We start from the raw sequence: 271,278 nt of genomic DNA, 5'->3' as shown, positions 1-271,278 counted from the left end.
ACTCTAAGTAGCATATTTCATCAGATACTCCTGGTTGCATACTCGGAAGGCCAAAGGAGAGGTCACACATACTGCAAAAGAAAGGTGACGCGGGGCTGGGGTGGTGACGATCCTATCTCCACTAGCTCTACGGGCATCTGCAGATAGGTCAGTGCAGGCTCCAGAGACCTTATCTTTTATCCTTCTGAATTCCTTGCTTCATCTCTGGATTTGAATTCTACTCCTACCCCTTTGCTGCTAAATTACTTGAAAATGAAATAATTGTCTTTATTTGCATGATTTTATATTTTTTTTACTTATCTTGAGAGGTGGGGGGAGAGAATCCCAAGCAGGCTCCTCACCATGCAACGTGTGGCTCAAACCCACCAACCATGAGATCGTGATGTGAGCCGAGATCAAGAGTTGGACACTTAATGGGCTTAACCACCCAGGCGCCTCTGCATGTTTTTGCTAAGCAAATAATACTCTTGCTAGGGGTATTAAGGATAGCCAGAGGTGGTTTCCCAGCCGTGACCTGGGTAACTCAAGGCAGCCTGCATCCACTCCAGAGATGAGTGTGTCAGTGAAGAGCTTTGTCCACATGTATTCAGCCTTTTTAGCATCGTGCATCAGAATGTAGGACTGACAACCCTGGGAGACTCACCAGCGTTAGTGACAACATGCACTGAATTCAGACTGGTGAGTCAAGATCCCAAAACTAAGAACTCCCTAGCCTAGCTGTATGTTATTTCTATCCGCTGGCTGCTCACATGTTCGAGTAGCAATGACTGACAAAAGTGTACATAAAAGAACATTCCGTAATGGCTTGAAAATGTCTTGAGGGACACCCACTCGGTGCTGCCTTGCATATTCTTCTCTCCTTCACGTCTGATGTTGAGGGGAGGCGGGGAAAGGATACAGAGAAGGCGCAATAATTTCATCACTGCTGTTTGCATAATTTATCTCTTGATCTATAATTGAACATAATCTACACATGTGTCCTTAGTAATACATTGCAAAACAGGAACATCACCGAAGGTAACTCCCAAGAAGATCTTTGTCAGCATTTTGTTGGGGCTAAAGGCTGCCTAGAGACGGGACATCTTGAGCCTAGTCCCTGATGCAGGAATTTCCAGAGGACCTTGGGGAATCACATGTGGAGGCCCCAGAATGGTGAAGTGGCTGGCCCACAGTCACCCAGGTCGACTGATGTCCTTGCACAATTCCAAAATAGGTCTTTTTCCAGTCTGAAGCATGATCTCTTGGCCGATGGAATGAGATGTTGTTAGTTCTTTAAAATCCCCAAGCATTTGGTTGACCAGAAATGACAGCAGAGCCATAGGCCTCATACTCCACTTTGGGGTACAAATACAGGAAATGTAAAGCATAGGCATGATTTGCTTTTTAAACAATGCTGGGGGGCGGGGAGTGCCTGGGGGGCTCAGTCGGTTGAGTATCTGACTCTTCAGCTCAGGTCACAATCTCACAGTTCATGGGATCAAGCCTCGCATCAGGGTCTGACAATCAAGGGCAAGTAGTAAAATGTTGAGTGACGCCAGGCGTTGACAAGGGTAGGGTAGATCTCCGCTACTAAGAACGGTGCATAGGAAAAGCTGTCCTGCAGTTGCAAGCTAAAACTGGTCATTACTATTTACTGGGTGCTTCCTCTACAAGGCACTCAACCACCTCGCCTTCTGCTGACCTTCCAAATATAAAAAGTATTGTTGCTGCATTGTTTCCACCTTCCAAGTGTCTCACAAGATCCCTAACCCAAAACTGCAAGGAAGGAATGTATTTCAAATTGGGCTTAGCTGACACGTTACAAATACACTAAGTGTCCAAGGCTTTCTTTAGGTATTAAATATTTCTGGCCTGGGTCTGCTTTGGATCATGTGTTTTCATAAGATAACTCCTTGCTGTACGCATTATGACTTGGCTTTAAAATTATCTCCTTAAATATGTCTGACCAAGAAAATAAGCTGGGAAGAACAAGCCAATGACTGGTATTTGGGGATGCCACATCCAATTCTAGTTGCTCGACTAACTTATCCGATGTCTGCTCACAGCCATCTTTTCACACTGAGAATTCCTCATCTCTTTGGTCTAAACACTTAAGCCCACGTGTATACCCTCAGTCTCTACAGATAGACCTAAGTCTTCCTGAAAATGACACCAGCCTGAGCACACAATTAATATTCATGTGACCACCCCTAAAGGATCCAGGAACTCACTTATTCCTTGACTCATCACCATGCCAGCACCCAGTACACCATCACCACTCTAGAACATAGTAGATGCTAAGTAAATTGGTTTCCTGCCCTTTCTCATAAAGCAGCTCCACACCTCAATCTCCGTGGTCCTTCATTCCTGTTACTTGTCTTGGTAATGTGGAGGCCAGTACCACGTGGTTTTCCAGCAGTTACTGCAATATGATTTTGATCTTGAATTCCTTGAGGTGGTGAACAAGGAGCAACTTGACTTGAGGGGGTCATAACTGCAAAACGGGTCTATGGTCTTCAGGCTCTCGTGATTTGAAATCTACCTCCAGTCATCGGAGTTAACTCATGATAACTCAGAGTCCATCAGCCTAAACAGATCAAATGGAGGAGGATTCTGGGAAGATGGCAGAGTTGGAAGCACTAGGAATCTCTCCTCACCTAGACAACAGTTGCACCTGCAGACTCTGTCTGATGTAACTATTTTGCAACTTTGGAGTCTGTTGAAGACTGGCAACTTCCTGAGGAAGGCATGGATGGTAAATTGCGGCCAGTTTCACTCAATTTTGACTCTTAGCACCGTAGCAGCTTACCCATCCACCATTTCAGCGTGGAGCCTGAAGCAAGGATTCATCTCATGACTGAGCTCATGACCTGAGCCAAAAGCAAGAGTCGGACACTAACCAACTGAACCACCCAGGCAGCCCAAAGTAAATACATGTAAAAGCTAGCATTGCAATCCCTATTAAAATAACACCAGTATTCTTCACAGAGCTAAAACAAACAATTCTAAAATTTGTCCCTATTAAAATAACACCAGTATTCTTCACAGAGCTAAAACAAACAATTCTAAAATTTGTATGGAACCATAAAAGACCCTAAACAGCCAAAATAGTGTTGGGGGAAAAAAAAATCTGGAGGCGTGATAACCCTGAACTTCAAGCTGTATTACAAAGCTGTAATCATCAAGACAGTATGGTACTGGCACAAAAACAGACACATAGATCAATGGAACAGAATAGAGAACCCAGAAATGGACCCACAAACGTATGGCCAACTAATCTTTGCCAAAGCAGGAAAGATCATCCAATGGGATAAAAGACAGTCTCTTCAGCAAATGGTACAGGGAGAACTGGACAGTGACCTACAGAAGAATGAACCTGGACCACTTTCTTACACCATACACAAAAATAAACGAAAACGGATGAAAGGCCTAAACATAAGAGGAAGCCATCAAAATCCTAAAGGAGAAAACAGGCAACAGCCTCTTTGACCTCGGCCACAGCAACTTCTTGACACGGCTTCAGAGGCAAGGGAAACAAAAGCAAAAATGAACTACCGGTGTGGTAGGGTCCCCTCCCTAAGGAGAGAGAAAAAAAGGAGAGAAAACTTCAAGGTAACCTGGCTATGCACCTATGTGACAACATCCCTCATGACCTTGTAAACTGAAACTAATCAGACTACATGTTTATGTGTTACCATATATGGGAGACAAAAAAATAGAAAATGTATTTTAAAAACTATGCCTTGTGATGTTCAGCGCTCAGTTCTTTGGGTACGAACCCAACTGAGCGGTGCTGGTGCGAATACAAGTTGCTTCCCGGAAATTAAAAACCTCAGTGTCACAAATCTCTGTGCGAGAATCCTGCTACATTGCGACCTCATCAAGATAAAAGGCTTCTGCACAGCAAATAAAACAACAAAACTAAAAGGCAACTGATGGAATGGGAGAAGATACTTGCAAAGGACTATCAGATAAAGGGTTAGTATCCAAAATCTACAAAGAACTTATCAAACTCAACACCCAAAAAACAAATAGTCCAGTGAAGAAATGGGCAAAAGACATGAATAGACACTTGTCCAAAGATGACATCCAGATGGCTAACAGACACATGAAAAGATCCTCAACATCAGTCATCATCAGGGAAAATACAAATCAAAACCACAATGAGATAACACCTCACATCTGTCAGAATGGCTAACATTAACAACTCAGGAAACAACATGTTGGCGAGGATACAGAGAAAGGGGAACTGTTGCACTGCTGGTGGAAATGCAAACTGGTGCAGCCATTCTGGAAAACTGGAGGTTCCTCAAAAAATTAAAAATAGGGGCACCTGGGTGGCTCAGTTGGTTAAGTGTCCAACTTGGGCTCACGGTTCGTGGGTTCAAGCCCTGCATCAGGCTCTGTGCTGACAGCTCAGAACCTGGAGCCTGCTTCAATTTTGTGTCTTCAGATTCTGTGTCTCTTTCTCTCTCTGCCCCTCCCTGGCTCATGCTCTGTCTCTCAAAAATAAATAAACATTTAAAAATTTTTACAATAGAACTACCCTACAACCCAGCAATTGCACTGCTAGGAATTTATCCAAAGGATGCAGGTGTGCTGTTTCGAAGGGGCACATGCACCCCAATGTTTATAACAGTGGTATTGACAATAGCCCAAGTATGGAAAGAGCCCAAATGTCCATCAATTGATGAATGGATAAAGAAGATATGGTATATGTACAACGGAATACTACTCAGCAATCAAAAAGAATGAAATCTTGTCATTTGCAACGATGTGGCTGCAACTAGAGGGTATTAGGCCAAGAGAAATAAATCAGAGAAAGACAAATATATGATTTCACTCACATGTGGAATTTAAAAACAAAACATGAACATAGGGGATGGGAAGCAAAAAGAAGATAAAAGCAGAAGGAGACAAGCCATAAGAGACTCTTAATACAGGGAACAAACAGGGTTGCTGGGTGGGCAGATGGGCTAAATGGGTGATGGGCATCAAGGAGGGCACTTGTTGGGATGAGCCTGGGTGTTACATGTAAGTGATGGGTCACTAAATTCTATTCCTGAAAAATAAAATAAAGGCCTATATTTTCTCTGAAAAAAATAAAAATAAAAGCTGGTATTAAAACAGTGGTTTGTAGGGGCGCCTGGGTGGCGCAGTCGGTTAAGCGTCCGACTTCAACCAGGTCACGATCTCACGGTCCGTGAGTTCGAGCCCCGCATCGGGCTCTGGGCTGATGGCTCAGAGCCTGGAGCCTGTTTCCGATTCTGTGTCTCCCTCTCTCTCTCTGCCCCTCGCCCGTTCATGCTCTGTCTCTCTCTGTCCCAAAAATAAATAAACGTTGAAAAAAAAAATAATAAAACAGTGGTTTGTAACAGCACTTTTTGTTTTTTACATGATTTAAGAGAATAATACATTTTTACGGGGAAAAAACAGGGGCACCTGAGTGGCTCAGTTGGTTAAGCGTCTCAGTCTTGATTTCAGCTCAGGTCATGATCTCACGGCTTAGTGAGTTTGAACCCCACATTGGGCTCCACAATGACAATGCAGAGCTTGCTTGGGATTTTCGCTCTCCCTCTCTTTCCGCCTCTCCCTGACTTCCTCTCTCTGACTTACGTGTTCACACGCTTTCTCTGTCTCTCAAAGTAAATAAACTTTAAAAAAAGAAAGAAAAAAAACATTAATGTAAAAGTTTGTATTTCCGTAACTTTGGTATATAACTCCAAATATGTTTTCCACATAATTTAGGAGACTAATGCACTTAAAGGAGCAATTACTTTATGTTTTGGGTACACAATGTGTAAAGATGTAATTTTAGTTAATTTAATTAATTTAAATTTAATGTTATTTGTGGCACTGACAACCAAAAGGATTGGGGACAGAGCTGTAATGGAACAGTGTTTGTATGTTACTGAAGTTAAGGTGCTATACATTCAAGTTAGTACATTATACCTGTATGTTAAATGTACCTCCCACAGTAACCAAAAAGAAAATAGCTATAAAGTATTCAGAAGAGGAAATAAGAGATTTAAACATTTTACCACAGAAAGAAAAAAAATCAACTAAACACAAAAGAAAACTGGAATGCAAGAAATAAGAGACAGAAAAGCTAGAGGGCATATAGAAAACAAGCGGCACAATGACGAGTAAGTCCGTCCTTATCAGGAATTACTTTAAATGGAAATGAATTAAACTCTCCAATCAAAAGAGATTGGATGAATGGATGAAAACACGTGATGCTGCCAACAAGAGACTGGCTTGAGATCCAAACATGAAAACAGGTTGAAAGTGAAAGAAGAAGGGGCCACCTAGGTAGCTCAGTCCCTTAAGCGTCCAACTGTGGATCAGGTCATGATCTCATGGCTCGTGGGTTCGAGGCCCATGTTGGGCTCAGTGCTGACAGCCCAGAGCCTGGAGCCTACTTCAGACTCTGTGTCTCCCTATCTCTATGCCTTTCCCCGCTTACACTCTGTCTCTCTTAAAAATAAATAAACATTTAAGGGATACCTGGGTGGCTCGGTTGAGCGTCTGACTTCGACTCAGGTCATGATCTCACAGTTTGTGAGTTCAAGCCCCACATCAGGCTCTGTGCTGTGCTGACAGCTTGGAGCCTAGAGCCTGCTTTGGATTCTGTGTCTCCCTCTCTCTCTGCCCCTAGTACACTTGCATTGTGTCTCTGTCTCTCTCAAAAATGAATAAACTTTTTTTTTTTAATTTTTAAATAAAAATAAATATTTTAAAAAATTCTTTTAAAAAGAAAGTGAAAGAATGGGAAAAGATATTTCATTCAAAGAGTAACCAAAAGAGAGCAAAAGTGTCTATACTAATACTAGACAAAATAGATTTTAAATTAAAAGATTGCAAGAGACAAGGATATTATGCAAAGGTTTCACTTTAAGAAGATGCCTTAACACAATAAACCATCTAGATATAACATATATATACAGAATACCACCTAACAACAGGGTGTAAATTCCTCTCAAGAACACATGGAACATTCTCCAGGAGAGACTATATATTAGGCCACAAATTAAGTCTCAATAAATTTAAAAAGATGAATGTCATAGAAAGCACCTTCTTTGACCAAAATGGGATAAAATTAGAAATCAATAACAAAACTGGGAAGTTCAATAAACTGTGGAAACAACGCACTTTTAAACAACCCAGAAATCAAAGAAATCACAAGGGAAATTAGAAATACTTACAGATGAATGAAAAAGAAAACAATATACCAAAATTTATGGGACACAATGAAAGTGGTACTAAAGAAAAAAATTATAGCTATAAACACTTACATTAAAAAACAAGAAAGGGGCGCCTGGGTAGCTCAGTCAGTTAAGTGTCCAACTTCAGCTCAGATCATGATCTCCCAGTTCGTGAGTTTGAGCCTTGCATTGGGTTCTGTGCTGACAGCTCAGAGCCTGGAGCCTGCTTGGGATTCTGTGTCTCCCTCTCTCTGCCCCTCCCCAACTTGCACTCTGTCTCTGTCTCTCTCAAAAATAAATAAACATTAAAAAAAAAAAAAAAAAAAAACAGGGGCGCCTGGGTCATTCAGTCGGTTGAGCATTCGACTTCGGCTCAGGTCATGATCTCACAGTTTGTGAGTTCAAGCCCCGCTTTGGGCTCTGTCCTGACAGCTCAGGGCCTGGAGCCTGCTTCAAATTCTGTGTCTCCCTCTCTCTCTGCTCCTCCCCTGCTCACACTCTGTCTCTCTCTCTCTCTCTCAAAAATAAATAAAGATTAAAAAAGAAAGAAAGATCCTGAATCAAAAACTCAAATTTAAGGAGCAAGACAAAAGGAACAAACTAAAACCAAAGCTAGCAGAAGTAGGGAAATAATAAAGATCAGAGCAGAAATAAATGAAATAGACAATAGAAAAACAATACAAAAAATCAATGAAACCAAAAGTTAGTTATTTGTAAATATAAACAAAATTGACAAGCATTCAGCTAGATAAGACTTAAAAAAGGAGAGAAGACTCAAAACTACAAGTATGAGAAGTGAACATGAGGACATTACTACCAGTTCCTCAGAATTACAAAGGGTCATAAGAGGTTACTGTGACAAATTATAGGTCAACAAGTTGGACAACCTAGAAGAAATGAATAAATTCCTAAAAATATGCAATCTGCCAAAACTGAATCAAGAAGAAACAGAAAATCTGAACAGATCAATTACTTGATTCAGTACTTGATTCAATTACTGATTTCAGTAATCAGAAATCTCCTGCTAAAGAAAAGACTAGAGCCACATGGCTTCATTGGTGAATTCTGCCAACACTTAAGAAGAATTAACACCAAACCTTCTCAAACTCTTCCAAAAAACCAAAGAGGAAGGAACACTCCCAAACTCATTTTACAAAGCCAGCATTACTGAGCTACTAAAGCCAGACAAGGCCACTTCAAAAAAAGAAAACTACAGGCCAATATTCCTGATGAATATAGATGCCAAAAATATGCAAAGCAATATTACCAAATCAAATTAAACACATTAAAAAGATCATTCACCATAATCAAATGGAATTTATCCCTGGATGCAAGAATGGTTCAACATACACATCATCAGTCAACGTGATACATAATAATAGAATGAAAAGAAAAAAAAAATCAATAGAGAAAAAGCATTTAGCAAAATTCAACATCCATTCACGATAAACTCCACAACTTAGGTATAGGAGGAATGTACCTCAACATAGTAAAAGCCATCATATGACAAACCCATAGCTAAAATTATACTCAATAGTGAAAGGTTGAGTGCTTTTTCTTTAAGATCAGGAATAAGACAGAGTTCTCACTCTCACCACTCATATTCAACATAGTACTGGAAGTTCTGGCCTGAGCAATCAGGCAAGAAACAAAAAAAAGGCATTAGGATTGGAAAGGAAGAAGTAAAATGATCTGTTTGCAGATTATATAATTTTATATATAAAAAACCCTCAAGACTCCTCTAAAACCTGTTACAAATTCAGTAAAGTTGCAGTGCACAAGATTAACATAAAAAAAATCAATAGCGTTTGGGGCACCGGGGTGGCTCAGTTGGTTAAGCGTCCGACTTCGGGTCAGGTCATGATCTCATAGCTCATGGGTTTGAGCCCCACCTCGAGTTCTCTGCTGTCATCACAGAGCCCATTTCAGATCCTCTGTCTCCGCCCCCCCCTCTCTGCCCCTCCCCTGCTAGCTCTCTCAAAAATAAATGAATACTAAAAACAATCAATAGTGGTGGGGTGCCTGGGCGGCTCAGTCGGTTAAGTGTCCAACTCTTGATTTCAGCTGGGATCATGATCTCACGGTTCGTGAGATGGAGCCCCGCGTTGGGCTCTGCACTCACAGCACGGAGCCTCCTTGGGATTCTCTCTCTCCCCCCACCCTTCCCTGCTCTCTTTCTGTCTCTCTCCCAAAATAAATAAATAAGCATAAAAAAAAAAGAACTTCTACAACTCAATAGCAAAAAAATGAAAAAAACAAAACAAAAAATAATCCAATTAAAAGTGAGCAAAGTACCTGAACAGACATTGTTTCAAAGAAGATATATGGATGGATATATCTTGAATACCAATATATCTTGAGTACCAAGAAAAGGTACTCAATCATCAGGGAAATAAATGCAAGGCAAAACCACAATGAAAACAACAACACCCACGAGTTATCTCCTCCTTCCAGTTAAAATAGCTGTTCTCAAAAAGATAAGTGGGACTAATACTGGCAAGAATTTGGAGTAAAGGAAACGCTTCTGCACTGTTGCTGGGACTGTAAATTGGTACAACCACTATGGAGAAAAAATATGGAGGTTGCCTCCCAAAATTTAAAATAGAACTATATGGTCCAGCAATATCACTTCTAGAAATATATCTGAAGGAAATGATAACACTATATCCAAGAGGTATCTGCACCCCCATATTCACTGCAGCATTATTTACAATAGCCAAGATGTAGACACAACTTAAGTGTCCGTTGATAAAATATAGTGGTATATATATATATACAAGTGGAATATTATTCAGACATAAAAAGAATAGGAAATCCTGCCATTGTGTCAGTCTGGATGAACCTTGAGAGGATTATGCTAAGTGAAGTAAGTCAAAGACAATACCGAATGATCTCACTTATATGTGGAATCTTAAAAACAAAAACAAACCAAAAAACCTAACTCATAGAAAAAGAGATCAGATTTGTGGTTAGCAGAGGCAGGGGTGGGGGATGGGATGAAAGAAGTCAGAAGGTACAAACTTCCAGTTAAAAGATGAATCAGTCCCAGAGATGTAATGTACAACATGATGACTATAGTTACCACTGCTGAATGGTATATTTGGAAGTTGTTAAAAGAGTAGCTCCTAAGAGTTCTTGTCACAAGGAAAAGAAACATTTTTTTTTTTTTTTTGTATCTGTAGGAGATGATGGATGTTGACTAAATTTACTGTGGTAATCGCAATATGTGAAAGTCAACTCATTATGCTATACACCTTAAACTTGTACAGTGCTGTATGTTAATTATATCTCAATAAAAGTTGGGGGAAAAGAATAATTAAGTAAAAAAAAAAAAACCACATCATTCACAGAGTAGAAAGGTTACAGGATGGGAGAAAATACTTGTAATTCGTAACTCCGTGAGAAATGAATATCTAGACTATGTAGAGAACTCCCAAAACTCAGCAACAGAAAAACAAACAACTGATTTGAAAATAGGCAAAGGAATTGAACAGACATTTCCCAGAGGTAATATACAAATGGCCATGAAATACATAAAAAGTCGCTGCTCAGCATCACTAATCACTGGGGAAATGTAAATCAAAACCACAACCTACCACCTCACACCCATTAGGAGGGCTATAATTTAAGAAAATAACAAAAAAACGGGAAGCAAGTGCTGGCAAGGATGTGGAGAAACTGGAATGCTCGCGCACCGTTGGTGGGAGTGTTAAACAGTGCAGCCACTGCAGAAAACAGTACAGCGATTCCTCAAAAGATCAAAAGTAGAATTACCACGGGATCTAGTGATCCCAATTCTGCATACATACCCAAAAGAACTGAAAGCAGAATCTTGAAGAGATATTTGGACACCCATGTTCACAGAAGCCTTACTTGAAAAAGCTAAAACATGGAAGCAACCCAAGCGTCCGCTAGTAAATGAATGGATAAGCAGAAGGTGGTCTATATGTACAATGAAATCTTACTCAACCTTAAAAAAGGAAGCACATTCTGATGTCTACCACTACATGGGTAAAACTTGAGGACGTTATGCTAAGTGAAACAAGCCAGTCACCAAAAGACAAAGACTGTATGTATCTACTTATACGAGGTTTCTAGAGTGGTCAAAATCACAAAGACAGACGTTGTAATGGTGGTTGCCAAGGGCTGGGGGGAGGGGAGACGGGGAGTTGCTGGTTAATGGGTTTTCGAGTTTCAGATTTACAAGACAAAAAGACTTGCGGGCATGGATGGTGGTGATGGCTGGGTAGCAATGTGGATGTATTTAATATCATTAAAATGTACACTTTAAAATGGTTAAAATGGTAAATTTTATGAGTATTTTAACACAATTTTAAAAAAGAAAGAAAGAAAAAATATTTCCTTAGAAATATTTATAGGACCACCCTCCTCGCCCTGGGTCCCTCGTCAGCCCACCAGCCAGCCCCAAACATTTATGGCCCATCTGGCTACTGTTCCAGGTGCAGGGGGTACCGCGGGGAAGAGAGGGCCCCTTGTGCTTGAGCGGCTCACAAATAGGAAATGAGGCGTGCACATGGCTGTCCCACTGCACAGCTTCATCTGCAACTGATACCTTCAAACTCAGAGGAAAGAGCAGGAAGCTTAATTCTGCCTCTCCAGCTTCCCTGCTCATGCAGAACTGGTGGAGGCCGAGTCCAGCCAGGGCCCACCCCACAGCTGACAACCAGACACACTACAGGCGCCTGCCCTTCTGCCGGGCTCCCCTAAGCTGGCCACCATTCCCTCTCCATGCTCCTCTCCTAGGCATCTGGGCTGCAAAATGTGCCCTGATGTGAAATACCCCCCAGTCCCACCCTGGGCTACATCAGCCCACGTGCCCTGGACCCAGTTTGGTGGGCAAAATCTTAATCTCCTCCTTGGAATAGTACCTTCTCTTAAAAGAAGATCCGGCAGGGGGCGCCTGGGTGGCTTTGTCGGTCAAGTATCTGACTTCGCTCAGGTCATGATCTTGTTCTCCGTGAGTTCGAGCCTTGCCATCAGGCTGTGTGCTGACAGCTCAGAGCCTGGAGCCTGCTTCGGATTCTGTGTCTCCCTCTCTCTGTCCCTCCCCTGCTCACACTCTGTCTCTCTTTCAAAATAAAATAAAGACAATTAAAGCAATTAAACCCAAATGTTCTAATTTCTCCATATCACCAATACTTATCATTTTCTGTGTTTTTGATAAGTAGCCATCCTAGTGGCTGTGAAGTGATATCTCATTCTGGTTTTGAGATTGCCTTTCCCTAATGGTTAGTGATGTTGAGCATTTTTCCACATGCTTGACCTTTTGTGTATCATCTCTATTCAAGTCTATTCAATGTCCTTTCTCCCTTTTTTAGTCAGGTTATTTTTTGTTGTTGTTGAGTAATAATAGCTAATCTTCATTAAGCTCACCTGATAGTGTAGAAACTATGTTAAGGACCATACTAAGGCAGGTGATGGCTGGCTAACAATTTGGTGTCCTTTCGAACCCATAGCCAATATTTGCTAACCATTTACTTGGGGGGGGGGAGGGACAGGGAGACACTGATTTCGTTATTAAAATTATTTTGGGGAGTGCCTGGATGGCTCAGTCAGTTAAGCGTCCAACTCTTGATTTCAGCTCAAGTCATGATTTTGTAGTTCATGAGTTCAAGCCCCGTGTCAGGCTACAGGATGACAGTGCAGAGCCTGCTTGTGATCCTCTCTCTCTCTCTCTGACCCTCCTCTGCTCTCTCTCTTTCTTTCAAACTAAATAAATAAACTTAAAAAAAAAAAAAAGACAGAAAGGTACCCTTCCTGTATCGGGAGGGTAGAAGGCACTCATCATCAGACACAGGAAAACAAGGGCTGAGAAAGGTTATATAAACAAAACTTACTTCACCAATTTACAGCCCCAACCCACACCCATCTGTTCAGTCAATTCTACACAAATTGTTTCTTTGTCCAAAAGGTATAAAAGCTTTCTTCCTGCTTTGGCCGTTTCTTTGACTCTCATATTTTTATGAAGCTTCCATACAGATGAAATTAAATAGGTGTTTATCCTGATAATCTGTCTTATGTCAAATTAATTACGAGACCAGCCAAAGAACCTATAAGGGAAGGGAAAGTTGTCCTCCCCTACATAATTCATTTATCTAAACTCTCATACCATCCCATGGTGTAAACTATACATTTATTCATTCCCGTCACTGGGGCACATTTGGTTGCTTCCATGGTTTTGCTATTACCAACTGCCACAATGCATATCCTTGTATTCCTAGCTTTCTATACCTACATTGAAAGTTTACATAGGATATGAGCATCTGCAACTTTACTAGGTATTGACCGACGGCTTCCCAAGCAGTTGTACTAAGGTGACCCACCCACTAGTGTGTGTACAAGGTCAGGTTTCCCTGAACATTTCCAACATTTGGTCTTAGCAAACCTTAATTGTTACCAATCTTTTGGGACATTATCTCACATTTTTGTTTTGATTCGCATTTTTCTGATTGCAGGTGAGGCTGAGCATCTTTTCATATGAGAGATTGGTGAGAGCCCCTAAATGGAAGTCTCTACAGCTCTTTCCTCTTGAGCTGGTTCATTTCCCTAGGGAAGGATTTTTCCCACTTCTTCTTTGGGGAGTGGGAGCCCAGCTGTCTCTCTTCTCAGAGCTAAGTGGGGGCAAGGGCCCTGATGTCAGCGCTCACTACCTCCCATCCCCTCAGCTGTTAACTGCTCTCCATCCTCAACTCGGTCTGAGGTTGCCTCCAACCACCAAGTCCAGAGCAGGTGTGGCACAACCTTGGCAAAGAGGAGTCTAGTTTTCTCCTCGGAGGCGGGTGGGGGGATGGGGGAAGACAGCTGCCTGGCTGCATAGGAGGATGGGGTGGTCTCTTCAAAACTTTCATCTAATCCTTCTCTTGTTCCCATGCTGAATCACCCCCTTCAGAAACAACTGTCACTTCAGATTTCTCAACCTCCCCAGAGTTCTGTGTTACAAACCTCCTTTTATTCCTGGCTTAAACCACCACACATGTAGGTGCCACCTTCTCCCTGCCACTAACTCAGTTACCCTTCAGCCACCCACTTTCCATCTCTTTATCCTTTTGGGTTCATGCTTTTAAAAATTCCTTTACTGTTGGGGCGCCTGGGAGGCTCAGTCGGTTAAGTGTCCAACTCTTGGTTTCAGCTCAGGTCATGATCTCACAGATCGTGGGTTCGAGCCCTGCATCACACTCTGTGGGCGGCTCAGAGCCCGGAGCCTGCTTGGGATTCTGTGTCTCCCTCTCTCTGCCCCTCCCGCTCTTGTGCTCTGTGTCTTTCTATCTCTCAAAAATAAATAAACGTTAAAAAAATTTTTTTAATAAACTTAAAAATATTTTTAAAAACTCCTTTACTGTCATTTTAGAGGAGCTTTAGAGTGGAGGAGAGGAAAACATGTGGTATTTAATCCTAAAATGCATTTTGTATAGTGTGAGGTAGGATCTAACGTTAGCTTTCCAGTGGCACTTATTGCTTCATCCATCCTTTCCTTCATGGTTTGTGATGCCACTTCGATCACAGCCAAACTCCTGTGTGTGCTAGATTTCTTTCTACGCTGCCAATTCTGTGTGTGTGTGTGTGTGTGTGTGTGTGTGTGTGTGTGTGTGTTCGTTCCTGTGTCCAACATCATGGTTTTAGTTACCATAGCTTGACAGTAAGTCTTGACAGCTGGCGGAGCAAGCTTAGTCTTACTCTCCTCCAAAACTGTTTCGTTGGATCTCTGATTCAAATACGGTAGAATAAAAAGACCGTTTTCCTTCCTTCCCTCAAGACTCCCACAAGCACGGCCCAGTCACACCACCAGCGAGCGCCAGGGAAGGGAGTGGGCGTCTGGCCCACGTGCAGGCAACGGGGGGCTGAAGAACGTGCCAACCTCCGGTCCCACTTCCCAGGTGCTTATGAGGACTCATTTTGCAAGCTGCTAACTGAATGAAGGTGGGAATAGATGGAAGCGAGACATCATAAGCGAGGAAAGCACTGGAGATCCTGATCAAGATGGCAGGGTAGGAGGAACCCAAGCTCACCTCCCCCGAAGGACACATCGGGAGCTCCACACCCTGGGGACCCGCACCAAGAAAATGAGCCTCCAGAACATCTGGCTTTGAAAAAATGAATAGGGCTCACCTCCAGGAGATCCGAGGGCTATAAGAAACAGAATCCACTCTTCAAGGGTCCACACGCAAGCTCACTTGTTCCAGGACCCGGCGCAGAAGCAGCAGTTCAAAAAGTGCACAGGACGAATGTAAAGGAGATTTATCAAATAATCTTAAAGCGTGTGCCAGAGGGACAGGAATCTGTATTAGCTTTCTCCAGGAACAGAAGCACTGGTGGGCAACCTTTTTCCTGCCCTCCTTCAGCCTCGCTGGCCGATGCCAGTGGATGCCAGTTCTGACACTTTCCATCTATATTACTAGCACTGCTTCCTCCTCTGTGGACTCACTCCACCCAAGTGTTCCCTTGTGGACACACCCTGCCCAACACACTCATCCAAGCAGTCACTCCCCTACAAAGCAGAGCAGGGGTCTCAGCAGTGACCAGAGCCCCACCAAAGCAGCTACTCACCCACTACACCCAGCAAGCAGCCTCAGCCAGGACCAGTGTCCCACCAAAGCAGCTGTTGCCTTGCCAAACCCAGCGGGGTGGGCAGCACAGGTGCACCACCAAAGTGGCCCCGCCCACCAGTGCACCTGCAAGAGTCACGGGTGGGCCTCAAAGCCAGCCCCACCCACTAGCGTGCTGGCAGCCGTCACAGCTCAACCCACACAGGAACACCTCTGGAGAGCGTGGTTCTGGTGACCAAAGGTATTCTGTTTCTGAATCCCACAGGATGCCTTTCACAGAAGGCCACTCCTGAAACACCAGTGGATACATCTGGTCTATCTAACACGTATAAACAAACAGAACACAGGCAAAATGAGGAGACAGAGAAATATGTTCCAAATGAAAGAATAAGACAAAATTCAAAAAAAGGACTAAGTGAAATGGAGACAATCAACCTACTCAATGAAGAGTTCAAAGTAATGGTCATAAAAATGCTCATCAAACTCAGGAAAGTTATGAACAGAGTGAGCACTTTGCCAAAGAGGGAAAATATTAAAAGGAACCAATCAGAGCTAAAGAATACAATGACTGAAGTGAAAAATACACTCCAGTGAATCAACAGATTAGATGATGCAGAAGAACAGACGAGTGATCTGGAACATAAGGGACTGAAAGTCATTCAAACAAAATAGCTAAAAGAATTTTTTTTTAATTAAGGATAGGGGTGCCTGGGTGACTCAGTTGGTTAAGTGTCCAACTCTTGATTTTGGCTGAGGTCACAATCTCAGTTTGTGAGATCGAGTCCCTCATCGGGCTCTACACTGACAGCACAGAGCCTGCTTGGGATTCTCCTTCTCTCTCTCTCTCTCTCTCCCCCTCTTTCTCTGCCCCTCTCCTGCTTGCTTGCTCTCTTTCTCCCAAAACTAAACAAATAAACATTTTTAAAAATGAGGATTAGTAATAAGGGTCCTTTGGGACAACATAAAGCACATAACATTTGCATTTTAGGGGTCCCAAAAGGAGAAGAAAGCGGGGGGGGGGGGGAAGAAAATGTATTTGAAGAAATAATAGCTGAAAACTTCCCTAACCTGGAAAGGGAAACAGTAATGAATCACAAAAAGCCCCTAAAATGATGACTCCAAAGAGGTCCATACCAAGATACATAATAATTTAAATGTCAAAAATTAAAGATAAAGGGAGAATCTGGAAAGCAGCAACAGAAAAGCAACTAGTTACAGACAAGGAAACACCCATAAGATTAATGGCTGATTCTTCAGCAGAAACTTTATAGCCAGGAGGAAATGGCTTGGTGTATTCAAAGTGCTGAAAGGAACTAAGCATAACCAACCTACAACTAAAAATACTCTGCCTGGCATGGTTATCATTCAGAACTGAAGGAGAAATAGTTTCCCCAGCAACAAAAGTTAGAGGAGCTCATCACCACTAAGCCAACCTTACAAGAAATGTTAAAGGGACTTTTTTAGGGGCGCCTGGGTGGCGCAGTCGGTTAAGTGTCTGACTTCAGCCAGGTCACGATCTCGCGGTCCATGAGTTCGAGCCCCGTGTCGGGCTCTGGGCTGATGGCTCGGAGCCTGGAGCCTGTTTCCGATTCTGTGTCTCCCTCTCTCTCTCTGCCCCTCCCCCGTTCATGCTCTGTCTCTCTGTCCCCAAAATAAATAAACATTGAAAAAAAAAATTTCTAAAGGGACTTCTTTAAGTGGAAAAGAAAAGGACAGAGCTGAAAGTAAAAAAAAAAAAAAAAAAAGGACGAAAGAAAAAAAGGAAAGAAAAAGGAAAAATATCACTGGTTGAAGCAAACATACAGTAAAGGCAATGGATTGACCACTTAAAAAGGCAGAATGAAGGTTAGAAGACAAAAATAGTAAAATCAATATCTATAATAATTGGTTAAGTGATATACAAAATAAAAAGATATAAAAATAGGCTATCACATACATAAAACAGATCTAGGGGGTAAAAATGTAGTGCTTTTGAAACATATTTAAACTGAAGTGACCATCAACTTAAAATACTGCTACGTACATAAGATGTTATATATGAACCTCATGGTAACCAAAAACCTATCCTAGATAAACAAACAAACAAAATAGAGAAGGAAATCCAAACATATCATCAAAGAAAGTCATCAAATCACAAGGGAAGAGAGCAAGAGAAAAGAACAAAGAACTACTGTAGCAACCAGAAAACAATGGACAAAATGGTGATAAGTACATACCCGTCAATAATTATTCTAAATGTAAATGGACTAAGTAATCAATAGGCATAGAGTGACTGAATAGATAAAAACGAGACCCATTTACGCTGCCTACAAGAGACTCCCTTTAGACCTACAGACACATAGACTAAAAGTAAAAAGATGGAAAAATATATCCATGCAAATGGAAACAAAAAGAAAGGCGGAGTAGTAATGTCAGACAAAATAGACTTTAAAGCAAAGACTGTAACAAGAGACAAAAAAGGGCATTTCATACTAGTAAAGATATCAACCTAACAAGAAGATGTAACAATTGTAAATATCTATATAACCAACTAGGGGCACCGAAACATAAAAAGCAAATATTAACAGACATAAAAAGAGAAATTAACAATAATACAGTAATAGTGCGAGACCTTAACACCCTGCTTAAATCAATGGATAGATAATCCAGACAGAAAACCAGTAAGTAAACAGTGGCTTTCAATGACACATGAGACCAGATGGATTTAATAGATGTATACAGACATTCCATCCAAAAACAAAGGAATACACATTCTTTTCAAGTGCATAACGAACATTTTTCATGATAGATCACATGTTAGGCCACAGGACAAGTCTCAATAAATTTCAGAGCTTTGAAATCACATCAAGTATTTTTTCTTACCACAGCAGTAGGAAATTAGAAATCAATTATGAGAAATTGGAAAAAACACAAACACATGGAAGCTAATCAACATGCTATGAAATAACTAATTGCCAAAGAAGAAATCAAAGAGGAAATTTAAAAAATACCTGGAGACCAGTAAAGATGGAAACACAACAGTTCCAAATCTCTGACACACAACAAAAGCAGGGGTTTTTAAAAAAATTTTTTTTTCTTTATTTATTCTTGAGAGAGAGGGTGTGAGCAGGGGAAGAGGGAAACACAGAATCCGAAGCAGGCTTCAGGCTCTGAGCCGTCAGCACAGAGCCCGATGTGGGGCTCGAACTCGTGAACTGCGAGATCGTGACCTGAGACAAAGTCAGACGCTCAACTAAGCGCCTGAGCCACCAGGCGCCCCACAAAAGCAGTTCTAACAGGGAAGTTTATGGGACAAGCCAGCCTCATGAAGAAAGATCTCAAATACACAATCTAACCTTAGACCTAAACTAGAAAAAGAAGAAGAAAAAGAAAAAAAGCCTCAAGTTAGTAAAAGAAAGGAAATATAAACTAAGAGTGGGTTCTTTGAAAAGATAAACAAAATCGATAAGCCTTTAGCCAGATTCTTCAAGGAAAATAAAGAAAGGGCCCGAATAAGTAAAATCAGAAATGAAAGGAGACGTTACAACCAACCCCACAGAAATACAAAGGATTATAAGAGACCATTATGGACAATTATATACCAACAAATTGGACATCTTAGAAGATATGGATAAATTCCTAGAAACCTATAATCTTCCAAGACAGAATCAGGAAGAAATAGAAAATCTAAATGCACCAATTACTAGTAATGAACTGAACTGTAATTAAAAAAAAAAAAATCCTAACAAATAAAAGTCTAGTACCTGACGCCTTCACAAGTGGATTCTACCAAACATCTAAAGAAGAATTAATACCTACCTCTCTCAAACTATTCCAAAAAATTGAAGAGGAAAGAATTCTTCCAAATTCATTCTATGAGGTCAGAATTCCCAGATAGCAAAACCAGACAAAGGCATTAGATAAAAAGAAAACTACAGGCCGCTATCCTCGATAACCATAGATGCCAAAGTCCTCAACGAAATATTAGCAAACCAAATTCAAAGATACATTTAAAGGATCATACACCATAATCAGGTGAGATTCATTCCACAGATGTAATGATGGTTCAATATCTGCTAATCGAACAACACGATACGCCAAATTAATAAAATGAACCATAAAAATCACATGATTAGGTCGATAAATGCAGAAAAAAGTGTTTGACAAAACGCAACATCCATTTATGATAAAAACTTTCAACAAAGTGAATATCGAGGACACATACCTCAACAAAATAAAGGCCATATATGACAAACCTACAAGTAACATCATACTCAGTGATGAAAAGATGGAAGTTTTTCTTCTAAAATTAGGAACAAAACAAGGATATCAATTCTCACTACTTTCACTCAACATAATATTGGAATTCTAGCCGTGCCAATCAGACAGCAAAAAGAAGCAAAAAGAATCAATTGGTAAAGAAGTAAAACTGTCACTATTTGCAAATGACATGATACTATACATAGAAAACAGTAAACGCTCCATCAAGAAAAATATCAGAGCGGGGCGCCTGGGTGGCGCAGTCGGTTAAGCGTCCGACTTCAGCCAGGTCACGATCTCGCGGTCCGGGAGTTCGAGCCCCGCGTCAGGCTCTGGGCGGATGGCTCAGAGCCTGGAGCCTGTTTCCGATTCTGTGTCTCCCTCTCTCTCTGCCCCTCCCCCGTTCATGCTCTGTCTCTCTCTGTCCCAAAAATAAATAAACGTTGAAAAAAAAATTATAAAAAGAAAAATATCAGAGCTAGTAAATGAATTCAGTTAAGCTGCCGGATGCAAAATGAACATACAGAAATCTGTTGTATTTCTATATACTAATTATGAACTGGCAGAAAAATAAAGAGAACAATCCCATTTATAATTGTGTCAAAAAATAATAAAATTCCTAGCAATGAATTCAACCAAGTAGGTTAAAGACCAGTACTCTGAAAACTCTAAGACACTGATGAAAGACATTACAGATGACACAAACAGGGGCCATGGGTGGCTTTCAGTAGGTTAAGCATCTGACTTTGGCTCAGGTCATGATCTCATGGTTCATGGGTTCGAGCCCCGTGTGGGGCTCCGTGCTAACAGCTCTGAGCCTGGAGCCTGCTTCGGATTCTGTGTCTCCCTCTCTCTCCGCCCCTCCCCTGCTCACACACTCTCTCTCTCTAAAAAAATAAATAATGTTAAAAAAAAAAGATGACACCAATAAATGGAAAGATATACTATTCTCCTGGATTGGAAGAATTAATATTGTTAAAATACCCAAACTACCCAAAGCAATCAACAGAGTCAATGCAATTCCTATCAAAATACCAATAGTGTTTTTCAAGAACTAGAATAAAGAATCCTAATATTTGTATGTAACCACAAAGGATCCCGCATAGTCATGGCATCTTGAGAAAGAAGAACGAAATGGGAAGTAGCACACTCCCAGATTTCAAACCATAAAACAAAGTTTTAGTAAACAAAATAGTGTGGTACTGACATAAAAACAGACACATAGATCAATAGAACAGAGAACCCAGAAAGACACCCATACTTCTAGGGGCAATTAGTCAATGACAAAGGACGCAAGAATGTACAATGGGGAAAAGATGGTCTCTTCAATAAATAGTGATTTAAAACTGGACAGCTACATGAAAAAGAATGAAACTAGACCACCTTCTTCTAGCATGTGTAAAAGGAAACTCTAAGTGCATTAAAGACCTATGTAAGACCTGAAACCATAAAACTTCTTTTTCATAATTTTTTTTAATGTTTATTTTTCAGAGACAGAGAGAGAGAGACCGAGTACGAGAGCGGGATGGGAAGAGAGAGGGCGACACAGAATCTGAAACAGGCTCCAGGCTCTGAGCTGTCAGCACAGAGCCTGACGCGGGGCTCGAACTCACGGGCTGCGAGACCGTGACCCAAGCCAAAGTCAGATGCTTAACTGTCTGAGCCGCCCCCAAAACCATAAAACTTCTAAAACATAGACAGTAAATTACTAGACATCAGTCTTTTTTACAATTTTATTCTATTATTATTTTTTAAATAAATGTATTTAAACCATTTTTTTAAGTAGGCTCCACACCCAGTGCAGAGCCCAACACAGAGCTTGAATTCATGACCACGAGATCAAAACCTGAGCTGAGATCAAGAGTTGGACATTTAACAGACAGAGCCATCCAGGTGCCCCTAAGATTTTAGTTTTAAGTAATCTCTACACCCAACATGGGGCTCAAACTTACAACCCAAGATCAAGATTCACACGATCTACTGACTGAGCCAGTCAGGTACCCCCTAGACATCAGTCTTAACAATACTATTTTGGATCTGTCTCCTCAGACAAGGGCAATAAAAGCAAAAATAAACAAGTGGAACCACATCAAACTAAAAAGCTTTGGCACGGTGAAAGAAACCACCAATAAAACGAAAAGGCAACCTACTGAATGGGAAAAGATATTTGCAAATGATGTATCTGACGGGAGTTAATATCCAAAATTTATAAAGAACTCATACAGGGGCTCCTGGATGGCACAGCCAGTTAAATTTCCAGCTCTTGATTTCAGTTCAGGTCATGATCTCTTGGTTCATGGGTTTGAGCCCCGCATCGGGCTCGGTTGCTGACAGCTCAGAGCCTGGAGCCTGCTTCGGATTCTGTGTCTCCCTCTCTCTCTGCTCCACCCCCACTAGCACTCTGTCTCTTTCTCTCTCAAAAATGAATAAACATTAAAAAAATTTAAATACTGAGAACTGAGGGTTGATGGCGGGTGGGGGAGACGGAAAAAGGGTGACGGGCATTGAGAAGGGCACTTGTTGGGATGAGCACTGGGTGTTGTATGGAAACCAATCTGACAGTAAATTATATTTAAAGAAAAAACTCACATAATGCAGAGTTAGTATCTATAATATATAAAGAATTTCGGGGCGCCTGGGTGGCGCAGTCGGTTAAGCGTCCGACTTCAGCCAGGTCACGATCTCGCGGTTCGGGAGTTCGAGCCCCGCGTCAGGCTCTGGGCTGATGGCTCAGAGCCTGGAGCCTGTTTCCGATTCTGTGTCTCCCTCTCTCTCTGTCCCTCCCCCGTTCATGCTCTGTCTCTCTCTGTCCCAAAAATAAAAATAAAACGTTGAAAAAAAAAAAAAATTTAAAAAAAAAAAAAGAATTTACACAAATCAGTACTCAAAAAAAATCCAATTTAAAAGCGGGCAAAAGACATTAACAGACATTTCTCCAAAGAAGACATACAGGTAGCCAACAGACGCATGAAAAGATGCTCAACATGACTCATCATCAAGGAAATGCAAACCCAAACCACAGTGAGGTATCACCTCACACCTGTCAGAATGGCTAAAGTCAAAAAACACAAGAAACAGCAAGTTTTGGCAAGGATGCGGAGAAAAAGGAACCCTCCTGTAGGAAACTGATGCAGTCACTGGGGAAAACAGTACAGAGTTCCCTCTAAAAGTTAACAATGGAACTACCCTACAATCCAATAATTTTGCTACTGGGTACTTAGCCAAAAAATACAAAAAGGTGAGGGATGGTAGAAACAGGTGATGGGGATTAAGAAGTACACTTGTGATGAGCACCGGCTGATGTATGGAAGCGTTGAATCACTATATTGTACACCTGAAACTAATATCACAGCATACATTGATTAAAAAATAAAAATTAAAAAACTACAATTCAACACCAGCGATCATCATCATCATCATTTGATTTTAAAAATGGGCAGAGGACTTGAATAGACATTTTTCCAACAATATACAAATGGCCAACAGACCCAAGAAAAGATGCTCGACATCAATGGCCATCAGAGAAATGCAAATCAAAGCCACAGTGATGGGGCACCTGGGTGGCTCAGTCGGTTGAATGCCCGACTCTTGATTTCGGCTCATGTCATGATCTCATGGTTGTGAGATCAAGGCCTGCATCGAGCTTTGTGCTGGACAGTGCAAACAAAGCCTGATTGGGATTCTCTCTCTCTCTGTCCCCCACTCTCTCTCTGCCCCTCCTTCTCTCTCTCTAAAAATAAATAAACATTTTTAAAAAATAGAAATACCATTTCATTTCCAAAGAAAACGAAAAACACTAATTCAAAAAGACATATGCACCCTTCTGTTTATTGCAGCCTTATCGACACTAGCCAAGATGTGAAAGCAACCTGAGTGTCCTTCCATAGATGAATGGATAAAGATGTGGAATATATACGCAATGGAATATTACTCAGCCACAAAAAAGGATAAAATCTTGCCATTTGCAACAACATGGATGGACCTAGAGGGTATTATTCTAAGTGAAATAAGTCAGAGAAAGACAAATACCATATGATTTCACTTATATTTGGAATCTAAAACACAAAACAGGGGCTCCCAGGTGACACGGTTAAGGGCCAACTCTTGATTTCAGCTCAGGTCATGATCCCATGGTTCACGGGACTGAGCCCTGTGTTGGGCTCTATGCTGACAGCACAGAGCCTGCTTGAGATTCTCTCTCTCTCTCTCTCTCTCTCTCTCTCTCAAAAATAAATAATCATTCAGGGTGGCTGGGTGGCTCAGTCAGTTAGGTGTCTGACTTCAGCTCACGTCATGATCTCACGGTCCCTGAGTTTGAGGCCCACATCAGGCTCTGACCCACATCAGGCTCTGTGCCGACAGCTCAGAGCCTGGAACCTGCTTCAGATTCTGTGTCTCTGTGTCTCTGCCCCTCCCTCGTGCTCTCATGCACACACACACACACATACTTTCTCTCTCAAAAATAAATTTTCAAAAACATTTAAAAAATAAAAATAAAATAATCATTTTTTTCATACTAAAAAAAACCCCAACAAAACAAATGAGCAAAACTGAAACAGACTCATAAATACAGAGAACAAACTGGTTGCCAGAGGGAGGGGGTTAGAAGGTTGAGCAAAACAGGTGAAGGGAATAAGAGATACAGACTTCAGTTATAGCTAAGTCACGGGGGCGTAATGCACAGCGTAGGGAAGGGAGTCAGTGACAGTGCGCAGGCTCACCTTGTTTCCACTTCACTTTACTGCAGTGTGCAGATACTGTGATTTTTACAAAGTGAAGGTTTGTGGCAACCGTGCATCTAGCAAGTCCAGCGGTGCCATTTTCCAAAAGCATTTGTTCACTTTGTGTCTCTATTGATTTTGGTAATTCTCATGATATTTCAAACTTTTCCGCTATTATTGACTTTCTTTTGGGGCGCCTGGGTGGCTCAGTCGGTGGAGCATCCGACCGGCTCAGGTCATGATCTCACGCTTCGTGGGTTCGAGCCCCACATTGGGCTGTATGCCGGCAGCTCAGAGCCTAGAGCATGGAGCCTGCTTCGGATTCTGTGTCTCCTTCTCTCTCTGTCCCTGCCCTGCTCACTCGCTGTCTCTCTCTCAAAAATAAATACACATTAAAAAAAAAAAAGTTACTGGAGGGGGGATGGGCTAAACGGGTAAGGGGCACTAAGGAATCTACTCCTGAAATCATTGTTGCACTAGATGCTAATTTGGATGTAAATTAAAAACAAAATTTAAAAAAATTTTTAAATTTTTTTTAATTAAACAAATTTCCTTTGGTGAGCTCTGATCAGTAATCTTTGATGTTACTATTGTAACTGTTTGGGGGCCCCACAAACTGTGCCCATATAATGTGTTCTCAGCGCCAACCAGCTATGCCCCCATTTCTTTTCCTCTCCTCAGGCCTCTCTATCCCTGGAGACATAACGATATTGAAATGAGGCCAGTGAATAACCCTACAGTGGCCTCTAAGCGTTCAAGAGAAAGGAAGAGTCACATGTCTCTCAAGTTTAAATCAAAGGCGAGAAATGATTAAGCTTAACGAGGAAGGCATGTCGAAAGTGGAGGCAGGCCAAAAGCCAGGCCGCTTGCACAAGTTAGCCAAGTTGTGAACGCAAAGGAAAAGTTCTCGAAGGAAGTCAAAAGTTACTCCAGTGAACACACGCATGACAAGAAAGCCAAACAGCCTTATTGTCGATATGGGGAAAGTTGGAGTGGTCTGGATAGAAGATCAAAGAAGCCGTAACATTCCTGGAAGCCGAAGCCTATTCCAGAGCAAGGCCCTAACTCTCGATTCTATGAAGGCTCAGAGAGGTGGGGACGCTGCAGAAGAAAGTCTTGGGTGATGAAGTTTAAGGAAAGACGCCGTCTCCCTCCCACCACAGCGCAAGGGGACGCGGCAGGTGCTGATGTGGAAGCTGCAGCAAGTTATCCAGAAGGTCCGGCTAAAATCAATCACGAAGGTGACTGCACTCAACAACAGATTTTCAGCATAGACTAAACAACCTTCTAGTGGAAAAAGGTGCCAGCCAGGACTTTCTAATCTAGAGAAGTCAGTGCCTGGCTTCAAAACTTCAAGGGACAGGCTCTCTCGTTAGGGGCTGATACTGCTGCTGACTTTAAGTAGAAGCCAGTGCTCATTTGCCATTCCAAAACTCCCAGGGCCCTTAAGAATTATGCTAAATCTACTCTGCCTGCACTCTATAAATGGAACAAAGCCGGGATGACAGCACATCTGTTTCCAACATGGTTTACTGAATATTTTAAGCCCACTGTTGAGACCTCCTGCTCAGGAAAAAAAAAAAATTGCTTCCAAAATATTACTGTTCACTCAACAGTGCACTGGGTCACCCAAACACTCTGATGGAGGTGCACAACAAGGCTAATGTTTTCATGCCTGCTGACACAACATCCATTCCACGGGCCTTGGATGAAGGAGTAATTTTGGCTTTCAAGTCTTATTATTTAAGGAATACATTTCATGAGGCTACAGCTGCCACAGACAGTGATTCCTCTAATGGATCTGGCCAAAGTAATTTGGAACGGATCCGACATTCTAGATGCCATTAGGAACATTTGTAGGGTGCCTGGGTGGCTCAGTCGATTGCGTCCGACTTCCGACTTCGGCTCAGGTCACGATCTCACGGTTTGTGAGTTCGAGCCCTGCATCAGGCTCCGTGCGGACAGCTCAGAGCCTGGAGCCTGCTTCGGATTCTATGTCTCCCTCTCTCTCTCTCTGCCCCTCTCCTGCTCATGCTCTGTCCCTCTGTCTCTGAAAGATAAATAAACATTGAAAAAAAAAATTTTTTTTAATTTTTTTTTTAACGTTTATTTATTTTTTGGGGACAGAGAGAGACAGAGCATGAACGGGGGAGGGGCAGAGAGAGAGGGAGACACAGAATCGGAAACAGGCTCCAGGCTCTGAGCCATCAGCCCAGAGCTCAACGCGGGGCTCGAACTCACGGACCACGAGATCGTGACTTGGCTGAAGTCGGACGCTTAACCCACTGCGCCACCCAGGCGCCCCTGAAAAAAAAATTTTTAAGAACATTTGCAATTCATGGGAAGAGGTCAAAATATCGACATGAACAGAAGTTTGGAAGATGTTGACTCCAACCCTTGTGGATGACTTTGAGGGGTTCAAGATTTCAGTAGAGGAAATAGCCGCAGATGTGGTAGAACTGGCAAGAGAACTAGAATCTGAAGTGGAGCCTGAAGATGGGACTGAGTGGCTGCAAGCTCATGATCAAACTTCAACAGATAAGGAGTTCCTTCTCATGGATGAGCGAAGAAAGGGTTTTATTTTTTTAAATTTTTTTAATGTTTATTTATTTTTGAGAGAGAGAGTGTGTGTGTGAGCAGGGGAGGGGCAGAGAGAGAAAGGGAGGCACAGAATCCGAAGCAGGTGCCAGGTTCCAGGCTGTCAGCACAGAGCCCGACGCGGGGCTCGAACTCACAAACCGTGAGATCATGACCCGAGCTGAAGTCAGACCTTTAACCGACTGAGCCACCCAGGCGCCCCAAAAGTGATTTCTTGAGATGGAATCTACCCCTGGTGAAGATGCTACGAAGACTATTGAAATGACAACAGAAGATTTAGAATATTCCATAAATGCAGTTGATAAAGCATCGGCAGCGTTTAAGGGGGCTCTAATTTTGAAAGAAGTTCTATTGTGGATAAAATGCTATCAAACAGCATCACCCGCTACAGAAAAACTTTTCATAAAAGGAAGAGTCAATCAATGTGGCAAACTTCACTGTTGCCTTATTTTAAGACAACAGCTACCCTAACCTTCAGCAACCACCCCCCTAATTGTTCAGCAGTCATCAACATGGAGGCAGGACCCCGCCCCAGCAAAAGGCTTCCAACTCACTGAAATCTCATATGCTGGTTAGCATTTTTTAGCAATGAAATGTTTTTTATTTAAGGCGTGTGGATTTTTTTTTAGACACAATGTTATTACGCACTTACTAGACTACAGCATAGTCGAAAACAACTTATAGGCACTGGGAAAGCAAAAATTCATTTGACTTGCTTTATTGGGATATTTGCTTTATCGTGCTGACCTAGAACTGAACTCACAGTATCTCCAAGATATGCCTGTAATAAGTTTGTAGGGTGATAGATGGTAACTAGATTTACCATGGTGATCATTTCCTAAGTGTATAAGTGTTGAATCACCACTTTGTGCACCCAGAACTAATGTAATATGTCAACTATACTTAATTTTTTAAGTTTTTTTTTTTTTTTTTTTTTTGAGAGAGAGAGCATGAGCAGGGGAGGGACAGAGAGAGGGAGACAAAGAATCCGAAGCAGCCTCCAGGCTCTGAACTTTCAACACAGAGCCCAACATGGGGCTTGAACTCACAAACCGCGAGACCACCACCTGAGCCCAAGTCGGACGCTTGACTGACTGAGCCACCCAGGCGCCCCATGTACTTAAATTGCTTTTTTTAAACAAATAGAACTTACCTAGGAGCAACACGGTAAAGGAGATATAGAAACATAAAGTCCTTTGCCAGCGAACCTAGGAGCTATCTGAAATCCTGAGCCACAACGGAGGGAGCACCAAACTCGGCAGCAATGAAGCAAAGGGATTAAAGAAAGATAGTGGAGGGGGCCTGTGACGCCAGATAATCGGAGTAACAACGCACCAGCAGTAGCAAATACTCACATGGCATTTACAGTGCACTTGAGGCTCAGGAAGATTAAGTGACTGTCCCAGGTCACACGGTAGGTGGCAGAGCAGAATTCAAACCGAGGCCATCTGGCTCCAGAGTCCGTGTTCGTGATCGCTCTGTCCCAGGCAGCCCTGTTTCACACTGCCACATACACACGCCAACGTGAGAAGCTGCAAAGTTCGTGACTTTGGCGTGCGGAACGTACCCTCAGGTGTAAAAACAAAATCTCTCGTTTGCAGCAACTGGAACAGATCACAGGTGGTAGCAAGACCCTCCCTGGCTCTGCTTTGGTCCTAAAGGAGAGGGTTGGTTGAGGAAGCGCATAGGCAAGCCAGGTGTAACGGATTAAAGATGGCTACAATTTCTTTGCCACTCTTCTCACAAAGTAGAAGCTATTTTCCCTCTCAATCAGCTGGCTCTGTGACGTGTTTTGATCAACAGAATGTGTCAGTTGTGATTCTATGTGACTTTCAAGGCTGGTCTTTAAGAGATCTGCCATTTCCACCTTTACCCTTTTTTTTTTTTTCAAGTTTATTTATTTATTTTGGGAGAGAGAGAGAGAGAATGTGCACACACGTGTGTGAGTGTGGGAGGGGCAGAGAGAGACAGAGAGAAAATCAATGAGGAGCCCAATGCGGGGCTTGAACTCATGAACCACAAGATCATGACTTGAGCCCAAATCAAGAGTCGGACACTCAATCAACTTAGCCCCCCAGGTACCCCTCCACCTTTACTCTTTGAAATACTACTTCTGGAAACCCAGTTGCCGTGCTGTAAGGAAGCCCAAGTTGCCACAGGAAAGGCCCACATTCAAGAGATCTACAGCCCCAGCCACCAGTCAGCACCAGTGATGAGCCATGGGAGTGGGCCATCTTGTAAATGGCAGCCCCATCTGAGCTACTGGATTACTCACTATGAGGAGCAGAGTTGTATCATGCCCCCCGAACCCTGATTAAAATACAGAATTGGGGGCAAATAAATCGTTGCTGCTGTTTTTTAAAATTTATTTATTTATCTTGAGAGAGAAAACACATACGAGGGGATGGGGAAGAGAATCCCAAGCAGGCTCCTTGCTGTCAGCGCAGAGACCGACGACGTGGGGCTTGATCTCACAAATAGTGAGATCATGACCTGAGCTGAAATCAAGAGTCGGTTGTTTAACCGACTGAGCCACCCAGGAGTGCTGGTTGCTGCTGTTTTAAGTCAATGTTTTAGGGTGGTTTGTAATGCAGCAGTAAAACACTGAAATAGCACATTTGCAGAAATCAGACTGTGATGGGAGGAGGGCAGTGGCTTTTCATTGTTCATTTTGTTGATCTTTTCAAAACTCAATTTTTGGTTTCATCGATTTTCTCAATTTTCTCTTCTCTATTTTATTTATTCTCCCTCTAATGTTTATTATTTTATTCCTTCTGCTTGTTTAGGGTTTCATTTGATCTTCTTTCGCTAGTTTCTTCGGGTGGAAGTTTATGTATTTGAGATCTTTCTCTTTTAATATAGGCACTTAGAGCTATAAAGTTGCTCCCTCAGCATTGCTTTCCCTGCATTCTGGATGCTTTGGCGTGTTGCATTATTGTTTTCATTTACCTCAAAGTATTTTCTAATTTCCCTTGTGGTTTCTTCTTTGACTCATGGGTTATTTAGGATTATGTTGTTTAATTTCCACATATTTGTGAATTTTCCAAATTTCCTTCTGTTACTAATTTCTAATTTCATTCCATTGTGGTCAGAACATACTCTGTATGATTTCACATCGTAAATTTATTCAGGCTTGTCTTATGACCTAACATATGGTCAATCCTAGAGAATGTTCCATGTACACTTGAGAAGAATGTGTATTCTGCTATTGTTGGATGGCTGGTTTGATAAAGATCTGTTAGGTCTAATTGGTTTATACTGTTGCTCAAGTCTTCTAATGCCTTGTTGATCTTCTGTCCAATTCTACCCATTTTTAAAGTGGGATATTGAAGGGGCACCTGGGTCACTCAATCGTTTGAGTGTCCAACTCTTGATTTCAGCTCAGGTCATGATCCCAGGGTCATGGGATTGAGCCCCATGTCAGGCTCCACACTGAGTGTGGAACCTGCTTAAGATTCTCTTTCTCTCCCTCTGTCCCTCTCCCCTGCCTGTACTCTCTCTCTCTCTCTAAAAGAATAATAATAATAATGGGGTGCCTGGGTGGCTCAGTAGATTAAGAATCTGACTCTTGATTTTGGCTCAGATCATGATTTCACGGGTTTGTAAGATTATGCTCCAAGTTGGGATCTGCGCTGACAGTGTGAAATCTGCTTGGGATCCTCTCTCTCCCTGTCTCTGCCCCTCCCCCTCTCACACTCTGTCTCTCTCTCAAAAACAATTTTTAAAAAATGTTTAATGGTTTTCTTTAGTTCTTTAATAATATTTAAAATAGTTGACTTGAAGTCTTTTTTTTTTCCAGTAAGTTCAGCGTCTTGATGTCTTCTAGGATGATTTCTATTGATTGTTTTTGTTCTGTATATGGGCCATACTTTCTTGTTCCTTTCCACATCTCGTAATTTTTTGTTGAAAAATGGACATGCTCGATAATATGTGGCAATTCTGGGAATCAGATTCTCTCGCTTCCCCACAAGTTTGCTATAATTGGTGCTTGTTATAGCCGTTGCCGTTGGTTAAGTGGTGATTCTGAACTGATTACGTGGCCACCGAAGTCACTTCTTTGTTAGCTTAGTGGTCAGCAAATGATGACACCGAGATCTTCTTAATCACATGAAACAAATAAGTCTTTGCCAAGGAACTCCATGTTCATATTGGAGCATGGCTTCAATAATCAACCTGGCAGCTGATAACCCTGCCTTAGCTATTACTGCCTCCTTACATGAAGACTCAAGGTCAGACAAAGGTGAGAGCTTAGGACAGTCTCAGGTTTTTCCTTATTAGCATGCAGATAACTTACAAATGCGTGTGGACTTCCTGATTCCCAGGAATATGTCAGAGTTTTTCAAGACCCCAGACACATCTCATTTCTCAGCTTTTTCTATTAGTATTTTTAGATAGTCTATCTTGTGTTCCTACTGCTTTCCACTGCCTCAGGAAGCCACAAAGTCTTTAAAAGTTGCCTATAATTTTTTTTTATGTTTGTTTGTTTGTTTGTTTATTTATTTATTTATTTATTTATTTATTTATTTATTTATTTAGAAAGAGAGAGAATGAGGAGGGGAGGGGTAGATAGAATCCCAAGCAGGCTCCGTGCTGCCAGCACAGAGCCCGACGCAGGGCTCGAATCCACGAACCATGAGCTCATGACCTGAGCGAGCCAAAATCAAGAGTCAGACACTTAACCAACTGAGCCACCCAGGTGACCCTGCCTATAAGTGTTTTTAACAAACACTCTCACGCCAACGTGCATGAGGAAAAGGCTTTATGCATTGAGTGAGCTCTGAGTCAGGTCAAACACAGATAGCCTTAGAGGCGGGGTCTACCAGGGAGCCACTAGACTGGCCAAATAATGATAATCCTGTGAGAATGAGGCTGTGAAAGTAGCTCTAACCCCCATTCTTCTCCCTTCGGTGGCTGCCACGTTGCTTATTTTCAACGTGAGTATAGGCTGTTAGTTTTCAAAGCTACTTCAGAGTAGGAGTGTAGGGGATGGCACTAGGGGCAAGTTAAAACACTATAGAGCTCAGAGGATTCTGGGACTATGGCAGAGTAGAAAGCACCAAGAATGGGTCTCCCTCCAGACACAACTGCCCTGGCAGAATCTGTCTGATGTAATTTTGGAACCCTGGAATCTGTGGAAGGCTAGCAACTCCCAGGAAAAGATGTGGATGACAAATTGCAGTTAATTTCATTCAATTTCAGCTCTTATCACAGCTACCTATCTCCCTCCTCCAGCCATGTGGCCAGGAGCTGTACAAATTATCCTGGAGCAGCTGCACAGAGCCTGTGGGGACTGAGGAGGGCGAAAAGGACTCTGTCCTCCAAATATTAGATATCTGCATACTGGCTGATGGTTGCTGCATCTGATTCTAGAGGTACAAACAAAGAGGCACAGATAGCCATTGTTGCTGCACCTCCCCCAATTGGGCAAGCCCCTCCCTCTCTAGGTCAAGTGACTGCCAAGAGGATTTAAAGGGCCAACACACTTCCCCCTCCCCCCCACCCACCCCCACCTCCCGTTCCTTATCTTTCACTATTTCTCCCTTTGGGAGCCAGATTTTAAAGATTAGGACACTCATGGGGCACGTGGGTGGCTCAGTCGGTTAAGCATCCGACTTCAGCTCAGGTCACAATCTCACAGTTCGTAGGTTCAAGCCCCATGTCAGGCTCTGTGCTGACAGTTCAGAGTCTGGAGCCTGCTTCGGATTCTGTGTCTCCCTCTCTCTCTCTGCCCCTCCCCTGCTCACACTGTCTGTTGTCTCTCTCTCAAAAATAAATAAACACTTTTAAAAAATGAAAACATAAATAAATAAAGATTAGGACATTCAAACACAACTGCATATACAGGGAAAATTAGAAACTGATCACAGATGTCCAGGGAAAGGCCGAAAAAAGACTTGAGAAGACACTAAGTTCACACCACAGGGTGATCAGCAGCACAGTGATAGCCTACAACAATCAGGAAAAAAACAATAAACAAAAATAGTAGCAAAAATATCAAACCCTTGGGAGGGAACCTGAGTGGCTCAGTTGGTTGAGCATCTGACTTTGGCTCAGGTCATGATCTTGCAGTCCACGGGTTTAAGCCCCATGTCAGGCTCTGTGCTGACAGCTCAGAGCCTGGAGCCTGCTTTGGATTCTGTGTCTCCCTCTCTCTCTACCCCTCCCCTGCTTATGCTCTCTCTCTCAAAAATAAATAAACATTAAAAAAAAAAAAAAATCAAACCCTTGGGAAAGGGGAAAGGGTACTAATTTCTAGAGTTAACACATCTGATTCAAATGGCTTGTATTCAACAACCACAAATCACAAGTCATACAAAGAAACAGCAAAGGATGGGCTGTTCAAAAAAGTAATAAATCAGGGTGCCTGGGTGGCTCAGTTGGTTAAGCATCTGACTTTGGCTCAGGTCATGATCTCACAGTTTGTGGGTTCAAGCCCCACATTGGGCTCTGAGCCGACAGCTTGGAGCCTGGAGCCTGCTTCAGATTCTGTCTCTGCTCTCTGCCCCTCCCCAACTCGCACTCTGTCCCTCTCAAAAGTAAACATTAAACAAATACATAAATAAATAAAACAAAAAACAAATAAAATAATTCAACAAAGTTTTCCCCCAAAAAAGATCTAGTGGCATATACCACAATGATTTTACAACAACTTTCTTACAGATGCTCAAAGAATTCAAGGAACATATAGAGAAAGTCAAGAAAATAATGTATAAACAAAATGCAAATATCAATAAAGAGATAGAAAGCTTCACAAGAAGCCAAAAAGAAATTCTGGATCTGAAAGGACAGTAATAAAAATGAAAAATTCACTAGATAGATTCAAAGGTAGAAGAAAAAAATCAGTGAACTTTAAGACAGGACATTACTGGGGCGCCTGGGTGGCGCAGTCGGTTAAGCGTCCGACTTCAGCCAGGTCACGATCTCGCAGTCCGTGAGTTCGAGCCCCGCATCGGGCTCTGGGCTGATGGCTCGGAGCCTGGAGCCTGTTTCCGATTCTGTGTCTCCCTCTCTCTCTCTGCCCCTCCCCCGTTCATGCTCTGTCTCTCTCTGTCCCAAAAATAAATAAACGTTGAAAAAAAAAATTAAAAAAAAAAAAAAAAGACAGGACATTATTCAGGAAATTACTGAGGCCAAGGAACAGAAAGAAAAAGGACTGAAGAAAAATGAGCAGAGCCTAAGGGACTTGTAGGAACCCATCAAGTGGACCAATACACATATTATGACAGTCCAAAAAAGAGACAAAGGAGTAAAGAGAATATTAAAAGAAATAATGGCTGAAAATTTCCTAAATTTGATGAAATACAGAACGTAAACATCCAAAAAGCTCAATGAATTCCAAATAAGATGAACTCAAAGAGACCCACACCAAGACACATTATAATCAAATTTTTAAAACCCCAAAACAGGGATGCCTGGGTAGCTCAGTCAATTAAGCAGCTGACTTCAGCTCAGGTCATGATCCCCTGGTTCATGGGTTCAAGCCCCGCATCAGGCTCTGGGTTGACAGCCCAGAGCCTGGAGCCTGCTTCGGATTCTGTGTCTCCCTCTCTCTCTGCCCCTCCCCTGCTCACTCTCTGTCTCTCTCTCTCTAAAATAAATAAAACATTAAAAAAACTTTTTTAAATAAAAACAAAACCAAAGAGCAAATCTTGAAACCAGAAAAAGAGAAGTGAGTCATCACATACAAGCCACCCTCAATAGGATCATAAGTGGATTTCTCATCAGAAAATTTGAGGGCAGGAAAAAGTAGGCCAAGATATTCAGTGCTAAATGAAAAAAACAAACAAACCAAAAAACCCCAAAAAACTATAGACCAAGATTTCTATATCCAAAAGTGCGGGAGAAATCAAGACATTCCCAGGTAACAAAAGCTGAGGGAGTTTGTGATCACTAGACCTGCCCTGCAAGAAATACTCAAAGGGTTCTGTAAGACACTAGACAGTGCCTCAAAGCCATAAAGGGATATAAAGATATCAATGAAAGTAATAACATGGGCAATTATACAAGCTAGTATTATTGTAACAATGGTTTGTAATTACTTTTTGTTTGTTTTCTACATGATTTTTTTTAATTTTTTTTTTTAACGTTTATTTATTTTTGAGACAGAGAGAGACAGAGCATGAACGGGGGAGGGTCAGAGAGAGAGGGAGACACAGAATCCGAAACAGGCTCCAGGCTCTGAGCGGTCAGCACAGAGCCCGATGCGGGGCTTGAACTCACGGACCATGAGATATGACCCGAGCCCAAGTCAGCTGCTTAACCGACTGAGCCACCCAGGCGCCCCATCTACATGATTTGAAACTACACACTTTTGAAATTATTAGTGCAAAAACTACTATTACTGCAACTTTGGTTTGGTAACTCCAAAGCTGGTTTTCTACATAATTTAGGAGGCTAATATATTTTGAAGAATTATTCATTTATGTTTTTTTTTTTTTTTTTTTCAACGTTTATTTATTTTTGAGACAGAGAGAGACAGAGCATGAACGGGCGAGGGGCAGAGAGAGAGGGAGACACAGAATCGGAAACAGGCTCCAGGCTCTGAGCCATCAGCCCAGAGCCCGACGCGGGACTCGAACTCACGGACCGCGAGATCGTGACCTGGCTGAAGTCGGACGCTTAACCGACTGCGCCACCCAGGCGCCCCTCATTTATGTTTTTGGTCACACATTATGTAAAGATGTAATCTGTGATATCAACAACCAAAAGGGGTGAGGACAGAGCTGTAAAGACTTTTTGTATGTTATTGAAATTATGTTGCTATAAATTCAAATCAGAATGTTATAACTTTGGGATGCAAATTATAATTCCCATGGTAACCACAAAGAAAATAGCTATAGAATACACACGAAAGGAAATTAAGAAGGAGTTTAAACATTTCACTATGAAAAAAAAGGTAACTAAACACAAAAGAAGGCAGGAATTCAGGAAATGAGGGACAAATAAAGCTGTAAGGCATATAGAAAACAAATAGCACATGACAGAGTGTAATTACACCTGTACTGAAGTGTAAATGGATTCAACACTTCAACCAGAAGACAACTGGATAAATACACAGATCCAACTATATACTACCTATAAGAGACTCACTGGAGATCCAAAGACATAAACAGGTTAAAAGTGAAAGAATGGAAAAATAGAATCCATGCAAATAGTAACCAAAAAAGAGGAGTGTCCATACTAATGTCATCCAAAATGACTTTAAATACATTTTTAAAATTTTTTACAAGAGACAAAGGACAATCTACATTAATAAAAGGCTCAATACAGCAAGAAAATAAAGCTATTCTAAACATTTACATACCTAATGACAAAGCATCAAAATATCTGAAGAAAAACCTAACAGACTTGAAAGGAGAAATAGACAGGTCTACAATAATAGTTAGAGACTCATTGCTCAGCTCACAAGAATGGGTAGAACAACCAGACAGAAGATAATTAAAGAAATAGAGGACTTAAACAACATAATAAGCCAACTAGATCTAGATATATGAGAACACTCTGCTCAACACACATGGGACATTCTCCAAGAGAAACCATATGTCAGGCCACAAATTAAATGTCAATAGATTTAAAAAGACAGGTATCATAGAAAGTATCTTCTGAGACCAAAATGGGATGAAGTTAGAAATCACTAACAAAGAAAACTGGAATATCCCCAGGAGAAATTAAACAGCACACTTTTAAACCACCTAGGGATCAAAGAAATGACAAGGTAAATCAGAAAATACATAAAGATGAACGAAAATGAAGGCACAGCATTCCAGTACTGCTGGTGCATGGCAAAAGCAGTGCTAAGGAGGACATTTCTAGCTAGAAATGCCTACAAGTTTTTAAAAAAGAAAGATCTCAAATCAACAACCTAATTTTACCACTTAGGAACTAGAAAAAGAACAAACTAAACCCAAAACTCAAAGAAGGAAGGAAATAAAGACTATAGAACAGATACACAAAATGAAGAATTGAAAAACACAGAGAAAACCCCATAAAATCAAAAGCTGGTTCTTCAAAAAGATCAACAAAATTGACAAACGTTTAGCTCAGTGGACTAAGACCAAGAGAAAACACTCAAATTACACAAATCAGAAACAGAAGTAGGGATGTTACTAACAATGGTACAGAAATAAAAAAGGAATATAAGAGAGTGCTATGAACAACTTTACACTAGAAAATTAGACAACCTAGATGGAAGAGAAAAATTCCTAGAGCACAAAAGCCACCAAGACTACAGCAGGAAGAAATTGAAAATATGAATACAACTATGAGTAATAAGGAGATTGAATCAGCCATTATAAGCCTCCGAAAAGGGGCACCTGGGTGGCTCAGTCGGTTAAGCATCCAATTTCAGCTCAGGTCATGATCTCACAGCTCATGAGTTGGAGCCCTGAGTCAGGCTCTGCACTGACAGCTCAGAGCCTGGAGCCTGCTTTGGATTCTGTGTCTCCCTCTCTCTCTGCCCCTCCCCAGCTGATGCCCCCTCTCTCTTTCTCTCTCTCTCTCAAAAATAAGTAAACATTAAAAAAATTTTAATTACAAAAAAATAAATAAATAAACACATAGATCAATGAAACAAGCCAGAGAGCCCAGCTATAAACCCACACATATGTGGTCAAAGGACAGTCTCTTCAATAAATGGTACTGGGAAAACTGGACAACCACATGCAAAAGAATGAAAACGGACCACTATCTTATACCATATATAAAAGTGAACTCTAAATGGATTAAGAACTTGAACATAAGACCTGAAACCATAAAAATCTTAGAAGAAAAAAATAGAGGAAAACCTCTTTGACACTGGTCTTGAAAGTATTTTTTGAATTTGACACCAAAAGTTAAGGCAATAAAAGAAAAAACACGTAGGGCTATAACAACCTAAAAAGCTTCTGCACAGCAAAGAAAACATCAATGAAATGTAAAGGCAACCTACCAAATGGGAGAAAATGTTTGCAAGTCATGTATCTGATAAGGGGCTAATACCCAAAAGTATGTAAAGAACTCCTACAGCTCAATTAGCAAAACACCCAAACGATTTGATTAAAAACGGGCAGAGGCTCTGAATACATTTTTCCAAAGAAGACATATAGATGTACAACAGATACACGAAAAGATGCTCAATATCACTAAGCATCAGGGAAATGCAAATCAAAATCACAACAAGCTATCACCTCACACCTGTCATAATGGCAATTATCAAAAAGACAAGAGAGAATATGTGTTGATGAGGATTGGGAGAAAAGGAAATTTTGTGCACTGTTGGTGTGAATGTAAATTAGTGCAGCCACTATGAGAAACAGTTCAATTAAACAGAACCGCCATGGTGCAGGAATTCCACTTCTGTTTATTTACCTAAGGGAGAGGAAATCGCTATCTCAAAAAGATAGCTGCACCCCCATATTCATTGCAGCATTATCCACAATAGCTGAGACGTGGAGGCAACTTAGTGTCCACTGAAAGACGAATGAATAAATAAAATACAGTGTGTATGTATGAGTTTAATGAATACAAATACATAAGCTCATACACATGCAATGGAATATTATTAAGCCATAAGAAAGAAGGAAATCTTGCCGTTTGCAACAACATTACTTGACCTTGAGAACATTATGCTAAGTGAAATAGGTCAGATAGGGAAAGACAAATGCTGTATGATCTCACTTCTAGGCAGAATCTAAAAATCAAACAAACATGCCCATAGTTACAGAGAACAGATTAGTGGTTGCCATCCGCTGGGGTGGGGGACGAGTGAAATGGATGAAGGGGGTCAATAGGTACAAACTTCCAGTTACAAGATAAACAAGTCTTAGGAATTAATGTACAACATGGTGGCTATACTTAACAATACTGGATTGTATATTTGAAAGTCACTAAGAGTAAATCTTACAAGTTCTCATCACAGGGAAGAAATTTATAACTATGTGTATATCAAATCATTATACTGTACACTTAAAACTAATACAATGTCGGGGCGCCTGGGTGGCTCAGTCGGTTGAGCGGCCAACTTCAGCTCAGGTCATGATCTCGCAGTCTGTGAGTTCGAGCCCCGCGTCAGGCTCTGTGCTGACAGCTCGGAGCCTGAAACAGCTTCAGATTCTGTGTCTCCCTCTCTCTCTAGCCCTCCCCTGTTTGCGTTCTGTCTCTGTCTTTCAAAAATGAATAAATGTTAAAAAAAATTTAAAAAAAAAACTAATACAATGTTGTAATAAGTCAACTGTATCTCAAAAAACAAACAAACAAACAAAAAACTCTCCCAACAAAGAAAAGTCCTGGACCTGATGCTTCACTGGTAAATTCTAGCAAATGTTTAAAAAAGAACTAATACCAATCCTTCTCCTATTTCTCCAAAAGGTTCAAGAGGGAGCACCTCCTAACTCATTCTGAGGCCAGCATAACCCTACTACCAAATCTAGGTAAAGAAACTACAAGGAAACACACCAATATCCCTTATGAACATATTGTACTTCTCTACACTCAGCAATGAACAATCCAAAACTGAAAATGAAATTAAGAAAACAATTCCATTCACAAAAGCATTGGAAAGGATAAAATACTTAAGGGTAAATTTAACAAAAGAAGTGCGAGACTTATTCACTAAAAATTACAAAACATCATTAAAAAATTAAAGATCTAAATAAATGGAAACACATCCAGTACTCATGGATTGGAAGACTTCATCTTATTAAGATGGCCATACTCGCCAGGGTGCCCGGGTGGCTCAGTTGGTTAGGCGTCCGACTCTTGGTTTTGGCTCAGGTCATTATTTCACAGTTTAGTGGGTTTGAGCCCCGCATTAGGCTCTACATTGGCAGCGTGGAGCCTGCTTGGGATTCCCTCTTTCTCCCTCTCTCTGCGCCGCCCTCCCCCCTGCCCCCGCCATTCATGCTGTCTCTCTCAAAAACAAACAAACAAACAAACAAACAAACAAAAGATGGCCATATCCTCCATATTAATCTACAATTCAATGTACTATTGAAACTTCAACTGTCTTTTTGTGGAAATGGACAAGCTGATCCTAAAATTCATATGGAAATGAAAGGGACCCTGAATAGACAAAACAATGATGAAAAAGAAGCAAAAAGTTGGGTGGCTCCCTCGGTTCAGCTTTTGACTCTTGGTTTCGGCTCAGGTCATGATCTTGAGGTTCGTGGGCTCAAACCCTGCACTGGGCTCTGTCCTGACAGCATGGAGACTGCCTGGGATTCTCTCTCTCCCTCTCTCTGCCCCTCCCCCCACTCGTGCTTTCTGTCTCTTTCTCTCTCTCAAAATAAATAAACTTAAAAAAAAAAACTTACAACAAAGCTACAATAATTGGGACTGCATCAGGTCATGTGGGTGGCTCAGTTTGTGGAGCATCTGACTCTTGATTTCCACTCAGGTCATGATCCCAGGGTCATGGGGTCAAGCCCCACATTGGGCTCCTCACTGAGTGGAGATTCTCTCTCTCCTTCCTCCCCTCTCCCCTGCTTGCATTCTCTGTCTCTGTCTCTGTCTCTCTCTAAAAAGAAAAAAAGCAAGAAGAAAAGATGAGTATATAACATAGCCACATATTTATATAAAAATAGTGATGAAAATAATCCTAAATATGTTCTAGCGGGGCTTTTTCAATGTTTATTTATTTTTAAGAGAGACAGAATGCGAGCAGGGGAGAGGCAGAGAGGGAGGGAGACAGAATCCGAAGCAGGCTCCAGGCTCTGGGCTGTCAGCACACAGCCCCCCCACTCAGGGCTCGAACCCACGAACTGTGAGATCATGACCTGAGCTGAAGTCGGATGTTTAACTGACTGGGCCCCCCCGGTGCCCCTGTTCCAGTGTTTTTATGTGTGATTCAATCAACTTTTAGAAAGCCTAGAAAGACATACACCAGAGTTTAACAACTGGTTTCCTAGGGAATGAACGGCAAAATAAATAAATAAGGAAAAAACATTTTTTTAAAAAGAGGGCTTCTAGGGGGCACCTGGCTGGCTCAGTTGGTAGAGCATGCAACCCTTGACCTCAGAGTTGTGGGTTTGAGTCCCACGCTGGCGGTAGAGATTGCTTAAAAACGGAAATATTTTATAAATAAATAAATAAGTACATAAATAATAAATAAACGGAAAGGGCATCTGGGATGATAACCATTTTGCCAGTTTTTTTCATAAACTAACACTGTGTAGTACTAGCATAAGAATGTACGTAGAGATCAAACAGAACTGAGAGTCCAGAAATAAAGCACACATCTCGGTCAACTGATTTCTGACCAGGGTGCCAAGACCACTGACTGGGGTAAATAGTTTTTTCAACAAATGGTGCTGGTTCGACTGGAGATCCGCATGCCAAGGGATGAAGTTGGATCCTTACAACAGATACAAATTAACTCGAAATGGATCAAAGACCTAAACACAACAGCTAAAACTATGGAACTGAGTTGCAGAAGGAAACACGTAGGTAAATCATAATGGCCTTGGACTAGGCAACACACGCTTGGGTGCACAGAGTCTCCACATCTCTAGAAGTTAACAGGAGTCCACTGGTAACAGTGGCCGCACCTAAGGAGGAGAACTGGGTAGCTGGGGATGGGAAAAGAGGAAATTACTTTCAAAGGCATATTTATTTTTACCCCTTGAATGTTCTACCATGTGCTTATAATATCCATTCAAAAAATACGATTTAATTTAAAAGAAACAACAACAACAAAAAAGCATGCCTGGCTGGTTCAGTAGGAAGAGGATGCGACTCTTGATCTTGAGGTCATGAGTTCAAGCCCCACATTGGGCATAGAGATTACTAAAAAAAATAAATAAACTTTAAAAGAAAAGAAACAACAACAGCAAAAAAAAAAAAACAGATGGCAGGCCGGATTTGGCTCAAGGGTTTGCCTAGCCCTGCTCGAAGCCAAAACGACTCAATGTAAAGGAAAAACTCACTTCCTCCTGTGTTTCCTCTACCACTCACACTACGTTACTTCACTTTTGACAGCAGATGTGTGGGTGCTTTCCACACATCAAGCAATTCTGTGACATCAGCTGAGTGTCCTAGAGTTTAATTCAGTTCTGACCCTATCTAGAGATAGCATCACATCCCGCAGGTTAAGGGCTCAGTCTCCGAGATTACTCCCCACCCCCACCCACTTCAGACACCAACAGAAAGTCCAAGTTTTCTCTTGCGTCCTCAGTGATGGACTATAAATTGGAAGTTCCAGTGGCACCCTCCTCATCCTCAAATAATTTGCTAGAGTGGCCCACGGAACTCAGGAAAACATATACTTACTAGATCGCCAGTTTATTATAAAAGGGTATGACTCAGGAACAGCCTGATAGGAGAGATGTATAGGGCAAAGCTGGTGGGAAGGGGTGTGGGCCTTCCATGCGCTCTCAGAGTGCCTCTCTCCTGGCACCTCCAATGCCTTCACGAACCCAGAAGCTCTCTGAACCCCCATCCTTTTGGGTTTTTGTGGAGGCTACATTACATAGGCATGTTGTTGACTAAGTCATTGGCCATCACTGGCCGAACTCCATCTCTGGCGCCTCTCCCCTCTCCTCTCCTCCGAGGTCAAGGGGGTGGGACTGAAAGTTCCAACCCTCTAATCAGTGGTGGGTTCCCCTGACCACCAGCCCCCCATCGTTAGGGGCTTTCCAAAAAGTCACCTCCCTGATATAAAGTCGGGTGTGATTGAAGGGGTTTGTTAGGAATAAGAAGACACTCCTTTCGCCCTTATGGCTCTGGAGCTGTTTCAAGAAACCAGGGACAAAAGACTAACTATTATAACAAAAGATGCTCCTATTGCTCGTCTCTTAGGAAATTGCAAAGGTGTTAGGAGCTCTGCACCAGCAACAGGAAGAAGATCCAATACCCGTTTCTTAGGTCACACTATTACCGACTCCATTGGCAGTGTATCCCATCCTCAGTAATTGATGAACTTATTGCCCTAGAATGTTGTATTCATAAGACAGGCCAGCTGCTACCAGAAACAGACCCCAAGGGGAGCCTGGGTGGCTCATTCAGTTAAGTGTCTGACTCTTGATATCGGTTCAGGTCCTGATCTCTCAGTTCATGAGTTTGAGCCCTGTGTGGGGCTCCAAGCTGACAGTGCGGAGGCTGCTTGGGATTCTGTCTCTCCCTCTCTCTCTCTCCCCCTCCCCTGCTCATGCTCTCTATCTCTCTCAAAATAAACTTGAAAGATTAAAAACAAAAACAGACCCCAAAATATGTAAGGCTTATACACAATAGAAATTTACGTGATATCAGGGATGTCCACTCGCACCACTGTTGTTTAACATAGTGTTGGAAGTCCTAGGTTCAGCAATCAGACAACAAGATGAAATAAAAGGCCTCCAAATTGGCAAAGAAGAAGTCAAACTTTCATCTTCGCAGATGACATGATACTCTATATGGAAAACCCAAAAGACTCCCCCAAAAAGCTGCTAGAGCTGATACGTGAATTCAGCAAAGTCGCAGGATGTAAAATCAGAGTATAGAAATCGGTTGCATTTCTATACACCCGTAATGAAGCAACAGAAAGATATCAAGGAATTGATATTTACAGTTGCACCAAGAACCATAAGATACCTAGGAATAAGCCTAACCAAAGAGGTAAAAGATCTGTACGCTGAAAACTATAGAAAGCTTAATGAAGAAGTTGAAGAAGACACAAAGAAACGGAAAAACACTCCATGCTCCTGGATAGGAAGAACAAATATTGTTAAAATGTCAATGCGACCCAAAGTAATCTACACATTCAATGCAATCCCTACCAAAATAACACCAGCATTCTTCTCAGAGCTAGAACAAACAATCCTAAAAATTTGTATGGAACCACAAAAGACCTTGAATAGCCAAAGGAATGTTGAAAAAGAAAACCAAAGCTGGAGGTATCACAATCCTGGACTTTAGTGTGTATTGCAACATTGTAATCATCAAGACAGTATGGCGTTAGCGCACAAGCAGACACATAACATAGACTGATGGAATAGAGTAGAGAGCCCAGAAATGGACCTACAAATATATGGCCAACTAATCTTCGGCAAAGCAGGAACGAGTCAGCCTCTTTAGCAAATGGTGCTGGGAGAACTGGACAGCAACACACAGAAGAATGAAACTGGACCACTTTCTAGCACTATGCACAAAAATAAATTCAAACTGGATGAAAGACCTAAATGTAGGACAGAAAACCATTAAAATCCTAAAGAAGAAAACAGGCAGCAAACTCCTGGACCTTGGCCACAGCGACTTTTTACTTGATGCGTCTCCAAAGGCAAGGGAAATAAAGGCAAAAATGAACTATGGGGACCTCATCAAGATAAAAAGCTTCTGCACACGGGGCACCTGGGTGGCTCCGTCGGTTAGGCGTCCAACTTTGGCTCAGGTCATGATCTCATGGTTTGTGACTTCGAGCCCTGCCTCAGGCCCTGGGCTGACAGCTCGGAGCCTGGAGCCTGCTTCCGATTCTGTGTCTCATTCTCTCTCTGCCCCTCCCCCACTTGTGCTCTGTCTCTGTCTCTGAAAAATAAAAAAAAAAATTTAAAAACTTAAAAAAAAAAATGCTGGGGCGCCTGGGTGGCGCAGTCGGTTAAGCGTCCGACTTCAGCCAGGTCACGATCTCGCGGTCTGTGAGTTCGAGCCCCGCGTCAGGCTCTGGGCTGATGGCTCAGAGCCTGGAGCCTGTTTCCGATTCTGTGTCTCCCTCTCTCTCTGCCCCTCCCCCATTCATGCTCTGTCTCTCTCTGTCCCAAAAATAAATAAACGTTGAAAAAAAAAAATTTTAAAAAAAAAAAAATGCTTCTGCACAGTGAAGAAAACAACCAACAAAACCAAAAGGCAATCAATGGGATGGGAGAAGATACTTGCAAATGACATATCAGATAAAGGGTTAGTATCCAGAATCCATAAAGATTTACTAAACTCAACACCTGAAAAAGAAATAATCCAATGAAGAAATGGCAGAATATGAACACTTTTCCAAAGACATCCACATGGCAAACAGACACATGAAAAGATGTTCAACATTGCTCATCATCAGGGAAATACAAATCAAAACCACACCGAGATATCATCTCACACTGGTCACAGTGGCTAAAATTAACAACTCAGGAAATAACAGATGTTGGTGAGGATGTGGAGAAAGGGGACCCTTTTGTACTGGTGGGAATGTAGACTAGTGCAGTCACTCTGGAGAACAGTATGGAGGTTCCTAAAAAATTAAAAACAAAATTACCCTACAACCCAGCAATTGCACTACTGGGAATCTATCCAAAGGATACAGGAGTGCTGCTTCGAAAGGGCACATGCACTCTAATGTTTGCAGCAGCACTATGGACAATAGCCAAAGTATGAAAAGAGCCCAAATGTCCATCAACTGATGAATGGATAAAGATGTGGTATATATACACAATGGAATAGGACTCAATGATGAAAAAGAATGAAATCTTGCCATGTGCAACAACATGGATGGAACTGGAGGGTGTTATGCTAAGCAGAATAAGTCAGGCAGAGAAAGACAGGTATCATAGGATTTCAGTCATATGTGGAATTTGAGAAACTTAACAGATGACCATAGGGGAAGGGAAGGAAAAAGAAGATACAGAGAGGGAGGCAAACCATGAGAGACTCTTAAATACAGAGAACAAACTGAGGGTTGATGGGGGGTGGGGGGCGGAGTGGGGGGTTGGGGAGTATGGGAGATGGGCATTGAGGAGGGCACTTGTTGGGATGAGCACTGGGTGTTATCCGTAAGTGATGAATCACGGGAATCTACTCCTGAAGCCAGGACTACGCTGTATGTGAGTTAACTTGACAATAAAAAAAGAAAGAAAGAGGGGCGCCTGGGTGGCGCAGTCGGTTAAGCGTCCGACTTCAGCCAGGTCACGATCTCGCGGTCCGTGAGTTCGAGCCCCGCGTCGGGCTCTGGGCTGATGGCTCAGAGCCTGGAGCCTGTTTCCGATTCTGTGTCTCCCTCTTTCTCTGCCCCTCCCCCGTTCATGCTCTGTCTCTCTCTGTCCCAAAAATAAATAAACGTTGAAAAAAAAAAAAATTTAAAAAAAAAAAAAAAAAAGAAAGAAAGAAAGAAATTTCTTTGTGTGTTATGTAATAGTATTAAGCAGGTGGACAGCCTTCTTCCATATAGTCATTCAGGTATGCAGGCTATTGGAAGAAACTGAGGCCCAGTAACGAGCCAAGTAGCAGAGTGGGGCCTAGAACACAGGCAGACTGGTGTTAGGCCAATCTCCCTATTTCTTAGCCATGCTGAGTCACAGCACCAAGCTGCTTAGGCCCATTCTAGTTTCATAATTTCTGTGCATCTCAATCCTGCATCATAAGGAGCATCTTTAGCAAATCAAGTACAGTGCTGGGAATATCTCTCTCTCATAATAAATAAACTTAATTAAAAATTTTTTTAAATAAACAAACATAAATAAATAAAAACAGAAGCTTGGGGAACCCGGGTGGCTCAGTCGGTTAAGCATCCAACTTCGACTCTCTTTCTCTCTCTGTCCCTCTGCCCCTCTTCCCAGGCCACACACTCTCTCTCCCTCTCTAAAAAAAAAAAAAAAAAAAAAAAAAGGAATATATGTGTTTGCATTTAGAACAACCCTGATACTCTAGAATAATCTCCCCAGTTCAAAATCTTTCATCGTCACACCTGCAAAGACCCCTCCCCCCCACCTTTTTTTTTTCCTGTATCAGGAAACATTCACAGGCTCCACAATTTAGGACATGGATATCTTTTATGGACACACTGATTCATCCAATATTCATTATCCCACCATTTACTGCATATTCGCAGAGGTTCTCATTTGGTCTTGTGGGCATACAAAAACTTATAAAACAGGGTCCGTGACTTCTGATTTTAATATCGTAAAGTTGGTATCTCCCCCTCCTTGTCCAGAAATTATCCCTATCAGAGTCCAGTCAAGAAAATAAATACCTCACTAGTTATTTTAAGGGAGAGAATGTAAGAGCGGGCACTGGTTAAACAGCGGCTAGAAAAGCAAAAATGGGACCCTGAGGTCCCACAGAGAAATGTGCTACTCCACTACTCCAGAAAGCAATGCCCATCGAAAGGTCTGAGGGAGCAAAAGGAAGATCCTAAAAGCTTGGAGCAGGGGGAGGGGAGGGAGGGAAGGTGTGAGTCTGACCTCTTGGGAGAGGCATTTCAACAGCTCAGAGGAGGGGCCTCCCAGAACTGGGGCTCAGGCCTCCAAGGAGAGGAGACGCTGTGTCACTGGGGTGGGTATATCAGGGGGCTTGGGGAGGCTGGATCTGGGACTCCCCAAACGAGCTGGAGGCGGAAGCCAACTGTTGCTGCCTGGGGTGATGTGCCCAGAGCTGATGGGGCCCAACAAGGGCAAAGGCCAAGTCTCAGCTTAGGCCCCTGGGGCTCCCTCTAGTGCCCCCTGCTGGCAGAAGCACGCAGGGAGCCAACTGACAGAGAAACCCTGAAGAATTCCTGCTCCAAGTCAGAGAGAAATACAGAAGGGTAGATGGGGAGCTGAAAGACATTAACAATCCACAGAATCCACTCCTTCACCTACTCAGCGTCCATTATCCACTCCCCTACCTGTATTTGAACTTCTGTGTTACAACAAAACAGCCTTAGGCTTCTGCCTAACAAGATAGACGCAACTATATTTCAAACAATGAAGATACGTCACCCTTTCCCCAAAAGGGGATACACAAAGTCCCTACAGCCATCTCTAAATGACGTTAATTACGCCTAGATTCAATCACAGTTCCAGCTGACTATTCTGTAATCTACAGACTAAACTGTAATATTAACCACCTACAATTATCAATTGTATTATTTCTATTTATTTTATTTTTAAACTTATTTTACTTTTATTTATTTTTGTATTTTAACTTTATTTAATTTTTTAAACAATTTTTATATAAACTAAAAAGGGCAGTTGAAGAACGAGGGAAAAAGGGGTACCTGGGTGGCTCAGTTGGTTAAGCGTCCGACTCTTGGTTTCGGCTCAGGTCTCGATCTCACAGTTCGTGAGTTCGAGCCCCACATCGAGCTCCTTACTGATGGTGTGGAGCCTGCTTGGGATTCTCTCTCTCCTTCTTTCTCTGCACCCCCCCTGCTCTACCCTATCTCAAAATAAATAAAAACTTAAAAAAAAAAGGGAAAAAGAAATAAATACATTTCTTTATATGGATGCATGTATGTGTATGTGTTTATATGTCTAATGGGTAGAGTTGTGTCTCCCAAAGAGATAGGTTGAAGTCTTAACCCCCAGTATCTTAGAATGTGACCTCATTTAGAAATGTGGTCTTTACCGGGGCACCTAGGTGGCTCAGTCGGTTAAGCTCAGGTCATAATCTCACAGTTCAGTGGGTTCAAGCCTCGTGTCTGCTTTCAGTGCAGAGTCTGCTTGGGATTTCTCTCTCCCTCTTTCTCTGCTCCTCCCTGGCTTGCTCTCTCTCTCAAAAAATAAACAAATAAACACTTAAAAAAAAAAAAAAAGGAATGTGGTCTTTACAAATGTAATCAAATTAAGGTGAGATTATTTAGGATGGGACCCGCTCTAATATGATTGGTGTTTTTATAAGAGGAAAATGGCATGTGACGATACAGACCCAGGGAGAATAACACCATGTTCTGATGGAGGCAGAGATTGAAGTGATGTGTCTACAACCCAAGGAACACCAAAAATTGCCAGGAGCCACCAAAAGCTGAAAGAGGCCAGAAACAGTCCTTCCCTAGAGTCTTTGGAGAGAACGCGACCCTGCCCACACCTTGATTTCAGACTTCCATCTCCCAAACTGTGAGAAAATAGATTTCTATTATTTTTGTTTTTGTTTTTAATGTTTATTTATTTTTGAGACAGAGAGAGACAGAGCATGAACGGGGGAGGGGCAGAGAGAGAGGGAGACACAGAATCGGAAGCAGGCTCCAGGCTCTGGGCCATCAGCCCAGAGCCCGATGCGGGGCTCGAACCCACGGACTGCGAGATCATGACCTGAGCTGAAGTTGGACACTTAACCGACTGAGCCACCCAGGTGCCCCACTATTGTTTTTTTTTTTTTTAAGCCACCCAGCCTGTGGCTTTGTTGTAGCAGCCCTAGAAACCTGATTGTGTGTATGTATTTGTGCACCTAACAAGCAAGCAAGAAAATGTACCTAACTGGACATTATTTTTGTAATTCGCTACAAGACCATTGTTGATGTTAATCACTTCTTTCTTCTATCTTCCATTCCATGTTCCCTTTGCCCTTAGCCAGCACCTCAGTTGGTTGAATTCTTTATTTGATGGAGTAACATTTTATTTAATTCCCGAAGGATATGAATTCTCACGGCTCACGTCTTTTGTTGGATGCTATTGTTTTCATTAGCTGTTACTTGGGAACGTACAAGTGCTAAGAGACACCCCTGAGAACATCCCAGATGCTAGACATAGTTCTGATCTCCTGTAAGAGTGACCCTATTTTTCCTTGATTATCAGGTTCGATCATTCCAGTGAGCAGCGTAACCACTTCCTATGCCTGTTGGCTCAGTGACATGAGGAACCCCAAACGGCCAAGCAGTGTCAGCTTCCAGCTCAATGAAATCAAACTTGTGCCCGTGATGGAAGTTTTCCTCTACTAGGAATCATGACCTTCAAACCAGCAGAGTTCAGATTTGCAGGAATAGGAAGCAAAGTCAAAGCAGCTCATCCCACAAGATGAACCCCAGTATTTCAAGATGTTGTCTGCCTTATGACTTGGTGGGTCAGATAATACCCAGTACCTAACGGGCACCTCAGATCACAGGCCACTTGATGTCCCATGGTCGAGCATTCGGTCTCTCCCAACACCTAGTAACAAGCTCAGAGCTAAATCGAAAGGAAAGAAGTTCCCTGCAGAAGAGGGCATGGGCAAAGCCGACATGTGTGTGCTGTGACTCTCCATTAGGGCTTGCCAGTGGCTCATAGATACTTTGTCATAGACACTTCAACTGTCATGTGACCTGTTGGATCATAAGGCCCAAGGGGTGGAGCCATTTGCACCGCCCCTCCAGGGACCCCACTCGGAACTCAGTAAATGGGTCACAGTGGCACACTCATGTGTGATATGCGTTGCCTCCTGTGTTCATTCCCTCGAGCTGCTATAACAGATTACCGCAGACACGAACGACTTAAGCAACAGCATCGTATATTCTTACAGGTCTAGAGGGGGAAAGTCTGAAATCAAGGCGTCCCGGAGCCATACTCTCTCAAAGGGTCTAGGCGAGGATGTATCCCAAGCTTTTCTCCCAGCTTCCGGTGGTTGTTAGCAAACCTTTATGTTCCTTGGCTTATAGACACATCACTATAATCTCGGTCTCTACCAGAACATAGCGTTCTCCCTGTGCGTCTGTGTTTTCACGTGACATTTTCCTCTTATAAAAACACCAATCATGTTAGATTAGGGCCCACCCTAATGATCTCATTTTAACTTGATTTCACCTGTAAAGACCCTACTTCCAAATGAGGTGACATTCTGAGGTATTGGGGGTTAGAACATCAACCTATCTTTTTGGGAAATGTCGTTCAAACCATAATGCCTCCCAAATCCAGAAAGACCCGCAAAACATTGGGCCTCTCTTTTAGGCATGAGTAATACCAGGTACAACATTCACCTTTAAGAAAATAACAACTTGGGGCACCTGGGTGGCTCAGTCGGTTAAGTGCCCAATTCTTGGTTTCAGCTCAGGTCATGACCTCGCGGTTCATGAGTTCAAGCCCCCCATTGGGCTCTGCCCTGGCAGCGAGGATCCAGCTTGGGATTCTGTCTCTCCCTCCCTCTCTGCCCCTCCCCTACTTGTGCTCTCTCTCTCTCAAAATAAATAAACATAGAAAAGAGAGAAAGAAAGAGAAAGAAAGAAAGAAAGAAAGAAAGAAAGAAAGAAAGAAAGAAAGAAAGAAAGGCAAGGAAAGAAAGAAAAAAAATAACCTATCTTGGGGCACCTGGGCGGCTCAGTTGGTTAAGCATCTGACTTCGGCTCAGGTCATGATTTCACGGTTTGTTGATTTGAGCCCCACATCAGGCTCTGCACTGATGGAGGGGAGCTTACTTGGGATCCTCTCTCTCTCTCTCTAAAAAATAAATAAATTAAAAAAATTTTTTTTTCAACGTTTATTTATTTTTGGGACAGAGAGAGACAGAGCATGAACGGGGGAGGGGCAGAGAGAGAGGGAGACACAGAATCGGAAACAGGCTCCAGGCTCCGAGCCATCAGCCCAGAGCCCGACGCGGGGCTCGAACTCACGGACCACGAGATCGTGACCTGGCTGAAGTCGGACGCTTAACCGACTGCGCCACCCAGGCGCCCCAAAAAATAAATAAATTTTTAAAAAGAAAAGAACCCAACTTGCTCCAAACCACTGGGCTCCCTGAAATTTTGTTGAGATGGCAATTCCCTACATTTGTATGGGCTTTGTCTCCCACCCTCTGGCTTGTTCGAACCTCGCTAAGGAATCTAACGTCCTTGTTATGATCTGCTTATTAGGTCCAATCAGAATAACAACATCAATGCAGTGATGTTTGGTGGGAGAGTAGAATAATTCAAATCTCTGCAGACTGGCTTATGAGAGCACAAGAGAGTTGAGAGAGCCCGGAGGCAAGGCTGTGAACGTTTATGATCAGGCAGGATGGGTGATATCAAACTGCTCTGGGTAATACTTGCAGATGTTACAGAGAAAACATCATTTTCCAGATCAGCAGTGCTATACCAGGGGACCACGGGCTACGCAAATTTGCTTCAATAAAGATATCTCATCAGGAACACTGGTTGTAATTAGAGTCACCGTCTGATTATGTTTATAATGAATTACAGAAGTTCTCTAAAAGCCAGGTGGCTTTTGCACAAGCCAAACAGGTGAGATAAATGGGGGTGTCATGGGTAACATCATCCCTACGGTCTTCCCAAGTATGCAACCTGCCTTTAGTTTCCTATCTGGATAGGGAGGAAAGTTCTGGTATTCCCTCCTTGTGGTCCTTCATACCATAATAGACTTTGTGTGAGGATTCTGTCAGTGGCCAAGCATTTATTCAAAAACTAGGGAAATATCACAGGAACGGTCTATAGTCTTGCCTTGGCTCACTGTGATTTAGACATTAGTCAAACTTCCATTTATCATCTGACCACCATAAGCCCCTTCTGGTTTCTTTGGTTCCCAGGAATTAATGACAATTCAAGGCCAGTATCTAGTAATCTCCAAAGAGTCTGAGAATGTCCCTCTCCCCAGGACACGGTTGCCTTAGCAAATGGCTGCAAAGCCCTTTGAGGAAAGCTTCAGGGATTTCTATTGCATGCTTATGGGGTTTTGCAAGATCCTGCCTCAAAGGGATGCCAGGCTCAATTCAATCTAAGGGCTCTGAGTCAGTGACCTGCCTTAGCTCCAGACTGTGACCATTACTGTGGAAACGAAGTCAGGTTTCTAGCTACCTGCCCTGTCGTGTTTCTGCTCTAAAGATCGAGAAATATTTTGATAGGCTGCCCATCTATGTTATTCCTAGGGACACTGTAGTCAATTGGCCACCCTCAAAACCCATGCAGGTCAAAATATTCTGATTGCCATTCTCTGGTGCCCATTATGTCTCTGGTGACCAAATGCTGCCCCTTGGCCTTTCCTCCAGGACTCCAGCTTTCCTACTAACACGTGGGAGGGTCTCAGGGCTGTCTCACCCCCACTGCTCCTGGCCGACAGAAAACAGCCAGCACAGGACTCATTGAGGATTCTGGTCCTTCCTCTGCTACAATATTTCTGGCACCCTCATGGCGGGTGTGTCCTCTGGGACTTCTCAGGAGATGCAATGAGGAGGGGATATGCAGGCCACGTGTGACAAATCCACTTCACTTTTCTCCCTTCCTCCACTTTCAGATTCCTTCTACATAATTCCAGGGAAGGGCTCCCACCTCAGCCTCACTGAATGGAGGCCATCATGGAGCGCAAGGTTTAGTCAGTCAGCCAAGCAAACTGCTAACTCCTCTCCCAGCTGCACAAGCTAACATAGTGTGGTCATTGCAAAACAAAATGGCCATATCCCTCCCCTCTCTGCGCGTATTCCCCTTTGCAATGTGACTCTACTGCAGCTCCCGTCAAGAGGTGGGATCCATTTCTCTACTCCATCAAATCCCGATTGGTCTTGTGACATGCTGTGCTCAACAGAATATGGCAGACGCGATTTTGTGGGTGTTCTGAGGCCAGGTCCCCAGAGGCTTGCAGCTTCCACTACCCCTCTCTTGCCACCCTGGACGGCCAGGGGGAGGAGCCAGAGCGGACCCCTAGGGGGACGAGAGGCCACGTGCAGAGACAGTCCCAACTGATGGCCACTACCAACAGGCCAGCTGTCTTGGGACATTCATCCAGGCCCGGCCAAGCCAGCAGATGACTTACCACTGCACGAACGACCCCGGGTGGGACCAGCAAAAGAATCACCTGACTGGGCAGAGTCAAATCGCTGACCCACAGAATCATAAGCAGACAAACCAGTTGTTGTTTTAGGCCACAAAGTTGTACAGCAAAAGAAGACTGGGGCACACATCCCACCCAGAGTGTCTAGTAAGTGGATTGATGAATCCAGGACTGTAACAGAAAGGCCATTGCTGACGAAACTGGGAGGGAGCTAAAACTGCAAACCACAAACCGGGCCAAGGGGGAGGCCAAAGCACTGGAGGTGAAGAATCGGCAGGGGAGGGGAAGTAGGTGGAGAGAGCATGCCTGCAGCTTGGCTCTCGCAGAGCCGTCGGGGGGGGGGGGGGGGGGGGGGGGGGTGGTGACAGCCAAGACTCATGTGTGACTGTCGGGGAGAGTGCTGAAGCCGGGTGAAGGTAGAGAGAAGCCAGCAGATCTGAAGGACCATCTACGTGGACGCTGAACACGTCAAGAATTACGGCGGGAGTGGTGTTAGAGAGAAGGGCAGCAAGTCGGAGCTAAACTCTTCGAGGAAAGAAGTGGAGTGACCAGGGCTCAGCAGACGTCTGGAACGACAGTATTGTCAAATAGCATGAGATCGAAAGCTGGGAGTTTTAGGGGGAGGCGAAAGGGTTGTATTCTAGAAGGGGAGCAAGGAGGTCACTGACCCTACCACCTGGTCCAGGGGAAGGAGGAGTGAGGGGGAGAAAGCAGCCCCCACTGGAGCTAGCGGTAGGGGAAGCAGCGTCCTCAGGGAGACCCTGCTTTCCAGAAGAGTTAGGAGGTGAAGGAACTGTTCGCAGAAAACAAATCCTATGGCCCTTCCCGTGCCTGAGTTCAAGGGAGCTCGGTAGCGGGTTTCAGTAGTTAGGGGGTGGGAGACAGGAGACATGATGGAAGAAGGAGAAGCAGGGCCAGATGGGGATTAGATTCAGGGAGGAGGCTGACCAGGACATAAAACAGGGATAAGGGTGTAATGAGATTAGTCCTGGTGTCTGCAGCCGAGACTTGGTGGGCTGTATGGCTGTCAGGGAGGAAAGCAGGGGGCAGAGAAGTGTATATAAACACTCAATGCAGAAACAATCCTGTACATGCTTTTCCAGAACTCTGACTCCTGCCAACACCTTTCTGAGAGTGGCCAAGAAAATGATGAAAAATTCAGTGAAACAGAGGAGAGCCCAAGAACAGATCCCAATGCAGATTTGGTTTAATATGTAACAACGGGGGAATTTCGATTCAGTGCGAAAAGAACGGTACTTTATTTACTAAGTGCTGCTGACCCAGCTGGCTTTGCCACCAGGAGGAAAAGGAGCTCAAACCCCTACCTCTCACCGCAACAAGATAGAAAGTAAATTTCAGATGGTTTACACACAAATGTAAACAATATGCAAAATATGTAAAATCTATATTCCGAAAGATCTTTAACAATATTTTTTTATGTTTATTTTTGAGAGAGATGGAGCACAAGTGGGGGGAGAGGCAGAGAGAGGAAGGCACAGAATCCGAAGCAGGCTCCAGGCTCTGAGCTGTCAGCACAGAGCCTGATGCGGGGCTCGAACCCACAGAATGCAAGATTATGACCTGAGTGGAAGTCAGAGGCTCAATCGACTGAGCCACTGAGGCGCCCCAAAGATCCAAAAGATCTTTTAAACCAGACAAGACAGCCAAAAACCATAAGAGAAAGTGTAGACACATTTAAAGATTTTTTTAAAGTTTATTTATTTGAGAGAGAGAGAGGGAGAGAGAGAATCCCAAGCAGGCTCTGCACTGTCAGCACGGAGCCCGATGTGGGACTTGAACTCATGAACCATGAGATCATGACCTGAGACAAAACCAAGAGTTGGACACTTAACCAACTGAGCCACCCAGGTGCCCCCCCTAGACACGTACATAAAAATTATAAATTGTTTATGGCAAAAGACACCTTACCCAAAGTCAAAAGGGTGTTAGTAGAATAGGAAACCACTTGAAATCCACAAGTTAATATATATATGATACAAGGAACTCCTAAAAACTGATAAGGAAAAGAATAATCTACTGGGGGAAAAAGAAAATGATAGAAGTAGTTCACAAAAGAGCAAATCCAAGTGTCTAATAAGCATATAAAAAGATGTTTAGAGGTGCCTGAGTGGCTCAGTCAGTTAAGCATCTGACTCTCATGATCCCAGGATCATGGGATCGAGCCCTGTGTTGGGCTCCATGCTGAGTGTGGAGCTGGCTTAAGAGTCTCTCTCTCCCTCTGCCCCTTCCCCCCACTCACAGCACGCTCTCTCTCTCTCTCTTTCTCAAATAAAATTTTAAAACAATGTTTTTGGGTTTTTTTTTAAAGACGTTTAGTCCTACTAGTTGTCAGGGAAATGTGAATTTCCTTAAGTAAGAGTTGCTTAATACCCACAGATAACCAAAAATAAAAATACAAATGATACCTATTGCTTGTGGTGAAATGAGGGAAATGGCTGGAATCCCATTCATTGCTGGTGAAAACATTTTCATTACAGTCTTTTTGGAAAACAATTGGGAAATATCTACTAAAATTGAAATATGCACCCCCTTTAAACCATCAATTTACATCTGAATTAAAACCTCTTAAAAATAAAAGCCTGAAGGGGCACCTGGGTGGCTCAGGCTGTTAAGCAAATCCAAGTGTCTAATAAGCATATAAAAAGCATATAAAAGCATATAAAAATACGTTTAGCCTGGGTAACTCTGTCAGTTAAGCGACTGACTCTTGATTTTGGCTCAGGTCTAGATCTCAGAGTTCATGTGAGATTGAGCCCTGAGTTGGGAAGGCGTGGAGACTGCTTGAGATTCTCTCTCCCTTCCTCTCTGCTTCTCTCCTGCTCGTCGTGGTCTCTCTTAAAAAAAAAAAACAAAAACAGGGGCGCCTGGGTGGCGCAGTCGGTTAAGCGTCCGACTTCAGCCAGGTCACGATCTCGCGGTCCGTGAGTTCGAGCCCCGCGTCAGGCTCTGGGCTGATGGCTCGGAGCCTGGAGCCTGCTTCCGATTCTGTGTCTCCCTCTCTCTCTGCCCCTCCCCTGTTCATGCTCTGTCTCTCTCTGTCCCAAAAATAAAGTAAAAAACGTTGAAAAAAAAATTAAAAAAAAAAAAAAAAACAAAAACAAAAACAAAAAAAAACATAAAAAAATAAAAGCCTGAAAAAAATTTTTAATAAAAAAAAATAAGGGTGCCTGGGTGGCTCAGTTGGTTAAGATCTCTGACTCTTGATTTTGGCTCAGGTCATGATCTCGCAATTTGTGAGTTAGAGCCCGCATTGGGCTCTGTGCTCACAGTGCAGAGCCTGCTTGGGATTCTCTCTCCTCCTCTCTCTCAAAAATAAATAAAAATATTTTTTAAAAAACTATCCTTTCATCAGCTATGTCATTTGCAAATATCTTCTCTCATTTAGTAGGTTGCCTTTTAGTTTTGTTTTTAATATTTATGTATTTGAGAGAGAGACAGAGAGAGCGAGAGAGAGAGAGATCCAGTGCATGCGTGTAAACGTGGAGCAGGGCAAAGAGACAGGGAGACAGAGAATCCAAAGCAGACTCTGCACTCAGTGCAGACGTCAACACAGTGCTCAAACTCACCAACCATGAGATCATCACCTGAGCTGAAATCAAGTCAGATGCCTAATCAACTAAGCCACCTCGGTGCCCCTGTCTTTTAGTTTTATTGATTGTTTCCTTTGCTGTGAAGGATGTAGTCCCAATAGTTTATTTCTGCTTTTGTTTTCCCCTGCCTCAGGAGACATATCTAGAAAAATGTTGCTAAAGCCAATGTCAGAGAAATTACTGCATGCGCTTTCTTTTAGAATTTTTATGGTTTCATGTCTCACATGTAAGCCCTTAATCCATTTTGAGGGGTTTTTTTGTGTGTGTATGGTGGGATTAAAAATAATGGGGCAATGAATAAATAAATGGTGGTGTATTCATGCTGTGGAATATTATATAGCCATTAAAAGAGGTGAGTTGGGGCACCTGGGTAGCTCAGTTGGTTAAGCGTCCAACTTTGGCTGAGGTCATGATCTCACGGTTCGTGAGTTTGAGCCCCGCATTGGGCTCTGTGCTGACAGCTTGGAGCCTGGAGCCTGCTTCGGATCCCGTGTATCTCCCTTTCTCTCTGTGCCCCTCCTCTGCTCATGCTCTGTCTCCCTCTGTCTCTCAGAAATGAATAAACATTAAAAAATAAAAAGATATTAAAAAAAAAGAGGTGAGTTAATGGTATACTAATTTATGTGAAGGGTTAAGTTAAATAAGCAAGAAGAAAAGATGCGTATATAACATCGTCACATTTTTATATAAAAATAGTGACAAAAATATTCCTATCTATGCTTCAGTTCAGTGTTTTTATGTGTGATTCTATCAGCAAGTGGACAAGTGGAAAGTCTAGAAGAACATACACCAAAGTGTTAACATTGGCTTTCTGGGGAAGGAAAGGCAAAATGAATAAATAAGGAGAAAACATTTTTTTTTAAAAAAAGGGCATCAAGGGGCACCTGGCTGGCTGGCTCAGTTGGTAGAGCATGTGACTCTTGATCTCGAGGTTGTGAGTTCAAGACCCATGTTGGATGTGGAGATTACTTAAAATCAAAATCTTTTGGGGCGCCTGGGTGGCACAGTCAGTTAAGCAACCAGCTTTTGATCTCGGCTCAGGTCATTGTCTCACGGTTCATGAGATCCAACCCCCTGTGGGCTCTGTGCTGACAGCAAGGAGCCTACTTGGGATTCTCTCTCTCTAGCTCTCTCTGTCCCTCCCCCATGCGAGCACATGCTCTCTCTCTGTCTCTCTGTCTCTCTCTCTCAAAAAATAAATGAATAAGGATTAAAAATAAATAAATAACGTCTTATAAATAAATAAAGGACATCTAGGATAATACCTGTCTTTGCCAACTTTTTGTAAACTAACACTGTGGGTACGTATAAATGCATAGAGAGACAGACAGAGGGACAGACACCAAAATTATGATGGTGAATTTTCTCTGGGTAGGGAGATTTCAGGTGGTCTTTCTTTTTCTTTCCAGCACACTTAAATTTTTACAATGATCAATGCTATTTTCTTCATGGGGGGGGGAGTTATGTATGTGGGTATGATTGGCAGGTCTTGAGAGGCTCTGTGGGAAAAGAAGGTGGAGCTAAGGAAAAAGTTCTGTCACCCTCCATTCCAGGTACCCTTGATCCCTCTCCCTGCTTCTTTCCTTCAATCACTCAACATGGTCAGCAAGTAGCTTGTTAGAGAGGTGGGGGCCCAGGCAAGGGTGTCCTAGGCACCCAGGGAGAGACCCTGTGAAAAGAGGGGGCACCAAAGGGTGCCTGGGTGACTCAGTCAGTTGAGCATCCGACTTCGGCTCAGGTCATGATCTCACGGTTCGCGAGTTCAAGCCCCAGGTCGGTCTCTGTGCTCATAGCTGAGCCTGGATCCTGCTTTGGATTCTGTGTCTCCCTCTCTCTCTGTTTAATAAACCTTAAAATTAAAAAAAAAAAAAAAAGAGGGAGTGCCAAGAGCCTCCAATGCTGCAGAGAAGGCAGATAAGACAAAGACTGAAACAGTCAAACTGTCCCCATGACTGACTGACGTGGAAGTCTAAAGACCTTGAGCATTAGTGGCATGCAGGCACCTGAAGCCACCTCACGGAGGGTAGAGGAGAAAGAGAGGGTAAAAAGAGGAGCCTGTCAGGTGGACAAGAAGGGCACAGAGGAGGGTAAGGATGGTTTAACTTTGACATCATTTTAAAGATGTGTGAAGGGCTACATGGGTTTTCAAATGTATTTAAAGGAGTATGAAAGCTTAAATAAACAAATAAAAAGTCTAGAGCGCCTGGGTGGCTCAGTCAGTTAAGCATCTGATTCTTGATCTCAATTCAGGTCACGATCTCACAGTTCATAAGTTCAAGCCCCACATGGGGCTCTGCCCTGACAGTGCAGATCCTGCTTGCAATTCTGTCTCTCCCTCTCTCTGCCCCTTCCCCGCTTGCTGTCTCTCTCTCTCTCTCTCTCTCTCTCTCTCTCTCTCTCTCTCTCAAAATAAATGGATAAACTTTAAAAAAATAATAAAATATGCAGCACCTGGGTGGCTCGGTCAGTTAAGCATCTGACTTCGGCTCAGGTCATGATCTCATGGTTCATGGGTTCGAGCCCTGTGTCGGGCTCTGTGCTGACAGCTCAGAGCCTGGAGCCTGCTTCGGATTCTGTGTCTCCATCTCTCTCTCTGCCCCTCCCCCGCTCACGCTCTGCCTCTCTCTGTCTCTCTAAAAATAAACATTAAAAAATTGTTTTAAATAAATAAATATAAAAAAATAAAGGAGTATGCAAGCTTAAAAAGTTGAAATCACAGGTGTAGACAATCCCTTCTGAAAGTGTGGCTCTGAATGAAAAGGGAGATGGCAGGACCTGCAGGGGCTTGGGGGTTACTCCAAGATAGACTTTTGCACATCCATAGGCTTATGGGACCAGGCCATTTGGGGTGGGGGGAGGGGGCTGAACAGGACTGAAAAGAGGTAATGAGTGGAGCCCCGGAGATGCCCATGTTCCCAAGCCCGGCTTCATATCAGAATTACCTCGGCATCTTTTCCAGAATTCACATCTGGGCCCCCCGCCCCAGGATTATTCATTCAGACTCTCCAAAGGTTGAGTCAAAGAATGTGAACCTTATTTACTTACTTACTTACTTATTTATTGGGGGGAGGGGCAGAGATAGAGGATCCGAAGCAGGCTCTGCGGTGAGAGCGGAGACCTGGATGCGGGGCTCGAACCCACCAATCATGAGATCATGACCTGAGCCAAAGTCTGACGCTTAACCGACAGAGCCACCCAGGCACCCCAAAGAATGTAAACTTTAAATAAGCCCCTTGAATAGCATTAAAAAAATGCAGCAATTATCTAGAGATAAATCTAAAAATATGGGCAAAAAAGTTATAGAGAAAATAATTTTAAATTCTCTAAACTGTATGCATGAGAGTACACACATGAGTCACATACACACACACATATAAATATACGCTATGTTTGGGGTGTCTGTGTGGCTCAGTTGATTAAGCGTTTGATCTTGATTTTGGCTCAGGTCATGATCCCAGGGTTGTGGGATGGAGCCCTGCATCAGGCTCCTGACACAGGCTTGGGATTCTCTCTCTCCCTCTCTCTCTGCTTCTCCCTTGCCTCTCTCTCTCTCTCTCTCAAGATAAATAAACATTTGAGTGTATATATATATATATATATATATATATATAATATTTATTTATAAGATTTTATATCTATATTTCCAGGATACAGGCATCCAGTTATAAGATTAACAAATTCTGGGGATCTAATGTACGGCACGGTGGTTATAGCTAATAATACTGTATTATGTATTTAAAAGTTGCTTCAAGTGTAGGGGTGCCTGGCTGGCTCAATTGGTAGAGCATGTGACTCTTGATCTCAGGGTTGTAAGTTTGAGCCCCATGTTAGGTGTAGAGATTACTTAAAAATAAAATCTTAAAAAAAAAACCCACAAACGTATGTCCAACTAATCTTTGACAAAGCAGGAAAGAATATCCAATGGATTAAGACAGTCTCTTCAGCAAGTGGTGCTGGGAAAACTGGACAGCAACATGCAGAAAAATGAACCTGGACCACTTTCTCACACCATAAACAAAAATAAACTCAGAGTGGATGAAAAACCTAAATGTAAGACAGGAAGCCATCAAAATCCTCCAGGAGAAAGCAGGCAAAAACCTCTGTGATCTTGGCCACAGCAACTTCTTACTCAACATGTCTCGAGGGGCAAGGGAAACAAAAGCAAAAATGAACTGCTGGGACCTCATCAAAATCAAAAGCTTCTGCACAGTGAAGGAAACAATCAGCAAAACTAAAAGGCAACCGACAGAATGGGAGAAGATATTTGCAAATGACGTATCAGATAAAGGTTTAGTATCCAAAATCTATAAAGAACTTATCAAATTCAACACCCAAAAAACAAATAATCGAGTGAAGAAATGGGCAAAAGACATGAATAGACACTTCTCCAAAAAAGACATCCAGATGGCCAACCGACACATGAAAAAATGCCCAGCATCACTCATCATCAGGGAAATAGAAATCAAAACCACAATAAGATACCACCTCACACCTGTCAGAATGGCTAACATTAACATCTCAGGCAACAACAGATGTTGGTGAGGATGCGGAGAAAGAGGATCTCTTTTGCACTGCTGGTGGGAATGCAAGCTGGTGCAGCCACTCTGGAAAACAGTATGGAAGTTCCTCAAAAAATTAAAAATAGAACTACCCTATGATGCAGCAATTGCACTACTAGGTATTTATCCAAGGGATACAGGTGTGCTGTTTCAAAGGGGCACATGCACCCCAATGTTTATAGCAGCACTATCAATAATAGCCAAAGTATGGAAAGAGCCCCAATGTCCATCGATGGATGAATGGATAAAGAAGACGTGGTATACACACACACACACACACACACACACACACTGGAGTATTACTCAGCAGTCAAAAAGAATGAAATCTTGCCATTTGCAACTACGTGGATGGAACTAGAGGGTATTATGCTAAGTGAAATAAGTCAGTCAGAGAAAGACAAATATATGATTTCACTCATATGAGGACGTTAAGATACAAAACAGATGAACATAAGAGAAGGGAAGCAAAAATAATATAAAAACAGGGAGGGAGACAAAACAAAAGAGACTCATAAATGTGGAGAACAAACTGAGGGTTGCTGGAGGGGTGGTGGGAGGGGGGATGGGCTAAATGGGTAAGAGGCATTAAGGAATCTACTCCTGAAATCATTGTTGCACTATATGCTACGTAACTTGGATATAAATTTAAAAAAATTTTTTAAATTAAAAAAAAAAACTGGAAACATAAAAAAAAATCTTAAAAAAAAAAGTTGCTTGAAGAGTAGAATTTAAATGTTCTCACCACAAAAAGGAATGGTAATTATGTGACAGGATAGAGGTGTCAGCTAATTTATGGCAGTAATCATCTTGCAATATATAAATGCATCAAATCAACACTTGTACACCTTAAACTTACACAATCAGTGTTATGTGTCAATTATATCTCAATAAATCTGGACAAAGAAATTACTTGAGTTCCCCCATCCTATATTTTCTCTTCCTAATATGTGCATCTTAAAAAAGAAAACAAAGATTGGAAGCCTCAGTATTGAACAAGGTATTGACCTATAGATTCAATCCAATCAAATAAAAAACCTCACAGTGTTTTTTATTTGGTTTTGTTTAAAAAAAAATTTTTTTTTCAACGTTTATTTATTTTGGGGACAGAGAAAGACAGAGCATGAACGGGGGAGGGGCAGAGAGAGAGGGAGACACAGAATCGGAAACAGGCTCCAGGCTCTGAGCCATCAGCCCAGAGCCCGACGCGGGGCTCGAACTCACGGACCGCGAGATCGTGACCTGGCTGAAGTCCGACGCTTAACCGACTGCGCCACCCAGGCGCCTTGTTTTTAAAACATGACAGACTGAGTCTAAAATACATATGCCCTCCTAGGTGGCTCAAGTCGGTTAAGCATCCAACTCTTGGTTTCTTCTCAGGTCATGATCTTGCAGTTCATGAGTTCGAGCCCTGCACTGGGCTCTGTGCTGACAGTGTGGAGCCTGCTTGGGATTCTCTCTCTCCCTCTCTCCCTCTCTCTCTGCCCCTTCTCTGCTCACTCTCTCTCACTCTCAAAATAAATGAATACACTTTAAAAAATAAATAAAATACATATGGAAATTAAAGAGCCAAGAATAGTTTCCTAAAGAAGAACAATATGGAAATACTGCTCTATTGAATGTCAAGACTTCTTATAAAAGTACAGTGATTAGGAGAGGGTGATATTTGTGCAAGAACAGATACACTAGGAAAAGACTAGAAACTGACATCAATATGGACACTTGGGTTGTGATTCATGTGCATTGAAGAGCACAGGGAAGGATGAGTCTTTTCAGTAAATGGATTGAGTGTGCATACAAAATAAAAAAAACAAAGCTTGCCCCCTACCTCACACGGTAAACAAATCCCAGGTGGGTCGTTGTCCTAAATATGGATGGCTGAACAATATAGATTATAAAAGATGATAGAGGGTGAAAGAAAATAATTAGGATGAAAACCTCAGGGTGGTGACAGATTTCTTTTCAAGATACAAAAGCGCCAACCTTAAAGGAAAAGTCTGACAAATTTGTCTTCATTAAGATTAATAAATAATTCCATTTATATATAACACTCTAAAACAAGTAAAACTACACCATAGCGGGTAGGGAGGTGTTAGTTTGAAAACTGACCCCTGTATACGGGGGACAAGGAGAGACTCAAGAAAGGGGCAGGCCACCTAGGCCACATGGCTTGTCTGAGATGGCCACAAGGAGTAGGTCTCTATACCTGCCTGCCAAATATTAAAAGTGCAGTTGCATACATGTCCTTGAAAATGGCTCCCACAATGGCAATGGTGGGTAGAACATACATTCCAAGCACGGGGTGGGGGGATGAGGAGCCTCCGATTACCTAAGTCTAGCTCAAGGGTCAACCAACAGTCATGTCCTCTTGCTTACCTCCTCCAACAGGAAGTATATTCAGGCTGCACATGATTACAGGAAGCAAGTAAGTGATTGCCATAGAAGTCAGGGTGGTGGTTCCTGTGAACGGGAGGAAGGGGCTGAGGCTTTAAGAGACTAACAATGTTCGGGGCGCCTGGGTGGCTCAGTTCATCAAGTGTCCAACTTTAGCTTGGGTCATGATCTCACGGTTTGTGAGTTTGAGCCTTGTATTGGGCTCTGTGCTGGCAGCTCGGAGCCTGGAGCCTGCTTTGGCTTCTGTGTCTCCCTCTCTACTCTTCCCCTGCTCGCACTCTGTCTCTTTCTCTCTCAAAAATAAATAAATATTAAAAAAAATTACTTAGAATCTAACAATGTTCTATTTCTTGGTATAGATGAGGTTACCTAGGAGTTGGCTTTATACTGATGCATTAACTTGTACATTTATGTTTTATTCATTCTTCTGTATCTAATGTATCCTCCACATAAAGGTTTTAAGTGAAAAAAATCTCCCCACATGGTTCTGATGAGCAACCACCTTTAGGAACCCCTGATCGAGAGCCTAGTTGGAGTAACACTAACAGCCAAGTCCATTTCAGGTGCTAGAACCCAACCCTGACTTACAAGACTTAGATATTGATTCATATATCTAAAAAAACGCAAGGTAGTTTCAGGAATGGGTAGTTCCAGATACTCCAACAAGATTATTAGGGATTTCCTCTCTTTGTTCAGCTTTTCTTACTGTCCTGCAGGCTGTCTTCCCCAGGAAGGCCCCTGGCCAGTCCAGGCTATGTCCTGCCATCTGAGCCACATGAGCAGAAAGGAAACACCCCCTTCCCTGAAATCGCAGCGATAGTCCTGAGGTTGACTCTCCCTGGACTGACCAGATCACAGGACCAACTGCTGTCAGCCAGGAGTCTGAAATATGATTGCCCAGATGTGCTTGCCCCTGGAGTTGAGAGGGGTAGAGACAGCCCCAGCTGAATCATAGTATCCATATCAGGATAAAAAAAAAAAAAAAAAAAAGGAATTTTCCTCCAAGGAAAAAGTAGGTGCCATCACCAAGAGGAAAGAGAAAAGATGGCTGGGCAGAATTGGGATCGATGGGCTGGAAGTTCCAATGGGGTCAAAGCAGAGGTGTGGTGGAAGAAAGTGAGCAAAGGATGGCAGGTGGGGTGTGGGAAGACTGTCATCGGAGTGGGATGTCTGAATTGTAATTTCAGAGGTGGAGCAGTTTCGGGTGATGACAGGGTCCAGGGTGTGTCCCTGGCAGTGGGCGACAGGACTGTCAGGGTGTTGGAGGCTGGAGAGCTCATGCCCCCATCTTCATGAATAAGGGTGGAGCCCTAATAAAACACAGTCCCATGTGGTTCAGTCTGAGAATGGTATCTGACCCAAGATATACAACCAAAAGCCTAAAGTAATTAACAAGCAATTACATTCTTTAGCCACGCTTCTTTTTTTTTAATGTTTATTTTTGTTTTTTTTTTTATTTTTTTTTTAACGTTTATTTATTTTTGAGACAGAGAGACAGAGCATGAACGGGGGAGGGGCAGAGAGAGAGGGAGACACAGAATCGGAAGCAGGCTCCAGGCTCCGAGCTGTGAGCACAGAGCCTGATGCGGGCTCTAACTCATGGACTGCGAGATCGTGACCTGAGCCGAAGTCGGACGCTTAACCGACTGAGCCACCCAGGTGCCCCAATGTTTATCTATTTTTGAAAGAGAGAGGCAGAGCATGAGCACTGGAGGGATGGGGGGGGGGGGGGGAAGGATCTGAGGCGGGCTCTGTGCTGACAGCAGAGATCCCGATGCAGGGCTGGAATGCAGGAACTGAATGATCTGAGCCGAAGTCAGATGCTCAACCGACTGAGCCACCCAGATGCCCCTTTAGTCACGCTTCTCAAAGGACTTCAAAGGGAGTCAGATACACAGTTCACAGCCACCCTAATTAAAATCCTCTTTCCTCCCTTCCCTCATTCCTCATGCCCGGAAGCTACTCTGTGCTGCTCATTTCCATCTCCATCTCCCACCAAATAACAATAATGATTAATGATAATAAATTAAGACTCCTCTTCCATACTCAGACTTTTTAGCCGCTTTTCCCACATAGGAGAATCAGTCCTCTTTAGGAAGGGAAGAGAGATGGCGGAGAAACTGGACTGGCGATTACAGGACTCTTTGGTGGGCCAGGGGAGAGGGACCATCCCCGACCAGCCGCTCCCTCACCAATGTCCCACCACAAGGAGCCGGACCGAGATGTTACAAAGTAACAGCCACTGGGAGCCCATGGTGCAGGAAAATGAACAGGAATTTTTGCAACCCACCGACTGGCGGGCTGGTCCCCAGCCCCACCCCTCTGCCTTGAGAGCCTCCATTTGAGACCCCGTAATTCCTGAATAAGCAGGAGAAATCAAAGCAGAAGTCACTTCCCCCTCTCAATAGCAGATGTAGTAGTTTTATTGATTCACTTTAACAATAAATATGGATTTGTTTTATTTAGTATAATATATTGGCAATTAACATACTGGGGGAAAATCATTCCGAGGTTGTCAGTGACACTAGTAAATTTTGGACCTTCCACTTTATAACTAATAAATTTTAACGCAAAGTTAAACAATAATGAAGTATCATCTCTCATCCGTTAAATAAAAAAAAAGTAAAATGACAAAACCAAAAGTTGGTGACATTTTTGGGAAAAATATATTCATATGTTTTTAGTACAATTCTTTTTTGAAGAGAGAGGTGATTTGACAGTATTCCTCAATTTCCATATAATATTTATTCGCAAAACCAAAAGGTAAAGGAGGGGTGCCTGAGAGGTTCAGTCGGTTAAGCACCCGACTTTGGCTCAGGTCCTGATCTTGTAGTTCATGGGTTCAAGACCCGTGTCAGGCTCTGTGCTGACAGCTCAGAGCCTACAGCCTGCTTCGGATTCTGTCTCCCTCTGCCCCTCCCCCGCTTGTGCTCTGTCTCTCTTTCAAAAATAAACAAACATTTGAAAAGATTAAAAAAAAAAAGATAAAGGAAATTAGGGCACCTGGTTGGCTCAGTCAGAAGAGCATGTGACTCTTGATCTCAGGGTCCTCAGTTTGAGCCCCATATTGGATGTAGAGATTACTTAAATAAATAAACATAAAAAAGATAAAGTGGGGGCACCTGGGTGGCTCAGTCGGTTAGGCCTCCGACTTGGGCTCAGGTCATGATCTCACTGTTCCCGAATTCAAGCCCCACGTCGGGCTCTGTGTTGACAGTTCGGAGCCTGGAGCCTGCTTCGGATTCTGTCTCCCTCTCTCTCTCTCTCTGTCCCTCCCCTGCTCATACTCTGTCTCTCTCAAAAATAAGTAAACATTTAAAAATTTTTTAAAAAATAAAGGAAATCATACTTATCTTCTCATTACTCATCGCTGTCACCCTCCAGGGCTAGGCACAGATTGTGGTCATCTTTTTTTTTTTTTTTTATTCTAGAGAGAGTGAGCCCAAGTGAGGGAGGGGCCAAGGGAGGGAGAGGGAGAGAATCCCAAGCAGGCCCCACACTCAGCACAGAGCTGACCCTGAGACCATGACCTGAGCCCATATCAAGAGTCGGACACTCAACCGCCCATCCAGGCGTCCTCCAATATTTTTCACTGTGGTAAGATACACATAAAAATCAACCATTCTAACCATTTTTAATGCACAGTGCAGGGATATTAAGTACATATGATTATGCAACAATTCCCACCATCCATCCCCAGAACTCTTTTCTTTTTCCCACACTGTGTAGCTGTTAGGCACTAACTCCCCATGTCCCTCTTCCCCCAGCTCCTGGCACCCACCACTCTACTTTCTGCCTCTGCGAATTTGACTCCTCTATGTACTTCACAAAAGTGGAGTCATACAGTATCATCTTTGTGTGATGGGCTTGTTGCCCTTAGCATCATGTCCCCAAAGTTCATCCATGTTGTAGCATATGTAGGTCAAAAGTTCCTTCCTTTTGGAGACTGAATAATATGTAATTGTATGTGTAAGCCACATTTGTTGATTCATTCATCTGTTGATGGGCTGCAACCACCTTCCGGTTGTTGTGAACAAGGCTGCTGTGAACGTGGGTGTTCAAATATTTCTTCGAGACCCTGCTTTCAATTCCTTTGGGGATATGCCCAGAAGTTGAATTGCTGAATCATATGGTGTATTGTCTCATCTGTTTTGGGAAGTGATCTGGCTTCTGGATTTCAGGGTATTAGGAGCTTGGAGGAGACTGGCTGTGTGACCTTGAACAGGTCACTTTACCTCTCTGAGAACAGATCCCTGTTTCCAAGCAGGGACTTTTGTTAACCACACACGTTCCCAGGCCCCTTTTCCTGGGACGTTCTAATTCAGTGCCTAGCCTGGGCCCCAGGAATTTGAAATTTTTCTGAAGGAGCCTCAGGTGATTTTTATCATCAAACAAGTTTAGGAATCACAAGACCCGAGAATTTCCAAAGGCCCTTGCAGCTCTGACCTTTTATGACCTCAGTGGTTAGGAGACTAGTATCTGGAGTCAGACTGACTGGGTTTAATTCCTAGTTGCCAGTTATCAGGACCACCTGAATTTCTTCACCTGCTAAAGGAGGATAAGCGCCTACCACAGGACTGTTGCACAAAGTAAATGGAAATAAAGAAATGAGACGTTAGCATATACCTAGCACTCAGGAAAAAAAAAAAAGTCCTCTAATAACTGTGTTTTTCCCAGTCTTCCTCTCCTTAAGACTGGGGTGTCCTCCCCCAGTGGGTGGGTTCCTGTTGCCACCTGGTGGCGGAGATAAGTCAGTGCACTCCCATAGGCATTTTCTCTTTTCCCACCCCACCCTGCCCCAACTCCAGCCTGGCCCATTTGATCTCAAGCTCCCCCTATTCAGAATCGTCAAGCCCCTCAGTGAGGGCAGAAGCTCAAGGTGGGAAAGCCTGGGGCCTGAGGGTCCCAACAGCCCCTAAAGTCTATTTCACAGCCTTATTTTAATGATGGTGAGTCACTGGCGTCCCTCTTCCTTTATGGGTGGTCCCGCCTTGGCCTGATTCTGCAAGAGGCCAGGGCTTGGTCTGTTCTGCCCCCTCCTTAAATAGTAAGGATAGAGCTGAATGCCAGCTCTGTGCTATGGGACTTACAGACACCTCATTCAGGCCTGGCAATCCCTACGTTGTCTTTTCCACCGATCTTCTTCCACACATGAGGAAATGGAAGCTCAGAGAAGTCACGTAGCTGGCACAAAGTCACACAGCTTGCAACGATAGGGCCAAGTCTCAAACCCAGGTAGATCTTGACCCACAGCTATTCCACTAAGCCAGAAGGCCTCTAAACTGGTGGTTCTCCACCTTGGCTGGACATTGAATTCACCAGGAAAGCCTTAAAGAACACCAAAGCCCAGGGGCACCTTGGTGGCTCACTCGGTTAAGCATCTGGCTCTTGATTTGGGCTCAGGTCATGATCTCACAGGTGTGTGAGTTTTAGCTGTATGCTGACGACACAAAGCCTCATTGGGATTCTCTCTGCCCCTCCTCTGCTTGTGCTCTCTCTCGCTCTCTCTCTCAAAATAAATAAATAAACTTAAAAAAGGAAGAAGAAGAAGAATACTGGAGCCTGGGCCCTACCTCAGACATTCTGGTTAATTAGTCTGGGGTGTGGCTTGACCACTGGGGTTTTGTAACACCCAGGAAGAGTATTCTTGTGGACAGCCAGGGTGAGAACCACTGCTGTAAACTCACGCATTCTGTTTTGGTCCTTGGGGCTTTGCTCGAGGGTGAGTGGGCCATGGGACAGCCCCCAGCCTGGAGCAGGAAGCCTGGTTCTACTGCACCGAGCTTGGAGGAGAGTGTGTTCCCGTGTACGCCAACAACCTTCTCTCTGGAGCGAGGCCTTCGGATGTGGGACCCCCGGTTCTCCTTCAAACTGGCTGTGTGGCCTTGGGGAGGTGACTCTGCGTCTCTGTGAAGTTGCCTCGTATATTAAACGTGTATAAAAGTAGCATCTACCACATAAAACGGTTGAGGGTATTAAACGAGCTAAAGCACTTAAGGCAGATAAAGCACTTAAGGCAGGACCGGGAACCCAGCAAACTCTCAGTTCGTGTTACAATGGCTGCTACTACACCAGTAGCTATAACACCGCTAGTGTTACTATTATTCCTGACTCTAACAATGGTTCCCTCTGTGGACTACTCACCAACTGAGAAGTAGCAGAAGTCCTCGTTCCCCTTTTAGTGTTACCATACTCCCTGCGGGGGGGGGGGGGGGGGGGGGGGCGGGCTAGCAATTACAGGGAGCCCCTCCCACAGGCGGGCCCAAGACTCGAACTGGCCAATCGGGTACCCCCTCCCTCTTGGCCTAAATCGAGTCGTCCAAGGAGAAGCACGTGAGCCAAGTGGAGCCACTCAGGCCCCGCTGGGGAGGGGCGATGGTGGAGTCCTATGATCAGGAAGTCGCCAGCGGCCCCCTTTCCCGCCACCAGAGGAAAGCAGAGAGGGCGAGAGACTTGAGGACACCTTTTGAGCCCCTGGGTTCGGTTCGGCTTGCCCGAGGTGAGAGTGTTCCCAGCTGGCCCAGTTAAGGGGCCAGGCAAGCAGAGTCCTGCCTGCCTTTAGGTTGGTGTCTAGTCCCTGCTCATCCCCGAGGCCACTGGAGATTTGGCTGAGATGATGTGCTAGGAAGTGGCTTCTTACCCCGAGGTTGAGTCCCGAAGGCAACTCTCAAATCACACTAGTTGAAAGTGAACATCCGATGTAGCACTTTTCCTCTGGACAACCCCGCACAGATTGAAGACTAGGGAGACCTTCCAACCAATGCACAGCTTGGTCCTGGACCTGTAAAAGCCGTTATTCAGTTAGCAAATGGGGTCTTTGGCCAAGGGTACTGCAGAGTTCATTAGGCGAGTCTGGCAAGTTACGTGTAAGTTTGCAATTGCAGGATGAAAAGGGAAAATCTCATAAATTGCCTGTCAAGTGTTGCACCAGGACGCGCTCATGCACCACCCTGGAGACGCACAAACGGACCAGGGACAAGGGCTGCAGGCGGTGCTCTACCCGTGCTGGGACCCATCCATGTCTTGGCCCCTGAGCGCCAGGCAGACAGGCAGGCAGTTAAGGACCCATTTGTTTCGAAAATCTGTATCTGTAAACACAGGAAACACTAGACTCAGTTTGTGGAACCAAGAGAATAAGAGAAAGGCAGGGTCTCACCTTCCTGTTCACAGATAGTTCTGTCTCTCCTCATTCAGTAACTCAACAGGGGCTCTGTGCCAGGCCCTGGACGGACAGCTGTGAACAGGATGTTCAGAGTCCCTTCCCTCATGGAGCTTGCCGTCCACAGCTCATGTGACGTGGCTCCATCATTCACAGAAGTGTGGAGAACTACCCAAAGGGGAAGCAATTATCAGTCTTTTCCTGAGGGACTCCTGGAGACAGCGCTGTATTGCAGTGGTTCTCAAATGTGAGCGGGCCTTCAAATCCCCCAGAAGGGTGCTAGAATGCTGATTGCTAGCCTCCCCCCCCCCCCCCCCCAGAGCTGCTGATGGTCAATGGTGAAGTCTGAGAATTTGCACTTCCGGCACGTTCCCAGCAGCTGATGCTGCTGGTCCAGGGACCCCACTTTGAGAACCACTACTTTATTGAGACTGAGAATTTCAGGCACCATAGAAGGAAGGCTCTGACTGTCTAAGGAATTTTTAAAACCCCTACTGCTGAAGCCCCATGGCATACTAATTAACTGGGAAATTCTGGAAGATAAGACATTGGCATTTTTTTAAAAAACCCTCAATAGGGGCACCTGGCTGGCTCAGTCAGAGGAGCATGCGACTCTTGGTCTCAGGGTTGCGAGTTCAAGACCCACGTTGGGTGTAGAGATTACTAAAAATAAATAAATAAACTTAAAAAAATACCCCCCCCCCAAATGATTCCAATTCACAGCCATGGTTGGGCACCACAGCCCCAAAATAACCCAAACCCAGACTGAAATTTAGTTTTACCCAGATTTGCCTTCAGCTTCGCCCAGAGCTCTGAGGATATCCATTTCTCCCAGTTGATCTCCTCTTGGGCCAGCCCTGTGCTAGGCCATCTGCAAACTGTGTTACCAATCTCCCCACAGCCCTGCAGGGCCTCTGTCATTATCCCATTTCATAGATGGAGAAACCAAGGGCGTTCATCTACCCAGGGAAGAACGTGGCAGAGCAGATTCAAGCCTAACGCTGCCCAGCTTCCTCTTTCTCCCCTAAGCTGCCTTACCTGCCTTAGCGTTTCGTGGGAGTGCGTGACATTTGGGGCAGGACCACTGTGCCTGCTTCCCACATTACAGGACGTCAACTCCAGCTCCTTCCTCTAAACACTGAGCAACCCCTCCTCCCAGTCTTTGTGCCCTGCCTGAGAGCCACTGCATCAAACCCTAAGCACCAGCTGCATCCCAGAACCCTTAAATGTCCATTTAAAAAAAAAATGCTTATTTATTTTTGAGAGAGAGAGAGACAAAGAGCAAGTAGGGGAGGGGCAAAGAGAGAGGGAGACCCAGAATCCCAGACAGGCTCCAGGCTCTGAGCTGTCAGCGCAACGCCTGACACAGGATTTGAACCTACAAACCATGAGATCATGACTGGAGCCAAAGTTGAACGACTGAGCCACCCAGGCGCCCCCATTTCTTTTTTTTTAATGTTCTTTTTTTTTTCTTTAATGTTTATTTATTTTTGAGAGAAAGAGACAGACAGACAGACTGTGAGCAGGGGAGGGGTAGAGAGAGAGAGGGAGAGAGGATCTGAAGCGGGCTTTTTGCTGACAGAGGTGAGCCCTTAGGTGGGGCTCAAACCCACCAACCGTGAGATCATGACCCAGGCCGAAGTCAGACACTCAACTGACTGAGCCACCTTGGCGTCCCTTAATTGTCCGTTTCTAAGTGTGCCAAACACCTCCCGTGACACCTAATCCCACCCTTGCAATTCTTCCTGTTTCTGACCTGAAATCCAACTCTAGTGTAAACTTCAGCCCTCAACCTCACCCCCACCTGACTCTAACCATGATCAAGTTCCCGAACGGTTGGTTAAATTTAATGCCGACCTCACAGCCTTCCTAAAATCTCATGTCCAGACCCAATCCTTCAGATGCTGTCATTGAGCCAAGTCTTAACTATACATCCTCACTTCAGCTGTCTCCTGCATGCTTTCTACTTATTCTCCACAGCCTTCCTGAATGTACAGTTCCTGTCAGCTCATATCCTGTTCCACAGCTTCCAAAGGCTTCTTAGCACCCACCAATACCCACTAGCATTAAATATCATTTTGGGCATGACCCAAACATAACTTTCCACTTGTAGCCATTAGCATTAGGTCTGATTACAAGTAACGGAAAATCCCCATGTCACAGTGACTTAAACAAGATGGGTTTCTTTTCTTTGCTCTCTCTCTCTCTCTCAAATCAAGGCTCCCAGCTGCTTGCTCCACAGTCGCAGCTCACTTCCCCCAAAGTTACCTCATGGTCCAATATGGCTGCAAGAGCACCAGCCGCTAGGTCCTCTTGCCAGCCAGTAGGAAGGAAAAAGTAACCAAGAAGGAAAAAGTAACCAAGAAGGATGCACCCCTCCCGTAAAGAACACTTCCCAGAAGTGACAGGCACACTTCCACTTACATCCCAATGGCCAGAATTTGGCCACGTGGTGACGTGGCTGCAAGGAAAGCCAGAAAATATCTTTTTCTGGGTGTCCTTATGTTTAGCTACAAATCAGAGGGTTATTATTAAGGAAGAAGACATATTGGAGGACAAGTAGATGCGCCCAGACCATTATCTGTCCCTGCCTCCCCCTAAGAAGGACCTCAGTTTTGAATCTCATATCATCTGACTACACCGTTCTTTGAAGATTTGGGTCTTGCCTCGCTGACTCTCCTTCATGTCCCCGTGCTAATTCCTGGCGATTTCCGCAGCCAAGTAAACCTTTCCAGTGCCCAGCCTCTCAGTCCTCTCTGATCTTGTCCTCTGATCCTTTCCTCTCTGATCTTGTCCTCAACTTGCCCTCTGCCACTAGGTTCTATCACTGCTGTGTCACAGTGAACCAACCCCTCAGGATCTCCATTTCATACCTCCCACTCTCTGACCCAACTCCCTCCCTCCGGCCCCCCAACTCCCACCACCTTTCAATCCCACCAGAAACTACATCCACTGAGGAATCTGTCACCTTTCCCTGTCCCTTTAACATACAGATATGTTATTTCTCCCAACTTAAAAGAAAAAAACAAAAAAAAACACCTCCCTCTCAAATCCACTCTACCCACTAGCCACTACCCCATCTCTGTACTCTCCGAGCCCTCCTCATTCCCTGTCTTCACATTCTCTCTTAAACCCACTCCAGGCAGGATTTGGCCACGCCACTCCTCCCAGCAACTCCCTTGTCTGCACCACCTGCAACCTCCATGGTAGGACAGCCAGCAACCAGCTTCCTTGCTCACCTACCGTGACCCGTCCCATCATGTGCCCAATGGGGACAGCCCTGGTTTATGTTTGTTGCTCTGGTGTGATTTTGTTTTGTTATTAAAGTTTATTTGAGAGGGGCGCCTGGGTGGCGCAGTCGGTTAAGCGTCCGACTTCAACCAGGTCACGATCTTGTGGTCCGTGAGTTCGAGCCCCGCGTCAGGCTCTGGGCTTGATGGCTCAGAGCCTGGAGCCTGTTTCCGATTCTCTGTCTCCCTCTCTCTCTGACCCTCCCCCGTTCATGCTCTGTCTCTCCCTGTCCTAAAAATAAATAAACGTTGAAAAAAAAAATTAAAGTTTATTTGAGAGAAAGGGAGAGAGAGGGCACGTGTGCAAGTGGGGGAGAGGCAGAGAATTCCAAACAGGCTCTGAGCTAACAGAGCGGGGCTCGAACTCACGAACTGTGAGATCATGCCCTGAGCCGACACCAAGAGTCAAGTGACCGATTGAGCCACCCAGGCGCCCCGCTCTGGTGTGATTTTGAATAGAATTCCCCTTCACTGCCAAGTGTCTGGGCTTGGACAATAAATTGCACCTGCCGCCCTCTCCCTCAGCAGGGTCTGACAGAGTGGCCTGCTCTCCTCCTCCCACACTCAGGCGTTTCTTCCTCCTTCCCTCCCTGGCTTCTCCTCAGGATCCTCAGCTGGTCCCTCCTCACCTCCCAGGATCTTCTGACATCATGGTGCCCCTGGGCTCAGTCCTCAGTCGCTCCTCTGCTCTATCTCCACTCATTCCCTCAACCATCTCAGCCAAGTGTTTGCCTGTAACTGTGATGTATGGACTGATGACTCCTAACGTTACATTTCTAGCCCAGACCATATATCCGGCTGCCCTCGTGACATCACACGTCGATGTCCAATTGGCACTTTATTTTTTTTTTTTAAGTTTTTATTTATTCATTTAAGTAATCCCTCCACCCAACATGGGGCTCAAACAATTCTGAGATCAAGGGTCACATGTCTTCCAACTGAGCCAGCCAGGAGCCCCTCAGGTTGGCAATTTAAACTGAACATGTTCACGGGCGCATGGGTGGCTCAGCATCTGACTTCAGCTCAGGTCATGATCTCGAGGTTAGTGAGTTCAAGCCCCGCATCGGGCTCGGTGCTGTCCGCGCAGAGCCTGCTTCGGATCCTCTGTCCCCCAACTCTCTGCCCCTCTCAAAATAAATGTTCTCTCTCAAAATAAATGTTTGTGTTCTTTCAAAAATAAATGATTTTTTAAAATAAATAAATAGGGGCGCCTGGGTGGCTCAGTCGGTCAAGCATCCAACTTTGGCTCAGGTCATCATCTCACAGTTCGTGGGTTTGAGCCCTGCGTCAGGCTCTGTGCTGACAGCTTGGAGCCTGGAGCCTGGATCTGTGTGTCTCTCTCTGCCCCTCCCCTGCTTGTGCTCTGTCTCTGTCTCACACTCTCTCTCTCTCTGTCTCTCAGAAATAAATAAACATTAAAAAAAAAAAAGGGAGAAGAAGGTATTAGAGGTTATCTGTGTTCCTGATCTGATTCTTATTCTTAAACTGACCTGCATTTTAACCAAAATCTTGGTGCTCAATCCTAAATCCACCCCTCACCCAAATCTGAACATTATTTACATTGTCTGTAAATTCCCCACACGTGCTCTCCAAGACCCTGAGGAGGGTCTTTTTATTCTTTTTTATTCTTTTCTGAATTTTCCTTTGCTACTTTCTCTTCCTATCATGATCTGGACCTGCATTACTTCTCCAAGTATTTTTTTAAAAATACACTTGCAGGGGGCGCCTGGGTGGCTCAGTCGGTTAAGCGGCTGACTTCGGCTCAGGTCACGATCTCACGGTCCGTGAGTTCGAGCCCCACGTCGGGCTCTGTGCTGACCGCTCAGAGCCTGGAACCTGTTTCAGATCCTGTGTCTCCCTCTCTCTCTGACCCTCCCCCATTCATGCTCTGTCTCTCTCTGTCTCAAAAATAATAAATAAACGTTAAAAAAAATTAAAAAAAATACAATTGCAGGAGTACCTGGGTGGCTCAGTTGGTGGAGCATCCAGCTTCAGTCATGATCTCACATTCGTGGTTGGATTTTCTGTCTCCCTCCACCCCCACCCCTCTCTCAAAAATAAACATTAAAAAAAAAAACATACCAGTGCTAATTCATGAGAACCTTCAGAACACAAAAAGAAGCAAGAAAAATGGATATTTTATTATGCAAATATCTATCAGATTCATGCAACCTGAGAGGAGAGGTCTGAGAAATGAATTTATCTTTTCTTTCACTTAAGAGCTTCTGTGCTCGGGGCGCCTGGGTGGCTCAGTCAGTTAAGCATCCGACTTCGGCTCAGGTCGTGATCTCACGGTTTGTGGGATCGAGCCCCACATCAGGCTCTGTGCTGAACGCTCAGACCCTGGAGCCTGCTTCTAATTCTGTGTCTCCCTCTTTCTGCCCCTCTCCCACTCACACTTGTCTCTCTCTATCTCTCAGAAATAAATAAACCTTAAAAAAAATTAAAAAAAAAAAAAAAAGAGCTTCTGTGTTCATATCAGCTGGCCACGCTCTGGAGCACCGTCCTCTGAAATGGGCCGCCGCGCCCACACCTCTCCTGCAGACCGCGCAGTCACCTCTGGTTTGGAGAACGGGGCAAGCAGCCTGAGCACTGTTAGAACGTGGATGTTTACAGTTCATCTGGTCAGCACTGAGCCCCAGTCATGTATTTGTCTGGGGGTTTGAGATCCTCAGGAACTCTCTGAAGTGCGGCTCTTGGAGTCTGGTTGAGGGGGCACCACTGCCCTATTGTGCCAAGTGCTTTGCCAGCTGGGAATTTTTGCATAGCTGTGACCTATGCCTGGAAGGCTCTCATTCTTAGTCTCTGAAAGCCTTCAGGTCTCAACTTATTTTATTATTTATTTATTACGTAAACTCTACCCCCAACAGGGGACTTGAACTCACAACCCTGAGACCAAGGGTGGCATGCTCTACCATTGAGCCAGCCAGGTGCCCCTTCAGGTCTCAGTGTAAAAACTTTTCTTCTCAGACAGCTTGCTCTGTCCTCTAAATCCAGCCTGAATGGTGCCTGCTGTTGGAACCCAGTTCTTTTCCTTCTTGGCATTTATTACAATTAATAGCAATGAGATTGTTCTAACTGATTGGTGTATTTATGTCTTTACTCTCTGTCTTCCTCACCAGAATGTAAGCTCCATGAGGGCAGGGACCACATCGTTTTGTCCATCACTGTATGACCAGGGCTTAGCATACTCTTTGGCACAAAGTTGTGCTCAGGAAATATTTGTTGGCCGATTCTCAACCATGAGTTTCCTCCCCTTTGATGTCAGGGTGTTAATGTCTGCCTCATAAATGTTATCGTGAGGGTCGAGAAAGAATGGGAGCAAGGAAACTGACACACAATAGGTGGTCAATAAATTCTATTATTATTATTATTATTATTACCGTGCATTCAGAGGTGAGTGAGGACTGAGGAATCTTGGAGATGGGGACTTGAGGACTACTTAGAGTTGGACGGGTTTCCTAGAATCGAGAGGGCATTCCAGGTGGGAACAGCTGAAGCAAAGGCTTGGAGGAGAGAAAATATGAAGGCTGTACCCAAACCTATGTGGCTGTATGAACAGTAGGGTCATGCAGTTAGAAAGGCAGATTAGGGCCAGACTAGGGAGAGCCTTGAATGCCAACCCAGCACATTTAAACTTGATCCTTAGGCAGTAGGATGCTGATGAATATTTTTGAGCAAAGGTGTCAGCTGAAGAAGTGGTATTTTAGGGAGACTGAATCTGGCAAATCTGGATCAGGTGGACCAAGGAAGTGAAAAACAAGTGTGACTGTTTCATTTAAATCTCCTCTCTAGGGGTGCCTGGGTGGCTCAGTCGTTAAGTGTCTCAGGTCATGATCTCCAGTTTGTGAATTCGAGCCCTGGGTCAGACTGTGTGTTTGGATTCTGTGTCTGCCTCCTCTCTCTGCTCCTCCCGTCTCACTCTCTCTCTCTCTCTCTCAAAAATAAATAAACATTAAAAAAAAAATTTTAAATCTCATCTCTAATCCTTGTGACTGAATGAAACATGCACAGGTTAAGGACAAAAAACCCTGACAGGAGTTCTATCTGGATTCAAGCCCCAACAAAGCAACTTTAGGATCTAGCTGACCCTGAGCACTTCCCAAGCACTCACTTCTCCCCAAGCCTCAGTTTGCCCATCTATAAAATGGAGATAATAACCTCTACCCTGTCTCACTGGACTCTTGTGAGAATCCAATGAAATTAAAAATGCACTCATTAACCCATTCAAAAAACGAACCCCAATCGTGTGTCAAGTTGTGTCGTAAATGCAAAGGAGAAAGAGATGAAATACAAGTGCACTGAAAAGGGGTACATAATATTACCAAGTATTGAGTGCTCACTGTATGCCCCTTTCCACCTGCCCATTTCACCGAATCGGAACAATACCCTTACCAGGTCGAGCCCATTTTATAAATGAGGAAATGGAGGCTCAGAGAGGCTAAGCAAATCATCCAAGGACGTTCAGCCCTTAAGTGGCAGAGCTCAGGGCTGACCCATTCGTGAGATGACTGCCTGCCTCCTAGTGCTAAACCTTTGAACACATCTGGCCATGTCCCACTTCTAGGCCTTTACCTTGTCCCTTTCCAGGTAACCCATCCCACTTTTTTTTTTACCTGTAGAACTCCTATTCATTATCTTTAAATTTTTTTTTAAGTTTATTTATTGACTTAAAGAGAGAGAGAGAGAGAGAGAGGGAGAGAGGGAGAAAGAACATGAGCAGGAGAGGGGCAAAGAGAGAGGGTGGGAGAGAGAGAACCCCAAGCAGGCTCCAAGCTGTCAGCGTGGAGCCTGATGTGGGCTCGAACTGTGAGGTCATGACCTGAGCCAAGATCAAGAGTTGGTCACTTGACTGACTGAACCACTCAGGTGCCCCTTCTCAACTTTTAAATTTTAGATCAGACTGCAGGAAGCCTCCAGGACACCTGATTGGAGCCCCTCCTCTGGGCTTCCTCAGCATTTAACCAAACTCCTCCTATGAGATAATCACATCAACACTATATCTTTGGGGGGCACCTGGCTGGCTCAGTTGGTAGCACAGGTGATTCTTGATCTCCGTGTCATGCGTAGGGTCGTGAGTTTGAGCTCCACCTTGGGCACAGAGATTACCTAAAAAAAAACAAAAACAAAATTTAAAAACACCACACACACACAAAGCACAAAAAATACCATATCTCTGGTCTCTAAACTTTTAAAAAAGCATGTTCCCTATCTGTAAAAAAAAAAAAAAATTAAGTGTACACCCACGATTAGGCATATTTCTCAGTAAAGTACTGTATATACGCAGCCTTCTGTTGATCCATATATATTAACTATTAGTAAATCCTAGTTCTTAGTTTTTATGAAAAATAAAGATAAATACAGGATCTGATCTAAGATTTTCTTCCCACACCCCACTGTCCCCCAACGAATTACAAATCAGCATCTCTAACCCAAAGCTGGGTGAGGGGAGGGTGACGCTGGCACAGTGATGGCATCTTTCAGGCTGCAGGGTGGTCTGAGAAGGACTTGGGAGTTCGGCCTCTTCCCTCAGTGGGCTGGGATTGGTGGTGGAGAGGTTCGTGGGCAGGAGCACCTCCCACAGTGCTGCCACCCCCTTGAGCCAGCGGGAGGTGGGGTGAAGTTGAGCCTGGATTAGCCGGGGAGTGGGGGGGGGGCACTGGGAGGCTCCTAGAGCTGCACGGTGGCCAGAGAAGGGGGTGTGGATAGGCGAATGCACCATGCCGCTGCAGGACGACACCCTCCGAGAGGTGTGGGCCTCGGACAGGTCCGGAAGTGCCCCCCCCACCTCAACCTACCTGAACCCTGGGGGGCCCAGGTGGAGGGGCTGGGGAAGGGCAGGAAAAGGGGAGGAAGACAGTCTGATTCCTTTGCTACCCTCAGCGGACATGAGGAGGAAGGCTCGGATATCCAGCAGCGCCCCAAGCAGGTATGTCGCCCCTGCTTGGAAAGGAGGCAGGGAGAGCCCCCCACCCCCCACCCCTGCCTCAACTGTCTGTAAACCTCCTCAGGGTAGCGGATCTGGGAGTGAGACGCATTCCCCTTCGGCAGCGTCTGGAGGTTGCTTTCCTTTAGGGTGTGTGTGTGTGTGTGTGTGTGTGTGTGTGTGTGTGTGTGTGTGTGAGACTTCGAGGAAAGGGATGTTTGGGGGCATGGGATGTCCAGGGGAGGAATTGGGCCTTGGGGCCTTTGGGGTGGCCATGGTGCACGGGAGGGGTCATGGTTCTCCACCCCAAGAAGGAGGCTGCTGTTCCCCTCCCGATAATCCGCGGTTATTTCTGGCGGCTCAAGAGATTAGAGGGTCATGCTCAGCCCTCAGAGCCCCCCCCCCTTTCTTTCCTCTCCCTCCTCCTGACCCCCACTCAGCAGCGACCCGCCAAGGGGCAGAAGTTGAGGAAGAAAAGGACGGAAGCCCCCGAGTCCCCCTGCCCCGAGGGATCCAAGCCCCGGAGGAAACCTGGAGGCGGGCGGGGGGCCGAGCCCGGGGGTGCCCCCAAGGGTGAGGGACGCGGGAAGGCTGCGGCCGGCCCTGGAGCCTCGAGGGGGTGCAGAGGAAGGGAAATGGAGGGGTGGGAGCCGGCCGGAGTAGAAGTGCGTGGGGGCCGGGCGGGCGATGAATGAAAGCCGGGGGAGATCCCCACCGCGAGGAGCCGGAGGGGGCAGCGGCCAGGGCCCCGGCGCCGTCGGAGGAGGGGGTCTGGCCCTGCCTGACCCCGGCCTCTCGGCTCAGCCGGGCGGAGGGGGAAGCCGCGGGAGGAGCCCGCCCCGCAGCCGCCCGAGGCCCGGACGCCGCAGACGGTCTACACCAAGTTCCTCAGAGACCCCGAGGCCAAACGCGACCCGCGGGAAACCTTCCTGGTAGCGCGAGCCCGGGACGCAGTAGACGGTGAGAGGCCGGCGGGAAGGTTGGGAGGGGGGCGCTGGAGAGAAGGAGCCAAGTGGCTGGACAAGAACAGCGACAGAGCGGCGGAAAACCCGGGGAAACAGCCTCCCCTTCTCTGGCCTTCTCTTTGAGCCAGAAAACAAAACAAAACAAAACAAAACAAAACAAAACAAAACAAAGAAAACCCTTTATTTCCGGATGGGGAAACTGAGGCACGGAGGGGTTGAGAGTTTTGTCTTCAACTACAGCTAGGGGCCAGAGGTAGCCCAGATGCGTCTGGCTGGAGGTCAGAAACAGACAAGGACAGGGAGCAGCGAAGTAGGAGAAACCGTGAGAAACAGCCCAGGTGCGGTCACTGGGGGCAGAGAAGGGCCAAACTGGAAGGCAGGCAGGAGTGTGTAAGGAGGTGAGAGTCCCAGAGAGAGAGAGGGGAAGGTGCTACAGACAAGGGCATCCCCCCAGAACAGGATTGCCTAGCCCCTAGCATTCCCCCCAACTCCAGCTCACTCCCCCAAGCAGCCTGAGGTCACTCCCTCCTGTTCCAGGAGAGCCTCCCGCCTCTGGCTGTCATTTCCCAGGAATCTGGAGGGGACTGAGCCCCCAGCTAATGGGACACATCCCAGCCCCCATTATGAGGAGTTTCTACCTACAGAGGATGAGGAGGAAGAAGAGGAAGACCATGAAGAGGAAGAGGAAGAGGAGGAGGAGAAAAAGAAAGAGAAAATCCCTCTGCCTCCCAAGAAGCCTCCTAAAGAGAAGACTTCCGCAGGCATCAAGGAGAGGAGGGCCAAGGCCCAGGGTCAGAAGGGTGAGTGTTGAGGGTAAGAAGGGAGCACACAGACGTGTAAAACTAGCCCTGTCCTTCAGCGGCTTGGGGGCCTCGTCCATACGCCAGAGTTCACACATCAAGAAGTTACCCAGCGCCTGGACACGAGAGTTTCTCTCCCTGGTGGTGTCGTCCCCCTGATGGTCCTTAAGTGCATAGCCTGCCTGGGGGCTCTGTGAGCCAGGGAGGGCAGAGGATTTTAGTTTTCGTTGTGATTTTTCAGCTTTTTAAAAAACTCAATATGAATCATTGTTATAATTTCCATAAAAGCATCAAAGTGATTACTGTAAAAATCAGTCAATGAATAAATGCTGTGATGGCTCTCTGGCCTGGGCACCTCACCCTACAGGTACCCCAGTCTGGTTTAAAGGTGGACAGGTAGCTGGCACCTTGGGCCCCTGTGAGAGAGGGAGAGAGTGCTCTCTGTATCACCTGCCAGAGGGGGTTTTCTGGGGATGGCATGGGAGCTGGGTTTCATTCATTCATTCATTCATTCATTCATGTATTCTGTAACACCAATAAGCTCCTGGTGTTTGTCCAGCCCTTTATGGACTCAGGATTAAAACTTGATGAGCAGAAGACAGACTCTGGGCCCTTGTCAGGCCATGATGAGTGGGTTGGAAGGTGGTCTTCAGCCCCAACAGGCTCTTCTTTGTCTAACCCCTACCTCCATTTCCAGGGGACCTGGGAAGCCCTGTCCCCCCATCCAAACCTCTTCGAATGAAGAAGAAGGAGGTACCAGCGGGGGAGGGGACCAAGATGAGAAAGACAAAGAAGAAAGGTGAGACTAGCCTCTGGAGGAACAGGGGACTCCGGATGTGGTGGAGGGTGACTCCTTCACATCCACACACACAGGGTCTGGGGAGGCTGACAAGGACACCTCAATGAGCCCGACCAGAGTGACAAAGAAGAGCCCAGCAGCCATGTTTCTGGTGGGGGAAGATGGCCCCGCTGAGAAAGCTCAGAAGAAGAAAGGTGGGTGGCAGTGGCCTCCGGTATCAGGACATCTAGAGGCAGTCCTGGGGGTCCTGGAGTCAGAAGACTTGGGAGGCATCTTGACCTGCCCACGTTAATAGCTGTGACTATTAAGGCAGGTATTGTAGCCTTTCTGAGGCCCCTATAACAGTAATGTGGGATGATTCTCTTGTGGTTGTGGGGAGGGTCCAAGTGAGACATGGGTGTTAGATGTACTTTGCAAACCATGAAGTGCTCTGCAGGGTAAGGGGTTAACAGGCTCGTTCCACGCCCAGGCACTCCCAAAGGCTCAGAAGAGGAGAGGAAGGAGGAAGAGGAAGAGGAGGAAGAAGTGACAAAGAACAGCAATCAGAAGGGCAAAGCGAAAGGAAAAGGCAAAAAGGTTGGGGCCCAGAGGGGAAGGGGACTGATGTCCTCAGGGAGCAGTGGCAGGGGCCTGGGTTTGGGGGACTGGAGTATGGAACCTCGTTGGGGGGCTGGGGCCATGAAGTCACTTGGGGTTAGAATCATGACTCCCTCTCTGATGACAGGCTAGGAGGACAAAGGGCACCAGACTTATGAGAAAAGAAAAGGCTGTTGTGGGGTCACCATGCTGGGATTGGTGCCCTGGGGGCCTGATGTTATCTGGGCTCTAAGCCCTCCCCTCCGCAGCCTAACATCAGACATGGTCAGAGAGGCTCACACAGCCCCAAAATGAAGAGACCCCATTTTCTTTTTCTTTTTAATTTTTTTAAATGTTTTATTTTATTTTTGAGAGAGAGAGAGAGAGAGCACGAGCAGGGGAGGGGCAGAGAGAGAGGAAAACACAGAATCTGAGGCAGGTTCCAGGCTCCAAACTGTCAGCACAGAGCCCGATGCAGGGCTTGAACTCACAAACCGTGAGATCGTGACCCAAACTGAAGTTGGACACAACCAACCGAGCCCCCCAGGTTCCCTGAGACACTCATTTTCTGTACCCGGGAGGTAGAACTCACAGGCAGACAGGGACACGTGTACTCACCCTTGGGCGCACTGGCTGGCTGTAGTTGTAAGAATATTTGCATGCTACTGCTCTAAGTTCTCCAAGTGCTTTCTGCTACCCCACCCCGGACCACCCACCCTTCCAGCAACTGAAGGGTTAACAGTGGCTGACAGGGGCCTCCTGCGCCCTCCCCCAGGCCCACCAGCATCCATTCTGACCGGGCATTCTCCATGAGCAGAACAGGTTGTTAACAGTTTGAATATTCCTCTTCCTCACAAATAGGACTCAGGTACCGACATGCACAGGCGGGACCAAGCAGGAGAGAGAGGGCCAGTTGGAGAAAGAAAGCGATGAAAGTCTTTGAGAAATTGGTTTCCACAAGCAGAGAGATCACCATGAGGGCAGGGCTGGGGGCTTGGCCATGTGGGCTTATGAGCCTGTTCAAGAGTGGTCGGGTCTTGGGGGACCTGATTCACATGGGCCCACATCACCAGGTACCGATATATAGACTGCAAGGCCAGTTTATTATCTCCCATGGGGAATATAACCACGGCACAGCCTTCAGTACAGTAGGCTCTAGAAATTGACAGCTGTGGAAATGTTTGAATAAGCTCTGGCTTTCTCCACATCACATTCCAAACATAGTCTTGTGTTTCCAAAGTTTCTTCTGGAGCAGCCCGGAGTGGAGAAGATGTTCAAGGGTCCGCAGGCTAAGGGCCTGCTCGCTGCCACCAGCCTCACCTCACACACAGTCCCAACCTGCCCTCAGCAAAAACAGCCAACCACAGCGTATCGGGGATTCCCAGTGACTCTCACGTAGCACACACCCGGGCTGGCCGTCCCTCGTCCTCCCGTCTTGTGAGGGATAGCACATGAGGGCAGACGGCACCAGGTTTGTGAGAAGCAGAAGGGCAGCTGCGGGGCCGCCAGGCCAGGCCAGGCCAGCCTACGTTGTAATGCAACCAAACTGCTCTGAGGAGTTTTTCCCTGAGCAAAATAAGCTTATTTATTCATTCATTGTCTTACCTCTGTATTGCTGTGTAGCAAACCACCCCAAAACTTAGTGCCTCAAAACAACAAACATTTATTTTCTTCATTCCTGTAAGTCAGGAATGTAGGAGTGGCTTAGTGAGGCACGTACTTCTGGCTCGGGGGTCTCATGAGATTGCAGTCAAGATGTCAGCTGGGTCTGCAGTCACTCTGAAAGCTTGACTGGAAATAAAGAATCCACTTCTAGAATGGTTCACTGTCATGATTGTTGGCTGGGGCCCTCTCCATAGGGCTGCCTGACTGTTCTCATGACAATGGCAGCCAACTTCTCTCAGGGCTCAAGAGTGGCCCAAGAGGGGCGCCTGGGTGGCTCAGCCGGTTAAGCGGCCGACTTCGGCTCAGGCCATGATCTCGAGGTCCGTGAGTTCAAGCCCCGCGTCGGGCTCTGTGCTGACAGCTCGGAGCCTGGAGCCTGCTTCAGATGCTGTGTCTCCCTCTCTCTGCCCCTCCCCTGTTCATGCTCTGTCTCTCCCTGTCTCAAAAATAAATAAACGTTAAAAGAAAAAAAAAAATTAAAAAAAAAAAAAAAGAGTGGCCCAAGAGAGACAGCAAGGAGAAGGCACGATATCTTTCATGACCTAGCCTTAGACTAATCACTTAGAAGTGACCCATCACTTCTGCTATATTCCATCGGTCAGAAACACCGACCCTGATACAGTGTGGAAGGGGACTACACAAGGGTGTAAATACCAGGAGGCAAGGACCACTGGGGCTCGTCTTGAAGGCTGGCTACCACATTCACTGAATATTTACTACACAGTATAATAATACCAGTAGCTAATACTACGGTAACACTATGTGCTTAGAACACAGCAATTCATACCTTCGGCCTCACCTCAGTTCACCCCTTGACATCATGTCCACTGAAGGAAGGTCTTTCTAAGGCCCTGGCTCTCACAGGAGGCTGCACAGCATTTAAAGCCTAGTTACACTTCTTACTAGCTATATGAACTTGGGCAAGTTGCTTAGCCTCTTTGAGCCTCAGCTCCTTCATCAGTAAAATTGGACAACTACTTCAGTAGTTACTGAGAAGGGAATTAAACCATGTAACATTTGGAAGATCCTTAGAACTATGCCTGGCACATTGGTAGGCTTTATAGGAGTGTTTGTTTAATGTATCAATTAAGTAAGGTCTGTCCCGGGTGTCCAGCCCCAACTTACGCATTTCTCAGATGGAAACACCGAGTCACAGTTAAACTGGGTAAAGAGTTGGGGCGCCTGAGCGGCTCAGTTGGTTAAGCGTCCAGCTTTGGCTCAGGTCATGATCTCGCAGTTCGTGAGTTCGAGCCCTGCATCGGGCTCCGTGCTGATGGCTCAGAGCCTGGAGCCTGCTTCGGATTCTGTTTCCCTCTCTCTGCCCCTCCCCTGCTCACACACTCTCTCTCTCTCAAAAAATAAACATTAAAAACAAATTAAAAAGGAAACAGGGTAAAGAGTTAGTGGTGGAATCAGGATTTGAATCCAAGCTGTCTGGTTCCAGAGCCCAGGCTCTTAACCACAAGCTAAGCAAAAAAGAAAGCGCCAAGCTCCCCAGAGCCTCGTATCGTGGGCTGCTGAGCCGCTGGGGAAGTGTGAGGGGCCCAGCCCACTGTAGCTGACCCGTCTGTTCTCTTCCCACACAGAAAGCGGTGAGTTGTCCGGCCCACCCTGCCTGTGTCCCAGCTCCGGGGGCCTGCTGAGGGCAGAGGAGCTAGTGCTGTAGGCTGATACATGCTGTGCCCCCACCCAGAAGGAGGAGAGAGCCCCATCTCCACCCGTGGAAGTGGATGAACCCCGGGAGTTTGTGCTTCGGCCTGCCCCTCAGGGCCGGACAGTTCGCTGCAAGCTGACCCGGGACAAGAAGGGCATGGATCGGGGCCTGTATCCCTCCTACTTCCTGCACCTGGACACAGAGAAGAAGGTGGGTAGGGGAGAGGCGGCAGGGGAGAGAGAGGGCAGGGGGCAGGACCCAGGCTGAGGGTGGAGCTAGAGCCAAATGTGGTGGGGAGTGGTGGATACAGGACAAATAGGCCTGCTCTCTCCCCCCACCCTTCTCTTTCCTTCACCCATCTTCGCCTCCCATCCTCTGTCACCTGTCTCCCCCTGTCCCCAGGTGTTCCTCTTGGCTGGCAGGAAGCGGAAACGTAGCAAGACGGCCAATTACCTCATCTCCAGCGACCCTACCAATCTGTCTCGAGGAGGGGAGAATTTCATTGGGAAGCTGAGGTAGGGCTGGGAGGCCCAGGACCGCAAGAACACCATGGCGGGTCACTTTCGTCTCCCTGTGCCCGGCAGTGTCCACCACACTGGACCCTCTGGAAACGTCCCCTGACCCAGGGGTTCCCACACTTTAAATGTGTACAGATCACTTGGAAGTGTTGTTAAAATGGCTCAGTGGGTCTGGGTTTGGGGCAAGATTCTTCACTTTTCTTTTTCTTTTTGAGAGAGACAGAGACAGAATGTGAGTGGGTTGGGGCAGAGAGAGAGGGAGACACAGAATCGGAAGCGGGCTCCAGGCTCCGAGCTGTCAGCACAGAGCCCGACGCGGGGCTCGAACTCACAAACTGCGAGATCATGACCTGAGCTGAAGTCGGACACTCAACCGACTGAGCCACCCAGGCACCACTTTTTTTTTTTAATGTAGATTCTTCACTTTTTTTTTTTTTTTACGTTTACTTATTTATTTTGTGAGAGAAAGAGAGGGCAAGTCGGGGGGGGGGGGACAGAGAGCATTTCAAGCAGCCTCTGCGCTGTCAGCAGAGCCCGATGTGAGGCTCAGTTGCAAGAACCCTGAGATCAAGAGTTGGATGCTTAACCGACTGAGCCACCCAGGTGCCCCTCTTCATTTCTAATAAGCACCCAGGTGATGCCCATGCTACTCAACCCTGTACCTCACTTGGAATAGGTCATAAGGTCCATGAGGGCAATGCCCATGCCTGTCTTGTTCATGGTTGAATTCCTAGCACCTGGCACATAGTAACTACTCAATAAACATTTACTAAGTGAATGAAAAAAACAAATACCTGGCACCTACCCTGTGCTGTGTCTCCCCATATATCTCCTCTAATCCGCATTGCAAATCTGAGAGGTAAGGGGAAGGTGAATCCCTGAGTCAGGACTTATTTCTTTTATGTATGTGTTAATAAACACATACAGTCTACCTATGTGTCAGGCATAGTTCTAATTTCCAAATATTAATCCATTTAATCCTTTTATTGGCCAAATGAGGAAAACACTGTTATTATGCCCATTTTACAGAGGGGGAAGTTGAGGCTCAGAGAGTTTAGCTTGCCTAGGGTCACACAGTAAGAGATGGATTTGAGATCTGAAGGCTGCCCAGTGTCCTTCCAGATCCAGCTTTATTATTTTTTTTTCAACGTTTATTTATTTATTTTTGGGACAGAGAGAGACAGAGCATGAACGGGGGAGGGGCAGCGAGAGAGGGAGACACAGAATCGGAAACAGGCTCCAGGCTCCGAGCCATCAGCCCAGAGCCCGACGCGGGGCTCGAACTCACGGACCGCGAGATCGTGACCTGGCTGAAGTCGGCCGCTTAACCGACTGCGCCACCCAGGCGCCCCCAGATCCAGCTTTAAAGAAGATCTCATGAGGGAAGCGTGGGGCAGAGGACATGAATTGCTCTGTCCTACGACACCCATACCCTTGACACAGGAAGCTCTCCGAATTGCCTGGCTGGGAGGAAGGGTCTTGGAGGAGGGGTACAGAATCCCCTCAGCCCTGCCCCCAGCTCCACCCTGCTTGCAGGTCCAATCTCCTGGGCAACCGCTTCACTGTCTTTGACAACGGGCAGAACCCGCACCGCGGAGGAGGCAGCACTGATGTGGGGCGCCTTCGGCAGGAGCTGGCAGCTGTGATCTATGTGAGAACTCGGCCTGGGCCCCCTGGCAGCACCCTCCCCTTTGCAGGGGCCGACCTAACAGGTGTGTCCCTCCCAGGAAACCAACGTGTTGGGCTTCCGAGGTCCCCGGCGCATGACGGTCATCATCCCAGGCATGAATACGGAGAACGAAAGGGTCCCCATCCGGCCGCGAAATGTGAGCCCAGCACCTCCCTGACACCTCTCCCTGAGGGTCCTACTCCCATGTGACCCACCCATGACCCACTCCTGGGGAGCTGGGGGGGTGGGGACTCAGCTTGCCCACACCCAACTTCCGGAGCACACTCATCACCCTGTGTCACAAATTCATTCTGGAAACTTGTGGAATGAATTCAGGGGTTTCGTCATTGAATTCACAGAAACAAATGCAATGAGGACTTTTTTTCCAGTTTACCCCAGACCATCCATTCATATATTCATTCAACACATGTATATTGAGTGCTGAGGATTATTCTAGGAAACTGGAAGATGTCAGTGAATAAAACAAAGATCTGACCTCATGAAGCCGGCATTCTAGTGGAGGAGACGGACAGTAGACAATAATTGTGATAAGCAAAAAAATTGCATAGTACGTTAGAAGGCGATAAGTGGTATGGGAAAAAAAAGAAAACATCAAACAGGAGAAGAGAGATGTGCGTGCGTGTTCCATATTAAATACGGTGGTCAGAGTAGGCCTCACTGAGAAGGTGACATTTAAGCAAAGACCTGAAGGAGGTGAGGGAGCAAGCCTGTGGATATCTGGGGAAAGAGCATCCAGGCAGTGGGAAGAGCCAGTGCAAAGGCCCTGAGGCAGAGTGGTGCCTGGTGGGTTTGAGGTGAGAGGTGAGAGTGAGGGGTAGATTGGACCTGTACAACTGGTTTCTACCCCTGGGAGAAACAGGAAGCCACAGCAGGGTTCTCAGGAGTGACATGATTTGACTTTTATTTTAAAAAGCAAAGGTTGCTTGTTTTTGTGTGTGTATGTGTGTGTGTGAGGGAGAGGGTAAGATGGAGAGATAGGACATCTAGGTGGCCTCCTTAGGTGTCAGTCCCTTGCTCCGCTGCCTTAGCACTGCAAGTCAGTGAGCCCAAGGTTTCACAGACAGGCGGACTGGCATGCTCCATGCTCTTAGTCAAGTCACTTTACTCATTTACAATGAAAAATCACAGCCACCAGCTGATCACGCATCCTTCCCTGCTGGAAAGTCACACCGTATTGACTTTCCATGGGGCACGAGGCATGTAGGGTCCCACAGTTACTCCTTCCATGCCTGGAACAAACACACAAATGCTCCAGAGGCAGTGCGTCCTGAGCATGTTTGGGCTTCGTAAGAACCACCCTGTGCTGCTTTAGGTAACTCTTCTCCGTTTCACAATTCATTCATTCTATGATCATTCATTAAAGCCAGGCACCGAGGATCCAAAATCAACACAACAGTTACCATCAGAACCATGATATTTACTGAGCATTTACTCTGCGCCAGGAACTGATCTGAATAACATTCCATGCACTATTAACTTATTTAATCCTCACAATACTCTGTTGTGAGGGAAACTGAGGCACAGGGACATTAACAAACTATTGTACCCGCCCTTAGAGTATCTAATGTTGTCCATTAGAGTACAGTGGGAGAAACCATAAAAGCAAGGTGTCACGGAGACTCACAGCTAAGACATCTAAATCAGACATGGGGTCAGGAAGGCTTCGGGGAGGACATGATCTTGAGGGGACTCACTCTAAGCCATGAATGTGACTCAGGAAACTTGGGAAAGAAATATTTCAAGAGCACTATCATATAGACACCATTCCTTCCTTCAAGAAACTCTCTTCCAGGACATCTTAACTGTTTACCTGTCTCTGCAAGCGCCACTGTGAGCTCCTTGTGGGTCCCAGAATGTCTGGTTCATCCTTGTAATCAGGTACCAGCATGTGGCCATTCCTAAGACCCCTTGGGTATCCACAGCCCAGAGCACCTGCTGTGTGCCCGATGCTACTTTCCATTTTCCAACCCTCCGCTTTGGCATCCCACAGCAAAACCCCGTTCTCACAGATGTAGCCCATGCCCACAAGGACACCACAGAGACCAAAGGTGCTCTCAAGGATCCCCTGAACGGATGTTGATATCCAGGCTGCACGCTAACACAGACACGCAAAGGCGTGCTCAGGTTCCTAGGCCCCTTCCCCTCGGTCCCGAGATACCTCGGCCCCCTCTAACCGCCCTCTTCCTAATTCTCCCCCTGGCACCCCAGACCAGCGATGGGTTGCTGGTGCGCTGGCAAAACAAGACACTGGAGAGCCTCATCGAGCTGCACAACAAGCCCCCCGTCTGGAATGAAGACAGCGGCTCCTACACCCTCAACTTCCAAGGCCGAGTCACACAAGCCTCCGTCAAGAACTTCCAGATCGTTCACGCCGATGACCGTGAGTGTCGGAGGGCCCGAGCCACCACCTCCAGAATCCCAACCCTCACTGAGGCCCTTTCCCCACCATCCCTCTTGCGTGCACGCTTGCGTGCTCTCACTCTCTCGCTGCACCCCCCCCCCCCCCCCCACAGCTGTCCTTTATTGCTGGAGCCAGAACAACCAGGAAGGTTACTCCTGGGGCTCATTGTTCCAGGCCTTCTTTCTAGCATTGACCAGAGCCTGGGGTAGATACTGGGATACCCTGGGTAAGAGAAACTGTGTTGAAGGGAGAATTAATCTGCTGGAGTTTGAAAACCACTATAGCGCAACGTCTATGTGGTCAAAGATGGTGCTGAGGCTCAGAGAGGGCAGCGCCTTCCCCAAAGGCAGCAACTCCAGGAGGTTCCACTGGCCATCGAAATTTATTTCAAAAACACTTGCACAGTGCTTTCCATGTGCTAGGCACTGTTCTCTGGACTTTACAGATACTGAATCATTAAATCTTTTCAATAACCCCGTGAGGAAGGTATTTTTGTCGCTATTTGGCAGATGAGAAAACTGAGGCACAGAGAGGTTAAGTAACTTCCCCAAGGTCATGAAGCAATTAAGAGGTAGAGCTGGCTTGAGAACGCAGGTGGTCTGGCTCCAGAGCCCCAGCTCCTAACCCCTTCAGGATGGCTGCCTTGTAGGGGTAGGGAATATTAATCAAGCATTTCTGAATGCCTACTCTATTGTCCTCTCTCCAGTAAGGTCAAAGGCCTGGCCTCGAGGAATTAGGGAAAAAAGATATGCCCAGAAAACACAATTAAGTACAAATGTCCCTGTTACAAGCCTGGGGGAGAAGTTCCCACTAGGGTTAAGGAAGTTTGGGGATGGAAAGATATTCTCCCAAGGGACACCAAGGTTCCCAGGATTGGCTACCATTGAGCAACTTCTCCATCCCCCACTCCATCCTAGGGATGGTTCCCCAGTGTCACCTGTCCCAAGGCCTTGGAAAACTGCTCTCCAGATCACATTTCTGGTGGAGCCTGGTCTGCAGAGATCAGGGGTATTTTTAGCAACTTCCTGTCTCTATGGATGCTGGGGGAGGTGTTGGGACTAGGGTTGGGAACCTGGACCAGATATGGGATGGGGTTGAGTGGAGCCACTGGATAAGGAAGGATTCAGGGGGCTAGTTAAGAGATAGAGCCTGGCAGTCTAAGATGGGACTTGGTGTCTGGGGATGGGAAGAAGGAATGAGGCCAGAGACAATGGAAAGAAAAGGATTCTAGGCTTGGGGAAGTGTGACAGGTTCCTATATTTAAGTGCCTGTCATACACATAGCCCTAGGTGGCAGAAGATAAGGCAGGGTCCCTGCCCTCAGGGGCTTACAGTCAGTCAGAAGTCTGGTAAACCGGCAGGTGGGACTGGTTGGGCCAGATAAGAAGGGGTGGATGGGTGGAGGGGTGAATACTTGAGAGGGTGGCTGAGGATTAGTGTTCCAATACAAGGGAGGGGAACTGTTCCCAGTGTTGAGGGGGCTGTCTGCCAGGAATGGGAACCCAGGAGGTCGTGGGCCACCCCACCCCTGTCTGTGTCCACAGCCGACTACATTGTACTGCAGTTCGGCCGCGTGGCCGAGGACGCCTTCACCCTAGACTACCGGTACCCGCTGTGCGCCCTGCAGGCCTTCGCCATCGCCCTCTCCAGTTTCGATGGGAAGCTGGCCTGCGAATGACCCCAGCAGCCCCCAGCGCCCCCAGCGCCCTCCAAGGGTGGGGGAAAGGATTCAGTGGAGGGTTGCAGTGTCTATTCACCAAAGCCCCCACTGAAGACTCCTCTCTTGTCGGGGGCTGACCCCTCACTGTCTCTGAGTGACCTCCATCCACTCTCCAGCCTGGCACAGGCCGAGGCAGGGGAGGAGCTCAGACGGCGGTCCGACAGAGATGAAGAACATCTGGAGTTGGGAGCCACACATCTGGTCGCGGAGCTAGCCTGCGCCGCTTCACCAGCCGCCCCCCCTTCCCCGCCCCGCGCCCCAGTCACTTCCTGTCCAGGAGCAGTAGTCAGTGTTGTTTTAACCCCCTCCGGGATCGTACTAGGGCTCCGCGGAGTGGGGCGGGTTCCGAGGAGGGGGTAGGTGATGAGGGACGAAGACCGGGTACCCACGTCCCCAATAAAGCCGCGTCCCAGGCCCAGCGAGCAGTGGTTCTTCAGCGCGTGCCGAGAATTGGGCGGCGGGAGGGGTCCGGAGCGCGGGAGAGGTCCGGAGGGCGGGCTGGAGGCCTCCCTCCCCACACCCCCACCCCGCTCCCGCCCAGGCCCGGGGCACTCCCGCGTCCCCTCCCCCGCGCCCAGCGCCGGTCCTACCGAAACTCGGCGGGCTCGTAGTGTCGAGACGCCCCCCGCGGGGGCCCCGGGACGAGAGGGAGGGCCCCGGAGGTCCAGGAAGAGGGGGAAAGGGAGAAATTCGAGAAACAAGCCTCTCGGGGAGAACCAGACAAACCGGGTCCGGGCATGGAGGGCGCAGTCGCCAGGGCGGGGCGGGGTCTGGGGCCCCGGGAATTGGGGGCGGGCTCTCGGGCCGGAGAGGGCGCTCCGCCTCGGCAGCTCCGGACTCGTGGGGGGGGGGGGGGTGCGGGTAGGGAGCCCTGAGGCCCGTGCGCTTCGGCCCCCCGGGGCTCCTCGTGACGCGGCACCCCGACGGGAGTCCAGCCGGCTAGGCGGGAGCTCCGCCCTCGGCCCCGCCCAGCCCCGAGCCCCAAATTGCGGTGGGGTCCTGGGAAGGTGGGGTAAGGCCCGGCGTGCAGGGAGAAGTTGGGAGCGTGGCACTGGCAGGCGGGGAGCGAAGCGCCTAGGCGCGGGAAGGCCGGGAACAGCCACAGGTCGCGAAGCCATGGGGTGGGCAGCCCCAGCGCCGACTGGGGGCGGCCCCGCGCGGCCCGGCCCCGCCCCTCCCGGTCGGTGCCCGCCCCCCTGCGCGCCCCGCCCCCTCCTTCCCCGCAGCCCCCACCCCCCGCCCCGGCTCCTCAACACAAACTTTCCGTCCCGCTCGCTCCCTCCTCCGCGCCCGGCGCCTCCCGCTCCGGCCCGGCTCATTCCGCACATTCCGGCCAGCCCCCTCCCCAAGACCCCCCTTCCCCGGCCCCCCTCTCAGCTTTTTCGGGCCCGGCGGAGCGGCCCGGCCGGAGCGCCCCCCCGAGCTCGGACCAGGTAAGCCGGGAGGACGCCGGGAAGAGGCCGTACTGGGAGAGGTGGTTTGGTTGGCTGGTTCTGGATTGGGGGGGCACTCGCGGGGGGCTAGATCCCCGAGCTATTGTCCAGCTTGAGCCTGAGCCCCGGATCTGGGTGCCGGGAAGTTTAGAGGGAAGGGGGGGAAAAAGCTCTCCGGGAAGCCCCGCCCACCCCTCCCACCCCTACCCCCCTCCCCCCGCGACCCGGACGAGGTGGTTGGGGGAGGTCGGGGAACCGGGAGATTGTCTCCGGTGCCTTCGTCTGTCCCACCGTCCGAGTATGGGGTGCCGAGGCAGGGGTCTTGGGGGCGCACGGTTCGGGGGCCCTGCCACTGGGGAGCTCGTACCCAGGACTCCCAGTCCCGGGCCCCGCCGCCCTTTGGACTCCCGGCTCGCGCTCTCTCCGAGCCCGCCCGGCTCCAGCTCCACGCAGGCCTCGGGCCCGGCCTCCCGGCGTCCAGGCCGGCTCCTGCGCGCGGTGCCTGCCTGTGGCTGCGCTGGATTGTGGAGGGTGACTGGGAGCAGAGCTGCGCGCCCTGGGCGTGTGCCCCCTGAGAGGCAGGGGCTTAAGCTCCGTCCAGTTCTGCCCCAGTGGGTGGGGGTTCGGAGTTCCAGACCAGGGCTCTAAGAGCCTGGCTCCAAAGGGGGCTGGTTTTGGGGCCTTATTTTCGCTACACTTCCTCAGAGCCTTGTTTAGACTTTAGAGGGTTTGAAGGAGGTTTGTTCTCCCCCCTCCCTCCCTCCCCACCACCATTGTCTGTCATGCCCTTTACTCCTGCCTGGGGAGGAAAGGTCAGGAGTGCCTGTCTGCATTTGGTTTTCAGCTAGCCAGGCCCCGGGAAAGTGTCATTGAGACCCCACTCTGTCACCTTTTTGGGAGAGAGGCCCTGATCCAGGGCTCAGAGATTCTTTCTGGACAAGAGAGAATGAGGCCTTGAGGGAGGGCTTCTCAGGGGGCACCTCCCTCTGTGCTTTCTCTCTTTCCAGGTAGAGGCAGAACCAGGTCAGGCCTGGACTTGTAGTCCAGGAAAGCAGGGGATGGGGGTAGGGACTGGACACAGCTCTAGGGGCTGGTGCCCATGGCGGCTCTGTGTATCCCATCTCTTGTGGCTGGTTCTGTGTATACATTTTCCACCCCAGTGCAGGGGGCGAGGACACCTCCTTGGTTAGCATGTTGGGGACAGCCTGGGACAAGGAGAATATCCAAAGACCCCAAAAGTTGGAGATGTGGGAGAATTGTGTTCTCCTCCCTTTCAGATTCTTGTAGCTCCTTTTCCAAGAACTGCCCCCCCCCCCCCCACCAGGAGGGTGTCACTTCAGGACATGGTTCTATGGTCTTCTGGATCCCTGCTCGCCCTGTGGGTAGGGGATGGACAGATGTATCTTCTAGGAATAGGCTGTCAGGTGAGGGTGACTTCAGGGGCCCTGATGCCCCCTCTTCAGGGAGAGGTTAAGAACCAATTGGATTCTCAACCTCATGAGCCTTTCTCCCACCCCCCTAAGGGAGGGAACAATAATTAATGCTAATTAGCGTATTTGGACTGGGGAATGGCTCAGTGGGATGGTCAATGATTGGCAGGACAGAGCTCTGTGTGTGTGTGTGTGTGTGTGTGTGTGTGTGTGTGTGTGTGTCTGTGTCTGTGTCTGCATCCTGGTCTGTGCTCCCACCCTCACCCTCAGGTTTGTAGACCCTGTGCATTCTGCCAGTTGAGGAAATATTAAAATGAGAAGGGGATATCTCAAAGAGAAGGTCAAGGAACTAGAGATCTGGTCCCAGCTGGGCTTTTAACCACCTGTGTCATCTGGGCCCTCAGTTTCCCTGCTCAGAATAAATGACTTCTCAGGTCCCTTATCTTTGAGCGCCTTCCAGAGTCCCAGCCTCCTAGTCAGCTGGCCTGCCTTCTCCTTCCATTATGGAACGTGAACCTGGTGAGGTCTGGAGAGGTGAGTGGGTGATCCAGTGGCCTAAGGAAGAAGGTGAGGACAAACCAGGGGGTGACTGAGGAGTATGTAAACCAGGGGAGTACGGCTGAAAGGGTTGCAGGCAGCAGACAGCAAGGGACAGGGAAGCCAGGCAGAGCTGAGGAAACTTGTCCTCTGAAGTGGCCCTGGGGTCTGGCAAGGCTGGCCAGGGTGAATTGTGTTGAGAGGTCACTTGGATGGCCTGCCCCTCAGCCAGATTCCTGGACCCCACTAGGGGCTCGGGGCAGAAGCTGGAAGGGAACAGAAGCTACCAGTACCCCCTACCTCCTCACTTACGAAGGGATGAGGAGCTGAAGAGTCCACCCACAGTGAGGAGAGGGGAAGGGATCTGGGGTGCCAGACCCCAAGGAGCCAGGGAGCCATGAGGGCTATTAATGCTGCAGCTTAAGAGCTGTGGAGGAAGCTAGGAGGTCACAGCCTCTTCTTCCCACGTGGGGGCTGCAGAAGCTGTGGGGTTGGAGGGGTGGTCTTGAGGAACCAGGTCTCCATGGGCCTGTGGGGCAGCCCTGGGGCCATGGCGGGAACTTCTGTGGTCAGAGGTCAGCAGATCACATTCGGGCCTGTCCTCAAGGCCTTGCCCTGGCCTCACCTCTCTCCCGGTGTTGTGCCAGCCTAGGCTTGTCTGCAGGAGGTGTGCTGCCCCTCAGAGGAGGACCCGAGAGGGGAAAGGACTTCTTTGCCTGTCCTCTAAGGGTCCCGCAGAAGGCTGGAGGCCAGAGAATCCTGTCAGGCCACGGGTCTCCCTAAAGCCTCAGCCCTTGAGGTTTCCTAGAGTGCTGATTGTTTCCTGTGCTCCCTGCCAGTCCCAAAAGGACAGGAAGTGATAGAGGGAAATGAGAGTGCAGCCATGTGTGACGCTGGACGTGTGTGAGAGAGAGGCTGAGTGGGACATTCTGTGTGGGTGACACTGCGTGTGCGGGGGGTGTGCGTGTGACAGAACCGGCTAAAACCAGCTTGCGGGACTGCATGTGAGGCTGCACTTGTATGCGAGGGAAGCCTTATGTGACATTGCCCGTGACTTTGTAACACTCGTGTGAGTGACCGGCACCGTGTGTATGTGGGAGCCACCATGAACGACAGGCTCAGCGTGTGTGTGAAAGAAAGCCATGCACGCGGTCTCTGTGTGTGAGTGGCCATCATGGGGGACGTGTTTTTATGGAAGACCCAACAATGTGAGCCTCTGTCTGACACCGGATGGGATCCTGATGCTCGGAATACATGAGGGACGCTGCGATCGTTTGATGCCGTGTGTGTGTGTGTGTGTGTGATAAGCAGAATGAGCCACCTGCGTGATGTGTGATGCAGTGGTGTGACTACGTGTGTGTGGGTGTGAACAGCATATGAAGGAGCCTCAGGTGTGTAGGAACTCTGATAGGCTGTGTGTGCCACTCTTCGTGACACATGACGAAAACTAGGACAGGACGTGGTGTGTGTGAGGAGAAGCCATCCTGACACGGTGCTGAGCGGCCGTCGTGATAAGGGGGTGGGAAAGAGGCGTGTAGGTGAACCAGAGCTCCAGACCCTGCCCGGGCAGCGCCGTGTGGCACGGGAATCGTGGGGCGTGACTGAGGCGGCCTCTGTGGCTGGGCACTATCTGAGGTTGCTTGGGACCATAGAACAGTGTGGGTGACAACTGTCAGGGCTGTGCCAGGCACACCCCGGGTACCGTGTGTGATGAACTTGAGGGCCTGGGACCCTGATTCGTGGGGCGTCCGCATGGCGGAGCGTGAAAAAGATAACTGTCCGAAACAAAGAAGGAAAGTTCGTAAATGCCACTGAATGGGGACTTAAAAATGGTTAAAATGGTAAATGTGATGTTATGTATGGGTTACCACAGTAGAAAGTTTAAAAAGAAACAAAGGCTAGACACGCAGGTAACAGTGACTGTGCGGGACAGTGGCTGGCGGGGGGGGGGGGGGGGTTGGACAAGTATGCGCGTGAGAGAGGAGGACCAAGAGGAAGCCTGTGTGCGTTTATAGAGGACACTGTGACTCTCATAGTGGGGGGATTGACTGAGGGACTGGTGGCAGCTCAGTGCGTGACGTCACGTGACACAGGGTACCAGGGGCCTGGGTGCAGGCAGGCTGAGGCGGGCCGTGGGCATGTGAATGGAGAACTGGGAAACCCACTTGCCCAAGCTACCCATTGGCTGCCTCCCTGCCCCTACCCACCAGCTGGATTCCTGGTCTTCGCTGCAGTGGGACAAGATGAGGAGACAGGGATGCCTGGCTGGCTCAGTCAGTGGGAGCATGTGACTCTCGATCTCGGGGGTCATGGGTTTGAGTCCCACGTTGGGCATCGAGATTACTTAGTTAAAAAAAAAAAAAAAAAGATGAGACAGGACAGAGTCCCAGAGTAGGGGTGAAGGGAGGTCTGGTCACTGGGCCCCTTCTCTCTGCAGAGGTTTGAGGTCGCTGAGACTCTACCTCCCACTCCCCTACACGGGTGGGGGGGCGCAGCGCTGGGACAGTGAGGATCAGCTTTGGGGAAGGAAGCCTGGGGGACTGCTTACCCCCTCTGTACCCCAGGAAGCCTGTGCCCTGCGTAGTGGGGGCGGGTGTAGAGAGTCTTGATTCCCAAATTGGAAGCACATTAATAAGCCTGAGAGAGGGGAGGAGGCCTCCCCACCTCCCTCCTAGGGCTCTGCAAATTGCTTCCTCCTGTAAAAATCTGTACCCTACTCCAGGGAGGAGGGTACTCCCTCCCCAGCCTGGCAGGGTGTGGCCACTTGGCCGGGTCCCTCAGGGGTCCTTGTGCTGGAGGTGGGGGAGGCAGACACCATCCCCCTCCTGCCCCCTCTGCAGTCCCAACCGGAGCATGGCTACTTCTAGGGTGGGAGCTTCTGGCAGCTGGAGAACAGCTGGCCCCGCTGTGGGGGCGGGTGAGAAGGAAGCAGGGAAAGGCAGAGGGGGTGGGGAGGTTCCCTTAGCCCTCATCAACTGCCCTCCCATCCTCAACCCCCTGGCGGGTCAGCCCAGCCCAGGGTTGGGGGTGGGAGATTGGGGGTGCAACTGTTGATTTCACTAAAATCCCTCTGCCTTTTGACCAATGTTCTCTGCCTTTTGACCAATGTTCTCACTCCGAGTGAGAGCACGGGGAGGCCCTGTGGTCCCTGCAGAAGTGGACAGCGGCTGGCCCCTAATCCAGGAGGGTCACTGGGCTAGTTCGTCCTCCCAGTGGGGCTGGTATGGAAGGGAGGGGGCAGGGGGACGTGGGGACAACACCCACCTGCCTCGACTGGCCTTGTCTGAATCCCCAGTCAGGGCAGTCTGGGGGAGCTCTCTCCTCTCCTCGCTTGAAAGGGAGGTGTGGGCTGGGTGGTTTGGAGGCTGCGGGCCCCGTGGGGGTGGGGGCCTAGGGCCCGTGCGTGTGGCTACCCAGCTCTGGCCTCCCATCACTGGAGCTGTCCAGCCAGTTATTCCAGCAATCTGGCCCCAGGGTGGGGAGTGGGCAGCAGGGTGCCCCTTATCTCCCCCAGGGCCCCAAAGCCTGCTCACCCAGCCTCCTAGCTCCTAGCTCCCAGCTCCCATCCCTGCCACCACCAGAGGCACCTCTGACCTCTGAAGGCTGAGGGCCCTGAGACAGTGGAAGCAGGAATGGCTGGTCAGACCGGGGGTAAAGGCAGTGGGCCACAGCCTGCAGTAGTAAAGGGCCACTGCAGAGGGAGATAGGAGGTGGTCTCTAAGAGGGACGGAGCAGACGGGACAGGAGTGGGATGCCCTGGCCCTGGCCCTGTTGTGGCTTCCCTGCCCCTCCTTCCTTCTAGGTCTGTCCTGAACTCTGGGTCTTTCTGTTGCCGGCTCCTCCCCTCCCTCCCTGCCCGACTGTGTCTGAGTTTATTGATATTTCCCCTCCCTGCCTTTCTCACCACCCCCCCCCCCCCCAGCTGTGTGCCTCTGTCTCTCGGGATCTTGGTCTCTATCTGTCTGGGTCTGTTGGTCACTGTCTCTGGGTCCAGCTCTGTCTCTCTCTGGATCTCTCCTTCTCTGGGTCTCACTCCAAGGTTTTGTGGGGGTTTTGTCTCTTATTCTCTGGGACTCTCCTGTCTCCCTTGTCTGTCTTTCTTGTCTGTCTTGTCTGTCTCTGTCTACTTTACCCCACCCCCAGACTCTTCCCAGGCCCCACCCCCTTGCCCCTCACTCAGGTCTTCCTCCCTGTCTCCCACCCCTCTTGGTGGCCCAGTCCAGCAGGCAGACGCCCTGGACGGCTGAGTGAGCACCGACAAGCAGCTGGGGGCTGCCATCCCTCCCCACCCCACTCTGCACAGCGGGGAGGAGACCCTGCCCCCGGCTGCCTCTCACCCCAGGGCACCCATCTCCGTTCCTCCCTCCACCGTGCCTGAGCCCCACACGTGTCCAGCTTGCAGCCGTCTGAAGAGCCCGTAGCCCCGGAGCTGGGTCCCCAGTGGTGTGAGGGTCCGAGGTTCCGTCCTCAACCCACAGCAATAACTCTGGGAAGACCAGAGCAGCTGGCCTAGACTCCTGAGCGCTGCCCTAGGACAGAGACCCCAGCTCAGCCCCCTGCCTGGCGCAGCTGCCTGCTCGCTGACGCCCACGGGTGTGCCTCAGCCTGGGGGGTACGGACATTCTCATTTGGATGTCAGTCCAGGCACCCACACAGCATACCTGTGCGTGGCTGTGTGGGGCAGGGGTCACCTGTGGGCCCCTGTGTTGGCGCCTGTGCCCACAGGAGTGTTCCTAGAAAGTGAGCCTTGCCCGTGCCTATGAGACAGCGGAAGGGACGGTGGTCCCACTGTCTCCTTGACTCGTCCTTGCAGCCGCCCCCTGGGCTCCCCTCCCCCTCACCAGCTGCCAGCGGTCCCAGCCAGGGGCCGCCGCCCCGCCCCCCCAGTCTGTCCCAGCTCCCAAGCACTGCTGTGTTCGCCATATTTGGCCACAGTGCTCCTGCGGGGGGCGGGGCGGGGCTGACATCACCCCGAGAAGGGGGGGGGCCACCGCCTGGAAGAGGGGAGGCGGGCAGAGACTTGGGGGAGGCAGGAAAATTGCTGTAAAAAGTCTGGGGCTGCCAGGGCCCCCCATGCGCTGGGCCCCTGCTGCTCCGAGGGAGGCCTCAGGAAAGGATTTGGGGGGAAATGCGTTGAGGACTCTGTTGGGAGGGGTCTTAGCCCACTGTAGCCCCTCTTCTGCCTCCCCTCATAGCCTGTGGCAGTGTCGATCTGGGAGGAGGCCCTGCATCTCAACTACCTCAATATGGGAGTCACTGGGTCTCCAGTCTTGAGTCTCTGCCCTCTCACATTTTTATTCCAAGAACGTGGCCTCAGGAGTTAAGGAGGGGATGGGGATATAACTTCCGGTGGGGAGAGACAGGCTGGGAGTAGAGGAGTTGGCCGTCTCACTGGTCAGGAGCATGGCTTCCTCTCTCCCTGGCCACCCCTCTGGTGTGGGAGAGCTGTTCCTCCTGGTCTTGGAGGCCTCACAGAAAGGGCTTCGGGAATATGGGTGTCCTTGAAGTTGCCCCAGCTACTTGGGCTGGGGGGAGGCCCCTGGTCTGGACCCCACTGGGTGGGCTCAGAGCGGTTGCCATGACAGCTGGGCCTCCTTTCTGGCTCAAGGTGGTGAGGCTTCTCAGCTTCATCCCCTTGGTTAAGGGACTGAAGCCAGATTGCCTACGCTCAGAGCCCAGCTCCAGCACTTACTAGCTGTGTGTCTGACAAGTTGCTTAACCTCTCTGTTCTTTGGTTTCCTCATCTGTAAAGTGGGACTAGTAATAGTCTCTACCCCATGGGTTATTTTGAGGATTAAATGAATCAATGTGTGTAAAATCCCAGAACGGTGCCTGCCATATAACAGGTGCTCTCATTAGTAGTCTTTTTTTTTTAATATTAATGTTTATTATTAAAAAAAATTTTTTTTTAGTGTTTATTTTTGTGTGTGTGAGAGAGAGAGACAGAGCACAAGCAGGGAAGCGGTAGAGAGAGAGGGAGACACAGAATCCGAAGCAGGCTCCAGGATCCGAGCTGTCAGCACAAAGCCCAACATGGGACTCGAACCCACGAACCGTGAGATCATGACCTGAGCTGAAGTCAGACGCTTAACTGGTGGAGCCCCCCAGGCGCCCCTCATTAGTAATCTTAAGTCCATATCCTTCTGACATTCAGGCCTCCTAGGCCCTCCCCATCCTTTGCCACTAGCCACACTCTTCAAGCCTCCCTAAACAGGTGGCCCCGCAGAGAGGACCCTCTACCCATTTGGCAGTACCTGGAATTCTTGTCTGAGGGGAAAGAATTCTCTTCCTTGGCTGCAGAGGGGTCTCCACATCTCTTTCCTACCCTACCCACCCCCCGCTTTCCCTGCAGGCCAGAGCAAAGTCCTTGGATGTAGCCGTCTTGGGCTCCAAGGCTCCCAGGACCCTGATAATGCATTGGCCATGCAGAGCCTGAGGCTGAAGGGGGTTGGGGGTGAGCCTTGGAGCTGTGTGTGTTGGGGGCACTGCCGGGTGCGGTCTAAGTTAATAACCCAGTCTGGCGTGTGCAGGGAACTCAGAGTTTACAGAGCCCTGGCCCATCTGCAATGTGGGCCAGGGCAGGGGCAGGCGTGTGGGTGGTTTATGGGCTGCTGTGGGGCCGGGAGGTGCAGGAACAGGAAGTGGGACGGAGGAGCCAGTGGGGTTGAGCAAGGCTGTTGGCCAGGCACCTTCTCAGCTGCTCCCTTGCCAGCCAGCATCCCTCCCTCCTCGCAATTCCTGGGACAGTCCCAGCCCCCATGTTTAGGTTCCTTGTGAGTTATCTTTTAGGGAAGTCACAACCACACCCTTCCTGGGTCAGGGACCCTCCCCATCCCGCATAATGGGTCTTCAGCAGGGTTGCACTGGGGCAGGGGGAGATTGAGGAGGTGGGGGGGGGGTGTCCCTGTCTGGGGATGCCCAAGACCCGAGGAGGAGCAGGCAGAGTCAGAGCCGAGCAGCCCCTCTGAGAGCTGCAGACACACCGGGCCCCACTCCTGTTTCTCCTCTCCACTCGTCACGATGCCTTTGGCAGCCGCATAACCTTGGGAGCCTTAGTCTCTCATCTGAAAAATGGGCCCCAGTCCTTGCCCTTCCTGCCTTAGCTTTGAGGATTAAATGAATATGAATGTGCTTCTTCCCCACAAAAGTGCCGTGTAGATATAGGCATTATTATTGTTGTTATCGATCACCACCAAGACTGTGTCTCGAGTGTTTTATGAGTCAGGCATTGGGGGTTGGTACTTTGTCATGATCTCATTTCCCTCACAACCTCAAGGAGACCTTTTCCTTGTCTTATAGGACCGAAAGCTCAGAGAGGTGATATAGCTCGGTCAAGGTCACACAGCGCTGAACAGGCATAACCTCTGGTTATCTCCACCCTGCCCTGGAGCACCTGCCCCTGGGGTGGGAGATTGCTGGGATCTGGGAGAAGCCTGGCCCTAACTCCTCTGTGTCTGCCCCACAGGCTCCGGCTGCCCAGTGGGCTCAGGCCCAGAGCCCAGAGCAACCAGCACAATAGCGTCCAACAGCTGGAATGCCAGCAGCAGCCCCGGGGAGGCCCGGGAGGATGGGCCCGAGGGCCTGGACAAGGGGCTGGACAACGACGCGGAGGGTGTGTGGAGCCCCGACATCGAGCAGAGCTTCCAGGAGGCCCTGGCCATCTACCCGCCCTGCGGCCGCCGCAAGATCATCCTGTCAGACGAGGGCAAGATGTACGGTGCGTGCGGGGAGGCACAGGGACACTGGACAGGACCGGAGAGGTGGCCTGGCCCTCCCTGGCACCTCCCCCTGCTCTCTGCCCCCTCACCCAACCGGTTTGGCGAAGTCCTGTGAGGCCGCCAGCCTGCCACGGGCGAGTCTGGGCGTGTAAGCCTGTGTGTCTGGATCCTCCTCATAAACAAGCCGGGCTCGCCCCCTCCACCAGAGTGAGGCCCACACCTTGACACCCCCGGCGGCTCCTCCTCTCTTCCCCCTGCTGGCCTACAGGTTTCAGGGTGACTCAGTGGACACAGGAAACTGGGTCAGTCCAGTGTGCTCCAGGCTAGGCCTGGGACAAGGTCTTTCCCCACAGAGGGTGGGGAAGCCCCAGGGTAAGACCTGGGGTGTCCTACTGGCGAGTTCCCTCCAGTTCCTGGGTGTGGGATGGGGGCGCTGCGCGCTGGTGGCAGGCCGCACGGCGGCGACAGGGGCCTCGGTTAGGGAGAGGGCTGGAGAGACCAGGAGACGCCTTCATTCCTCAGACCACCTCCCAAGTGTCTCCTGCTCTCCTAGCCTGCTCTCTGCCACCTTGCCCATCCCTTGCCTCCAGAAGGGAGTGTCCCCCTCTTGTCCAGCCCTGAGAGGGCTCTCCCAGAGCTGCATTTTTGGGATAACTCAACCCTTCTGGGCCTGGCTCCTTGCCGGCTCCCTCCAACCCTCCCTGACGGCCTATGGCTGACTGAGGCAGGCCCTTAGCCCATCCCCTCCCAGCGTCCATGACTGTGACGGGGGCCAGGAAGGAGACAGCTGGGCCAAGTGGTAAGGACTGCAGTGTCCCTTGTCCCCACCCTCTGTGCCATGCTCGCCCTAGCCCCAGAGCCCACTCGTGGGCAGGCAGATGTTCCAGAGCGCTTCCATAGGGCGGGGGCTGCCTGTCCCTACTGCTACCTCCCAGATGGCTGGGGCAGCCCCACAGGGTATTTTTAGACAGGGCGGAGGGAGTGGGGTGGAGAGGGGCAGGCAGGAAGGGAGGGGCAGTGGGGCTGGTTCTGTCATGGAAGAGGAATTTGGAGAATGTGGCCCTTCTGGGGAGGTGATGGGGTTGGGGGCCAGGGAGCCTGGATTTGGGGGATAAAAGGTATTGGCTAAGCATTTGCCGGCATCTCAACAAGTCAGGAGAGACACTGGTAAGCCGTGTCATGGCGGTGACAGGCTCGAGGACACAGTGATGTGCTCAGTGACATCTTGACACAGGCTGTCAGGGTAGAAGGTGTGGTGGAGACCATCGGGTCCTTCCTGCCTCTTTCACCAGAGAAGGAGAGGGACTTGTCCAGGGTCTCTCCTCATGGCAAGGACAGCTAGGACAGGAGCCTATCCAGAACTCCATCAGACACCCTTGGGGACGTGTGCCACCTGCGGCAGGCCTCACTCACACGTGAACACTGGTGACAGGCACCGGGAGGAAGGAAGGGCTGCTGGGGCGAGGAGTGAGCGGCCCAGCTGTCCTGCCGCACTTTGGCCGCACCTGCCCCTGTCTGTCTGCGGGGAAACCTGTCAGGCGGCCTGACATTGCCCCACCTTCCTCCTCCCACTCTGTTGCCCCCTACCCACTCCCCCAGGGCAGTGCGGAGAGCATCTGGGACTCCCCCTACCCTCCATCTGCCCCGCTCGTGCCCTTGGGGGGCGGCTGGAGTGAAGAGGGTCGGAGGAGGGAACAGAAGAGCAGCGTTGGGGGAGAGGCCTGTGGGTTTCCCAGCTTGGGGCGGGGAAGGGCGGGTCTTGGCCTCTCTTCATTCTTCTCTCACCCCAATCCAGGTCGAAATGAGTTGATTGCGCGCTACATCAAACTGAGGACGGGGAAGACGCGGACGAGAAAACAGGTAGGGAGACACAGGTGCTGCATCCCCGCCGCCCACACACCCTCCCCAGGCCGCTCTTGCCGCTGTCATAGAGGAAGGGGCACTGTCCTCTCTGACCGGCCACCACCACCGCAACCTGAGTGACCTCCGAGAAGCCCCGTGGGGCAGCCTCAGCGGTGCGTGGTCACCGCCCTGAGTGGCCCACTGACCAGCCAGCGAGACAGACGGTTGCAGTGACAGGAGTGCGGAGCAGGGCGGCACGGCCAACAAAAGAGTGTGGGCGGGTGGACAGGGTCTGACCTGGACCGGGCAGGGGAAGGGAGGAGGGGGGCCGCCGAGGCTTTCTGGAGGAGGTATCGCCCAAGATGCATTTTTAAGTAGGAACTTAGGATTTAGGCCGGCAGAAGAAGGGGAAAGGATTCTGCTAGGCTGAGGAAGTTGGATAGACGTATAATAATTGGGAACCCATACAGGGCTTACTCTATATTAATGTATTTATTCCTCACAGTAACCTTATGAGGTGGGTATAGTAATTACCTCCATTTTACAGATGAGAAAACTGAGGCGTGGGGAAGATAAGTAACTTCCTCAAGGTCACGTGGCTGGTAGGGGGTGGACCCCAGACTGAACGCACTGGGCAGGAAAGAGCCACCAGTCAGCAGCGCGGTGGGTGGGGAGAGGGGCGGGAAGAGCCGAGGATGGCGGCTGGAGGCCTGAGGGACAGGTTTCCCGTCCGGGCAGCTGGGTCCACGGAAGGGAATAGAACAGGGAGTGGCAGGTGGCAGCTGTCGAGGAATGTTGGCCCTGGAGCAGCTGGGGCAGTGGATCAGGGAGGGCCAGGCAGAGGCAGGGACCTAGATCCACAGCGATGGTGGCCTGGGTAGTGGCAATGGTGAGGGTAGTGGTGGCAGCATGGAGAGATGATCCGGTGGCTCCCCGAGCCAGGGAGGGCAGCTGTGTGCTGACGGGAGCCCTGAAAGGGAGCTGGTTGGGGTGGGTTCCGTGTGGGGTGCCTGGGAGAGAGGCAGGCTGGGCGCACAGACGGGAGGACCGGAAGCTGCCTCTGATCCTCAGCTCTTCTAACCTCCCTGTCTGGTGGGGTTTGGACCTTGCACCCACCTCCCCGGATCCCCATGTGCATATGACAGAGCTGACCTGTCCCATCCTGTTGTCTCAAAGGAAGGTTTTGAGTCCACCCCCTCAGTGTGGGAGCAGGAACCTCCCTCGTTTATTCAGGCATTTATTATTTTTTTAAAAATTGTTTTTAATGTTTATTTTTTAGAGAGAGAGACAGAGAGAGAGAGAGACAGAGTGTGAGTGGGGGAGGGGCAGAGAGAGAGAAGGAGACAATCTGAAGCAGGGTCCAGGCTCTGAGCTGTCAGCACAGAGCCTGATGTGGGGCTCGAACTCGCAAACCGTGAAATCATGACCTGGGCGGAAGTCGGACACTTAACCGACTGAGCCATCCGACACTTAAACGCCCCTGTTCAGGCCTTTATTAACCACTTTCCCTGGGCCAGTTCATACTGCACCGCATTTACTCACTTAGTGAATCAGTGAGCTACTACTTACTATGTTCTAGGCATGAGGGATACGGCAGGGAACCAGGCAGACAAGGGCCCTGTTCCCAGGGGCCTGGGACTATCAGAGGTGCTGGCTAATCATGCCCCCAAGTTCAGATACCCTCGCCGCTACCTGCAGGGAAAGGGTACTTTGCCTCTCAGGCTCTTCCTCTGCCATTAAATTAGCTATTATGTGAAGACACTTAGAACAGAGTGGGCACTGTAGAAGAATTTGCCGCTGCTAATGCTGTTATTATTCTGTCTTTATAAGCAGAAAGCCAGGGCTCCTGACTGGCTCAGTTGGAGGAGCATGTCACTCTTTTTTTTTTTTTTCATTTATTTTTGAGAGAAAGAGCACAAGCGGAGGAGGGGCAGAGAGAGGGGGACAGAGTATCCAAAGTGGGACTCAAGCCCACAAACCGTGAGATCATGACCTGAACAGAAGTCGGATGCTCAACCACCTGAGCCCCCCCGGTGCCCCTAAGAACTTGTGACCCTTGATCTCAGGGTTGTGACTTTAAGTCCCATGTTGGGTGTAGAGCTAACTTAATTTTTTAAAAAAAGACTAAACAGAAAGCCATTGCAGACACAGGAGAAGGGCACTGTCTCCTGCTTCACCGAAAGAAATATTTATAGGAACGTGTTTGTCAGAGTGGGAAGGGGTCAAGGGACCTTTAGGCTCAGTCCCTTTGACCTGAGGTGTAGGGAGGGTAGTAGAGCCTCTTGATTCAGAGGAACATTGTACCTGCTCCTGGCCAGGTATCCCAGGAAGGCTGGCTGTACGATGATGTGTTACAGGCCAGCTGGTGGCAAGCTCAGAATTTAAAAATTTGGTCATTTTGCAAGGGTAGCGTTCCTCTAACTTGATTCTTTCCTAGAACTCTGATGTCTAATATCTCTGTAAAAGAGGACCCATCTCTTATGAGTTTGAGCCCCACATTGGGTGTGGAGATTACTTAAGAAAATAAAATTTAGGTTGCCTGGGTGGCCCAGTCAGTTGAGCGTCTGACCCTTGATTTTGGCTGCGATCATGAGCTCATGGTTTGTGGATTGGAGCTCCACATCAGGCTGTACACTGAGCCAGCTTGGAATTTTCTCTCTCCCTCTCTCTCTGCCCCTTCCCTGCTCGTGCTTGCGTGCTCTCAATCTCTCTCAAAATAAATAAATGGACAATAAACTAACAAAATAAAATAAAATAAAATCTTAAAAAAATAGATGTATGGATGGATAGATAGATTAGACAGACAGACCCATCCTATGGTTGTGAGGACTAAGCATGTCTTTATGTGTTGCAAAGAGCAACCAGATGACAGGCAGGGGTTTTCTTTGGTTGTTTTTATTTTACTTTTGGTTTAAAAATGTGGTTTTAGGGTTTTTACAGACACGTACAGCAATTAATAGCAAGTACAATGCCTCCACATTGAAAAAACAGCTAAGCATTATATTAGGATTAAGTTCCATGTGACTTCCAGCTGTCACCGAGTTGAGCATTCGGCGGTGGTCCTCTGTGCTAAGGGTCCAGAGAATCCTGGCAGCACAGCTTGGTGGCAAGTGGGCTCTGGACTCAGGCCACCTCGGTTCAAATCCCAGCTCTAGCCCCCAGCTGTGTGACCTTGGATAAGCTGCTTCACCTCTCTGTGCTTTGGTTTCATCATCTGTAACTCGAGGGATGATGTGAGTACTGACTTGTCTGTGTCGCTATGAAGGTCAGATGAGGGAAGTGTGAAATGCTGACGGCAGCAATAGCTGTGCCCACGAAACATCACTTATTGTCATGATATGGAGCGATCAGTAATCTCGCCGGACACGTGTCTGATTGCTGTGCACGGTGAGGCAGCACGAGGAACACCCAGCCTGGGCCCTAACCCAGTAGCAGAGGGCTGCCCGGCATCACTTATACAGTAACTTGCGGTATATGATTAAAAAGAAAAAGAAACGTTTTCTTTGTGGGGATGAAAACAACTTGCAAAGAAAGCCCACAGCCATTGCTGATAATGCCTGTGTGAAGCATCCTGGAAGGATCCATGTGTCCCCTTGTGTTTCGTGGGAAAACAGTGACCTTTAGGTTCTCTCAGGCTTAGGGTTAGACCCTTGTAATACGCTGGAGAAGAAATGCTATTAAGGGCACCTACTGTGTGTGTGTGTGTGTGTGTGTGTGTGTGTGTGTGTGTGTGCGTATAGATATATATATGGCCATATATTTGTCCAAGGAGAAGGAAGGTATGTTGGGGGAGGAAGCTGATGAGCAAAGCAGGAGCAGGGCCAGGCCTGGTTTTATAGGCTGGCAGGCTGTTGGGGTTGACACAGGATGTAGGCAGTGGTACAGGGAGAGATCTTTCATAGAGGATATGGCCTCGATGTATAATCTGATGGCCCGCAGGAGCATTATGGCCATTGGTGATGACAATCAGAAAAAAGTCTCAGGGTACCTGGCTGGCTCAGTCAGTAGAGCATGTAACCTCATCACGGGGTCACGAGTTCAAGCCCCACATTGGGTGCAGAGATTACTTAAATACATACATATGTACATACATACATAAATCTGTTTTAAAAAGAGAAAGGGGCACCTGGGTGGCTCAGTCAGTTAAACATCCGACTTTGGCTTAGGTCATGATCTCACATTTCTTGAGTTCAAGTCCCATATCGATAGGGCTCTGTGCTGACAGCGTGGAGCAGCTTTGGATCCTCTGTCTCCGTCTCTCTCTCTCTCTCTCTGTCCCTCCTGCTCTCTCTCTCTCTCTCTCTCAAAAATAAATCAACATTTAAAAAAAAAAGAGAGAGAGAAACTCTCCTCTGAAGACATCAGAGAGAAAAAGTCATCCTGTTTTGGAAAAATAAAAAGATACCCTTCTGGGTTAGAGGCAGCTCTACTCCAGGGCACATAACTTGAGCAGCAGACCTTGGGCTGGATTTTAGTCCTTGCTGATTGATTGATTGATTGAAAATGTTTTTTATGTGTTTTTTTGTTTTTTGTTTTTTTTTTGAGAGAGAGACAGAGCATGAGCAGGGGAGGGGCAGAGAGAGAGGGAGACACAGAATCAGAATCAGAAGCAGGCTCCAGGCTCCAAGCTGTCAGCACAGATCTTGCCTGACGCAGGGCTTGAACCTATGAACCTTGAGACCATGACCTGAGCCAAAGTCGGACGTTTAACTGACTGAGCCATTCAGGTGCCCCAAGTCCTTGCTGACTTAGGTTCTCTTGTGCAGTGATCAACCTATACAACTGTACATGGTGGTCCTGGAGCCTACCATAGGCTCTTGATCAAAACAGGGCCAAGAAGAGAGCAAAGAACTGGCAGGGCTCTGGGCCCCATAGTTTCCCCCACTTCCATTTGGCCCCAGAGACGAGGGCTGGGGTGCTCCTTGCCCATGGCCGCCCCATGCCGTGCCTCCTCACTCTCTGTGTTTTCCTCTCTGACGGGGCGCGGGGCGGCCCCTAGGTGTCCAGCCACATACAGGTTCTAGCTCGGAAGAAGGTGCGGGAGTACCAGGTTGGCATCAAGGTATGTTGGGCGCCTGACTAGGGCCTCCAGTCCCTCCTCGGCACCTCCACCGCTATCTCCGCGCAGCTCAGGCCTCTGCCTCGGCGGGCTCTCTGGCCCCACTGTGCCTCTTTTCTGGCTGAAGCTCTGTTCTTGCCTCTTCTTCTGCCCTTTCTGCTCTTTTTCTCTCTTTCTTTCTCTTTCTACAGGTCTCTAGCCACTTGCAGGTTCTAGCCAGGCGGAAATCTCGAGAGATTCAGTCCAAGCTGAAGGTAGGGGGTCCCCGCCTTTTGGCCCGGCCCTGCTGTTTTCTGAGACCAGCCCAGGGCAGACAGGTGGCTGAAGAGTATGGAGGGGTGGAGGGTGTCTCAGAAACACAAACAGCAGCATGAAGTCTAAAGGCCACTTCAGGCTACAGAGGGCCACAGCCTCTGGAAACTAGGCAGAAGCCCAGGGGGACCGCCAGCCCTACAATGAGGGAGAGGAAGACCATCTGGGGGCCACTGCCCCCAGAAGTGCTCCCCCAGAGGGCTCACCTCTCTTCTTCGTTTTCCTTTTTCTCCTTCCTCCTAATTGCTGCTTGTTAATTGCATGGGGCCTTCGGTGGGCAGGGGGGAGACACGGGGGCATCGGCTGGCAGAGCTGTTGTGGTGGGCATGGCTGTTCCTTGCATTGGACGCTCAATCCTGATGCTCAATCCTGACTGCCTTATGGCTGAGGATCCCAGAGCATACGGCTCAGGGCCCCCGTAGGCTGTGCCTTCCCCTTACTTCATAGCTGCCCAGCAGACTAAGCCTGCCGCTCTAGGCCCCATGCCTGTATCACAGCTCCAGAGGACCTGGGCAGCCCCCCAGGGCACCAGCTTGGTCCACCATCTAGGTCTCCAGCATGCCCTCCCTCATTCTGCTCTTTCCAGGGCACGCCCACTGGCAAGCTCTCGCTCTGGGTAGCAGTGGGGTGGGGTGAGGGTCCACGGTGGCCTCTGAGCTCCCTTGGGTTCCTCAGACCCGAGAGCCAGGTGGCCGTTGAGCGGAGGAGGGTGAGAAGACAGGTCCCCACCCTACATGGCCCTCATGTGTGCCTCTTCTAATCCACCTCCCTCTCCTTCACAGGCCATGAACCTGGTAAGTAGCCTGCCCCTCCCCAGGGTGGGAGATGGGGGGAGAGCACCTAATACAGGATCTTCAAATCATGAATTGTGAAATCAATTGAATAGGTTGCGACCAGCATGCTTTGAAAATGAATACTGATAGTGGTTCTCAAACTTGAGCCTGCATCAGAATCGCCTGGAGGGCTGGTTGAAGACAGATTTCTGGACTTCACCCTCAGGGTTTCTGATTCAGTGGGTCTGGGCTGAGGCCTGAGAATTTGCGTTTCTAACAAGCTTCCAGGTGATCCTGGTGCTGTTGGTTCATGGACCACACTTTGAGAACCGCTGATGAAACAGAATAGAAAATATGAGTGCATGACACACAGCATAAGGGGAAGCGTTTGGGTATATACTGGGTTACAGAATAAAGTAAAATTATTTCTCACCAAGGATTGTGCTCAGAGGGGTGATGGACACTTAGGAGACCGGCCCAGGTGGGGGCTGGGACTCCCCTGAGCCCGCATAGCAGAGCCCTGAGGGCCTGGGAGGGGCCCTGAGGCAAACCCCAACCCTGTCTCTGGCCTGGCCTCACACTGCCTCTCCCCTCCGCAGGACCAGGTCTCCAAGGACAAAGCCCTCCAGAGCATGGCATCCATGTCATCCGCCCAGATTGTCTCCGCCAGCGTCCTACAGAACAAGTTCAGCCCACCCTCCCCTCTGCCCCAGGCCGTCTTCTCCACTTCCTCACGGGTACAGGGGGCCTGGGAGGTGGGGCTGAGGTGAGGGAGTGCCTTCAGGGCTGGGCTGTGGTGGGGGTCGTGGATGCTGAGGGGCCGCTGGGCTTTGTCCCATCTCTGCAGTTCTGGAGCAGCCCCCCTCTCCTGGGACAGCAGCCTGGACCCTCTCAGGAGTGAGTATTGTGGCACATCCTTCCCACACCCTCGTCCCTGGCAGTCATCTTCCCCTTTGATCAGGGTTCCAGCAACAGCTGGGCAAAGTTTTAATGCGAAAACAGAGGATGGAGAGCACCAGCAAGAGAGCAGTGCATCTGTCTATTCATTCATGTGTGTGTTCACTCATCAACCCACTCACCCACTTGTCGCCTGTCCTTCAGCTCCTTCTCATTCAGTTGCTCTCCCAGTCGGTCCCCTAGTCAGCACGTCAGGTAGTCGAGTGAACTCGGTTCCCTCAATTCTAAGAGGACTTTCATCCTCAGACACACCCTCCGTTTAATGAGCAGCTCGGGGTGGGGTCAAAAGGCTACATTAAATGTAGAGAGACATTAAATGTTGTGAGACACAGCAGGATTTCACAAATGCTAAAATGCGGAGAAGACAAAAAGCTGGTGAGTTAGCTTGTCAGCATGCATTTCTGGGCCTTTGCAGAAAGGCTGGGTGGCTCCCTATTGAGACCAGATGAGACTCCAAGTGACTGGACCAGGTGGAAGGTGGGCTTAGGGGTGACCCTCTAACCAGGCTGTGCTCCTCCTGTCTGCAGCATCAAGCCCTTTGCACAACCAGCCTACCCCATCCAGCCGCCCCTGCCGCCAACGCTCAGCAGTAAGTTCCCCACACAACATTGCCACCGACTCCCCTCTGCCCCTCCCCGACTGCTGAGAAGAGCAGGGGTGGGGCGGGGGGGGGGGGGTGGAGGAGGGCAGCAAGGCTGTGCCTGTGTTTACGCTGGGAGGGAGAAGTGGGTGGTGTCTATAGGGGATTGGTACAGGAATAGGCCCCTCACCTTTTATAGTGTTGCTTCCAGAACTCTGCTACTAACTAGTACACACCAACAAAAATACATTTATATATGTGTGTGTGTGTGTGTGTGTGTGTGTGTGTATAAAATTCTCGCGTGGAAACACACCAACATCTTAACAGAATTTCACTCTCTCTAGGTGATGAGATCCTGGGTAATTTTTACTCTATTTTAAAATTTTTTTTATTCATTTAAGTAATCTCTACATCCAATGTGGGGCTTGAACCCGTGACTCCGAGATCAAGAGTCATATGCTCTTCTGACTGAGTCAGCCAGGCACCCCTATTTTTCCCTTTTTACTTGCCTGCATTTTCTCTTTGAATACACGTTAATAGTGATATAAAAATTCCACTGCTATGTACTACTGGGGCCACTGCAAACAGTTGTGCAGGTTGTACACTGTGCAAGAAGCCGTGGAAAGGGAGTCAAAATCCAACCCGTGTTCCTACCCGAAAAGGGTGCCATTTTCTAGTTTGCACAATGCTCTGCGCAGCTGGAGGCGGCTCTATGTGTAACCACGCACACACAGCCATGCAGATGAGGGTCCATCTCGCCCTCCCAGGTTACGAGCCCCTGACCCCGCTCCCCCCAGCTGCTGCCTCTGTGCCCGTGTGGCAGGACCGCACCATCGCTTCCTCCCGGCTGCGGCTCCTCGAGTATTCTGCCTTCATGGAGGTGCAGCGAGACCCCGACACGGTAATGTGGCTGGGGGTGGGGGTGAGGGTTTGTGCAGTCATGGAGACCCTGGCGTGGCGGTTCAGGGCCACGGCTCAGGGTCCTGGGGTGGGGAAGCCACAGGGCGGCTCTGTCCCGTGCAGCTCTAAGGCCTGCACACTTGAGTGCTCTCCTGACCCAGTACTGGGCCCTCCCCACAGTACAGCAAACACCTATTTGTGCACATCGGCCAGACGAACCCTGCCTTTTCGGACCCGCCTCTGGAGGCCGTCGACGTGCGTCAGATCTATGACAAGTTCCCAGAGAAAAAAGGGGGACTGAAGGAACTCTATGAGAAGGGGCCCCCTAATGCCTTCTTCCTTGTCAAGTTCTGGGTGAGCTGCCCTCTCTGCTCCCACCAACCCCTGCCCCCCAGATGTGCAGCGTACCTGGGTCCCCCTGCTGACCCCTGACCCTGCCCTCTCTCCCTGTGGCCTGTGGGCAGAGTGCTGGGGACGGGTCCTTGGGCGAAACACTGGTGTGGCAGGCCCAGAAGCCTCCCTCTGGCCTCCGCCCCTCCTGACACCACGCTCGCTTCCCCCCACCTAGGCCGACCTCAACAGCACCATCCAGGAGGGCCCAGGAGCCTTCTACGGGGTCAGCTCCCAGTATAGCTCGGCCGATAGCATGACCATCAGCGTCTCCACCAAGGTGTGCTCCTTTGGCAAGCAAGTGGTGGAGAAGGTGGAGGTGAGTGGGGGCCCAGGGTGGCACGGTGGGGCCGGGAGCGGGCACGCTGGGTGACGCCCTCCTCGTGGCCTTCCGCAGACGGAGTATGCCAGGCTGGAGAACGGGCGCTTCGTGTACCGCATCCACCGCTCCCCCATGTGCGAGTACATGATCAATTTCATCCACAAGCTGAAGCACCTGCCGGAGAAGTACATGATGAACAGCGTCCTGGAGAACTTCACCATCCTGCAGGTGTGGGGGGTGGGGGGGCAGCCGGGGAATGGGGGGCACAGGGGCCTCAAAGTGGGGGTGGCCAGACCCGTCGCTCAGGTGAGGAGACTGCTATCCAGAAACGAGAAGGGTCTTCTCGGCCCCTACACCTGTGGCTCTGTGCCGCCTGACCCCTTGAATCCTCCTGCCTGGCCCCCAGGTGGTCACGAGCCGGGACTCCCAGGAGACCCTGCTTGTCATTGCTTTCGTCTTCGAAGTCTCCACCAGCGAGCACGGGGCCCAGCACCATGTCTACAAACTCGTCAAAGACTAGGCTACCCTCTGCCCCCACCACCAGGATCCAGGACGAGCGTCTGTTCCACACACCTGCCTGGCCCCCCCTGGAAGTCTGGGATTGAGGACTCACCCGCCTGCCAGGCCTCAGGCCCAGGACCCAGGAGGCCTCCCCACCTACCCCCAGCACACACACTCCCTGCCACTGTTCTGCGCTTTAATTGTGGGAGAAGAGAGGAGGGCTCAGTGGTGGGGCAGCCCGCCCTAGATGCTGAACCATCGCCCAGCTCTGCCCAGCCTCCGGTGAATGGGAGGACCCCTTTGGGCTCAGGCACGTGTGGCCGGCAGGGGAGGGTGGAACGGAGACCGAGGGAGTCAGAGTGCAGAGGCCCCAGGAAGGAGAGTGTCGAGTTGGAGTTAGGTTGAGAAGAGAGAGGGGCCCACACTTTCTTGCACCTGCTATGTGCCGGGCCCGGTGCTAGGTCCTATGTGTACCCAGTGCCGTTCTCAGACTGCGTGAAGCGAGCACGGGTCGTGGGTCTTGGCGTCTCATGATGTGCTGAGACTTGAAGTTGAGCGACCCTTGCAGGGTGGGGCAGAGTTGGAATTCTCATCCAGGGCTGCCTGTCCCCAGAGCCCAGGTTTACACTACCTCCCTGGAGGGGATGGGAAAGAGGGTCTGTACTAGGGGCTGGGGCCATCCACGTTGGGAGCCTCCTCCCAGGGGAGCAGCTGCTTCTGACCAGGCAGGAAGAGAGGAGCAGCAGGTACTTGGCACCTGTTAGGTGCCCTCTGTCAGCCCCTGTGCTGACCTCCTCCAACCTGCCCTGGCCCAGATCCAGTGCCTGAGCCCGTCAGCAGCTTCCTGATGGAAGAAGGCCCCCAGGGGCAGACTCCAAAATAGCTTGGAGCGTCCTGTAGAAAGATGGAGCCCCAGCCTCAGGGCAGACCAGTGTTCCAGGGACAAGGGGTAGCAGAAAGGCTTTGCTATTTAATGCCCAAGACTTGGGTTTGGTCAACCCTTGGTGGGCGCCACTCCCTTATGTTTTTCTCCATCTCAGTCTCCCAGGACTGGGACAGCAGCTTCCCAGAATCAGTTCTGGGACTGAAGGTTAACCCTTCCCCTGCTGGCCCTTCCCAACACCCAGGCCCCTCTGCCAGCTTGGCCTGTCTACCAGCCGCCTCTGGGCATTCACGAGTTTCATATGAAGTACTGTGCCCCTTCCTTTCCTTACACCACCCGCCCCTGAGCTTCCTGAAGGTCCTCACAATTTGCATATCGCTCAGGCCACTTCCAAACCCAACCTAGGTTTTATAATGTATATTATATTTTTTGTGTATTTTTTAAATCCAGCTGTGATGGGTTATATCATAAACGTGGCGTGGGGCTGGGGTAGGGGCCCTCAAGGCCCAGCTCCTGCTCAAAAAAAAAAAAAAAAAAAAGAAAAAAAATTAAAGTTATTTGTTTGTGGGTTAGCTGTGTGACCAGTGTATGCCAGACCTCTCTGGGTTGGATTAGCTTCCAATGGGTGCTCCTGCTAGGTTAGCTCCTGGTGGGTCCCCCCACCCTACTCCATCTCTGCTGGAGGGCCCCCAAGCCATACTTGCACTCAAGGTCCCATGAAAGTTTTGCAGACTCCCTTTCTCCCACCCACTCCTGCCATGAGTGGAGTGCTGAAATGTGCCCAGTGCTGGCCTAGGTTCTACTGCTGCATGGTCTCTTTGAAGTGACCTGCCCAAGGTCACACAACTACTGAGGCCCCCTGCTAAATCCCCAGTCTTCGTGGTGGCTACTGCTGGTTCTCTATCCTGTCCTCACTTTACACCAGAGAAGAACCTCAAGGGGGAAGAGTGGATGGCTGCTAGCAGGGGAAGCCAGATTCCAACCTGTTCTCTGCCTGGAAAAGCCCTGCTCTCCCCTCTGAACCATCTTGTGCTCATACAGCAGGGACCACAGAGTGGGGAGGGTGAGGAGACAGGATCTTCAATGGATATGCATTGTTTATCTGAAATTCAAATTTAAATAAGCATCCTGTATTTTCATTTGCTCAATCGGGTAACCCTACTCTAGAATCTAGTTTTCTAGATCATTCCAGTCCAACCTCCAGATTTGCAGATGGGGAAACACTGAAGTTAAATGCTGTCTTCACTCAGCCAGTGGCAACACCAAGATTTGAATCTGGTCGGCCTGACTCCAAGACCATGCACCTGGTAGACTAATCTAGTAGCTTTTTGTCTCAGTCCACAGCATTGGATGGCCGCCAGACTCACTTGCAAGATGGGGAGGGTGCCTGGAGCCCCAGCCAGGTAGTTGTGGCTCCTGGAGTCAGGACTTGGTTTATGAAGCACCCACTACGTGCCCAGCCTAGGACTGGATCCAAAATCTGATCTCTGGGCTTAACAGGTAATTCTATCTATTGGATGCTTGAGGCATCATCACGTGTGTTGTTGCCTTCTCTCTCCCGGAGTAAACAGCCTTCGGGTGATTTAGAATCATGTAGATCTCCTGCGGAAAATCCAAGTGCAATATGGCTGGCCTCCTTGCCTGTCCTCCCCACCTTCTCGCCCCACATCTCCCTACTTCCTTGCCCCCACATGCAAATGTAACAGATCCAGAGGTGGGTGAGGTCTAGTTTCAAGGTCCCAAAATAAGGTGAGGATCGGAATAAGGGGAGTCTTGTGAGGCTGGAGCCCAGGACTCTCCTGAAGTGGCTCTTACCTGCTCAGGGTTCTGTGGGAAGCTTTAAAGGGCCAAGATGGCTGGATCCCAGAGACTGGAGCTAAAGTTCTGCTTTTCCTGCCCATTTCTGTTCTGATGTCATCTTGTCAATTCTAAGGTCAAGGCCTAGGTGCTACTCTGAGATTTCTTAGGGGCTCTTTACTTCCTTGTAGTGCTAATGCTGGAGAACTGGGGCTCCCCAGATAGCTGAACCCTGAATTCTCAGGTGCACACAAGCTTTCGACAGATCATCCCAGAGGCTGGAATTTGGTGAAAATCGCTCAACCTTCTTTCACAATGGAATCTGCCTCCATGCCCATTTGCTTTCTCTTCTGCTACCTACTCTTTATTGTGCTGCTGTGGGCTTCTTGAGAGCAGGCACCATGGCTCTAAACAGGTTCCCCACTGCCCAGTAGTGGGTCTGTATTTTACTATAGTTGGTAAGAATTCCTACCCCAATAACGTTAAGGCTTAATAGAATGGGTTTGATTTAAATCCAGGTGATTCAAATCAATCCAGTAAGACTCAAGTCCCTAAGTATTTCTAAAACACCCACTTAACCTTTCCCTGGAGTTCCCAAACTTACAAAAAAAATTTTTAATCCTTGGCTCATTTCAAACAGGAAGGTGTGTCTAATTCTAAAGCCATCCTGGTCTTTCTCCCCATTCACCAGCATCTAAATTCAACTGAACCAGACCAACAGACTTTACATACTGTGACCAAACACTACGTAGGTAGCTACATGTGATTGCTATTTAGCAACTGCTGTTTTAGGAACACTTCCTGGAGAATTGCCTTCTGATTGGTAGGATACACAGAATCATGCATGAGAAACTGCTTCTAAAAAACCCTTGGCTCCACAGGCATTGCTCAGTACTGCACCACTGCTGGCAGGAACAAAAGGTCTCTCTGGTCTTAGGCTCTGGGGTGGTTTGCAGGTTCTGAGAGGCTTTGCCCACTAGGGCCCTTGGGACTTGGCGCTCGAGATGCAGCTGGGACCCATCACAGCAAACTCCAGGGAGGACTTCGGTTTTATGCTTCTGCCTCATGGCTCTGCCTTTTTGGTTGTATTCAGTGCCTAATAAGCAGCAGTGCAAGAGGCCAGGTGTTAAGGTATTTGCCTTTTTCTTTCTGATTACAAACATGACAGAACTCCAGGAAATCCGATAATCATTTTACTCCCAGAGTTAAACATGGCCAACATTCTGTTAGGTCAACTTCCAATCACTTTTACTATGCATAAACTAGGACCCCAAATTCCGGGCTTATCACAAGATAAGACTGCAGCTTTTTTACCAGTAAGCAAAGTTACTAGCAGTTACTAACTTAAAAGCTAAAACAATAAAAAAAAAAAACCTCAAAGATCTTTGGTGAAAACCTCGGATTGTTCATGGTTCAAGCTTGTTTCAAGGTACATTTTTATATATACTTTGGATTAGCCTGTCAGCTGTAGTTAAGAGATGGAGGGATGAACCTGTTACTTTACCAAAGTTAAATGAAGCAGGTTCAAGTCTAATGTTAAATCACAGGTATTTCCCATACCAAAAACCAACTTCCCAGTACTGGGTGTTGGAGGCAAGAACAGGGAACTGCCTGCCGCAGAGCCTACCCAAGTACAAAGATCTAAAAGTTTCCACGGCCCAATTCTACCCGCTTGCTAAGCTCCCCCAAAAAACAAGGTTGGTGAATTACAATATTAATACAGATCTATTTGTGTTTTCCTAAACATCTCCGAGTAAATTACTACCCCTGAATATACAGTATTCAACTTGAGGTCACACAAATACTAGATCAGGATTGCAGACAAGAATCTAGGAATCCAAACTCCTTGTGATCCCTACAGACTGAGCCTCAACACACCACTTAGAGGGATAAAACCAAACAAAAAAAGCCCACAGAAAGAACCAATGGTGTAAAAGGGAAGCAACTTCAGCGCACAGGTTAAGCACGCTGCCAAGGAGAGTCAACGTCCTCACAGTGAAGGCCCTGACTCCTTTCTACTAGTAAGCAGGAGCACTACAGGCTGGAGTCCTAGCCTAGATCAGCCCCTCCAGGGTACAGAAGAGTTTCAGTCCCTGTTAGTAGTCCTATACTGTCACATGTTGTAAGTATCCAAAAGACCTAAATTTTAAGGTAGATAGAATGCACTTCCTGGTTTGCAGCACGGAGAAAAGGACTAGCCATCACTGGGTGCCAGGAACTGCAGTCATCAGCACAAAGCTCTGGCATGCAATGTCAGCTCACAGAGCACTTCCCTCTCCCCTAGTCACAGGCAGACAGATAATGGCAGGTAGCACTAGGGTTTATTAAACTGTGCCTTAGTACAGGCGTTGGGGCTTGCCCATGGTGCTCTTGATGTATAAAGCCCGGACATTCTGCCAATTCTTCTTGAGCAATGACACCAGGAAATTGACAGCTAAGTGGATGTTATACACAAGCTCATCATCTGTCATCTTCACGTGGCCAACAGCCACTGCCAGACACAACACCTGTGGGAAGAGGAAAGTCAATCAGGTTGGTGGCTAGACGCAACAGAGTAAGAGAGGAGGCACAACTACAAGCCAGATGGTCCAAATTGACCTCCAGTCACTAATAAACCTACTCTGACCCCAGGCCAGGAAGACCAGGGCTATGTTAAAAGCTTCAACCCTGCTCCGTGACTGTGACATGTCCTAAGTATCTACAGAAACACAAACAGGGCTCCCATGTAGAGAATTCAGAAAAAAGAAATGGAAAACTTATTTAGAGAACTCCAGGACGGGTGGTACTAAACCTATGCAACCCAGCCAGCCTTCCTTACCTTCTTCATCTGGAATTTGATTGTGGACTTCACTTCATCCACTTTGGCCACCATATTCTCATTGTGGGTCAGCAAGGAAGGGAACTTGCCAGCCTTATTCAGGCCAGGGCCCAGGATTCGTGGAATCTGCTTGATCAGAGATTCAGAAGCCAGAAAGGCATCATACTTCTTGGCTGGTGAAGAGAAGCAGTTGGATGCTTAGGATCTGGCCCCGGAAGGCAACTCCAACCAGGGCTCTGTCAACCAACCACGAAGTGGCCCCTAACCACCCTGCTAACCCCTCTCTCCAAGTACCAAGTCTTTTTTAATCCTCTCACTCCAGTTTCTCTATCCTCCTGAGTTTTACTGGTCCAGCATTCACATGAAACCTGGTCAGAAGCCCAGGCTGACCCACCCTCATGTTCAATAGAAAATACACATGCTCATTAAGACTGAGTTCAAATCCTGCCTTCCTACTTTCTAGATTCACAGTAACTAGGGCTCCTATTTCCTACCTGTAAAATGCTTACACAAAGGATAAAAACGAAAAAGAAATCAGTTTTAAATAGAAATCCCTAGTCAAAACATACCAGCACCTGACTAGTCCATCTGTGAGAACTAACCCAATTAGAATCTTCAAAGCCAACATAAAAGGGAACATTTAAGGGGCGCCTGGGTGGCGCAGTCGGTTAAGCGACCGACTTCAGCCAGGTCGTGATCTCACGGTCCGTGAGTTCGAGCCCCGCGTCGGGCTCTGGGCTGATGGCTCAGAGCCTGGAGCCTGTTTCCGATTCTGTGTCTCCCTCTCTCTCTGCCCCTCCCCCGTTCATCCTCTGTCTCTCTCTGTCCCAAAAATAAATAAATGTTGAAAAAAAAAAAAAAATTAAAAAAAAAAGGGAACATTTAAAAGGTTAAAAATTATCAGAAGTCAACTAACCACAGCAGATCCTTCCCATCACGATTCTACTCCCTCTCCCATCATTTTAAAAATCCAAATGGGGGGGAGGGGGACGGGGGCACCTGGGTGGCTCAGTCGTTAAGCTTCCTATTTCAGCTCAGGTCATGATCTCATGGTTCAGGAGTTCAAGCCCCACACTGGGCTCTCCGCTGTCAGCGCAGAGCCCACTTTGGATCATTTGCCTCCCTCTCTGCACCTCCCCTGTGCTCTCACGCACTCTCAAAAGTAAACATTAAAAAAACAAATAAATGAAAATCCCAATGGCAGAAATACCACTCTTCTACCATTCCCATAGGAACTGTCTGCCCAAATACAAAACCACAGCAAGCCACACTCACCCAGCTTCTTGACTAGCTTTTTATTCTTGTTGAGTTTCTTCAGAGCCTCAATGTCCATGTGGGGAATATCCACAGCCTTCGCCTCATCACAGTGCTGCTGGTCCCCCAGCACACATACGGAGAACTTGGGGCGGGGAGTGGACTTAAGCCTGCGTTTTGGGGGGACAGAACAGGTCAAACCCAGCCTGGGACTCCAAGAGCAGGTGAAGGGGTCTGGGATCGCTGCAGCCACTGAGCCTTACCCAGAAGGTCCACATTCACCAACAGCTAGTCTGGCTTCTCAAACTAGCCGGCGGGCTCGGCCAAGGCCTCCCCACGCCTCCCCTCTTATTTTAAGACCCAGGGTGGGGGTCCGTCCAGCCACGCCTGCCCGGAGCAGGGGGTCTGAACTACCCAAGCGCGTCAGTGCCGCACGTGCCCGCCGCCTCGAGCTCAACCGGGAGCCCGATGGGAGGCGAGGGGCACGGGGTCACGGAGGACTGGGTGGGATCAGAACGGTGCCAACCTGACGGTGCCCGAGAAGCGTTTGTCCTTCTGAGGATCATAGTTCTTCAAGCTGATCTGCAGCTCCACGGTCTCCAAAAACCTTAGAGAAGATAATAAAGTTAACCAGCCGCCCGCGACTGCCCGAGCCACCGCGCTCCGGTCCCGCCCTCCCCGCGGAGACGCGCGCTTACTTCCTGCGCTTGCGCTGGTTCCCGTGCAGGACTTCCCGCACCGCCTCGTACAGGGTATCGCGGGAGACTTTGCTGCTGCAAGAGAGAATCAAGACGAGCGATTAGGACCCGGGAGGCGCCGATCAACACCCTCGGCCTAGTCAGAAGTCTCAGGCTTCGAGACAGAGGAAGGGTTCACGACGCACGCCAAGAGGCTTCCGGACACCAAATCAAGAGCTTTGGGTGCGATAAAGCTGGAGGCCAGGAGGAAGAGATACCTTCCTAGCGGTCGGGCCTGGCGCTCAAACTCGAACGTCGGGCCTGCAGGGCGGCGTCCGGCAAGAAATGCCCCTCGGCGAAGCAGAGGCAAGGATCCCCCCGATTCAGCCCGCAAGTCTCCCCCCACCAAGGTGCCAGGGGGCGCGGATGAGTGTGGATGGCTCCCTAAGTGCCACTTACCTCATAGCGCCACACACAACAGCAGGAAAAAAGAATAACTCAGTTCGCGCATGCGCTCAAATAAGGCTCCTGTTCTCGCGAGATGTAGCTTTCCTTCTGAGCGCGAGGGCCGGGACACGCAATCCCCGGGGAGCCCAGCCGTTTGCGGCCGCTGGAGGGCGCTGCCGCGTGTTACACAGCTAGAGTGGCTCGAACACTGGGAGATAGATTCTGCGGTCCTGGGAGCCCCGTGGCCCGCGAGGAATATTCTCGTTGGCGCCAGCCACTGCCAGGCACTTAATAGGCTGGTACTGGGCACCGCACCGTAATGGTCGCTGAGAGCATGCAGTTCCCCCATGTTTGTCTCTCCAACCTTTTCTGCCCTTTTCCTCCTGTCCTGCACACCTGCTTCGGGTCTCAAAAGCGGGTTTTGCTCCTGACCTCTCCCTCACCATCTTGCTCTGAGGCTCAGGGCTTCAGAGGACGTTGTGAGAAGGGAAATGTCACGAAACTTCGGTTCCTGGCCCCTCAAAGCCTGCAGTGGGGAAGAGCTGGGAAAGTACTGTGATAAATTTTCACTTGATAGCTGATTCAATGTCATCTACCCGTTAAGTAGTTACTATAGACAAGGTGCCTCCCTAGCTACTACAACACACACGGCCAGCACTGCACAACCCTTTCTGCCCTTTCCTCGGTCCAACCGGCCCCATCCTCTTCTCTGCCCATAGAAACCCCAGGAGTCCTACAGACTCCTCCTCGAAAGCCTCCAGCTCCAGACTGAGCTGCACCCACCTTCACGGCCCCATTCCCCGGTGGTCAGTGCACAACAGACAGCTCTGATAGGGCCGAGGTGAGTGGCATCACACCTTATCACACAGAACTGTGAATGAATGAACCTGAGAACTGTCACCTTCCCCTCACAGAGGATTTCACCAGGAAAAAGATGCCCCTTGTCACGGAGTAGGTGGGTGGTGGTGGTGTGTTGGTTTCAACAAACACCCAGAGTTAATAGGAAGGCAGACACTGCTTTGAATAAGACATTAAACTTCCGGGGCGCCTGGGTGGCGCAGTCGGTTAAGCGTCCAACTTCAGCCAGGTCACGATCTCGCGGTCCGGGAGTTCGAGCCTCGCGTCAGGCCGTCAGGCTCTGGGCTGATGGCTCAGAGCCTGGAGCCTGTTTCCGATTCTGTGTCTCCCTCTCTCTCTGCCCCTCCCCCGTTCATGCTCTGTCTCTCTCTGTCCCAAAAATAAATAAACGTTGAAAAAAAAAATAAAAAAAAAAAGACATTAAACTTCCTGCTTTTTATTAAATATCTGCTTTTTAATAAATTATTATCCAAATCAGAAAGAACACAGAGGGTCATAACATACACTTGAGCATAAGATATTTGTGCTGAGCACACAGGTCACCTCCAGGGCTCCTGAAGCATCATTCATGTATTCTGGGTCTGCTTTGACTCTACTGAGGCCTATCAGAAAGTTTCTGTCCCGGCAGCCTGAAGTAAAAGTGACAAGGAGTGAGCCCATCCAACCCCTCTAGCCCAGGACCCTGCCTGCTGGCTGGAAGGCCAAGATGGCCTCTCTGCATCCTGGAGCAGGGATGGCAGGTTCCGCCATTAGCCCCAGGCAAGGGGTCAGGGAGAGGTACTAGGGGCAGAAGTAGCCTTCAGGAAGCTGGTGAGGGAGCTCCAGGAGTATGGTCCCTTGCTGGATGGTCAGGGAGCCAGACGTCTCAGGGCGGCTTGCAGGGACTTCCTCAGAAAAGTGGTGTTGAGCTCTAGGACTGTGGCCAGGCCCAGCCTCTGGATTTCAGTGATCTGGGGAGAAGGAAGATAATTATCAGGACTCCAGCAGCTGATCCTTCCCTTTCCTCTCTGCCTCATGGCACTGTTTAGGAAGGAGAGAGGAATCTAGGACACCAGGACAATGGAGGAGATATCTAAACCCATTATTCTACTATGATTAAGTTTTCGGGTTCAAGTGGACCAGGGGTCAGATGTTAAGTGTACAACTTACTAAGTCAGCCACATTTAAAAAAAAACGTTCATATATTTATTTTTGAGAGTGTGTGCATGCACATGCACCCAAGCAGGGAAGGGACAAAGCGGGAGACAGGAAACAGAAAATCTGACAGTGCAGAGCCTGATGCAGGGCTCAAACTCAGGAACTGAAATCATGACCTGAGCCAAAATCAAAGAGTCCAATGCGTAATTGAATGAGCAACCCAGGTGCCCCCACCAAGTCGGCCATGTTAATAACAGTTGACAATTATGTAGGAACACTTTCTATGCAGGAACACTTTATAACCATGACTTCATAAAATCTGTACAACCCTATTTTATTAAAAAAAAGGTTTTTTTTTTAATGTTTATTTATTTTGAGGGAGAGAGACACGGAACGTGAGCAGGGGAGGGGCAGAGAGAGGGAGACACAGAATCTGAAGCAGACTCCAGGCTCTGAGCTGTCAGCACAGAGCCTGATTCAGGGCTCAAACTCATGAGCTGTGAGATGATGACCCGAGCCGAAGTCAGACGCTTAACCGACTGAACCACCCAGGTTCCCCCTCCTATTTTACAGAATAGAAAACTGAGGGTCAAAGATACTCCATTGTGACTGCCACATTCCTTCTGGGCCAGTATTTCTTCCCTGATCTGTTGCAACAACCTCCTGACAGATCTCTGCCCTGTCTTCTCTTGAATCTCCACTCCTTACAGATGTCCGAGGCTTCTTTATAAAATGTACATCTGAGCAAGACACTCCAGCTGAAAGCCCTGGGATAACTACTGATGCCTCACATTGGAGGACCTTCTTCCAGGATCTACATAGGGTCTTCGGTGGATCCAGGAGCCTCCTGAAATTGTGCATAAGATGTGTGTTCATGGTTTCATTTTTCTGGGAGGATCTATAGCTTTCATCAAATCATCGGATGGGCCTGTGACTCCCCCAAAAAGGTAAAGAGCCAACAGCTAAGGATGCCTGGCCTTCAGGGTAACTCCATGCTCCTCATCAAATCCTACAGCATCCTCCATAAGATGCTAGCATGGCCTGGCAACGTGAGTCTCAATTTCCTCATCTATAAAATGGAGCTAATAATGGTACCTTCTTATTGGGCTAACACATCGAATAAACTAGCAAGTTAACATAAGCAAAGGGCTTAGAACAGTGCCTGAGACGGAGCAGGGGCTACGCAATATTAGCTCTCAGTATTTTAACTCTAGCCTTGAACCTCACCCCAACTACCATCTGCTCTCACGTTTTTAGGCCTCAGCTACAGCGAACTACCTGTAGACCCCTTGGACACTCACTGCTTAAACTGTTTCCTTTGCCTAAAATGCCCTTTCCTCAGTCTTGGCCCCTGACCACCATTTACCCTTTCAGAGTTGAGAAGCCTGTCCCAATTCCCAACCACAAGCAGGGTTTAGATGCACCCCTCTTCCTCTGCCACCCAATGCCCGGCACCCACACCTCTCACCTGGCTCCTACCAGATATTACAGTGATCTGGTTATCATCTCTCTCCTGCCTCACTAGCCTGGCACTGGTGGAGAGTGTCAAGTCAAGGACAGGGACTGCGTCATGGTCACTATTCATTCTCCAGTGCCCCATATAACATCTGGCCCACAGCGGTGTTGCTGGGATGAATGAACTCCTAATCAGTCTCATTCCCCAGTCTTAGGCTTGAACTCATAGTTTCCCTGGCTAACACTCAGGGTGTCTTCCCCAGCAAACACTAGACATACACCCTCGTGGCACACTCAGAGCAGCGGGACCAGCCCTCATGGCCCTACTGATACTCACATTGGCCTGATACTTGGTCATCACTGTCAGCATGAGCTTGGCATAGGCCACGGACGTGGCAGCTGCTGGCCCCTCTTTACAGAGCTTCTCCATCAACACACTGAACTTCTCAGGGGTCATCTCCACCTGCACACATTGGGAGATGGGACAGAACAAGAAAGGGCCCCGGATTTAAATCCCAATTCTACCACTTCCTAACTAGGTAACCCCGGGAAGGTCACTTAACCACACGAAGCCTCAGTTTCTGCATCTGTAAAATGAGATTCATGATATCTAATCCTAAAAATGGCGAAAAGGATTAAATGAGATAATGCACATAAAGCCTGGCACATAGGTCTTGGCCTGGCTTGGTGGTTTAAGGTATAAAGGAGTGAGGAGTCCCAAGGGGTAGTGCCAGCATAGTAACAATAGCTCTCCTTAATAATAATGTAATCGATACTTATTATGTATCAGGCCCTGTTCTGAGCACTTTACACCAATTATCGATTTCAACCTCACCCCAACCTTGGGTGTCATCACTTCCATTTTGTGGATGGGGAGACTGAGGCATAAAGAGGTCATGTCAACTACCTAAGTTATAAAAAATGAGGTAGAACTTCAGGTAGTGATATGGAAAAATTACCAAAATAGACTGTCAGGTTAAAAAAGCAAAGTACAGAGAACTGAGCTTGGTGTGTTACCATCTATGTAAAAAGCAAGGAAAAAGTGAACTTAAACACATGTCCTTATATAGAAAAACCCTCTGGGAGGGTTCCCCTGGAACTAGTAACACTGACTAGCCCTGGAGAGGGGACCTGGATGGCTGGGGGAACATTTTTCACCATATCCTTTGGGCTTTACAATTTTTGAACAAATGAATCTATAACCTATTCAAAAATAAAATTAAATTTATACACAAACACATCAAAAAGTCCCTCCCCAAGGCCACACGGCTAATAAGAGGCAGAGCTACGACTTACCAGGCAGTCAGCTCTCTGCTACCAGCCTTTCCGGCCCCAGGACTCCCTTACCGTCAGGGGGCACCTGTTCTGCTTGCCCCTCCACCACTGGAGGGATCAGAAACCCGGGAGCCCCACGCCGGGCCACAGCATTGCAGCACTTCTCTGTCCACCCCTCCCCAGGGCAGCCTGCTCACCTGCCGTTCCAGGAGTGACTGCAACACCAGGAACGTCTTCTCTTTCCAGGGCAGCTCCAAGATCTGTCTGCAAAAAGCACAGGCTCCAGTGAGACTGGCCCAAGCCTGGGAATCCATTGCTCCTACCCCAAGGCAGTGCCAGGCACTGGAGACAGCCAAGATCCCCAGCCAACCAAGGAAGTACTCAGAGCCCCCGATGCTGGCGGCCATTCAGTAGCCAGCCCATACTCGGTGCTGGGAAGACTACAGCCCAAGACTCCTGGAAGGGATGGTGAAGGACTTGGCGTGAGGTGTACAAAGGTTCCCTGAAAAAGAAGCAGGAGTGGAGAGAGCATCCCAGGTACCAAAGGTGAGGGTGAGCCAAGGATGCAGTGAGATGATACCTATGAAGGCTTTCTAGAGAAGGCGGCATGCCCTGCAGAGCACAGGGAAAAGGTGGACCACAGTGAGGGCCACTCTACTGTGCTTCCTGTTCTACCGCACAGTCCTCTGCTTGCACGCACGGGCAGTGCATCACATGGAAACAGTGTGGCTTCGTGGGTAGACGGTCTTGAGTCAGATCCCAGGCTTTATCCCTGGCTGGCTGTGTGACCTCTGACCACGTCCCTTAACTACTCTGAGCTTCAGTTTTCCCAACTCTAAGGCAGCAACAGCACCTACCTCACAGGACGGCATGAAGACTGAGATAATGAACCTAAAGCACAGACAACGTACTCGATAAGTGGTGGCGGACGTTGTTTTTCAGGCCGCCCCCTTCTCATGTTACAGTTAGCATTTTACATTTCACATTAGTGTCCAATGGGGTTGTAGTTCCCCATTGTTCCTACATGTCTGGATTGTGACTCCCCAGTTTTAATACCCAAACCAAACACCAATTTAATAACAATCTTTGAGCACTTACTAGGGGCCAAATACTGTGCGGAGGTCTATGTGCATTACCACATTTGATATCTAGAAAAAATCCCACGGAGCGAATATCGTCCCCATTTTTTTATATGAGGAAACAGGCTCACAGAGATGGAATAACCTGTCTGGATTCACCAAGGCAAGGCTGAGATTTGAAATCCTGTCTGTCTGACCCCAGAGCCAGTGCTCTTAACCTCTGTGCCAACTACACTGTGCACTACTCAGGAGCAGGGACCCCCAGCCTCTTCTCTACCTTCTCCAAGGTACCCGGCATGGAAGACTGAAACCCTGGCCTTGGGAAGGTTCACGGGATGGCAACTGGCACATGCCCACGGGAGGGAGGACAGGCCAGGCAACAGCGAGAGGGGCATCAGCTGTGTAGTTGCCGGTCTTTCAGGCACAGGGCCTGGTACCCAGCCAGCTCCAACTCCAGAATGCCGGGAACCAGCCTGGCCAGTGGGAGCGGGTGGGGGCAGCACGGAGGCCTGTACACTTACCCCAGCATTAGAACCTGCGTGTCTGGCTCCAGGGCCTCGTCCTTCATAAGGCAGCAGAGTAACTCTGTTTGAGCTGGACCTGGGTAGAGGAAAGCAGAACAAGGGAAATCTGGGAGGAAATGGTAGGAGAGGATGGAACAGAATGCCTGGCTCATTACAGGGGGGCATCGTCAGGGAAGCAGCAGGTAACCTTACCGACTGAATACACAACTGCCAGGGCCACCCTGGAGTGAAGGGTGCTGGGAACAGAGAGGGAAGAACTACTGGGCCAGGGCTCGTTCCAGAATTACCAGTTCCTGGGGCCTGGAGCACGGGGCCAAGAAGGGTTCTGCAGACAGGATAAGCATACTTGGCACAGAAGGAGGTCAGGGCAGTCACGAGCAGGCGGGAGGCCGAGGAAGTCAGGGACAGAATCTACAGCCAGTGGGGAGGAAAATATTAATTAATTCATTTCTTCTTTCCTGTAATAAATGCTTATCAGACATATTTCAGATGGTGATAGACATTACAAAGAAAAAACAAAAATTCTTTTATTTAGAACTCACATGGGAGGACAAAAAGTTCCCTTCCCCAGCTCCTAAATCCCTTCAGCTTCTGGAAGGGTCTGGGGCCCACAAGGGAGGAATGAGATGCCATGTGGAGAGATGGCCTGGAGGTCCATGCTCTTTCTGTGCCCCAGGCTGCCTTGGGAACCCCTTCTCCCAAGCACACTCTTCTGCGGGCTCACATTCTCTCCCCCACTGTCCCCAGCATGCCAAGTGTATCCCAATGCACCTACCCGTCTTAGAAAGAGGCTCTTGGTCAGAATGGTAGCATTGCTGAGGCTAAGGTCTGGTGAAAGGGACAGAAGCCAGCTGCAGAACTGCAGGAGAGCTGTGTCCGAAAGCTGCAGGAGCTGCAGCTGGGCACACAGCAGTTCCATCTGCCAAGTAGGAGGGAAACATAGACACTCGGTCTGTCTCTGCTAGGCGGTCTCAAGCCAACTGGGCAGCAGAATGGGTGGGGCAAGGACACTCCACCGGAAGGGAAGGCAGGGAGAGCTGCCCTATGGTGAGGGGCCAAGGGCTCAAAGGAAGCACACGGTGACCCCTGCCCAAGAGACCAAAAACCCAATAAAATCCCCTCCCCAAATTCCCACACAAGGCAAGGAAACACAGATGTAAGTGGAAAAAGGCTGGGGACATATCCTCAGGCCAGGCCGTCTTCCTGGACTCACCTGGCTTGGACTGCATTCGTGGAGAAGCTGTAGCTCAACTGGAGGGGCACCCTCCAAGCCCTGGAGAGGCAAATCCCATGTTAGGGCTGGCAGAGCCCTTGGTGACAAGTCAGAGACCACCCCTTTGTCTGGCACAGTGGGTGGGTGAGGACCCTGGATGCTACCAGAGGAGAGGGACTGCTCTGGGGTTAGACGATGTATCTGGACTTGGGCCAAGAAGAGCCCCTGCGGTGACGGTCCTCAGACCTTCACCCTGACCCTCATTGTCCAAACAGCCTGTGTTCTCCTGGGCGTGGCTGAAATCCAGGCAGAAGGTGGAAGAAGGGCAATGGTGAGCAGGGGTCAGTTACCTCCCCGAAGGTCTTGAGCAGCTGCTGCAGCCTGGGAACCTGGTCCTGCAAAGGAGAACCTGATCACTGCTGAGTCCCTACCAGCACAGTGTGGCCCCAAGCCCAGCCCTAGCTCCCTCTCCAGAGAAGGCCCTGGGTCAGTGGGAGCTAGGGGGCAAAGATGATTAACGAAGACCAAGAACACAAAGCCTAACCTTGAAAAGTACTTAAGAACTCAAAGTAGACAAGGCCCATGGAAATCCAGCTGTCTAGATTGACCTCTCTGCACCCACCCTAATGGGGGTAAGACCCAGGCCTTGGGTCGGGAGGACAGGCCGAACACGGCACAGTCCCACGCCCTCTCCATAGGATAGCTCTGGAGCTTCTCTTCTTGCTTGGCATCCTTTAACCTCACATTGTACATCATTAGGCCAAAGGTTCCCCACCTCCAATAACTCCCTTCCTACCTCATCCTCAGAAGCTGTGGAGCAGAGACTATATTCCCTTAACCCCACCCTCCTACCCCTTGCTCCATGGACCACAGTTATCCCAGTTGGGAAATGGTCTCCCAACCAGCTTTGACCCTGGATAAACCCCCCACTCCTGGAGGATCCCTCTAAATCCAGCCTCCCCACCCTAGTACCTGGATAGCTTTGGGCAGCTCCAAATTCTCAGCTAGGCCCTTGGCATCCTCCAGACTCTGACCAGCCACACTGGGCTCAGCCTGGACAGGCTGGTTCTTAATGGGCAATGTACCTCCTCCATCTGCCAGGGATTCCAAAGATTCAGGTTCGTGTCTCTCCTCCTTGTGACCTTCTTCCTCCCTTTCTAAATATCGGAACCTTTTGGGGGCCCTCTCCCCCTCAGGCCTGGCAGGCTCTTCCTCTGGCCCCTTTCTGCGTTTCCCAGGCCAATGGGGGTCCTCATCCTCCTTGTCCTCCTCTTTTTCCTCTCCAGGATCCGGAGTCTGAAGCAACTTCAGCCTCCTGCCTCCCTGGCCCAGCCGCCTACACAGGCCTCGGAGCTGTCTCTGGCAGCTTTTAGACAATGGGGATGCTCCCGCAGTCGATACCCCAACGTCTAAATCCCTTCGCAGCAATTCCCCCAGGGCCCGGAGCCAGGTGTCAGGGTCAGGGCTTTGGTCTTGCTGTGCAATCTGCAGCACAGAGAGCAGTCCGCTTTCAGGCAGCGACGGCCAAACAGCCATCAGCAGGGACATCAGGTTCCTCTGGCATAACTGAGGCAATCGCAGCAGCAGTGGCTTCCTGGGGAGCAGGAGGACAAGCAGTCAAGAGCATCTTCCTGGAAGGAGCACAGGACAGACTGCATAGAGCTACAGGTTAGATGGCAATGGACAGACAGGGTAACTAGGAGGCAGTACCTGCGAGTCAGTATGGATGGAGGGGGACAGCATGACAGTCATTCAACAAGCATTTATCGAGCGTGTATTTTACGTTGTTGTTAAATCAGCTTGAGTTCATTTTACTATTACTAAACAGCCAAAATTTCTCTGAACAATTCAATATTTTTTAAATTGAGCACGTATTCATGTATTCTATGCTAGGCTCTGCTCTTTGACATCTCCTAGTTCAGCTCAAAAATTCACATTGAAACCTACTCTACAAAAGATCTATGCTTGTTTTACAAAAAAAAAAAAAAAAAAGTCCCTTCCCAAACTTTACATAAAAATAATACCCCAGGGGTGCCTGGCTGACTCAGTCAGTAGAGCATGTGACTCTTTTTTAATTTTGTTAAACGATTTATTTATTTAAGTCTATACCCAACATGGGGGGGGGGGGGCTCAAACTCAAGACCCTAAGATCAAGAGTCACATGCTCCACCACTGAGCCAGCCAGGCACCCCTAGAGCGTGTGATTCTTGATCTCAGGGTCATGAGTTCAAGCCCCAGGTTGGGCACAGAGCTTACTTAAAAAGATAAATAAAATTAAACAAACAAAAAGAATGTGCTGTGGGATGCACCACGGCCCAAAGTAAAATAATAACACTCTAGGATGCTGTGCAGTGCTTATTCTGCAGCCCTGTGCTCTCCTTGGCAATCCCCTGGAACTCACAAGGTTACATCAGTCTAGCTGTGACATTCCTTTCACCCAGCTGAGTTCCTGAGAAGCACAGGCAGTGTCTCCTTCCTCCATGTCCCAGTACCCAGCAGAGCATCAGCCCACATCAGGCACTTGGTACACACTTTATTGAATGAATTAACTCTCAGAATTAAGTGTCCAGACATCGGCAAGGACTACTGTGGACAGAGCAGTGTAGCCGTCTGTAATGCTGTAAAGGCACGAATCCAGACGCTGTGGGACCCGAGGCTTACTGGTGTGGCAAGTCATGGGTACATCAAGCCCACCTGCCGTCACGCCTCTGCTCCTCTCTATGGGACTTTGCAGGGCTGCTTATCATCATACACAAGGGGCACCTGGGATGAGTGAAAGAGAAAAAAATCTGACTTTTATTTCTTTGTGAAAACCAACTACTTAAGTGAGAGAGAAAACTAAAGTAAAAGTTAAAAAGATGATCAATTTGGGGTACCTGGGTGGCTCAGTCAGTTAAGCCTCCGACTTGGCTCAGGTCATGATCTTATGGTTCGTGGGTCTGAGCCCTGGGTCGGGCTCTGTGCTGACAGCTCAGAGCCTGGAGCCTGCTTCAGATTCTGTGTCTCCCTCTCTCTGTGCCCCTCCCCCGGCTCATGCTCTGCCTCTCTCTCCCAAAAATAAATAAACATTAAAAAAATTTTTTTAAAAATATGGTCAATTTGTGGTAGAGGATGATTAGGAGTACAGAGGTGGGGGAGACCCTATCCTAACTTCAAGGACTTATAACTCTTGTGTGTGCACGAACCCCCTTATCAAAATAAGTGTTAAATGCACAAAATAAAATACATGAGATTATGAAAGAAACCAATTATACTGAAGTAAAGTTGTACCCAGAGACCTTAGATTAAGTCCCCTCCTCTTATTCTGTCCGGAAAAAGCCAGACAGCTGGACAAACATTTCTATGACCTCCAATTTGGGGATGCAGAAAGTCCTCCTGAGCCATTTCTTGAAAAAAAATTCAAAGTGGGGTGTGGGAAGCCAGTATTAGAACTTACATTTCTACTTACCTAAAACATAAGAAGTTAGTTATCATAAATATTTAACGTATGGAATGGCCCTTCACCTTCCAGTCTCCAGCCCAATTTTGAGGGAGAGGTATCCAAGTGTGCAGAGCCCCCTAGAGGCTGAAGGCAGCACCTCAGTCACCTTTTAAATTTTTCTGTGCACTTTAATTATGATAATTAAAGGAATTTATGGATACGGTATTGTTTTTTAACACCACCAACCTCACTAAACGGACACACAACTTATAAGGATGACTGAAAAGAAACTGAATGCCAGTAAATGACGCACACCAAATAAGAAAATGGCAGAGCTGACCCTTCTCCTAGCAGAAATTGTCACATAAAAAAAATTTTTTTAAAAAGTTCAAAGTCGGGGCGCCTGGGTGGCGCAGTCGGTTAAGCGGCCGACTTCAGCCAGGTCACGATCTCGCGGTCCGTGAGTTCGAGCCCCGCGTCAGGCTCTGGGCTGATGGCTCGGAGCCTGGGGCCTGTTTCCGATTCTGTGTCTCCCTCTCTCTCTGCCCCTCCCCCGTTCATGCTCTGTCTCTCTCTGTCCCAAAAATAAATAAAAAACGTTGAAAAAAAAATTAAAAAAAAAAAAAGTTCAAAGTCATACCAAAGACTATAATTATCAAGAACACCATCCTTAAGAAAAGTGATTTTGCCCTAGAATGTACACTGTGCTTTGAAAATTCGACATTATAAAGCCATTCCAACAGATGGTCCGTTTTCTCATCACGTTTTAAATGTCTATTTTTGTATACTTTATAATGTGCGCTACTTTTTTTAAGTTTTATTTATTTATTTGGGGGTGGGGCAGAGAGAGAGAGTGAGAATCCCAAGCAGGCTCCACCAAGTCAGCACAGAGCCGGACAGGGGGCTGGATCCCATAAACCATGGGACCATGACTTGAGTCCAATTCAAGAGTCAAAGGCTCAACTGACTGAGCCGCCCAGGCACCCCTTGGGCATTATTTTTGCACTTGTGTACACTTTGTTATAGGTAAGTATCCCTACGCTGGAGGTATGCGTTCCATTTCTTTAGAGATGGGAATCTGCGAACAGAATCTATTTGAGCCCACTGTCGTCTTTTTTATTCATTTAATTTTTTAAATGTTTGTTTATTTTTCAGAGAGACAGAGAGAGACGGAGCGTGAGCAGGGGAGGGGCAGAAAGAGAGGGAGACACAGAATCCGAAGTAGGCTCCAGGCTCCGAATCGTCAGCACAGAGCCCGAGGTGGGGCTCGAACTCATGAACCACCAGGAGCTCATGACCAGACCTGAGCCAAAGTGGGACGCTGAACCAAACTGAGCCACCCAGGCGCCCCCGGCCGACTGGCTTCTAATTACTCATTTACACTCAGCGGAAGGCGGGTGTCTTCCAGGCAGGTTCGCGGCTGCGTCCCGGCACCCAGCAGGTTCTCAATAAAGGTCTGTTGGATGCTCCTCCCTACAAGGTGCGCGGCAGGGACGCCCGGCTGAAGGGAACCAATTAACCGCTCCGGGATTCGGTCTCTTCATCTAGAAAAGTGGGCGGCGCCAGCCCATGCCTCATACGACCGTGGAGAAATGCCGCGCCCCACAACCAGACGACTTACAGCTCAAGGCGACAGTCCGGGCCCTCCACGACGGGTTCCTCCTGGCACAGCGCCTCGAGGACGTGGCCCCAGTCGAAGGGCTCCCCGCCGCGACTGCCCAGCGCCCGCAGCAGGCCCAGGCCGCGCCGCGCTCCATCCGGTCCGGCCTGCAGCGCCTGCAGCAGCAGCCGGGCGGGGGCATCCAGCTGCGCCCAGGGCTCCGACCCCGAGCCCTCAGTCAGGGCGGGTGCAGCCTCCGAGGCTGCCATGCCCGGGACCCGGGTGCTGCGCCAGCTGCCGATCTGGCTCCTGACCTCAGCCTCGACAATTGGGGAAAGGGAGCAGGACCCCAGCGCCTGCCCCGACGCCGCGGAGAGTGTCCTCCCGCACCTGCCACACTCCGCGCTCGGAGACGCACACTAAGCACCACCAGCCGGTGAGATTCGCGCCCAGTGTTAGAAAGGTACCGAGTGGAGTGTGGCTAGGGGCGGGGCCGGACGTGGAGCGAGCGGCCAGGGTAGGCCGGAAGGGGCGGGGCTAGCAATGATCCTGGCCAGAGAGTCTGGGAACGGAGTAAGGGGGCGGGAGGAAGGCCCCGCGAGATCCGCGGATGGGGCGGGGCCGCGGTGTGGGCAGGGCCACAATGTGGGAATTCGCTTGTAGCTTGTAGGAGGTGTCCTGCCGGAGATAGTGGAGTGGGGCGGGGCTTGGTGAAGGGGTGGATCTTTGCCTGTGATCTACACCTTCCTTCCTCCACACTTCCTGAAGTAGTTGGGCGGGAGGTGGGGGTGCTGAGTGGATGTGAGGGATTCTGTTTTTTTTTTTTTTTTTCAATGTTTATTTTTGAGGGAGTCAGAGCGGAGCAAGGGAGGGGCAGAGAGAGCGGGAGACACAGAATCCGAAGAGGCTTCGGGCTGCCCCCAATGCAGGACTCGAACCCACGAACCATGAGATCATGGCCTGAAGTGCGTCGCTTAACTGACTGAGCCACCTAGGCGTCCCAGAAATCCTGTTGTTCTTCAGGATCCAAGTATCATTTAATTTTATCTGATTTCCATGTTATGTGTAGATCACAAACTTTGCGATAGGATTTGGTCACCATTTACCAACCTGCCTTGATGTCACCTCTTCCACAGGCCATCAACCGCCATCATTAAGGTTTCAGTCCTCTAGAAATATTTGATGCACAACTATCCCTCAGAATGGGGTGGTAGTAAAACCCAACACTATATGGCCAAAGGCCTTGCTGTGAACTTCCTCACAAAGTCCAAGAAGCCCACTTGCTCTGGTTGTTTACAAGGAGCAGGGAGTGGCTCCACCTCCCAAGGTTTCAGTTTTAAGGAAATTTGCTGGAGGAGGCAGACTTCTACTGAAGTAGCAGGCTAGGAGGAATCACTACAGAGGATAAGAATAGAGAGGGGAGAAGAGCTCCACAGCACCCCACAAACCCCACTTTGGGTTCCAGTTTGTGTTTACCATTCTCCCAGCTTCTGCAGTCACACACACATCCATTCATTCAATCAATCTTTGCTGAGCACCTGAGGCTGGGGTTTCAGGGAAGAAAACAAACACCTCATTGTTGCTGACACTCCAGTGAGGAGAGACAACTAATAAGTAAACAGTAGAATGTTTGATTGTGGTGAGTGCTTTCAAGAATATAGCAGGGAAGCAGGGGTGGGGGAGGTGAATTTAAATAGGTAGGCAGGCAAGATGAAGCTGAAGAAGTTAAGGGAGCAAGTCAGGTAGAGAGATCTGTGGGGAGACATTTCATGCAGAGGGAGCAGCACATGCAAAGGCCCTGAGGCATAAGCATGACTGGAGCAGAATGTACTTGGAGAGTAATCAGAGAAGAGATCAGAGAGGTAACTGGGCCAGGTCTTCTGAGGCCTTGAGATCAGAAAGAGGACTTCAGTGTTCACTCTAAGTAGTATGGTAAGCATAGGAATATTTGGTTTGTTTAAGTAATCTCTACACCCAATGCAGAGCTTGAACTCATGGCCTTGAGATCAAGAGTTGCACATTCTACCACCTGAGCTGGCCAGGTGGGCATGGTAATGGTATGGTAAGCCATAGGAATATTTTGAGCTGGATCTGATTTTCATGGGAGCCAAACTTTTGTTTTCTCCAAAATAATTTCAAGGGAGCTGTTGGGAAAGACTAAGGAGTATCTCTCAGATAGTGACTGCTTTGCAGACACCACATTAGCAGAAGTTTTGTGCAGACACCTCTGTCTCAGGTTAGCTGTTCTAACTTCATAAGAGAGGTTTTCAGTCCTCAAATGACCAGCTGTTGGGAGGACAGGCCCTGACAAGTAGCGGGTAGGGTCAGGAATGCTAAATAGCCTTCAGTGACTTGCCAATCCTCAACTACCAGCTTTACCCTCTGGTGGTGGCTCTGGCTCATGCCCACCAAGGTCTGCATTCTAGCCACTGGGAAGGAGAATGGAGGGGAAAGTTCTGAGAGTGGTTTAAACAACCCAGGGGGATCCTGGAGACCCTTTCATGGGATTCTGATGTCATTACTATTTTTATAATACTAAGTTGTTATTAATTTTCTTTTCCACTCTCCTATTCTTATGAGCACAAAATGAAGGTTTCCAGAGGCTGACAGGTGATATTGCAACAGAATGAATGCAGAACCAACCCCCTTGGTTTAGGGGGAGGGTATCCAGGCTATGAGCAGACACTTTTTAGATACTAGCAGTAATGGCTTAGATGCATTTTATTGGTTTTCTTTCAGAATCCTACAAAAAGCAAAGTTAAAAACCAAGTCCCTGGCAAGAAAGTGAACACCTCCTCTTTCCCGAGACCCCCCACCTCTTCCCCTGTTCCCTAGCTGTGTCAGTACTAGTTTCATGGGCATGGAGGGCTTGCTACTTTCATCCCCCACCAAGTCCCAAAAGGGAAAAGACCTACCACCTAGCAACCCCCTGCCCCTCAGCCCCATCCCCCACATGTTGATCCTGGTTACAGAAAGCCAAGGTAAGAATTATTGCGATCCAGTAAGAGTTCTGAACCCCAGAAGGCCATGGCCAGGGCACAGTCCATGAAGAATGCTTCGTCCTCCTGCTCGGTGCCCCCTTGGAACCCTGTTGGGCCCAGTACCTGGGAGTAGAGAAAGAAATCAATGAAAACCCATCACCTTCAACCCAATTGCCCCAGGAACAAGAGAATCAAGGCTGACACAAGGCTGACAAGGTTGAGCAGGTTGTACGTAGCACAAAGATGCCCCATCTAAGCAGGCACCATTATCCTTATGGACATCATGTATAGGTCTTATGTTTATCACAGACATTTATTGTAAACAGGGCAAGCAGCCTCCCTGTCCCACATTCCTGCTGTTACCACCTCACTCCCAGAGGTCAGCTGCATACTCTCAGTCCAGGGAGAATCAGAGGTCAGGGCTTTATCCGGTAGCTGGTGCAGATAAATACAATCAGACTTGAAGGGGCAGCGGCCATTCCCCTGCATGAAGAACCGACATCGGATCTGGCTATGAGAGGACAGAAGGAGAGAAGACCATTACTTCAAGCCCTGTTGCCCCAGGAACAAGGAGCACTGAAGGCTGACGCGTAAGGCTGGGTAGGTTGTACGCAGCACAAAGGCACCACTTGTACGCAGTCACCACTGGCATCATAGTGTAGATTTTACATTTATTACAACTATTTTCCAGCAGATGGCAGTAAAGTGTCTTAAGGGGGGGGTGCCTTTCTCTAAGTCTCCACAAAGTTCATTTGGGCTACTGGGCATCTCTTTTCCTTCTTTGAACTAAGTTTCAACAATACCACCAAGAAAAGATAATCCTAAAACGTGTCTCTGTAACCAACTTAAAACAATGTCCTGTTCTGAGGAGTGGGCTTATGATTTGGTAATTGCTAGCTAATGAAATGAAATTGATGCCCTTTCTCTTCTTCCTCCTCCTATTTACTCAAACCTGGCGTCAGAACCCCCTCCATCTGGATAGCCTACAAAAACCCCACACGCAACCTATCTACATTTCCCATCAGCTTCTTTCTCTTCACCCTCATGGGACAGTGACAGTCCTGGGACCACCTATGCTGAAAGTATTAGGCCTCTTAAATCTTCCTTCTAACCTCATGGTCACTTGGCCACTTCCTCTCAATACCCCCCTTCCCCCATTCCTTCCAGTATGCACTAGGAGTGAGAATGCTTGGCTTCAAACCCCACTTTCTCACTTAAGTCATACAGACCATGCCTCAGTTTCTTCTTCTGCGCATGAGGATCTTAGGACGCCCTACTTCACAGAGTTTATAATGTGCAAAGTCTGTCATATATAATAAGCCCTTCATCTACATCATCTCCTATCCTAGCTGGGCCTGGGTGCTCCCTTTTGGCTTAGACAACTTCTAAAGACTCCCGACTGGTACCCCAGATGCCAATTATCTCCTCACTTTGACCTGTCTCTGCCTGGAGTGCTCTCACTTTTCTCCTCCAGAGGAGCCCCCTCCTCCAACCCACAGCTCAAATACTTCCTCCTCTGTGAGACTCACCCAAGAGCCCAAGAGCTTTTCCCCACTTTGTTGAGTCAGCTGTTATAGTTCACAGCAAAATCCGGTGCCTTCTCAGCAAGGTCGAATGTGTCACAGGTGGAGACAAGACCTTCTTTTTTGATCCCACCCTTTATCCAAATAGACTTTGCATATGTAGCATATAATAAGCCCTTTGGGAAGGTGAAATTAAGAACCTGGAATTGTAGTTAATTCCAGATCTGGATGTATGCCCACCCTCCACAAGAGATTAAAACCTACTGACTTTTTCCCTGTCTCCAAGGGCTGCCTTTTGGTCTCTTTCTCAGAGACCCCATGTTTTCAAAGATCATCTACACAAACAACATTCATATCAATTTATCTCCTTGCTTAAAAAAAAAATCAGAAGTAAAAGCCAAGGAGGGTTTCCCATTGCACTGAGAAAAACAGTTACCCTGCATTGACCTTGACCTTGAGCCAGGCTGGAAGGCTTGATCTGCTGTCTCGGTCACTCATCATTATTTATTGGGCTTTCTGAAATAGTGGAAATAGCTCACATCCTCGTCTGCCCTCTCTATCATTCTGAACTTCCGGGATTTGGGGGATCCCAGGCTGGGAACCACGGCTGAGCCAGAATGGAGCAGAGGCTGTCTTCTCCTCTTCCCTAACCTGGGTCATGGTCCCCCTGCCAGCCTCACCTGGTCCGAGCCTTGAAGTTCCTGATGAGTTGCTCCTTCTCAGCCCCCTCGCTCACCCAGAATTTGTGGGGGATGATGTAGCTGGAATGGACACGGCACTGGGGACAGGCCCTGCCGAGGCGGGAGTGGGAGAACAGTCACAAGCCCTCACCTCTCTGAAGTGTCTCCCTCCCTCCCTCCCAGGCTCCTCCTGACACTGACTTGATGACAGCCAGTGGGAAGTTCTGTTGGCTTTTCCGCCAGGTGCGCAGGCAGCCCAGGCAGTGGGCGTGGGTGCAGTTGGGTAGGATGCCGAAGATCCGCTCGGCCTCTGGCTTGTCCCACACCTTGTCCATGCAGATGCCACACACGACGTCCCGACTGTCCTGCTCCCTCTGCAGCCACACACAGGGTCAGGGCACATCCGTGTCCACCCCCTCCCCCAACGCATACACACTGCCATCCCCAATACAGCCCAGGGACCATATAGCCCTCCTCCAGCTGGCCCGGGCATCTCAGAGGTCCAGCATGGCATCCTCTGCCACTGCCCCTCCCCCGCTACCTGCTGCAGCTCCAGGCCCAGGCTCTGAAGTGGGGCCATGAGCTCCCGGACAGGGTCTGACTTAGGCTGAGGCTCCTGGGAGTAACAGTGATCGTCGTCAGCAGCTGTTGGGGAAAACTGGATCCATTCATTCATTTACTCATTCGTGTAACATCTGCTGAGTGTCTGCTGCACATAGAGCTCTATGGGCATGCAAAGTCTTGCCCCCAAGTAACTGGGAATCCAGTCAGAAGTGTAGGTCTCTAATACACCATTTACAGCTATCCTGTCCTATACAGCAGCCGCTGGCCACATGTGGCTATTGAGCACCTGAAATGCAACTACTCTGAACTGAGATTTTGAAGCTTAGTACCAGAAAAGACTCTAAAATATTCCATTAATAACTTTTTATGTTGATTACATGTTGGGATGATTTTGGATATATGTTTTTTGATATATTGGGTTAAATAAAATATAATATTAAAATTAAATTTCACCTGTTGCTTTTTACTTTTTGAATGTGGCTCCTAGAAAAATGTAAATTTCAGGGGCACCTGGGTGGCTCAGTCAGTTAAGCATCTGACTCTTGATTTCAGCTCAGGTCATGATCTCATGGTTTGTGAGTTTGAGCCCTGCATCAGGCTCTGAACTGACAGCACAGAGCCTGCTTGGGATCCTCTCTCTCTCTCTCTGCCTCTCCCTCTCTCTCAAAATAAACATTAAAAAAATTTTTAATGAAAAAATGTAGATTGCATATGTGAATTACAACCACTTTAGAAAACAGCTGGGCACGTCCTGAAAATATTAAACATGGAGTTACCATGCGACCCAGCAATTCTACTCCTAGGTATATAGCAAAGAAATGAGATACACGTCCACACAAAAACTTGTATACGTGCACGCTTACAGCAACATTATTCGTAATAGCCAAAAAACAAAACAACCCAAAGGTCCATCAACTGATGAATTAATAAAACAAAATGTAGTATTTTCATATAACAGAATAATTGCATTTGACCATAAAAAGGAATGAAGTACCGATTCGTGCTACAACATGGATGAACCCAGAAAATGTGATGCTAAGTCAAAGAAGCCAGACACGAAGGGCCATATAGTGGGATTCCATTTATATGAAGTGTCCAGAACAGGCAAATCCATAGAGACAGAAAGTAGACTGGTGGTTTCTAGGGGCAGGGAGGAGTGGGGGAGAGGGAGTGGTTGGCTCATGGGTTTCCTTTTGGGGTGGGGAAAATCTTCTAAAATTAGATAGTGGTAATGTTTGTAGAACTCCGAATATACTATATCAATTCTTTTTTTTTAATGTTTTATTTGAGAGAGAGAGAGAGAGAGAGCAAGCAGAGAAGGGGCAGAGAGAGAAGGAGGGAGAGAGAATCCCAAGCAGGCAGAGCCTGATGCAGGGCTCGATCCCACGAACTGTGATTATGACCTGAGCCAAGATCAAGAGTCGGTCGCTTAACCAACTGAGCCACCCAGGCATCCCTGAATATACTATATTACATTGGATTGTATACTTTAAACTGGTGAATTTGTGACTTATATCTCACTAAAGCTGTTAAATTATATAGGTGACTTGTGTTCCAGCTGGACAGCACTGAATTAGAATAATTTAAAAAATAACTGCTAACATTTAGTGTTTACTCTGTGCCAGGTACTGTGTGCTAAGCACATCACATTTATGAATTCACTGCACCCTCACAAGACCTGAGACAGGTACTGTTATCACTGAGGACACAGAGGTCCAGAGAGGTTAAGTGACTTATCCGAGCCCACACAGCTACTAAGTGGCAGAGCCAGCATTTGAGACTAGGTGGTTTGACTCCTCAGGCACCATGAAATTCTGCTTCTAGCACACAGACAACAACAGAGCTGGAAGTAAGCTTCCCTCTAGCTGGGAATCTTGAGGTGGGAAAGAGGTAAAAGGAGATATAAACCTTGCTCAGAGACAGCACAGGAACCCTGGTCTCAGATCCCACTTGTGCCCACCTGCAGGGCCCCTGATGACTCACATGATGGTGACGGGGACTTCCAGGAACTACCATCAACCTCCTCCGCCTTGCCGGCCAACCCCACCAGGCCAGGCTCCATACCCCAGCAGGCCCCCGGCCAGTCCCAACCCACAGCCACAGAGGGCAGGTAGGTGGGCTCGGAGCCCCTGCGGGTCAGCCCCAGCCGGGGTCTTGGCAGGGTGACACGTGGCTCCGAGTGGCGCCGGCCCCATTCCAGGTGGCCAGGGGGCTGAGGGTGCTGATAGCTGCAGTGGGAAAGAGAAGAGTGAGGAGACACGGCTAGATCCGCCAGGGCTCAGAGCTAGCTCAGCCCAGAAGTCGGAACTGAGAGGGGAGACGAGGCTTTGGGAAGATGCGTGGTCCATGAAGGGATGATCCTTCCTGTGTCCCCCACCCTATTCCTTATTTGAGGACAAGGGCTGCTTACCTGCATTGATCTCCGTGGAAGCAGAAGCCTCGCTGGAAGTATCTGCAGACCTGGGACACCTTTCTGTCTTGAGCGATGTAGCAGCTCAACCCCCAGCGACAGGCCCCTCGGGCGAATGTCCTAAGAGATTGTCTGAGTCATGCTCAACCTCGTTTTAGTTCCTGCCTTTGTAATCCTTAGAGAGAGAGGCTGTAGGATAGCTGAACACAGGATCTGGAGTTGGTCCTGTGTTCAAATCCTGCCCCTTCTAGGGAGCCCTGGGTGGGTAACTCAAACTTTCCTAAAGCTTAGTTTCCTCACCCTTAAAAAAAGAGGGCACCTGGGTGGCTTCATCAGTTAAGCATCTGACTCTTGATTTCAGCTCAGTTCGTGATTTCACAGTTCATGAGATTGAGCCCCGTGATGACAGCATGGAACCTGCTTGGGATTCTCTCTCTCTGCCTCTCCCCTGCCTGTGTTTCCTCTCTCTCTCTTTCAGAACAAACAAACAAACAAACAAAGTTAACAATGCCTCTTTGTTACCTCAGAGTTGTTGCAAAGTTTTTGTTTTTGTTTTTAACATTTATTCATTTTTGAGAGACAGAGACAGAGCATGAGCAGGGGAGGGGCAGAGAGAGAAGGAGACACAGAATCCGAAGCAGGCTCTAGGCTCTGAGCTGTCAGCACAGACCCCAAAATGGGACCTGAACCTACAGAGTGTGAGATCATGTCCTGAAGTCAGATGCTTCACTGACTGAGCCACCCAGGCACCCTGCGAGGGGTTTTTTTGTTTTGTTTTGTTTTTTAAGGTTTTGCACGAGGCACTTAGTGAGTGCTCAGTAAATCATAGTGATTACTATTCTGTCCTCCAAGTACAGAGTCTTGTAGGTTCTGGAATCAGAACTCTGGGTTCAAATTCTGCTACTAGGACCAGCTTCATGGGCATGGATATTTAGTCACACAGGGGCCCGACACTTGCTTTAATGATCTGCTGTTGCCCACCTGAAATGATTAAATTTTTTAACAAGGGCCGTGATGTTCATTTTGAATGGGGGCCCACAGATTACACAACCTGTTCTGCCTGATACTGCTACTTCTTGGTTGCTTGAGCTTGGACAACCTTTTTATGCCTCAGTTTCTTCACTTGTAAAATGGCGATAATATTTGTACCTATTTCATGAGGGATGTCAAATGTAAATGAGATAATATACGTAAGACACCTGGCCTATAGCAAGCCCTCAATAAAACAATAGCTGTTGTCTTCCTCATCATCACTATTACAGGGGCTTTTGAGGGTCAAGGTGGGAGATGGAGAAGGGAAGGAGGAGGCTGGGTTGGACAGGTGTTTGTTAAGAATCTACCACATGTTCAGGCCTGGGCCAGGGCTCTGGGACAGCGGTCCACTTTTGTCATGTGCTTCCTTGCCTGGAGGGCGAATGAGGCCACACATGAGGTGGCCAGGGCATCAGGGATGGGGACAGAGGCCTTATTCTAGTCCCAAGAGAACACAGATTGCCAACCCGAGCTAAGGGTCTGCCATAGACTGGTGGGCACCACTCCCTCAAGAATGTCCAGTGGTGAGAGGCCCCAGCAGAGAAGTAGGCCGAGGGAAAAAAAGATGGGCGACAGGACTTGTTGGTGAGGGTTCCAGATTGTGGGGCACGTGGTCCTTCATCCACAACGATGGTGTGGAACTCCTGGATGAGGAACCTGCCTATGGAGCTCCTGCTGAGGTGACAGAGCACACAACCAAGAAACCAGGGCCAGGACTAGCAGGAGGAGAGTGGGTGCTCACCTCAGACACAACATCTCAGGGGATGCCAAACAAACAAACAAACAAACAAACAAACAAACAAACAAAAAACCTCACCAATAAAAGAAATCATATTTTAAAGATCAAAATTAACGCAAAAAAAATCTACACTGGACAAATATCAAACTTTTAAACAAAGAGAGGGTTCAATGCCACACAAGCTATTTGCTTCCCCGGCCCTGCAAGGACACAAGTAACCAGGACAAACACAGACCGTGAAAAGGGCTCAGACAGAAACAAATGGCTGGCAAGGTGGGCACTCGACAGGGTGGTCAGGGAAGGCCTTTGAGTGTAACGGAAGATCACTAAACAGTACTTTTTGATGATAGTACTATGTAATTTTTGCCATTTAATTCAGAGGAAATGCAAAGAATTCAGTGCCCCAGCAGAACAAATCACCTTTCATTCCCATCCACTTATTTATGTGAACAAGATTTCATAGTGCTTCCATTTACAAAAACTGAAAATAGAAACTGATGTTGGGGCACCTGGGTCGGTCAGTCAGTTAAGCATCTGACTTCGACTCAGGTCATGATCTTGGGTTTGTGGGTTCAAGCCCCATATCGGGCTCTGTGCTGACAACTCAGAGCCTGGAGATTGCTTCAGATGCTGTGTCTCTCTCTCTCTCTCTCTGCTCCTCTCCTGTTCACACTCTCTCTCTCAAAAATAAATAAACATTTTAAAAATTAAAAAAAAAAAGAAATTGATGTTGAATGTTGGCTTATTCTAGCAATAAGTAATATTTATATCCATGGATACATGAGCTTTCTGGGGAGCAGAAAAAAAAAGCAACTGTTCCATCTACCTCAGGAGAAAATTTTCTAAAGAAAATTGTTTGTTATTTAGTAATTAACTGTTCAGGTTATTTGGATCAGTTGAGTACTACCAATAACTAAATCCAGCAAAAAAAATTAATTTTGTTTCACAAATATCTTTGTTGCAGAAACATAATATTGTGATCAGCAAAAGACAGCATCTGAGAATAAAAATATGTTAGGAGAAAATTTTGGGGGAAAGTGAAATGGAGGAGGCATGCAAGGAGAAAAGGGAATTATGTAAAACTCTAAGAGCCTGTATATATTTTTTTTCTCTTTTTTTTTCTTTTTCTTTTTTTTAGATGGATGACATTGGATGCATGGAAAGAAGAATGGACTTATTCACATCTAGCCACTTACCTGCCATTACTGGTCTGCCTACACAGCAAGTGTAGGACCCAAAGCAAGCAGGATTCAGATTTCTACCCAGAGCTACGGCCTGCCCCAGCCCAGTGCTCTGTGGTGCCTTATAATCATCCTCACTGCCTGGCTTGGTAAAAATGAGAAGCTGCTACAGGAAGACTGAGGGCAAGTTCTTGTGGGCTGAGGGCTTTGAACACATCCCTCAAAATCTTGCCTGAAGGGCCAGCCTTGGAGAGGAAAGATTCAGAAATGACAAAATGCATTTGATTTAGTGATGTAACTTGTCTCTAAAAACATCTTTTAAAAATAGCTTCTGGAATTTTTTAAAAAAGTAATTGTTTTATTTTAAAATGGGACTATTTGTAATACTTTAGAGATGATCATCTTTTGCAACAATTTACATTACCACGGAAACCAGTAGGTAACGTGAAGTGTGGAGGGGACATGCGGTTGTCCAAATTTCTTTTAGGAGGTTTGTGGAAGGTGCCTGGTCTGCTCTGTTTCTGCTCCCAGTTACCATGTCGGGGGAGTAAACATGAAAAGACTGGGTTGGGGTAAGGACCGGACCAGTAGGTGACAACCAAAGTTCAGCAGGGCTGGGGATGGGGGAGGTGGAAAAGAAGAGTCACCATGGAAGGGGGGTGATCCTAGAGCAAGAGCCAGTAACCCTCAGAGGAAGGGTTTTCAGGTCTCCTCTTCAACAATGGAAGCCTCCAGAAGGAGAGATGTGCTAGGAAAACTTTGCCTTTCCCTAAAGACCACCAATGAGGCCAACTTCCAGGACTGCCAAAACAGGGGCCACCAAACTAACTCCTGAGAGGCTCGGTGACAGGAGGTCTCCAAGCATGTCCCCGGGGGGCTCAGCCCCTTGGATGAGACACAAGGAAAGGGGCTAGGGGCTTTGTGATCAAAGCCACATTTGAGTAACTCTTCCTTCTATAGTTTCTTCAAGCCGTGTTGTGTATTGCTTACTGTATGTGAACGTATTAAAGGCTCTGGTGAGCCCCGCAAAGGAACCTATTTGATTTCACCCAGCATTGCTTAAACCTATTTTTATCGTTAATTGTTTAGGCCCTCCACCCCCACACTCTTAACGTACTGATGAAACACATTTTGTTTTTGGAAATGTCAAATTAGTTCATTGAATCCTCAAAACAAGCCTTAAAGTCAGGAGTCATTTTTTTTGTTTTGTTTTGTTTTCAAAAGCTGAGGCTCAGAGAAGTAAAGTAACTGGCCTGGGCCCCGGAACAAGAGCCAGGACCGTACAACCCAGGTGCCCTCATTCAGCCCAATCATCCTCTAAGCAAACAAGATTGACTTGTCAGGGGTGAGGTCCGCCGGCTTTGGGAAATTTCTCAAGTCAAGGTCTGAGGCCAAGGAGGAGGGACAGAGCAGCAGGAGATCATAGGTAATCCAGGCCTGGGGAGGCAGCCAAAGGGCCTTGGTGTTTGGGGTGCTGGAGCCTTGGACCCCTGAGTAGTGAGCCTGGGGAATCAGGACTGCACTGTGAGGGGGCTGGGTACAGGAGGAGGGACTGAGGAATTTAGGGTTGGGTAGGGTACAGGGGGAGGTGGAGCCTGCCAGATGAGCCCTCTGACTGGGGTTTTTAGAACTGAGGGCCCAAACTTAGTCTAGGCTGTCACCTTCCTGGCCCTGTCCAAAGCTCAGGAAGGAACAATTGATAATCTCCTTCAGTAAACATCTGTGCCTCCCTCTTGCTACCTAGTTGCCTTTCTTCCCAGCCTGGGAAAACCACTTCCCTCTGAGACCCTAAGATCTACAAGTATCCCATCCTTACCCAAATTTCAGTTCTCTCTGGGGGAACTGAGCTCTTCAAACTGTTGGTAAAATGAAGTTAGGCTAAGGTATGAATGTTTGAGCCAGCATGCCCCAGAGAATGACTCTCTAATGGTGTAATGTTCAACCTGATGTGTTTTCATTTAAATGTTTATGAACACCTGGCTTCATGCTAAGTTCTGGGGCTAGAGAAGTGACCAGGGCATTGGATCCCACCCACAGGGAGATACTTGGCATTCCTGGACAGAGAAACCTTTGCTGGGTGGAAGAGAAAGAAGGCAAGTGGGGAATACCTGTTCTAAATGATCAGACCCTGAGCTAGCCCTGACTCAGCTGTGCAGCCTTGGTGTGCCTTTTCTCCTCTCTGGTCTCAGTCTCCTCCTCTGGACAATGAGGGCATGGGAAATGATCTCTAGACCCTTCTAACATTGGGGTGGGGCAAGGAAACCCCTCCTCCCCCTGATGCACCCCAAATTCTTAGAGACTGGGCTTTCAAAGGCCAGGCCAAACCTCAAAGACTTTTCTCCCACCTTCCCCATGTACCCTGAGGCCCATACCCCTACCTGCATGGACGCTGGGAGTGGGGGCTGCTCTCTTTACCATGGCCGCTGCCATCTGACTCTGCGGGGTCCATTCCAGCTGTAGCCACTAGTGAACGTCAAGCAGGCCTGCCCCAATGCTCCTTTATCCCGCCCTCTCCAGGCCGGGCCCAAAGGAGGAGGGGCTCCACAGCCAGACCTGCCCCTTCCCTTGGCCCCAGGCCTGCAGGAAGGAGGGATGGAGGGCAGAGGCAGGATGGCTGGGAGGCTCTGGGGTTGAACTGCCCAGTCCAGGCTCCAGGATGTGGGTGGGGTGGGGCCCGAGGACCTTCAGGGATCCCTAGGTGATTACTGAAGGAAACTGGGGAACGGGTTAAAACTTTAAGGGTCCAGGAAGGCAGGATAACTTGGGGGGAGATATAAGGACCTGGGACCCAGGGCCAAAGTTCTCAGAGGCTCGAGTCTTGGGGCTGAGGAACTAACTTGTGGTATCTGAGGGAAGTTTATAATAGAGGAGGCCAGAGGGGGTCCTCCCCCAACTCCAGGCTACATAAACTCCACAGGTGGAGCTGAGGTTGGTGGAGAAATCAGAGGGTGGGCTGGGAGGCTTGGGAGCCTTCGGGAGATGGTGTGAGCCAGGCATGGGGTAGAGGGAGGCCTGTTCCAGAGGGGCCGTGTACTAGACAGATCCAAGAGACTCTGGGGACCTGCCTCCAAGACCAAGATGTTCTTTCTAGAAAAAGTCACCGTGGCCTGGTCTGTTTGCCATTGAAGCCAGTTTGCTATCCTGATTGTAAGAAATTAGAACAGTGTTGGTGCCTCAGAAAGGGCTACCATGAGAGGTGGCCAGGAGGGGGCTTGCCCAAGGCTTTATTCAAGGAGGACACTTCGAGTTGGATGATACTAAATCCGCCAAGCAGAGCTCCCTCTTGGGCAGCATAAAGCCCTGGTGTGTTCAAAAGCTTGTAGGGGGGGAGAGCAATGGGCTGGGCCCATTGAGGATGGGGAGATAGGGCAAGGGGGACCATGAGCTTTAAGAGTCTTTCCCTTCCCATTCTATTTCTTTTATTTTTTAAAGTAATCTCTACACCCAACGTGGGGCTTAGACTCACAACCCCAAGATCAAGAATTGCATGCTCCACTGACTGAGCCAGCCAGGCACCATCTGGTTCTATTTCTTTTTCTTTCTTTCTTTCTTTCTTTCTTTCTTTCTTTCTTTCTTTCTTTCTTTCTTTCTTTCTTTTTCTTTCTTTCTTTTTCTTTCTTTCTTTCTTTCTTTCTTTCTTTCTTTCTTTCTTTCTTTCTTCTTTCTTTCTTTCATGTTTGCTTGTTTTTGAGAGAGAGACAGAGAGAGAGAGAGAAAGAGAAAGTGGGAGTGGGGGAGGGGCAGAAGATCCAAAGCGGGCTCTGCTCTGACAGCAGTGAACCCAACATGGGGTTCAAATTCATGAACCATGAGATCATGACCTAAGCTGAAGTCGGACACCCAACTGACTGAGCCACCCAGGTGCCCCTGGTTCTATTTCTAATACCCCCTCAAGTCCCATCTAATACCCCCTTAACTCCTCCAGAGCCCCTGTTGTCTCCGCTAGACTGCACTGACCTGGGTGGAAGAGAAGTTTAAAAAGACCAAATGAGAGGAATTCACTTAAAAGTTAAAGCAGAGGGGCGCCTGGGTGGCTCAGTCGGTTGAGCATCTGACTCTTGATTTTGGCTCAGGTCGCAATCTCACGATTCATGGGTTCAGGCCCCACTGACAGTGCAGAGCCTGCTTGAGATTCTCTCTCTCCCTTCTCTCTGCCCCTTCCCCTGCTCTCTCACTCAACATAAATAAGTAAACACTTTTTATAAAGTTAAAGGAGAAGTTTTAAAATTAAATTTAAACAACTTCTTATATCTATCAGTAAATTGAGACCATAGACTGGGAAACCAATAATCTTGGACATCTTTGTTATTTCTTTTACTTTTGCTGGATCGAAATTATTTATAAGGCCACTGCTTTAACCACTGAGCTATGGAGCCCATTTTGGATCAAAATTATTATTTTTTTAATTTTAAGTTTTTATTTTAATTCCATTTAGTTAGCATACAATGCAATATTAGTTTCAGGTGTACAATATAATGATTCAACACTTCCGTAAGTCACTTGGTGCTCATCACAAGTGGCCTTCTTAATCTCCATCACCTGTTTCACCCATCCCCTCCCCCCCCACCTGCCCTCTGGTAACCGTCATTCTCTATAGTTAAAGAGTCTGTTTCTTGGTTTGTCTCTTTTTTTCTCTTTGTTCGTTTTGTTTCTTAAATTCCACATATGAGTGAGATGGTATGCTATTTGTCTTTCTCTGACTGACTTATTTTGCCTAACATATTCTCTAGTTTCATCCACATCATTGCAAATGGATCAAAATTATTTTTAAAACTTTGGGGGGGTGTGCCTGGGTAGCTTGGTCGGTTAAGCATCAACTCTTGATGTCTGCTCAGGTCATGATCTCAGGGTTCATGAGATTGAGCCCCGCATGGGGCTCTGAGCTAACAGTGAGGAGCCTGCTTGGGTTTCTCTCTCTCCTCTCTCTCTGCTCCTCTCCCACTCTCTTTCTTAAAATAAATAAACTTGAAAAATGTTTTATAGGTGCTGCCAATCTTCCCTCTATGGAGACTATGTCCATTTATACTCCTACCAACATGAGAGTGCCTGTTTTTGCACACCCCTGCCAACACAATGTTATCAAACTTGCTAGTATTTGTTAATTTGGTAATTAAACAAACAGTATCTCATTTAGTTTGAATTTATATTTCTCTATGAATGAAATTAAGCATCTTCTCATATGTTTGTTTTTAAAGTAATCTCTACACCCAACATGGGGCTTGAACTCACGATCCAGAGATCAAGAGTTGTACACTCTACCACCTGAGCCAGCCAGGCGCCCCCTAGCATTTTTTCATATGTTTCAGAGGCCTTTCTTTCTCTATTGATTTCCTTTGCCCATTTTCCTAACAGGTTGCTGACATTTTACTCACTGATTTATAGGTGTTCTTTATTTATTAAGGAAACTAGTTCTCTGATTATGCCACACCTTTTTTCACATGGTTGACTTAAAGTGTTTTATGGTTTTTGCCCCAGGAAGAAAATTTTAAGATGTATACATAGTAAGATTTTTCATTTTTTATCTGATAGACTCTAAGTTTTGTATATGCTGCATGAAAACTAGAAAGCTTTGTGTATACAATACATTTTGGTCTATCCACTTTATATAAAAATCTTTCCCCGTGTGTTTCTTCTAGTTCTTTAAAAAAAATTTTTTAAGTTTATTCATTTTTGAGAGAGAGAGAGAGAGACAGAGAGAGAGTGCGAGTGGAGGAGGGGCAGAGGGAGAGGGAGACACAGAATCCAAAGCAGGCTCTGGGCTCTGAGCTGTCAGCACAGAGCCTGACACAGGCCTAAAACCCATGAACCTCGAGATCATGACCTGAGCCAAAGAAGTCGGACCCTTAACTGACTGAGTCACCCAGGTGTCCCAAGTTCTTTTTTTTTAAACATTGTATAAATATATCAAGTATATCCATTGTCCTGTTGATGAACACTATTTCGTTTCCAAGTTTTTGTTATTGCTGCAGTCAAAATGCATAGGAGTCTGTATAATTTAAAGGGTCTCACTTTAGGGTGTGTGTCAGGTTGGCTTCTCCAGTAAATATATTTGGAGGTTTACGTGCAGGACACTCACTAGGGAGTGCTCTTTGATACAACAGCTGTAAGGAATTGGAAAGAAGCAAGATGGTATGGAGAGAAGTTAAACTGCATTGCAGTTACAACAGAAGCCTCAACTCTGGAGCTGGGGTGATTCTTCAGGCTGTCCCAAACTAGTTCAGGGTAGGCACGCCTGGGTGGCTCAGTCGGTGAAGCGTCCAACTTCGGCTCAGGTCATGATCTCGCTGTTCCTGAGTTCAAGCCCCACGTCGGGCTCTGCCCCACTGACAGCTCGGAGCCCGGGGTCTGTTTCAGATTCTGTCTCCTTCTTTCTCTCTGCCCCTCCCCTGCTTGTGCTCTCTCTCTCTCTCTCAAAAATAAACATACATTAAAAAAAATTAAAAACGAAACTAGTTCAGGGTAGCTTGGCTTCATAGCCCAGTGTTAGCTATAGGCTACCCCTGGGGGTGTGCTTATCCTGGGCAAAGCAACTCCTTTGAGCAAGAGCACTTTCCTGAGAGGAAGTCAGCTGTGAGCCCAGCGGCCATGGAAACTAGTGCCTGGGTTCTGGGCGGTAGAACCTCTTGGAAGCTCCACAGCCTCCATAGGCACAGTCACATTTTGTTTTTTTTTTTTTTTTTTTTAGACAGAGAGGGAGACAGAGAGGGGGACAGAGGATCCAAAGCAGGATCCAGGCTCCAAACTGTCAGCACAGAGCCCAACACCAGGCTCAAACCCATGAACCAGGAGACCATGACCTAAGCCAAAGTCAGACGCTCAACTGACTGAGCTCTTCAGGCACCCCTAGATTTTCTAGGTTTTGCCAACTGGTTTTTCAAGTGGATTATACCAATTTCTATTCCCTTCTCAGCATATAAGAATTTGTACTGCTATTCTTTCTGTCGACATTTTCTATGTTGGTCTTCCATACTATTTTCTGGGATATTTCCATAGATCCTTCTTGAGGTGCAAAAATGATCTCTTTGATGGTGTCTAACCTGTTTTGTTTTGTTTAACTCTTTTTTTTTTTTCCCCTTTTTTCCCCCTGGAAGTTCCAGGTATTTCTTTTAAAATGTTTCTTTTTGGGGGGCTTAGTTGGTTAAGCGTCTGACTTTAGCTCAGGTCATGATCTCGCAGTTCATGAATCCAAGCTCCACATCAGGCTCTCTGCTGTCAGCAGAGCCCCCTTCAGATCCTCTGTCTTCCTCTTTCTCTGTCCCTCCCCCACTCTCACTCACTCACTCTCTGAAAAATAAACATTAAAAAAAAAATGTTCCTTTTCTTGGGGGTGTCTGGGTGACTCAGTTGGTTGAGTGTCCTTGATTTCTGCTCAGGTCATGATCCCAGGTTGTGGGATGGAGCCCCACGTTGGGCTCTGTATTGAGTGTGGAGCCTACTTGGGATTCTCTCTCTCCCTAATAAATAAAAATAAAATAAATACAATGTTCATTTCTTTCTTAGAAAACAAACTGCTCCTTATAGTGTTGATTTTTTTCTTTGTATTTTTTTTTTATTTTTAATTTTTTTTTTTAACGTTTATTTATTTTTGAGACAGAGAGAGACAGAGCATGAACAGGGGAGGGTCAGAGAGAGGGATACACAGAATCTGAAACAGGCTCCAGGCTCGGAGCTGTCAGCACAGAGCCTGACGCGGGGCTCGAACTCACGGACCGCGAGATCGTGACCTGAGCCGAAGTCAGACGCTCAACCGACTGACCCACCCAGGCGCCTCATTTCTTTGTATTTTTTAAAAATATAAAAGTTATTTATGATTTTACTTTTTTTATGTAATCTCTACTCCCAGTGTAGGGCTCAAACTCATGACCCCGAGATCAAGAGTTGCATGCTCTCCTGACAGAGCCAGGCAGGCGCCTTTATTTATTTACTTACTTTTTTTTTTTTTTTTAATTTATTTTTGAGACAGAGAGAGACAGAGCATGAGCAGGGGAGGGGTAGAGAGAGCAGGAGACACAGAATCTGAAGCGGGCTCCAGGCTCTAAGCTGTCAGCACAGAGCCCAATGCGGGGCTCAAACTCACAGAGTGTGAGATCATGACCTGAGCTGAAGTCGGACACTCAACCAACTGAGCCACCCAGGCGCCCCTATTTATTTCTTATAATGTATTCAAGTTATATTTTTGGATGTCCTGGGGGTTCTAATTTCACTGGTTGTTATGGCTACGTATTTTCATGCAGGATTATTTTCTTCATTTTTATAATTTTGTGGGAATTCTCAACTGCCAGTATGTGTCCTCCAGAAAGGTTTTGCATGTTTCTTCCAGGCTCCCCAGGGATATTACCAGCCTGAGACCCCATTTCTTCCTTCCTTCCTTTCTTCTTCCTCCCTCCCTCTCTCTCTCTTCCTTCTTTCCCTCCCTTTCTTCCTTCCTTCCTTCCTTCCTTCCTTCCTTCCTTCCTTCCTCCCCCCCTCCCTCCCTCCCTTCCTTCCTTCCTTCCTTCCTTCTTTCCTTCCTTCCTTCCTTCCTTCCTTCCTTCCTTATAAGCTCCATACCCAATGTGGGGCTTAAATTCATGACCCTGAGATTAAGAGTCGCAGGCTCCGCTGACTGAGTCAGCCAGGCACCCCTCTCTTTGTATTTTTTCTCTCCCTCTTCCTTCCCTCCTTCGTATTTATTTTGAGAGAGAGAGAGAGAAAGCGAGCTTGAGTAGGGGAGGGGCAGAGAGAGAGGGAGAGAGAGAATCCCAAGCAGGCTCCACACTGTCAGTGCAAGAGCCCCTAACATGGGGCTTAATCCCAGGAACCATGAGATCATGACCGCAGCCAAAATCAAGAGCTTAGTTGGCTGAGCCACCCAAGCACCCCTTTCTTTCTTTTTCAAAAAAAATAATTTCAGAAGTTTTAAAGAACTATCACAACGATAGTATCTTCTAATTCTCTTAAGGTTGCTTTCTTCTCTTTTAGTCTAAATATTTGATTCACTTATTGTCCTGAGCATCATTAAAAGGAGACTGGGTGACTATTGCTCCCTAAGTTTTGCTCACAGGTAAAAAGCAGATGGCCTAAGGCCCTGGAACAGTAGGCCTCATTCTAGCTGAGTGACCCCAGCCACACTTGCTAATCTCTCATTGTGCCTCACCTGCAAAATGGGCAGGTGATAGTATTTACCTTAGGGTAGTGGTGAGAATTAAGAGGTGATGTATATAGAATGCCTGGCTCAAAATAGGTGCTTAATAAAGAATATCACTTAGTGATAGCAATAATAAGCTGCCAGAGCGAAGAGATGCTATCTCTTTACAGCACTAGAAGCCAGGTAACAATAGAAAGCTGGTGGGGTGCCTGGTTGGCTCAGTTGGTAGAACATGGGACTCTTGATCTCGGTGTTCTAAGTTTCAGACCCACACTGGGTGTCAAGATTACATTAAAAATAAAATCTTACAAAAATAAAGAAAACTGGTACTGAGACTTACCTTCTCCTCCCTGAACTGAGTGTTATTTAGTTTTTTGGTATCCTCTGTCCTTACCTCTTTAGCCCTGGGAAGAGGACTGGCCTTTAACAGCTGAGCTAGTCTTCAACTATTTTTCTACTGCCTAGTGTGTGGGAAAGGAGAGGGAAGTGAGAAAAAGAAACCAAGCAGATCAGCAAGCAAGGCTATCAATTTCAGAGATGCCCCTGTTCCAAGCATTCCTCTTCCTGCTCCTCACTTCCTCCTGTTCCCCTGAGACTGTCACTCTCCTGGCTGAGATGAACCTCATGGGACTTGACAGTTCAGATCACTCTGGCCAGTAACAGAGAAAACCAGGAGGCAAGTGTCACACTTAACCGTCACCATAAGCTTGAGCCTCCTGGGGCCGCTCCCCTCCAGCGGGTGTCTGCACTTTGTGCTAGTTAATCGCTGGCTCTGGGCTCCTGGTTTCTGCAGCGTCGGTGGAGGTTCGAGAGATGCTGGCCACCAGATGATACCATTTCCCACACGGCCCCGGGGGTGAGAGTGTCTGCCCCGCTACTGATGTCTGGATGACCTCCGCTTTCCCCCTTTTGATCTTTCAGTCCTTCCAATGCTTTTGTAACAACTTCCTGTAGTAAATTCCCCGTTTTGAAATTCTTAGGGGTGTCTGCTTTCCTGGCTAGATAAGCACCGAGCTGGCCTCACGGTGGCCCAGCCCACTGGCTGCTGAGGGCTGGGCGCTCCTGGGGCCTCTGTGAAGATGGCACCTCTGCAAGCAGATGAGAAAACTGGGGTGTCGGCTGAGGAAAGTCCTGGTCGCTTGTGTGGGTGGTCAAAACTGGACAGCAAACGACAGGTTTTTGGCTTTGCATTTCCACACACCACTCAAGGCCCTTCTGAGACCCTCCCAGGCCCTCCTCACACCACCCTGGTTTGTACCGTGACACCAAGGGGGTGTGTATGTCCTTTCTGCCGCCTCCCGCACACACCCCCCCCCCCCCTCACGCCGGTACCCCTGATGTTCCTTGCAGGACGGGGATGGCATCTTCTCGCTTCTCCGCCCCCGCTCACTGACGGATGGTGGGCAGGGCGGGGGATGGGGAAAGATGGGCAGCTCTCACAAGCCAGAATCAACTCTCCTGGCCTGTACCCCAAAGTCTCACTTGCCCAGCCAAGTTTCCCACTTCGTGCGCTGGACATGGAGGAGGGGGAGGGGTCTGGTCAGCCGCCTGGGAAAAACACGTAAATAACTGAGTCAGCCTAAATCAACTCTTAAATATTTAATTCCCATTTATTTAAAGTTCTGTCAGTCTGTGTACACTATTTATATTAAAAACACAGGAAGCTGGGGCTCCTAGCAAAAATATACATTTCGATTTTGGAGATTGTTCAGACACTGAGAAGAGCTATATCCTCAGCACCAGACCTGGGTGGGGGGTGGGGGCCAGGGGTCAGGCACAGCGTCTCTCCCTTTACAGCGCTGGCTCAAAGGGAGCACCCCAACCCCAATCCTTGGTCAGCCGAGGGTGGGGGTGGGAGAGGGAAGTATCTTGTCAGTAGAGAATGAGCTCAGGGCATGGAAGGCAGGGGCAGATGGACGGGACCCAGGAAGCCTGGGCTCTGGCCTCAGGCCTTCCCCAACCTTTCTCATAGACCCTCACCAAGTCCCTCGCCCTTCCAGGCCAGTCTCTTTCCCGGAGAAGCAGCCTGGGTGGGCTCTCGGCCTTCCTGCTCAGACACAGCATCCAAGCTGGGCTTCAGCCCCTCTTCCCAGGCTTAGTGCTTCACGTGGGAGGAGCGGGACTGGGCCTGGCAAGGTCTCTGGTCACCAGAAGCTGCACAGGGTCAGTGACCAGCCGGGCCAAACACGGGAAGGGGAGGGCGGCAGAACTGTTGGGACGAATGGACGTCACACTGAGCAGTCACACATGAGCAGGTGCTGGGCTGGCTCAGCTGACCCCTGGCCACCAAGGGATCTGGCCCAGCTCTGCCCATCCGCCTGTAGGCCCCTCTAGCCCATCTGTCTCAGGGAAGGGAGGGCAGGGTAAAGGGTGTGGAACCAGGTAAAGTGAGTCAGTGCTTGTGTGTGTGGAGTGGCAGCTCCAGGGAGTGTGTGTGTGGGGGCGTGGGCTTCAGCTGGGCTCCTGGATGCATCTGAGGCCGGGTCCTGGCACTGAGTGGAGAAACAGGAGTCATGGTCAGTGGCTGCTGCAGAGTGGGAGTAGGGGGGGTGGGTGCCGATGACACCAAGGCCTGGGGTCAGAATTAAGTACACCGCCTGCTGCCTTCCCTGCCAACCTCTGCCTCCCTCGAGGCTTGCTCCTCTTCAGTGGGGGCCCCACCCGGAGGGACGCCCACCTCCTTCCAGGCTGGGGGTGTCCCCCAGCGGCCAGCGCAGGGGACCATCAGTGACACTGACCTGGAAGACTGGTGAAAAGAAGAACAGAGAGGGCATTGGTATCAGTGGGGCTGGGACGTGCTGCTGGAGAGGGGTTGGCTGGGTAGGGGAGGGCGGTGATAGTCTGGGGGAGTGACTCGGTGACTCGGGCTGTTGCTGCAGTCAGCCCAGGCCCTGCGTGGCTTCCCCAGGAAGCCTGGCCCAGAGAACTTAGTGTTTCTTTGGATGGCCCAGATCCTTTGCTGTGAAGACAGGAGAAGTGAGGTCCCTACCCTTGCAGGTGACTGTTGGTACAGAGGGCAGACCCATTCCTCCTGCTCCTTGGGGGACAGGGGACGGGGCGGACAAAGGCAGAGGACCCGTTCCATGCTGCTGGTGAAGTAACACAAACTGTCTCACAAAAGGAGGGACAGACACAGGGATGGGGAGAGAGAAGGGGAGGGAGGGAGTGAGGAAGAGGCAAACCTACAGAGAGAAAGGAAGAGAGGGAGCGCAAGGAAATTAGAGAAGAAAGAGGAACTGAGACCGAGCACGAGGAAGAAGGGAGCGCAGGGAGCAGAGCAGGGGTGAGAGACCGCGTGTCTGAGCGCAGGATGGGATTCCACGGCTCCCGGTGCGGCTCCGGCTCCCGGTGCGGCTCCGGGTGCGGTGTGGTGCCAAGCAGCGCTGGCGCTCAGGGCTGTGTTCAGGCTGCTCTCCGGAAAAGTCCCGTGGGTGGTGCCTATCCCTGCTCTGTCCGCCTGCCCCTGGAGGCCCCAGGCGCACACCCTCAGTACATGTCCTTGTAGATCTCCTGGAGCAGCGGGTGCAGTGAGGTCTCCGTCTCGGTCTTCTTGATGCGCTGCATCATCTGGGCGTGCTCGGTGACCAGCTGCCGCAGGTCGGCCATCTTCTGCAGCAGCTTGGGGAAGAGGTACTGGGCGTAGGGGTGGTTGGCCTGCAGGTGGAACTCGAGGGCACGCAGGATGGTGTCCTGGATGGCCTCCACCTGGGGAACGTTTATGAGGCCTGGCCGGTCTGTGGGGACACAGGGCAGAGGTGTGGGAGGGGGCAGGCATGCATGGGGACATAACGGGGTCAGAGGAGCTCCCTTACCTCTACCCTACCCTCTGTGGGTGACTCGGCCCGGGGGACAGCAGACCTATTGCTGTGATGGACCCAAGCCCTGGCCTGTCGGTGACTGCCCCACTGAGTATTCTAGTGTCTCCACCCCGGGTCCTGGCCCATCTCCTTTGCTTTTTTGTTTTTTCTTCTGAAAAAGGCAGTACCCTATCAGGGTTAAGAGACTCGCTGCCTGGATTCAACTCCCATCGCTACCACAGACTAGCGATGAGGCTATGGGCAGGCCACTCAGCCTCTCTGACTTCAGTTTCCTCACCTGTAAAATGGGGTAACAGAAGCACCTTCTGCACAGGGTTGTTGTGAGGATCAAATGAGTTATACTCTAGGAAACAGAACAGTACCTGGCATGAAGTAAGTTCTGTGGCACTGTTAGCATGAGTACTGTATCTATTGTATTGGAATCTGAAAAACGCAGGCCAAGGATGGAAAATTTCTCTACCATCAGAAATAATCCCCATTAAGGGGCACCTGGGTGGCCCAGTCGGTTAAGCGTCCAACTCTTGATTTTGGCTCAGGTCATGATCTCATGGTTCGTGAGTTCGAGCCTCGCATCGGGCTCCACACTGACAGCACCGAGCCTGCTTGGGGTTCTCTCTCTCCCTCTCTCTCTGCCCCGACCTGCTTGTTCTCTTTCTCTCTCTCAAAGTAAATACATAAACTTCAAAAAAAAAAAAAAAAAAAAAAAGGAAATAATTCCCATTAACATATTGGCACATTCCTTTTCAGTCTTTTTTCTGTCTCCTCTCCATCTATAAGACAGAGCCGGTCCTCCACGTACAGTTAGTGCCTCGTGTGTTCCACTGCCATCATCACATGGACACTTCCCCATGCTGCTCCAGCTTAGGCTTGGCGCCCTGCAGTGAGGGCCCAACCCCCAGAAGGGCTGGGTGTGTGGGGCAGGCCTACCTGCCCCACCCTCACTTACCTCCACAAAGAATGATGGCCGCAATGAAGAGAGCCAGGTCACTGTCATCAAGTTCCAGGGCATTGAACTTGACAGCAAACTCAAACTTGGGCTCGATGATGTCACTGAAGGGCTTTCGGAGGCTTCGCAGGAACTCACGGGTGACAAAACCAGTGCCGTTGGCCACCAGCAACCCGTCCTTGTTGACAATGGAGGCCAGCATGGCAAAGATGGCCTCATGCACACCATACTTGAGAAGTGTCACCTGGTCGTTGAGGAAGAGGTTGCTGAAGCTGGGTATGCTCTTGGCGAACTCGGTGAGCTCACGCACAGTCTCTACTGTGGTACACTGGCAGCGGTAGAAGACATGCACGCTGATCTCCTTGTAGGGTGGCAGGCCGTTCACCAGCTGCTTCCACACCAGGCCCTTCTCTGCTTGCCACAATGTCTCGATGTCGTGGATCACAAAGGGCTGAAAACCAGGCCCCGTTAGAGGCCAGGCCTTGGGGGACCCCCGCCCATATGCTCCCCAGACCCCCTGCCTGTACCATGAAGTTAGGGGAGGGAGGAGGCCCGGTTCTCCCAGAAGTCAGGCAGGTGGCAGCAGGGCCCAGAGCCTGGGACCGCCAGGCCGAGCAGTGACACTCACCGCCGTGTGACTGGCCTTGCCGGTGAGGATGCCGCGGGCCTTCTTTTTGGTCATGTTGAAGTTTTTCAGGTAGGCGTTGTAGATGTGCTTGGAGAAGGCCTTCAGGTCGGCCACCTGCGGGTTGTGCTGATTCCCCTCGCTTGCTGTCAGCCCTGCCACCAGCTTCCTCTTCTCAGCCTCTGGCATCCGGCCAAAGCGAATGGCTGTATTGTGGGGTAGGGGTGAGGGAGAGGTCATCGAGGAGCCCAGGCAGGGGCTAGCACCTCTGACCTCCTTGTCCCACTACAGCTACGTAGGTCAAAATGGAAACATACTTTTTGACCTCAGGACCCTCAGAAGCTCTAGAGCCACAACGTTGGAAATGCTGGGGAACTCCTCCGGAATGTAAGCTCTGGGGGGACAGGGATTCTGTCTTGTTCACAGTGCCTGGCACACAAGGGCCCTAACTCATGGAGTTGACTGAGCCACTGTGGCTGGAAGGTGGTGCAGTGTGACAGGTAGGAAGACGGTCTCTGGTGTCAAAGGCCTGTACTCGAGTTCCAGCTTGGCAGCTTACTAGCCATGTGACTTAAGGCAGGCTATTTCACCTTTATTCATAAGAAAAATGGGCCAATACTTCAACCTCACTGGATTGTCAAAACAGTCGTGAGACTGACGCGCTGCCCGCTGTGCTAAGAAGGCAGCTTCAAAACAATTAAATAAGAATGTTCACACAGTAAGCACTCAAAAATGAGTCATTACTGATGGAACAGGATACAAATCTGGCTTCTCTAAAAGAAAAGGTGAGAAGAATGGAGTTGGCCCTGGGATCTCCTAAGAAATCCCCTTAGCCCACCCAAGCAATGGAGCCCAGGCATTTACAGACTGAGGGGAGGGATCAAACCCCAGACGTGCCAGGCCCCAGCACCTAGGAAATGTTTCAGATGGAGGGCTTGGGTCCTGCCACCATCTAAAATGTAAGAGAGGGTAGCTGTGGGTGAAGACCTTTAAACAAGAAGGCTTCCCTTTGTCCCCTGGGGGTGGGTGACCCAGATAGGCAAAGAGGGGGCAGGTGGGCCGCAAAATCCTACTGTATGGGGTCTGAAGACAAGACTGAGGGAGGCCTGGCGTGCAGGGCAGGCTCTGACTCCCAGGAGTGGCCGGCCTCCAGGAAATTCCTGCCTGGCTCCTGGCAGCTGACACATATGGTCACTTGCTGGCTCCTGCCCACCTTCGATAACCAAGAAGGGCTGAGGTGATCCCAGGCTTTGGCAGTGGCTTTTCACACTCTGTCAGGCCATCTGAGACAGGCTTGAGGTTCTAGGAGTGATGTTTCCAACACTACTGGAGCTGGGGTCAGTTCCCAGTTCCCTTCTGGGCCACAGAGGCTAAGCCTCAGGTACTGAGAGGTGGTGACTGCCCGGGACCCGGGACCCGGGACCCGGGACCTGAGACCCATGTGGGCGCTGAGCAGCCTGGGGAAGGCAGGTCTTAGGCCGGCTGGTACTGTGACACGTGTGCAGTGCCTGCTGCGTGCCAGGCACTGCTCTGAGGGCACTCCCTTTCTGGGCTCCCGGGAGCCTGGTTCCAGGCTGTGTGGAGGGAGCCAGCATCCCCTGTGCCTTGCCCGGGTCGGCTCTCACCATTATGCGACATGCCCAGGGCCACACATTTCTGGAAGCGACAGTACTGGCACTTGTTGCGGTTCTTCTTCTGGATCTTGCAGATCCGCTCACACTTCTCATATTCCAGCTTCATGCGGATCGTCCGACGGAAGAAGCCCTGAGGGACGGTGAGGAGGTAAGGAAAAGCCATGAGAAAGGGAGAAAGTTGGGAATCCTGCTCTGCCCAGTGGGTTACGTCAGGGGCCCCAGTTACGTGTAAGGATGTAAAAATCCCTGAGCTCTGGAAGTAATGCAGGGAAATTTTTTTGGAGGGGAGAGGGAGAAGGAAAATAAGTAACTCGAAAACTTTTGAAATATATATTTATATATCTTAATTATTTATTAAAAAATTTTTTAAATGTTTATTTTTGAGAGAGGGAGAGAGACACACACACACAAAAAAGGAGAGCAGGGGAGGGGCAGAGAGTAAGGCAGAGAGAGAGAGAGAGAGAGAATCCCAAGCAAACTTCGGGACTCCCCTTATTTATTTTACGTGCTTCTTTGTTAGTTTGGTAACATAAAATTGTATCCTGGATAACTTGATTTATTCATAAATGTATCTGGTTCTGTGTATTTTCCAGGCAGTGGTTTAATAAAAATGATATGTAAGGGGCGCCTGGGTGGCTCAGTCAGTGGAGGGTCTGACTCTTAATTTCGGCTCAGGTTATGATCTCATGGTTCGTGAGTTCGAGCCCCGAGTCAGGCTCTGTGCTGACAGTGCCGAGCCTGCTTGGGATTCTCTCTCTTCCTCTCTCTCTCTCTGCCACTCCCCTGCTGGTGCTCACTTGCTCTCGTTCTCTCTCTCAAAATAAATAAATAAACTTAAAAACATATATGTGACATTTTGATGGGCGTGCAGTTGGGAGGACAATCCCAAAAACACGACTGGAAAAAGAAATGTCAAAGAGCCCCTTTCAGGCCTTGACATGCTGGAAGCTTTGATGTCAGGAGATGGTTCAGCCCAAGACCCTCATTCTGTCCTGCTGGTCTTCTACAGCTGCGTCCCCAGAGGTGCCAGCAGCCAGACAGACCATGTGAGCGGCTGGGGTGGCGCCCAGCAGGGCAGGCCTGACGAGGGACCAGCAGGACCCAGAGTGGAGGCCTGGAATGGGCCCAAGGGCCTGGCTGCCTCCCAGGTGGGAATTCCACTGGAGGCACTGTCAGGGCCCGGCCTCTCTGGCAGCTCAACTCACCATGTAATCCCCCACTCGCCATGGCCCCTACCTTGCACCCCTCGCATGCGTGAACACCGTAGTGGAAGCCTGATGCCTTGTCCCCGCACACACGGCACTCCATGTTGAGGCTGCCACACGAGGCCCCGTCACAGCCCATCTGCAACTGGTCCAGCAGCGAGGGTGGTGAGGAGCTCTGGGAGAGGTCTGCAGACACACAACATAGGGGTGGCTTCACACGCTGCCAGGACTGGGGCCAGGGGAGGTGGACAGAGCCTGTGGGGGCAGAGCAGGCGGTGGGAAGAGCCCATGTTTCTGAATCACACAGCCCTCAGCTCAGACACTTGAGGGCTATGTGCCTCAAGGAGTCAACCTCTCTGAGGATTGCTTTCTTCATCTAGAACGTGGGGCTACTCTAGGAGGATGGCAAAGAGTTTCCAAAGCATTTCCCCAGATCTGACATACAGCAGGCGTTTGGGAATGGCAGCTCTACTCTCCAGGGTAAGTCAGAGCATTCCTGGGCTGAGCTCACCGCTGGGGAGGAGAGAGAGGGTGTGTGCGTGTGAGTGTGTGTTGGGAGAAGCGACTATGTTTTGGGAAGAAAGGAGCAAGAGGGAGGAAGCAGACAGAATTTTTTTAGACCATCCTTGGGAAGTAGCTCTCTTAGCTTAAGAGGCTCCACTGTGTGGGCCACGTGGGGTTGTGTGAAATGTGTTTTGTGGACACTGAATTAGTGCAGACCTCTGCAGAGCTGCCCTTCACCCCCCTCTGCTGGGAAATGTGATTCCTGCGTGGACTCCGGAGATGCTGTAAAGGATCACTCAAGAAGCTCAGATTCATTCTCACAAAACTTCTTGCTCAAGAACAAAGAATGCAGGTATCAGTCATGTTGACTGGGAAGCATACTGAACTTCCCCAAGTTTTTTTCTATTAAATGTACAAGATGTTCGAACCAGGCGTTGTGAGTGTGAGCGCGGAAAGCACTCGGCCGTGGCAATGACTTCAGGGTGTATGTGCTGCCAGATGACTTAGTAAGAATTTCCGAGAGTCCCTTCTGAATCTCTCCCTTGGGCACTCAGAAACGAACCCTTCCCGGGGAAAAGGGACGTGCCCCGAGCCCCAGTCTCCCAGCCCAGGGCCAGCTGCATGGCCCCACGTGCCATCTGGCCTGCCATGCTGGCCTGCCAATCTGCTCTATTCTCTGCTCTCTTTCCTGATGACCAAACAACCTCATCGGCGGCACAGGCCAAATCCCCAGACTGGAGAAGCAGTGGCTCAGAGCAGGATGGTACCTTAGGGAGACTCAGACCATGGAGATGAGCCCAGATCTAACATTTCCCAGGCTGCTGTTCTTACCTCTACGTAATAGATTTAGGCCACTCCACAACATATCTTGATTTCCCTCCCATGGAGTAACCCACCCTCCCAGACCAAGGTGCACTCCACTCTTCCCACACCTTCCTCAGCTCTCCCTCGGGTCCTAGGAGTGACAGCAGAAGAGCCTTCAGCTAGACCCCATCTTGGCCACAGGGAGGGGCACACAAGCACCAGACCAGACCCCAGCAGGGAGGACCGAGCGGCCTGCTGCGATCCTGGGCTGGTGACACAAGGGCAGGGGTGACACAAGTCCCTGGTTCCTAAAATGGCTTGTCCTGTCCCAGAGACTTAGCTCCTAACCTTCTGTCATTCCACGGGGTGGAAGCACCCACCTCAGCCCACAGATGGGGGCGAGTGGGCTCCCTTCCTCTCCTGGGCACAGGGCCTCCAGCCGTGGAGGACAAAGCCACTTTGGTTTTCTTCCTGGCCTTTTGTCACCACACGACAGACTACGTGTGTTTACTCAGTGTTGGGCGCCCTCCACCAGAACGTAAGGGCCACGGCACAGGAGCTCTGCCACCAGGGTGCTGCTGGATGGGGAGCCGGCACTCAGTGACTCTGGAATAAGCGGTCCTTAAGGTCCCTGGGCATCCTGAGCTCAGCGCGAACTGGCTGGAGGAGCTGGGCAATATCCACCATTCCTAGAGGCATTTTAATAGGGCAGGAGAACTCACAGGGTGAATTGTTGGGAGAAAACGAGACCTGCGCAGATGCCAGGCAGAAGGGTTTCCGGCACTTCCTCCTCTGATCTGTGTGGTCTGTATGCGTGCTCACTTTGTGTCACTTCTTGTAAGCAGTGTTGTTTTTGTGGCTGACACATCTGCCTCCTCTGCTAGACTTGGGACATCTCTAATCACGTTGTCTTTGGGTCTCAAAGCCCACCTCCACCACCGAGTCTTGTCCACAGTAACCAACCTCTTGGGTGGTGCCTTCCTTGTTTTCCCTTGTGACCCTGGAGGCTGGGCAGGTGTCTGGTCATTTGTACTGCAATGCCACCCTCTCTTTTCATTCAACAGACATGTGATGAGCACCAGCTGTGTGCAGGGTGGGATCGGACCCTGCCCTGGACTAGCTCAGGTAAGAATGAGGTAAGAAAACTGGGACACAACATGGCGAGTGGCATCACTGGCCGAGGGGCAGGCAGATGACACAGGACTGTGAAGGAGCCACCACTCAGACATGAGAATGTCAGGGAGATTGCTTCCCTCTGGGCTCAAAGGTGAGAGCTTTGGGGGCGCCTGGGTGGCTCAGTTGGTTAAGAGTCTGACTTCAGCTCAGGTCATGATCTTACAGTTCATGAGTTCAAGCCCTGCATCGAGCTCTCTGCTGTCAGCACAGAGCCCACTTTAGATCCTCTGTTCCTCCCTCTTGTTGCCCCTCCCCTGCTCCTTCTCTCTCCCTCCCTCTCAAAATAAATAAATAAATTTAAAAAAATAATAATTAAAAAAAAATGAGAGCTTTGGAAGACCTCCAAATAGCTTCCAGGTGCTCAGGAACAGCAGGCTTGAGAGTTAAGAATGTGACTCAGGAGCCATGTGGTCTGAGATCAAATTGGTGTCTTGGGCTCAAAACCCAGTTCTGCCTTCTGGGCCTCAGTTTCCTCCTCGGTAAAAGAGAGATGACAGGCATATCTATCTGAGAGTCATGGTGAAAAGTAATGGAACTACCACAGACAAAAGGCCTAGAACTTGGAAGAGGCACGGAACTATCAGTGTTAAGTTAGGAGGATGCCCGTCAGCAAGCTGCAATTCTGCCCTCTCCAGGCTGTGTACCCCACACAGGCAGGGACCTTCCTCTTTCTGGCTGATTGTACCCCTTCACCCACAGCTTCACACAAATCCAAGGTTGTGGGGGAGGGGAGCATCTCTGCTTATGAGACCCGGAGAGGCCCCAGGCCAAGACCAAGCGTCTCACTTCTCCTGGCCTGCCACCGGCCCTTGGCCCAGGGGCATCAGGATCACCTGGGAGACGCCAAGCTGCTCAAACCCTACTAGCCACCAAAACCACCTGAGCTCTGGGTCCTGAGGAGAGACCCTGGGTGTGCATCCCAAGGGAAGTGCTGCAAATGGGGACTGTGGAGAAACAGGCCCAGGGCGGTGTCCGGGCACTGGGAGATGGATGTCCTGCCCCCAGGTGGTGAACAGGCACAGGCTGCAGAACTTGAAAGCAGTCAGAGAGGCTTGGTGGTAGCAGGCTAGTGAGACACAGGCACCCGCTGCCCATTTGAGGGGAATAAGAGAACAAAAAAACTGACCCAAGAGGCAGAAAGAGGCAGGGGAGATGAGGGGCTAGGGTGGGCAAAAGCGTATGCATTCTCCAGGGGGAGGTTTTGTGGCAGCGTGCATGTGTACCAGGGCTACTGAAGTGGTGGTGATTCGGGAGTGGGTTTTCTAAAGATAAAAGATAAAGAATTTGGTTTCTTCCTGGTTGACCACCTGGCTTAAGGGTTTATCCTTGAATCACCACCCTACCTAAAAGTAACGATGGCAGAATGCTCCGCGTTCTAGGGACCAGGTTCTGAAGGCCCCACAGCCTCACCATGAGCCATAGGGTTCCGAGAGGCCCTCCCATACCAGGAGTCCCAGCCTTGGTGTCCCTCAGGAATGCTGGGTGGAGCCATTAGGGCATGCCATTCCGAGGGCCGCCTGCCTGCACAGCGGGCCACTCTCCCAAGCCAGCGCAGAGCAGCACAGCCCTCCTCCGGCTCTTCCTCTGTTCTCAGGAAACGTACTTGCTCACCTGATGGCCATCATCTGGGCCCTGAGCCCCCGCCTCTGAACTTCTACTCCAGCCACACCCTGGCTGACCTCCCAAACATCTTCTGAGGGTCTACCTCCACCTCTACTGCAGGAGGGGAGGGGGAAAGAACCAGCATTTATCAGCCCCCCACTAAGAGCTTGTTAGTATCATTTCATATCACCTTGGAAGACAGAACTGACCCCATTTAAGATGAGGTTAAGGGATCTGCCCAAGGTCACCTAATACACGGTGGGACCAGGACTTGAACCTAAACCTGACTGCCCTGTAAAGAATAACAGCTCTTTTTTTGGGCACGCCTACTGTGTACCAGGTGCTCTGCTGGATATGTTGTACCATTAATCCCATGTGAACCTTAAATAACCCTTCAAGCAGGTCTACTTATCCTTTTATAGGTGAGGAAAGTGAGGTTCAGAAGGTTAAGTAACATGCTGACAGTGGCATTAACCAGATCGTTAATTTTGACATGTCCTCTTGGCCAGGCCATGATACCCATGGTACCCAGTTTTTGATCAAACACCAGTCTAGATGTTGCTGTGAAAGTATTTTTTAGATGTGATTCAAGTTTTAATTTAATTTTTTTAAGTTTATAGAACGAGTGGGGGAGGGGCAGAGAGAGACACAGAGAGACAGAGAGAGAGAGAGAGAGAGAGAGAGAGAGAGAGAGAGAGAGAGAGAGATTGATTCCCAAGCAGGCTCCGAGCTGCCAGCGCAGAACCCAAAGTGGGGCTCAAACTCATGAAACTGAGATGATGACCTGAGCCGAAACCGAGTCAAATGAGACTGAGCCACCCAGGCGCCCTTAGATGTGATTAACATTTAAATCATGACTTTCCATAATGTAAGTAGGCCTCAGCCAATTAGTTGAAGGCCTTATGAAAAAAGACTGAGGCCTCCCTAAGAAAGAAGAAATTCTGCCTCGGGACTGCCTTCAAACCCGAGCTACGGCATTAACTTCCCTGGGTCTCTTGTCTGGTGGCCTGTCCTGCAGATTTTCAACTTGCCAGCCCTCACAATGGTGTGAGCCAGTTCCTTAAACACACACACACTCCCTCTCTTTCTATGTATGCACACATCCTATTGGTTCTGTTTCTCTAGAGAACCCCGACTAATACAGCAGCAGAGTAAGAACTGGAACCTAAAACCATCCAATCCCTTGGGCTGAGCTCTTATTGTACTCTATGACTTCCCATAAGCATGTATATGTTCATTACTATTAAATCAGTAATTCATGATTATGATAAATGATGAGACATGTCACTGCTGAGGATGACACCGTGCCATTATTCAAATGTTTGGACTCAGAGTAAACACTAAACCCAACTCCCAGAGAGTGAACGAACTATCAGTTGTACCATCTTGGATTACAAGTTCAGCAAACAGACACTACTGACCTTATTCACATCATTTATGTATGGGTGAAGGTTCCCGTGCATATCTAGTTTCCATCACTGCAGGTATACTGTTGTCATACCCGTGAGAGTGGCCAGGAGGGGCCAACACTGTTACCTTTGCTGGCAGAGCCCCATAGGTAAATAGCTTCTGAAGTGTCAGGGCTGATTCTGTGGGACTCTGGAACTGGGGTACTAAGCAGCCTCCTTACTTCTGTTGTCCTGTTCACTTGCACAGTGGGCTTCTCAGGGCTGCCTTGTCCTCAACTGCACAGCCAGCCCCTGCCTGGACACCCACCACATACTTGCTGAGAGAGGAGGTGCCCAGGCCAGGAGGAAGGACGCCTGATCTTTCTCAGCTCCATCCCCACATGAAGACCCCTGACTTCTTTCTAGGGTGTGGCTGGGATGCCCATCACTAAAGCAGGAGGGGACAGCAACCCTTGCCATGACCCAGCGGGGGGACACTGGGCATAGGAGTTTCTTCATCGCAGGCCCATCCTGCCTGCCTTCTCAGGTGTTGAGCTCGGTATAGACACAGAATCAGTGCAGAACCTCTGAAGGGTCAGAAGAGAAGCAAACTGTGTGATCTTCCTTCTGTTTCAGGGCTTGAGGCTGTGTCCCATCCTCTTGAATTCCTGAGGGGACTCCAGAGGCCAAAGTCATAGACTCATGGCAGAGAACCTTACCCAGCCAACCCTTGAGGTGGGCACACTTTAAAGGTAGAGACTGAGGAGTGCGTGGGTGGCTCGGTCGGTTAATCGCCCAGGTCTTGATTTCAGCTCAGGTCATGATCTCACAGTTCATGAGTTCAAGCCCCACATTGGGCTCTGCACTGACAGTGTGGAGCCTGCTTGGAATTCTATCTCCCTCTCTCTCTCTCTGCCCCTCCCCCACTTGCTCTCTATCTCTCCCTCAAAAGAAATAGAAATAAAATGTAAAAGTAAAGACTGAGATTGGAGAAGTGAAGTCACCAGCAAAAGCCACAGCTCATAATCACACAGACTTGAGATCCCTGCTCTGGCTCCCCAAGGTGAGGCTCTTTCTTCCAGGGCCTTTCACCTGCTGGCCTTTTTTGGGAAACAAAACTACTTTAACTTTTTGTTTTTAATGTTTTTTTATTTTGACAGAGAGAGAATGCATGAGCAGGAAGGGGTAAAGAGAGAGAGAGACAGACAGACAGACAGAGAATCTCAAGCAGGTTCTGCACTGTCAGCTCAGAACCCAAACTGGGACTTGATCCCACAACCCTGGGACCATGACCTGAGCCGAAATCAAGAGTCAGACGTTCAACCGACTGAACCATCCAGGTGCCCCCAAATTACTTTAACCTGTTAAAGAAAAGCAATGCATTTGCTTCTTAAATTAGGAGAGTACTGTAGATTTGAGAATAATACATAATGGCATGTACCAAAGATCCTACTCCTTTGAGTTAATGGCATAGTCCTTTGTGTGTACACTCTTCTAGTGCCTTCCATGATACTTAAAGATTTTTTTTTTTTTTAAGTTTATTTAAACTTGTAGGGGTCAAACCCACGAGCCGTGAGATCATGATCTGAGTTGAAATCAAGAGTTAGACGCTTGACCGACTGAGCCACCCAGGTGCCCCGATACTTAAAAGATTTTTAAGCAATGGGATCCCCAATTTGTCAGGAGCTGTTTTTCCCGTCAGTGTATTCAGACCTACCCTATCCTTGTTAATGACTACACCGCATTCCACAGTATGGCTCTACCACAGTTTATATAACCAATTCCCTACGATGGGAGCTTGCCAATTTTTTGCTTCTATGAGCAGTGCTGCAGTAAATAAGTGTGGAAATCTCTGTGTGTTCTGTGTGGGTATTTACATGGGATACATTCCTAGGAGGGGAACTGCAGGGCCAAAGGAATGTAAAAAGTGTTGGCCTGCGTAGCCAAACTGCCCTCCACCCTCTAGGCTGGAGGGCCATGTCTTCCCCCTCTGGCCAAAACGGTTCTCTTTGCTAATCTGACAGGCTAAATGACATTTTATCTTGAAGATATCTTCTTTGATTAGTGAGCAGACTGAAAAACATTTTGTTTTCTGGCCAGCTGTATTTGTCCTATCATGAACTGCCTGTTTCTATTTTTCGGTTGTTTGCCTTATAGAATTTGTGGGAACATTTTTTATACTATGGCTTTAACACATTATGATTATGTTAAACAACCCCCTCCTGTTTCAAATCCTGAGCAAGGAAGTCTTCCTATCTCTCCTTCATCGATTTATTGATAAATGGAATATATTAAATACCACATCATACATAGCACCGCAAGGGCGGTTGGGCAAATTTTCCCCCAGACATCTCCCTGTGTGCCCTAATCCCATGGATAAAGCTTCCCGAGATGCCATCATCTTGCCCACTCGCCCTGCCTGGGCATGCAGGCACTGTACTCTGATCTGTACGTGAACAGCAGTATCATGTGAGGATATGGTCCCACAAGGCTGTGTAGGAAACTCCAGGACAGGTCATTACTTCTGTGTGCCTGGCCCCAGATGTGGGGATAGGGTGGGCCAGGCTGGGTGGTGAGGCCACAAATCCCATGGCCTTTTCGTCCCTTTTCACTCTTCCTCAGTGATGTAGTTTGCTCATTCTTAGCCTCTGGTGTGTTCCTTCTGCTTCCTAACCTTCCTTGCCCATCTCAATTTCAGAACAGTACATGCTATTAGCACTAAGTGACTGATCACCTCTGGTTAGCTAGTCCTTTTCTGAGAAAGGCTCGGTCTCTAACTTCATCCCAGTCACCAGCCAACACACAGGGAATAGGTTACCGTGGGGTTTGGGGGATACTTTCTCCTAAGGCCTGAAATCACACCAAGCCCACTTTGGTCACTCCTGGGTATGTGGGTGGGCTCAGAGGGATGGGATAATGGCCTTTCCCTTACCCCCGCCACGTGCCCGGAAGAGGAAGAAGCGCTGCAAAATCCAGGGACTCGTTTTGCAGGTTCAAAATAGTGTGGCTCAAGGATTTGGGCCTTTCTTAGCTACAGGCTAGGCAGGAACCTGTTCTACCTCAACAGCCCCTGCCCCAACTCTGACACCATCTACCTCTTCTCCACGCAGGGATGGGCTCCAGAGTCCATCCTTGTGGGGTGGGCCTACTCCTCCACCCTGAATCACCACCACCTGTGGTCAGGATCTCCTTCAGCGGAAACCAGTAGCAAAATCAGGATGTCCCCTCCTGGAAGTACATCCTCTCATGACACCGAGTTCCCTCCGAGGGAAGGGAGCAAGAATCAACTGAATGTGTTGGCACTTATGTGGAGGGAGAAGGAGAAAAGTGGTGGGGAGGGCGCTAGGAGCAGGGAAGAGGCAACAGCAGCAGCAGGGAAAACCAGGGGCCAAGAAGTGGATTCTGAGTGCCCCTGAAGGTGGACGTAACATCATGATGGTGACAGGGACAGAGAGGTACAGGGTCCCAGAGAAGAATGTCTACCCTGCTACTAACAGTGGATAAACAAAAGGGGAACCAACAAGTGAGATAAGAGAAGCTAAAAACTGTCTGGCTGCACAAAAGTAATCTTAATTACAGTCATTCATACTAACCGCTTAGCATTGATGCCTAATTATAGTGCAGCTCGATGACTTGTATAATTGGCACCAGATCAATGGAGTTGGGTGTTCTGACTGATCATTACAGTCACAGGTACAGTCGACCTTTCCAGTGTGTTGTTAATGTAGATTGGCTCCAGATCCCTTGGGCAGTAGCAGTGGGAATAATACTGACGACACGCATGACAAATGCCAGCTCATTTAATTCCCACAAAACGCCCTGTCCACATCCCCCACAAGCCCTGTCTGTTTTACAGAAAGAAGAAGTGCAACTGCCTGAGGTCTTGCAGCCGATGAGCAACAGAACAGGGGTGTGAACGGAGGCTGTCTGGCTCCAGTCCTGAACCACTCTGCTATTCTGCACCCCGTGACGTTGTTTGCAGAGGGCATTTCCTGTTCTGCCTGCCGTGCTGCCTCCGCCCCGTGTCCCCTGCTGCGCCCTCCTCACCTGTATAGCTGCTGGAAGGAAGCGAGCGCTCTGGTCCTCCGTTGAGTTCTGGGCCTCCTTCTGCCTCTGCCACTTCCTTTTTCTCCTCCTCTTGCCGGACCTCAGGGGCTTCCCCTGGTGGCTGCTCCATGGCTGATTTCCCCTCGGCGCCACGCCTGCAGGCCCGGTCATAGCTCTGGCATCATCTGGGTCTGGACGCAGATGGACCTCTACAGGGAAGTTCCCATCAGCCTGGGCCAAGGGGCAGACAGGAAGAGGATGAGAAGGTGATGGAGCAGGGCATGCGTGAGGGCTAACACCTGAGGAGCCAGTATGGAGGGGGCTCCCCTGCTCCTGCTCCTGCATGGCAGGAACGCCTCCTCCCTGCAGTGCTATCCTATGGTCTCCACTCCTTGCACCACGAGTCACTTCTCCTTCTGCCCTGTATCCATTTGGTTCCTGAGACAGGTTTGTGGGGTTCAGAGCAGTCTCCATGAACCAGACAGGGCGACAAGCCACCACATCACTTTTCCCAGCCTCCTCGGCCCCATCCTGCTCTTTGAGCCAGATCAGAACGACTTCAGGGGATTTTTTTCAAGCTCCTGATAAGCACTGCACCTCCTAACCACCATCCTGTCCCTACTCCCCCCCCCGCCCCCCCCAGCACTCAGGCTCTCCTAAGCCACAATTCTTGAAGGGAGTGGATCCTATCCTTCCTGTGTTTGGGTGTGGGGGGGGGGGAAAGGACATGAGCCGCTGCTGGGTTAGGCTCACAACTGGCAGCAGATCTGCAACTAGACCCTCAATAGCATAGCCATCAGGCAAGGGGAGATGCATTCTGTCCAGGACTTTCCAAGATGGGTTACTGGGTGGTGACCCCCACATCCTTATCACCCAGGAGGAGGCAGTTCCAATCTCCAAATAAAATATTGCCCACAAATGCCACAGTCAGCGGTGGTAAGATCCTGAGGTGTTGCTGGTGAGGGTCATCCTGGCAGGGGACAGTAGGCAGAGGCCTTGAGAGTGGGGTAGATTTTGACCAGAGATGGCATGAAACTTGTCTTGGAGGTAAAGCACGAGAAAAGACTCGGAGGCAGCACAGTGGGGGAACCGTAAGGAGTCCTGGTGGCCAGGCAGTGGGTGCTGCAGGAGAGAGGATGTGGAGGGAGGGCTGGGAAGGTGGGCTATATCTAGGCACGTGCAGGCTGTGGGAGGATAGAGAGAGGAAAGGTCTGCTTTACAGAAATTCAAGCATCTGTGGGACTTCACCTACATGTGCCATGGGCAGCTCAAACTCAACCTATCCAAACAGAACCCACCATCTTCCCCCAAACCCACCCTTCCTCTGGTAATCCCCACTTTAGTGACCCGCGTGCCCATCCACCCACTTCTCAAAGCCAGAAGGCAAGGGTGAGCTGAGACTCTTCCCTCACCCATGCTGCTCTACACTTGCAGACTTGGCTGCACGCTGGAACCACTGGGGAGTTTTTAAAATGTGGATGTCTGGGCCTGTCCCCAGAGCTTCTCATCTGATGGTCTGGGGAGCAGCCTGGGCACTGGGATCTTTATTTCTAGTTTTTCTGCTGATTTTAATGTACAGCCAAGCTTGGGAATCAATGTTCCACAGCAAAGCGACTTCCAAATGACAGTAAATCTTCCCTCTCATCATTCCTTTCCATCAGGCTTTCATTTTTTGTTCAGACTGACAATAACCTCTTAGTTTGTCAACGAAAGGCAGTTTGGAAATCCAGCCCTAGAGTCTAAGAGCTGGGGGGTTGGGAATCTGAAGATACAGGGAGTGTCCTTGTTGATTTGACAGTCACAGGAAGGGATTCAATTCACCAAAGGAGATAGCAACATGTCAAGGAAGGTCAGAGGCAAGAGAGACTGGGGACAGCCGGACAACTCAGAGTCATGGGAAGGGCTGTTTCACAGGGGAGGGCTCAACCATCTCAAATGCTGCCGAGGTTAAGGGTGATAAACTGACACATGACCCCTGGATTCGGTGACTACCAGGTCGTTGGTGACCTTGTGAGACAAGTTTTAAGTCAAGTGGTTAGGACGGAACCCTGGGCTCTGAAGAATAAGTGGTAGTGAGGAAGGTAGGACAGTGAATGGAGACTAGCTTTTTTTGGTAAATATGTCAAGGAAATAAATGTACAAGAGGATACTGCCTTGAGAAAGTGCTGAAGCCAGGAAGTATTTTAGACTAGGGGAGACTCAGTCTGTGGATAAAGAGGTCTGCAGAGAAAGACAGTCTGAAGATTCATGGAGGTAGCTGTGGCAGAATAACTGATGCGAGGGGAATAATTCAAGGGCACAGGGTGAGCAAAACACAAAGAAGTATCATAGCAATTGGGGAGGGGGTGGTTAAAGCTCATATGGAATGGCCTCACTCTTTTAGTTAATAAAGTAGGAGAGAAAGTTGTCTGTGGAGAGTAAAAGACGGGACTTGCAGGAAGCAAAGAGGCTGGGTGGAGGCACTTTGGCAAACATGACAGGGAATTCACTGGAGAGGAATAAAAAGAATTATAGTAAAGCCACAATAATTAAAACACCGTCGCACTGGCACATGAACAGACAATCAGTGAGAGAGAATACAAAGAGTCCATAAATAGATGCAAACACATATGGAACTTTAGCATATTATAAAGATAGTACTTCAAGTCAAAGGAAAAAAATGGATTCTCCAAGAGATGGTACTGGGACAACTGAATAGTCGTCTGGAAAAACTAAGATGGATCTCTGCCTCCAACCTTACACCAAGACAAGGTCCAAAGAAGTAAACAAAAATTTTAAGTTAAAACAAAATTATATGGGGGCATGTGGGTGGCTCAGTCAGTTAAGCGTCCGATTCGACCCAGGTCATGATCTCACGGTTTCATGAGGTCGAGCCCCGCGTTGGGCTCTGTGCTGACAGCATGAGCTGCTTGGGATTCTCTCTCTTTCTCTGCCCTTCCCCCACTCACACTCTCTGTCTCTCTCAAAATAAGTAAACTTTAAACAAACAAACACAAACATACATGAACTATTGGGCACGTGGCTGGTGCAATCGATGAGACATATAACTGTTGATCTCAGGGTTGTGGATTCAAGCCTCACACTGGGCAGAGCCCACTTTGAAAAAAATTTTTACATATTTGAACTACAAAAATACTCTTGAGGTGGGGAAGAGCTAAGCATGACACTAAAGCCATAAAAACTTTACGTGTTAAAAGATTATGGATAAAAGATTAGTAAATTTGATTACATGAAAATATAAACTTTCTACATGGTAGAAAAAAAGTCATAAGAAACAAAATATAATAAACTGGGAAAAATATTTGCAACTCTCATCAAAGGACTAATTTCTCTAAAATATTTCCTATGAATAAGTAAAAGGACACCAATCTAATAGATAAATAGGCCTGGGATATGAAAATGTATACAGAAAAGGTACCCATTTGAAAGGCTGCTGAATAACACTCATAAAAAAAAGAAACTCAAATTAAAACAATACCGAAATATACTTTTTACAATCAAATTAAAACAAAATGTTAGGGCACCTGGGTGGCTCAGTTGGTTAAGTGTCCAACTCTTGATTTGGCTCAGGTCATGATCTCATGGTTCGTGGGATTGAGCCCCCTGTTGGGCTCTGTGCTGACAGTGTGGAGCCTGCTTGGGATTCTCTCTCTCCCTCTGCCCCTCCCCAACTTGCACACATGCTCGCTCGCTCTCTCTCAAAAACAAATAAATAAACTTAAAACAAACAAAAGCTAACACGCTGCTAAACATGTGGGGAACCAATCTCACACATCCCTGGTAGAGAGGTAAGTGGGCACAACCTCTGAAGAGGGTAATTTGCCTACATTTATCTAAATTACAGGTGCACATTCCCTTTGACCCAGAAATGCCACTTCTATGTTGTATTCTACAGCTGTTTCTACTGCAGCAAAATGACACAAAGTATTGGTTATTCGTGACAGTATTATTTGACTAGTAAGAGGTAGGGAACAAGCTGAATGTCTATTAACAGGGGCCTTTGCAAATAAATTATGATACGGAAACAGGAATTCTGCACAGCCACATGTAAGAGTCATGATGTTTATGGACTGAAATGGAAGTATCTCTATGATATATTATATTAGTAAGGGACGACAGCAACTTGCAGAATGAAGAGCTACAACCTCATGCAAGAAAGATCTACTGAAGCTATGTTTGCTCATGTGTGTGTAAGCCAGGAAGGCTACATAGAACTGGGAACACTGGTTGCCTCTGGACCACTAAAGGGAGAGGGGTATTTCACAGTACCTTTCGTACCTTTTAAACTCTGAACTACAGGCGTGTTGCCTGTTCCAAAAACAATTTAAACTGGAATAAAATAAAAAAGGTAAAACATACAAATGACAACGTGGCAGATGAGAGGGAGGCAGCTGGAAGTGCTGATGAGCTTTAACAGTTCGGGCAAATATAAATGGAAAAATTTCTAAGATGACCACTAAGACATACAATACATACATACATACATACATACACACATACATACATACAATAGCATGTATGATTTCCAAATTATTATTGTAGAGTAGGAAAACTTAGAAGCCATGTAAAACTCTACCCTTCTGACTGAGAAAGTCTCACAGATGGGAGACTATGGTGACATAAAAACTAAATACGATGTAAGATGGACCCTGGAACAGAAAGACGACAGTAGTAGAAGAACTGGTAGGATCCGAATAAAATCCACTTGGTTTGTGGCACTGAACCAGCGTTCGTTTCTTAGTTTGGGTACGTGTCCGGGGTTTATGTAAGATTGTGCACATTAGGGGAAGCTGGATGAAGGACATATGGGAACTCTGTGTGATCGCTGTGGTATTTCCATAACCCTACAGTTTTTTCAAAAAACAGCTAAAAAACGTTCTGGCTTTCTGGCTTCTCTTGAAAACTGGGCAGACCTGGCCACTGGGTGCCTGCATGCCCCTGACACCACGCAGAACCCCTTTACCTACACACGTGTTCACCTCTGGTCCCGTCTCTACTACTTCCTGCTGTCACTCCCTAAAGGTGGCCCGTCCGGCAGGAACCTGAGTTTGGTTAGAATAAATCACTTCCTCAAGGATCAATCCCTGATCATCAAACTTGGCAATCACTAGACCCAGAGTAAGGCAGTTCCCATGGCCAGCCCTGTGGCTCTGACTACCAGTGGTGGCCTGGGGCGATCACTTCTAGTTGTCTACCTAATTCCACTCCCCATCTTCCTGAGTCCCAATCTCTTTGGATCAGCCACGTGCTTAGCTAAACACTCAATTTCCTGAGCTCTTCTGCAGCTATCCAGTTCATGTGACACAATTCTGACCAACGATACGTAAACAGAAATCTATTGGGCGGGCCTTCTGAAAATACTGTTTTTCTCCTGATAAAAAGTGACAAAGGTTCACCTTCTCTCCTTCCTGCCCGCAACAGGAATACTGTGCCTGGAGGTGTAACTGCTCCCTTCTGAGCAGGAGAAGACAGGTTAGGAGGGTGGGGCAGAAGGTATGAAGGGGCCTTGTGCAGGGACTAACCTAGCCCCGGAAGGCCTGTCTCCAGACAGCTTGCGGAGGTGAAACAACGAAATGCCTGTTTTACGAGGCTCTGTTTGCCAGACTTCAGCCGCATGCAGCTGAACACAATCCTAACTAAAACAGCAAGACACAGGACACTTAGCCAAGGAGGAGAACAGGGTTGTGGAAGGGGGATGGCGACAACACCGGGAAAAGGACCCTGGTGATTACCAGGAGCAGTTTGTGACTAGTATGGCATGTAGTAAACGCTCTAATTAGTTACTATCTGAACAGCAGGGGCCGGGCACACGGAATCTTCATTCTCCACAGGACTGAAAAGTCTGGAGGTGGAGGAGGCTGGGGCAGGTGAGGCGTGAGAAACCCTCAACCAGGCCAATGGCAGAAGGGACTACAGGAGGCTTGAGGAGCCACAACGAGAGTATGGGCAGCATGGTGACAGAAGGGTCAGACAATGTGGTTTCTCAGAGCTACAAGCACAGCGGTGGCAATGACCACAGGTTAAGAGGCGTGAGGCTGATTAGAACCAACTTTTTGGATCCGTGTAGCGTGGATGTCAGTGGAAATGCACCCCGGACCATGGTGGTGAGAGCTGGGGAGACAGGGACATGAAGATTTGGGGTCCCCCTTGGCAGCTGGAAACAGAGGAGGGAAAACCACAACTTTGCCTCAGACAGATACTTGACAAAATATTTTCTCACTCATTCCCTCACACCCTCTGATCCTCTGAGTGACTCTGGGGAGACGGGACGGAGTTCATGGTCAGGACTGAGTCCTGGAAGGAGGGGTGGGTGCTGACTGAGCTCCCACTACACATCACATCTGGCGTGTGAAAAACCGGCTCTGCCAATCCTCACGAGCTCCCACAAGCGAGCCTTGTGAGCTCCCCTAGGGAGATGAGGGAAGCGACAAAAGCTCAGTCCTGTGGAGCCTGACAGGGTGTCTCCTGGAAAAGGTGCCAGGCTTCTGAGGAGCTGTGGGCAGTGGGCCACCTTATGTACCTCTGACACCCCGAGCCTCAGCTTCTGCTCCATATATCAACTGCTGGAAGGTTATTTCCGGTGACCAGAGGAACTGTTATCAGTTGGGGGGGTGGCGGAGGATGCAAGTGATCACCTCTTGAAACAGATGTGGTTCTGGACTCTCGCCAGAGTTCTGCATTTGGGGCCAGGATCCTCGGATTCTAGGCAGACGGTCCTCCCCAGACTGGAATGGTCTCTTCTGGCTGTGACCAGCTGAAGGGGGAGGAGAGCAGCAGTCCGGCTGTTCGAAAACCCACACACGTCCCTTGGGCTGTTTCATATTTAGATGTAACCACTGTGCTGCAGCCCATCCTTGCATTTTGCCAGAAACCATCCATTTTCACACAGCCCTGACTGTTCCATTTACAGCGGTCTGCCCACCTCCCAGCGGCCAAGGCCGCCCCCACCCCTACCACTGTTCTCAGCCTGCCCAGTCAGGAGCTACTTTGATCTCCCTGGGCCCTCCCCGCCCCCCGCCACCCCGGGCCCAGGCCCACAGGCTGGGTTTCCACAGGTGGCTGCCACCCCACTACCACTACCCCTGCAATGGACCTTATTTCCCTTCCTTTCTTCAGCCCTAGCACTAAAAGTAGCATGCCCTGGCACTAGGTTTGACTTTTATGTGGCTGAGAAGCCCAGGTTTTAGCTATTGCCACCCCCCAGGGCTGTGCCAGAGTCAGAAACCCTTTGACTGTGTCACAGCCTCCCCCTATTTGGGAGGTTGGTGCTGGAGTCAAACAGGGCAAAGGTCCCGCAGCCGGCACGAGGAGGCGCTGCTCTGCTGCCCTTGGACAAAAAATGGAGTCCCCGGCAAAAGAATTTCTCACACAACAAATGCCTGGACTACTCTGCTTCTGGCACGCACACACGTGTGTGTTGTGTGTATACGTGCACACACGAGCCTGTCGCGCAAGCAAACCAGTGCTCCCATCCCAGCACCCACTCTCTTGCCCCAAGAAGAAAGTCGGGCCTTCTGGCAGCAGAGGTGGGGGGAGGCACACACTTCATCCATTTCCCATCTGCCCATCCCACAAGCAGAGGTAGTTAGGAGCTTAACCCAAATGACCCTTGGGAGGCCTGGTCTGGGGTCTGAGCAACCACCACCTGGTGCCCCGATCCATCCCTAGCCGTCCTCAGGAGATGGAGCATCCCTGACGCCCCCCGGCAGGCCGCATGCTCCGACTGGGGTCAGGCAGAGTGCCGGAGCCCCACTCATCCCTCAAACCTGACAGGCCTCTCTCTGCATCAGAGCCCAGGCTGGGTCCCAGCCTTAAACTTCCAGCCCACCGCCTCCATCACAACAGTACCGCTTCCATTCTCCGAGGGCTTACTACATACCAGGTTCTGTGGGTACGGACACATTTAACCCTCACAAGGACCCTAAGACTCAGATGCTGTTATTATTTCCATTTAACTGATGAGGAAATCGCACCCAGACAGGGAAAGTAACTGACTCAAGGTCACACAGTAATTGGAATAGCAGGATTGGAGCCCAGGCAGGTTGGTTTGGTGTTCATCAGTGCACTGTGTGCCTTGCATGTGATGCCGGGTGAGACTGGACCAGAAGCTGGTATGTCCCTGCCCTGCTGGATCTAGAAGCTGCTCTTAGCCTCAGTCTGGAGCCATCACTGCTGAATTCTTTGTCTAGCTGCCAATCCCCTACTGTTTTTCTGTCAACAGTACCCTGGGTCAAAGCCCTTCTGAATACTCCCTGCCAGAAAATGACTTCTGTGTGCTAAAGACAGCCATAGGCTCTGGTCCCTGGCTCCTTCTCCAGTCCCATCTCACCTGCCCCTGTCCCAGCATCACTCTCTGAATGTGGAGGGACGTACAGGCCTCAGCTTGGAATACTGTCCCCTCTACTAGTTAAGGCCCATTCTTCCTTCAAGGAAGGAAGCTCTCCCTGAGTGGCCCCATTCTGTTCCTTCCTAAGGCAAACCCGAGCCTGGTTCTCCGGATCTGTGATTACTGCAGCAAACTGCAATGTCAGGCAACTGGTGTGGCCTCACCATGTTATGATCAGTTTCCCAGACAATGCCCTCTATCTTGCTGAGTGAGGTAGGTCCCCAGCACCTGACACCACGCCTGGCATTTAGTGGGTGCACAACACACACTTGTTGAATGAACACACAGAGTACAAACATTAAGCTCAGGCACAGTGTTTTCACTTGTAGCTTTTGCTGTTCTATCCATTTTCATGTGTCACTGCCCCTGAGATGCAATACTCCACAGAAGTTAATTCCAGGGGCTTCTGTGTCAGGCCTGGGCTCTAACCTTGGCTCTGCCCACCCTTTCTGTGACTTGGGGGAAGAAACTAACTCTTCAGAGTTTCTTAGCCCTGAATTTGGGAAACTACCACTTAACTTGAACAGACGTCATAAGTATTAATTAACCACACAGCAAATACTTAACAGTGCTGAGTATATGGAGCACCTGAGTGGCTCTCAGCTGATCTCGGCTCAGGTCACTGTCTCACAGGTCGTGGGATCAACCCACTGACAGCACAGAGCCTGCTTGGGATTCTCTCTCTCCCTCTCTCTCTCTGTCCCTCCCACACTTGCTTTCTTTCTCTCTTAAAATAAATAAATAAATAAATAAATAAATAAATAAGCATTAAAAATAGAATAGAATAGAATAGAATAAAATAAAATAAAATAAAATAAAATAAAATAAAATAAAATAAAATAAAATAAAATAAAATAATAAAATAAAATAAAATAAAATAAAATAAAATAAAATAAAATAAAATAAAATAAAATAGCGTTAAGTATACGGTAAATGTCCGGCCAATAGGGACTGTGGCTGCTGCCATTATCATCACTGTTGGCTCATCTTAAGGGATTAGAAGGAGCAAGTGATATTCCAGGACTTACACAAACCAGAATTTCCCACTTCCCTGCTTTACAATCAACTGTGTAAAAGGGAACTGACAGGGAGCTCCCTACTCTGGACATGTGCTTCTCTTTCAGAGAGCTGGGCCCAGACTTCTTCCCTGTGTTGTGCCCCCTGCCCTGATGCAGATGACCCAGCTGCTGCCCTTTCCTCCCTCCCACCACGGCAGGAGGATGAGGGTCAGCAGTCTCCAGAAGAAGGGCAGAGGTTGCCCCATTTCCCTGGTAAGTGCTTTCAGGATCAGCAGTGAGAGAGGCCATGGGAGGATGGACCTGCTTGACTCTGTCCCAAGCTTTCCAATCAATCATTAATCCAGGTACTGACCCAGTGCCCTGGTTTTCCAGACCAGCAACTCCACAGGGCTCTTTGGTTTCCATTTGCCAATTCAGATCACCCCATTCCTCTCAGGGTACAGGAGAAGCCTGTGTACCTTCTTGCTGGCAGGCCATCTTGAAGTTAACCCCAGAAGTAGCCGGGGGCTGGTTTTATTCAGAATGTGCTGGAACCAGAGAAAAGACAGGCAGCAGGCCATGCTTGCCCTCACATTATCTAATTTAGCTCCTAACCCCTGCAGAGTGGAGCTGAATTAAAATAAAAGGAAAAGTTGCCTCAGGGAGCTACTGAGAGCTTGTAGGGGAAGAGAGACGTGAGGGGGAAAGAGGGCTCTTCACCTGGGATCAGCGGGGCCTGAGTACGCTGAGGCGCGGACCCTCAGCCATCACCCTTCCCGCTGTGAGGGTGAACCCGCTGAGCACTGCCCCCTGAGCACTGTCCCCGCTGCCTCAGAGTGGAGCTGCTGCAGACTGAGGATATTAAAAATCTGGTTTTCGGGGCGCCTGGGTGGCTCAGTCGGTTGAGCGTCCGACTTCGCTCAGGTCACGATCTCATGGTCCATGAGTTCGAGCCCCGCATCGGGCTCTGTGCTGACAGCTCAGAGCCTGGAGCCTGCTCCCGATTCTGTGTCTCCCTCTCTCTCTGGCCCTCCCCCCGTTCATGCTCTGTCTCTCTCTGTCTCAAAAATAAATAAATGTTAAAAAAAAAAAAAAATCTGGTTTTCACAGACAACACAACCTCAGCAATGTCGAAACATGTACATATGTCATAAAAACAAAACTGGGGGGGGGGGCGGGCGCCTGGGTGGCTCAGTCGGTTAAGCATCCAACTTGAGTTTGGCTCAGGTCATGATCTCACACTTCATGAGATCGAGCCCTGTGTCAGGCTCTGTGCTTACAGTGAGAAACATGCTTAGGATTCTCTCTCTAAATAAATAAAACATTAAAAAAAAAAAAAAAAAAGAGGGGCACCTGGTTGGCTCAACTAGTTAAGTGTCCAACTCTTGGTTTTGGCTCACGTCATAATCTCACGGTTCATGGGATCGAGCCCCAAGCCCCTGCTTGGGACTCTCTCTCTCTCTCTCTCTCTGAGCCTCCCCTGCTCGAGTTCTCTCTCAAAATAAATAAATAAATTTAAAAAAAAGAAACAAACAAACAAAACTGGAAAGACATGGCCCAAATTGTTGATGGTACTTTTTCTCTGAGGGGTCAAGTTATGGGTGATTCTTATTTTCTTAATTCTATTTTTCTGTGTTCTCCAATTTCTTCACAATGAGAATGGGTTGCTTTTATGATGGGGGAGGAGGGAGACATTTAAAAAAGTGTCATGAACAAAGAAAAGTGAATAATATGCTGAGATACTGATGAAGTAAAAGAAAGGCCTGCCCAGAAGAGACCCAGATCTTTCCTACTGGAAGCCTGAGGGAGGAATGAGGATCTACCACTGTTCACAGAAGGCTCCCGAGGTAAGGATGGTTGTGCCAGCAGGAGAGGGTCACACCAGGGGACCTTTCCAGAACACTCCTCATCTGAGGACCTCAGGTGCTAAGGCTGCCAGTGCTATCAATGCCCCTCCACTCTTCTTCTGGTCCCTGCCAGCTGCTTTCATTTACTCATCCAACAAATATTTGTTAAGTACCTAATATCACGTGCCAGGCTACACAAACCAACACAAATATGTAACCAACACAAATATGTAACTAGGAATGATGAACAGGGCTCTGAAGGACAAAGGTCAAGTACAGTGGGGGCACACTCAGAGCGTGCTAGCCTAGGGTGTGTGGTCAGGGGAGGCCCTCCTGAGGACAAGACCTCGGACTGAGAGGGAGACCTGTAGGGTCCCAGGGCCACCAGGAACAGACATGTGAAAAGGTCCCACACAGACAGAAGGATAGCATGGACCCTCTGAGAGCACAGGAAGGCTGGTCATCATCTGGGGCTTCCAAGGGCAAGCTAGGGTTGTGGGTGTTTACCCGAAAAATAGCAGAGAACCTAGGAGGGTCATTTAGAAGATGGGCAGGATCAGAGCTGCATTTAAAAAATGAACTTCTTGGGGTGCCTGGATGAATCAGTCAGTAAGACATCTGGCACTTGATTTCATGAGATTGAGCCCCGAGTCAGACTCTGCACTAACAGTGTGGAGCCTGCTTGGGATATTCTCTCTCTCTCTCACTCTCTCAAAATAAAATAAAATGGAAAGAAAGAAAGAAAGAAAGAAAGAAAGAAAGAAAGAAAGAAAGAAAGAAAGAAAGAAAGAAAGAAAGGGAAAACATTTCTGGCTGCTGTAGAGGACAGGTTGGAGAGGAGTTCAGCTGGGTTCTGGGAAGCCAGGGCTATAGCAAACCTAGCTGGGGCATGGACAGGGGAGAAAAGGCCACCTCCCAGAGCCCCGGAAGGCTAGGCATGGGAAGCAGCCACCTGTTCATTCCTGGGAAGATCCAGGCCAAAGAGCCGAGGGGTGAGGCCCTCACACAGAGGTGCATGCTTCTTTGGGTGCTCCATCTGTGCTCTAAGTAAAACGTCAGGGCAGGGTTAGATAACCTCCAAGCCCCTTCCTGCTCTGGCCTTCTTGGCTCCAGCCTCCCAGTTCTGTCCTGGTCATAGTGATTCCAGCTGTGACATACATATGGATCTGGGGAGCAGACAGTGGCGCTGGGCCCTGCTTGGCAGGAGGCCAACTGACACAAGCAGCCACATTTCTAGGCATGACAACTCCACCAAGCCTTCCAAACTCCTGACACACAGCTCTCGTAACCAGCACACCAAACTGTGGACCAGTGGCCCTGTTCTGGGAGCTAGGTGGTTACAGGGCACAGACGAGATACCACTACACATACCCTTCTTTTTATTTTGTTAATGCTTATTTGTGAGAGAGAGAGAGACAGAGAGAGAGAGACAGAGAGAGAGAGACAGAGAGAGAGAACGCATGCACAGGCAGGGGAGGGGCAGAGAGAGGGAGAAAGAGAATCTCAAGCTCAGCTCAGAGCCTGACGAGGTGCTGGATCCCATGAGACTGAGACCGCAAGATCATGAACTGAACCGATATCAAGAGCTGAATGCTCATGGGGCGCCTGGGTGGTTCAGTCAGTTAAGCGTCCGACTTCAGCTCTGGTCATGATCTTGTGGTTCGTGGAGCCCCGTGGTGGCCTCTGCACTGACAGTGTGGAGCCTGGAACCTGCTTCTGATTCTGTGTCTCCTCTTTCTGCCCCTTCCTTGCTCACATTCTGTCTCTCTCAAAAATAAACATTTAAAAATTGTTTAAATATTATATATATATATACACACACATACACACACACACACACGCACACATATACAGACATACATATGTATATATGTTCATGTCCTAGGAGCACTTGGGTGGTTGAGTCGGTTAAGCATTCAACTCTTGGTTTCGGCTCAGGTCATGATCTCATAGTTTTGTGGGTTCAAGCCCCATGTCGGGCTCCATGCTGACAGTGTGGAGCCTGCTTGGGATTCTCTAACTTCCTGTCTCTCTTCCCCTCCCTCAATGGCACTGTCTCTCTCTCAAAATAAATACATAAACTTAAAAAAAAAAAAAGTGTTCATGCCCTTGGGGCGCCTGGCCGGCTCAGTTGGTTAAGCACTTAACTCTTGATTTCACTCAGGTCATAATCTCACAGTTCATGGGTTTGAGTTCCAGATCAGGCTCTGCACATTTACAGTGCAGAGCCTGCTTGGGAGTCTCTCCCTGCCCCTCCCCCACTCTGGCACATATGTGCACTCTCTCTCTCAAAATAAATAAATAAACTTAAAAAAAATAAAATTGTTCATGTCCTTTGACCGTGTAATACCCCTCACAGGAAAATACACTGGGCTATTCAATGCAGTGTTATTTACAACAATGAAATAAATTTTTTAACAATGAGAAATATTTATAATGAAAAATAACAGAAACGACTCTATGCCCAATAGAGGAATGGTTAAATATATTAGCCATCCCCTGAAAAATGTAGTACTATTCAGCCATTACACTCATGTTTCCATGCAATATTTAATAACTTGTTTTTAAGTGAAAAATAGTAAAAGTACTGGGGTACCTGGGTGGTTCAGTCTGTTAAACATCCGACTTAGGCTCAGGTCACAATCTCATAGTTTGTGAGTTCAGGCCCCTCACAGACTCTGTGCTGACAGCTTGGAGCCTGGAGCCTACTCCGGATTCTGTGTCTCCCTCTTTCTCTCTGCCTCTCCCCTGCTTGTACTCTGTGTCTCTCTCAGAAATAAATAAAACCTTTTTTAAAAATTAAAAAAAAATAGTAAAAATACAGAACTACACAGGATGATTCCCATAAAAATGACTAGAGAAAGAATGGAAGGATGTTCCCTTGTATGAATAGGGTGATAGGTGATATACTATTTTTCTGTTGCTGTACTTTTAAAACTTTCTATACTGATCATGTATTATCTTCACCTTACTTGACCCATCAGAGATGTATTACATTGCTGGATCCTTCCTCCTTTACACCTTATCTTACTTGGCTCCCAGGCCTTCCTGGCTGTTCCTATGCAATTTCTTTTGCTGGTCCCAGGTAGGGATTTTCTTCCCAGTCCGAAGATCTCTTTCATTGTCCAGCAACACTCCCTTCCTTCATGATCTTAAACTGGCTACTGGCTTTCAATATGCTTATGACTCCCGTATTTACTTCTCCAGTCCAGCTTCTCTGACATCTTCACATAGATCCCCAATTGTTTCCAAAGTGAGCCTCTGACATTCCCCAAGGTCCCATCTCACTAAATGGCACCTCCCACCTTCTAGCTGGTCAGGCCAAAATGTTGGAAGTTAGCAAATCCTGTGGGCTGTGCCTTTAGTAAATACCCAGAATCTAATCACTTCTTACCACCTCCACTGCAATGATCCTGGTCCAAGCCAACATCACCTCTTGCCTGGATTATTCCAATAGCCACCCGCCTGGCTTTTCTGGTTCTGGCTTCACCTCTACTCTCCACACAGCAGTCAGAGTGATCCTTTTAAGTCAGATTCTGTCTCTCTTGTGATCCAATCTCTCCAGGAGCTTCCTGCCCATCTTTACAGTGGCCTGGGAGGCCTCCTGGAATGGGTGCCCTGCCTGCTACTCCCTTCCCGGTATACCATGCACAGGTACACGGCCTTCTCGCTGCTCTTGAACACAGCAGGCACAGCTTGCTGCAGTGCCCTTGCTGCCGTTCCCTCTGGCTGAAAATGTACTTCCTCAGGGCTTTGCTCCAAGGTGACAGTCAACCTGATGTTGGCGACAGTCATCGAAAACGAAAAGATATGACCACCAACTGACCCGTGAGCTGGACCCAGGTGATCAAAAGCTCCTCACCCCCTTCCCAGTCCTTGCAATGTAGGTTCTGCTTGCCTCTTCCGTTCCCAGAGGCTGTTTCGAGGATACAGCCTGGAGGTAGTGATGTGATATCGAAAACACCTGCATGGTCTATAGGACTGAATCCAATTAAGGCCTCTTTGTAAGCTGTTAAGATTTGGTGGGCATGTGTGAGGATCCATTTGCCTTGCTGCCACCCAAGATGAGCTTCATATGTAAGTTTCCTATGCCTATTAAAACTGCCACCTAACCAACCTGGAGTGGCCTGCCTCTTTGGTCTCTCCCTGTCCTCTGTTCAAAGTGACACCTGACCACTCAATTTAAAACCATCCCAGCCCACCCTCAGGTACTTCCATTTCCCTTCCTGCTTCAATTTTTTCCGTAGCTCTTACCACTATCTGGAATAGTGTGTTGTGTACTCATATATGTATGTGTACATATATACGAGTATTTTTAAAAACTCATTTGTTTATTGGCGGTCTCTCCCCAAAAGAATATAAACCCCACAAGGCAGAGATTTTCACCTATTAGAGTCACACATATCTTCAAGTCATAGAGCAGGGACTGGCAGACAGTAATTGCTCAATAACTATGTGCTGAATGAATCATCTTTTTAAAAAAATTTTTTAATGTTTATTTTTGAGAGAGAGAGAGACTGAGTGCAAGCAGGAAAGGGGCAGAGGGTAAGGGAGACACAGAATCTGAAGCAGGCCCCAAGCTCTGAGCTGTCAGCACAGAGCCCAACACAGGACTCAGACTCACAAGCTATGAGATTGCAACCTCAGCTGAAGTCGGACACTTAACCGACTGAGCCACCCAGGCATCCCCTGAATGAATAACTTTTTATAACTGCACAGAAGATTTCCATTCATGGCCCACCCTGAAACAGCTCCGTAGAGATCATTGTCCTTGGATTCAGTTTTCCAGGGGTACCTAAGCCTGCTCTCTAGACCACTCCAGGCAAAAGAAGTGCTAATCAGGATTATAATGAATTGGTAGAAATGGGAGTGTAGAGGAGGACATGGAGTCTAGAAACAGCTGGCTGAGAGGGCCTAACTGTATTCCAGGCCAGCTCTTTTGCTAATCTGCCAGGTGACTGTGGCAGAAAGTGGTTCATTTTTCTTGGCTTAATTCTCTCCTTGGGGAGGGACTGTTGGGTGCTTCTATCCCCCACCTCTCTTTTAACTCTAAAATACTCTCACTGCGCATACCCCAAGAGCAATAGTCAATGGAAAGAGGCCTAAGTCACTTACAGGCCTCAGTTCCCCTCAGGGGAGGGGTGGGGACGTGGTGACAAATCCTCAAGTGCCTTTAAAGTGTTTACACTCCAGTCAAGGAAGAAGATAAGACCAGTACATACAATCACCTTGAGTAAAGCTGTACACAAATGGGGCAGAGTGGGGAGAGTGACTTCTGCTGGAGGCCTCAGGGAAGGTTCAAGGCCAAGGAGAGCTGGGTTGTCCAGAAATGATCTTAAAAGAAAATAAAATCAAGGAGTGGGCAGATTACTTTTTAAATACAGACTGAGAAGCAGGGTGTTCTCGGTAGGGGAAATGCAGGGGTTTGGACCCAGGAAGGGGTGGATGGACAGAGACACAAGTAGACTGAGTGGCAGGGACCAGAAAAGGCTGGGGAAGCAGGTCATAGCCAAATGCACAGAGAACCTTGTACAACTCTCACACGGAGCCTACCCAACTTCTGCTTCAATCAAACAGTACAAAGCATTTCTAGATGCCAGGCATTATTGTAAGTGCCTTACATGTAGTGACTCACTGAGGCTTCACAAGTGAGAATTATGAAGCAGGTACTATTGCCATTCCCACTTACAGATGAGAAAACAGAGCAAGGGGTGCTTGGGTGGCTCAGTCGGTTAAGCATCCGACTTCGGCTCAGGTCATGATCTCATGGTTGGTAGGTTCGAGCCCTGCATCAGGCTTTGTGCTGACAGCTCAGAGCCTGGAGCCTGCTTTGGATTCTGTGTCTCCTTCTCTCTCTGCCCTCCCACCCCCCATCTCACAAAAATAAATAAAATGTTACAGATGAGAAAACAGAGCAGGAAAGAGTGAAATAATTTTCGTGCCCAAATGAGACAGGCTGCAGAGCCGTCAAGCCAATCTGCCTTCAGGGTGGGAGCTCTCAACCTCTCCACTGTATTGCTTCTTGCTTCCACTCCTGAGCCCCTCTAATGCTAAAGGGTCTCCTGTATCCTCACAAGCAGACCCTCCCTCCAACTAACTTCCATTCCTGGTCCTGTCCTGCCTGATCTCTGGTCACCAAGTCCCAAACTGCACCTTCTTCCTCCCTCAAGCCATCTTGTCCAGTGAAACCTCTCAGTTACTGCAGGAACTGTCATTTGACCCTTTCCTGACCTCCCCTCCTCCTTTGTTTTTCATGCCCTCATAATAATGCCCCTTCTAAAACCCCCAATAGTCAAGATAAGGCTAAAGCATTGGAGTGGCAATACTTTAAATCTATCTTTTCTCCTAAGTCAATAAGTGTCCAAGTGTCATGAGATGCTTTCCTCTAGGTGCTATTTATTAACCTCTGGATAGAGCAATTCAACAAATTATAGTGACTGCCTGTGTCCTGCTGAAATCCAGACTCTGGGCATGACTCGTCTCTATCTGAAGGTGAGAAGATAGAAGATACAGTGGGGAAGGCATTAATGCTGGGCAATATGACAAGCATACTCCCAGCTCTGTCTTTAACATGCTGTGTACCTCTGGGCAACCTTCTAACCTCTCTGCGGCTCAGTTTTCCCATCTGTGAGATGGGATTAGTATCCACATGCCTTCCTAATGGTGGATGCATGGCTTGAATAAAATATTAAATGTGAAAGACCTTTGCATTATACAATTTATAAGCTGAAATATTAATAATGGTTATCTCTTAGGAGTAATATTTATTTCTTCTCTTATTGCTTATCTGATATTATTTATTTTTTAATATTTTTTTAACGTTTATTTATTATTAAGAGACAGAGCGTGAACAGGGGAGGGGCAGAGAGAGAGGGAGACACGGAAGCAGAAGCAGCCTCCAGGCTCTGAGCTGTCAGCACAGAGCCAACGCGGGGCTTGAACTCACAAACCGCAAGATCATGACCTGAGCCGAAGCCGGACACTTAACCGACTGAGCCACCCAGGTGCCCTGCTTATCTGATATTTAAAAATCTTCTATAATGAACATGCACTGTTTAGTAAGCAAAAAAAAAAAAAAAAAGGTTTTAAAAGCATGACACAAACATAAGGCATCGTTATTTTAGAGAAGAAGAAGAAGAAGAAGAAGAAGAAAAAGCTGAAGAAGTCAGTCTCAAGATGCAACACTGTGGCACATCCCTGCCACGGAACTCTCTGCAGGTCATCAAGAGCAGCAGGTGGCACACATGTGGCACCATGGCAGGACAGCCCTGACACACCGCTGGAAGGAAACCGTGAGGAGCCACATTGCACATCTGCCTCACACCAATTTTAAGACAAGACAGAGCCGACACACATCAGCGAGGGGAAAAACAGGAACGGGAGGGGGGAATGAGAAGTGTGATGGTAGGCAGTTTTTACAGGTATGTAGTTGTAACTGTCTTTAAAACAGGCACCAATGTCTTTTGTAATGAAGCTGAGAAGGGCAAGGAGTCTCCTTCAAAGACTTCTTGCTCGGGGCGCCTGGGTGGCTCAGGTTGAGCGTCCAACTCTTTATTTGAGCTCAGGTCATGATCCCAGGCTTGTGAGATCAAGCCTGGTGTCAGGCTCTGCACAGAGCATGGAGCCTGCTTAAGATTCTCTCTCTCTCTCTCTCTCTCTCTCTCTGCCCCTCTCCCTGACTTGCGTGCACTCTCTCAAAAAAAAAACCAAACCAAACAAACAAAAACGAAAAAACAAACAAAAAACTTGTTGCTTTCTCCCTAACCAAAGCTCTGGACCTCACTTGAGGGAAACCAGCTTGGGAACTAAGGGTGAATATGGACACTGGAAGAAGCAAAGCTTGCTTGGTGCCGGATCTCAAAACACATTTTCAGAATTTGCTTTCTGTTCTCCCTTTCCAAGTGCACACCTATGTGGTTGCTCTCTAAGATCCCAGATAAGAGCCTACTTAACAAATATTTGAGAAGCATGAAGTCCCTCAAAGAGGAAAGGGAGAGCCAGAGGTGAGGGAATGAAATAATCAATCAAACAAAAGTATTCAAATGTCAGGAACACCAGAACATACTTTTTAAACATCAAAGCACCTTGGAGAGTCAGAAAACTGCCCTCACCTTCCAATTCTCATATCATTTTGACAGCAGCTTCTGGGTTTCATGCCTGCATGACAGAGCCGTCAAGGGCTCTTGGTGGGAAAGCTGGTCACAAATCTGTCATCTCACTTCTCAGGACTCAGAGCCAGGACGAGGGGTGTGCAGGACGAGATGGTGAAATACCTGGCTTGGAGTGAATTATGGATGACACTTGGGGAATTCATTCAGAGAGCAGAAGGCCTCACATGTCAGGTCACATCAGGCTCCCGGTATGGATTTCAGCCCCATCCAGCAGGAGGAAGAAGGGGCTCCCTCAAAAGAATCAAGTAAAGCACTGCCACTGTTCCCTGAGTGTTACAACCAGTGATGGTGGGGACTCTGGTCTATAAACACTGCTTTCCCTATGTGGTTCTCTCCAAGGGTCCCCCTGCTGCTGCCTACCCGGCCGCCAGAGCCCTGGGGGGTCTCTCCAAGATGCAGGGCCCGGGGAGGCCATCATTTGGGGTAAAAGAGCTCCCCAGAATTCCCCTCTGGGCCCACAAGGCATAGCTTGCTCCTGGTCACGCCACTTTGGCCCTGCCCTGAATCTGGCCACTTCCCAGGAGGCCTGTGAGGATGAACAATGCCAGGAGAAGCAGCAGGAACTTAGGAAGGCTGACTTTCCTGGACTCTCAGCTCCACAGCAATAGGACAACATAGCCTTGACAAACCATATCCTGATTGAGCCAGAGCCACTGGTTCCCTCAAAACAACTGCTCTGGGGAAGGGCATGAGGAACAGACATTACTCACCAAGAGCTCAGGTGCTACTTGCTTTGGAGAGAGCTGCTAACTGGGAAGACAGATGTCAGTTGGTGGGCTGGTGGGCTGCCAGCACAGAGGGCCGGCAGAGCAGTCCTGGAGCACTCCAGAGTCACTGCCACAGCCTTCCTTTCTGGCTGCCTCCTTGAGAACCTCCACCCAAATCCTAGGGCGTCCAGAGCACACAGGCAGTGACTCCCCACCCACAGCGACCTGCTTGGTAAGGTTCTGCACACCTTTCCCCCATTAATCCTTCCTGCCTCCCTCCCTCCCCCCAGGAACCCAGGCAGGCTGAGGCAGTACTTTCTCCATCCATCTAAACTGCCCTTGGGATTCATGGGCCAATTTGGGGACTCTGGGCACTGATCCTAACATGAGCCTAGGCCAGGTACGTAAAGCCTTCCCTGTCTGGGGAGGTGGGGGCTGAAATGGGGCCAGTAGCTCACCTTTGTAACATCTACATGGAACCATTTATTCCAAAGGTGGCAAAGAGAGCCTAACAGCCTGCGTACCAGCTCACCTGAGGTGCCTGGGTCTTTTTAGGCCATGTGTGCACGAGAGAAAACTGGGCAAGAGAGCCACCTCTCTCTTCCCTCTTGTCTCAGATCCTACAAGGGCTGGTGTTTTGCTTGATTCTGAGCATTAGTTCCTAGTGCTCGGTGCCACCATAATAATGACTGGCCACCTCAGGGCAAGGGCAGGGCTTTGGCCCAAACAGAACAGCTGGTGAATCCTAGCTGAGTGGCCTTGGGCAAATTGCTTCACCTCTCTGAGTATCTATTTCCTTTTATGTACAACTGCTCAGCCCAGGGAGATGATGTAACTTGTCTATAGTTTGGGGGAGAGATGACTGTAGAGCTTGGTCTCAAATCCCAGTCTCCTGGCTTCCAGGGCTTTTTTTTTTTTTTTTTTTTTGACTACACCAAAATGTTTCTCAATAGCAGGTACAACTGACAGAGAAACAAGTCAGTGAAAAGTTCCTTCCAAAATTCTCTGCTTTACACAAAAGCAGCCTTCATAGACACCAATTTAACCAGGTGACTGAAGTCAGTATCACCTTTACTGGGGCCAACTGGGACCATCATGCTTCCTGTTGTGAAGCAACAGCAAGCACTCACTGCTTATGCGGGTTCTCACCAAAAAGTGGTAACTTACTTCTAATCGCAAGGAAATAACCCAACAAGTATGGAATGTGGACAATTGATGACACAATGTCAAACAAATGTAGCAAACTATTTGCAACTGGTAAATTTTAGCGAAGGAAATATACATGTTCATTGCACTATTCTTTCCACTTTCCTGCAGCTTTGACCTTTTATTAAATAAAAAAACAGAGAAGAAAAAGGCTTTTCGGCCTTCAGCTCACCCCATGGCTCTCAACAAAGTCTCAGTTGTATCATGTTCAATTCTCTGTCCAGTGTCCAGAATATAAAAACCCAAGCTTCCCTGTCATTCAAGGCATCCCTTAGTACAACAGGGATCTCAGAGTTTTCTAAGCTCATCTTCCACAAAAAAACTCTACAACCTGAACCACCATCATCAGCCACAACTGTTCACACACTGCTTTCATACAGCCATTAGTTGGAAACTCGTTCGCCGAGCCGGCAACTTTTCACCGAGTATTCTCCACAGGTCATGCACCCACCCTGGCCCCCGAGACACCGTAATGGACGAGACTCAGCGGACCTTACTCGCCAGAGAACCCTACAATAATTGCCTTTTGTCAAGTCCTGCCTTGTGAGAACTCTTGACTATACTCCCATATAAGATTTCCTTCTCAACACTTCTTGGGAAATATACCTGTTTTATTTAATCCCCAAACCTGAGAAACATCAATTGGAGAAACTGGGAAAAATGGGAAAAAGTATGATAATCCTCTGGTGAGAATTAAAGCTGAATAATCAATCTAGAGATGTTACTGGTTCGAAGGAATCCACCAACTTCAAGTCAAAGCAAGAGCAAGGAGCTAACAGGCACAGCTGAAGGTTAAGGCTGACATCTGGGAACCATGACAGAGTGCAAAGGAGAGAAGCGGTCATAACCTAATCAAGCCTTGCTTGTAGTCACTGCCACGCTGTTAAGTGTCTGTTTATGGCCCTGTTTGCCATGAATGGGGAGTCATTCTTGCAAATATGTATTAATATATTTATAGACATAGTATGCACAAATTGGCCATTTTGACACATGATTTTGTGTGGTACTCTTAATTTTGTTAGGAGATACACATGTTCGGTTATCCAAATACTACCTGATAACGTTCACTGGCATTTTCCAGTGTTTGACTATTTAACATGGAAGAAATACAAACAAAAGATGTGAATATTGTGGAATTCGAGGACACAAAACCAGAAGCGGATCTAAAATCTGAATTCATAAAGTATTATTAATTAGTAAGGGGAATAACTAAATCAAAATTGGGGCATGCAAAGTATTTTCATCACTAAAAAAGGAAATGAGCCTGTATGAAGGAACATGTGCTTCAATGTCCAACTTGAAGATACTTGTGGATACATGCTTAACGATTCAACCAACATCCATGCAAGATGAAAGAAATTTTTCTACGCCTGCAATATTTGTCCAGAAACAAAGATCGAGACTATAAGAAAGAGCAATTCGTGCTTTGTGTATTTTAAAATTTCATTTTAGACCCACACAGATATGACCGATTGATTTGTGAGAAAAGTGAATGGGAATTCAATAGAACTCAACAAACGGGGATGAAACAACTGAAACAACTCAAATGCAAAAAAAGAACCTTGACCTATGCTTTACACCTTTTATGGGTTTAGAAATGAATCCTAAATCTAAGTTTAAAATAAAAAACTATGAACTTGTAGAAGAAAACACAGGAGAAAATCTTCGTGACTTTGGGTAGGGCAAGAAGTTCTTAGATGTGACATCAAAAGCACAACTCATTGGCTAAAATTAACAACTCAGGAAACAACAGATTCTGGCGATGATGTGGAGAAATGGGAACCCTCTTGCACTGTTGTTAGAATGCAAACTGGTCCAGCTGCTCTGGAAAACTGTGTGGAGGTTCCTCAAAAAATTAAAAATAGAATTACCCTATGACCCAGCAATAGCACTACTAGGAATTTACCCAAAGGATACAGGAGTGCTGACTCATAGGGGCACAGGTACCCCAATGTTTATAGCAGCACTTTCAACATAGTGAAATTATGGAAAGAGACTAAATGTCCATCAACTGATGAATGGATAAAGAAGATGTGGTTTATATATACAATGGAATACTGCTTGGCAATGAGAAAGCATGAAATCCTGCCATTTGCAACAACGTGGATGGAACTGGAGGGTATTATGCTAAGTGAAATACGTCAGGCAGAGAAGAGACAGATATCATATGTTTTCACTCATATGTGGAACTTGAGAAACAACAGATAACCATGCGGGAAGGGAAGGGGAAAAAATAGTTTCAAACAGAGAGGGAGGGAAACTCATAAGAGACTCCTCAATACAGAGAACAAACTGCAGGTTGATGTGGGGGGAGGGGAAATTGGGTGATGGGCATTGAGGAAGGCACTGTTGGGATGGGCACTGGGTGTTGTATGTAAGCGATGAATCACAGGAATCTACCCCCGAAACCAAGAGCACACTGTATACACTGTATGTTAATTAACTTGACAATAAATAAATTATATTTTAAAAAAAGCACAACTCATTAAAAATTGATAAACCGGACTTCATCAAAATTAAGGACTGTGCTCTTTGAAAGATACCATTGAGAGAATGAAAAGACAGGCCACTAACAGAAAATATTTGCAAATCTCGTATCTCACAACAGACTTGTAGCCTAAATACATATTAAAAAAAAAAAAACAAACCTCCCCAGACTCAGCAATAATTATTGAAAACAAATATCTCGGGGTGCCTAGCTGTCCCAGACAATGGAATGTGTTACTCTTGATCTCCGGGTTGAGTTTGAGCCCCACGTTGGGTTGTACGGGTTACTTAAAAATAAAATCTTTTTTGTTGGTGAGGGTGTGGAGAACGAGGATCTCTTTTGCACTGTTGGTGGGAATGCAAACTGGTGCAGCCACTCTGGAAAACAGTATGGAGGTTCCTCAAAAAACTAAAAATAGAACTACCCTACGACCCAGCAATTGCACTACTAGGCATTTTTATACAAGGGATACAGGTGTGCTGTTTTGAAGGGGCACATACACCCCCATGTTTATAGCAGCGCTTTCAACAATAGCCAAAGTGTGGAAAGAACCCAAATGTCCATTGACAGATGAATGGATTAAGAAGATGTGGTATGTGTGTGTGTGTGTGTGTGTGTGTGTGTGTATGCATACACACACACACACACACACACACACACACACACACACACAATGGAGTATTACTCAGCAATCAAAACAAATGAAATCTTGCCCTTTGCAACTATGTGGATGGAACTGGAGGGTATTATGCTAAGTGCAATAAGTCAGTCAGAGAAAGACAAATATATGATTTCACTCACATGAGGAATTTAAGATACAAAACAGATGAACATAAGGGAAAGGAAGCAAAAATAATATAAAAACAGGGAAGGGACAAAACATAAAAGACTCTTAAATATAGAGAACAAACAGAGGGTTGCTAGAGGTGTTGTGGGAGGAGGGAAGGTCTAAATGGGTAAGGGGGGGCGCCTGGGTGGCGCAGTCGGTTGAGCGTCCGACTTCAGCCAGGTCATGATCTCGCGGTCCGGGAGTTCGAGCCCCGCGTCAGGCTCTGGGCTGATGGCTCAGAGCCTGGAGCCTGTTTCCGATTCTGTGTCTCCCTCTCTCTCTGCCCCTCCCCCGTTCATGCTCTGTCTCTCTCTGTCCCAAAAATAAATAAACGTTGAAAAAAAAAAAATTTAAATGGGTAAGGGGCATTAAGGAATCTACTCCTGAAATCATTGTTGCACCATATACTAACTTGGATGTAAATTAAACAATAATAAATAAACAATAAATACATTAAAAAATAAAAATAAATAAAACCTCTAGGTTTGACAAAAGAAAAAAAAAAAGAAGACATGGGCAAAAAATTGAACAGATACTTCACCAAAGAAGATAAACAGATTAAAGTCAGCACCAAAAAAAGATGCTCAACATCCTTAGTCATTAGGGAAAAGCAAATTAAAACACAGTGAGATACCACAACATACCTATTAGAATGGCCAAAATGAAACAAAAAGTGACAATACCACGCAGAGAAGCTGGAATCTCATACATTGTTGGTAGGAATTCAAACTAGCACAGCCACTTTGGAACAGAGATTGGCAGTTAAACACATTCTTACCATAGATTCGGCAATTCACTCCTAGGTATTTACCTAAGTAAAACGAAAATCTAAGTTCAAACCAGCACATGAATGCTCATTCAAAATTGTCAGAAACTGAAAGCATCGTAAATGTCCCTCAACTAAAGAATGGATAAACAGGGGCATCTGGGTGGCTCAGTTGTTTAAGTGTCCGACTTCAGCTCAGGGCATGATTTCATGGTTTGTGAGTTACAGCCCCACATGGGGCTCTCTGCTGTCAGCGCAGAGCCTGCTCTGGATCTTCTGTTTCCCTCTCTCTCTGCCCTTCCCCTGCTCATGCATGCGCTGTCTCAAAAATAAACAAACATTAAAAAAAAAAACAAAACAAATGGATAAACAAACTGTGGTACATCTTTACAATGGACTACTATTCAACAATAAAAAGGAGCTACTGATACATGCAATAACAGATAAATTTCAATACATTATGCTAAGTGAGACATTTTTAAAAAATGCTACGTACTTTATGATTCCATTCATATGACATTTTAGAAAAGGCAAAACTACAAGAACAGACAATAGATCAGGGGTTAATGATACACGGAGGTTTGACTACAAAGGAGGAGCACAAGGGAATGTCATTGTTTTTATGGAGTGATGGTACAGTTCTTCATCTGGATCATGGTGGTGGTTTATGACTACAAATCTGCCAAAACTCACAGACCTGCACACTCAAAAGGGTGAATTTTAGTGTCCGGAAATTTAAAAATAAAAAATTTTAATTATTTAAGAATAACTTTTAAATATTAAGTGTTTGTGGTATTATCCTTAAATCATTAAATTATTTCTATTTGGCATTCATTTTGTGTTAATGTTCTCATCTTTTAACATTTCCTATTATCAAACATCTGTATCAGGTAGAGATCATTTTTTTAAACTGTTTTTTAATGTTTATTTTTGAGAGAGCGAGCGCACACAGGTGCTTGCGAGCGGGGTAGGGGCAGAGAGAGAGAGGGAGAGAGAGAATCCCAAGCAGGCTCCATACTGTCAGTGCAGGGCCTGACACAGGGGTTCAAACTCATGAACTGCAAGATCATGACCTGAGCTGAAATCAAGCGTTAGATGCTTAACTGACTGAGCCACCCAGGTGCCCCAGGTAGAGATCATTTATACAAGTTAATAAAATACATAATCTTGGGGTACCTGCTGACCCAGTCAGTAGAGGATGTGACTCCTGACTCAAGGTCATGAGTGCAAGCCCCACATTGGGCATGGAGCCGACTTAAAAACAAATAAATTAATAAAATAAAATCTATAATTTTGTCACAATATAGTGTTCCTAATAAGAATAATAAATCATGCATATACTATCACATCTTTTTTTCTTCTTTTACAAAATAACCTCTAAAACTTTTACCACAGAAAAATAATTCAGTTTATTATGGTCTCTCATTCTTAAAAACTCATAAATGCAAGAAACAACAAGCGTTGGTGAGGATGTTCAGAAAAAGGACCCTCAGGCACTGTTGGTGGGAATGCAAACTGGTGCAGCCACTGTGGGGAACAGTATGAAGGTTCCTCAAAAAGTTAAAAACATGGGGCGCCTGGGTGGCGCAGTCGGTTAAGCATCCGACTTCAGCCAGGTCACGATCTCGCGGTCCGGGAGTTCGAGCCCCGCGTCAGGCTCTGGGCTGATGGCTCGGAGTCTGGAGCCTGTTTCCGATTCTGTGTCTCCCTCTCTCTCTGCCCCTCCCCCGTTCATGCTCTGTCTCTCTCTGTCCCAAAAATAAATAAACGTTAAAAAAAAAAAAGTTAAAAACAGAACTGCCCTACAATCCAGTGATCATAGTACTGGGTATTTACCCAAAGAATACAAAAGTACTTACTAATCCAAAAGGATATATACACCCCTATGTTTATAGCAGCATTATCTACAATAGCCAAATTATGGAAGCTGTCCAAGTATCCACTGACAAGATGAATGGATAACGAAGATGTCGGGGGTGTGTGTGTGTGTGTGTGTGTGTGTACACATGAATATTATTCAGCCATAAAAAAGAATGAAATCTTGCCATTTGCAATAACATGGATGGGGTTAGAGAGTATAATGCTAAGTGAAATAAGTCATTCAGAGAAAGACAAATACCATACAATCTCACTCATATGTGATATTTAAGAAACAAAACAAACGAACAAAAGAGAAAAAGAGAAGAGAGAGACAAACCAAGAAACAGACTCTTAACTATAGGGAACAAACTAATGGTTACCAGAGAGGAGGTGGGGGGGGGGGGGGGATGTGGAGGATGGGTGAAACAGGTGAAGGGGATTAAAGAGTACACTTATGTTGGGGCGCCTGGGTGGCGCAGTCGGTTAAGCGTCTGACTTCAGCCAGGTCACGATCTCGCCGTCCGTGAGTTCGAGCCCCGCGTCGGGCTCTGGGCTGATGGCTCAGAGCCTGGAGCCTGTTTCCGATTCTGTGTCTCCCTCTCTCTCTCTGCCCCTCCCCTGTTCATGCTCTGTCTCTCTCTGTCCCAAAAATAAATAAACGTTGAAAAAAAAAAAAAAAAAAGAGTACACTTATCTTGATGAGCACTGAATAATGTACAGAGCTGTTGAATCACTATATTGTTCATCTAAAACTAATATAACATTAAAGTAAAACATTTAATAAAATTAAAAAAAATTTTTTTAATGTTTATTTTTGAGAGAGAGAGGAGACAGAGAGAGATCGTGAGCAGAGGTAGGGTATAGAGAGAGGGAGACACAGAATCTGAAACAGGCTCCAGGCTCCAAGCTGTCAGCACAGAGCCTGACACGGGGCTCGAACTCACAAACCATGAGATCATGACCTGAGCCAAAGTCAGACACTTAACCAACTGAGCCACCCAGGCACCCCAAACACTTAATAAAATTAAAAAAAAAAAAATCATAAAACTCAAAAATGAAGTGTTATGAAAGATACAGAATAACATGATTTGGGGAATTCCCAGGAAATTCAATTCCTTGTTCCTAAATCCTGAAGAGTAACTGTTAGGAGTTAGGAAGCACCAGAGCCTTGACACTTTTCCAGGCAGCCTTTGCTATGACCCCATGGTAACCTTCCACCTACCTCTAGCCAGAGCCCTTCAATTAAAAAATCACTTATGGGGGGGCGCCTGGGTGGCGCAGTCGGTTGAGCGTCCGACTTCAGCCAGGTCACAATCTCGCGGTCCATGAGTTCGAGCCCCGCGTCGGGCTCTGGGCTGATGGCTCAGAGCCTGGAGCCTGTTTCCAATTCTGTGTCTCCCTCTCTCTCTGCCCCTCCCCCGTTCATGCGCTGTCTCTCTCTGTCCCAAAAAATAAATAAATGTTGAAAAAAAAAATTAAAAAAAAAAATCATTTATGGGACTGATTTGGGAACTATGCGCACCAGCATTGACCTAGACTCCTATAGGGGGAGATGCCAAAAGAGTAAGACAAAGACTCCCCTTGAAGACAGTGAGCACACAAAGAACTATGTGGTGGAGGCCACACAGGAGGGAGACATATGGGAGGAAGAAATACTTCCAACACGGGAGAAACAGGGATGGTTTTGGAGTAGTTGTTATGGCCCTTCTTTCAATGGGGTCAGAAGATTGGGAAAGGCACTCTGAGGGAAGGCCAAGGTGAGCCAGGCAAGGCAGCTGAAAACGCAGAGCACATCTCGGAATAGTGAGCTTCCCCTTGGCTGGGGAGTCCACCATCTTTGATGGACAGATAAAGGGCCCCAATATGGCCAGCCTTGAGGCAAGGGGGAAGGTATAATCAAAGAGGTGCTTTGGTCTGAATGCCTTTAAGAGCAGAGAGAGGCTGAAAGACTCCCTAGGGGGCTTCTGAAACAATGCAGTGAGAGAGGGGGAGGGTCTGAAATCTCATCTCTCATCCCTCCCAAATGCTATACTCTCTTCACCTAGAACGTTCCAGGACACCAGGCTATCTCTGCCTCTGGCTCTCAGCACAGGCTGTTCCTTCTACCTGGGACACCTCACTCCCTTCTTAACCTAATACCTGCTCATCCTTCAAATCTCAGTGTATAGAAAGAACACTTCCTCAGATAAGCCTCCTGCAACGCGCTCGTAACGGCCCTGTATTTCCTCAAGCACAGCCCTTCCTACATTTTCTAACTGTTGTATTTTACTCATTTATTTATTCTGGGGATATGCTATTTATTTATTTGCTTGTTTCCTTGCTCTATAACAGGAGTGCTCACGGTTCGATGGTGCGGTCTGTGTTAATCTTAAGTATGTAGCCCCATGAAGTCTTATGTTTATATATCACCACAAAATCATTACCCAGCTCAAGATCCCAAACGTTTCCAGCACCCCTGAATGTTCTTCATGCCCTTCCCAGTCAGTGCCCTCAGTAAGAGGTAACTGCTAGTCTGACCTCTACCAACATCAACTAGTTTTGCCTGGCATGCATCCAGCATCTCTCAGTTGGAGTCTGAGAGCCCATGGAGTTGTTCCTGCTGTTCTCTGGACCCCAAAAGTGCTGGGCACAGAGCAGGCATGTGAACACGTGCTCAATGAATGATGAGACCAGGAAGCAAGAGTGCCCAGGGACCCCAAACCTCGGCCGTGTTTGCATCTCCATGCCTCTGCCTATGCTGCTATCCTGCTTGAAATGCCCTCCCTTGTAAAAAAATAAAATAAAAAAATGTAAATTTACTAAGTAATCTCTACACTCAACATGGGGCTTGAACCCACTGACCCCAAGATCAAGAGTCGCACGCTCCTCTCTAAGCCAGCCAGGCACCCCAGCCCTCCCTTTTGTATCAAAATCCTTCCTACCTCCCTCTTTTTTAAAAGTTTGGCTCAAGACCCATCCCCTTTGGGGAAGGTCACCCCCACGGCATCCACTGCCCACCACATTCATCCCGCAGAGGCTGCTTCGCCTGTCCTTTCTGGGTGGATGTGCGTGTACCTCTGGATTCTACTCCCCAAACAGGTGGAGTTGCTCAAAGGAGAAACACTGTTTTACTCTTCTTTAAGGAGAACCAACCTCTCTCACCTCCTCACTGTTCACAGAGTATCCTGAGCTGCAGAAAATGTCTCCTGGCCTGTCTTCCTCGTAGGACGAGGAGGATCACACGAGAAAGCAGCTGCGAGGATGTTTTATAAGCCACAGTTCACTTGACAAATCTTTTAAAGTCTAGTTACGCGAGTGCTGGAAAATTATTGGCTAAACTATACATGCATCATATGTACAACAAAAAAAGATTAAAAAAAAAGAATGCAGTGGATCTGTGTATGCTGATGTGGAAAGATTTCAAAGATACACTTAAGGGAAGAACTAGGTGTCCGCAAACAATTTGGTGTGCTCCCCACTGTCACAGGGAAACAGGAGGGGGAAGAGGAAACATACATATACACTTGAATATGTGCACGGAAAATTGTGGAAGAATGCACAGGACACTGATCACCCTGCACCCTTTGGGAGAGAAGCTGCAGTCCTACAGCCAGTCAGTCACTTTTTGTCACAGAATTGTCTCATCTGTCCATGGGTTATTTTTATATTAATAGACATTTTAACATAAAAATAAGGTAAAATGACTACAGTTCATCCCGAGGGTAAACTGAGGGCAGGCTGTTGACACCTGAACTCAGGCTCCAGAAGTCAGGGGCAAACAGCCTGGAGGCAGAATTTCAGTACAGGTCAGAGAGCTGACCACAGCCTGTGAGCTCACCCAGAGCCCCCCTGAGGCCTCATAAGGAGCAACAACCTGACACAATTCCACTTTTGCTTAGCAGCCAAAGGCTGGGAGAGGAGAGCCTAGGGCCACAGGGGGAGCAGTGAGTCTGGGGCCACAGTGGGGAAAAAAAAAAGCTGCCCACCCTGCTATGTGGTTCAAACTGATCTGGGCCGGGGCGGGGTGGGGGAGGAGGAGGCTGGCTCCCCCACCTCCTGACAAATAGGCAAACCCAAGGTTGGGAGAAGCAACCCAAGGGAGAAGGCAGAAGGACAAGGGCCCCCAGGGGGCTGCTGGTCTTCCCAGCTCTGAGAGCCATACAGTAGAAGCAGGGCTTCCTGAAGGTGGAGGGAGAAACATCGCAGCAACCTCTCTGCAAGGGCCTATCTCTGTTTCTCCCATCTACAGGGCTGCCCATTCTTAAGCCTCACCCTTGACCTTGAGGAGTTACAGGACTCTCCGGGTCAATCAACAAACTCCAGCTGCCAGGTTAGCAGTGAGGCAGAGTCCCTTATCACCTTCCTGGTTTATGTTTGGGTGAGCTCTTGGTTGAGATCTTAACCTTGAAGCTATCCCCTCACCCCCTTAATGAGCTCCCAAGATCCAAACAGTCCACATACCCAAGCTCCACAAACCCAAGCTCTTGGCTGTGTTGCACGAGGTCCTTCTTGATCCAGGCTCTGCCTCTCTCTCGAGCCTTCCTGGGGATTGCATGTGCACGTGCACACGCACACACACACACACACACACACACACACACACACTGCTGCTTGCCCTTCCCTTCACCAACCTTTGAAATGATGACCCTCTGTCACACACACTCCTCCCTGGTCTTGTGCCTGGCTGGCTTCTCTGCTCACCACACAAAATATCACCGCCGTTTTCACACACTGTGACCACATCCTACATGTCTGTTCAGGCTTCTCACCTACTGACTGCCTAAACACCACACGAGGCCTTGCAGGGCCTCATCACGTGTCTAAAAACACAGTGATCTTTGCCCCAGGCCTGAGGCGGCCCCGTCCCTCGTGCCCAGCAGACTACCTGGCAGGCGTCAAGTGCTGTTTCCTCTCCTGCAACTCCTCAGATGCTCCTGGTACCAGTCGGCGGGACGCCGTTGTGCCACACAGGCTAAAACATCATCATCCCTCGTTCCTGACTTTCCAACCACCCATCGCCCCCTTTCCGTGATTGTGCTGGCCCAGGCCCTGCACACCCCCACCTGGAACTCCCTCTAGACACTCCCTTGCTTCAGTCCAGCCTCCCTGCTCCTGCTGGTGACACTCTTAAGCCCAGACATGATCTGTTAAAACCCCGCCCATAAATCTGCAGCTCACTGTGCCAAAAGAATAAAATCCAACTCCTTAATGTGGCATCCAAGGCCTCCCACACTCTGGCCCCAATCTAGAAGTCCAATCACAGTGGGTAAGAGCAGTAATAAGAACTCATGTGTACCAAGTGCTTCCCACGTGCCCCTTAATCTCTGTAACAACCAGGATTACAATTTGACAGATGAGGAAACCGAGGACAGGAGGGCTAAATAACTTGCCCAGGGTCACAGTCAAGCTCATAAGGAGTGTACTAGGTCATAAATAATAACCTTTTAACCCATCAGTCTTCCTTGAAAGATTAAATCCTTAAGGGCTGAAATGTACCTTTAAAAAAATGTTTGCAGTAAGCTTCCTGTTACCTCCCTGACACCCCAAAGGGAACTGGGCAAGGACGAGGAGGAGGAGGAGGAGGAGGGAGGGCAATTGGTGCTCCTGAGATCAAAATCAAAGAGACCACAGGTCAAAGAGACTTCTGATTACTTAAAATACTCATGCCTATCTAATGGGACCTGGAGAAGGATTTTACTGCTCTCAAGGTTTCATTTTGATGACAAGCCGTCAGGGACAGCACAGCACAGCCGATGCCGGGTGCCTGGTGAGGAACACCCCTCCCGATGACGACCCCATTCCTGGAGCAATGTCTCCGGGCAGGACCACAACCGGAGCAAGAGCAGGATGCATTCCTGCCGCCAGCCCCTAACTGCCTATGGGCCTGCGACTTGGCTCTTCAAACGTGTGGCCTCAGCCCAGAGGTTCCCACTAAGCCACCAACTGTTCCCACTTGCTCAGGTCCTAGGGGATATTGCTGGGGTCAGAACGAAGGGGCAAAAAAAAAAAAAAACAAAAAAAACAAAAAAAACCTCCAGCAACAACGATGACAGCAATAAAAGGGAGAGAGCAGAGGAGAGGTCACAGAAGAACCAAGAGCAGCGAAGTGCGTTGGTGTGATAAACTCCGGAGACTGGTGTGTGTGTGTGGGGGGGGGGGGGGGGCAGAAGTGTGAGGTGTGCTTCCTCACGCCTTCTTCCACGCCACTCCTCTCTTTCCACCACCCTCACTCTCTGCTGTACTTGTCGATGTTCTATGTCTCCCCTCTGGAATGGGGACTCCCTGGTCCTAATAACTAGCAGACAGACCGCAGGTAATAAAGTAATGCTGAATGATTCAGGGCAGACCTTCCTCACAAGTTGTTAACCCAATATCTTCTCTCCCCTTCCCCTTTAGTTGCACAATCCCAATTTTACTTCAGGTGGCAATGTGTCCAGTTAAAAGACTTCTCAGCCTCCCTTGCAGCGATGGGAGGCCAATGAAGGAAGTGCAAGCTATGGAGTGGGACTTCAAGAAAGTTTCTTAAGAGGGAGAAAAGACAGCTTAGCGTATGTATGTCTTTTCTGTCTTGCCATGCCCTCCCTCCTTCCTGGAAACCTGACTCAATAGCTAGAGCTCCAGCAGTCATCTTAGACTGTGATGCAGCCCTGGGGTTGGAAGCCATGCACCAAGGATGGCAGAACAGAGACTGATCCTAGACTGCCTTCCCCAGACTTCTTTGAACCCAACCTAACAGAGGGGCACCTGGGTGGCTCAGTGGGTTAAGCCTCCGACTCTTGATTTTAGCTCAGGTCATGATCTCACAGTTCATGAGTTTGAGCCCTGCATCGGGCTCTGCGCTGACATCGCGGAGCCTGCTTGGGATTCTCTCTCTCTCTCCCTCTCTCTCTCTCTGCCCCTCCCCTGTTGCGCGCACTCCCTCTCAAAACAAGTAAATTAAAAAAAAAAAAAAAAAACCCTAACAGATAATAAACTTCTGCTGGTTTAAGCCACTGCTATTTCTGATCTCTGCTCACCAACTGCCAAATGTAACTGGCAATTGACTCATGAATAAACCAATTAAACATGTTTTCTTAAATTACTCATCGCTGACTTGCAGTTCAAAGGCCAGTCACCACCTCTAACCTTTCTGGTCTTTGTAATATAACAATAGTTTGCCACTAATTCGGGACATCAGGCAGACGGAGGGATGGAAACAATACAAGGATAGGGTAGGACAAGGTGGTGGAACAGAGGATAAAGATAATAAAAGACGGCAGCAGGAGGGCGAGCAGGAAAACGAGGGGCAGAAAAGAGAGGGATGTGGGGGGAAGGCAGGGAGGGAAGAGAGGGCAAAGCATGTGAGAGAAAAGGAAAGGGGAAGATGACAGGCAGGGTAGAGACCATGGAGGAGAAGGGAAAGGGAATGGTGTCAAGATGTGCTGCCACAGCAGTCGCCAGTTAGTTAGCACTTGCCGTGGGCTGGGCATTATGCCACACACTGGGTGATTCTCTCTAATCCTCATCCCCCTGAGGTAAGCGTTACCATCCCCATTTTACAAATGAGGTAACTGTGGCTCTGAGATATTAAACAATTTCCCGTCAGTCACAGAAAGTGGTAGAGGCAGAAGACTTTCCTGAAGTAGCCTTAAAAGGAAGGGAGGAGAGATGCCACCCTTCCCTCTTTCTTTGTCTATCCTACTGCCTGGAATGCGGAAGTGATAGCTGGATCCATGGCAGCCATTTTGGGCAATGAGAACAATAGCCACACCCTAAGAATGACAGAGCAAGGAACTGGAAGGAGCTTGGGTCCTTTATGATGTAGTGGAGCTTCCACAACTACTTGTTGTATGTTCCACAACAAACATAGTTTGTTATATTACAAACTATGGAGTTCCTATCCATAAATCCATCTATAACTGCTTTAGATCTCAATTTGCTCAATTTTCCTCCAATCCTCAATAACAGATTCCAAGGCCCACTCCCAGAGATCCTGATTCAACAATCACTTTGAGATGTAGTCTGCTAGAAAGATGGAGTCAGACTAGAAAAGGCAAAGAAACAATCTTGAGAGTCCACAGGAAAAACCTTGATGCCTCAAAAGTAGCAACTGTTGATTGGTGATCTGTCCCAGGAGACCAGCCAAGTGCCATTGTAAAACTAACCAACCTGTCAATATTTAAAGAAATGGAAGGAAGGAAAAGTTCATAAAGACACATTTGGGGCCACGCCTCAGAAACATAAAAGGTGGTCCTAGTAATCTGAGACCAAACAGTAACAGTGCTAACAAATCATCCAAGAAAAAAACAGATGGTCTAACCCTCACAAAGAGAAGAGCTCCTTTTGAGCAAGAGTACCAGGCTGTTAAGAGGGGCAGATTTGCATAGAGCAGCATCACTCAGAATTCGTCTCGCACGGATGGCAGCGGCTTCCTGCGTGCTAGAAATTCTCTCCAACTAGACTGTAAGGAGAGCGGCTGTGTTATTACTGTTTCGGTGTCTTCAGCAAGAGTGCCCAACACGGAAGTGAGCACACAGGTGCTGAATTCACAGCTACAGACTGGGAGTCATCAGGAAAGAACTAACGAAACCGCGGGTTTTGGCTAAGCTGTCTGCCAACCCCTAGCCCTGTGCCTACCTGAGTTGAGGCTGATTCCTGAAACCACAGCGAAGGGGATGGAGAATCAGTGCTGTCATTGTTCATCACTCCCACCAGACTGTCTGCTGGACACCCTCTGGGGATCTTCAAAGAACAAGTTCCCTTCACTTCTGAAACGATTCCTGTTTTGGAGTCCCATGAGTCCAGAGAACATGGGCAAAGCTAAAGAGGGCTGGCATAGGACTTGTTTAGCTCTGTCCCAGGGGTATCCAACCCACCCTTTTCAGCTGCTGAACTCTCCGTGGGGTAGAGACCTGAACTGGGCTGTAAGTCATGGGTGTAGGTGACCTGTAGCTCTCAACACCAAGCTACTGAGATTTAACACCCTGGCCTCCTTTGGAAGCCCCAGCACATGGAATCATCCACTCCTAAAGCAACTGTCCCTTTCAGAAATACAGCCTTATTCTAAAATTAAAGGTTCTTAGGGTCCACTAGGGATTATAATTAGTTTGTGCTCCTCTGCCTGGCACTTGGAGAAGCCAAGTTTGGGGACAGAATGTGGGCATGCATCCTTAAGGCCGGAAACTGCTTCAATTTCGCAGGATTTCGTGGCTTTTTCTGGCTGCTGTCTTGCTTTAAGTCTCTGGCACTATCAGCTAGACTGAGAACTGCTACCTTGTGTCCCAGTCACACTTCCATCAACTTGGCATAAAACTTGCCAAAAAGACAAACTTTCTACTCTCTCTCTTTCTCTGCATTTGCACCTCTTACCACTCCCAGCTTGCTTCTATTCAACCAGAGAAATTCAATATAGTTCAACTCCACGGGCAATAGTGAACACAGGCACCAAGTGACAGACAGAATGCCACGAGCTTCAAACACCAAGAAAAATAAGACCCTGTTCTCAAGGGGCTCAGAGTCTGGTAAGGAGACACATAAATAAGCAATGACCCACAGAGTGATAATTTCTACAGAGAGAGACCCCAAGCCCAGAAAGAGTAACGGCCACTCCGTCGAGGGGGATCAAGGAAGGAAGTCAAGGGAAGACAAGCGCTACTTGGGAGGAACGAACATGTGCAAAGGTGCAGAAGTCGGACAGTGTGGCCTACTGGAGAGCGCAACCACGGAGGGAGCTAACAGGGATTAGGTTACTGTCAGATGCTGCTATTTTACAGATGAGAAAACTGGAGGCAGGGAGGATTAGAAACTTGTCTGAAATCACAAGTTACAAAAGCATGAAGACAGGTTCCAAAACAAACAGTTGGGACTCTAAAATCTAAGCTTCCAAACATCACAGTACATGGGGTGCAAAGAGTTCAGTTTGCTGGTATAAAATTTAAGAGCTAAGCTTATGCAGGACAGGTACACAGCGGCTGGATCATAAAGGGCTTCACACACTATGCTAGAATTTGGACTTGAACTTTTGGCAATGTAGTGTCACTACAGTGCCCACTACAGTCACATAGAAATACTAGATAAAATACTAGACAAAAATATCCTTAAAAATACACCCAAATTTGAGGGGTGCCTGGGTGGCTCAGTCGGTTGGGCGGCCGACTTTGGCTCAGGTCATGATCTTGCGGTCCGTGAGTTCTAGCCCTGCGTCGGGCTCTGTGCTGACAGCTCAGAGCCTGGAGCCTGCTTCATATTCTGTGTTTCCCTCTCTCTGACCCTCCCCTGTTCATGCTCTGTCTCTCCCTGTCTCAAAAATAAATAAATGTTAAAAAAAAAAAAAATTAAAAAAAAAAAAAAAAAACACCCAAATTTGAAAGAAAGATGGGCGCCTGGGTGGCTCAGTCGGGTTAGGATCCAACTTTGGCTCAGGTCATGATCTCGTGGCTTCTGAGGTTGAGCCCTGCGTCAGGCTTTTTACTGACAGCTCAGAGCCTGGAGCCCACTTTGGATTCTGTGTCTCCCTCTCTCTCTGCCTCTCCCCCACTCTCTCTCTCTCTCTCTCAAAAATAAATAAAACATTAAAAAAAATTTTTTTAAAGAAAAAGGAAAAAAACCCATATGCCAGAAATGACAAGAAAAATGGAAACATGAACAGTAAGTGGAGTGGACACCAAAATGACCCGTGGACTTTTGAACCCACATCTGAAGTGGTTTGAATAGCTGGCTGTGGCTGTGAGCCCCAATACCAAGAGCCTCAAAGGACTGCCTAGTTCAGGAAAGCCACAAGAAGCTAGCAATTTCTCCAAGGCTCTACTGGAGGGAAGGAGGTCACCTAGAAAGCTACACTACTAAGCAGTTCCGCCCATGGATATGAATCTGATTTTGTACCAAGGGGGTGGGGGAAGAGGTGCCAAACTGAGAAATGAACATAAAAACTGATCCAGGACCACTCAAGCACCCATGGCCCCACCAGAAGCAAACTGCTTTTATGGATATTTTCACAACCCAGGACACAAAACCTACCCATAAAACAGTCCTTCCTGAAGATGAACTCACAACTCAAGTTATAACATTTATTTATTTTTCAGAGACAGAGATAGAGCATGAACAGGAGAGGGAAAGAGAGAGAGGGAGACACAGAATCGGAAGCAGGCTTCAGGCTCTGAGCTGTCAGCACAGAGCCTGATGCGGGGCTCGAACTCACGAACCGTGAGATCATGACCTGAGCAGAAGTTGGACGCTTAACCAACCGAACCACCCACCTGTCCCACAACTCAAGTTATAAACCACACAAGGAAATAAACTACCAAGAGGGACAAGCATAAGACCAAAAAAGAGTAGTTATCATTCCAAGAATCAGAAATAATAAAACAATCTGAGACTATGAAATGAGAATATTTAGATCATTAAAGAGACAAAGCAGTACAGAAAATACAGACGCAGAGGCTTGGATGGTAGAATGGTCGACATATATCTAAGAGGAATTCCAGAAGGCCAGAGTAGAGAAAATGGGAGAGAACCAAAGAGATACATGAGAATTTCCCAGAATTTTATTTTTACTTATTTTTATATTTTAAGTAGGCTCCACACGCAATATGGGGCTTGAACTCATGACCCCAAGGTTAAAAGTCACATGCTCAACCAAATGAGCTGGCCAGGCACCCCCGAGAATTTCCCGGAGTTTAAAAAAGAATTAAATGTAAGATGTTAACATTAGTTGAAGGTGGGTGAAGGGATACAGATACTCTCTAAATTTAACTTTACCTAAAATTATTCCAACGTAAAAAGATTTTTTTTTTCAAAAAGTGGGTAGAAGTAGCACACCAGATCCTGAACAAGAAAATGAAAAACAAATCCACACTTACTTCCAAATGGTTCTAAGCAAAAACATATAGAGGTAGAGAGAGAAATACATTAACTAAGTGTAAGTAAAAAGGGTATAGGTATTCACTATACTATTTTCATGTATTTTCAAAGTAAAAAGATGGGGGGATGTGGGAGTAAGAAGAGAAATAAAATGTATATATTTTTTAAGTTCATTATTTTTTTAAAAAATAATCTCTACACCCAATGTGGAGCTCAAACTCACAACCCTGAGTTCCAGAGGCACATGCTATTCCGACTGGGCCAGCCAGGACTACCAAGATGTAGAATTGTCAAACCAGTAAAAGGAATAAAGAAATCTAAAGCAATCTAACAGAAGACAGGAAAGGAGAAAAACAGGCAAAAAAGGAAGGTATACAGAAAGTACTTAAAAACATAATATATTTAAGTCAAATACCAAAAATGTAAATAAATTATACTCATTTAAGACAGATTTTCAGATCTGATTTAAAATTTTAAATCCAGTCACATTCTATTTATGAAAGCAAACTCCCAAAACGTGAGGACACAGAAGGTTGAAAATTCAATGCAAACAACAACCCCAAGCTGAGGCAGCACCAGTGTCATCTGACATTAGGGCAAAAAGCAGAAGAGATATTTAGAAGGAAGAGTCAACAAGACTTGGTGACTGAGAGGGAAAAAAATGGAGGCCAACCATCAGGTGACCAGGGGCATGGGGACGCTCCCTATAAGGCAGGGACTGTGGGAAGAGGAGGTCTGGCAAAAAACACAGGGGTCCTTTTGGGGCATGCTGTGTTTCAGGAACTCTAGAGACCCTCAGGTACAGATGTCCTGTAAGCAGTTACAGACACAGTCACAAGTCCACTGGGTTATTCTGGAGTTTTCCAGAGGAGATTCTTAACACTCAGTATTAAGAATGTACAGTTACTGTTTCTCTCTTTTTTTTTTCTTTAATTTTATTTCCTTTGAGAGAGGGCACGTGTGCACACACGTGCGTGCATGAGCAGAGGGGGGGCAGAGAAAGAGGGAGAGAGAATCGTAGGCAGGCTTCTCTCTGTCAGCGCAGAACCCAATGTGGGGCTCAATCCCATGACCCGTGAGATCTTGACCTGCCCTGAAATCAAGAGTCGGACACCTAACTGATTGAGCCAGCCAGGCACCCCTCAACCAAACCTCAAATGCCAGCCCCAAGACTTAGACTTACAATGACCTTGGCAGTAAACCTGTGTTTCCTTCTGATGCGTGGCTCATCCAAACAAAGCCCCTGCTGGGTAGAGAGGCAGTGACAGATTTCAACAGTGGCAGTGCCTAGGACTTCTGGAGTCACTTCAAGTCCCATGTACACAGTGGAAAGCTCTTTGGAAGGAGGCACCCTGTATTTCAGAGCCATCATAAAAAGCCTCACCAGAAGTGGGGGTCAGGAGCCAGAGGGCCTCTATGGTTTGCTACCAGTGGGTTGACCATATCAGCGGCTAAATCCCAAGGTTGAATTCCAGTAATCCAGTAGTTTGCCCAATCCTACTCCCAGGGGGTATACAGTGGTGTAAAGGATAACCATAATACAAGAAAGACTATGACAAGCCCCACAAGAGAAATACCAAGAGCTCCGGGTTTGAAGAATGGCAAGCGCTCTGTGCAGTTCAGGGGAAGAGTCATGACTTCATGGAAGAGGCGACATCGGAAATGTTCTTACTTCCGTCCCCATTACATAATTCCAGGGGCACCAGCCTTCCTGCAGTTGTGCCTCCCAGAGGCTCAGGACCTCCTCGATGTACCAACTCCTCTCCACAGTGGAAGCTGGTGATTTCTAATAAAATCTATTAAGTGCTTACAAAGAATCAGGCACGTGCTGAAGGCTTTATGAGCATTCTTTCATTTAATTCCCTCAATTACCTTCTAAGGTGTGTACCACTGTTATTCCCAGTTTATAGATGAGGAAGGTGAGGTTCAGAAGGGCAAAGAACACTTCCAAGGTCACTGAGGTAGGGTCACAGGGCCTGAATTTGAACCCCGGTCTACCTGCAGAGTCCACATCCTTAATTACTTTGTCATACCACCCCAGGGACACACATGTCCTGCTTATTCTCCTAGACGACCACGCCATCACATTCCTGTTCCCCGGCTAGCACCAGGCACAGCGCACAGGTGAAGAACACTGGGGCAGGACGACAGAGCAGGGGGGTTGGATTTGAGTCAGAGCTCCTGGGCTAGGCCCGGCTTGAGTGCTCACTGTGGAGGCTGAGCGAGTCTCTCCAATTACAAAGCAAACAGTGTCAGGCACCCGTGCTAGACATTCCTGCATAACCTATTCCTCACAACAATCCACCAGCCCCATTTCTTAGAAGAGGGAGCTGAAGCTCAGAGGGGTTAATAATCTGTCAAAGGCCCTCGGCTACTGAGTGAGAGAACCAGGATTTGAACCCAGACCTATCTCCAAGGACCACACTTGTAGCTGCTGTGCACACAGCCTTGAACATCTCCAGACCTAGGAGTGAGGGGGAAGGGAAAGGCAGAGAACCCTGCCTTTGGACTCAAGAAGATCAAACAAGATAATATACCTGTAATCACTGTAAACTGGGAACACCGTCCCTATTTCAGGCCGAGGGGAGGCCCAGAGAGGAGGTCAAGGAGCACAGGTTTGTAGACAGCTGCAGAGCCCGGAAGAATCCTGCAAAGAGCCTTTTTCCAAATCATGTCACATTCACAGGTTCTAGAGATCAGAATGTGGATATATCGCTTGGGCAGCCACTAGCCAACCCACTAAAGGCGTGAAATCATTAGAGTGGAGACAAACATGGAGAGAGTGGGAGGGACACTTGTGGATGGTAGAGGAGAGAAGGGTTCAAGCTGTCATAAGGCTCCCAGGAGCTGAGAGAATGGCATATTACGAAAAGAAACAGAGGCGTGGGAAGAGGGGAGACAAAGGTGAGCTCTGCCTTGAAAACGGAGCACTCCAGTAGCCTGGTAGACACGTGGGTCTGGCATTCAGCAGAACAGGATCTGTGGCAAGAAGTTCTCTATTTTTGTCTATGAGGGAAGAAGGTCTTAGCCCCAGGAAGGGCCAAGAGGAGCAGCAAAAGGGCAGACCACACAGCACACTCACAGGCAGGCAAAGAGGAAGAGGAAGCAGGGCACAGGGCAGCAAAGGCACGGCCAGAGAGGACGGGAACAGGGGCCAAGGGAGACGAGACGGTCGGCCTCAGAGAGGGCAGGGGCCAATCTCTTTCTGGGGCTTATTTCCACGGTCTAATAAGGTGGCGGGCAGAGAGCAGGCTAAAAGACTCAAACAGTGAACAACTACGTGAGAGACCTAATAGGAGAGATCTCAGAGATGCAAAAAGAAGTTATGGCACCTGTAGCACCTGGGATGACCACGGTTCCAAGACGCAGCAGGATCCCAGGAGAAAGATGGGAGTGAGTGGGCGAAGGCTTGGCGCAAGCTCTACGTGGAAACATGATATGAAAACCATGAGAGACAAGTGTAAGGACAAACAGCCAGGTGTTACGGAGAAGGTGAATTACTAGGCTTTAACTGGCCCCACGCAAGGACACAGGAGCCCTCTGCTACACACAAGCACTGCCCTGGCCACCTACCTCCTCCTTCAAATCTCGTGTCCACTCCATATACTTCTCTAAAAAACAAACAGATGCCACAGCTTATCTGTGGAGGAAAGGGCTGCTGTGAGACCCTGAGACGTGCCCACACGTCCCTGGCAACTGTCGGGGGCGGCTCTTCGTCACGGACGAGTGGCAGGCTTTCCCAGACAGGAACTGTGTGGAGAGGAGCAGGGGCTGCGGCCAGTGGTGACTCAGGCAGTGTTTACCAACCATGTGGGTGCCCACCACCTTCAGAGAGAGCACACTGGGTTGACTGTGTCACACTTCCTGGAAGCATTTCTTCATTTCTATTTTTTTAATGTTTATTTTTGAGAGAGAGAGAGAGCAAGCGTAGAGGGGAGGAACAGGGTGAGGGGGAGACAGAGGATCTGAAGTGGACTCCATGCTGATAGCAGAGAGCCCCGTGTGGGGCTCGAACTCACGAACCGTGAGATCATGACCTGAGCTGAAGTTGGACATTTAGCCAACTAAGCCACCCAGGCGCCCCTCTTTATTTCTTTTTTTGAAGACACACAACTTCCAGGGTGACATCTCTCTTGGTAACTTCAAAGGCATTTCAATCAGCAGCTGGAAACAACATCTTACACATACTTGACCAAGCCAACTTTACTCACTCCCCAATATGTCCACACGTGACAGGGATGCCACGCAGCCTCTCTAAGGAATGATACAATGCCCACAATGAGGACCCAGGAGTCCAGAGCACCATCTTCTTCAACAGGCAGGACTCTGTGGCCCACAGAAAGGGGCATGTGACCACTCACTGACTCCTAAATTAACTGGTTCACAGGTCAGAGAGTGCTATATTACAAAAGATCACAGGATTTCCTTTATAAATTAAGTCACATTCAAGGGGGCAGGGAGTCAAACACTCTCATATACTGCAGAGAGATGGTAAATTAGTACAACTCTCTGGAATTTGGCAATTTGGTGAAGTTTATCAATAGCCTTAACATTTTGGATCCTTCAAAATTATACAACCAAATACCTACCAAGTAGCCAGGAACAATGCCAGGTAGTGGGGAGACAATGTTAACAAGACAGATGAGGTGGCTACCCCCAAAGGGCTTCTGTTTGGGTCAGGAATTCAGACAATTAGGCAGTAAATTAACAGACAAGATGATTTCTGAGTACAGGAAGCATTAGATATAATAGCAAAAAAGGATAAATAACCTAAGGGTCCATCAGCAGGATTGGTTAAATAAATAAGCTCAGATACACTCTTAAGATGGAATACTGCTCTGCTTTGTCAAAAATGCATTTTTGAAAACTATATTCAAATTGCTAGTGATATAAACGTTTAACGCAGGTTTCAAAATAGTATCACAGCTATGTTCAGTGAAAGAAGACAATCACAGAGGACCACATACTGTATGACCCCATTCCCATGGAATGTCCAGAGAAGGAAAATCCGTGGAAATAGAAAGTAGATTAGTGGTTGCCTAGGGCTGGTGGCAGGGGAGGAGAAAACAGGGAGTGAATGCTAATGGATACAAGACTGCCTTTTGGGATGATGAAAAAGTTCTAAAACTAGATTGTAGCAATGGTAACACAACTCAGCAAATATACTCAAAGCCATCAAATTGTACATCTTAACCAGTGAACTTTATGGTATCTGAATTGTATCTCCGTAAAGCTGCTAAATAATCGTATCACAATATGACTTCAACGTGGCTTTCTTTTTTTTTTTTAATTTTTTTTTTCAACATTTATTTATTTTTGGGACAGAGAGAGACAGAGCATGAACAGGGGAGGGGCAGAGAGAGAGGGAGACACAGAATCGGAAACAAGCTCCAGGCTCTGAGCCATCAGCCCAGAGCCCGACGCGGGGCTCAAACTCACGGACCGCGAGATCGTGACCTGGCTGAAGTCGGATGCCTAACCGACTGCGCCACCCAGGCGCCCCTCAACGTGGTTTTCTAAAAGAGGATGTATAAAGGTGTGGGGGGGGGGGCGGTGAGAGACACAGAGAGAGAGAGAGAAGGCACAAAAAAATGAAAGAATGAATATCCATCAAAATATTAACTGTGGTAAGTCTCTGGGAGGAAGATTCTAAGGTAATTTTTATTTTCTTCTTTATATTTCTCTGTAATTTCCATCTATTCTAAAATGTAGTTATCAGTTGTTTGACAAAACAGCTAGGGTTTTAAAAGCTACAAGAGGACCTTAAGTAGGTCCAAGACACAGAACTAGGAAGGTCTGACTATTGTCCTAACTTGGATATATGTATCCAAATTAACCTTATTTGTATATGAGGTTGTCCCAGCCTTTGCACCAAAGATAATCAGAGAGCTAAGCAAACAAATTCTGTATTCCAGATAAATCAGACCAAATAGGTCCCAGTTAAGAAGGGTCTGCTGACCACTGGCAGAGCTTACTCCCCTCTGCAAACACCTTAAAAGGAAACCAGTTGTCACCATAATGTTCAGAAACTATCAAAGAATGCAAAAGCATATCAAAGATTTGAGCAGATGCGTCAGAAATCTCCTGGATGCATTCGGGAGTCACTTCCTGGTTGTAAAGAGTGAGGCCCTCTGGACAATCACTGTCAGGCCCCACTGATTCCTCTGATCAGTGACCTCAAAAGAAGGCACCTTTCTTTTCTTTTTTCTTTTCTTTTTTAAGAAGGCACCTTTCTGAGAAGTCGGTGGTTCCCCAATCAGGCTGCCCTCTCAAGTTAATGGGGAGTTTTACAATGCTGATTCCTGGACATCATTTCTGGAAATTCTAATTCAAGAAGTCTGAGACAAGACCCAGGAATCTACATTTTTTTCCAAAATTCCTTGGTGAATCTGCCAGCTGAGCCATGTCTGGGCATCACTGGACTAGATACTGTCGGGGACAACTAGCAACCAGGCCAGCCTGCACATCTGGCTGCAACACCACAAGGATCCCACAGGACCAGTGCTGGACCGAAATGCTACAAAGTGCAGAAAGGGAAACTCCATGGGGAAATTCCATGCGTGTCTAGCAAGGAGCGCCGGAGTCTGGGGAGGCAGCTAGCAAATCCCTACGAAAAAGCTTGTTTTGGAAGTTTCTCTCAGGCTCAGTAATCTTGGATGCTAACCTGGGAAAAAGGGGTAACCAGTGCAACTCCTACTCTGGGAGACCAAAAAAAGAATCATTTCCTCTAACAACATATACATGAGCCAGCAAGCAAGCTTTGCAGCCCCCAAGGAATCAGAAGCAGAAAGGGACACGATATGGTGTGGCAGAAAGAGCTCTAGTTGAGTCACACAGATTTGGGTTCAAATCTCTGCTCTCCATGACTGGCTATCTGTGGAGTAAAGATGGCTACAATCCTTTTGCTACTCCTCCCATCAAGATGTGGAGTCTAGTTCCCCTCCTCGAATCTGGGCTGGCCAGTGACTGCTCTGACCAGCAGACTTTGGCAAAGGCACCACCACAACAGAACATACGGGCTGCCGAGAGAACGTGTAAACCTAGTGTTCAAACAAACAACAACCCCACAGTAAGTACCCTTTCACCAACAAGCTCCCACTTGTAAAGCCCTTTTCAGCCAAGGGTACATCTTCATATACAAAGTACAGGGACTATTTACGATCTCCCTACAATTGGGAGGGACCACGCCAACAAGTGCCCCATATTCCAAGGATGACTCATCTTCCCCCACCACACCAGTGTCCCCTCTGGTGTCTCTCCTTCCTGTTACAGTGTCATCTTTGTCCTAGCCACCTGGGTTCAAAACGCCAACCTCTCAAGACTCCTCTGTCTCTCTTCAGCATCCAGGAACGGCCAAGGCCTCCCCAGTCACCCCCATGGCTACCAAAAGGCCGTCTTCAAGGCCAGGCCGACCTGAGGGCTCCTCTCCAACTTCCTAGCTGTGGCCCATACACAAGCCTCTTATCTCTTGGAGGCTTTAGTCTCCTCAGCTGCGAAGTAAATCTGTGGTCGTTTCAAAGATAAGAAAAATGCAGCCAAAGTACATAGTACAGAGAAAGTGCTCAATATAAAGCAACTGTTACTATGGGCCAGCAACTTTTCACCGAGGTTAATAAAGACATCCCCTAATGTCTCTCTCTGTCTCCATTTTGACCCCTCTAGTATAATGCTAGCAGATTAACTGTCTAAAATGACAGCTACCACATTATTCTCCTACTGACAGGCCTTCCTCTGGCTCCCCCTGTCCTCACATCAATCCCAACTTCTCAGCCAAGCGTGTCAGATTACCTACAATAATGGCTGCATACTGCCATGCTGGCCTGCTCCAGTCAACCCCATCCTCACTACAACTTGCTACTGGAGGTGGTCTTCTAAACTTGCTCGCAATAATACCTGCCTCCTGACCCCCAGAAACTGCAAGATCATAAATGTTACTTGAAGCCGCTAAGCTCCGGGGTAATTTGTTATGAGGTGATAGATAACCAATACTCTTGATTTCCCCGAACACATCTGAGCTGTTGCTCCTTGACTCACATCTCTGCCTGCGGCACTTCTTTTCAGCCTGCAGGGCCCACCTCATATGCCAGTGCTCACCCTGAGACTTTTTTTATATTTTTGAGAGAAAGAGAGAGACAGTGTGAGCAGGGAGGGGTAGAGAGAGAGGGAGACACAGAATCCGAAGCAGGCTCCAGGCTCCGAGCTGTCTGCACAGAACCCGGCGCAGGGCTCAAACTCAGGAACCGTGAGATCACAACCTGAGCCGAAGTGGGATGCTTAACCAACTGAGCCACCCAGGCTGAGACTTTCTTTTAAAAAAAAAAAAAATTTTTTTTAACGTTTATTTTTGAGACAGAGAGAGACAGAGCATGAACGGGGGAGGGTCAGAGAGAGAGGGAGACACAGAATCTCAAACAGGCTCCAGGCTCTGAGCAGTCAGCACAGAGCCCGACGCGGGGCTCGAACTCACGGACCGCGAGATCGTGACCTGAGCCGAAGTCGGACGCTCAACCGACTGAGCCACCCAGGCGCCCCTGAGACTGTCTTAAAGTACCATCAACTAGCCTCCTCTGGGAGCCTTTCCCTTTTCCCCACCAACACTGTTCTCAAGTATGTCTCCATCCTTGCATCCGTCACACTGTATCATCATCAACCTGTTTATCTGTGTGCAAAACGACAGATGGCAAGGTTATTCACTGCCGCAGAAGACTGGAAATCACCCGCATACCCATGTAGCAAATGAGGGAGCCGCAAAAAAGAATGAGGAAGCTCCATAGTGTACTGGTATGCCAGGAGGGATAAGATACAATATGTGAAGCAAGGAGGCAGACCAGTGAACACAGCTGTCTGTTCGGCATGGTGCCGGTGCTCGGCACCGTCTACGACTGCCTGCGGAGGCGGCAGGAGGAGAAGCACAAGAAGGCGGCCGTGGCCGGTGGCCTCAAGTAGACCATCATCAAGCTCATGTATGGCCCGAGATGGAGGCACCTGGCCCGGGCCCGCTGTCGGGACCCAAGGCCATGACCCTCATCCCATACCTGCCGGCAGCCGCCAGCGAGGCGGAGCAGTACAGCTGGTGGATAGCGGCAACACGCCAAAGGCCAGCAAGGGCAACTCCATGGAGGTGCGCATGGGACAGCAGGCCGAGTGCAAGGACTGCGAGCTGGGCCAGCCCAGCCCTGACAGCCAGACCTCGGTGGCCTAAATCTCCACCATCGCCAAGGAGGGGGACAGGGTCAACCAGATCATCAACAACTGCATTGACGCTCTCAAGTCTGAGGCCACCTCCTTCCAGGGCGGCAAGTCTTTAACATCTGTCTATATTTGGTTGGTTATTTGCGTATTTTTGGACCATGTGTGGTCAGACTGGTATTTGAATAAAAAAACATATCAAAAAAATGGTTGAAACAGTACATTTTATGTTATGTACATTTTACAATTAAAAATAAAGAGCCGGGGTGCCTGGGTGGCTCAGTAGGTTCAGCGTCTGACTTCAGCTCAGGTCACGATCTCATGGTTTGTGAATTTGAGCCCCACGTCGGGCTCTGTGCCAACAGCTCAGAGCCTGGATCCTGCTTCAGATTCTGTGTCTCCCTCTCTCTCTGCCCCTCCTAGCTTGTGCTCTGCGTGCCTCTCTCTCAAAAATAAACACTTAAAATAGAGAAAGAAAGAGCCAATATGGGGCACCTGGGTGGCTTAGCCGCTTAAGCATCCAACTCTGGAGTTTGGCTTAGGTCATGATCTCATAGTTGGTGAGTTCAAGCCCTGTATCAGGCTCTGTACTGATAGTGCAGAGCCTGCTTGGGATTCTCTCTCTCCCTCTCTCTCTCTGCCCCTCCCCGCCTCTCAAAAATAAATGAATAAACCTTAAAAAAAAATAAAAATAAAGAGCCAATAAACATAATAAATAAATGAGTGAGGGCACTCTGCAGCCACTTGGGTAGTTCCTCAAAATGCCAAAGTTAGCATATGACCCAGCAATTCCATCCCTAGTTATATTCCCAAACGAACTTAAAGCATATATCCACACAAAAGCCTGTCAATGAATGTTCACAGCAGCCAAAAAATGGAAACAACCCAAATGTCCATCAGCTGCTGAGTGGATAAACAAAACATGGTATTTTCCATAAAGTAGAATGTTATTCGGCCATAAAAAGGAATGAAGTACCATTGCATACTACTTAGATAGCAAGTACACAGATTAACCTTGACAACATTATGCTGAATAAAAGACAGACACAAAAGGCCACACATTGTAAGATTCCATTTATGTGAAATATCCAAAATAGGGAAATCCAGGGAGAAGGATAGGTTAGTGGTTGCCAGGGGCTGAGGGGAGAGTGGTGCCAGGGGCTAAGTACAAATAGGTACAGGGTTTGTTTTGGGGTGATGCAAATGTTCTGGAATTAGAGGTCATCAGAGAGAATACACCAAAACCCCTTGACATACATGCTTTAAAGTAGTGAATTTCATGTTATGTGAAGTATATCTCAATTTTAAAATGCTAGAGAACTATGGGGTGCCTGGGTGGCTCAGTCGGTTGAGCGTCCAACTTTGGCTCAGACCATATCTCGCGGTTCGTGGGTTCAAGACCCACATAGAGAGCTCTGTGCTAACAGCTCAGAGCCTGGAGCCTGCTTCGGATTCTTTGTGTGTGTCTCTCACTCTGCCCCTTCGTGCTCTGTCTCTCAAAAATGAATAAACATCAAAAAAAAATTTTTAAAGCTAGAGAAATATATACAATGTAAAATAAAATAAACTGCTCACATTTTGCCTTGGGGCTCAGTGATTCAAAAGCCTGTCCCTGTCCGTGCCCTCTCACCCTGCAAGGCAGCCTGTCCATCCCCTCCACCTCTGTGTCCCCTAACACACTCTGGCTGCTCACCAGACCTTCATTGCTCCCATGACTTCCTACTTTTGGGCTCTTGGGCAAGGCCTGTCCCTGCTTCTTTAGACCCATCCCTGTCCTGGCAGGTCTCCACCTCCTACAGGCCTACCCAAGACCGTCTGGAGGCTGAGACACCAGCCCCAAGAGTCACCCCAGACGAGCTGCCCAATGACCAGGACTGCAGTTACAAGCATGTGTCAGCTGAGGGATTCGGTTTCACGGAGGAACTTAATTATAGCTCAGGAGTGGAGGAAGGGAGAAGAGCAGTGCATGCTTGAGGGGATGTACAGGAAGCTACCCTGCTCTGTGGCCCAGAGGGTTTCTGCCAAGTTGTACCAAGACTGGGATCCACAGGAAAACAAGTATGATCCAGGAAGGCCCATAGGAACACACAACTTATAGAAGTCATCCTGTCCATAATCATGAATTCCTGGCCTCACCATGTAACACCAGCCTGTGTGCAAATCAGAGGGGCCCAGAAAAAAAGCTGAGATGCCAAGTCTCACTCACCCTCAGGGCTCAGACAAGCCTTTTACTCACCTAGTGCCAGAGATCTCATTTTTTTTTCTGTAAGAAGTAAAGGGGAGGCATAGCTTATTTCTCCCAGAATACCCCATCTTCAATTTTCTCGCTGGCTCTGAGCTGTTTTTCTAGAATGGAATCTGAGCCGTTGGGGGTGCTGGGAACATCTTCCTTATGCCTGACTACTATGCTCAGATCCCTGCCTATTGCCCAGTGAGGTGCCACGGAGCAGCTGCTGACACACAGAGGCCAGCAGGGCCGGGCACACCAGATCTGTGAAACCACCTGGCCTGGGCACTGCCAGGTGGAGAAAGCAGACCAGGTGCAAGTTCATGGAAAGAGCAGGGCCTCGGTGGAGGAGCACCTTTCATCAAGACATATTTCCTTATCAGGGCGCCTGGGCGGCTCAGTTGGTTAAGTTCTGACTTTGGCTCAGGTCATGATCTCCCAGTTTGTGAGTTTGAGTCACGCACCTGGCTCTTTGCTGACGGCTCAGTGCCTGAAGCCTGCTTTGGATGCTGTGTCTCCCACTCTCTCTGCCGCTCCCCCACTAGTGCTCTCTCTCTCGAAAAGAAACAAACACTAAAAAAAAAAAAAAAAAAAAAATTAAAAAAAGAAAGAAACCACCTGAAAAATTGGAAAGGCAAGTCGCAAAACTGAATGTTAAATACTATCCCATTTTTGAAAGAAAAAAAATAAGTACACAAAGTCATAGTAAAATCTGAACACAGACTAAACTTTACAGCAGTCACTTATGGATGGTGTGACTATGTATGACTTGTATTTCGTTCTCAGTGCTTAGGTGTATTTTCTTTTTTTATTGGAGTATGACCAACATACAGTAGTTTGAGGTGTACAACATAATGATTAGACATTTGTATCCACTGCAAAATGATCTCCACTGTAACTCTCGTTACCATCTGTCACCAAAGTTACAAATATTTTTTTCCTTCTGGTGATGAGAACTTTAAAATTTACTTTCTCACCAACCTTCAAATTTGTAATACAATGTTACTGACTATAATAATGCATGCTGCCCATTCTATCCCCATGACTTAAGTATTTCCTAATTGTCTATTATGAATAAGCATTATTTATATAATTAAGACATTTTAAGATAAATTAAAAACCGCACACATGGAAACGCTTGTGCCTGAGTGCCAGCTCCATATCCTAAAAACGACTGTTTTCCAAATTCCATTATACTGGCCACTGGTGGTATCTGATTAATTTCCAAGCCCCCAAGTACAAGTTTCCAAAGATGTCTTTCACTGTTACTAGCTAAACAGCTTGCCAGTGGCAAACCCCCCGCCCCCACCTTCAAAACCTTGGGCCCAAGCACCCTGAATCACCTGGTTGTGTCTGCACCCATGGGATCCAGGTCCCTACCCCTCCAGAGCTCATAACCAAAAGCCAGAGCTTCAGAAAGGTGCAAAAGTAAAAAAGCAGCGCGGGGGGTGGGGGGTGGCGACTGACATCCTCCAGCTGGAAGACTCCTCACTTCACCTGACTGTCTCATCCAAGGCTCAGGTAAGGGCTGGAGGGGGTGGACTGCAGGAGGCTGCCATGAGAATTACTCTGTGGGCTCCGCAGGCCAATCACTGACTGGAGTCAACACCCACTCCAGCCAACATTCAGAAGAAAACAGGAAAATAAATAGTCTTGAAGTTCTATTCACCAAGGAACAAATACTGGCATCCACCCCAAGCTGCTAGGTGCCTAGGGTCCAGAGATACGCTAACAATAAAACAATCAGCACTCAATGAGTGATACACCTATGCCTTTACAAGTAGGAGCTCTTTTAATCCTCAAGTCAGCCCTGAGGGGTAGTTATCTCCCCTTTGTTACAGAAGAGGAAGCCACTGAGGCATAAAGTGACTTGCCCAAAGCTACTAGTAGAGCCAGAACTCAGTCCCACGTATTCTGGCTCTCAACCAGTACCCCAAATTCCCTCAAAGTCCTTATCCTCAGAAAGAGCCAGTGAGCTAAAAATATGAAGAGTGCCACATGCTACTTCCTGTTCTGCTTCAGGGGAAAGCTCCTTCCCTTCTGAGGAGCCAAAGAAAAGAGGAGTGCGACCGTCCCTCTGTCCAAGATCCCCTGGGCCTACAGCTGGCCTGAGGAGGGGCCATCAAGGCAGGCAGGGGAGCACAGTCCCCAGAGCCCAGCCAAGGACACCGCTGAGATGCTACTTATGCCTGTCTCTTCTGATTCCCAAAGCCTTCCCTGTACCCCAACCCCTGCGCCTCCAGTCAGGAAGTGGGAGCAGAAATAAAAATAGCTCTCTAAAAATAAGCCAAGGATGGCAAGGTACAAGAAAGGGGAAAAACATAAGGCCCAGCTGGTTGAGCCCAGTGTCCTGCTGGTCTAGGTAGGAACCAAGCAGCTGAGTAGGACAGGTACCCAGAGCCCTAATTCTGCTTCAGCCTCTGCTCACAGTGGATACCTGCACACATTCACAAGTGCCTGCAAAGCCCAGGCTAAGGGGACAGAGCAGGAAAAGCAGTCTGAACTGAGAAGCACAGGGGGAACCAGAGGGCTTAAACCTCAGCTCTGTCATTTGTCAGGTGTGTGACTTGAGTGGGCTCTTTAAGCTCTGTGATCCTGCACGTCCTCATCTGTTAAATGGGAATACCAATACCTGCCTCTTGCAGGCTGGCATGGAGGAGAGTGAGCTCACCCATGGCATGACATCTGGCCCAAAGGAGAATCTGAATAAAGGCAATTTCCTTTTCTTTCTTCTCTCCGTATCTGCACATCTGGGCCACCTTCTCTCTTTCTTCTCTCCCTTCGCCAGACTGCAAACAGGCTGATTAATCACTCAGATCAGAGATTGGTTTTTTTCCTCCTTCAACCCCTGCCACTACACATGCCTGGCCCACCAGTTGGCTGGTTATTTCTTCTGGTTCTAGGGGGTTGCTCACGGCCTTGAAGCAGACCCAGGGAGGCACTAAGTACAGCCATTCTCAGGGCCTCCTCTTCCCACTGACCTGGCACAAGACTGCGCAGGGGGCTCCAAAGCCTGCCAACATCTGGTTCTGCCCAGTGACCAACAAGACACTCTGCTGGGCTTGAAAGCAGGGAGTGCTCTTGGAAGCCAACACCAGTCTGGCCAGTCAAGCAGGTACTTTCCACACCGGAAGAATTACAGTCAACCAGCCATCCTCTGTGGGGAGGCCTGCTGTGTGGTAATCAAAGACACAGCTTTACACACCTGGGTTCAAATCTCAGCTCTGCCACTTACTAGTTGTGCAGCTTTTAGGCAACTTTCCTAACCAGTCTGAGCCTCCACATCCTCATCTATAAAACGGGCATAATGAGTCCTACCTCTCAGGGTTGTGGGGATTCAACAAGGTGATACATGTGACGTGATTAGCACAGTGCATTCAACACCTTAGAGCCATAGCTTGCTTGGCTCCTGGGTAGCTACTGACTTCTGTGGGTATTAGACACAGGTGACCACAGCTCTCGAAAGAACTCACAATCAGACATCAGAGCCTAGAATGCAGGCAATAACTCCACCATAATATAGCACGGTAGGTGCTGAGCCAGAGGTATGAGAAGGGAGGCTCCCCAGACCCCCGGGGGAGGAAGTGGAGAGAAGGAGGCAAATGGGAAAGACTGCCAAAACCAAAAACCTCAGCTGTCTTTCACTGAGCTTCAACCACAGGGAAGAGCAATAACTAGCCAAGGGGTCCTTAAGTTTCCTTCTACAGATGTCTGACTGCTGCCCCATGAAGTGACTTCCCAGACAGGGCTCCGGCACAGGTTAGTGCCAGCGCTACTCTAGGAAGCAAGCCACTTAGGTTGGCCATCCAGTCACCCTTCCGTCTGACAAGTGCTTGGTGAGCCATCTCTGCACAAGACACTTGCCCATCAAGGAGCCAATTTCGGGGGAGATGATCTTTGAACGTGGCTAATGAACACTCATCAGGACCGAGCACGTGACTGTGCGGTGGAGGCTGCTCCCTTGCGACTCAACAAGGTCTCTGATTCATCGAGAACATCAGATGGATGGATCAGTTCTTTCTCACGGTGGAAGCAGAAGGAAGAAAGGAGGGCAAGGTCCAGGCCGCAGACCACAGAGGGAAAGCAGCACATGGGCAGCACTGGCAGCGCTGGAACCACCTCAGGAGAGGTATTCTTGGTTGTCTGCAATGTGCCCAGGGTGGGGGTACAAAAGTGAATCAAAAACAGATGGTCCTGGTTGTGCGTGAGAAGACAAGGCTACCCTAGGCTGGCAGGGGACGGAGACAGGCCTTGGCCTGGGTGCAGATAAGCCTACTAGGTCAGGAAATGGGCTAGAAAATGGACAAAATATTTTTCTACAAGGTGACACGCTGTAAGGACATGAAAGGCAAATTGTTAAGTAGATGTTGTCAATACACTGGGGCGTTAAGATGCCAAAAAAAAAAGAGATGTCATAGAAATCATACACTGCAAAAATAAAAACAAGACTGGGATAATACAATTTTGATTGGATGCATTCTACAGTTTGGGAATTTATTCACCTAGTGATTTTCACTTGGGAGATAGAAAATGATCATTGCTCAGTTTGCTTATTACCAAGGATTTTTAATTTCTCAGCAACAATCAATTTGATGCCATTATTTAAAGCAGGTTCTGGGAAGCGTCACCTCAGACTATAAAATCAGGGACACAGGCGTGGAGAATTTAATCTGTGGGGACAATTTGTAACTGACCCCTAGATGGCAATGAAGCTTACCATGAACTACTGACAGATTGTCATTCTGAAAAGTTGCCAAAGCACCAGAACTGTCATGGGGTCACTATCCAGGAACAGTATGACTTTTCAAGCCGGGCTTACTTGACCTGTATGGATGTGATTCTTAGAAACCCAAACCACATCATGAGGACCTAGAGGAGGCAGAGTCCCTAGGATTGGAAAGGCCACTCCCAGGAGAGCTAGGGGCTCTGAGACATGGTGGGGGCATGCCTGTGGCTGCTGAGAAGCTAAGTGGTGACCACAAATGTGCAGTGGCACCAGCTTGCACACTCTGCTCCTTCTTCCAGCAGCCCCCAGCCACCTGGCTGAGTAGTGGGGGAGAAGGCAGGCTATGTGCTGTTCCTGGGAGGAAAGCAGGGAGAAGAGTGGGCTGGTTAGACAGAATGTCAGGAAGGCAGCTGTGGGACCCACACTAGCCCAGGAGGAGTGGAGTGGAAAGAAGTAGCAGGCCTGGGGGCCTGGAGGTCCTCATGGGCTGCGGAGGAGGGTGACCGAAGTGAGGACCCCCAGAAAGCACCCCAGGACTGCCTGGGGAGAGCAGAGCAGCCAACCTGCATCCCTAGGAACACAGCTCCATACCACGACTGACAGTGGAAGTGCTTTTATTATTCAGAAAGAGGAGAATGCTTTTCCCCCCTCTTCTAACATTTTAAGTTGACTATGTTTCCCTGGTGATGTGCCGTGGGTACGATGTGATAGATATTCTATGTAAAGGAACTGAGGAACACAGGCATAAAGACCGAGGGGTCGTGTGACGAGAAAAGGAAGGAAGAGGCTAAGGGCCAGGTGAAGTAAGAGATTTTACAGACTTCTGGGTCAACGGTGATCTGGCCCCAGTCACCTCTCTGACCTCACCTTCTATTCTTTTCTCCCCTCATTCCACTCCAGCCACAGTGGCCTCCGGACTATTCCTCAAACACCCAGTCATGTTCCCGCCTCTGGGCCTTTGCACTTGTTTTCCCTCACTCAGAAGATTCTTCCCATACATGGCTCACTCTCCTCTTCGAGCCTTAAGATTACCTTCTCAGTGAGGCCTTCCTCAAGCCCTCTATTTAAAAGTGCCACCACTTCTTTCCTGCTTTATTTTTTGATATAGCATTTACTACCATCTGACCTGTTCGCTACATAATTCTGGCTCTCTCCTCATTCTCCACCACAACCACCATGAGAGCAGCAGTCTTCTTTATCTGCTTGTTCACTCCTTCACCCCAATGCCTAGCACATAGGAGGTACCCAATATATGCCTATTAATGAGTGGTAGATGGAAGCGGAGTGAGATTTACACTAATCCTGGATCCTCAACAGTCTGAAAGAAACTATTACTGATCTGATTGAAGGTATGGGGTGACTTACAAAAACAAGGATCAGACACTACTTTCTCTTTTACTTTCTCTTTCTCTTTTACTCCTAAGAACTCTTTTAAAGGTTCCCCCAAAGAGCATATTGTTTCAAATATTAGCCTGGGAAAAGGCAGGACCTAGAATCTTGAACTGCTGTAAAAGGGATGCTCTAAGACTGCCTTAAAATAGGAACGAGGACCAGCCAAGTCACCACCTGTGCCTGGAGATAAATGAGACCTATAGGTAGCTTCCTACTGCCATGGTTACAAATTACTACAAACTTAGTGGCTTAAAACATAATTATTCTCCTACAGTTCTGGAGGTGAAAGTCCAAAATCGGTTTCACTCCAAAATCTAGCTATTGGCAAGGCCACGTTGCTCCAGAGGTTCTAGGGGAACATGTTTTTCCTTGCCTTCTCCAGCTTCTAGAGCTGCATTCCTTGTGTTCCTTGGCCTCGTCCTCCATCTTGAGATCCAGTGACAGTCACACCGCCTTCCTCTGTATCAAATTTCCCATTGCCTCCCTCTTAACAGGACACCTGTGACTGCACTTAGGGCCCACTTGGATAATCCAGGATAATCTCCCCATTTTGAGATCCTTAATTGCATCTGCAAAGTCCATTTTGCCATATAAGGTAGCATCTACAAGTCCCAGGGGTCACAGGCTGGATATTGGATATCTTTGGGGACCATTACCCAGTCTACCACCACGGAAGACAGACTCCAAAAGTGCGGAAGGAACATGGTTCAGACCTCTGGTCCACATGAAAGAGGGTCAGAACAAGAATCCTGGCAGCGTCCTGGACTAGGGTCTTTCTTTTGCTATCATTGCTTGCTATTATCTAAGGGGTGGGGAACTAATTTCATGGAACTGAGCATTTTGGCCGCTGGAGGGCCTCCTTAAGGGAGAACGGTAGTCTCCAACCTGAAGCCTCCAATGGACCACACAGGAATTCATCCCAAGATGCAAGTGCTGTGGGGTCAAAGGGAACCCACCTGGATCTCTGGACTGTCCCAAAGGCTTTTGCAGTAGGGGAAGCTGGAAAGAAATGGTCTGGACCAGACAAATAAGCTCAAGATCAGGGATGGCAGGTGAGCCTTCTCTCATGAGAACTGCCTTCGTAGAGGGTTCCAAGAACTCATGTGGCTTTGGAGAGGAATGCTGCTGTGATCAGAGCACCAGATCAGCTAGTAATGTCTGACACCAGGAACGGACAGGTTAATGACAGTTTACACGCTACACATTACCAACTCTATCCTGCACGGCACCTCTGGGAGCTATAGGAAGGTGGCTTTGGCCCAGACACCAAAAGACCTGGAAAAGCAAAACACAAGAAACACAACCACTCCAGGAGATTGCTTTACACCTTGGACACTGTCCCTCTGTTATGGAGACATCATACGGCTTCTTACTTAGTTGGAACATGCTACTCATTGTCAATTATTTCACTGCTCCCCAAAGTCCTCAAGGGCCCAGTGACGTGACTGAGGAGGATACATTTCCAATGTTAAGAACTACACGCTTACTGTATTGGTTTTACTGATGTAAAACCACTGATCCACACCGGTGGATCCAGCTGGCCAGAAATATTTAGTGGGCGAAGTGACATAGCAGTGGCTCTCAACCAAGAGTGATTCTGCCCCCTTGATATGTGGCAATGTCTGGAGACATTCTTGGTTTTCACAACTGGTAGAGGGAGGAGCTATCAACATCTAGTGGGGTAGAAGCCAGGGATGATGCTAAACATCCTACAGTACACAGACAGCCCACTTGATGAAGAATTAACCAGCCCAGGGCTGCCTGGGTGGCTCAGTTGGTTAAGTGTCTGACTCTTGGTTTCAGCGCAGGCATGATCTCACGTTACATGAGATTGAGCCCTGCATCTGGCTCTGTGCTGACAGGGCAAAGCCTGCTTGGGATTCTCTCTCTCTCTGCCTCTCCCCTGCTTGCGCGCACACACACACACACACACACACACACACACACACACACACTTTCAATCAAACAATAAAAGACTTACCCAGCCCAAAATGTCTGTGGCTGAGAAACCTGGTGCTAAAGGAAATGGAACCAGAGGCAAAGAAAGTAAAGTGAGAGTTATGAACAAGGCAATATTTGGGATACTGGGAACAAGGCAATTAAGGGAAACTGAGGAAGGGACACCACATTTGCTTGTTTGGAAAAGAGGATGACAGGTAAACCTCTGGGTTCTGGCAAATTGAAGGACGGCCTGTTTTTGAGGAGAGTGGGCCCACAGACTGTTGTATATGGAGGGTGGCCTGCTTGGCTAATGTCGCCTATTGGGAGAGCAAAGTTGGCCTGCACTTCCATTGGCATAGTAGCCAAAAACACGTGCTTCTGAGCTGACAACTCTTGGATGAGGGAAGTGCCAAAAGCAGTGATAAGACAAGGATCACGGTGTTACAGCAGATTACAAGTGAAGGCAGGGAAAATCTGTTTTTAGATACCTGTTCGTCTAACAGTGCAGAAATGAACTTCAGCAACAAGTGGTTTTCCCCTAACACTGGGGAGCCTCTCCCTTCAGCATTCGCCTCATGAGAGAACTCTTTCAAAGGTGTGTCGCTATTAGCTGTGGAGAATTTGGTAATGGTCTTGGGAGGGCTGCTGAGATGATGGCAAGGCCGGGCTGGGAGGCAGGCTCTGAAGACTGGACTCAGGGTGGGGGGAGGGGAAGGGGAGGTGTCGCAACGCACTGCCCAGGACACCAACTGTTTAACAGCACCTGCAGACTCCCCGTGCTGAGGCTGGGCCCCCGGTGCCACAGCCTGCAACTCAGGGAAGGCACTGTTTCGGACAGGCATTTCTTCCTGAGCTCTCCACCTCAGAACCTAGCTCGGTACAAAGGGGGTTTGGGACCTCAGCACAGCCCGAGGTTCACGTCAGCCATTCAGGCACCCCGTATACCCTGTATACCAGAGCTGAATCACTCCCAGGTCCGTCCAACACCAAATCCACTCCAGCTCTTCCCACGGTCTCTTCTCAAATGAAAAAGCTACAGAGGCTGGGCAAGACATGAGGTGTCTAAACCCTGAGGCCAGGGCCCCCCAGGAAGCACAGAAGGAGTGGGCTCTTTGCCAGCCGGTGAGTCGCCCCTCAGCCTGGAGCAGTTCCTCCATTCCCAACCTCCTTCAGGCTCTTTTTGCTGTTTCCCCCTTTGGCCTCCTTCTCTCCCCCTCTCCCTACCAGCCTCTAATTTGTCCCCCTCTTTCTGCCTCTCACTCTTCTCCTCGCTCCCTAATGGTCCATGAGAGCGAAACGAAGATGTGACTGAAACACTGTTAGTGGTGCTACAACGAAGCTTTATTTTTTTCTTTTATTAACTGGTTTTTCTTTTTTTCGTTTATTAACTTTTTTTCTTTTATTAACTTTTTAATGCGCCTTGACAATAAAACCTGACTTTAATTGCCTTCTACCTTTGGTGAACCTTTTGATCTCTCCTGTGTACCAGCATCCCTGAATAAAGGGGGGAAGGGGTTCCTCCAGCCATGCCCTGGGTCCTCAATCTGTGTGGCTGAAAGATCGAAATCAAAACCAGAGGAACTCAGATTTAGTATGAGGAAGAATTTCCTCACATTCAGACCACTGGAGTAGTCTCCTACCTAACCTCTCTATCTCCATTCTTTCTCCATTCAATCAATCTTTAATGCAATATTAACACAATAACCCCTTGCTCCAAAACCATCAATGGCTATCCACTGCCCAAAAAACACACAGTGCAAATTCCTTCACCTGGCATTCGATGGCCTCTACCAACCTACTAGGAATTTCCTAACTAACAGTGGTTCCCAGGAATGGAAATGGTGAGAAGATGCACTTTTCTCCTGGAAGTATCACTCATATATACCGGCCAGGCTACCTCACATAAGGGATGCTAAAAAAGCAGTAGCTAGTCTCTGAGGAGCCCTCTCTCCCTCCCAATGAACCATGCCTCTTGGTATTCATACCCTTGTGCAGTCCTCTGAATCTGAACTGGTCCTGAGACCAGGAAAAGACAAAGGAATTGACACTGTGTTACTTCCAAGGCTAGGTCACAAGAAACCTTGCCCTTTAGCCCTGGATCTCTCAGTATACTCCCTCTTGGGATGTTTCTGTTCAGAATCCAGCCATTGTGCTGTGAAAAGACCAAGTCACATGCGGAGGCCACGTGTAAGCACTCTAGCCAACAGCCAGCATCAAGCGCGAGCCATGTGAGTGAGCCAGGGTGAATGTCCAGCCCAGTTGAGCCTTCAAATGACTCCTGTCCCAGCCTCCATTTGACTAAAGCAATATATCCCAACTAAGAACTGCCCAGATGAGCCAGTCAACTCAAACAACAATGAAAGGTAATAAATTATCAATTTCACTTAAGAATATCCTAAATGAGGGGCACCTGGGTGGCTCAGTCGGTTGAGCACCTGACTCTTGATTTTGGCTCAGGTCATAATCCCAGGGTTGTGGGATCAAGCCTCACATCAGGCTCCATGCTGACTGTGGAGCCTACATGGGGTTCTCCCTCTTTCCCTCTCTCTCTAAAATAAAAAAATTAAAAAAAATAATGTCCTAAATGAGACAATAAAAACTAACTTCATTAAATCTTGACCTTTAAGTATATGTCTTTTAAATATTCTTTGTTGGGGCGCCTGGGTGGCGCAGTCGGTTAAGCGTCCGACTTCAGCCAGGTCACGATCTCGCGGTCCGTGAGTTCGAGCCCCGCGTCAGGCTCTGGGCTGATGGCTCGGAGCCTGGAGCCTGTTTCTGATTCTGTGTCTCCCTCTCTCTCTGCCCCTCCCCCATTCATGCTCTGTCTCTCTCTGTCCTAAAAATAAAATTAAAAACGTTGAAAAAAAAATTTTTTTAAATATTCTTTGTAATAAAACAAGAGTTACGTGGTTATCAAGAAAAAACAATCGTGAGATTGAGTTACAAGCTAAACTAGTCATTTTTTTCATGATACAACATTTTTTACTTGAAAGAAAAGAGTAACAAATTATAAGGTTTTTTTAGTGTTTATTTATTTTTGAGAGGGAGAGAGACAGAGCATGAGTTGGGGAGGGGCAGAGAGAGGGAGACACAGAACCCGAAGCAGGCTCGAGGCTCTGAGATGTCAGCACAGAGCCCAACGTGGGGCTTGAACTCACGAACTGTGAGATCATGGCCTGAGCCGAAGTCGGACACTTAACCGACTGAGCCACCCAGGCACCCCAAGAGTAACAAATTATGTTAGATTTGAGTATTTGACAGACTTTTTTTTTTAAGTTTATTTATTTATTTTGAGAAAGAGGGGTGGGGAGGGGCAGAAAGGAGAGACAGAATTCCAAGCAGGCTCTATACTGCCAGCACAGAGCCCGACACGGGGCTTAAACCCACAAACCATGAGATCATGACCTGAGCTGAGATCAAGAGTTGAACGCTTAACTGACTGAACCATCCAGGCACCCCTCAAAATCTTTTTGTGCACATGTCTTCTCTCCCCAACTAGATTCCACACACTTGGGGGACGGGAGCAGCCAAGGACCGTTTCTGAAACATCTGTCACAGCACCTGACCCACAAAAGTGCCTCAGATGAGAAAGACAAAGATAACAACCAAACCACAGTTTTTTGAGATTAGCACTGAAAACTCTGACAGCCTCACCTTTTGCCAATGGAAACTAAGAAAGAAAACTTCTAGCTGGGACTGGGAGCTCAGAGCCTAGGGATAAACTGGACAAGTGACCCCTGGACATGTACAATTGCTGCCACTGTGACTAGCTGCTGCTGACACAAACGACAGAGCAATGAACCCAGGGGGAAGTTCTACCTTATCCCCTCGTGGGGAACCTCAGAAGTCTCCCAAGCCCCCCTTCTTCCTCATGCACATTTCCTTGAGACGAAAGGACTTGGTACGGGTTTGACAACAGGAGGGGCCCCCGCCTGAGGCCTTCCTGCGAGATCCACAAACAACCTGACCCCCACAGACTGACAGACACATGGGCTCGGCACCCTGTTCGGCAACAGGAAAACCCACAGGGTGTTAAAGGCAGAGAAAGGGAAGTAAGGCTCATAAACAGCTCCTGGAACCACTGAACTTCAGAGATTACAACAAACCAGATGGGAGCCCATGTTTCCCTGGCCCCCGGCAGGGACCTCGCCATAGCCCGGCCTCCCAAATAGCTGGGACAATGACATCGAATTCCCTGTAGCTCCCCTTCTGAGAGTTTATAAAATCTGCCAGGCATCCTGAGAACAAACAGGGAAACAGTAACAAGAAGCCCAGAGCATTGTGCAGACCTGCTACGCTAGCAGAGATGGAAGAAAACAGCTCCATTTCTTACGCCCAGCTCACATATGCCAGCAAACCACAGACCCATAAGATGGGGACTGAATCTGGTTTTTTTTACTATCATCATTCCCCAAGTATCTACTACTGTGCCTGGCACATAGCAGACACTCAAAAATGTCTGTTGCACAAATGAAAGAAAATGACAGACACCATCTTTGTCTGGCACCCACACAGACAGAGAAGAAAAGTTTGTACACTGATTCATTCGACAAATATTTATTTAGCATCTCCTCGGTGCAAGGCAGTCCTAGACACAACAGGAAACAAAGTTAAGTCCCTGCCCTTGTGGAGTCTATGTTTTAGTGGGTGTAAAGGTGAAAAATCTCAGTGCTCTCCCCAAAACTACATAAGCCATAGACCTTTAATAATGTTTAAATAAATGCCCACTATGTGTAAACAGTGAGTACCAAATGTTATGATAGACACCTGGGATCTAGGAACTCAGCCCTAGTGAAATCACTTCATCTTTTGGGCCAGGATCCTAAATCTGGGATGTGTCAGTTGGTTGTCAGAGGTCCTTGTGTAAGGAAAATGGGATTACCGCTTTGGTGCATCTGTCCTCATCTGTCGGTGAACAGAAGCCACTGCGTGAGTACCACGTGCATGCCCAAAACACCACGCAACACTGCAGGATAGAAAGAAACCCAACATCTTCAGCTGAGAAGCACCAGGGGTCAGAAAAGCAGCTTTAATATTATAATTAAACACTAGGGCTCAAAAGGTGCTCCCAAGCAAGCTGGCTCTTTCTCTGTCCTACACACACACACACACACACACACACACACACACACACCCTGAGATGTTGTTATTCTGAGCCTGAGTCAGCAAATATTTCCCAGTCCTGGAAGTAGTCTGCTGATTTCCAAGTAAGCAGACACCGGCTTTGCTGATTTTACCAGGGTGGGGCACAAGGAGCTGGCAACGTGAAGAAGGATCTGGAGTCCAACATCCCCCACAGGTGGCAGCTCATAAATGGAGATGCCCTGAGTCATGCTTGAGTCCTTGACCCAAGCCCCATGGAACCAGGACTAGAGTCACACCCCAATCACCAGCCTCTGAGTTATGAAGGCCAGGAACCACCTGCCAAGGAAGAAGACCCACATGTCTGAAACCTGATGCAAGAGGCCATCTCCTCCCTGCCAGGCTCAAGCAAGTGCCCAGCTCTCCTCTGAAACCAGCTGCTGTCAGTGGCTCCTCCCCCTGGATCCCAAGGCACAGAAAAATGCTCGGGGATTTCAAACCATTGACAAGCAGCCACTGTGCAATCTGGGACAACATGGCATAGACCAGGGTATCATCACACACAGAACTTCTGACCCGACACAAGCCAGAGCCTGGCAGGACAGACCAAGTCTGTGGAAACGCTGGGTAGGGAGGAAGAAGAGAGTGATCCCAGCGTGGACAGTGCAAGGCAGCGGGGCAGCTCCTGGCATTTCCAGGCCCTACTCAGGCACTGGACGAGGGCCCTGCAACTGAGCTTCCCAGCCAGCAGGGAACACACTGGGAGGTGAGCCTCAGTGACAGGCTATACAGCTGAAGTCTTTAAAGCCACAATCCAACTCCTGAAAGAGAGGAGCTACCCGGTCCCAGAACATGCCAGGATCTGCATGCCCTCAGGACAGCTTGCACAACAGCCAGAACAGCTGTACTCTACCCAAAGCAGAAGCCTACTTGCTTCCTAGGCCAGTGTACAACACGCCTATCCTCTATCAGGCCCTTAGGGAAGAGATCTGAGGGACCACAGGCCTGGTAAGGGCCATTCTTCTTCAATGGGTAGAGGCACACACCAAAGGAAGAGCCAACCAAAGAACAGTCCGTTAAACTAAGGAGCTGACAGGTTACATCTTCTGTAGAATAACGTCAGGGGTCTGTCTGCCTACACCTTTTGAAAAACAGAGACGGCTGGCCCAAACTCTGCAAAAAATCACTGAATGGGAACTTGGTAATTGATAATCCTGACCATCCACAAAGGCCACAGAGTGGACAAACTGAAGGAATCTATCCAGCCAGAGCTGCTGGTGCCCAAGCTGTTGCATAAGGACTGGGCTTGCCCTCTTCTCAAGCCCTTCTCACCTGCTGCCTGGGTACAGAGCACCACTAACGGATAAGCAAAGAGAGGAGTAGCACACCTCTCAAAGAGCCAGGTCAAGTCCTTGGGAGCCAGAGACTGGACTAAATTACTGCCAAACACACAAGCTCACCTCCATCAGAATGACCCATTCCAACCCTGGAGGGATGCTTTTCACAGGAAGAAGGCCACCCCTTTTGATCCATCCTGCCCAAATCTGACACAAGTACTGCTTAGAAAGGGGCTCAGGGGTCCGTGGAGAGGAAACTGGCTCAGCCATCCACAATCGTGCTCCTTTCACAGAAAAGGGTCAGTGCGCAAGAGAATTCCAAAACTTTAAAGTCTGGTCCAAGCTGGTTCACTTGGCTCTCCACCACAGCTCTTGAAGGTTGCCAATTCTGGGTCCAATTCTGGCTCAAAGACAGAGAGCACGATCCTCAAAAGAGGAGACCTAGAAACCCAGAGCCAGGTGAAACAACAGGCCTTCATTTCTAAATGTGAGAGTGGGTCATGCTTTCAGAATCCTCCAAGATCAGATTGGGCAGAAACAGAGGATATGTTATTTCCTGAAGATCTCTCCAGGGGACCAATGCCAAATAAAGGAGCGCAAATTGAAAGCATCTGAAAAGAACTTTCTGCCTGACACGAAGACACATCAAGAAGGTGGTGGGGTCTCTAGCCCCAGAGAGGATATGTCTGTGACTGGACACAACTCAAATTCCGGACACCATCTAACCAATACAGCCCCACAACCTCCCCAGGCAGATATCCACCTGGCAGGGCAAAAGGAACAGAACTTAAGGTCTGCCTCCCTCTTGGATCCGCAGGAAATTAAGCTCTCAAGGAAAATGGAGGAAGAATCTTCAAGAGAACCTGCTCAGTGACTGACATCAGAGGCCCTCACATTCAGTGAGGTCAGGGATGTACGAGTGAATATCAGAGGCTGGTTCAGGTGACCAATAACAAACGGTGGACAGCCGCCTGCCAGCCCCCAGGGCTATCGGGCTGGCAATCTATTTCAAAACTCATGCAGGAAAAAAAATGTCTTGGACACAGTACAGAGGAAAAAGGTTAAGGCATTCTCTGGGGCACAACTTCTGGAGACTTCTCTTAGCTCTTTGGGATGGGGCACAGGGAGAAGGGTGGGCAGAGAGGGCAGAGATAATCTGGAGTATCATGATGTAACCGTGCTTGGATACATCCAGAGTGGAAAGACACGGAGCCCTGTTTCCTGGAAGGGGAAAAGAGTTGGATGAGGCCTCCAGCTACCCCTGGCACACACCCAACTCAGCGGCTGGTCTCTCCCCAAGGGTTCCTGGAAGTCAACAGACCCATAAAGGGGAAGTATTAAAACTGAGATTAGAAGAATGGTGTACAAATTGGACATTATCCCCGATGCAACACCCAAGTCAATTCTCCCAAACAGACTTGCCTGCTATTTACCTCAGACATTCAGCCCCTTACTTCAATCAGGGGCTGAATGCCCCCCACCCCACCCCGGGGGGGGGAGGGTGGGTATCTCAACAGCAAGTCAAGGGAAAAGCGGAGTAGAGCATGGAGCTAATGCTTCTTCCCCAAGTGGAAGCAAGGAACTGGGAGGTAGGTGACAGGAATGCAGGGGACGGGGCTAATAAGAAGGAAATTAGAGAGAGAGGTGAAAACAGGGCATCTGAGGGTAGCCAGGGTAAAAGAGGCTTAGGTAGACAGGGATTGCTGGCACGGGGCTGAAAAAGCCTAATAACACCGCGAAGATGAGGGGGAGCGGTAGTCTTGGGGGGGGGCAGGAAATGGGGGAAGAAGGGGAACCAGGATGGGAAAAGAGAGCAAAGACCGAGAGGGCAGATAGGGGGACGAAGGCAGGACATAAAGATAACGAGAGGGACAGAGAAGATCCCCAAGGAGATCCTCGGTAAAGAGGGCAATGGATTTGGAGACACCACAGAAGGGATGAAGAAAGAGGTCAGAGGCAATGGTAGGGAAGGGGAGAGGACCCCGAACCTTAGACCCAGCTCTCAGAACACAGAAATGGGACAAGACGGAGCCACTAGGCCCAAGAGGGGGCACAGAGTCTGGTGGGGGAGGCTCGCGGTTCGGGCTCAGTGATGGGGGACCAAAAGGCTGGGGGCGCGCGGGCGCCAGGAGAGCAACAAACCACGGCGCACCGGCCGGGGCCGGGCCATCGGGAAGCCGCAGCGGCTCAGCCCGCGGACCCCTGCCGCTCCCCCCACCCCACTCCCCACCGGGCCTCGCGTCCCGACCCGGCTGGCCGCCTCAGCCCGGGCCCGCCGCCTCCTTCCGCTGCTTGCTACCGCTTCCCCCGACCCGGACCGACCTGTTTTGGCCGCCTCCCGCGCCGCCTCTGCCGTCCCGCAGGCTCCGCAGAATCCTCCGAAGCCTGCCAAAACTTTTCCCATTAATCCCCAGCTCCTAGGCGGCCGCGGCGTCACACGCTGCGCGGCCCGACCCCGCCCCCACCATCCTGAGGTCACCGCGCAGCTCGGCCCCCTTCTCCCCACGCCCCCTTCCGCCCCGGCCGGGGCCAATCACCGCGCGTCCTGGGCGCTCCCCTGATTCTGCACTCCGCCCACCGCATGTTACCCAGGACCCGCCTGCAGCGCCCTCTGGTGTGGGATGCGGGCGTGGCAGCTGAGGGAGGAGCAGGAGGGGATGTTCCAGGGCCGTAAGACAAGTCTGACAAGTATCGCAAAAGGGAATTTAAAGCTGGAAGGGAATTTAAAGGTCGTCTAATACAGCCTCCACGTCTTTCCACTGAAGAAACGGTCTCAGGGAGTGTGAGTGACTTGCGGTCAGAAGCCATGCCGGGGCTAGAACCTGGGTCTCCAGACTCCACTGGAGGAGTCCGTGTTGCCTGTAAGTTTTAAAGAAAAGACTTTCCTCCCTGGAGAGGCTTCTGCAACTAGAAATTTATGGTTATGGACTTTCTACCTATCTTCCTCTGTACTTAAGTAATATGCTTGCCCACCTAAATGGGGAGCATCCTCCTTACTGTTGTAGCAAATTCTGTTCTTGCTTCTTAACCCAGTTCTTGAGGCCTGGGAAGGGACCTGTTATCCCAACCTGTCCCTTCAGATATACCATGACAAGATACCTAGCAGCTAGTAGGCAGTATGGCGGAAGAAGTTGGGTTTGTTATCTGGCGAGGAACAAAACTTGACTCACAGGTATATGAGCAATGGGTAACTCCCTTCTCTCCAAATGTCTTTTAAAGTTAGGATTACCTCTTCCCCTTAAGTACATTTCTCAAGGCCACACCCTCAGGTGTCTGGATGATAGAACTATGAGTGATTGTTTTTCTTCTGCCTCCCTCCCTCTCTCTCTTTTTTAACTTTTTGAAATGAATGTGCATTACTTTTGTAATTCAGGCATCGACTTCCTTGTCCTTGGAGATTGAAGTAAGAATGCGTTGTGGAGGTCAAAGGCTTCCCTAAGATTTCTGCAAATTTCTGGAGATTTATATTCTTCTGAATCTCTCTGCCTCCAGGTTTCTGTTTCTGCCAGGCTGCTGTAGTGCCACAGTTCAAAAATGTAGAGATGAAACGAAGCCCTTCCTGAAGACTGCCCACACCTCTTCCCACACAAAACATTCATGGGCAGAGAAGACATTATGACGCTTTGGGCCCTGGAGCAGGGTCACATGATGCATTGCAAAAGGTTTAAACTTACACATCAGACATTCCTTAAGAGTCTTTTCTGAACAACCCATTTGAGGTTTTCTGATTGGCCCTTCACCTCTTAGGGCCTTGCCTTCTCCCAAATCACTACTCTCCTCCCTGACCCACCATTCTCTCCTCTATCCCACCCTCTCTGGAGAAAAAACAAATTCTTCCTCATTTCCGGGCAGATAGAGACATCTTAACCCCATCTCTTTTTGCTAGGGTTCCAGCCAACACTCCAGCCCTGAAGATCTTACTTTCTACCCTTAGGAGGCTTATGGCTCAGTCAGTTAAGCATCTGACTCTTGGTTTTGACTCAGGTCATGATCTTGCTGTCCTTGGGTTCGAGCCCCACGTCGGGCTCTGTGCTGACAGTGTAGAGTCTGCTTGGGATTCTTTGTCTCTCTCTGCCCTTCCTCCTCTTTCTCTCTCTGTCTCTCTCTCAAAATAAATAAGTAAACTTTTAAAAAACATAAAATAACAACAGCTCCCTTCCTAAAAGAAATTCTGGGAGTACTGTCAAGATATTACATTTTCCACCTCATTTCATTTTTATATTAAAAGATAGATAAAGAGAATATTTTACATAATATATTTAGTAAGTATGTATTTAACATTTAGACCACATAATTCTATTGCTCATTGCAATATTATTTAAAAAAAATGGAGATAACCTCACTGTCAACAACAGAGAAATGTTTAGGTAAATTATTTTGTATGCTCCTGATGGATTATTATGATTTGTAGAGTTGTAAAAAAAAAAAAAAAGGAAAAATGTTATGATAGTAAGTGGAAAAAAGCAGGATCTGATGATATATAGGGAATATATAGCTATGTATACTGTTGGGCAAACAAAAAGGATAGGAAAAAAACAAAGGAAACGCTAAAATGTTATCAGCAGTTTTCTTTGCGTTCTGTTTTTATGAGTTATTATCTTTCTACATTTTTTTTTAATTTTTTTTTTTTTAACGTTTATTTATTTTTGAGACAGAGAGAGACAGAGTACGAACGGGGGAGGAGCAGAGAGAGAGGGAGACACAGAATCGGAAGCAGGCTCCAGGCTCTGGGCCATCAGCCCAGAGCCCGACGCGGGGCTCGAACTCACAGACCATGAGATCGTGACCTGAGCCGAAGTCGGACGCTTAACCGACTGAGCCACCCAGGCGCCCCTCTTTCTACATTTTTAGTCTGAGCATTTTTTTCATAGTGGAAACATGGTTTGATTTTGTTTTGTTTTGTTTTAAAGAACAAAAAATAAAAATCTTCCTCATATTGAGCAGAAGTTTATATCTCTGGTGCACCTACCCAACAGTGTCTGTCCTCTCCCTTGGAAGTAAACTAAGTCAAATTGTTTTCCCTATAAGAGACCTTCTGATGTTTGATCCCATTCCCCTATACAACATCCCTAGTTCCTCATATAAAATGATTGTGGCTCCCTTTGCCACCAGATTGCTAGCCTCAGAATGTGCCATTTTCTGTATATCCGTCCTCTTCAAGGCTTCCTTGTTTTTGGCTACCTAACTTCTGAACCATCTTCCCATATTTGGGGAATCTCCCACTTCATTTTTTTAAAAGTTTTTTAAACGTGTATTTATTTTTGAGAGACAGAGACTGAGCATGAACAGGGGAGGAGCAGAGAGAGAGGGAGACACAGAATCTGAAGCAGGCTCCAGGCTCTGAGCTGTCAGCCCAGAGCCCGACGCGGGGCTCAAACTCACGGACCGCGAGATCGTGACCTGAGGTGAAGTCAGATGCTTAACCAACTGAGCCACAGGCACCCCTATTTATTTATTTTTTAAAAGCTTATTTACTCATTTTGAGAGAGAATGAATAGGGGAGGGGCAGAGAGAGAGGGGGACAGAGAATCTGAAGCAGGCTCCATGCAAAGAGCCCAATGTGGGGCTCCAACTCACAAACCACGAGATCATGACCTGAGCTGAAGTCCAACGCTCAACCCACTGAGCCACCCAGGTGCCCCAGGAATCTCCCACTTTAGACTCTTCCTCCACAGTAGAAGCTGGAAAATGTCAGGCATTTGCTTCCAGCTCCCTTTTCAACTAGGGTATTGCCACACGACCAAGGCTCCACTGGAAGTTGGGAAGATGAAAAACTGGGAAGCACACATAATGCATTTGGGTAAGTGGCCCAGCAGCAGCTCCACCTGATTTCTAGCTGTAAGAAGCAGCAAGAAGAATACCAAACCAGTGGTATTAGCCACAGAATCAGCAGCGACGGTACCCAGATGAAGCAGCTGGGGTGTCTTCATAAGCACTGCCATGTGCCATAATTTGAGGTATTGTTCCTGACTATACAGCCTCCAAGCTGGCTTGCTCTCATCCTCCCAGTTATTTAAGGAACTCTTCTATACTCTATTAATAAATCCCCGCCCCCTTTTTTTAACTTAAATCAGCCAGTTTCTGTTTCTTGAATCTTCATTTTGACTCGATTTGTCCATAGGCAACTCAAAGGGTCCCTGCCAAGCCTCTGCAACCCTTTCCAGACCAGCCAGAGGTCTCAGAACCCTGTTCTGATGCCTAATTATAGCATAACTGAATAATAACTTATGGTGTGAGATAAAGCTAGATTTGTTTTGAATTAGATTCCAACCTCCACCACAGCCATTTAGCCTCCTAAAATCAGTCTCCTTGGTATTTCCCTTCCTCCCCCTTCTCACCTACAGCAGGGGCCAGAAAAGCGACTCTCAGCGGGGGAGACCTTGCACTTGAGCTGGCGGCACCCTGGCGGCACCCTGAAGATCCTGGCAACAACGTGCAACAGCCTGTTGCACTGCAGCCAATCGCCCTACCTCCCCACTCCTCCTGCCATACAAACTAGACTGGGATGACTTAGGACCACAATGGCTGTGCTTTTCACATGGTCCCCAGAGTTTATGATTATCTCTGAGGGCATCAGAGATTGGATACACACTCCTTTGTCCAGGATGTTGGAAAGGGCAGAGGAGTTACTTTCTAATCCTGGAATGAAAAGACTAGAAGGTATGGTGCACCTGGGTGGCTCAGTCAGTTGAATATCTGACTTTGGCTCAGGTCATGATCTCGCGGTTTGTGGGTTCGAGCCCCACGTTGGGCTTGCTGCCGTTAGCGGCAAGCCCGCTTCACATTCTCTTCCCTCTGTCCCCTTTCTTGCCCCTTCCCCACTTGCGCTTTCTCAAAAATAAAATTTAAAAATTAATTTAAAAATTAAAAATAAAAAGACTGGAAGATATCTTCTCCTGCCCCCTAGTTATGTCCCTCAAGACTGAGAGCTTTTCGTACCGGTTCCAATATGGATGGCATTCAGGCATCAGGGCTATCTTCCTAGCAGTATCTCAACCATCAGCGCCTCCCTGTGGCCAGTTATAGAATATTCCAAAACCTGGAATGGACCTCATTTACAGGTGAGGAAATTGAAAGTTTAGGGATTGGCTTGCCACCTCAAGACTGAACTCTACCTAGTCTCCAAGAATGTCTGTAATCAGGCTTCATTCTACCTTTCTAGTCATGGGTGGTAGTCTTCAGATTGTTTTGCCTCTCTATTCCTAAATAGTATATAAGTGTGTATATATATATATATATATATATATATATATATATATATATAGTATAAAGTATATAACTACACATCTCCCTGCACATTTTTAAGGTGACATCTAATATTTCTCACCATTAGTTTAAAACTTAGAAAATGGATATAATTTCTATTTTATAAATATTGACATTGCCATATAAAACTGCTTTATTACCTTTCTCTTTTTGAGAGAGAGAGAGAGAGGGAGCGAGTGAGGGGCAGAGAGAGAGGGAGGGAGAGAGAGAGAAGCAGGGCTCACCGAGGCAGGGCTCAAGCTCACCTGAAGCGGGGCACGAGCTTGCCCAATGTGGGACTCGAATTCATGAGCCATGAGATCATGACCTGAGCCAAAGTCAGATGCTTAATGACTGAGCCACCCAGGCACCCATTACCCTTTTAAATGTGTTGAATAAGCCCCAAATCCCATAGTGATTTGATGCTTACCATCATCCATCATCCATCTTAAAAATACATGAAGAAGCTCTTCTTTATCCATAAAAAATTTTACATTGTCTCCTTTTCTCCTTGCACTTGCATTTCAGTTCCACTTTCCCCTCAAAAATCTGATCAATGTAATATATATTTTCAATTTTTTATTGATTACTGTATCGTACATCTCTGCAACCAAAATATGTGTATAAGTTGAGAGTTAAAAAAAGTTTCAGTTTCATACAACCTTATAGTTTTATATAGTTTTTACAGTTTAGAGTTTTATAACTCTAAGTGAGAATTTTTTTCTGGTTTGAGTGGCCATTACAAAATTAGTAATACCCAATTGATCGGATCAATATAAATATTATGATTTTTATAAGTAATACACATAAACACAAACCATACATTGAAAATGTATTTTTTAAGTTTATTTATTTACTGATAAGAGACAGCATGAGTGGCGGAGGGACAGAGTGAGAGAGGGAAAGAGAATCCCAAGCAGAGCTTGAACCCACAAACTGAGATCATGACCAGAGCCGAAGTAGGTCGTTTAACCGACTGAGCCACCCAGGTGCCCCGGAAGTGTGGGTTTGTTTTTTTTTAATGTTTCGTGTATTTTTGAGAGATAGAGACAGAGCACAAGTTGGGGAGGGGCAGAGAGAGGGAGACACACAATCTGAAGCAGGCTCCAGGCTCTGAGCTGTCAGCACAGAGCCCGACGCGGAGCTCGAACTCACGGACCGTGAGATCATAACCTGAGCCAAAGTCAGATGCTTAACTGCTCAACCAACTGAACCACCCAGGCACCCCCAGAAAATGTATTTCTTAATGAATGGATGGGCTGTTTTTTTCCCTAGGTAGTTCATATGCTTATAGTTGAACATGACTTACTGCAGGAATTCTGCATTCAGCATCACTTCCAGGCCCATGTTTTCATTTTTAAGCTGAGAAACCTTGTTCATATCAGTAAGTATATGGGAACTGAGAGTTTTGACAGAGCAGTGGCATCTAAATCTCAGTTGTTTACCAAAAAAAAAAAACAAAAAACACAAAGATCTATTATAAAAAGAGATTGTTAATGATTTTTCAGCTGATGATGCAATTAAGTCCTTCTAGGTTTTGAAAGCAAAGATTTAGAAACCTCCTGCTTGAAAACAAAAAGAATCTGTTGTCCAGCTTTTGAGCCATTCATTTCCTCAGCACCCACAGGCACCACCAGCATTGCAAATTGTTGCTTTGTTTAGTGTTCCAGGGCGTTTACCCCTCTGGGTAGTCCGCCATTGAAAGATAGTGGGTGAGTGAGTGGTGAACCTTGTTACTGAAAGTAGGTTATGAAGGAGGGAAGCAGTTTTGGTAGAGGGAACGCTTGGAAGTTGAGGATCTGCACACTGATTTTCTTAAAATTCTTTGTACCCTAGAGACACCGCACTCCAATTAGAGGACAATTGATCCTCCTAGTCGATATCCAGAATCCATATTTCTTGTGCTCACAGATGTGTTATGCTTCTTTCTACTTACCTTGTTTCCATGTTCTCCTGCTTTCCTTCCTTTTTAATGTTTTTTACTGTTTGCTTATTTTTGAGAGAGAAAGAGACAGAGCATGAGTGGGGGAGGGGCAGAGAGAGAGAGGGAGACACAGAATCTGAAGTGGGCTCCTGGCTCTGAACAGTCAGCATAGAGCCTGACGTGGGGCTCAAACCCACAAACCGAACCGTGAGATCATGGCCTGAGCCAAAGTCGGATGCCCAATGAACAGAGCCACCCAGGCACCCCTCTTGCTCTCCTTTCTTATTAAAAATTTTAAGGGCCGGGGTGCCTGGGTGTCACAGTTAGTTAAGTGTCCAACTCTTGATCAGCTCAGGTCATGATCTCAAGGTTCATGAGACTGAGCCCCGAGTGGGGCTCCACACTCTTAGCAGAGATTCTCTCTCTGCCCCTCCCCTTCCCCTGTGCATGCGCTCTCTCTCTCAAATATATAAACTTAAAAAGAAAAGTAGGGGCGCCTGGGTGGCTCAGTTGGTTAAGCGGCCGACTTCGGCTCAGGTCATGATCTCGCGGTCCGTGAGTTCGAGCCCCGCGTCGGGCTCTGTGCTGACAGCTCAGAGCCTGGAGCCTGTTTCAGATTCTGTGTCTCCCTCTCTCTGATCCTCCCCCGTTCATGCTCTGTCTCTCTCTGTCTCAAAAATAAACGTTAAAAAGAAAATTAAAAAAAAAAAAGTAAAAAAGTTAAGAGCCATTGTGAATCCCAGTTCCTACCTAATGCTTCCCTTTCTTCTGAATTCCTGAATTGTACTGCACTTAGAGTTTGAACCTCACTTCCCATCCCTGAAATACGTATCATGCTATACTGGTAGTTTTGTTTCATGGCACTTTACATAGACTATAATGAAGTTCCTTGCAGTAGAGTTTGGGGTACTGGCAAAAGATTTGAACTTTGATATCAGACAGCACATAAGCTACAGGAGGGCAGGGACTCTCTCTTGTTCTGTGCCCTATAGGCAGCACCTAGCATGATATAGGAGCTTAACGAATAATTCATTGAATAAATGAATGGGCTTGAGTTTGAATCTTAGCTACTTTATCACTTTTAAGCTGTGTGACACCCATTCATTTTAGAATTTAATTATTCAACAAACACTGTTGCATGTTTGCTAAGAGCCAAGCACTGTACTAGGCACTGGGGACGTAAGTTGAAGAAGATACGTCCATGCCCTGAAGGAACTCATGCATCTAGTTATGAAGGCTGTTATGTGAAGTAAGGTGGGAAGGGCAGCCAGCGTGCAGGCCCAGGGGAAGAAAATGAGAGAACTGTTAGCAGATCTGTAAAGCAGAGGCATAGGAGGCTTTCCTGGGCCTCATGTGCCACATAAGGGAATGTGAATTTGACTTGACTGATTAGATATGGGGCAAGATGAAAAAGGAGTCAAAGGTGAGCAGGCAGGAGAATACAAAGGCCTTAGGTTAACCACAGCAGCAGCCACAGTGGCCATAGACAGGGACTGAAAGCTATGAGAGAGTAAAGCAGAACCTACCACATTTCATGATGGTTTTGCACGAGGGGGATGAGAGGAAAGGAGCATCTTAGATTCCCGTATCTCTGCCTTGGGTGACAAGGCCAGTGAGTCAAATAATACGGGAAAAGAAGCAAGTTTGGAAGGCTTTGGGCAAGTTGTCTGACCTCTCTGAGCCTCAATTTCCCCACCTGTAAAATGCAAATAATAACATCCACCTCTCAGGGTTGCCATGAGAATTAAATAACAGGGAAGTTGTGGGGCATAGAATAGATGCTCAGTAAACACTTTTGGGTGATACTAATAATAGTCCTTGCTCATGTGCCAAGCACTTGATCCTCACAACAACCCTATAAGTTACATCTTATTATTATTCCTGTTTTACCAACACAGGAACTGAAACACTGTGAGGTGAACAAACTTGACCAAAGTCACCCAGTTGGTAAGTGGCAGAATGTACTTTCCTAGCCACTGCACTCCACTCACTCCTGAGACTTATAACTGGACTTGAGGAAGGAAGAGAGGACGTGGCAGGAGAGATGGACGGCAGACCTGATCAAGGATTCACTCCAAGGGCAGTTTTTATTTAGAAACGTGCCTCTACAGCTTGGTGGCAGTCTGAGGGCACATGCCGCTGGCTTGCTTGCTTGTTTGGTCTCTTTTCCAGCCCAGGGCATAGGGTCCTTGGGGTTAAGGCACAGGATCAAGTTCTCAAGGATCAACATCCCAGACAGCCTCAGTGGTCAGGGGTCTGGGGCTGGTGCCCAAAATAAACAAGGCTCCGTTCTAGACTGTTTCATGGTTAGAAGGCCTGGGCTCCTGGCACCAGGTCCTCAGCTCCCTCTTCTGCAGGGGTTGGCATCACCCACAGGCCAGCTGTGGCCAGGTTCTGGTGGGTATGAGGTTGGGGGGTGGGGAAGGGGATAGCAGAGGCTAATTTTCTGGCGATGGGTCCAGTTTATCTTCCTGGGGGGTGGAAGCCGAGATGGGAGCCTCATCCCCACCGTTGAGGGACTTCAGCTGCTCACTGCTGCTGGGTGAGGGGGTCCTGTTGCCCTGGGATCCCCAGCGGGTCAGGCGCTTTAAGGAGGAGTCACGGCGGGCAAGTGGAAGGGGCTGGAAGCCTGTGAAGGAGCTGCTGGTGGTGGGACGCTTGTCTGGCAGAGAAAAGGCAGCCGTGAGTAAGGAGAAAGGTGCGTGCAAAGGGGACAGGTTGAAGGGCCTTGCCTCAGTCCCTGGGGTAAAGGAGAACCTCCTGACCTTTGATCCCCTGCAGACTCTGTAGATCTGGAGGTATCCCTTTCTCCTTCCTTTCCCTCTCCCCACTCCAGAGAAAGCTCCAGGGTCTACCCCTTCTCACCTCCGGGCTCAATTGGATGCATGAGTCGGTTCATCTGAACATTCCAGTGTTTCACATTGGTGCTGGCCTGGCGCAGCTTCTTCTGGGCAGCCTGTGGGGGACAGGGCCAATGGGGAGTGGGTCAGAGACCCATTAAACGGACCATCCTAAACAGGGTGCCTTGACCTTTTCAGGTTTGCAGGCCCCTTAAAATCTGACAAAGGCTATTATTGATCACCTCCCCAGAAAAACTCACGCAGGTTCATAAAGAGTGAGATATGTGAACAGAGTTAGCTTCCAGTTTCAGGGGTCTCGTGGGTCCCCAAAGGGTCAAAAATAATCATAATTATGGTTTCCATTCATTAAGCAGCTAAGATGTGCAAAGCATATTTATTATTTTAGTTAACCTCCAGAGCAGAGGCGAACAACAAGGAAGGGCAAAAGAGGTTAAAGTGACTTGCCCAGGGACCGACGTTGACCACCGCACCACACCACCTCTGCAGGACCTAATGCAAAAGCTCTGCTCCACTGCTCACCCAGCCATTAGCAGTGGTTGTAGGGTGAGGGAACCACGGAGGAACTTTCCCTTTCCATGGTACATATTTCTGTGTTCAAATTTTTTACTATGACCATGTCGACCAACAAAGCGAATAAAATGACATTAATAAGAACATCAAAAATTGTAAAAGAACAACAACGACGATGATGACATCAACCCCTCTTCCATGGAGATTAGAGCCAAGGTATAGGGACAGCAAGGGAGGGGCTTGGAAGAGTATGAGAACATTTTGCGCAGATCAATAACCATGAAGCAAATAGCAGCTAATGTTCCCTCCGCACTTGCTACATGCTAAATACCACATATCATCTCCTTTGGTCTTCATAACAATGCTGTTACCGGTCCCCTTCCCCAGGTGAAGGACTTGAAACTCAGAAAGGTCAGGCAACCGGCCTGAGGCCACACAGCCAGGAAGGGTTTCAGGGTTTTCGGGGTTTCAGGGAAGGCTCCGGATCCTGCGGGTTCAGGCGCTCACCCCGCCGGCCTCCACCCTCTGCCACCGCGGGCCTCACCTCCACGTCCTCGTCGGCCCTCTGCCGGTTCTGCCGCACCTCCTCCAGCTGCTGCTGGGCTCGCTGCAGGGAGCGGCTCTGCAGCGCCATCTCCTGCTGCAGCTCTTGCTTCTCCTGCTGCGCCCGCTCGATGTAGCGCTCCTGCTCCTCTTTCAGCTGCAGCAGCTGCTTCAGCTTCTCCTCCTCCTCCTCCAGCAGTCTGCCGGGCGCACACTGTGTCGTCTCCACGGCCGAGGCACCTCGCGGGTGCCCCGCCAGCGGGACGCTGGGGAGTCAGGGAGGGGAACCAGGAGGGGTCCCGCTCAGTCCTACCTGGTCTGGGCTAGGCGCACAGCCTCCTCATCCCGCCGCGCTTTCACCTCCAGTTGCAGGGCCTCCTGAAGCCTCTGCTGCATCTCCTCCAGCTCTTGGATGCGCTGCCGCTGCCGGGCAGCCTCCTCCTTCTTCAGTTCCATCTCAGCTTGCATGGAGGCCCGGGCCTGCGCGGGGACACAGAGCCGCGTCCATGGGGGCACGGCGTGGGGCAGGGAAGGCCGCCGGTAGGCTGCCCTTTCCCCAGGGCTCCGCTAGGCTGGCCCAACTAGCTGTCTCCCGGTGAGGGTCTGGGGGGGGGGGCTCCTTCATGTTGGGGTTTCCTGATCTGAACCCTTTCCAGGAGCCTGACTAGGTCAGATAATGGTCAGTGAACAGAGGCTACATGGGGGAAAGGGGCTCGTCACCCCCTGCCTAGCACCAGCCTTAATAATCAGTATTATGTCCTATTAATATTAGGCATTATAACTGTAATTAAGGCTAGTACTAGGCAGGGAGTGACTATAATTATAATAATTGTTGTAACAACTAAAGGTGTTCCTTCACTTGATCCTCACCATACCTCTAAGAGCACAGTTCTGTTAGCACCAACATGTCACTGATAAGTAAATGAGGCACAGAGAGCCTAACTTGCCTGAGATCACGAGGCTCCTAAGGGGCAGAGCTGGGATTGAATCCAGGTGTCTGTAACTCCAGTTCTAGATCTCTTAAATCCTATATCTAATTCACCTACATGCCTATCCGCCTCCACATTCGTCCCTCCTTCCTCCCATCCTGCGTTCCCCGAACTGGTTCCACTGTAAACTTAGATCAAATGTAGTCCAATCTAGTCCAGCGTTGGTCCAAACTCATCCCCAACCGCCGTCTTTAGTTGCTCCGCTGTCCAAGCCCCGCCTCCAGCCCAGGCGTTCGAATTCTACACCTGTAGCACTCAGCTCCAGCCCCACCCCGTCTTCCATCTCCAGCCATCACTTGGATAGGTTCCTCCTGCACTCCCACCCCTTATCCCGCCCCTGGCACTGGCCCTGTCCCATACGCTTGTTTCATTCAGGTGCACAGGCTCTGTTCCTAGGCCCTCATTCCAAGCCCCGCCTCCACGCACCTCCTTCCCCAGCCCGTGGGCTCCGCCCCCGGCCCAGGCCCCGCCCCCGGCCTTCAGCTCTCTAGCCGGGTCTCCCAGCATCTCTCTGCCCGCTGTCCCCCGCCGGGTGCGGTCCCCACCTGCTCCGCCTCGCGCAATTGGCCCTCGAGGGTCTGCTGCAGCTCGCGGTGCTGGCTGCGGCGTCGCTCCTCCTCCTCCTGCAACAGGCGCTCGGCTTGCCGCTGCGCCTCCTGTAGCAACTCCAGCTCCTGCAGCTTCCGTTCCTTCTCCTCCTGCAGCTGCTGCAGCCGCAGCAGCTCCTCCTCCTTGGCTGCCCGGCGCCGCTCCCGCTGCTCCCGCTGCTCGCGCCGCTTCTGCTTCAGGTCCTTGTGCAACGACGTCTTCCCCTCCGCCTGCAGCCGGATCGCGGTCTGGATGGCTGCGGCGGGAGAGGGAGGGGGTCAGCAGAAGGCTAGCCGGGGGCAGCGGGGTCCTCGAGGTGGTCCACCTCCGGAAAGGGGCCTTAGGAGTTGCTCGAGTCAGTCTCCGGCCTCCCGCTGGACAGTGTTACCACCCCCTTTTCACTAAGGAGGCGACCCAAGCCAGCCGGCGGCGAGCACTCACCAGCTGTCCATTCCTGGCGCTGGCGTGTGTCTGAGGCGCTCATCTCGTACGTTCGGGAGGCTGTCTTCACACAGAACATGCAGCGCTTCCCCTCTCGGTCGGGCAGCACCTGGGAGAGGGCAAGTGGCCCCAGATACGCTGGCTTCACTGGGGTCAGGGCCACACCGGCTGCAGAGACGCTCCAGTTCCAGCCCCTACAGGTCCTCGCTGACCATCCACCCTGGGTACCGCTCCTACTCTGCCAGGAGCCTGGATGGCTTGGCATGGGGGTTAGTTATGGGCGTACTGTGTCCCCATAACTCTTGTAGTCCCCGCTCTTTGGAGGTAGGGCGGGGCCGTTTTCATCTTGGTATCTCTCCATGGGGCCTAGCATGTAGCCCATTACTGAGTGCTTATGCAGATCATTCTTGAACACCTCCTGTGACACGGTCCTCACTATCCAAATCATTCATTTTCACATAGCCCTGCCTGTTGAGAAAGTTCTCCACTCATTCATTCCACAGATATTTTGGAGTGTCTACTGCAGGTGGCTCATTGTTCTAGGCATTTAGGATACCGAGGTGGAGGTGTGCCTAACAGACCGAAATCCCTGCCTCCCCTAAGTCATATTCTAGCGGAAAAAATAACAGCTGCCACATATTGAACTTCTTATGCTCTAGAGGCCGTAGTAGTGCTATATATGCATCATTTTTTTCACACCTCCCAAACAACCTTGCCAGGCAGGCATTATTGGCTCCACTTTACAGAAAAAGAAACTGAGGCTCTCACAGGTCGTGGAGCGTGCCCAATTCACACTGCCTGTTAGTGGTGGGGCTCAGTTTTCTGCCCAGCTCTATGCTCTGTCCTCAGTGACACCTGTTTTCTTACGTGACAAAAAATGGGCAGAGCCTAGGATGATTTTTAAAAATGTAAAACAACAAATGTGGATGAGGATGTAGACAGTGGAACCCACATACACTGCTGGTGAAAATGTAAGGTGGTATGGCTGCTATGGAAAACAATTTGGCTATTCCTTAAAAAGTTAAACAGCATTTCCATATGATCTCGCAATTCTACTCCTCAGTGTGTACCCGGAGAAGTGAAAACATATGCCTACCCAGAAACTTCTGTATGGATGTCCAAACCAGCATTATTCACAACAGCAAAAAGAGGGAAACAACCCGTTGTCCATTAATGAATGAGTAGGTAAACAAAATGTCTGTCTACACAATGGAACATTATTCAGCCATAAAAAGGAGTGAAGTTCTGATCCACACCACAGCATGGATGAACCTTGGAACATTATGCTGAGTAAAAGAAGCCAGTCACAAAGGGACAAATATTATATGATTCCATTCTACTCCAGGTACCTAGAACAGGCAAATTTATGGAGACAGAAAGTAGAAAAGAGGTTAGCAGGGGGTGGGGGAGGGGATGAGTTCTTTTTTAATGGGTAGAGAGTTTCTGTTTGGGATGATGAAAAAGCTTTGGAAATAGTGGTAATGATGACACAACATTGTGGATGTACTTAATGCTATGAACTGTACACTTAAATGGCAAATTTCATGATAGATGTGTAGTTTTTACTACAACTAAAAAAAAGTTTAATGTTTACTTACTTCTGAGAAAGAGTGAGACAAAGAGAGAGAGAGAGAAAACATGAATCGGAGAGGGGCGGAGAGAGAGGGAGACATGGAATCCGAAGCAGGCCCCAGGCTCTGAACTGTCATCACAGAGCCCGACTGGGGGCTTAAACCCACAAACCACGAGATCATGACCTAAGCGGAAATCAAGAATCAGACATTCAACCGACTGACCCACCCAGATGCCCCTCCCCCCCCTTTTTACCACAATTTAAAGAATTGTTTTAAGCCACTAAAATAATAACGGGACAGGGCGCCTGGGTGGCGCAGTCGGTTAAGCGTCCGACTTCAGCCAGGTCACGATCTCGCGGTCCCTGAGTTCGAGCCCCGCGTGGGGCTCTGGGCTGATGGCTCAGAGCCTGGAGCCTGTTTCTGATTCTGTGTCTCCCTCTCTCTCTGCCCCTCCCCCGTTCATGCTCTGTCTCTCTCTGTCCCAAAAAAAATAAATAAACGTTAAAAAAAAATTTTTTTAAATAATAACGGGACAGAGCCAAGGGAGGGAAAGGAGAGGGATGTGGAGAAAGATGAGGGAGGTATAGAGTTGTCAAAGGGAATGGAATTTGGGGGAAGGAGAAAAACTTTTCAAGAGGATTCCTAGAACATTTTGCTGTGTTGTGTGAGGCATAAGCCATCTCTTCTGAAACCATTAGCAAAATTCACACCTGTGTTCTACCCCTTCACCGTCTCCCTCACCTCCACGCAGCACTGTGCGTCCAGCGGGATGGTACCCCTTTTCTCCTTGCACTCTTCACTCCCAAAATAGCAGAGGCAGCTGGGCTGCAGCTGGAACCAGCGTTCTGTCCAGTTCCTCCTCAGGTGCCCTCGCTTCCACAGGTAGCCCTGCCAGCCAGAGCAGAGTCAGAGGCCTCACCGGCACGCCCCATCCACCCCAGCTGGGGGTCCTCCTCCAGTTCCCAGCTTGGCCTGACCTGCTTCAGGACATCTTGGATGAGTTCCTGATAGACTTCATGGATGGCCATGCTGAGAGTGTCCCGCCCCACACCTCGAAGGCAGCGCCCCGAGTTGAAGAGCTCCAGGAACTGCCAGACGCTGAGCCCTCCGCTGGTCTGGGCTGCCTGGGCTTCCTGGGCCAGCAGCTCTTCCAGCTCACCCAAGCCCACCTCCAAGCTCATGCTGCTGAGCACCTTCTTCAGCAGGTATTCCACCTGGAGGAGAAGGAAAGCCTGGTGGCTGCAGCAGGCAGTGTTGCCTGCGACAATACCAGAGGGTGCCCCCTCTCGCTCCCCAGAGCCTAGACAGGGGTGACCAGGTACAGGGAGTGGGGGACCAGAGGACTAAATGTTGGTGGAAACCAGGGTAGATTTGGGAGGGGATCCTGGAGCCCCAACCTCAATTCAGGCATCCCCTTCCCCTCCCCAACCTCCAGTCCCACGTCCCACTCCTTCATGCTTTAAATTAAAGGCAGGGTGAAGGCCGAGGGCTAGGGGCCAGGCAGAGGCAGCAAATCATAGAACACGTCAGAGGGGGTGCAAGGGCCCTGTCATCCAATACCCTTACTTTGCAGATGACAACACTGAGGCCCAAAGGGGGAAGTGGCTTGTGCTAAATCATACAGCAAGTTGGTGGCAGCAAGAACTCAATTCAGATCTCCTGAATCCCATCTGAGTCCTTATTCCAAGCCCAAGCTCCAACCCAGAGGATCCTTCCCTTATGGGAGGTTAAGGGGATTGGGGGTGGTGGTAAGCAGGGCAGGGACAGGAAACCTGCTACAGAGGAACAGGAAGTAGTGGTTGGGGTACATCCTGCTGCAGTTTGTTCATACATGTTGATCGCAGCAGCAAGCAGCCTTCTGGCCAATGAGGGGCCACCTTGCCCTGACGGGAGTCTGACAGGGGTGCTGAACCAGGTGTAGAGAGACACATGTCCCTTTCCTGCCCCAGCAGCTTCTTGGGAAACTCTCTTGCTCTGGCGGCTCCTGGGTCTCAGCTGGGAGTGGGGGGGGGGGGGGGGGGGAGGTGTACCAGTTCAGGGATTAGATATTTCCCTCACCCTTCCCACAAACAGAAGCAAGAAGACAAATCTGAGTGCAGTTGGATGTGCCAGGACTTGTAAACACGGAGGATTCCTCCCCTCTACACCTTAAGACCTAAATTGACCCTGGCATCTTCATAGTCACCAAAAGGTCAGGAGAAGGCTGAAAAGATGGGGGAGAGAGGTGGGAAGTGGGTTGGGGGGGGCACCTGAGTTGAGGCCGTAGAGCCTCTACTCCCAGCATACCCTCTCTGGAGCCCTGATTTGGGTTGGCCCTGGCTCTCCCCAAATTACAGAAGACAGGAAGGGAAAAATCTAGAGCCAGAGCCAGATTTGGTTGCCCCACCCCCCTGGGGTAATTGGACAGCTATCCCAGGAAAGTCTCCCTTCCTCTCATATAGTACCCTTCTCAGACTGCTACAGTGCCTTAAATCCTGCCATTTGATCTTAAATGGTTTTCATTTTTAAAAGCCCAGTAAGGTATCAGGCATTTACAGCTCTGTGTAAATAGAATCTGCAGGTCATTTTCCTACTTTGAGGGTTAACAGAGGCTTGAAGTAAGTGTAGTTTTGGTTCTCCCTGGGGGACGGCACAATTATTCTGGTCCGGGCAATTCTAGCATCTGGGGACAGCTGGGGGCAGAGAGGCACCAGCATGGGAAGACCAAGAAGAAGGGGGTTGTGGGAAAGTTGCAGAGATGATTCATGGTTTTGCTGAGGCCTGGCCCCAGTGATTCTGGGGCTGCCATTACCCTCACCTCATCAGGAACCATGATCAGAGGGTACTTGTCCTCAGACAGGAAGTTGAAGAGGCACCAGAGGCGGAAGGCATCCTCATTGGAGAGCATGCTGTTCCCGTTGCTGTCCACCCGATAGTTCTTCTTGGCCGTCAGGGTCCAACACAGCTCATCAAAGTGCTCCTTAACGAAAGCCCCCTCCTCCACCTGCCACCAGGCCTGCATGTCAGCCCAAAGCCCGCCCCATCCTTGCTCTACCACCAAACAAGCCTGCAGCTGCTTTCTTGGGGTCACCTACTCCCCTGCTCCCTACCCTGCCAAGTTGGGGCTCTAACTTGAGGAATCCCTGAGCTGCTTACCAGGTAACTCGCTGATTCCACACCCCCCACACCAATCCACACCCACCCAAGTCCCCTCCCAACAGAGAAACACTAGCCCCTCAGCCCAGGGGAAAAAGAAGCGGAGGCCAAGGGAGGATGGACAATCAAGAAGAGAAGAGAGTGACAGCTGGGAGGATCAGGGGGCACAGCACTGGGGAGGCTGGAGAGCCTTCTGTAAAGGTTACAGCTGGAAATGGGCGGTGAGCCTAGGTAGGAATGGGGTGGAAGTGTGGAGGCTGAGGTGAGGGAGATTGAGGGTGAGTTAAGGGAAGCAGGGAGGGGGACAGGGGGCTGCAGTGTGAAAGAAGGAGCTGGGAGGGTAGGGATGGACAGTGGGGACAGAAGTGGGGGTTTATAGGTGGGAGGAGTTGGGGTGGCAGTGTATTGGGGTGCTGGCCAGACTGGGGAGTGGGGAGAGGTTAGAGGTGCCCCCTCAAGCTAGGCCCCACCTTGTCCAGGATGTACTTGTTGAGGTAAGGCATGTATCCTTGGCTGGACACGGGGCCATCGTCATCATCCCGGAAGTGCTCCTCCAGAGCCACAGGGTCATGGGGGATGTGCAGGACCGTGTACAGGTTGTGGGACAGCACCTGAGACAGAGTGGCAGTTTGCCTTCCTGTGCCCCAACCAAAACTGGGCCAGAGGACTGTTCCCACCTCCTGGCTTGTCCCCATTCCCATCCTGGCTAAGTCCTCTGCACACATGATGCAATTCAATCATAACTAAAACTTACGTATTTATATAGACAACGGGATACAATTCAGTCATAAAAAAGAAGGAAATCTTGCCATTTGCAACAACGTGGGTGGAACTTGAGGGCACTATGCTAAGTGAAATTAGAGAAAAATATATACCATATGATCTCACTTACATGTGGAATCTAAAAAACAAATAAACACCCCCTCCCCCGTAAGCTCACAGATACAGAAAGCAGACGTGGTTACCAGGGGCAGGGGGTAGGGAGGTAGGTGGAATGCATGAAGGGGGGTCAAAAGGTACAACTTCCAATTATAAAATAAGTTATGAGGATGTAAAGTATAACATGGAGACTATAGTTAATAATACTGCATACATATTTGAAAGTTGCTAAGAGTGGATCTTAAAAATTCTCATTACAAGAAAAAAGTTGTAAAAAAAAAAGAAAAGAAAAAAGTTGGGTAAGTATGTATGGTGACAGACGTTAACTAGACATTGTGGTGATCACTTCACAATATATACAAATATCACATCATTATGCTGTATACCTGAAACTAAGGTGTTATATGACAATTATACTTCAATAAAAAACAAACAAACAAAAAAAGAAACCTAAAACGTATACCCTTACTATGCACTAAGCACACTGAGTGAAGTACTTTACACATAATTCATTTAATCCCCATAACAACTGTTAATATCCCCATTTTACAGATGAGGTGAAAGAGCTGGGCTTCAAACCCACGCAGCCATGTTCTTAGTCACTTCGTTAGGTAGGGATGTCCTCTTTCTACAGACAAGGACACTGAGGCTCAAGGGATTCAATAACTTGGCCAAGGATTCACAGTAAGCAAGAGTCTGGGATTCAAATCCAGCTCTGAAGATCCCAAAGCCCAGGTGCTTCCCAGGATGCTGGGCTATCTATCAGCAGGGAGGTGGCTGTCACACCAGGGCAGAAGCCTCAAATGTCTCATCATTTCCATCAAAGACTCAGTGTTCGGGCTGCAGTGTGCCTAGCTCCGGGAAAGGCAAGTGCAGTTCCAGTCACTGCCCTTCAAAGATGGAAGGGAGCTGGAAAGGGCTCAAAGAAGGGTCACGAAAAATGGTCTGTGACATGTGGAGGAAAAGGCCTAGAAGGGATGGTGGCCATGGTGGTGTGGAGGGGAAACACGGGTTGGTTAACAAACCCATGATATAAGAACAAAGAAGTTGAAGTTTGAACAAAAGCAGGAAAAAATAAAACTGCCTCAGGTAGTTCTCTTATAGCACTTATCACAGTGGTAATGATGAAAATGGTCATTATTGCACACCTACTATGTGGCAGCCACTGTATGAGGTGCTTTCTATACCCCATGTCTAAAATCCACAACTGCGATACACAGATACAATTATCCCCGTTTTTTAGATGAAGGTGCTCAGCCTTGGAGAAGTTGAGAGTAAGTGGCCGAGCTGAGGCTGGAACCAGGTGTGCCTCCCTATTAAAATACTGACCCTGAGACTCTTTCTCCAGGTAGATGGTGAACTCTGGAGGCAATGTTTTGTTCATTTCTACCACCCAGCCCCTATGTCCTCTTTTGCACACTGAAGGCAGTCAACAAATGCTGTGTTTAAGGGCTGCTTCCACCCACCAACAGTTAAGCTTAGGATTAGGGCCCGAGGCAGGAGCTGGCAACACCCCAGGGATGGTACCATGCCAAGTCTTCACTTCTTTATTCTCTTATGAGAGAAGATGGGACAAAGGATTGACACTTGCCCCCAGTATTCTGCTGGGCCTCAGGCTCGACTTAACAAAGAGGGAAGTTGGAAGACCCAGCAAGAGGGTGTTTCTGTTTTCGCTCATACCTCTCTGGGAAGCCATCCCTGACCCCCACCCCAACCCTGGTTCCCGTGGTCTTCAAATCATCTCATGTGCCATATTTGGTTTTGCTTCCCTTGTTCTAGAGGACATCTTAAGTTTCTTCCTGATGAACTCTGCCTTCTTCTCCCTTATTTGGTAATGGAGCCCTGATTTTTCTTTGAGAAGCACCTCTCCCCCATTCTCAATATCTGTGGTAATTGACCGCGTGCACCCTTGACCGGACCTGGGACAGGGGGTGGGCACATCAGAGTCACGGTGATTGGCTGAAGGAAAGGCACGTGACCAAACCTGGGCCAATAAAAATCAGCCCTACGATTTAGGCTTCCTCTAGTGGAAAGAGGTATACTTTGTTAAGCTGTTAGAAGGTAGACACCTTCACCCTCTACCCCTCAGTTTCATTGTCAGTAAAACAATGGGATAGTAACTGTCACCTGGAGAGGCTGTGAGGCTGGAAAGGATTATGGAGAGTGCCAGAGTTAGGTCTGCACAGAGCTCATGTTAGTTCTCTTTCTGCGTAGAAAGTGGAATTAAAACAATTTTTTTCAACGTTTATTTATTTTTGAGAGACAGAGCACGAGCAGGGGAGGGGCAGAGAGAGAGGGAGACACAGAATCCGAAACAGGCTCCATGCTGTCAGCATAGCACCTGGGGCCAGGCTCGAACAAGGCAGTCATGAGAACTGGACCTGAGCCGAAGTTGGACGCTTAACCAACTGAGCCACCCAGGTGCCCCCAAAGTGCAATTTTTTAACCTCACATATGGACATAGATCTTGACTGATATCAGGTACTGAAGAGACTATGAAGAAATGGGGATTTGAATGCTCTACTGTTGAGGTGTGAATTAATCTCTCTGGAGGGCAAGAACCTATCAAACTTAAAATTGGGCATGACCCCCAAATTTCTAATCATCTAACCTATAGATGCTCAAGGGAACAGAGCTACATGTACAAGAATGTTCACTGAAGCATTGTTTATAATATGAGGAATTAGAGACAGCTAGGGTTCTTCAGTAGGGGGACAGGTACACTGTGTCATGGACCTATGTGTGGTTGGAAAGATTTTACCTCTGACACTTGTGTGCTTATGGGCAAGTGGTTTAACATCTCTGAGACCTTATCTCCTCTGTGAGAATAATAAGGGGGCCTACTCCAAAAGGTTTCTTAGGGGCGCCTGGGTGCCCTCAGTCAGTTAAGCATTCGACTCAAGTCATGCTCAGGTCATGATCTCACAGTTCATGAGATGGAGCCCCCACTCCCTGCTGAGTATGGAGCCTGCTTGGGACTCTCTCTCCCCGCTGCTCTCTGCCCCTCCCCCACTAGTGCTCTGTCTCTCTCGCAAAAAATAAACAAATAAATAAATAAACATTAAAAAAATTCCCAGAGGTGCCTGGGTAGCTAAGTTGGTTAAATGTCTGACTCTTGGTTTTGACTCAGGTCATGATCTCACCGTTTGGTGGGTTCCAGCCCCGCATTGGGCTTTGCGATGGCAGCGTGGAGCCTGCTTTGGATTCTCTGTCTCCCTCTCTCTCTACCCCTCCTGCACTTGCACTATCTCTCTCAAAATAAATTAACATAAATAAATAAACAAATAAGTAAATAAATAAAGTAAATAAAGTAAATAAATACATTTCCAAAGGGTGTTTTGTTTTAGATTGAAGAGGTCAGCATAGCACCTGGTACGGAGCTTATTGTTTAATAAAAGTTGTGTGCTATTTTTATTATTATGCTTTTATGAACACACATGGAAAGATATGCATAATATACTGGTTGGTGAAAAAAAACAAGCTGTAGAGTGGAATGTTTGTAAAATAAATGTGTGCAAAGATTAGGTTGAACCATAGCAAATTGCAGTTTTAATAGGTTGAAACAATAAAATGTCAGCAATTTCATATTGCCCAACCTAATGTGTTTATTTGTATATAGGAAAAATCTAGAAGACTCAGCAGACTGTTAACAGTTATCACCCCACCATCCTTCCCCAGGGAGGGGAGGAACGTTCATCATATTTAACATTACGTTTGTCTTTGAATTTTTTTTAAACCAGTAACATGTTTTACTTGAATAAATTTCATCTTCTCTAAAATTATATTCTTCTACACTCTGAATTCTTTTTTTTAACCAAGAGGATTTGTTTTCATGACAAACATTTAAAGCCACAGAGATAAAAAAACAAAGAGTGCCATTAACCACTAATGCACCCTGTTATTAAGTTGGTCTATAATGACATTTATTTGCTATTCCCTTTTTGTGTGAGCATTTCTGGGTGTTCTACATTCCTTGAGGGCAGCAAGGACTCTAAGCTCAGGCCTGATTCCAGAGTTCAGTACCATGTCCCCCACAAGATAAATGTTTTTGTCTGACTCAAGTCTAACTTACATGCTCCAATGGTTTCCCATTTTTCTCAGAGTAAAATTCCAAGTCCTTCCAGAGGCCTCAGGCCCCATATGACCTGGCCTCCTGCACCTTCTCTGACTTCATTCCTCTTGCTCACTACTCTGCCAGGCACACATTTGCCTCAGGGCCTTTGTACTTGCCATCCCTTCAGCCTGGAACATCCTTCTTCCAGGTGCAGGCATGGCACATACTCTCTTCTCCTTCCGGTCTTTAACTTAGACGTCACCTTCTCAAGACCACCTTATTTAAATCTATAACCCCATCCCCTCTACCCCAACCCCCCACTCTCCATCCCCATTTCTGCTTTATTTACTCTCATGTCATGTATCATCTTCCATCACGTGATACATTTTTACTTATTTTATCATCTGTATTTTCTGACTAGGATGGTAGCACCACCATGGGGGGATTTTTGTCTGTTTTATTCACTGCTGTATCATGGGTCTGGCACATAAGAAACTCAGTAAATATCTGTTGAATGAAATTAAATGCTTCATGGGAAGAAGTGTGAGAAATACAAAGTCAGGCAGACATGTACTGAATCTCTCTGAGCAAATTAACCTCACTGGGACTTAGTTTTTGTACCTCTAAAAACAGCATTCAAAGAGATGCTGTGCAAACCCCCTTCCCACCCCCGGATAGAACCTGCCACACGGCAGTACAGTTATTTGAGCTGTTCCTCACTTCGGTTCATTCGTCCACACTGTCCTCTAAGACATACCTTCCTCACCTGTACCTTTTGCCAGTGGAATCTGAGGGGCCCGGGACAGAGGCTCCAATCCCTGTGAGCCGTCAGGTGTCAGGACCAGAAGCAATTAGGGCTCCAGACACTCAGGGCTCAGGGCTTCTCCCCCAGAGAGCTCGGTAGACCTCAGACTGCCAGGCTTCCTGTGCCTGGGTGCTGGTTGGGGCTAGAGGTGGTGAGAGGGTGTGACCAGGGGAGGGTCAGGCTGGAAAGGAAATGGCAGGGGCGGAGGCCCGAATGCGCAGGAGCTCACTGGGCTGATTTCAATCAATCCTCAGCCCTGGAGGCAAGGACTCTCATTATCCTCCTTTTACAGATGAGGAAATCAAGGCTCAGAGAGGTTAAGCATCTTGCTGGAAGTCTGCCTCTAAAGCCCTACTCTTGATCTCTCTGCTACATTAGCTCTGGCTGAGCATCAGAATCACCTGGGGAGCTGGTGAAACTGAAATACGGTGGGGCCCGCCCAGACTTACTGACTCAGAGTTTCCAGGGGTGGGGTCCAGGTGCCTGTAGTTTTCACAAGCTGCCATTCAGGCTCCCTCACAGAGGACTCTCACAGTCTCACCCCCAACCCAGGCAACCTCTGACCTCTGAGTTGACAGCAACTGACCTTTGAGAGGTTTCATTTACTCACTGTTTCCTGTGGAGGCATGTGGGGAAATGGTTCTCCTCTAGGGGCTTGTGAGTTCCCTAAAAAATCAAGTGTGGGGATGGGGCAGGTGCCAGGGCCCATGGTCTTGCGGTTCCCAGACTTCGCTCGGGAACTCAGATATGAGGGGTTTGGGAACCCATAAGGAGCACCAACTAATGGCTGCAAAGACAGTAAATAATCTCTCTTTCCTATACGGCCTATCGTTTTTTAAGTGTATCTCAGTGTCAGGAGATACTTTTAAATTATATAGGGGCGCCTGGGTGGCGCAGTCGGTTAAGCGTCCGACTTCAGCCAGGTCACGATCTCGCGGTCCGTGAGTTCGAGCCCCGCGTCGGGCTCTGGGCTGATGGCTCAGAGCCTGGAGCCTGTTTCCGATTCTGTGTCTCCCTCTCTCTGCCCCTCCCCCGTTCATGCTCTCTCTCTGTCCCAAAAATAAATAAATGTTGAAAAAAAAATTAAAAAAATAAATTATATAGATCCTTTAAAGAGTTACAACCAGCAGATAATAAAGTATAACTACTATCAGGAGGGAGGAGCCCTGGGGATTTCAAAAAGGTGAGAATCTCTGAATGAGTTGTGCGTCTTCTGAGAGCAAGAAAGGGCTAGAAGGGGCTGAGGGCAGGCACCAAAGAAAGAGGCTCAGAAAAGGGAAAAGAGAGGCTGCATCAAGGATCAATTTCACCTACTTGATGTACTTTGTCAAAATTTATTTTAGTAGAAAAAAACCCCTTTTTATCTTAGTAATCTAGCTGGATAGCTTGGAGATCCCCAGTTCAACCCACTGGCTTTACAGATGAGAAACTAGAAATTCAGAGATGGGCAGTCACTTGCCCAAGGTCACCTAGCTGGGAAGGAGTTTAGAAGTCCAGGCCTATGTGGCTCTGAGTCAAGTGTTCTGCACACCACGAAATCATCCTCCCTCTGCCCACCATCCTAGGCTGGGGAGACCAGCAGTAGGTAGGGGTCAGAACAAAAAAGCTGAAGATCGCAGCCAGCAGATTCCTGGACTGGAGTTGTTCTTAACCTCCCCTCCACAGAGGAGAAGGCTGCTGTCCCTCTCCTGAGGCAGAGCCTGAAGCTCAGGAGCCTGAAAGACCTAAAAAAGTCAAGTGGGGGGGTGCCTGGATGGCTCAGTCAGTTAAGCGTCTGACTTCAGCTCAGGTCATGATCTCACGGTTCGTGAGTTTGAGCCCCACGTAAGGCTCTGTGCTGACAGCTCAGAGCCTGGAGCCTGCTTCGGATTCTCTTTCTCCCTCTCTCTCTGCCCCTCCCCTGCTCATGCTCTGTCTCTCTCTGTCTCAAAAATAAATAAAACATTAAAAAAATAATAATAATAAAAAGCCCAGTAAGGCCCCAGCTCTTGCCTGTCAAGGGGAAAGGATAGGCCTGCTGCCTCCTGAGATATCATCGAGCCAGAGACTTTCTGCTCCATCCACATCCCCAGTCTCAGGCCCCTCACCCCCAATTCTCAGCTAATCCCCCACTAGGCTCAGAACCAAGGCTGCTCCCCTAGGGAAGAGGAGTCCTCAACTCCTGGTAAATTTTGTGCTCAATCTAAATCCATCCTGGGCAGCAGTGCCATTCATATTGGCTAACTGTACTTTCCTCAACTGGACAAAGGCCATTGTACTTTCTACAAGAATTCAGAGAGAGGAAGACTCATCTGCTCTGTCCTCCAAGTCTTCTCTTCTCCGGAGAAAACAATGCTGACTCCTTGGGTAATTCTCAGAGGGCTTGCTGACAGCCAGTGGCAGCCCTTCTCCCAACACATCAGGGAAGTGGTGACTGTCACAGACAGGCACAGCTTGCTGGGCTGGTTCAGTTCTCTGGCCTGGTCCCAACTGAGGACCCCAAGGCCAGGGACAGTGTTGGTGAGGACAGATTAATCCCAAGATCTTTTCCCTTCTCTCCCAAGTCTTTTCAGGGGTGGGGTTGGCCCCACTGGTATACCTTTCATCTGCTTCTTCCTCTGGCTTCTGACCACTTCTCTATTGCTCCTTTGCCTTTCCGGCATCCCCACCCCCAACACTATCACTACTTCCTCCTCTTCCAGTATCCACCACTATGGTCTTGGGAAAGAACTGCCTTCCCTATCTTTCTCATGTGTGACATGGGCCTTACCACTTCTGCCCCACCCACCACCTGGCCCAAGACTCCTACCACTAGCACAGATTCTCAGAGTGGACGCATTTTCTGTTGAGTGGGGGAGAAATCTACCTTTGATCCTATGTGGCCAAAGCTGCTGGCAGTGGGCTCAATTTGAACTGTGAAGGGATACAGACAGTGGACAGTTCAAGTATGTAAGCTCCTAACATAACCTTCCCTGCAAATACCCAACCAGTGGGGGTGAGGTGTGGGCATCGATCCAGTTGGGAGGCCAAGAAAAGAAGGTTAAGGTAGAAAGCCTTACTGGCTGATAGCCCGGAAAAGGGGACCTACCTGAGGGCTGTACCTTCCATAGATAGCCTGGAGAGGTTATAGGAGCTATAGGTAATAGAGAGGCAGAAAACAAACTATGGAGGTTGGGATTATTTCCATAAAATATTAATGAGAGTGGGAGGTGGATGCAGGGCACGGGTTTTTGCAGGGATGGATTTTGGATGATCTACTTTTCTTCTGTCTGTACTGAAGCCCCTGCTAGATGACATGATCTGCAATAAAATGATTTAAATAGAATGTAAGGAAGAACCTGCCTGTTGAGGAATCCTCCCAGATGATCAAAGGTGGTAACGGACTATCTTTCCTGGGGGTGCCAAGAATCATTTTTTGGATGCTCGTAAGTCTGGCTAAGGGGTAGATTATGGGATAGGACCAGTTTGGCACATCCAAGTTTATTGCATTGAAATTCAGCAAAGTAGGAGGTTGGATTGGGGGTGGGGCATAGTGCCTATCCTGCCCCACTCATCTCTCCCAGGTTTCCAGGCACCTCCTACCTTAATCATTAAGAATGGAGGTTTCCTTGAGGCTACATTCCACCTTTGGGGGTGCCCAGATCGGACACCAGAAATTTAGGGCCTAGCTTCACGCCAGGTACATAGTTGCTCAGTAAACATGTGAATTGAATGAATGGTCTCTTAAGAGAGGTCACAGAGAGCCGAGGCTTACCCTGTTCCTATCTCCCAGTGTTCCCTGGTTTCAGTGGCCTAGGGCCTTGCTTCTTCCCCACTAACTAGGGTGGAGAAGGCCACACTAAGCTAGGACTAGAGGAAGGAAGGAAACTTTTTGATCGCCTAGGAATTGTCTAGGACCAAGTACTGAACCGTACATAGGACAATCACTGATGGAGCTCTTCCTGGGCTCAGATTCCACCCCCTCCCTACCTGAGGTCCCAAGGCCAAAGGGAACAGTTTCCCAACCTGGTGTGTGGGAGGAGGGGAGGATGAGCTGGGCAGCAGCAGAACAGGGTCTTGGTCCTTGCCCCTTCCCAGTACTGTTGCACCTGGGAGACAAGAGTTCAGAGGAGCTGTTCTCTGCCAAACATGACCAAGTCAGCCTGGTTTGGAACTGGGAGAGGCTCTTTAAGCCACTCTCTCAGCTCCGGGAGGAAGTGACTGACAAGTACTAGCTAACTGTCTCTCTTCAAAACCAGGAGGAAGCAGCAGGAAGGAGTAGGGTGCGTGCCCAAGCTTCACTCTGGGGAGACGTGTGCTCAACACACGGAGTATGGGATGTCGCCTGGCCTGTTGGCCTTCAAAACCTAATGATGCCACCTCCACCCTCCCAAGAGTTGGGGGTGGGGGGCAGGGCTCTGGGCAAAAGCTCTGCACGTACTTCCCTGGGGCCTCAGAACGTGGGCAGCAGGATCTACCAGGCTATGTTGTCCTGCTTACCCAGTACTGTCTCCCCTCCCCAGGCCTGGGCCTCTGGATGGCTGAGTGCCCAGGGAGCAGCACAGCGTTCATGCCTGGCTCCTGGGCTGCAGGGGCTGATGAGCCATGTCTGCCGGCCTCCCCTGGGCCCCGGGTGCCCCTCACCTTGAGCTGGGACTTGGAGACCTTGCCGCTCTTCTCCACGTCCAGTGCGGTGAAAGCGTACCAGATGGACTTAAGCAGCTCCTTGCGCAGGGCCATTGCTGAGGTGCCCGCCCGGCCCGGGGGCGGCTCTGACACCGAGATCCGGTTTCAGGAAATGCAAACGGCTGCAGAGACCGCAGAGGGGCCATGGCGCGGAGCAAGAGCTCCACCTGCCTGCTTGCATGGGGCTCCCCATGCTGGCAGGAACCAGCCTGTTGCTCTTGCAGCGCTCAGTGGCCCCACTCTCTGCGTGGGACCTCGGCACCAGACCCTGGAAGGCCAGAGCCCTGGTTCTGTTCAGTGCAGCTCCCTAGGCGTGAGGCCCTTTAGAAACCTCCTCAGCCCCACAACCTTCTGGGGCTTCCTGCGCTCCCAGAGGCAGCTTGCTGAGGGGAAGAAGCAAGTCCACCCTCCTGACTATAGAAGGGTGGCATTAGGGGATATCCTGTCTCAATTCCACACTTACCAGACAGGAGGCCTTGGATGAATTATTTAACCTCCTTGAGCAGTTTCCTCATAGTAAAGCAGTAAAAATACCCACCTCACAGAGTTGTAAAGTCTGGGGATGGATGTGAGGCAGAGCAGGCCCTGGATAAAGCACATCTTTTAGGGCCATCTAACATTGTGGTGGTGGGGCTCCTCCCAGGCGGAAGAAAACAAAGGCAACAACACAAAGTTGGCGGAGGAATTGGGCCAGGGCACCTCTCCAGGTCAGGCGGACTTGGCACGTGACTTGTTGCCTCCCCATCCTCTACGCTTAGGCTCTCAAAGGCCTCAGCTCAGAGCACTGCCCACTCCGGGGCCCACTGGCCTTGAAGACCGCAGCATTTCTGAAGCACATGGGGGTGAGCCTTGTGGGGGGGGCGCCCAGCTTCAAGGCTACTGGCGGCAGGAGGCTTGGGATTCAGGGCCCTTCACATCAATGCCTCCCTTTCTTTAGATCCAATGCCTGTGAGGGCTGGGACCTGCTCCCTCCAAGAACAGCAATCATGGATGTTGAAGAAGTCTGCTCAGATAACTGAGACACCCCTGTTCCTGGGGGCGTGCCTCTGCTTCCAAAAAGCCGGTAACAGGAGTAAAAGGAAACTTGCTAGATGTCCCAGGAGAGGATGATTCCTGGGCTGGGGGAGAGGGTTCCATTCTCAAGTGGCAGGAAGGGACTTGGGCACATCTATCACCGTGGAGAGAGGAAAAGAGGCACCCCCAGTCCCTGCAATGCTCCCATGTAGGAGAGTCAAACCCAAAAAGTTCTTTCCATCAGATCTCTTCCTCTGCATCCCTCCCTTCTCACCAGGGCTGATCTGGTCCTCCCACACACTTTTCACTAGGGTCCAGTTGTGCCTTTGGGATTCCACAGCACAATCCCAGACACCTCAGTGAGCATCCCCAGAACTGGGACCTCAGCACTAGAGCAGATGAGTCATCAGAGACCTTCACTAGCCTTGGCAAAGGCACCTCCTACCGCCACTCCAACGTGGTACTTTGCCCACTTGGAGCAGCTGACCATATGCAGTGTGTGGATGTGGAGGTGGCTGGGCGTGGAAGGGCTCTCCAGTACACGA

At 48.2% G+C, this 271,278-nt stretch overlaps 7 protein-coding genes and 1 long non-coding RNA gene across 23 annotated transcripts; 3 read left to right on the top strand and 5 right to left on the bottom strand.

Moving 5' to 3' along the window:
* Window positions 1-80,332: 80,332 nt before the first annotated feature.
* TULP1 (TUB like protein 1) lies at window positions 80,333-93,798 on the top strand. Of its 6 annotated transcripts, none has more exons than XM_086706669.1 (14): window positions 80,333-80,434; window positions 80,551-80,596; window positions 81,037-81,166; window positions 81,398-81,553; window positions 82,203-82,358; window positions 83,056-83,157; window positions 83,232-83,351; window positions 83,627-83,733; window positions 87,092-87,262; window positions 87,455-87,567; window positions 89,107-89,221; window positions 89,298-89,396; window positions 91,469-91,640; window positions 93,205-93,798. In XM_086706669.1, exons 1-14 carry the CDS (start codon window positions 80,388-80,390, stop codon window positions 93,336-93,338), a joined length of 1,668 nt encoding a protein of 555 aa, XP_086562795.1. In that variant the 5' UTR covers window positions 80,333-80,387; the 3' UTR covers window positions 93,339-93,798. The 6 variants fall into 6 exon arrangements, with proteins under 6 accessions (XP_086562795.1, XP_086562796.1, XP_086562799.1 ...); XM_086706673.1 differs by having other exon boundaries at window positions 80,350-80,434; window positions 81,034-81,166; XM_086706670.1 differs by lacking the exon at window positions 81,398-81,553 and having other exon boundaries at window positions 81,034-81,166.
* Window positions 93,799-94,598: 800 nt separating this feature from the next.
* Window positions 94,599-120,214, top strand: TEAD3 (TEA domain transcription factor 3). 2 transcript variants are annotated; one of them, XM_086706668.1, is made up of 12 exons: window positions 94,599-94,813; window positions 104,246-104,497; window positions 106,294-106,358; window positions 111,591-111,653; window positions 113,084-113,221; window positions 113,332-113,381; window positions 113,969-114,030; window positions 114,789-114,922; window positions 115,102-115,275; window positions 115,490-115,630; window positions 115,709-115,861; window positions 116,040-120,214. In XM_086706668.1, exons 2-12 carry the CDS (start codon window positions 104,491-104,493, stop codon window positions 116,151-116,153), a joined length of 1,101 nt encoding a protein of 366 aa, XP_086562794.1. In that variant the 5' UTR covers window positions 94,599-94,813; window positions 104,246-104,490; the 3' UTR covers window positions 116,154-120,214. The 2 variants fall into 2 exon arrangements, with proteins under 2 accessions (XP_086562794.1, XP_025781850.2); XM_025926065.2 differs by lacking the exons at window positions 94,599-94,813; window positions 104,246-104,497; window positions 106,294-106,358; window positions 111,591-111,653 and adding an exon at window positions 111,997-112,505.
* Window positions 120,215-121,118: 904 nt separating this feature from the next.
* RPL10A (ribosomal protein L10a) lies at window positions 121,119-124,111 on the bottom strand. The gene is made up of 6 exons (XM_025925707.2): window positions 124,023-124,111; window positions 123,585-123,659; window positions 123,413-123,493; window positions 122,908-123,056; window positions 121,633-121,805; window positions 121,119-121,321 (listed from the first exon to the last, which is right to left on the bottom strand). Exons 1-6 carry the CDS (start codon window positions 124,025-124,027, stop codon window positions 121,151-121,153), a joined length of 654 nt encoding a protein of 217 aa, XP_025781492.1. The 5' UTR covers window positions 124,028-124,111; the 3' UTR covers window positions 121,119-121,150.
* A 1,168-nt stretch (window positions 124,112-125,279) lies between these two features.
* FANCE (FA complementation group E) lies at window positions 125,280-137,063 on the bottom strand. Its single transcript, XM_086706675.1, has 10 exons — window positions 136,594-137,063; window positions 132,524-133,145; window positions 131,902-131,946; window positions 131,552-131,611; window positions 131,114-131,257; window positions 130,626-130,749; window positions 130,336-130,414; window positions 128,933-128,999; window positions 127,798-127,923; window positions 125,280-125,818 (listed from the first exon to the last, which is right to left on the bottom strand). The coding sequence occupies exons 1-10, from the start codon at window positions 136,839-136,841 to the stop codon at window positions 125,717-125,719; spliced, it is 1,617 nt and encodes a 538-aa protein (XP_086562801.1). The 5' UTR covers window positions 136,842-137,063; the 3' UTR covers window positions 125,280-125,716.
* A 210-nt stretch (window positions 137,064-137,273) lies between these two features.
* LOC147580903 (uncharacterized) lies at window positions 137,274-148,716 on the top strand. 2 transcript variants are annotated; one of them, XR_015251190.1, is made up of 5 exons: window positions 137,274-137,602; window positions 139,312-140,153; window positions 143,946-144,169; window positions 144,287-144,430; window positions 147,640-148,716. It is a non-coding gene; the product is annotated as an uncharacterized LOC147580903 (long non-coding RNA). The 2 variants fall into 2 exon arrangements; XR_015251192.1 differs by having other exon boundaries at window positions 137,274-137,730.
* On the bottom strand, window positions 139,467-150,131 carry LOC147580902 (uncharacterized). The gene is made up of 8 exons (XM_086706676.1): window positions 150,061-150,131; window positions 144,731-144,850; window positions 144,281-144,548; window positions 142,298-142,414; window positions 141,958-142,130; window positions 141,757-141,867; window positions 139,920-140,064; window positions 139,467-139,676 (listed from the first exon to the last, which is right to left on the bottom strand). Exons 1-8 carry the CDS (start codon window positions 150,129-150,131, stop codon window positions 139,539-139,541), a joined length of 1,143 nt encoding a protein of 380 aa, XP_086562802.1. The 3' UTR covers window positions 139,467-139,538.
* Window positions 150,132-158,393: 8,262 nt separating this feature from the next.
* On the bottom strand, window positions 158,394-242,005 carry PPARD (peroxisome proliferator activated receptor delta). 7 transcript variants are annotated; one of them, XM_086706663.1, is made up of 8 exons: window positions 241,850-242,003; window positions 237,991-238,074; window positions 174,559-174,789; window positions 165,069-165,292; window positions 163,824-163,962; window positions 162,202-162,404; window positions 161,574-162,024; window positions 158,394-160,543 (listed from the first exon to the last, which is right to left on the bottom strand). In XM_086706663.1, the coding sequence occupies exons 3-8, from the start codon at window positions 174,686-174,688 to the stop codon at window positions 160,296-160,298; spliced, it is 1,395 nt and encodes a 464-aa protein (XP_086562789.1). In that variant the 5' UTR covers window positions 174,689-174,789; window positions 237,991-238,074; window positions 241,850-242,003; the 3' UTR covers window positions 158,394-160,295. The 7 variants fall into 7 exon arrangements, with proteins under 7 accessions (XP_086562789.1, XP_025780976.1, XP_025780975.1 ...); XM_025925191.2 differs by having other exon boundaries at window positions 165,069-165,223; window positions 241,850-242,002; XM_025925190.2 differs by lacking the exon at window positions 237,991-238,074 and having other exon boundaries at window positions 241,850-242,005.
* An 8,759-nt stretch (window positions 242,006-250,764) lies between these two features.
* DEF6 (DEF6 guanine nucleotide exchange factor) lies at window positions 250,765-270,372 on the bottom strand. 3 transcript variants are annotated; one of them, XM_086706658.1, is made up of 11 exons: window positions 270,258-270,372; window positions 259,808-259,948; window positions 259,000-259,185; window positions 257,180-257,416; window positions 256,944-257,090; window positions 254,629-254,737; window positions 254,145-254,443; window positions 252,924-253,090; window positions 252,612-252,810; window positions 251,562-251,652; window positions 250,765-251,358 (listed from the first exon to the last, which is right to left on the bottom strand). In XM_086706658.1, exons 1-11 carry the CDS (start codon window positions 270,330-270,332, stop codon window positions 251,135-251,137), a joined length of 1,875 nt encoding a protein of 624 aa, XP_086562784.1. In that variant the 5' UTR covers window positions 270,333-270,372; the 3' UTR covers window positions 250,765-251,134. The 3 variants fall into 3 exon arrangements, with proteins under 3 accessions (XP_086562784.1, XP_025781062.1, XP_086562785.1); XM_025925277.2 differs by lacking the exon at window positions 270,258-270,372 and adding an exon at window positions 269,678-270,032; XM_086706659.1 differs by lacking the exon at window positions 270,258-270,372 and adding an exon at window positions 265,028-265,911.
* Window positions 270,373-271,278: the final 906 nt, after the last annotated feature.

This window comes from Puma concolor, chromosome B2 (genome assembly GCF_028749965.1).
Source record: "Puma concolor isolate L17-30 chromosome B2, mPumCon1.1.hap2, whole genome shotgun sequence".
In the NCBI taxonomy this organism is placed as follows: domain Eukaryota; kingdom Metazoa; phylum Chordata; class Mammalia; order Carnivora; family Felidae; genus Puma; species Puma concolor.
The sequence above is the reverse complement of the archived record's forward strand: the minus strand, read 5'-3'. Positions and strand labels throughout refer to the sequence as shown.

What these genes read in the sequence shown, in the direction of transcription:
- TULP1 (XM_086706673.1), top strand. Translation starts at nt 80,388, where the DNA reads ATGCCGCTGCAGGACGACACCCTCCGAGAGGTGTGGGCCTCGGACAG. An exon ending in GAGGTGTGGGCCTCGGACAG is followed by an intron (nt 80,435 to 80,550) that starts GTCCGGAAGTGC and finishes TGCTACCCTCAG; the next exon opens with CGGACATGAGGAGGAAGGCT. An exon ending in GCCCGGGGGTGCCCCCAAGG is followed by an intron (nt 81,167 to 81,397) that starts GTGAGGGACGCG and finishes CTCTCGGCTCAG; the next exon opens with CCGGGCGGAGGGGGAAGCCG.
- TEAD3 (XM_086706668.1), top strand. An exon ending in CCTGCCGCCAACGCTCAGCA is followed by an intron (nt 114,031 to 114,788) that starts GTAAGTTCCCCA and finishes TCGCCCTCCCAG; the next exon opens with GTTACGAGCCCCTGACCCCG. An exon ending in TGCAGCGAGACCCCGACACG is followed by an intron (nt 114,923 to 115,101) that starts GTAATGTGGCTG and finishes CCCTCCCCACAG; the next exon opens with TACAGCAAACACCTATTTGT.
- RPL10A (XM_025925707.2), bottom strand. An exon ending in AACCAGCGCAAGCGCAGGAA is followed by an intron (nt 123,494 to 123,584) that starts GTAAGCGCGCGT and finishes ATCTTCTCTAAG; the next exon opens with GTTTTTGGAGACCGTGGAGC. An exon ending in AAAGCTAGTCAAGAAGCTGG is followed by an intron (nt 121,806 to 122,907) that starts GTGAGTGTGGCT and finishes TCTCTTCACCAG; the next exon opens with CCAAGAAGTATGATGCCTTT.
- FANCE (XM_086706675.1), bottom strand. Translation starts at nt 136,841, where the DNA reads ATGGCAGCCTCGGAGGCTGCACCCGCCCTGACTGAGGGCTCGGGGTCG. An exon ending in GCTCCAGGCCCCAGGAACTG is followed by an intron (nt 130,415 to 130,625) that starts GTAATTCTGGAA and finishes TCCTCTACCCAG; the next exon opens with GTCCAGCTCAAACAGAGTTA. An exon ending in AGTCACTCCTGGAACGGCAG is followed by an intron (nt 127,924 to 128,932) that starts GTGAGCAGGCTG and finishes CAATGTGTGCAG; the next exon opens with GTGGAGATGACCCCTGAGAA.
- LOC147580902 (XM_086706676.1), bottom strand. Translation starts at nt 150,131, where the DNA reads ATGGACCCCGCAGAGTCAGATGGCAGCGGCCATGGTAAAGAGAGCAGC. An exon ending in CACTCCCAGCGTCCATGCAG is followed by an intron (nt 144,851 to 150,060) that starts GTAGGGGTATGG and finishes ACAATCTCTTAG; the next exon opens with GACATTCGCCCGAGGGGCCT. An exon ending in TGGGCCTGGAGCTGCAGCAG is followed by an intron (nt 142,131 to 142,297) that starts GTAGCGGGGGAG and finishes GTGTGGCTGCAG; the next exon opens with AGGGAGCAGGACAGTCGGGA.
- PPARD (XM_025925190.2), bottom strand. Translation starts at nt 174,688, where the DNA reads ATGGAGCAGCCACCAGGGGAAGCCCCTGAGGTCCGGCAAGAGGAGGAG. An exon ending in ACGCATGCGAGGGGTGCAAG is followed by an intron (nt 163,963 to 165,068) that starts GTAGGGGCCATG and finishes ACCGTCCCTCAG; the next exon opens with GGCTTCTTCCGTCGGACGAT. An exon ending in GGCCATCATTCTTTGTGGAG is followed by an intron (nt 160,544 to 161,573) that starts GTAAGTGAGGGT and finishes GTGTCCCCACAG; the next exon opens with ACCGGCCAGGCCTCATAAAC.
- DEF6 (XM_025925277.2), bottom strand. Translation starts at nt 269,773, where the DNA reads ATGGCCCTGCGCAAGGAGCTGCTTAAGTCCATCTGGTACGCTTTCACC. An exon ending in TCTCCAAGTCCCAGCTCAAG is followed by an intron (nt 259,949 to 269,677) that starts GTGAGGGGCACC and finishes ACTCTGTCTCAG; the next exon opens with GTGCTGTCCCACAACCTGTA. An exon ending in GCATCCAATTGAGCCCGGAG is followed by an intron (nt 251,359 to 251,561) that starts GTGAGAAGGGGT and finishes TTTCTCTGCCAG; the next exon opens with ACAAGCGTCCCACCACCAGC.